At 51.7% G+C, this 278027-nt stretch overlaps 58 protein-coding genes across 58 annotated transcripts in view; 31 read left to right on the top strand and 27 right to left on the bottom strand.

The window, feature by feature from the left end:
- Positions 1–10048: 10048 nt before the first annotated feature.
- N0V96_010796 (uncharacterized protein) lies at positions 10049–11269 on the top strand (the record flags this gene model as incomplete). The annotated part of the gene is made up of 1 exon (XM_053189146.1): positions 10049–11269. One exon carries the CDS (start codon positions 10049–10051, stop codon positions 11267–11269), a length of 1221 nt encoding a protein of 406 aa, XP_053053134.1.
- An 816-nt stretch (positions 11270–12085) lies between these two features.
- Positions 12086–13357, top strand: N0V96_010795 (uncharacterized protein; the record flags this gene model as incomplete). Its single annotated transcript, XM_053189147.2, has 3 exons — positions 12086–12125; positions 12238–12601; positions 12892–13357. The coding sequence occupies 3 exons, from the start codon at positions 12086–12088 to the stop codon at positions 13355–13357; spliced, it is 870 nt and encodes a 289-aa protein (XP_053053135.1).
- Positions 13358–18518: 5161 nt separating this feature from the next.
- N0V96_010794 (uncharacterized protein) lies at positions 18519–18754 on the top strand (the record flags this gene model as incomplete). Its single annotated transcript, XM_053189149.2, has 2 exons — positions 18519–18555; positions 18615–18754. The coding sequence occupies 2 exons, from the start codon at positions 18519–18521 to the stop codon at positions 18752–18754; spliced, it is 177 nt and encodes a 58-aa protein (XP_053053137.2).
- A 4936-nt stretch (positions 18755–23690) lies between these two features.
- N0V96_010793 (uncharacterized protein) lies at positions 23691–24131 on the bottom strand (the record flags this gene model as incomplete). The annotated part of the gene is made up of 1 exon (XM_053189150.1): positions 23691–24131. One exon carries the CDS (start codon positions 24129–24131, stop codon positions 23691–23693), a length of 441 nt encoding a protein of 146 aa, XP_053053138.1.
- A 7826-nt stretch (positions 24132–31957) lies between these two features.
- Positions 31958–32600, bottom strand: N0V96_010792 (uncharacterized protein; the record flags this gene model as incomplete). The annotated part of the gene is made up of 3 exons (XM_065759046.1): positions 31958–31974; positions 32164–32257; positions 32319–32600. The coding sequence occupies 3 exons, from the start codon at positions 32598–32600 to the stop codon at positions 31958–31960; spliced, it is 393 nt and encodes a 130-aa protein (XP_065612356.1).
- Positions 32601–44826: 12226 nt separating this feature from the next.
- Positions 44827–46171, top strand: N0V96_010791 (uncharacterized protein; the record flags this gene model as incomplete). The annotated part of the gene is made up of 3 exons (XM_065759045.1): positions 44827–45604; positions 45668–45673; positions 45765–46171. The coding sequence occupies 3 exons, from the start codon at positions 44827–44829 to the stop codon at positions 46169–46171; spliced, it is 1191 nt and encodes a 396-aa protein (XP_065612355.1).
- Positions 46172–48279: 2108 nt separating this feature from the next.
- On the bottom strand, positions 48280–50277 carry N0V96_010790 (uncharacterized protein; the record flags this gene model as incomplete). Its single annotated transcript, XM_053189153.1, has 2 exons — positions 48280–48561; positions 48631–50277. The coding sequence occupies 2 exons, from the start codon at positions 50275–50277 to the stop codon at positions 48280–48282; spliced, it is 1929 nt and encodes a 642-aa protein (XP_053053141.1).
- A 4815-nt stretch (positions 50278–55092) lies between these two features.
- N0V96_010789 (uncharacterized protein) lies at positions 55093–56875 on the bottom strand (the record flags this gene model as incomplete). Its single annotated transcript, XM_053189154.1, has 4 exons — positions 55093–55347; positions 55418–55806; positions 55858–56483; positions 56541–56875. The coding sequence occupies 4 exons, from the start codon at positions 56873–56875 to the stop codon at positions 55093–55095; spliced, it is 1605 nt and encodes a 534-aa protein (XP_053053142.1).
- A 1587-nt stretch (positions 56876–58462) lies between these two features.
- N0V96_010788 (uncharacterized protein) lies at positions 58463–60127 on the top strand (the record flags this gene model as incomplete). The annotated part of the gene is made up of 1 exon (XM_053189155.1): positions 58463–60127. One exon carries the CDS (start codon positions 58463–58465, stop codon positions 60125–60127), a length of 1665 nt encoding a protein of 554 aa, XP_053053143.1.
- A 186-nt stretch (positions 60128–60313) lies between these two features.
- N0V96_010787 (uncharacterized protein) lies at positions 60314–61771 on the bottom strand (the record flags this gene model as incomplete). Its single annotated transcript, XM_053189156.1, has 3 exons — positions 60314–60885; positions 60951–61289; positions 61345–61771. The coding sequence occupies 3 exons, from the start codon at positions 61769–61771 to the stop codon at positions 60314–60316; spliced, it is 1338 nt and encodes a 445-aa protein (XP_053053144.1).
- A 2877-nt stretch (positions 61772–64648) lies between these two features.
- On the top strand, positions 64649–65167 carry N0V96_010786 (uncharacterized protein; the record flags this gene model as incomplete). The annotated part of the gene is made up of 1 exon (XM_053189157.1): positions 64649–65167. The coding sequence occupies one exon, from the start codon at positions 64649–64651 to the stop codon at positions 65165–65167; it is 519 nt and encodes a 172-aa protein (XP_053053145.1).
- A 567-nt stretch (positions 65168–65734) lies between these two features.
- VPS13 (Vacuolar protein sorting-associated protein 13) lies at positions 65735–75461 on the bottom strand (the record flags this gene model as incomplete). Its single annotated transcript, XM_053189158.2, has 2 exons — positions 65735–68885; positions 68935–75461. 2 exons carry the CDS (start codon positions 75459–75461, stop codon positions 65735–65737), a joined length of 9678 nt encoding a protein of 3225 aa, XP_053053146.2.
- A 1910-nt stretch (positions 75462–77371) lies between these two features.
- Positions 77372–78824, top strand: N0V96_010784 (uncharacterized protein; the record flags this gene model as incomplete). The annotated part of the gene is made up of 3 exons (XM_053189159.1): positions 77372–77725; positions 77793–78059; positions 78114–78824. 3 exons carry the CDS (start codon positions 77372–77374, stop codon positions 78822–78824), a joined length of 1332 nt encoding a protein of 443 aa, XP_053053147.1.
- A 12003-nt stretch (positions 78825–90827) lies between these two features.
- N0V96_010783 (uncharacterized protein) lies at positions 90828–91191 on the top strand (the record flags this gene model as incomplete). Its single annotated transcript, XM_053189160.1, has 2 exons — positions 90828–91055; positions 91111–91191. 2 exons carry the CDS (start codon positions 90828–90830, stop codon positions 91189–91191), a joined length of 309 nt encoding a protein of 102 aa, XP_053053148.1.
- A 10128-nt stretch (positions 91192–101319) lies between these two features.
- N0V96_010782 (uncharacterized protein) lies at positions 101320–101862 on the top strand (the record flags this gene model as incomplete). Its single annotated transcript, XM_053189161.1, has 2 exons — positions 101320–101659; positions 101720–101862. The coding sequence occupies 2 exons, from the start codon at positions 101320–101322 to the stop codon at positions 101860–101862; spliced, it is 483 nt and encodes a 160-aa protein (XP_053053149.1).
- Positions 101863–102653: 791 nt separating this feature from the next.
- Positions 102654–103945, bottom strand: XAN1 (Alpha-ketoglutarate-dependent xanthine dioxygenase xan-1; the record flags this gene model as incomplete). The annotated part of the gene is made up of 2 exons (XM_053189162.1): positions 102654–103687; positions 103831–103945. 2 exons carry the CDS (start codon positions 103943–103945, stop codon positions 102654–102656), a joined length of 1149 nt encoding a protein of 382 aa, XP_053053150.1.
- Positions 103946–104899: 954 nt separating this feature from the next.
- Positions 104900–105542, bottom strand: DRC3 (Dynein regulatory complex subunit 3; the record flags this gene model as incomplete). Its single annotated transcript, XM_053189163.1, has 2 exons — positions 104900–105409; positions 105501–105542. The coding sequence occupies 2 exons, from the start codon at positions 105540–105542 to the stop codon at positions 104900–104902; spliced, it is 552 nt and encodes a 183-aa protein (XP_053053151.1).
- A 709-nt stretch (positions 105543–106251) lies between these two features.
- Positions 106252–107086, top strand: SOD2_2 (Superoxide dismutase [Mn], mitochondrial; the record flags this gene model as incomplete). Its single annotated transcript, XM_053189164.1, has 3 exons — positions 106252–106384; positions 106456–106721; positions 106787–107086. 3 exons carry the CDS (start codon positions 106252–106254, stop codon positions 107084–107086), a joined length of 699 nt encoding a protein of 232 aa, XP_053053152.1.
- A 249-nt stretch (positions 107087–107335) lies between these two features.
- On the bottom strand, positions 107336–108783 carry N0V96_010778 (uncharacterized protein; the record flags this gene model as incomplete). Its single annotated transcript, XM_053189165.2, has 2 exons — positions 107336–108115; positions 108193–108783. The coding sequence occupies 2 exons, from the start codon at positions 108781–108783 to the stop codon at positions 107336–107338; spliced, it is 1371 nt and encodes a 456-aa protein (XP_053053153.2).
- Positions 108784–112442: 3659 nt separating this feature from the next.
- On the bottom strand, positions 112443–113208 carry N0V96_010777 (uncharacterized protein; the record flags this gene model as incomplete). Its single annotated transcript, XM_065759044.1, has 3 exons — positions 112443–112647; positions 112699–112779; positions 112847–113208. 3 exons carry the CDS (start codon positions 113206–113208, stop codon positions 112443–112445), a joined length of 648 nt encoding a protein of 215 aa, XP_065612354.1.
- Positions 113209–115680: 2472 nt separating this feature from the next.
- N0V96_010776 (uncharacterized protein) lies at positions 115681–116063 on the bottom strand (the record flags this gene model as incomplete). The annotated part of the gene is made up of 2 exons (XM_065759043.1): positions 115681–115703; positions 115823–116063. 2 exons carry the CDS (start codon positions 116061–116063, stop codon positions 115681–115683), a joined length of 264 nt encoding a protein of 87 aa, XP_065612353.1.
- A 4073-nt stretch (positions 116064–120136) lies between these two features.
- N0V96_010775 (uncharacterized protein) lies at positions 120137–121619 on the bottom strand (the record flags this gene model as incomplete). Its single annotated transcript, XM_053189169.2, has 2 exons — positions 120137–120618; positions 120671–121619. 2 exons carry the CDS (start codon positions 121617–121619, stop codon positions 120137–120139), a joined length of 1431 nt encoding a protein of 476 aa, XP_053053157.2.
- Positions 121620–122366: 747 nt separating this feature from the next.
- Positions 122367–123852, bottom strand: N0V96_010774 (uncharacterized protein; the record flags this gene model as incomplete). Its single annotated transcript, XM_053189170.2, has 3 exons — positions 122367–123078; positions 123132–123540; positions 123591–123852. The coding sequence occupies 3 exons, from the start codon at positions 123850–123852 to the stop codon at positions 122367–122369; spliced, it is 1383 nt and encodes a 460-aa protein (XP_053053158.2).
- Positions 123853–124873: 1021 nt separating this feature from the next.
- N0V96_010773 (uncharacterized protein) lies at positions 124874–125779 on the top strand (the record flags this gene model as incomplete). The annotated part of the gene is made up of 1 exon (XM_053189171.2): positions 124874–125779. The coding sequence occupies one exon, from the start codon at positions 124874–124876 to the stop codon at positions 125777–125779; it is 906 nt and encodes a 301-aa protein (XP_053053159.2).
- Positions 125780–131465: 5686 nt separating this feature from the next.
- N0V96_010772 (uncharacterized protein) lies at positions 131466–134257 on the top strand (the record flags this gene model as incomplete). The annotated part of the gene is made up of 4 exons (XM_053189172.1): positions 131466–131552; positions 131628–133931; positions 133988–134101; positions 134168–134257. The coding sequence occupies 4 exons, from the start codon at positions 131466–131468 to the stop codon at positions 134255–134257; spliced, it is 2595 nt and encodes an 864-aa protein (XP_053053160.1).
- Positions 134258–144721: 10464 nt separating this feature from the next.
- Positions 144722–146615, top strand: INDA1_1 (Amino-acid permease inda1; the record flags this gene model as incomplete). Its single annotated transcript, XM_053189174.2, has 4 exons — positions 144722–145015; positions 145065–145122; positions 145179–146299; positions 146358–146615. 4 exons carry the CDS (start codon positions 144722–144724, stop codon positions 146613–146615), a joined length of 1731 nt encoding a protein of 576 aa, XP_053053162.1.
- Positions 146616–148745: 2130 nt separating this feature from the next.
- On the top strand, positions 148746–151394 carry N0V96_010770 (uncharacterized protein; the record flags this gene model as incomplete). The annotated part of the gene is made up of 3 exons (XM_065759042.1): positions 148746–149623; positions 150451–150728; positions 150781–151394. 3 exons carry the CDS (start codon positions 148746–148748, stop codon positions 151392–151394), a joined length of 1770 nt encoding a protein of 589 aa, XP_065612352.1.
- A 606-nt stretch (positions 151395–152000) lies between these two features.
- Positions 152001–153041, top strand: RDH1_2 (short-chain alcohol dehydrogenase; the record flags this gene model as incomplete). The annotated part of the gene is made up of 4 exons (XM_053189177.2): positions 152001–152078; positions 152135–152728; positions 152788–152856; positions 152922–153041. 4 exons carry the CDS (start codon positions 152001–152003, stop codon positions 153039–153041), a joined length of 861 nt encoding a protein of 286 aa, XP_053053165.2.
- Positions 153042–154887: 1846 nt separating this feature from the next.
- Positions 154888–155967, bottom strand: N0V96_010768 (uncharacterized protein; the record flags this gene model as incomplete). The annotated part of the gene is made up of 1 exon (XM_053189179.2): positions 154888–155967. The coding sequence occupies one exon, from the start codon at positions 155965–155967 to the stop codon at positions 154888–154890; it is 1080 nt and encodes a 359-aa protein (XP_053053167.1).
- Positions 155968–156938: 971 nt separating this feature from the next.
- Positions 156939–158345, bottom strand: N0V96_010767 (uncharacterized protein; the record flags this gene model as incomplete). Its single annotated transcript, XM_065759041.1, has 4 exons — positions 156939–157246; positions 157299–157657; positions 157822–157948; positions 158072–158345. 4 exons carry the CDS (start codon positions 158343–158345, stop codon positions 156939–156941), a joined length of 1068 nt encoding a protein of 355 aa, XP_065612351.1.
- Positions 158346–159284: 939 nt separating this feature from the next.
- N0V96_010766 (uncharacterized protein) lies at positions 159285–160299 on the bottom strand (the record flags this gene model as incomplete). Its single annotated transcript, XM_053189181.2, has 2 exons — positions 159285–160175; positions 160294–160299. 2 exons carry the CDS (start codon positions 160297–160299, stop codon positions 159285–159287), a joined length of 897 nt encoding a protein of 298 aa, XP_053053169.2.
- Positions 160300–160645: 346 nt separating this feature from the next.
- Positions 160646–168694, bottom strand: N0V96_010765 (uncharacterized protein; the record flags this gene model as incomplete). The annotated part of the gene is made up of 2 exons (XM_053189182.2): positions 160646–165748; positions 165797–168694. 2 exons carry the CDS (start codon positions 168692–168694, stop codon positions 160646–160648), a joined length of 8001 nt encoding a protein of 2666 aa, XP_053053170.2.
- A 6950-nt stretch (positions 168695–175644) lies between these two features.
- On the bottom strand, positions 175645–176852 carry N0V96_010764 (uncharacterized protein; the record flags this gene model as incomplete). The annotated part of the gene is made up of 2 exons (XM_053189183.2): positions 175645–176578; positions 176638–176852. The coding sequence occupies 2 exons, from the start codon at positions 176850–176852 to the stop codon at positions 175645–175647; spliced, it is 1149 nt and encodes a 382-aa protein (XP_053053171.1).
- Positions 176853–178465: 1613 nt separating this feature from the next.
- On the bottom strand, positions 178466–179621 carry SIT4_3 (sporulation-induced protein; the record flags this gene model as incomplete). Its single annotated transcript, XM_053189184.2, has 2 exons — positions 178466–179093; positions 179614–179621. The coding sequence occupies 2 exons, from the start codon at positions 179619–179621 to the stop codon at positions 178466–178468; spliced, it is 636 nt and encodes a 211-aa protein (XP_053053172.2).
- Positions 179622–179760: 139 nt separating this feature from the next.
- On the bottom strand, positions 179761–183000 carry SIT4_2 (sporulation-induced protein; the record flags this gene model as incomplete). Its single annotated transcript, XM_053189185.2, has 3 exons — positions 179761–180561; positions 180612–182252; positions 182332–183000. 3 exons carry the CDS (start codon positions 182998–183000, stop codon positions 179761–179763), a joined length of 3111 nt encoding a protein of 1036 aa, XP_053053173.2.
- Positions 183001–188540: 5540 nt separating this feature from the next.
- Positions 188541–189800, top strand: N0V96_010761 (uncharacterized protein; the record flags this gene model as incomplete). The annotated part of the gene is made up of 5 exons (XM_053189186.1): positions 188541–188804; positions 188855–189053; positions 189116–189288; positions 189337–189436; positions 189502–189800. 5 exons carry the CDS (start codon positions 188541–188543, stop codon positions 189798–189800), a joined length of 1035 nt encoding a protein of 344 aa, XP_053053174.1.
- Positions 189801–190448: 648 nt separating this feature from the next.
- On the top strand, positions 190449–192827 carry N0V96_010760 (uncharacterized protein; the record flags this gene model as incomplete). Its single annotated transcript, XM_053189187.2, has 1 exon — positions 190449–192827. The coding sequence occupies one exon, from the start codon at positions 190449–190451 to the stop codon at positions 192825–192827; it is 2379 nt and encodes a 792-aa protein (XP_053053175.2).
- Positions 192828–195889: 3062 nt separating this feature from the next.
- N0V96_010759 (uncharacterized protein) lies at positions 195890–200894 on the top strand (the record flags this gene model as incomplete). The annotated part of the gene is made up of 4 exons (XM_065759040.1): positions 195890–195978; positions 196038–196045; positions 196124–196879; positions 196936–200894. The coding sequence occupies 4 exons, from the start codon at positions 195890–195892 to the stop codon at positions 200892–200894; spliced, it is 4812 nt and encodes a 1603-aa protein (XP_065612350.1).
- Positions 200895–204307: 3413 nt separating this feature from the next.
- LIS1 (Lissencephaly-1) lies at positions 204308–205825 on the bottom strand (the record flags this gene model as incomplete). Its single annotated transcript, XM_053189189.2, has 3 exons — positions 204308–205486; positions 205555–205720; positions 205788–205825. 3 exons carry the CDS (start codon positions 205823–205825, stop codon positions 204308–204310), a joined length of 1383 nt encoding a protein of 460 aa, XP_053053177.2.
- Positions 205826–208437: 2612 nt separating this feature from the next.
- Positions 208438–211471, top strand: N0V96_010757 (uncharacterized protein; the record flags this gene model as incomplete). Its single annotated transcript, XM_065759039.1, has 4 exons — positions 208438–208686; positions 208740–210951; positions 211010–211389; positions 211445–211471. 4 exons carry the CDS (start codon positions 208438–208440, stop codon positions 211469–211471), a joined length of 2868 nt encoding a protein of 955 aa, XP_065612349.1.
- Positions 211472–212153: 682 nt separating this feature from the next.
- N0V96_010756 (uncharacterized protein) lies at positions 212154–212684 on the bottom strand (the record flags this gene model as incomplete). Its single annotated transcript, XM_053189191.2, has 1 exon — positions 212154–212684. One exon carries the CDS (start codon positions 212682–212684, stop codon positions 212154–212156), a length of 531 nt encoding a protein of 176 aa, XP_053053179.2.
- Positions 212685–219217: 6533 nt separating this feature from the next.
- N0V96_010755 (uncharacterized protein) lies at positions 219218–219821 on the top strand (the record flags this gene model as incomplete). The annotated part of the gene is made up of 2 exons (XM_053189192.2): positions 219218–219430; positions 219501–219821. The coding sequence occupies 2 exons, from the start codon at positions 219218–219220 to the stop codon at positions 219819–219821; spliced, it is 534 nt and encodes a 177-aa protein (XP_053053180.1).
- A 1616-nt stretch (positions 219822–221437) lies between these two features.
- On the bottom strand, positions 221438–223088 carry N0V96_010754 (uncharacterized protein; the record flags this gene model as incomplete). Its single annotated transcript, XM_053189193.2, has 2 exons — positions 221438–221488; positions 221547–223088. 2 exons carry the CDS (start codon positions 223086–223088, stop codon positions 221438–221440), a joined length of 1593 nt encoding a protein of 530 aa, XP_053053181.2.
- Positions 223089–223733: 645 nt separating this feature from the next.
- Positions 223734–224269, bottom strand: N0V96_010753 (uncharacterized protein; the record flags this gene model as incomplete). The annotated part of the gene is made up of 3 exons (XM_065759038.1): positions 223734–223990; positions 224042–224192; positions 224264–224269. 3 exons carry the CDS (start codon positions 224267–224269, stop codon positions 223734–223736), a joined length of 414 nt encoding a protein of 137 aa, XP_065612348.1.
- Positions 224270–225892: 1623 nt separating this feature from the next.
- On the top strand, positions 225893–227539 carry N0V96_010752 (uncharacterized protein; the record flags this gene model as incomplete). The annotated part of the gene is made up of 1 exon (XM_053189195.2): positions 225893–227539. The coding sequence occupies one exon, from the start codon at positions 225893–225895 to the stop codon at positions 227537–227539; it is 1647 nt and encodes a 548-aa protein (XP_053053183.2).
- A 1372-nt stretch (positions 227540–228911) lies between these two features.
- N0V96_010751 (uncharacterized protein) lies at positions 228912–229631 on the bottom strand (the record flags this gene model as incomplete). The annotated part of the gene is made up of 3 exons (XM_053189197.2): positions 228912–229187; positions 229297–229361; positions 229433–229631. 3 exons carry the CDS (start codon positions 229629–229631, stop codon positions 228912–228914), a joined length of 540 nt encoding a protein of 179 aa, XP_053053185.2.
- Positions 229632–237037: 7406 nt separating this feature from the next.
- N0V96_010750 (uncharacterized protein) lies at positions 237038–238174 on the top strand (the record flags this gene model as incomplete). The annotated part of the gene is made up of 1 exon (XM_053189199.2): positions 237038–238174. One exon carries the CDS (start codon positions 237038–237040, stop codon positions 238172–238174), a length of 1137 nt encoding a protein of 378 aa, XP_053053187.2.
- A 1855-nt stretch (positions 238175–240029) lies between these two features.
- N0V96_010749 (uncharacterized protein) lies at positions 240030–241012 on the top strand (the record flags this gene model as incomplete). Its single annotated transcript, XM_053189200.2, has 2 exons — positions 240030–240092; positions 240152–241012. The coding sequence occupies 2 exons, from the start codon at positions 240030–240032 to the stop codon at positions 241010–241012; spliced, it is 924 nt and encodes a 307-aa protein (XP_053053188.2).
- Positions 241013–241949: 937 nt separating this feature from the next.
- Positions 241950–243880, top strand: N0V96_010748 (uncharacterized protein; the record flags this gene model as incomplete). Its single annotated transcript, XM_065759037.1, has 5 exons — positions 241950–242133; positions 242299–242585; positions 242662–243075; positions 243132–243404; positions 243620–243880. The coding sequence occupies 5 exons, from the start codon at positions 241950–241952 to the stop codon at positions 243878–243880; spliced, it is 1419 nt and encodes a 472-aa protein (XP_065612347.1).
- A 1188-nt stretch (positions 243881–245068) lies between these two features.
- N0V96_010747 (uncharacterized protein) lies at positions 245069–246380 on the top strand (the record flags this gene model as incomplete). The annotated part of the gene is made up of 3 exons (XM_065759036.1): positions 245069–245171; positions 245227–245491; positions 245558–246380. 3 exons carry the CDS (start codon positions 245069–245071, stop codon positions 246378–246380), a joined length of 1191 nt encoding a protein of 396 aa, XP_065612346.1.
- Positions 246381–246430: 50 nt separating this feature from the next.
- On the bottom strand, positions 246431–247886 carry N0V96_010746 (uncharacterized protein; the record flags this gene model as incomplete). The annotated part of the gene is made up of 2 exons (XM_065759035.1): positions 246431–247542; positions 247742–247886. 2 exons carry the CDS (start codon positions 247884–247886, stop codon positions 246431–246433), a joined length of 1257 nt encoding a protein of 418 aa, XP_065612345.1.
- Positions 247887–249168: 1282 nt separating this feature from the next.
- N0V96_010745 (uncharacterized protein) lies at positions 249169–250143 on the bottom strand (the record flags this gene model as incomplete). The annotated part of the gene is made up of 1 exon (XM_053189204.1): positions 249169–250143. One exon carries the CDS (start codon positions 250141–250143, stop codon positions 249169–249171), a length of 975 nt encoding a protein of 324 aa, XP_053053192.1.
- A 610-nt stretch (positions 250144–250753) lies between these two features.
- On the top strand, positions 250754–252186 carry N0V96_010744 (uncharacterized protein; the record flags this gene model as incomplete). Its single annotated transcript, XM_065759034.1, has 5 exons — positions 250754–250773; positions 250992–251308; positions 251398–251602; positions 251730–252102; positions 252169–252186. 5 exons carry the CDS (start codon positions 250754–250756, stop codon positions 252184–252186), a joined length of 933 nt encoding a protein of 310 aa, XP_065612344.1.
- A 4255-nt stretch (positions 252187–256441) lies between these two features.
- N0V96_010743 (uncharacterized protein) lies at positions 256442–259170 on the top strand (the record flags this gene model as incomplete). Its single annotated transcript, XM_053189206.2, has 5 exons — positions 256442–256555; positions 256792–257177; positions 257234–257514; positions 257588–257790; positions 258034–259170. The coding sequence occupies 5 exons, from the start codon at positions 256442–256444 to the stop codon at positions 259168–259170; spliced, it is 2121 nt and encodes a 706-aa protein (XP_053053194.2).
- A 1224-nt stretch (positions 259171–260394) lies between these two features.
- Positions 260395–262065, top strand: N0V96_010742 (uncharacterized protein; the record flags this gene model as incomplete). Its single annotated transcript, XM_065759033.1, has 3 exons — positions 260395–260697; positions 261183–261616; positions 261999–262065. The coding sequence occupies 3 exons, from the start codon at positions 260395–260397 to the stop codon at positions 262063–262065; spliced, it is 804 nt and encodes a 267-aa protein (XP_065612343.1).
- Positions 262066–265790: 3725 nt separating this feature from the next.
- Positions 265791–267065, top strand: N0V96_010741 (uncharacterized protein; the record flags this gene model as incomplete). The annotated part of the gene is made up of 1 exon (XM_053189208.1): positions 265791–267065. One exon carries the CDS (start codon positions 265791–265793, stop codon positions 267063–267065), a length of 1275 nt encoding a protein of 424 aa, XP_053053196.1.
- A 7274-nt stretch (positions 267066–274339) lies between these two features.
- N0V96_010740 (uncharacterized protein) lies at positions 274340–275887 on the top strand (the record flags this gene model as incomplete). The annotated part of the gene is made up of 2 exons (XM_053189209.2): positions 274340–274652; positions 274722–275887. The coding sequence occupies 2 exons, from the start codon at positions 274340–274342 to the stop codon at positions 275885–275887; spliced, it is 1479 nt and encodes a 492-aa protein (XP_053053197.2).
- A 1174-nt stretch (positions 275888–277061) lies between these two features.
- N0V96_010739 (uncharacterized protein) overlaps positions 277062–278027 on the top strand; it is a gene marked incomplete at both ends in the record, with an annotated part of 7511 nt that continues 6545 nt past the window's right edge. Inside the window, one exon of the mRNA XM_053189210.2 lies at positions 277062–278027. This exon is cut by the window's right edge and continues 6433 nt beyond it. Within this exon, the coding sequence (XP_053053198.2) occupies positions 277062–278027 (966 nt within the window).

Here is a 278027-nt window from a genome sequence, read left to right as displayed (position 1 = left end):
GTTTTTTATTAAAAGTATACTAATTATAGTCCTAAATAAACCTATGCTCCTATATATAATAGTATTAGTAACGATCCTTAGGCCCTATTATAAGTAGCTAATTAAGTTAAGTAGCGCTAATATCAAAGACGTAAGTAGGGCCTCGAGAGTATATACTATTTTAATAGATTTTTAGTTTACTTATCCCGTTAATAAGGTCTAAGTTAGTATTATTAGTAGCTAATTAGTTAAGTTAAACTTTTATTATTAGCTAGCGAGGCTATTAATAATTCTAATATTTATACTAAGTATTATTACGTACTTAAGGTATTAGTAGTCCTTAGATCTAATTAGGTTAGCTTTATTTATTTATAAAAAGAGGATTATATTCCTTTTTATATATAATTACGTTAAAGAGCCTAGCTTTAAATTTTATATATTTTATTAATTTAATAAAACTATTTAGAATAACTCTAACTTTTTTAGCTATTTCTTTTTACGATATTAATATAAAATTATTTATATATAGCTTTAATTAAGCTCTTATTAGTTATAATATAAAAGTCTTATTATTTAGTACGGGTAATTATATTATTAATTTTTAGTAAATAAGGCTTAGGTAGAGTTTAGATTAAAAAAATAAGATAGGAGGTCCCTTAGTAACTTATTTAATTTATTCCTTTTTATTAAGAAAATAGTTAGTATTTTATTTCTTATATTCTTTTAATAAAAGTCCTTAGCCTAGGCCTAAGGTAGTCCTTTAATCGCATCCTTAATAGGAGTTTAATAATCTTTTTTTATAATATACGTAATAAGTTTATTTTTAAATTAGTCAGGGACCTTCCTGATCTTATATTAATCCTCGAACTTTTTTAAGAACTTTATAATATTATTACTTTTAAAAAATAGTAATTCCGTCTTAACTAGGGAACGGTATTTTTATAAAAAGCTTATATTATTTATTAGATTAGTTTAAAAAGTAGTAGAACTCTTACCCTAAGGTATTATTATCTAAATCTAAGTAGTAATAGTATTTAAAAAGGTATTAATTAAAGCGTTTATACCTCCTAGGGAGTAATTAGCTTCTTCTAATTTAAAATATAAGTAAATTTATTAAAAAGAGTAGCTTTTTTATTATTAAATAATTTAATAATTTATAGATCTTAATAGATTATAAAAGTAGGGTTAATAAACGGACTATTAAAAGGGGAAAAGTTAGGGTTATTTAATTAAACGTCCTAAAGGGTATTAATAATAGTAAACGTAACGTATTAGTTATTTATATTATTAATTTAGTTTTATTAAAAAATAAGATTTATTAATTTTATTTATAATTTTAATAACTCCGTATTAATTTATTAAATCTAAGTAATATTTAAAAAGGGAGGAGAATAGTTATTTTAATAATTAGAGCTTTATAATAATACTAATTAAGCTTATATAAGTAACTTTCTTTAGTTTTTATTATACTAACGATTATAACCTTAGTTATATATTATATTAGGCTTATAATAATATTAATTAAAATTATTAATAAGTTTAAATAAAAGCTAGATTTATAAATATTCTTAAGCTAACAGATCCGTATTTTTAAACTAATTTATTATTAAGTTTTTTAAGTTATATTAATTAATAAAGAATAGTTTAGCTAAATAATTAATTATATTTATTAATAGGCTCTAAGAGCTCTGTTCTTAACTTATTCTTTGTTTTATTATCGTATTATAACGTTAATTATACGTTTTTTAAATATAATTAAGCTTAATTTAGTTTTTAATTAATCTCGCTTCTTTATTTTATTTATTATTATAACTTCTCTAGGTTTATTATTATCCCCTTCTCTTATTTAATTTTATTTATTCTCGCGCTTTTTTTATTTTAATTTTGGTTATTATTATTATTAAGTTATTACGTTTAGATTAGGCTTTTTGGCCGCGCGCTTTTTATTTTAATTATAATATTATTATTATCTTTTTAATCTATTTATTATTTAATACGTAAAGAGGGGATTTTTAGAAGGGGAGATTATTAAAAATATATAAAATAGAGAGGATTTTAGTAATATAGTACTTTAAAAGAACTATTTATATTTATTAAAATAATATAAGATACCTTTTTTTAATCGGGTAGGAATTACTTTAATTAAGGAGATATAAGTCTTTTAATTAGAAATATTATTAAGTTTAATTAAAAAGGTAAATTTTTTAATTATTTTATATTATTATATTTAAAAATAAATTATTAAAAAGGTTTAAATCCGATCTTAAGAAAATATATAGTATAATTAAAGTTAAAAAGATATACTATCCCTTTATTTCTATTTCTAATTAGGGTCCCTACTTTTATATCCTCTTTTAATTAGCCTATATAGTATTTATTTTTTTATACTAATTAAACTCTAAAAAAGAACTACTAAAACTAATCGCCCCTGCCCTACTTTAATATTAATATTAATAAGCTATTTTTAATATATTTAGATTTTATTTTTCAATAAAAAAAATAGTACTTTATATACTTTTTAATATTATAATTGATATTTCTAAGTCTTAAGAGCCTTAGCTACCTAGCTATAAATTTAATAATATTAGCATTTTTTAATTTAAAATCTAAATAAAATATAACCATTTTAAAATTAAAAAAATATAAAGCTTACTTATTTAAAACTAATTTATGTATTATTTTTTACTTATTAAAATAAAGAATATTATTTTAAAAAGCGGAAAAAGAAGTTAGTTCTTTATAATATACAGAAATTTATATCTATATTATTTGTTTAATTTCTTTATTATATAAGTATTTTAATAAGCTAAAGTATTTAATCTTAAAAAACCAAAACTCGTATAATAAATAAGGAAGTATATAAAAAGTAATAAGATTTTATTTTTTTATAATATTCGTTAAAATTAGTTAATTTATAAGTATTATAACTATTAAAAAATTAAGAAGTAATAAGAGCCCTTTATATAAATCTTTATATACTAATTAAAATATTTTAATTAATTTAAGCTAATATTATTTATTATTTATTTATTTTCTATTTAAATAAATATATTATATAGCTAACAATTAGTTATTAATATATCAAAAGAGGAGGTAATATTTATTTTTTATAATAATATATAAAAATAGTACTTAGCTATTTATATATATATTTTAAATAATAAAAACTTATTTTTAATTATTAAGTTATTTTATATAAGGCCTTTTATGATAATTAAAAAATCGTATTAACTTTTATATATAATAATATTCTTATTAAGAAGCTTATTTTATTAAAATTATAAATATTATTATTATATATTTCGTACTTCGTAATTATGTTTTATATAAGAGTAAACTAGCTTTATATAATAATAAGATATTTAACTAAGGCTTTTTAATAATTAATTTAATATTAAAATTATATTTTTAATTTAGGGACGCGTTATATAAAGTTGTTTATTTATTATAGTTTAATATTCGTTTTATTATATATATTTAAGAATTAATTAGTTATTTTTTATATATTTTTTTATTATAAAAGAACTTTTAATTGATTAAGTTAATAATTTATTTAAGAATTAGCTTTTTTTATTATAATTCTTTTTATTAAATTTAGTTATTTTTTTATAATATATTCAGTACGTTAATAGTAGAGGGTTAATTTAAAGATTTTTTTAAAAAAAAATAGCTCTTTATATAAATATTTTTAAGCTTTTTTTAATAGCTTAGAAAGTAAGAATAATCTAGTTTTTTATTTAAAAAAAATTTATATATTTATATATATAGAAAAGGTATTTTAAAAATAAAAAGAGTAAAATTATAAGGATATACGTTACTCGTTATAATACGTCGCTCGCTATACAAGTACGTTATTTAATAAATAATTAAAATAAAGAATTAATTTATAATCGGGACTTATATATAAGACAAGCCGCAGCTAGGCTCTAAAATATAATTATTATAACTCTTTTAATAATTAAGTTAATATTAGATCTTATAATTATTCTTAATTATTTTATTAAGAACCCTTTTAATAACATTATAATTAGCTATGAGGTATTATTCAAAATATTGTAAAGAAACCTACTGTAATATGAATAGTTTAATGTCTTTTTCAATAGCTTGAAGTATAAGAATAGTACGAATTTTATTTAAAATAAAAAAAAGTTGTTATTATGTATAAAGAAATGTTTATTAAAATAGAGAGTATAAAGAGAAAAGAAAAAGTAAGCGACTTCTTATAATAAGTACCTCGCTATATGTATATATTATTGGAAATTCATTAAAATATTTACATATATGTATAATAAATAATCTTTAATTTATAAAATTGTTAAAACTCAGTATTGTTGTTCTCAATTAACTTTAGAAATAGCTATTTGTTTTATTAATTACTAAGCTAAAAGCTCTTCCCTAATACCTACTTTCTCTTACACTCATAGCTTCGTATAGCATCGTTGAACCGGCCATTACCATCAGCCAAATTATCATCATCCTGGTTACGGTACGACTCTCCTCGACATTGTCGTTCTCTGTAAATAACAAATAGCTTTCTTAGTCAAGAAACCTTTCAAATAATAATTCTTCTTTCTAAGGTTACACTTACCGATACCAAGTGCAAGTATCTCTATTCCTATTATCATTGCGAATAGAGCTGATGCGGTCAACGAAACTCTCCGGGACATTGTCTGTATAAAGCTCCTCTGTAAGTAAGATGCTAGTAGCGACTGACTAAGCACAGAGATAAGCGCTCAATCTTAGAAAGGAACTCACAGCAGGATCCTGTCTGAATGACGTCGGTTCGGCAGCGGCCTCTGAAACGGGTGTCATCACACATAAAGACAGAAGCCTCAGCGCGAGCAAAGATAGCTGGGGTTGAAGCCTCGTCTATAGGGGCAGCGATTATTATTGCTGCGAGTGCTCCTAGGCACGCCAAAGTTGATGTAGTGAAGCCCATTATGATTGAGTTGATTGTATAGTTCGATATAGTACTTATGTAAGAGATGCAGACATCTTGGGAGCAGCTTCAGCAAGACATGGGGTTTAAATACTAAACGACGGTGACAAAGTTATCAGCCCTGCATTCCTTTACCGTACCGTAGAAACCGCCTGAGTCCATAGGCTGTTAGATATCAACCAGGTTTCCTTGTTCCATGGACCTTCATCATGAAAGTAATCTACAGCCTGAAGTATGTCCAGGGCTGCGAAACGCCACGGTATCCTTGTTAATGCATGCGATTAACGATGAGCAAAAGATATTTTAAAGAAGCTAGGTTTTCTGCGAACATATCACCCATTCTTTACGGTATGCCCGCAGAGACCCTTGAAAGTCTGTGCTGCTTTCCCAACGAGACGACATCTTTCACACACGTGTAGCACCACTTTCGCACTCCGTAGCAGGTCTTAGCAAACACATTTGAAATAATACACAAGACCGGGTGCTATTACATATTCGAAGGGGATTTTTGGGCTTCTGTAATTGAATTCTAGATGAATTTGAGTTCCTGAACTTACGTCTGATGCACCTGCTCTAGATCCACGTTCTCAAACACAGGCAGGCCAAGCTCGTGATTTTAACATCTTTTGTGGGCGCTCGGCCTCGAAACCAAACAAAATTGGTTTGATGTCGCGCCTCGTTAAAGCAGATGGGTGGTCATCTGAGCTAAAGCTTCGTCTGTTGAAACCAGAAATTGATGCCCATACCATTTTGCCTCATGAGCACGTGCTCGGCAGCTCGTCCAGCACTCGTCTTTTGATTTCAGTCTGTCACTCTACCCAGTCTTTCGGTTGCAATGCGCTCTCAACGACCATCATCAAGCGTGTTTAGTCACCCTCGTTTGGCTCTCGACATTAACTTCAGATATGAAGTCTCTCTATCGGACGAAGACGTGGCCAAAGCTCCAAAATCATGCTTTCTTCCTGGTCAAACTGATACCCACATCTCGCCTTTGATCTCTCGGTAGCTTTGATGACCTACGGTAATCTATATAACTCGGGGGTAGCCTCTATAGAGACACGCCGTCCCGTCATCGGAACGTCCTACTATTATGTTCTTGCTGATATTGTATTGATGGGTCGTGCCTCCTACCACATAACTCAGGACAATTCTGATTGACTTGAGCCTCTTATTCCAGTACTCCTAGCCTGGTGTAGTTTGTTGACCCGACATGTTGTCATCCAATAACTCAAAAGTTTGGCTTGATACCTGGAGACTGTGGAGAAGGCTTCAATTGTCAGTGGACTGGAGGCATATCACGTGACCTAGATTGCATAATCACCGAGATCCACACCGGTTTGCACCTTTATTCTCAGAGCGACCCTCTGCTACTTTCCAGTAGACAATCTTTCTCTAGAATCCACCTCGATGCCCCTATTGTGATCATACAACAAAGTCCAAGAAATGATGGCATTGTACGATGTCATACTGTCGTTTATAGTGCATGATAGATGGCACAACCGCTCGCTTAACTTTGAATTGTGCCCCTTTCCTATTTAATCTTCTTTTGCATTTATCCCTTCATCTCATCCGTCGGAAGAGAAGACTTGGAAAAGAAATGGCAAGAGTGCCTTCCGTCATGCCTTCATTCTTGTAGTGTTCAGGGTAGATCTACCTTCAATGGCATCTCCTACAGGCACATAGCGAATATATCCAGGCTACTGAACCTATGGTATAGGTAGCTTGACTCAAGGCTTGCTCTTGACGGTCCCCCAGCTGAAAACTTGAATAGTAGCCTGAAATTCGTTCACAAGAGCAGCTCTCATTAGTTTCTTGGCTTGCATCATCGCACCGTCAAGTCAGACCCTAAACACTAAGTTGATCATGTTTCCTCAGCCCATGGCCGGGGCTGAAATCAACTTCAGCCCTGAGGGAATGCAACGCGTTTCGTCGCACATAGGTGGAATGGGCAAACATTCATGCTAGCTGCTAGCACGAGATTAAGGTCTGTTACTCGGCACACATAGCTCGAGCACATTCATACTCCAGCCAAAAGCAATCTTCCCACTCGTAAACATCAGATGATATTATGACACTGGGATAATTGAATTGTCAGTGAAAGCACGCGCCAGTCTAGTGCAGGACTTCACATTGAATGTCTCTGATATTTCTTGGGTAAATTTGGCAAGCTGAATCAACGGGATGGGATAATGGAGAGACACCAGCATTCCATACGTTGCTTGTGGCCATTGGAGCCATTGGACCGCAGCTGCTATTATCGTTCAACAATGGCATGTCTGCAAAAGCTATATCCTCTTATTTTCGGCGTTTATGGAATAATAGAGAGTCTAGATTTAGTTCTAGCTCGTCGAATGAGATGGCTCATTCTTGAATCTTAGACTCACTGTGATGCACAAGCGGTCTCGGACACGCCTCGTCGGTTATTTACTTAAGGAGTGCTAGGATGCTATCTGTCTTCCCAAACTCGGTATGATAAAGATAGGATGACAAGGCCTAAACGGCTCGTCCTAGTAGCTACGCCACTACGCCGCTTGCCTGCAGATATCATTCACAGTGTCGACTTCCAGCCACTGTTAATTCTCAAGCCTCCGCAATCTTTGCGTTCTCGAAACCGGGAAGCTTGATCTCTGCTTATATAATTTCCAGGTCTTTACCAATTTGAGACATCTGTAGAAAGGAACATACAACTTGCATCTGCAAAATAGTCAAAGCAGCGCGATGGTGGTGTCAAAATAGTCAGACTCTGACTATTGAACTCTAGCAACTAATACTCCTCCTCCACGAACTTTAAACATTTTGGTTTCTGGATACAAGCGAAAGCCGAGGTTGCTTCAAACTTGGGCTTGACATCGGAAGCCCTTCTCTTTCCTTTTCCACCCTTTCCAGCCCCTACAGCCTTTCCTCCGTTCCCAGGTTTGCCAGCCTTTCTTGCGTGCCTTGTCTCCGACCATGGTAAATGTAAGCTAGCTTTTCATTAGATTTCGAGTCTGAATAAAGATAAAGACAAAGAAGTGAATATTTACAGCAGCGCGGCACCGTTTTCCCGGGCGTTCGACTTGACAACCAAATGCCGAGGGTTGATACAAATAGTCTGTCCACATAGGTGGCTTACGTCCAACCCCTCGAATAGACTGTCTTTGGCATTACTTCGATGGAAAGCAACAATGGCCAATCGGTGGCTATATAGCGTCTTTGCGTCCTTCTTCGCCACCCCTGAAAAGACCGGTTTCGTTTCAACGTACCCCTTTTTAACGTCGTACATATGTTAGTATACACATACTTGTAGATGGCAAGTCGCATGAAGGGGATATACAGCTTTGGTCGGTCTTTTTTGGCAAAGTCTGCATCCATTTAGCGTCCCCTTTGCGGGCCCGTAAGAAGGTAAGGAATGGATGCACTGTGGTTTGAAGAACAAGGATAAGTACGGATGGCGATTATGGAAGCTTCTAAAGAAGTATACATTAGGATGGAGGTGAAGTCTCACTGCAGGACAGGACTTCACGATATCGTGCGATGAACGCGTCCGAAAGGGACGCGCTCAACATGCATCAACTTCCGTAATTCGATGTACAGAGTGTGCCATTGCCACATCAAGAAGCCGGCATTACGATGCTGGTAATCAGCTAGTAAGGGAAAGATGTATCGAAAGTAGGATGGACACGTATCCATAATATTCTTGCAAAATAATCGTTTTTGTAAGGTAGGATATGGACGCAGGGAGCTGGAAAAACGGTGTGAGCAATCCTACAATATCGAGACCCTGCTCAAGAAACCCTTTCTGCGTGTCAATAGGAGTAACCCAGGAACTGTAAACTTGAGCTTTTTGTCAACGTTGGTATCCGTAGTAGAGAGCCTATGCATGCAATCTTTTGGAGTCTAGCACTGTGAAGCTCGGAGAAGATGGCAGTACCAGGCTATGTCTATCGGCAGACAGGACGGTCTTCTGGATGGAAAACACGACGGTTCGGACGGAGCTGTGATCGGGCGCTGTCTACTCCGTGCCTTAGCATCTAGGCCCGGTCCCTTCCGGCCCCTACGAGAGCCTGCCAGGCCCCCATAAAAACTTCGTTCACAAAGAAAACTATTCCGTACGAATATCTAAAGGTACCTTGGGTATGGATACGAAAACAATATCTCGGTAATATCCTAAACCTATCGTTTCTGAACCTTATTTGACTACCGAATAGATGCTGCATATTCTGATGGATGCTGCGTCTAAGTTGTGTCCCGGCTAACATGTTGTCAGTCTCCTTCAATACGACTTGAATCTTCAGGTTCAGATTCCTTGATCTCGGGACTCGGAGGTTGGGCCGCGATGGGCGGTCAGCCGAATAGTTTCAACTTAGATAATGAGGTGCTGGTTGGTGGATGTGTGGACTTGGTACCTATGTATTCGTACACCCCAGAGGCTTAGTCTAGGGTACCTGAGACAGGTGGGGGTCCGGGTCCTGACTCATCACGTGCAAAGAAGCTTGTTGGGGGGAATGGAAATTGCCGCCTTCCATGGTTTTCCCCCCCACGGGCAGTGAACCGTTGATTGGCAGGTCTGGATGGGCGGCATGGAAAACACAAAACACCTTGGCTACTCTGTCACAGGAGCAATTCCCGTTATTGTTCAGTGCATATGGGGCAGGCTGATCTGGGGTACGATTTAGATTCTCTTTGATTACGAAAGTAGCCGTGAGATTGTTCCTTGACGGGAATCGCCGGGACAGATGGCCCCGACCCGGCCATCGCTAACCTGAGGCTACCACTGAGATTCTTCCCAGCTGCCCACGTCCCGACTCCCAAGGTGGCAAGGTCCAACAGTCCAAGGATAGGGCTACTAAAACACTTCAAAAATTTTCACGATGCCCTCATTTAGGCTAGAGCGGGTCTACGATGCTCGTGTCAGACACGCTAAGATAGGGGACTCGGAACCCCGCGGTCTTTATCCTTTTCAATTAAGCTCAGACCTACCCTAGGGTGCTTCAATACCTGTGCCTCAAATCATGAGGGATTCAAACTCACTCGCGATTTGATGCTTCTCTCTGAACCCGTACCCCCCTGTGCTTCACACCGTCCATGAAGTATCGTCGAGCAGCACAATACTCGCTCGCAACCTCCGCGTAGTGAGGCGAGTTGCATGTCATGGGCCCCGTTGCGCATCCGCTGCCGCCCTCAGGCAGTCTTCCGCCTTTGCGCACCTTGAATCAGCTCACCGAAGCCGATATCGCCACCGTCCTACAGAACCTGTCTGTCATCTACTGCCCCTTGGCCGTGTCCGTCGGCTTTCAGCTCACCCCTGAGACACAAAAGCTCGCTCATCATGATTCATCTCTCGCTGACTCTGGCTACGTGTCGGAGACAGACGATGATCACGAAGAGATTGACGGCCTCGACCATCACATTGCCGCTCTCAAGGTCGACGTCTTTGAGCGCAATTGTGCCGAGCGCTGGTTGACTGGCTTCATCGCCAAAGCCGAGACTCTTTCTTGCTTCGAATCCCAGGACGCTTGTCAAAACGCACTGGACCAGGCTTCTTGCGTCCTCGAATCTTTCTTCGCCGCCCCACCAGATGATGATGCCTCGGCCGAGGAAGATCAGGATTACACGCGCGATTTCGCATTCCAACTCTCGCTCCCCAAACCACCATCAGCAAGTGTTCCAGTCGCCATTCGACTCAACGACAGGTTGGCGGGTACAAACTCGGCTGACCCGGACGACGTCGGTCTCCAGAGCTGGGGCGCCTCCATCATCCTGTCAGACATCATATGTGCCTCGCCAGAGCGCTTTGGTCTTTCCCAACCTCGACTGGGTATTTCGCCACGCATCATTGAACTCGGCGCCGGCACGGGACTTGTGAGTCTCATGCTCGGCAAAACACTGCCTCACTTGGGAGCATCTAGTCCGACCATCGTTGCAACTGATTATCACCCGGCTGTGCTTGAGAACTTGCGCGCGAATGTTGCCCTCAACTTCCCAACAGCCAAGCCCACTCACGTTCAGACCGCCAATCTCGACTGGGCAGCACCTGTCCTGGATGCACCCCTCCATGTTCCCGCCGACATCATCATCGCGACCGACGTCATCTACGCGCCGGAGCACGCTCTCTGGCTGCGTGACTGTGCGACTTGCCTACTCGCAGATTCTGGCGTGTTCTGGCTCCTTGTCACAGTGCGGCGCAACGGCCGCTTCAACGGCGTCAGCGACAGCGTCGAGTCTGCCTTCACGGCTAGTGACAGTCCCAAGCGGTCAGGCGGCAAGAGGCTCGCCATCCTGCAATCAGAGGAACTGCAGAAACGGTGCGGAGTGGGACGAGGAGATGAGAGTGGCTACAAGCTTCTCCAAATTGGCTGGACCTACGAATAGACGACCAAATAGATGGACCACAGGCGATCAGATGAAACACACGACATTCTTCACCAATAGACTATAGAGACTACATAGATAGATGATAAACGGACGAGACGAGCATCATAGACGCAGTCTGCACAGCGAGTGCAAACACATCAGCATACAAATCACAGATGTCCGTCCTCGCATAGAGTATAGATAGATTATTACATAGATATGCATACATCAACATTGACAAATCAGTTGCAGCTCACGTACGGAAGCTGGGCCGGCCTGAGGCTTCAGCGTGAATGCTCCGGACGAGGTAACCCAAGCTTGCCTGATTCTGCGGATCATCTCAATTTCAGTTGCATGCAACGATGCCTCTAGTCGAAATTGTTCTTCTCCGGGGCTGATGCCGTCACGCCGGTACCGCCGCGAGCAACGACCCCAGACCCATGCCGAACCAAACCAATTCTGACCCATGCACCAAAAGAAACATGCTAATTACCTGTACTACATGGAGAACTTCATTCTAAGAACGAGTACTCCGTATCCGTACCTGTCCATCACCCCGGACTGGGAGGGGAAATTCGCAGGGTGGCCGCAGCGATCGGTGCCAGCTAGAGGTGTCCACATCGGAGCCGGGCCCCCGGGCCCCCGGACCCAGAAAAAATATTGACGCAGTGCTACCTTACCTTACCTTACCAGACGCGAACGCGTCACACACGCGATAAACTCGTTGACAGCGCAACTTTCCCGCAGCATCCTGCTTGCTCTCCGATCACGAACCCGTTCTTTGCTTGTGTCTGCCCTCAATACTAGCATACAAATTCTTCTCCGCCCGTAATCATGCCTCGAGGTAGACCTTCGTCGAAGTATGCGAAGCAAGGTAAGAAGAATTTCCAACTGCCAAAGTCTCTCTGCCTAGCTCTCTCATAACTCCCCATGCGTTCCCAATCTCGTCCTATTGCGCCCTCATTGACGCCCAAAACCTTTGGCAGACATTCCCTATGACGCGATCAGCAAAATCGTGGCGCATACTCTTGATCCCGATACCGCGCTCGTGACCCTTACCGTTCTCGCCAAAGGCTCCCGCCTAGATGTTTCCGAATGGGATGTCCAGGAGCATCGACCGACTTTGCTATGCGACTACTGGGCCAGCTTTCCGGGCAAGACGCGCCAAGACGTTCTCGGAATCGGAGAGCTTTACCATCCCTTTCGTCTGCTACGCCACCGTCGTGTTCGGGGCCAATGGCAAGTACTGGTGCAATGGCTTGGGTATACGAGCGAGGGAGAGGATGTTTCTTGGGAGCCGGTCGTGAAAATGCGTGCCGATGCGCTGGACGTGTTGGCAGACTACTGTGGGTACGTAAATGATGAGAGTGTAAATGCTGCGTTACTTGGACCCATGGCACGAGGGGATGCAAATGGCGAGGTAGAGGGTCAGCCTCAAGTCACAACTCCTGCCGCCGCAAGACACTCAGCGAAGAGGAAGAGGGACAGTCTGGTCGAGCCGTCCGAAATTCCCAGCGAGAAACGACGACGCTGTAAGTCCTTCCTGTTCCCAACCAACGATAGTTGATCAATCCTTGGCTGACTCAAAGCATAGCATCCAGACATGATTCAACACCAACCACAAAAACTCACCTGCCCAGATCCTCGACGTCAGCATCCAAGCGAAAACAATCGAAACTCCCCCAAGACGACTCCCAGTCGCTGTCAACCCCCAGAGCAACTGTCTCGATCCAAAAGCAATCCAAGATATCGACCGATGATAGCAAGAATGCCGGTGCATCTCCTGCACCATCACAATCTCTGCCCCGGCGGAAGAGTACGCGAGGAGCCTCCATTGAGCCCGCAGCATCTCTCGACGCTGAGCGCCTGAGCCCTGCAGACGTCCCCCGCACAATGCTGTGGTTCATGGACGACTTCACTGTGGGCGATATGCAGAAGGTCTGCCGCTTCATCGACGAGCACTGCACGGGAAAATTACGTCTGCCTCTATACAGTGGTGGTGACTGGGACGGGAAGGCTGCTAGCGGCAGATGGGAGGATGTTTTCATGGTGAGCCCGCTTGGACGGTTGGGCAGGTATGACAATGAGGATGAGAAGGAAGAGTGATTGGGATCACTCTCTGGCAATGCCTGCAGAGGCAAGCAGTTTCCCGGCGTTTTGTAGCGACTGGAATGGCAATCAGTCCATATGTTAAGGAGGGCAGTGAGCACTCGCGTGTTGAGCAAGTCGCAGCCGCCTCAATCATTTTCAAGGAACAAAGTTGGCAGCGTAGAAAAGGATAAGCTAGCTGTTCGTTGACTGATAACGAAGTTTCTGGTGTTCACGATGACAAAGTACTAGAGCATCCTGTGCTCGGCAATTAGAAGATGAGCTGTTTGCCAAACGCGATGAACCAGATTTCCCCTTAAGTATGAACAGAGTAGCAGTGCGCTCAAGATCTACCAAACCTTTCAAATCTTCTGGCACAGCATTGAGCTTTCAGCATTTTGCTTGCGCTGGCATTCATGCGCCGCTTCACCTCCGCAGTGGCTGACGGCACAGTAAGGATTCCTTCACCAAGAACAGCAATGCGTACTAAGGATGGCATCAACCACGCCGTTGCGCCACCGTGCCAACTCGGACAAAGCAACTCTCTCTGAAGGGGTGCATCAGCGTATCCAGCTCACTGGGCGGTTAAAAGAGTTTTCTTCACCGGGGCTAGCGCTTGTTTGCCGACCGACCTTAACCGCCCTATGGGCTGACAAAAGATATCAAGGTTGACTTGTGTTGGTTTAAAGGATGCAAAACCCGGCTAGCCTGTGAATTTCTGAGCCAGAATTGGCTCTCAAAGCGGTATTTCTCCAGTGGCTGTTCACGGAATCGTGTCCTCTTTTTTTCCTGATGTACTTCTGGCGCCTTATTGAAGTATCTCCATTCTACTGAATAGCCTGACTTGACAAACACCTAAACCGACGTCTACATTTAAGTGATTTCTAATGAAACAACATGTTTTCTCGCTTCTTTTGTGGTGATACATTCACTCCAAACAGACAGTTCCCGCCAACGAGTATCGCGTGATTGAGGTAGCAACAGTAAGACCAAAATGATTGGATCTGGTTTGAGCTAGGTATAAATATGTTCTCGCGGTTTCCTCCTACCCAAGTTTCGAGCAAGGCCTTGCCAAAAATGAACTTTTATTGATTCATTCAGCTCCACAAAATTCCATTCATCTCAATCTACAAAATGACCGAAGTCGCCGCCTCGAAGAAATTTGCATTACTTGCCACGGGCGGCACCATCGGAACTGAGGCCAAAAACCCTGACGATGTAGATTACGGCTCTGTTGGACACGGTGAATATGTTACACTCGATCAACTCCGGAAGAATACCGGGATCGATGAAGTTGCACGAGAGCTCGACGTGGGCATCCAGCCTGAGGATTTTGAATCCATCGATAGTACTGCGGTCACCTCCAAAGTTTGGAACGATATTGGTCAAAGGTGCGAAAGTTTGTCTAGAAACAAAGATATCAAGGCCATAATCATCACCCATGGAACAGCAAGCCTTGAAGAGACTGCATTCACTCTGTCTATGGTTTTGAGACTGGGGACTCCAGTCATCATCACTGGGTCCATGAGCCCCTTGAACGGAACATCCTCAGATGCATCGGCCAATCTCATTGCCGCATTCCGCGTAGCTGCTTACATGTGCAAACATAAATACGAGGGGATTTTGGTGGTGTTGAACAACGAAATACATCTACCCCGTTTTGTCACGAAAACTCACACCCAGAATCATGACGCCTTCAAGTCACCAAATTTCAAATCCATCGGTCGTATTATAAAGGGCGAAGTCAAATTCGACGAGCTCATGCAGCCAAAGCTTCCTGCAAATCTTAGGTTCACTGTCCAAATGCTTGCTAACTCTCCGCGCGTCGACATAGTGTGCAGCTACGTGGGTGCTGATAGCGTGGGAATCAACGCGTATGTCAAGGCTGGAGCAAGGGGGATCATATCCATGGGTTTTGCGCCTGGACTAGGAACACCGGCAGAGAAAGATGGGCTTGATGTTGCCATAAAGGGTGGCTGTGTGGTGGTTCAGTCGGTACGAGTTCTATCTGGGAAGGTTACCGACAGCGAAGACCACAATAAGATGGGCATTATTGCTGGGAACAACCTCAGCCCCTGGATAGCGAGAATCGTTGTCCAACTTGCGATTAGTAAGAGCGATGAGACTAAATTGGATGTCAAGGACATACTCTGTGAGGCGTTCAGCAATCTTTAGTTTGCTTTCAGGAGATTCATGCCGAGCTACGAAATGGCACTCTTGGTCTCATGCTACACCTGGATCAAGAGGATTTCTTTTGGAACGAAGTCTTAATAGAGCAATCTGTTCGAGCCATAGTTAACGGGACAGCCCGCAGTTACTCATTCTTATTGACTATATAAATATCACAGGGGCCATCAATTGACACTAATGTTCAATAATCACATGCGATTCTCCCATGCCAAGCAGGGGATGACAAGACTCGAGTATCAGAATCACGGTGCCTGACAGCCGAGGTGGCTAACAGAAGACAGATAGATATGGCGTATATCACACCTGTAAGTACATAACGTTGGAAACTTCGCAATGCTTTTGGCAACGATAACATTAGTGATGCCCAAGTCCTTGCCTACTTATGTGAGCTGACGTGACATTTTCCTCGACCTCATACCTTGACGTTATTCTTCTCTGATATCAAATCATACGCAAACATGCCGTAGTCGTGATTTGAGAATTTCATGTCCGAAGACTGTTCGTCCTCTTTGACTTCTGGCTCCACGTCTTTATGCCCATATACGGGGCTTTTCTCGGCATCTGTCGGCGGTTGCGGTGTCAATTGCTCATGATCTGTAGCCTCCCTCTCAGGATCGTGATACTCTGGCATTCCAGTCCTCATCTCTCTTCGTATAAGCTCAATCTCGATGACTATGCGGCCTTCGGGCTTCATTTTTTGGCGTAGGCTATCACCATCACAGTCAAAATATAATCCCCAAATGCCACTATCTTCCAAGACTGCGCAGAAGCCTTCCCATCCACAAAAGGTAAGCCTACGATCTTGTCGAGTACATTCCCACGGCCCAGTCACATTACCATCGGCAATGGCACGGTTGCCAAAGCGTACTTGATATGTGACGGGATCGACGAATATCCAATTCATGATAGGTGCCTCATGGGTAATAGTGCTCACTAGCCCCGAGAAGCGTGAGTCCGGGTAAGGAAGATAATAGCCCTCGAACGGGTGGCCGAAAGGAACATCATGAGCTGTGCCGGTGTCCACAAATAGCTGTTCAATTATTATTGGGTTCTGATTCGCAAGAAGATGGAGAAAGCTCACTCTATCGCCAGAAAGGACGACTTGACGTCCTTCGAGGTAAGGGCTGAATTGTGACGACTTGGGACAGTGCAATATAAGGTTGTTCTTTCGACTTCGATGCTCTTCTCGACGCGATCTGGCCATGGAAGCCTTAATGCCTTCAGAGGCGCCCACAGCAGTGGTGAAGCTGATGAGTAGTGAGAGAGCCATCTCCCTTTGCAATTGCTAAGGCTTTGTGGAAGAGAATAGTATTACTCAGAGCTCTGTGGACAGTTGAGAGATGGTTTGCAGCGAGATATCTAAGTCCACGTAACGAGGACATGAAGGATTTCGCCAGTGAGATGCGACTCTCCCCACTAGTGGTCCTAGCGATTTGTCTCTTTCACACGGGTGAGTGGATGACAAGGCAATCGGTTTGCCGCTCATTCCAGGCTGTTGAGGACAGCGTGGTAGCGATAGTCTCGGAAAATCATTCGATTCAACCCCAAAAGTCAGAATAATGCTTGGAGTGTTTCAGACTTCGAAACCTCGAAAGATCAGAAGAGACGTTAGAAAAAGGATTGGAGATCATCGGCTGATGCCTGTGGAGCTTCCTAGCAGCTTCTGACAGAAGACGGCATTCTATGCCTTTTGAAGAGATGTCAGATACAATGTCCATGCTGCAGATCTTCGATAGTGCCTGGTGGTCCCTGATTGATGTTGTTGAAACTCTCCGGCACAAGGACCCTGACCAGGGTCCGGTAGCTGCAGGACCCTTGTCAAAGCTCCCATGAAGACATCCTGAGACACAGGCGAACCCCAATGCAACCCACAAACGTTCTATCGACTCACCGACATCGTACCATGCGAACCATTTTTCAGATGTTCTGGAAACAAGAGTGCCATTCCGCATGAGCGAACCGCGCCGACCGACGCGTTCTGGCCAAGACCGACAAAACACGACGCAAGATACGATCCGAGCGGCTGGTTTCAACATCAGACGATGTCAGTTTGCTACCAAGTTGATCGCTGGTTCTGTAGCAAATATGATCCCAGAGGCATAGATGGGGAAGGAGGATAGCATCAAGTAATTATACCGGGCTCTGTCAGCCGAGTTCGGCATCGAAGCTTAAAGCTCACCATGCTCCCCCTCCACCATGGCCAACCAAGCCACATCTCAATCCAAATCACAGAGCACCACGTCAATCACTGAAAAGAAGCCAGCGGGAACAGGTTCCCCCATCGCCACAATATCAGCAAAATTTGACGCCCAACAGCAGCAACCACCACCTATTCCACGAAGGCCAAATCACGCGTCGCGATCCGCAAGCACCTCGTCAAAGCGGATATCTGCTGTCGCTGTCCCTATAGAACCCTCGGTCAAGCCACCCGAGGATTACTCTGCTGTGCCAGGAGCCCTCAGAAGATCCCTTTCTTTCAAGATCCCCATTCGAGTCGCAACCGACAACCTTTCACCAGCCAACCGCTCTCGTGCTCAGTCACTACCACAGGAACACCAATCTGACGATCCCAGCCATCAACGCCATAACCCAAAACGAGGCTCTCTTTCATCGATAGGGGAGAAACCGACCGCAGAGGCCCCGAAAGAACCGCAAGCCACCAGCCCAACACTTTCGATCAGATCACTTTCAGAGCAATTTCTGAAAGAACGTGGACTACTCAACTCCGAACCAGTAGACGAAACAAGCTCACCTGAGGAGCTCCAGCATTCATTGCAAGATCAAGTTGTCAGATATCTAACCACAATGTCTTCCCCGTAAGCTTCAACATTAGCTCCGTTTTGTTGGATTTGACGTCTAATCTTCACTGTCATCTAGAGCAAAGACCCCCGCGGAAGAGCAGTCTCGTGCGCCTGCCTATCCCACATCCTACCCACCAGCCAACACAGGGATGAGGGGAAACATGCCCGCACCAGGCCTCCCTGTCCCCATGCCCAACCTGTCTGGCACCGCAAATGGCCCTGTTGGTATGCCAATGATTTCTAATACGCGGCTCAAGTTTCCTCTTTTGCTAATACGACTTCAGGTAACCTGCTCAGAGGCCCTGTCGATGAGAACGGGAAGTTGACCAAAGCTGCTCTGATGGTTGGCATCAAGTTGGACCTAGAAGCTGAGGTTCACTTGACTGCCCGCGTCCGTGGTGACATCCTTGTTGGTTTATACTAAAGTGCCCGTGGTCTACAACGAGAAGCGCACTCACGAAAATTACAAAGAGTGGCCAGTCACGAGGAGCCTGACCGTTAAATGGTACAGAGCGACACGACATTGCGCTTTGAAACAAGTTACCCCTTGCTTCATAGGCTCATAAGTTGCCCCGAGTAAGTATGGCTCGGATTTGGAACCGATAAAATAGGAAATGGGAGTCATTGCATTTTCTTTGAACAGCAAAGACTGTTCAAATTAGGTCTACGGGGGGACGATCCTTTCCAGCGACAAATATCGAAGTTTAGCAGTCTTCAAGCATAAATGTTAAATTGACCGAGCATTGATCATGGGAACACATGTATCCAGATCGAACACATATGAAGGTATAGCCTTAAATGCTGTCTTTGACAACCTTGCCTGGGGGCATAGAATGAACCCCTTTGGGCGCCTTTGACAGCTTCGTAAGCTGTGCCGAAGGCTAAACAACTTCGCCCAACATTTTCCATCAGTGATCCTGTCTTTTACTCGTCTCGCTGAGATTTAACGATTTAACTCAGTCGTCCGTCATCCGTTTCCAGAAGAATGACTAGAATGAAAGTTGAGTCATCTGCTTCTTACTTCTGAAGCACAAAATTCCAGCACCGCATGTGGTGACTAAGGTACTCAGTGACCTGCATGTTGTTTCGGAGTATCCACCATGATCTGGCGCTGTTTTGCCCATTCAATAATGCGATCATACTTGGGACACCTATGCTGGGAGTTGAAGTCTGGCTGAATGCCCCGAGAGCCATTTGTGTGTAAGAACGGGGTTACATCAGCCGAGCACTGCAGTCGTATACGCAATGCCTAGATACAATGATCAACATGCTGTAGAAGTCAGCTTCGGGAGCAAACCAGTAAATTAGTCCAGTCAAGTCACTCAATGCAAAGTTTTGGACTTGTAGAACGCTTACGGCAAGGACAAGATCCTCTCCACCGTGAAAGGCCGGATCGTCGCTATAATCGAATTCGAATCTGTGCACAAACTGACGTACGAGATTCAAGCAATGAAGGTTGTGGAAAACCTCGAGGCCAGCCAAAAGATAGCCTGGCTTTGTGCGTGTCCAGGAGTCACCGTCGGTGCCATGCGATGTCTTGTTCAATGCTGGTAAGTATTCATCCGATAAGTCAAATGATCCATCTAATACCAATCTGGATCAGTAGCTGTCATGAAAATAAACTAGGGCTCGTTCGTGCAACTTACAATACCACAGATCCTTCCATTTTGCTTCCAAATCTGGAGTCGGCCTTCCCTTATAAGGGCTAGTCTTCCAGAATGCATTGTCAAACTGCACATCTTCGTATTCCAAAATATCTTGGACGGGTGCTGTGTATCTCATGAGTCTGGGACTCTATCAATAGTTTTCAAGAGATGTGATGCTGGACTCACACAAAACATGAAGCGTTCTGGCGCACTCCAAATCCGATGGTCCAGCTGGGTTGAGGTGGAGCCAAGTCGAGAGCCCAAGAAATACACAGCTTATCCAAAAGAAAGGAAAAGAGACGTTTTCGAATGAAGTTTTGCTTTTTAGCGGGCAGTTGCATGTTATCACCATCCAAGAAGAATGCTTCTTCCGCTTGGAGGTCTCCTCCGTCGCGAGACTGTCCTGTCTCACTGAACACCATGGCGCCGATTTTCAAGAAGAGTGACAATTAAAATGTGAAGAAATTGCAGATATCAACTGTCAGGATGCTCTCTTAAACCCTATAGTTGTTCGAATTCCGAGAGCTGACCGTTAGTTAGTTTTCAGGGATATGAAGCAACAGACGAGGGGCTCCTTGCAAATATTACTCGCCATCGGACAGGGTGGATGTCCCTATCTCTGAGACAAGGGGAATTCATGATAAGGAAGACATCATTCAGGCCGGACTGTTGCACAGGATAGCAATGAGTCAGTCTTCGACACCGACTAATCGACCATCTGTATTCGTCTAGTCAATCGACTCCAGAAAGCTTATTGTCTCCCATCGACACGACTTTGTCTGTTCAGATACGCAGCTGACCAGGTTTCCTTGAAACTGCGCAGCAGCCAACGCGGGTCCAAAAAGCTTGTTGCTCTAGAAAAAGCATCCAGATGAACCAGTCTCGACTACCAAGCCAACTACCAAGGTCAGCATCGACCCCAATTCCTACATTCTGTGCAAGTAATGTATTTCGCTTATGTCTATCCAAGTTGCCGGCTCAATGTGCTGCACTGAGTCACTTGAGACTTCTCTGTGCAGCTCAGTCCATCACCGAGCTTCGCAGGTCGGCAGGCACCAAAGTCAACGTGGCTACTCTATTTCCGTCGACTGCTCAGATTAAGTTCATTTGCGAGCTCACCACCGTTCTGATCCTTGTAGGCTCCGCAGCAGAAGTTCCAACTCATGTGGGATACCCGATGTCGAGGTACGTGAAGCAATCAGTCACTTCACACCATGTGCCAGATTGACGTGGATAGTCAGAGAAGCTTCCATGTACGATGGTGTGGATGAAGCTTACGCCTTCTCATGCCTGGATTAGCTGCAGTGAGGACGTGATGGACATCGCGTTCATACCAAGGCTTGGCTCGTTACTTGAGATAAGTGCGCCAATAGTAGCAGGTTGAATTCACTGTTGTTCACCTTATGGAAACGGCTATTTAAAGGCACTGAGTTTCCATTTCTAAAGAGTTTCGTCAAAGAATCAACTTCAATTCCCCCCCTCAAACAGAGACAACATGAGAATTTCCAACGTTTTGCTCCTCGGAGGAGCCTCTTTGATTGTTGCTGCCCCTGCCGGTGCTGTGAACGAAGGGACACGCGGAGCCAGCATTTCTTTCCCGAGTCTACGCATTACAAGAAATCTCCCAACGCTGCTGCAGAGCCTGCAGCTGAGCCTACGATCGAAATTCTGGAATCGGTCCATTACTAAGTGACAAGGGACGTACAACATACCAAGTCTGTTCGCTGTGGGTAAGTCGGATCATGTTTGCAACTAAATGCAAGGAATTTAGCTAATTGACCCTATGATCAGGTTGTGAAGTATCCCTCAGGCTCTCAAAGTGGAAGCATTATCTGGAAGGATTGTCAAGCGACTTTTGTCGAAATTTTCTCCAGTCTATTTGTCTGCCTAGTAAACGTCACATGAGGTGGGAAGGGTCTCAAGGCCCGCCGCCGATGACAAGAATAGTATTTACATTCTGCTTGAGTAACAGGTACCTTGCTTGCAATACTACGAGTATCCTTAAGTCTTCGCATCTCTATTTAGAGATTAAACTAGCCCCTCCAGGGCGAAATATTCCTCAACTGGCACGAACATTTTTAAATAATTCACCACTCTCACGATCGAAATGACCCAATTGCTCGTAGTCAATCGCGCCTTGAAGGATGTAGATTAAAGTTGATAGTGTTACGGTCAGTGGTTACATGAGCATCATCACAAGCCACAATGACACACAGATAGAACAATCATACATGTACTCTTGATGAACATCTGGGCAGGTGGTGGTATTACAACACAATGCGTAGATACCTCCACCAGTCATATTGAGGTAAGCGTTCATGATCAAGTGATGAAATTCAAATTTGGCACAATTACAGCGCCCGATCTACACTCTATAGAATCCTCTAGCCCTGAGATTTCTTGTGCGACAAACAGCATTGCACATCTTGGCGTGGAGGTCGAATACAAGGAGGGGTATGGTTGCAGAGATTCACAATCAAACAGCCGTGATCAGAGCAATAGATTGGGCCTGGGCAACCTTTCCGACTATTATTGTTGCTTGCGGTTTCATCGACTAGATGTGTAGGATTGAAACAAGCGGGATTGTCACATAAGTGTGACACGTGATCATTTGGGTTTCGCTTATGAAGTTGCGCGTAGGCGCCGATGTGAAGTAGGTACGCTCTCGAAGTTTTTCTGCCAGTGAGGCCTTTTTTCGCTTTGGCATTGCTCTTTGTCCATATCTATGATAGGGATACGATTAGGTAGTGTTTGAGACTAGGGCAGACTTCTCGGAAACTGACCTGAGCGTAACCATCTCGGGTGCGACATCCAGTTGGAATGTGACAACCAAGTTTTGTATCAGTTTTACATCTTTTGGTGCGTCTTTTGGCAACCAATGACTTAGCACAAGCCCAGCCAAGGTCGTCCATAATGTTTATGCGAGCTCGAGCCATCTTGAACGTGGTTCGAGAGAGAAGACTAAAGAAGAGAAGGATGTCTACTCCGTCATGGAAAGGAATATGTCCCCTTTTAAGGACGGGTAATCAACGAGCTTTACCAGTGGAGCAGGAGCATTCGTCACTTAACTTCATGTCGTGACCGATTAAATCCGCCTCCCGCAAGGCCCGCACGCGGGCCGACGAATGTACACCTCCCCCGGGGTTCTATACAGTAAGATACTATTTTACTGAGCCCGGGACAGTATTGGAATATCTAGACAAGGGAGATATGGAGGGGTGGGGGGAGGTGATCTCGGCTCTTCGCACATCGCCTGGGACGTCCCATAGACCATCAGATAACAATTGCTATTAAGTTTTTGATACGGCCTGTGTGATATCGTTCGGTGATGCTCATGCGATTAGCAACAGCGCGGAAACTTGTAATATTGATGTTTTATTAGGATTGACAAGATAACGTACCAAAAGTAGGGTCTTCACAAGCCCCAACATGGGTCATACCTAGAATCTATGTTATTAATTGACAACTTGCTTTTGATTGGGGTTCTTTGGTAGGCAATTCAATTTCACTCGTCTACGGCGGTCGCTGATGCACAAAAAGGCCTACTACACTTGAGGCGGAACCTACGCATGCACTGACGAACTGCAGCTTCGAAACATCAAAATACGACGGGTTAAGATATTGGATTACTATAATATTGGAATATCCCGTACTCTGATGCTCTAAGGCATAGTACTTCCGCTTTTTATTCCGTTGAATATCGTGGTGACTCGATTAAGGCAAGTTCTGGGGAGCGTAGCTTTGGTCGGGGTTTACCACCTGGCCGTTGACCAGCTGCTTGTCGGTGTAGGCGGGCCAGACAATAAGCTTCTGGTCCGTGACAGAGAAAGTTGTGAATCCCGCATCCGGACCGAACTGTCCGCTCCAGCCGGATGTAACGGTGAAAACTCCACATTTGGCGTTTGAGGCAGCACGGCTTGCAGGTGCGCCGGTAGTTGTGAACTTGCAGGCGGTGGGGTCTGCGATGTGAGTGTTGATGTTGAAGCTGTAGTCGCAAGAGGTATCCTCGGCATTGCAGGTACGGGTAAAGGCTTCAATGGTCCATTCCGCAACACCCGCCGCCATCATTGACTTGACCTCACGCTTCGTAACGGGGGAGCCGGAGACAGCAGTAGCAGCAGTCAGGGCGGTGAGGAAGAAGTTGGTGATCTGCATTGTGGTGAGGTCTTCAAAGGATTTGGATCGTATATGAAATTGATAGGAGAGTGATTGTTTAAATCTGTCTGCTTGTGCTGTTCAACGTAATGTCTTTGAGTTGATATATCGTCCGAAGTGGCGGCGGACGAGCGGATTTATACCAGTCAAGAGTCAAGGATGCATTAATACTGGAGACCAACATACAAATGGACACAGATCAGTGGTATGGCAACAAGCTCGTGGGTACTCAAATGATTGAGAAAGTGACGTTGCCATCGTATTCCCTCTCCCTGCGCCGATGGACCCTTGGACTCTCGCTTAGCTTAGTTCCCCGTCACTGCCTTCAGTCCCCATTTCATTATCCATCATGACAGCAGCTTAGTGCGGATGTGAACCAGCAATGTGTCACGGCCCAGCCAAAAAGTTTCTATGCGGTCATAATAACCTGCCTCCCGGGTCACTTTGATCACTCAAGGTAGTTGCCTATACTAGTTGCCTATACGCTTCGCGGTTCAGTTGGCTCAAGCCGTCTGTCATACGTGGCTTAGAAGCATACGCATCCGCTTGATAGTCCTTCCTTTAGCTCCCCTTCAGTGAGATGATGGCTCGTAAGACCGTTGCCCAATAAATCCTCCAATCCATCAGGGCAAGATTCTCGTATTCAGGGTCGCATGCATTCTCATTTCTGGGGCAATGGACTTGAATTCCAGGCACATGACGCAGGTTATGTAACCTCGATATTAATACGAGCTATCTGCCGGGGTTAATCAACCTAAACAAGGCACGACTCCACGTTCTAATCTGCTTTCGGAACTCCGATTGCCCCGAAACTTCATCGCCCCAGAAGCGTTCCGCCCCCGCTGATCTACCTTTATTTCGATTGATCATTCCTAGTGCTCCCATAATCCTATGTTTAGCCACATAGTTCTGACCAACGGTGTGTGATTGACGACGCCCATTGAGACCATAACTCTCCACCTGCCTTGCACTAAAACGCAACAGTGAACTGATCAGAACTTCTCCCTGCAGTCACCGACCGCCAAGCTGGAGTGCGGCATGCAGTTTGCAGTATGCCAAACTGATCGACGAAGCCAGTCTTGCAAACGGGCAGCGAAGACTTTGCTCTCTACTAGGCAGTTAGGTCTCAGTTTCGTTGATCTGCATGAGCTGACATTGAACTCTCCCTCGCAAGATCCTCGCATCCTGTAGGACTGTCCGACTGCGACATCGCTCCAGTCATCTCCAGGGTAAAGTACTAATGAGTATGAAAATCATAGTCGTAACGCTGTGAGCACATGGTGTGCAGACAGTCGGACTCATTGATGTACTTTCGCACATGTGACTCACATGGAATCCAATTTGAGTTGTATCGATACATGCAGCAAAGGACTTGATTGTTGGAATTTCTGAGCCTCTTGGAATGTGTGTGTGCTTCATTTGCGAGGATCTCTCACCGTATTGGAAGGCTCCCTGAAGATCCGAACATATAAAACGACGACCCCATCTATTGCCTTCTCAAAAACGACGAGGAAAGTCAAGAAACATTGTCTCTACTAAGACAATGACGACGATGCATTAAACCAGCACGACTTCTGACTGTCATTTCCAAAGAAAAAATGGATTTTACATGTTGAAAACGATACCCGCAGCTGAACACGGGGACGAAATGAATTCGCCAGCGCGTAGAAATTCACGTGAAGCAGAGTTTCCGCAAAACGCCAGAATCGCTTGATGTCCAACTTGGAAATATCGCGAGGGATGCATTTGTGCTTCATACTCTGTGCGTGTCTATATGAGATGGTAATCTACATTGGTATCGGCTACGAACTGGCAATCTTATTGAGTGGTGCCGATCCAGACTTACGACAATGGACATTGCCAATCACAATATGAGAGCCAGCCTGGAGTCGTTAACCCATCCAAGTCTTTCTCATGGATCTCTGACTACTTTGTTCTGTTCAATCATCTTAGGAAAGATTAGTAACAAGTGCAACTTTTAGCGAAGAGATGCCCACGTATGTATAGGTAAGCAGACCTGTGGCCTTTCAAGCCCACGTCAATCGATACGTATTCAGGGAAGTGCGTGGAACATTGCCTTTCCTATATACCTTAGGCTGCTTGAATTATTAATATTGAATAATACCTATTTTGAGGATGTTAGCGACCATTTCCAATGAAAAGAGGATACATCTACTTGTACTACCGTGTAGAGAAATAGTACCAAGGGAGCTTCTCTCATGTTCTTCTGTTACTTTGAACAAGTATATGATATCCCGAAGTTCTACCTAGATATGATCCCGGGTAGGTTTTAAAGCACAGTGCACTTAGAGGCTCGTCTCAGATTGACTACGGTCCCCTGTTGTTTTGGAAAGAGAGATTCGTCTTGCGTTACTTGATGTACTTGCGGTATCATGGTTTCACTTATTCAGAAGCCGGAAGTCATCATTCGCAAACTTAATGTTACTAGTTCTAGATCCACAATACGAGTGATGCTGGAAGGAGGCACACCGAGTCGCGGCATTACATACCTGCGTACTTCGTTGATCCACGTTCGAAACAGTAAAGTCTCGACTTAGACTTGTTCTCGCGGACGGCACAATACAGACCGTTCTCGGAGACTGCGAATTTCATCAGAGTACTGATACCTACAGCACGTAGAGAGTTAACCAAAGCTTCCTAACATTAATTACCAAACTGTTCTAGAGATCTACCCTAACCGCTTTCAACGTAAATCTCGAATCTAACTCATTTCCATCTGAAAGGCACTTCGAGATGTCTGATTGCTTTGGTCTGACCTTCTTATCATCACTGCTCTTGTTCATCGCTTAGGTCATCATATCACCTTAGCCGTAAACTGAGTTAGTCAATTGCCGTATCATTGTACAGCGCAAGTCTTCTAAGAAGAAAGGAGTATCATGAGGCAAAAATGTGAATGAATGTATTGTCCATGTTCCACCTGTATTTCCAGGATATCTTGTCTGCTGTGCCCATCATGCCATCCAGCTCCGGCCTTGATATCTTAGACGGATGGACGAGAACCGACAGGCATAGTCACTGCACAAGTGCGTGTGTGGAGTGGCAAAGTTTAGAACGACGAACTCGGGCATTTGAGCAGTTTTCTTCCTATTCCCACACCATTATGATCAATAGGTTAAAAGACTGCAATCTCAACACCTCGAGCCTTGGCAGCTTGCTCTATGTCAAATGTATCAGTCCCCTCCCTGAATGCTTCTTCTAGGACCTCGTCAACCATGTTTATGAGCCGAAATGAGTCTTTCCTCAAGAACGATGACCGCACATCGTCAAAAACCTGTTTCCACTCTGGATGAGTATTCAGAATGGGGACTTCGAGGCTGCCTATCACTAAAGGATACATAAGCCCGTTGTGAACCAAAAGGTGGTGGTTGGCAGGCATTTCAACTGCCCTGTATAATGCGTAAACCGATGCCGCCAAACGACACATTACTACTTCTCTTGACGGGAATGGTGTATTGTCACCGGATTGAGGTCCCGGCCGATTCTCATCATCCGATGGTGCCAATTTTCTTCTGGATCGGTTCAATCGCCTCACATGTAAGACGGCTGTGTACCGCCAGCAGTCCCAAAGCATGCATTGGGCATGCTCACCAATCTCTCCTGGCCAAGCCCAGAGCTGGGATTCTATGTCTCTCGCGCTGCTTTCTCTCATATCAGCGAGAATATCTAGTAGCGATCTGGGCAGTCCCGATACGGTCTCTACCCCACCGAGCCTACCGCCTTTCCAAGAATCTTGGACTTTTCGTAGGTGGCGCCAAACATTCATACTCGGTGTCATTCGCCCAATAACCATGATATCCATGTCCATGATAGACAAAACTTCGATGGAGTGCCGGATGGTGAAATCATGGTTGGCCGAGGGCACCAGATGACTTAAGTTCGTCTCTAAATGGTACAAGCCAGCCATGAGCTGAAGATACATCGTCCAAGGTCGAGCTTGAAGCAGCTACGTGAAGGCCGTGAGTTAGTAGTGGATATCATGTTTGAGACGTTTGCACACGCGTGATATGGGGAGCCAACTGGCATATGGTGAAGCTATGCTTCTTCGAGACTTACGCATAGACTACAGAGAAGAAGGCCAGCAGATACGGTGGATCCATCGAAGGAGTTGTGTCGGCTTTCTAATTCCGATCGGAAAGTTTGGAGGGCATGGTCGACGTATTCCATCGACGAGACTGAGAAACCATCGTCTAGGTAGGCTTGAATGGCCCCACAGACGATAGCAAATGCTTGGCTCTTCTCTGCCATTGAGGTGAAGTGAGACTTCATCCAACCAGAGCTCTCAGTGGTGTAGAGTCGGTGCATCCCCGCGTTGAGAACTTGTGACATGGTCAGTACTCGAGTACCTAGGTATACGTGACAGAGCCAAACGGCGAATGACTTACACTTCTGGAAAAGCTGCTGTTTCGGGTCATTAGTGCCGCCGGGCGATGCTGAGGGTGATCCAGTGTGGTGTAGTGGATCTTCAGCGTTCGGCAGATAGCTATCAAAAGTAGCTGAGTTGGCGTTTGCTTTGTTCGCGGCAAGGTCAGGGATTGCGGCCCCAGCAAACCGACCCCGCGAGGCTATCCCGTTGGTCCACTTGAGTGTGGTGTTGTAGCCCTCGCACTGGATGCCACGCCTTTGGCATGCTCGGCAATCTGGACGCGTCTCGTCGCATTTCCGTTTCCGCCTCTTACAATTGGAGCATCCTCCCCTAGAGCGACCCATCGGTGACCTACTGATGGCTGTCGGGTGAGGTCAGCGTAATTGTTATCTGTTCAAGCCTTGGAATTGACTGCTCAGCGGAGTTCTCGAAATGGCCGACCTTGCCGACGATGAATGAAGAATTGAGATTTCAACTTCCCAAGAAAGGCAGACGGGGCCGCGAGCGCATATATATGCCGAATATGGCATGGCTCAGACGCTCGATTCTGGGGTCCAAGCAATCATGTCGCAGGTTCATAAATGCGGGGGCGAGGCCGCTAAGACGAATAGAGTTCTTTGTAATCCATGCGGAATGCCCTCGGAAAGAAAGGGATGAGGGTCCAGCAGGGATATTACTTGCCAGTATATGGTGTCAAGACCTCGTCGACTTGATGGTTAGTGTACACTCACAGGGACTGCAATCAGGTCCCCAGTCCTGTTATCACAGCGGTATTGGTCAGTGTCGCCATCGTCTTCATCGTCTTCGACTGCGACCGGGGTTCCCAAAGATTATCATCCTGATCTAAACATGGTGCCGGTGCCTCAGTCTCCTATGACAGAAAAGGGTTAACCTGGGCGCGTGGCTTATCGTAGCACACGCCAAAATCCCAGCTGTCACACAGCTTTGAGTTGTATCCAGGCTGGCATAGAAGTCTCCTGAAAAGTTCGACCTACATTCACATTTTATATTAAATACTAGTTGCCTGCTCGATTCATCAAATGCGACATTATTCTAGGCTGGTTCCTAAACTCAACAGTACCTCACAACATCTAGCCCACAAGCCCGCTATTGTTTGTGTCTCTTTCTGCTCTGGCCTCAACGCTGTTGTAGAGAGTTCCCGATAGACGGCCCAGCAGTGACAATGGCTCAACATACACTCCTTCCTTCGGGAACAGTTCACTTGCTAAATTGTATGCCTCTTACCCGAAGTCTCTGCAGTCCTGTGCTTACGTCTGCATTCTACCCCCAGATGAGGATGCTACAGAGTCCCCAACATTCGTTCTATCCCCTACTCCTTCGTCAGATCCAAACGACCCACTGGTACGGATTCTGTTGTTTGCGATACTTCGTTAATGACATCTTCCTAATCTTTTGTGTCGAACAGAACTGGAGCAAATGGAGAAAGTATCTCAACTACAGTCTTGCCATGGGCGTCACCGTGGCCGCTTTCACCAAGTGCGTTAAAGTCAGATCTGTTTTCCAATTCATCTGTTGCCTTCGCGGATCAACTCCCTGGCTGACGATTTGAATGTTGTCCTCCATAGCCTCTCGATCCAGACCGTCTTCTGGCAACAAATGACCGTTGATCTCGATGTGTCTATCAACCAACTTAGCAACGCACAGTCCGCTCAGCTTGCAGGTCTTGCCACAGGCTGCATTTTCTTCATTCCATTCACGATCAAGTACGGTCGTCGCTTAACGTACTTGGTTTCCACAGCGATCCTTGCAGCAGCAGCGTGGTGGACATCTTCTATGCATTCTTACGCAGAACTTATTGCCACAGCTGTTATCACAGGACTAGCCGGCGCTATAAACGAGACTGCGGTGCAGATGACTGTAATGCCTATCAGAATCCCCTGGTCTTATCTTGCATTGTCGCTAATGATTCTTTTTTGCAACAGATTGCCGATATTTTTTTCGTTCACCAACGAGGCTCTGCCAACGGTCTCTATTTTACTGCCGTAATGGCAGGAAGCTTTTTGACACCTTTGGCTGCCGGCTCCCAAGCCGTGACTCAGGGGTGGCGCTGGTCATACTACGCCCTTTCTATCTCTCTGACCATTCTCTTCTTCATGTTCGTTTTCTTGTATGAGGAGACGAAATATGTTCCCATAAGCCTCGGCGAAAGCGAGCTTACAGATGACAACTCACCAAACGGCAAGAATGACATGGCAAAAGTTAAAAGCCTTGATAAAGGCGGTTTGGAGCTGAACTACATGCGGTCCAATCCCGTTACGGATGTCCGAATGAATTCTTACCGCGAACGCATGCGATTATTGACGCCAACCTCGGAATCCTTACTGCGAGTTTTCATCCTGCCACTTCATGTCATTACTCTTCCACACGTTATGTTCACTGCTCTTCAGTTTGCATCGGGTGTTTGCTGGCTCGTATTGTTCATGTCGGTTGTATCCGTCGTCTTTTCTGCCCCCCCCTACAATTTCAATACTGCAGCAATCGGATACATGAACCTTGGACCTTTTGTTGGAAACATTTTCGGCAGTATTTACGGCGGACCTTTAGCAGACTGGACTGTCTTGCGCTTGGCTAAGAGAAATGGGGGCGTTTTCGAGCCGGAAATGCGCCTGTATCCCTTATTTCTACCCGTGATCGCAATGGCTGGTGGGATTGTCATGTTTGGAGTCACCGCGGATCGAGTAAGCCACCTCTCTACTACAATCTTGCTCTTGCTCCTGCTCCATCGGTTGGTTAGACTAACAGCCCTAGGGAATGCACTGGATCTTCCCCAGCATCGGCGGCGCCCTATTCGCGTTTGGTCTCGGTGCAAATGGAGATATCACCTTTACATTTGTTATTGATACTTATCGAGAGGTGAACGCACGAATCTCCCATTCAATGACTTTGACTAATATGTAGTTCCACAGCTGACTGCCGAAGCCTTTGTTGGTGTTGCATTTGTTCGTAATGCTGTCAGCGTAGGTGTCCCTTCGGCGCTTGTGCCCTGGATGTCAAACATGGGCCTTACCAATATGTACATTCTGAGTGGGGTTATTTCTCTTCTTATCGGTCTTTTGTATGTTCCTATGATCATCTGGGGCAAGCGCATTCGAACCATTCTGGCTCCCCGATACTTGCGACTTGTGGAGAGGCGCATGCAGATTTAGTGTGCTGAGTACGTGTACCTTATTTTGCCAACTTGACTTGGAATTTGCTTGTAGGTACCAAGTTTGGCATCATTCTTGAGTATAGTTAGATCTTAGAAACCGCCTTTATGGTAGTTATAAGATACTTCTGCGTTTGATACTGTTTAAATTGGTCGGGCTTGTCGTGATTGACCGTGTCTCGCAACATTTGCAGCTATATACGAGCTAAGTTGAAGCCTTGCTTGCCTGCTGGATACATCCAGTGACGAGCTCTACAGTTCTGTACACTATCCCAATCAAAGCTTCTCTGCCGCTACGCCAGGGAAGTTTGTCAGTCGATAGCAATCAATGATAGGGCGCCCCTCAAACATGGTCATTACCCCGAGTGCCACTACAGCGTTCATCCAGTCGTAAGGGCTTCCCCCTGGTGCTTCAAACCTGATGTGCGTAAAGTACTCGACGTCCTCCTGAGTGACCGATCGGGGAGGTTTTTCTGCTTGACCAGGGCCAGTGCGGAAAACGCCCTGCGCGTTGACAAGAATGAAGATTCCATCATCGGTCTGAAGAGTATACATGGCGTGCAACCTTGAGAACGCCTGGAGAGCGGTAAGCCGTATGAACTTCCCTTCAATAGTGATTTGTTTGCACTGTGCCAACCTTGTCAGGGCTGATGCGCTCCGCCCAGTCTGCACCACTTCTCTCCACAATCTTGCCCGTAATCCTAGGGCCTTTGACTGACCCGCTCAAGATAGGCAGAACAAGACGGGTGACGCCCGTGTTATCGACGTTTGCAATTTCGGACACGTTGGGGTCCATATCGCAGACGATACGATAGATGAAGTCGAGATGCGGCATGCGCATGGGTGGCACAGCGACTCCACTTGGCGAGAAGGCGTTTCCGGGGAAGGGGGCATGATCGGAGCTTCTTGCGGGTGCCATGACTAGGATGTAAGTTGATCGCGGGTCGACCTGCCGAATGTATCCTGGCTCAAAGTGAGTAGATGGGCAATCGAATCAGGAATTGCTTTTGGAATTGGCACGATGTGCTGGGACATGTGCCGAATGCTCGAGGCGGAGTTTTAAATAGTTCTTCACAACCAATGTATTGGCAGACTGATAAGAGGGGATTTGTTACGCAATTGCTGCAGAGTCGAAGGAGCGACGGTGTCAGCCATCTATCTCCCGAGCGTATATGCCGGCTCCTCAGAACCAAAAGCCTAGTACGCATCACACTTTCGACTCCCGGCACCCGACGGCATCGGCAACATTGACCAGCCAAGATCTGGCGGCATCTCCTTCCCTATTAGGCCATTGCACGCGCCGATAAGCCTCCCGGGATGCGTGCCATCGTCCGCAATTCCGGCGACGTTTCTAGCATCAATTGCATTGGGGTTGAAAAGAAGACAACACCATCTATTTTCTCTTTTGTCTCTTGCCCTTGGCCTACTCGACTATCGCATCCAATCTCAATAACAGTGCGTGCAACTTATGAAACCTCTTTCTTAAAAGATATCTTCTGAACCCATAAGACGTAGTATCGATGCCCGCGGCAATGGAGTGGGAAGCAATTGCTTCTCGCCACCGGTTCAAGCAACAGCAGAACATTCCTCAGGAATGGAGAATCTCTGATGATCAGCTAGCCAAGCTTCGAGGCAAGGGAACTGCCGAGGAAGGTCGACTAATAGCCCGAGATGTTGCTCGAAAATCGGCGTTATTGACGGAAAAGGAACTCGGCATCACAGGGTGCTACAACGCACGAGAGTTGCTCGAAGAGATTCATCACAAGAAACTCACATCGGAAGAAGTGGCAGTGGCATTTTGTAAGCGCGCTGCTCTCGCCCAACAGCTTGTAAGGACATCTCCATCCCGCTCCGTCACCGTAGGCTGTGGCCGAGTTTTCAAACGGCGAATTGCAAGTACTAACATCTTCTAGACTTCTTGCTTGACTGAAATCTTCTTTGATGAGGGAATCACGAGGGCTCGAGAACTTGACCAGCACTTAGAGCGTACTGGAGAGCTCCTTGGGCCACTGCACGGCCTACCAATTAGCCTCAAGGTATCTTCATCCAAAAGAGAAAAAAAAAACCTGTCCGCCTGTTTTGCTCGCAGAACTGATGGATGTAGGATTCCTTCGTTGTTAAAGGTCATTACGCCACTGTCGGTTATGTCGAGTTTTTGAAAAGGCCACTACCTACTTCCAATTCGGCGATGGTCGATCTCCTCGTGGACGCTGGAGCCGTCTTATTTTGTAAAACGAATGTTCCCCAGACCATGATGGTTCGTGACCTGCTCGATCTGCAATGATTAAAACTTCTGGTCAAGTATGTATTAACGAGAGTTATAATTAGACTGCCGACTCGGAGAACAACATATTCGGCAGAACTTTGAATCCGCACAAGACGATTCTTACCGCCGGAGGTTCGACGGGTGGTGAGGGAGCTCTTGTAGCATTCAGGGGCTCAGTATTGGGCGTTGGCTCCGATATTGCAGGATCAATCCGGATCCCCTCACTTTGTTGCGGCATTTATGGCTTCAAGCCCACAGCGGATCGAACGCCATTTGGAGGGCAAGCTAACTATCCCTTCCGAAAACTTCAGCTTCCTGGAGTTACCCCGGTGGCTGGGCCGATGGCGAATTCAGTTGATGACCTCAGTTTATTCATGGAAACAGTGATCGGTCGTCGGCCTTGGCATTATGACGCATCTGCAGTCAACCCCCCCTGGAGAAGCTCTTATCGAAGCAATAAGACCCTGACCATCGGTATCCTTCCTGAAGACCCGGAATATCCCTTGCAGCCGCCTGTACGACGAGCTCTCCGAGACGCAGTCTCGAAATTGACTGCCGCAGGGCACAGTATCGTCACACTGCCAGCAAACCCCGCTTGCAGTGCCAGTGTTGGTGGAAAGCTGGGGTTCCATTACTTCGGGCTAGGATCTTCCGGTCTGGATGCCCTGGCGAGTGAGATTGGCGAACCACTCGTACATTCAGTGAAACGAGGGGTTCATCCTTTCACAACTTCAAAGCCCCTCATTCCGACAGAGTTGGACACAGTACACCAACTAGATGAGTTCCTTAGCTTACAGGCTTCCTATGCCAACAGCTGGAAGGACGTTTGGACCGAGTATCAACTCGATGTTGTCATTGGCCCCGGAGCGATCAGCACCGCGGTTCCCCACGATACCTATGGCATCCCTGTCTATACCTTGATGTGGAATGTGTTAGATGTGAGCCAGCGCAATCACCTCTCTCTAGCCAACGCTTCAACTAACTGAGGGGGCCAGTATCCCGCAGGGATAATACCATACGGTGTGTCCTCCAAGACGAGAGATCCCGACTACCAGAACGCGGCCTCGAAGTTTGAAGCAGACTGTAAGTACTGCTCGTTCTAATTCTGCGGTTCTTCTCATGCCTGGTGCTAAACCGATCGCAGATGATCCAGAAGCAACCGACGGCGCCCCATGTTCGCTTCAAGTTGTTGCTCCCCGATTCCATGATGAAGAGTGTTTGTACGCGATGAGAATCATTGACAGAGATATACAAGCATGAAAGTGAGCGATGACTGTGCGGGATACTTGTATTCGTTCTGTAGAGGCACGAAATATCAAATCATTATCAAGTGCTTTTGGATAACCCGAGAGTTTCCTCGGCGGCGGTGTCACCACCACCACCACAGCCAATACCATGGCGCTGACGGAAGTTTTCTAGCCATTCGGGATTGTCTGCAACAGTCTGATTCCACTCATCGTCGCAGTCATAAATCACGCGTCTCGACTCTTGTCTAAGCATCTCGTCGGTGATGTCGAACCCTCGAGCAAGGTGCTCCTTTGCAAAGTGCCTCAAATGCTGCTCTAGGATCTCTGTGAAAGCTTTTGAAGTCGCTGCCCTGGAGTTGAGGATTGATTCTGACTGCAAAGGCGATATAACATCTACTGCAGCGGTCCCCTTCTCATGTTCTTCTTGTGACTCAAGTGTGCGAGACGATATCTGAGCAAAATGGTCTCTGGTGCTCTGATCTGTAATTGAAAATGGGACAACACTCAGCGACTCTGAACCTATCAGGTAGGGAGGTAGGGCATGCACGATCTGCTGCGCAACCGTTGGACTGAATCCGTGTTCTCCTTTCCAGTCTTTCATCGTTGCACCATGACGAAAATGGTTGGCGAGATGGTCAACGCGTTTGTTCCAGGTCATGAACTCTATGTCACAGAATCCGCATCGAGAGGAAACCCCTACAGCTTCAGCCTTCCAGCCATCGAATCGAGGCATTATGTCTAGCTTGTGCATAACGCGGAGGTGTTGAACGAGATGGTCTTTCCTGCCGAATGATCGTGCTTCTATCGGTCGCTCGTAGCATGCTTTATGATTGTGAACATCAAGATGTTCTTCTGACGGGTCTACCTCGCTGCAGTACGCACAATGAGGTCTACCTGTCACTGTAGACATGACCGAACCTCCCCGCGGTGCGCAAACCCACGACTCCAGGTTAAGATGCCTCGATTTCTCGTGCCGAGCCCAGTCATACTTAGTCTTGAAGCTATCGCAGCAGAATGTACATTTGAAAGGGCGATCGTCTTTTTTGGAAGCGGCGGCTGCGCGTTTCTTGGACACTCTTCCCCGCCTGGTGCGATCAAGTAAACTTGGTTCGTTCCGTCGACCTCTTGACGCGTCTGATGCTGCAGACCACACTGAGTTTGCCGACTGTATAGACGAACTGCTCCCGCCACTGTCCAAGCTGGTTTTGGATTCAATGCGAGCATAATCAGCCACATTCGGTGTTCCATCGAGGTCGATGCGAGCACCACTATTTTTCAGCGCGTCATGTATGGCGGTGATGGAGGCTGGTTCGTCCTGCGGGGGAGACATCCTCCATCGCTGCATAGGACTCAATTCCCCATCGCTTGGAGATACAGTAATTGATATTGGACCGGCCCGCTTCTCCGAATGCACAAATCGATAACGGCTCCGTCTTCTTGGGAGGCCTTTATTGGTGTTGAATATAGTTTGGCCAGCAAGCACACCATTGGAGGCGATCGGCCAATTAACGTGGTTTGACGTTGTAGCCGGAGACTGCAGTGACCACGAAAGATCGCCAAGCGCAAAATTCGGATCTGCCGCTTCGCTGCTTCCATCCTAGATCCAAGATATCGGTGGCTCTTGGGGATCGCTATCAGCCGTGGAAGACATCGAAGGCCAAATCTGGCCCGACGTCCCAGTCGCGAGACTATCATCCAACGGAGCGCATACGGGGTTCAGACCCGACCACGCAGTCGGAGAGGGCGGCCCGAAAGTTCCGCCTGTCATGGGTTGAGCTGTTGCAAGTCTTTCCAGCGTATCGGGCTGAGGGTGATCCAAAGTTACTTGCTCCGTGACAGCATTCATAACTTGTGCGGATATAGGGCCTCGCTGATATGTCAAAGCGACTTCAGCGTCTTGACCGCCGGTGACTTGGGGCTTGAGTCTGGGGTGAGTCCCATTGGACGATGAGCGTGGGAAGTTCGGCATGCTATCGACATGGCATGATATGCAATAGGAGAAGAGATAGCATGCACGGTCATGTCAAAAATCATCCATTTGCTCCGCTTACCTGAGTGAGAGCCTCGCACGCGTGGAGATTGATAAGCGCAAAATCTCTGAACTTCACGCCCTAGGGCGCAACAAAGATACATCGAGTACCTATGAAGAGACACGTGACACTAGCAGGTGGCCACGGCGTTAACCTTGGCTTGATGTTTGAGTCAGGAGCCCCCTAATGTTCTGCTCAGTTGCTAGGTAATATTACTGATTAGTATGCTGCCTTCTTGGGAGCCCCTTGATGACAAGTGCGGGAATGTGTATCAGGGAACCCAAAATCACAGGTGCGGTTTCTTCCAGTATCTATTGCAAGAGCATTGGAAACCTCATTTATTGGACTTTCTTCTTGCGATCCTTGCATTTTGATTGCTCGGACCATTGACGCACGTAATGGTAAAGTCTTTTTGTGTTGTTACTAGCCTCAACATATCCTTGGGCGATCTAGGCTCGTCGTGCGACCCTCGCATGCAAGTCGCTTTGAATGAAGAATGCTACGTTGGAAGACTTCCGACAGCCCGTAGGGTTCAGCAATGTGAATTCTCACTTCCAGGACATCAATTATGACTGATGAAACCAAGTCTACTTAGTTGATAAAGCGCTCGCCCGTGTCAAGTTGAACAGGAAAGACTCGAAGAATGTTCTAGCCAGACCCAACTCAACAATAACTTTGTTCAACTCAATCATGGCGATGTTTTGCTCACACACTCACATCGACCTCCAGAAACTAAGTCCATTATAAGCAACTGGTTTATTACTCCAGCCGCCATCTCTCTACAGGAATAGTAACCCACCAGTTTAGGTAGAAGAAAAAGGCCTACGTCCTGTCCAAGAACCTCTTTTCTTCTCGTAATGGTCCAAGGTGCCCATTCGACATTAGTTTCTGGGGAAATGTGAATTTTGCAGACCACCTCGTCTTGTTCGGAGACCTTGGGCAGTAAAGCGGTTGCAGGTGGTCATAACGTATAGCCTTCCCTAATGTGCCTAGAGATATCGAGGCTTTCTCATTTCAATCATCAGTAACGGGCGATGAAGATGCCTGTGTCTATTTCAGCCTGCAAGTGGGCGCATACTAAGGTACTATACGTGAGGATTTGTGATCAAGAACAGCATCGTAGAGCATCCCGTTGGACTATTGCTTCTCCTTCTGCGTCTTCCTCCTCGAAGCCATGAGCAACAAACGAGCCTAACATGTTGCGTTCTATGATGGGTTTCTCGTCATATCGTCCCTGTATGGTGTTGTGAGCCATCTATCATAACAGTCCCAATTCAAATCACGTTATTGGCATCCGGCATGAACAGTTTGAGTCTTGAAGACTGTAAAAGTTCGAGAAGCAATGCCGTGGCTAAAAGTATAGGAACTGTTTTTTCTGCGGTTTCGACATTGTTGTAGCGAAACTTGTCCTCGTCGGCCTCCATGTGGCCAACTTAGCCACAAATGCCAAGGCTAATATGACATCCAGAGTGAAGAATTGGACTTTGCGTGCCAGATTGACGGTCTTGAATGTAGTACTGTTCAAGAGATGACGAGTCTCTGACAAGTTGATAAGTTCGGCAACTCGTTCATTGATAATCTCATGTGCACCATCAATAAACGAAACTCAGACGGTTAGCGCGCACCGACTGAAGAAATTATGGACGAGTCCAACCCCAAAGCCTGGCTGATGACAAGTCGCGAGAGTTTGTTCAACGGGGTTCTCCTCTCCCGTTTCAACGTTGTAAAGCAGAAGCTGGCTGGTTTCAACTTTCAAACTTAGTAAGCAAAGGCTCTGGACACCCTGTTCGAGGGTGAGCATTCGTTCGGGGAACTTGAAATTCTTCGTAGGCCAGGCTCGGTTGTTCATCGAGGGGCCAGCATGCACGCTACTTGAACAGAAAGGAAAAGAAATGGACCACTGCCTTCTCAAGTGCAGGCTTGCTGGCTGACGTCGAGTAAAGTGTCCCTAGAACCCGAAGATTTCATTTCCATCGGCTCAAGCCGGGAGATAGTAAGAAAACCCAAGAAAGGTACACAAAAGCTGACAATACAGCCCATGGCTGGATTGACTCAATACCTTAATTACGGAGAAATACATCGTCGATCCCGGACCTCCGGAGATCAACTAGCTGGATTAGTCCGGTTTAACCAGATGAAAGAGCCACATGTACCTTTCCCACTTCATGTTGTCGTGGGCAGTCATCACTGATCGGGTGCGTCCTACCAACGTTGACCTCTTTCGCAACATTGAACTCAACGGCCGCAGTGTTCACAGTGTACTAAGGCCAAAGCATAGGCAATTTCGTGTGGATTACAGTAGCAAATTTTCAGATAACATAGCCCAGGAACCGCGGATTGCGTTAAGGCCTGGCGAGGGATCCTGACTTGCCAGCCTGATGCCTAACTACGGACACCTGTAGGTAGGTAGACGACTAAGACATTCAAGCGCGTGCTTCAGGCACCTAGATCTGACGAGATGGGTAAGGAGCACACATACGAAGTATATACTTTTTGTCTAATCCTTACAAAGTGAGCGGGGTTTGGCGGATTACGAGCATGTCTCGTCCAGGAAGCCACCAGACTTCCAATGATCGCGACCGAATAATAATGGCTTACTTGCGCTTGGCTGATGAGTTTCCACCAACTTGGAAATGAGATAGACACTGTATCTTGCCAGCCTAGTGTGTTTGGATCAAACAAACGTCGGATGGTGGGATAAAAACGACGGCACCAATACTGCATTCGCCGCCCTCAAATCTCGTGAGTCCTTTGAAGCGTTTGTTTCTCCCACTCTCCTCTTGAATCCCTCTCCTCACTTCGATACTTCCCTATCTGGTCTGATTCCCTCGCCATGCAGCTTGATGTACAAGGTGGCAGGTTCTAGTATCGCGTCCTAACGACAGCTGCAGAAATACTGTACATGCCTGCAAGCCTCACACACCCGCACAACACTGAGCCCACGACCTTTGACAAAAAGTGTCAGCTGGAGTAGCTTGGATATCATATACCACCACGAACAATGGAATACTTTTGTTTTGAGAAAATGATATGCTCCTCGGTTTACAATAAGTATGGGTTTCCTACATTATATTCTGTTTTGATGGTACTTTGGCATATGGCATCAGTAAGATGCTTCGCCTTAGACTAAGAACCCTGTCAAATCACATCTTTGAGAATAGCAGTTTTAACCGCAGACGCCTCCTCATGGCTCTAGTTCATCAAATTAATAGAATATCACAGATTTGAAACACCAAGGTTTTGATATCGTGGACGAAACCCCCCACTTCATGTCCTCGGACGATTACGGAGTCAAATTCAAAAGGGGAAAACACTTGCTCTTGTAATCTTGTCAACATCTTCACACACTGAGGTTTTGGATGACTGATTCCTGAATTTGGAGGGCCATACACGCAGATCATAGTTTAATCGTTTCTTTCGTCAAGTCACACCTATGTCCAATGGTCAAGCGTTTTCCCTTGCATCCGCTCTTTTCGTGTGAGATCAGCAACCAGGCTTTTGCGTCTAGGACATCTAACTTAGTGCCGAATTGCATATACTGTATTATGGACTGTTCGACCGAGCCAATGCGACTTGACTCTTGCCCTCAAAATGTAGGGAAATTGAGGGGGGGGGGGTACTACACAATTTTCCAATTCATCCCGCAACCCCATCGAAGTGGAATCAAAGTATTGGCTTTTCTCCCTAGAAACCCAAGGCACTGTTAAACATTGTTGCAGCAGAAGCATCTTTGACGCCTGCCGCAGAGACCTTAGCCTTAGCCCGCTGACACTGGTCTTTTGCAGCTTGATTCGCCTCACAAACGTTGGTGAGCTGGTCGCAAATTCGGTTTGTGATAATGTTTGGATTCAGCGCGTCTTGTTGACCCTTGGCTACGAGAGCGTCAGTGGGTAAGAAAGTGCCTTGATCTGGCTTGCGCCCAGTGCGTCCCAGTTGAAAATCCATTGTTGGCGTGCATTTGCCGAAATCAGTCCCGTCAGCCTGTCGCCGAATAGTGGCAGCCGATGCGCTAGATGCGCCGAAAAGTACAAAAAGGGCCTTGGTGGGTCGCATGTTGCAGATAGCTAGACTGAATATTGACACCTCTTCTCGAAGATTAGATGAGTGAGAGCGATGGCGGAAATGTAGAGGTGGTTCAGCTGCTTGAGGGGAAAAAAATCTGGGGTGTTGCTGCGCGGAGCGAATGATGTTGAAACGGGGTTCACAGAACCTTGAGAACAAATTGAGTTCAACTCAATGATGAAAAGAAAGATGTTAGTGTGATTGAACCGCATCACTCTCGCAGTATTCGACGAATCGATCACTTTTGTAACGTGTAGTGATATCGTGACTCCCTTAGACGATGGAAGCTCAGACTACCCTGAGGCAGATGGCGATCAAGACAGTGCCTCCGGCACTTCGGATGGTTCAAGATCAGACGGGAGTGTTTGAGGTGGGATCTTGAAGAACCAAGCACACGACACCTCTATCACAAATTATCAACATGATTGGACTATAAGATCGACATACCTTGCAAGACATTGGGGCTCCCTTGCAAGAATCGGACGGCATGACATGAGATGATGCACAGGAGACAATTGAGGCACAAATTGAGAACAATGACGAAACCGCAACCCCATCACCGATGTCGCAACCAACTAGAACCCTTATCGTGTCTCACCTCTCATTGTGAATGACGCTCGGAAATTGCCAGAAATCACGAGAACCGGCAGACTGCCCCTGACACAACGGCCAAGCGTCGATTGCGACGGTAGTTGAACTTTACAAGTCGCGGAATGTTGTGTGAGCCGAGAAAGTAGAGTCGATCAAGCGCTATCAACCAAAGGCAACCCAAAGCTTATGCCTTGTTCACAACTCTGATCATCTCCTTTAGCGCCTGATACCAGGACCTGACTCAGATCAGTTGGAAAACACTCGTAACCATCTCGAAGCCAACCAGGTTTAGGCCGCTCTGCACGGCAACAACAGGAGAAGCCTGTGTTCGGTCGAACCGTCGAGGTTATCGTCACCTGATCGGTTCAGGCCCTCTGCAGATTCTTTGTCGGGCCCTTGTTGCATAATCTCGTCAGCCGACGCTGCGAGGTAGCCAGTATCAGCAGAATGAGGATATCGGTATAGGCTTGTAGCAAGCGTGGGCTGGGATGTACGGTTGAGGATAGACGCTACTCATTGTTAGCAGTTTTGAGCAGACCATCACTAATTGTACTGGTCCCATCGGCTCTTGCACATGGAAAACCTGGCGGATGCAGTTGTTTTCATCTAGCGTCTGCTGCGTGCGTGGCTTTGCAATCTGGCTATTGTATCAACGGCGCGGATGGCTGAGTTCGTTACAGCAGCTTATCTAGCAGGCAATCAGGAGAAAATGCCGGGGCCCGTAGTGTCTTGCCAACAGTAAAATTGCGCGATGGAAGGGCACAGGCTTGATAGGGAGGACACATTTGGCTTGGTGTTTTTTTTTGGTTTTTTTTTTTTGCTTGGATCCTGTCGGGAATTGCCTCATCATGACATCTGAGGCACAACTTGAAGAATTGGAAGATAAAAAATTGCGGACTATGGAACAGTTGTTTTAAGATGATTAAGAAAGTTCAGAAGGCTCAGGCCATGGAGTCGTAATGTTGTCTTGCTCCAATAAAAGGGATCAATTTCCTTCGTTTACTCTCGAAAGGTCGAGACGGGGTGTTGGAGATATTACGTGGGAAATGTATCTGAATTCCATTGAGTGAGGTTTTCCCTGGTCTCGACCCATGCATCTCGTATCCCTCCAACTATCCCCGCCTCTAAGCCCGGGGAATTCCCGTTTACGTGCAATTGTGATTGGTACAAAGTCAATGATTCCCGCCCTCAATAGGGGAAACCCCTTGACTTTCGAGTTTGATCATTATTACACTAGTGTAGATTAAATGCAGTCGATGTGGGGCATTCGCACTCGGATTCCGGATTCAAAGGAGAAGCCTAACTTTAACGAGAGCCGATGAGTTAAAGTCTGGTCGGGAAAATGTCAAGCATTATGCTTAATTGCAAGGCCACACGTGGATTGTCAACTACCTACTGCGCGTCAGACGGAATAGAGTTCATGAGGCTGATCGACTACTATTACTACATGGCTGCAGACCATCAAGATCGTTCAACGTCTTTTTCCGACCCAGCTAAGCTGTCGATGGTGTTGGGAATTCCGGGAGTTGCGCACAAAGTCAGCCCTACCAAGTATGAAGAAGATTGTCTGCATCAATTTGTGCGTCTGGAAGCTGTATCGCAGAGGCCATCCACTTTTCCAGAATCTTACAAATATATTGCAACGTTTCCCATGGATATTACTACTACAGTTGGGCATAGAGAGCGAAATAATGTTCATGTACGAATGGGCGTTGACAAGTCTTGGTCTGCTTGGGCCAAGCGGATGGTGCAATGAAGAGGAAACCATGTTGACGCCAAGAGCCAGGAATCGCTTTACCGCCGAGTTCCATCCAAATTCGGCCATGGAGCTGCCAAGATGGGACTCCATGCCGGCACACTTGGTTTTTGTAACGTGACTAAAAAGCAATGACCAGGGAATTACCAGGTTCGTGGATATCAGTCCTGCAAATTCTAATCGTCTGTTTCACCATTACTCGTTTCCGATGGGGTTGAAACTGCTTTCCGCCCCTTCTGAGTTGTCTATGGGCTGCTTTTCTGCCCTTCTACCCTCTAATTAGAGTCCAGACAGCTGAATTCTGGCAGTCGTCTGTTTTCTTGGTCGGATGATCGACCCGAAAACATAGAACATCCTCTGTGTCCGTTAGTGTAAACATCGGGTCTTCGTGACAGTTGGGACGACCCCAAGATCCACAGGTAAATGTAACACACAGCCGTCCACGAGCTGGTCTTGAGACCATCAAAGGTCGTGTTTCTATGCCAACAACACCTCACGGCAGATACCTCAGCCTCTTACGGATACTGAACATCCCCTTAGCACCGCATGCATGTCCCCCCTTCCCCGGATTTGTTAAGTCTTGTGTGCTCTATTCAGAACCCGCATGTCACACCAGGATTGCTCACTCAGCCTTGGCGCTATTTATCTCCGGCCCAACCATTCGAGGAAGGAAGGACTTCCAGTAGGCCCCTCTTTACGCCGTAGGATTTGTTCCCTAACTTGGACACCCAACGCCACCCTTAAAGCGGTCCTTAATCTTCCATCGTCACTCAGTCCCCGCCGACTTATTCTCCCGCCAATGGATTTAGGCGGAACAAACGCATTTGATTCTGAATACGGAGGCCTTAATGCTCCGAGGACACAAGGAAAAGCGGATGGGAACGTTGAAAGTCTTGGCCATCGCCGCCAACACGGCAGATACACGAATTAGCAATCAATTCGACTTTCTCAGTAAACAGGTGGAGTCTTGGAATTCTCGGTTGGATTGATATGAAGATGACTTAATTACGGAGTTTGGTGTTGATGTTTGTGTATATCTTCGGGTGCTTCCCGTCTAAACTTTCCTCTCATGCCCATCCATTTTCAGCTTCACAAGGTCCTTGGTACCAACTTGTCTTGTCATTCGTTCTTGGTCCAAATTCACTTCTTTCTTTAAGTACATTGTCAATTTCCTCTCTTTCTCATCTATCGCCATGCGCTTCTCTACCACATCTGCCGCCGTTGTGGCGCTTGCGGCCTCTTCCCAAGCTATGAACATCTCAACTACTTCTGACCTTGACGGATCTGTGTGGCAGGCCCTCGCTCCCGTTCAGGCCCGAAGCTTTGAGCATATGCCTCGTAACCGTCCCATCAAGAGACAATCCGGCTGGAGCCCTCCCTCCAACATCGTCACTCCCCTCAAAGAGGTTTGGGATCACTGCAAGAGCACCTACTCTAATTTCTTCGGCTTCAAGAACTACGGTTGGGACCAAGTCATCGCCACCAAGGGCACCATCAACGTTTGTGTCCGCTGGGAATCGAGTGCTTCTGTCACAGAGGCTCAGCGCACTCAAGTCGCCAAGGCCCTCAACACTGCCCACCAAGGCTGGTACAAGTGGCTTTATGGCTATGATAACTTCCCCTACACCGACATTAAGGTCAACGTTGTCGGTTGGGCCGTTCGTGACAAAAGCCTTCTTCAGGGTTCTACATCTGGCATCCAAGTCTACACTGACAAGGACGCTGAAGGGATCCCCCAGTGCGCTGAGTCTTGTGGTCGTTTCTTCAACCAGAACGGCGACTACAGCAAGTGCGCGGCTGGTGCTGACCGGCACTACGACCAGTCTCTCTGGCTCACCGATGGCATGAACGGCGGTGCTGGCGGTGACTGGGGTCAGCGTATTGGTCGCGAGTACTTCATGGGCGCCCTTGATTCTGCCAGTGCCCACATCCTTCAGCACGAAATTGGGCACACTTATGGCCTTGATGACTGTGAGTTTGATTATTTCCCATGACTTCACTCACAAGTACTTTGCTAACAAATCTCTTTTTCAGTCTACGGTACGTGGTGACACATACAATCCTCAATTTACCGACATGAGACCCAAACACATACACTCAATCGTCCGTGTCAATGCTGACCCTAATACAGACTGGACCCCGACCGGTGTCAGCAGCTTCATTATGCTCGCTGGATCTGCCGCTCAGATCACCGACTTCGACGGATGGATGCTTCGCAACTGGTGGTACGAGCTCTCCCGTGAACGCGGATGGCAGTCCGGCACCTCGAGCTCTGGTTCCTCCGGCTCTGCTGCCCCCGCGAGCACTGCGTCCGCCAAGCCCACCGCCAAGGCATTGAGCTCTGCTCCCGCTGCCGTTGCCGCTACCACTGCCGCCACCACTGCCGCCGCCGTCTCAACTCAACCCGCTAACTCCGGAGCAACCGTTGGCGCTTGGGCTCAGTGCGGTGGTTCTGGTTACACCGGCGCCACAGCGTGCGTTTCCGGCTTCCAGTGTATCAAGACCAACGAGTGGTATTCCCAGTGCCTCTCTGCATGAATCTGATAATGCATACATCCTTGGCGTGTTCGAACTGCATGCCCAGGCTACATCAAAGGTCCCATAGCTCCTTGATGTAAATGCTTGGACACATGCAGTTAACATTTTCAACTTCCCAAGAGGACTTCTTGTGTATAGGCATTTTTCGACCCCTGAGGTCCCATTTTCTTCCGTACATATATGTATATAATCAACACCGTCTCACTGTCTTACTGAGCCCATGTGTTTTTCTTCTCACACTTCCACGTGATATTTCAACCATGACTACTGATATGGACCCATTAACGAATTCCCAGGTGAGGCTAGGTCTCAGCCCGATCACTGTATGGGAACTAAGCATTGCGGTAGTTTTCGTCGATGAACCGACGAGTGCGAGCAAATAATACTTTGGCCAAAACAGCCGCTTGCTGGTCTTTGGCGCTACTCTTGAAGTTTGACGTCTGATGCTTAAAGTCGAAGGCGATTCTGCGATTCTATCCTCGGCAACATCTACACGGACATGAAAACACTGGCGGATGCTCTCGCGATACGTAAGGTAGCCGATAAGACGTGATGTCTGCTTGCGGCAACAGTAGATCAAATTACGTTAAGGTATTGGAGATAATCCGGATGCAACTCAGATAAGGCATGTAGGATCGCACACATAGCCGTTGTTTCGCTCAGTATTACTCTGCTATGTGTGAGCTGGGGTTGGTATCCAGCCTTACGACTACCAATTATCATACTGGTATTCCAGTTGTTGCCAATAGAGCACATGGGATCTCGTCTGGGCTGACCTTGATCGGCCCTTGAAGTCTACAGTACCCAAAGTTTACTGAAGCAAACCGAAGACAATCAGATCTCCACAGTCAAAGATCGATATCGATTTTATGAAATAGTTACGGAAAGCGTGCTGTCCTGTGGACCGCAACTCCCGCGCATCCATCCCTTCGACAGACTTTACATCCACACGACGCGGCACTATACGACATCTGACGTAGGTCAGCATGGAGCCCGAGGCGTTCTGGTAGCAGGACCGTTGTAGTGTGTTTCCGAAGTAAGTATCCCATCGAGTGCAGAATGGCGTCAGTACATTGCCACTCGGGGCAGTAACGAACCACTCATTATATCACGTTGTTTCGTATTAATATTGTATGATTTCTCGCTGATGCACTCAATCGAAGTTCAAAGGGGAATCAGCGTTGGTATAAAATGGAAGACTATGTACTGACGCCATTCAGCGCTCCACGGGACGTTGCTGGGCAACGACGCTTGGAATAAACGAGTATCTCAGCGGAGGTCACAAATCTCTTGGCTACAGAAACTCATGCGCCTGAACTCTGGTGCGGCTCAAAACGGGGTTAATGGCACGTCGTGTGATTTCTCCGTTGACTGAGAACAGGCTCCATCGCGGCCCCGGCCCACTTGAGAAACTGCCGACCCGTGACGAGCGACTGAAGCCAGAAGCACCAAGCTGAACGGGTGGAAGCATGGAGCATTCCTAGTCGCAGTTGTTCTCAACTAGTTGGCAATTGTTATTACGCTTCAAAACTAGCAACGGCCGAGGAAGATGAGGCTCAAATGCCAGTAACAAAGCCGTTCTTGCTGCCTACGGCCGGCGCCGACGCCCGCTGGAGACCGGCGGGGTTATGCCTGTCGTCCCTGGTACGCAAAATTTTTTGCTTGACGCGGATCCAATGATGCTTGGGATGGCGGATACTACTTCGGCCTGACTCACGGAGATCAGCCGGATTTAGACGGCGGCGGGTCAAAATGCTAGAACATGAGGAAACTTTTAGGAGGATTGCATTATTAAAGAGTACGGATTGCGCAAGACGGTCTTCAATCACGTCTTTGCCAGTCGGACAATAGTGGTATATGAGGACTCCTTGACACCTTGTTTTTACCTGAGCTCGTGCTTGGTTGATATTTCGAGTTGAATTATCCAGCTCGCTTGCTGGCAGATGTACTGGGTATTATTAACTACTGTGTATATTCTTCTCTCGTCAACCGGCGCTGTACAAGCACACTTCTTCCTCAACATCGTACATCTTTTAGTCATATTTTCTCGTCATGTCCATCGAACGGAAGCATCTATCCAGCTCGGATTCTCAAGACCAACCAGTGACCTAAGCACTAGCAGCGAGGTTCGTTACTTGGTGGGTAACAACGAGGCCTGCAACAGCGGCCGACGTCAGAGTCGACATGACGCCAGAAATGAGCGCAGAAATCGCCATGGCACTGACATCGCCACCACGGCTAGGGGCTAGCTGGCCAAGGATACCGATCTGAATACCAAGGGATCCAATGTTACCGAAACCGCAAAGGGCGTAGGTCGCAATGAGCTGGGAACGGGGAGAGAGGTCGAGGTACTCGGGCGTCTTCATTTCGGTGAAGGCAACGTACTCGTTCTATTCATATACCAGTCAGTATCCGAAGTCAAGTGGTCAAGCAACATCCAGATAAGGAGGTGCACTTACAGCAATAACCTTGAGGGCGATCAAGCGGGCAACCTTGAGAAGGTCGCCGTTACGGGGAACACCCAGGAGGAACGCAACCGGGTAGAAGATGTAACCGGTAATCAGGTTGAGAGTCAGAGGAGGGTCGTTGATGTTGATGTAGCCACCCCACCAGGTCAGCAGACCATCAACGAGACCGATGAAGGCCAAGATGCACAGGATCGATGCAACAATGGTACCGGCAATCTTGATACCCAACCAAGCACCGTTCGCAAAAGCATGGATGGCGTTCTTGGCCTCATGCTCATCGTCGTCAGGGATGACGACCTTTCCAGCAGTCAAAGTCTCCTCCTTCTCGGGGTAGCGAAGCTTGGAGATAGCAATAGAGGCGGGGATGGACATGACGCAGGATGACACCATGGCCTGGGCATTGAGACCCAAGTTGATGTAGGCGACGAGAGTGGAACCAGAGATGGTTGCGAAGCCGCAAGTCATGATCTGGTGGATTTCGGCCTTGGTCATGTGAGGGACGAAAGGACGAACCAACATGGCAGACTCGCCCTGGCCGATGAAGGGAGTGGCAGCAGCGACGACAGCCTCGGCACCAGACACGCGAAGAGCCCAGAAGACGAAGGTTGCGAACTTGCCGATGAACCACTGGAGGAAGCCGATGAAGTAGAGGACCTGGACAATGGCGACGAAGAAGATGATGGGAGGAATGACGCCAGTAATGAACCAGTGAAGGTCAAGCACACTTTCAGCAGTGAGGAAGGCCGTTCCCTGGTTGGCGAAGCCAAGCAAGTCACCAGCTCGATCCGCAATGAACTTGAAAATGTCGTAACCAACGCCGGTACGAAGGACAAAAAGCGCAATAATGTACTGCGAAAGCATACCGCCAATAACGGGACGCCAGTTGATACGCTTGCGATCGTTCGAAGTTATCCAGAAGCAGGCCAGAATGACGATGAGACCGAAGATGGAAACGGCACGGTTCTCGCGGTTGTTGTCGGCCGACTCCTCCGAGACGAAAGAGCCAACGAGCATGACAGCGAGCGTCACGGCACCACCGGCGATAGTGCGGAACTTGGCAGGAATGGCGTTGTAGATAACGAGAGCAGTGTGTTGCCACACAAACTTGATCGGCCGGGAGACGTAGGAGCTCGGGACGTAGAAGAAGAGGAGGCGGAGAGAGATGCAGAGCCAAACAAGGAACGGAATAACCCAGTTCTTGTCATTGCGGTGCTCGATGAGCGAGGCAATCCACCAGCCGGTGAAGAAGCAGAAGAGGACGAGGTGGAAAACCCACTTGTACCTGCGGTAGAAGGTTTTGAACTTGGAGGGCTTCTTCTCCTCCTCATCGTTGGAGGCCACGACGCCAGTCTTCTCGCCATCGTAATCAGGGGGTCCGCTGAGCTTGTCACCCTTCTCAATGTCGTGGGGCTGGACAGAGTGCTCGTGTAGGTGGCTCTGGTGCGGGACGGTCGTCTCTCCGGTCCTGGTGTAGGTTACATTGTCGTCGTGACCCTTGGCATCGACACGAGCGCTGTGGTGCAGATGTTGATGCTGGTGCTGGTTGTGGATTTCCAGCGCCGGGTCAGAGTTGCGACGGGGTGGCGTGCTCCCGGCCGTGGTGGTGGTCTGGTTGACCTCGGTGACCTGGGAAGACATGGCTGAAGGATATGCTTCCTAGAAGCGCACCGATAAGGAGGAGAATAGATGGGAGAAAGGTAGGGCTGAAAGAGGCGTTGAGCGGTTTGACAACCAGTTCTTTCAGTGGTCCGCCGTAACGAGGAGACCGTAGGCCACGCAGTTGAAGGCGCCCTGGCGTACTTTGGGGAGGTTGACGGCGAGAGACTCGAGAAGCAGCTGCACGAGACAAGACCCTTACAATAGATTAGTCTGGAGGGTAAGCTCTCTTTAAAAAGCCCCAGTGCGACCATCAAGAAATCCGAAAGTAGTGCCGAGGCTAGGCTAGGCAAGTAAAGCAATGCCTACGACTCGTCGACCTTATCAGCAACCAGGTCAGGATGGAGTTCGCCGCCCTTGTGGTGTGGAGGAGGAAACCCTCATGCGGTTCGGTGCCCATCTCGGTGGATTGACCCAGATTCTGGACGAACGGCTAGCCAACGAGGGGTGCGGGATGGGATGGGCGACAGGGTTCACGGGTGTGGAATTGACGAACAACTACTGCACCAGAGATACTGGGTGGCCAGGGTGTAGAAAGGGAGTGTGGGAGGGGAGCAGGTCCGAAGGACGCCAACGCGACAATCAGGGACGAGATTGGAGCAGATTGAAAGAGTAGGTAGGTAAGACGATATCTTTGGAGACAGGGCAGACGAGGGAGTGGCAAGCCGCCCAATCTGTGTGTGGGCCGGCCGCCGACGGTTCTCGTGAAGTGCCAGACTGGCGGACGATACGGATACTCTGGGGTCTATCAGCAGCACTTTCTGGTCTTGATTCCTGGCAATACGACGCTATTGATACTCTCTCAGGTTTTTGGACCCCTGGTGAAGCTATTGCGGGCCACTTGGGCCAGACAGACGGTGTTGTGACGGGAAAAGTATCTGTCAAGCAATCGAAACCAAACCCACTCGCGTACGCCAAGGCCCACCGATTCTCTAAGTCGACGGGGTCAAGATACCGGTTGGGTTAATCAGAAAAGTTTAGTCTTAGGAACCCTTTGATTGTTGCTCGGTGTGCTTGCGATAAGGAATGTAATTTTTTTATTTTTTGCATTTTGACAGTAGCTGGACAGGGATAGTCGCCGCACCCGACGGCACAGACTCTCGATCAGAGCCGGGCCAAGACCTTTAGCTCTCGACGTGAGTGGCAAAGCTAACGGCGTGCTTCCGGTTCTGGAAGGTTAATGGAACGATGGATACTTGCGGTGGAGTCGGCTGAGATTGGAGAAACGGGACTGGATGTGGGAGAGATGGTCTAGCAAAAGGGCAGGGCTAGCGTGTGGGTGTGAAAAGGTTGCCGAGTTTGTTGGACAAACAATTGGCGGTCCCGGCAAGGATCGAGACTGGCCGAGCTCGTGGGAGAGACGCGTCGGCCGAGTCCACTCACGAATCATGGCCCTGGAACCATGTTGAGATCTGCTCGTTTCTTCTGCTGTCAGGTATCACGGCCAAGCACTAGCAGCGGCCAGCGAAAATGTACTCCGTAGACTCGTAGATACTCGGACAGAGTACGGAGCACTGTCGTCTAATTGAAGGATTTGAGACCTCCGGTGCCTCCAATAATGTTGAGGGAGAGAGTTCCCGGGGATCACGTTTGGTGTCTTTGACTAAGATCTTTGAGGGGCTCCTGATAGGCTCAAGACCGGGCCTGTTTCTGTACGATGGTCCATGGAAAGGTGTGTGGCAGATCCTTCCGCTCTGCTGGGCACGAACATGGCCAAGGGGCCGACGCCCAAGACCCTAAGAGGCGCACGAAGTGACCCCCAAGCTGCCAGAGAGACACGGAGACATGCGGAGAATCGGGACTGGCTGGCGATAGCTGCATCAGCCGCCGCGGCGCCACAAACCATGGATCGAAAGGGCCGCTAGAGGCCGGTGAGCACACACGCCCACGGCACAGGTTGAGATGCGAAGTCTCGACAGTTGGCACCTGCTCGAGACGTACTATCAAAGTATCAATGTCTGATGCTTGATTGGGGCACAGGATCTTGACCTGCTGCCAAAAAGACGCATGGCTGCTCACCTTGCGACTGAGTATTGTAAGATCAACGATAAGCGCAATCCCTACTACTATATCCGCAGGCATTCACTTCGAGTTCATACGGATGCGGATGCTCAATTGGTCTCTCAGTAATGTGCCTTTTCGCCATGCGCACTGCTGGAGCAATGAGGCGAAATGAAAAGCCAAGATTGGCGAGCTAGCCCTGTCATTCGTAATTGCAAGCAGTAAGCGAGCCCTATGCTTCGGATTCCTGACCCGGACCGCACTCTTGCGATTTAGTTGACAGAGCAAGTACAGATTGTTGGAGGGTGCTAGGTAGGTAGTGTCGGCAGAAAGTCAATCTTGGGCTTTCCCCAGCCCTTTCTATCAGTGCCCTCAGTTCCTCGTCTGGGCCTGTGTCGTCGGACAGGGCCGAGAAGACGGGACCTGGGGATGAACATCTGCCAGATCGTCACTGTCAGTCGAGAACTCCAAAGTTCCTCCTGAGCACGAGCACCAACAGAAAAGGGCCTGGGCCTGGGCGTCTCTAGCATCCCCAGTTCGTCCCCCCCCTCTCACGCCCATGCTTCAGCATCCGCGTCTTAGTGCGCGCACTAAGGGTGCCAGGCGCCGGGCGGGCAGAGGATATGCTCCACGCCACCCTGGGGAACATGAGCAAGGTTGTCGGGCCTGTTAGGTTGCGGATTGCAGCCGTCGTATCTGTGTGCCCAATCCAGTCAACGAGCGCGTGCGACTCGGCTGTCGAGATTGGCCCAGCACAAAAGTGCCATGCCTTTCGCTTTTCAGCTTCGGTCGGCTCCGCCATTCCAATCGAGTCTGTTCAATCTGTTGGCTGGGAACCTGAGGACTACAGCATAGCTCTGTTCTCTTTACAGGCATGTGAAGTGTTTCTGATGATAAGCTTAAGGTGAGCTCCGACGATTCCAATGCGAAACTGAGCCTGGCTCCTTCGCTGTCCTCCGACAGCCATTTATCTACAGTTGAGTCTTTGCGCGCGCAAGACTGATCCCTCGATGCCCGTTACGGAAGAGCCAAGTGACCATTATCAGAAAGAATAATACTAAGGGACTGGGGACTGCGGACTTGACATTGTGTCGCCTTCGATGCAGTATGCGAGAAAGGGATATGTCCAGCATCCCCGTCGGCTCCCGCATTGAGAGCGGAAATGATTATCAATGGACTGGTTAGCTGCGCAACTGGGTCAGCCAAAGACCGCGGATCCAGAGACGCTACCACGTGTGGTCTCCGCCCCCAGATCCAGCATCGCGGACCGCCGCATTCGCAGAGTGGCAACGACATTACCTGACTCCGTACTCCGTACAGATAGAGCCTTTGAAAGTCGCGACTCCACTCCCGGGCATTCGAATCACATACAGGCTACAGCAAGCACATGACGGGCAAGCTGGGTCTTACTCTTGGCTACTAGGAAACAGAGTAAACCCTGTTTATTCCACGATGTCTGGACACACTTACGGTCCACGGACATTAAGATGCACAATCAGTTTCCCTCGAATCGACATCTATCCGTACAGGCTCCATTTTCCCCCCAAACCTGACCTCCTACGTACTATAATCCTTGTGAAACTAGCGCGTGTTTGTGACAGCTGCCTAAGCGGATTTTTCTAGCCAACATGACAGTTCTCTTATGAGGATACCGAAATCCCACTTGTCATTCAAATTAAAGTGAGCTTGCTCGACGATCGTTACGTGATTTCCATTTGTTTTTCTTTAGCATGTGCATGAAAAAGTCGGTATTGCTGAGATGATGCCATCACCAACCTTCTGAAAGCGGCTTGTGAATGTGCGCTTGTCACACTGATCGCGAAGGGACAGGCCTCAGCTATAAGGTCCTAATACGAACCTCTTTCTGATACAAATGTCCCGGGCCGTACCATTGAACCTGCTTTTGTTGTATGTGATTTGCGCGGCACTCACCAGTTGTAGGCATCGTCATTCGCCAAAGGTTCTCTTTTGCCAAGTAGACAAGGACTAAGAGATACAGTCACTCCGATAGCACATGCACAGTGTTATGGGAGCCGGCGATACAGGAGATCGAATTTCCCATAGGCTATTCGAAGCAGGTACCTTATTCTAATGAGGTTGCAGCCAGGAATAGACCAGAACGATACCTGAGAAGCTGCAAGACAGGTTGGCTGGTATCGCCTATGGCCTTGTATCCGAGGTGGCTCGAGGAGAGCAACAGACGAGGCGAGCAGCGATCTCCTAGTCATGGAATTGGTAACAATTATGTCGAAGTTTGGCTAGCCGCCGCCTTGATTATTTTCTGGGACGACGCAGGTCGGCGTGATCCGTGAAAGACATCGAGGGCCAGGGGGCCAGAGAGCTTTGAGGCTGAATCAGACGCGGAATCTATGAGTAACCGGTTCAGACTAGCGTTATTGGCTGGAGTGGTGATTTGAAGATGATTCCAGATAAGATGTTGCAGAACGACTTTAGTCAATAAGTATCTTCAATTCTGCCTTCGTGTGCCGGCAGAAGATAAACCGGCTTTTCTCCCGATATACTAATCGAAACTATTGTTAAGGATGGGGCATATGTCTCCTGAACGTTGCTAAGTATTGAAAGCTACTTCACTTGTCTTTCATGAGGCGTTATTGGCAACATTAGTAGCGGAAATTCGTGTGGTCTTGGAGAGTTCCATTAAGTACTATATTCTTATGTCTGACGCTTCCCGCCTGCTCGTGTATCGTTTCGAGAATCAAATCAATCGTCGTCTAACTACTGTGCCCCTGCAATCATCTTGACTACATCAGGTCAAATAATGAACCGTGTGACAGATCATTGCTGCTGCGCAACTGCCCTTTGACTCTTCTCCTGCACCTCTGTCTTGTAGCCCTTGAACTTCCGTGCCGGAATTTGCTTGATGAACATTTCATCGAGCTCCTCGTAAGACCTTCCAGCAACCTCGGGTTGGTAGAACCAGAGATAGACAGTGGACAGAACGGAAAGGCCGCCGAAGATGAAGGCCACCTTGGCACCGAGATTGGCTTGGTCGGGGTTGAAAAGGAAGGGGATAACAAAGGCCCACATGGTCTGGGAATAACGGATTAATTTCCATATCAACAATATCAAGAATGACCTTTGGTGGCAGGATTCGACTTACGAAGAGACTGTTTTGCAAAGCCAAAGCCATGGAGGCAGTCTTGGCACGGAGACGAGAAGTTGCAACCTCGGTCAAGAGAGAATAGGCCGTGGCTCCAATAGTGACGTTGTAGATATAGCAGTACACCAGCAGCAGTGCGACTGTTCCCTTGACAGCACCAGGTGTGGCAGCCACCGCAAGACCACCAGTAATCATGAGAAGGACTGTCAGGGTGCACATTCCCCAGAGAGTGAGGCCGCGGCGACCAACTCGATCAATGAGGAACCATGCGGTGACGTTACCGAGCATGGACATGACCTGCTGCACGATAGCAAGCGTAAAGCTCTCTTTTGTGCTATATCCGGCCAGTTGCTGGTAGTAAGTAGAGTACGATGCAACGAAGAATACACCTAAACAGAGTCAGTCAAGGGCAGAATTGTGAAAGGACACTAATAACGTACCGCACAGAGCCTGGATACTCAAAGGGGCGACTGAGATGATGGTACGGCGAAGGTTGGACTTGCGGAAGCACTCAGCAAAGCTGGCGCCGTCGGTCTCCTTGCGTACCTCAGCAAGGGTGAGAGTAATAACAGATAGACGCTTCTCGACCTGGACCGCATCGTAGCCAAGACGGCTCAGAGACTTGGCAGCCTTCTGCATCTTGCCCTTGCCAACCAACCACCACGGCGACTCTGGCATGAAAAACAATAAGAGAGCACCAACGCCGCTGATGCCGTATTGAGACACAAAGATTGTACGATAAGCCCAGCGGTCAGTTCGAGTTCCAGTCTCGTTGACGACCAGACTGACGATGAATGGACCAATGGTGAAGGCGATAGCCGCAGCGGCGGTCAAGATACCGCGGAGAGCCAAGGGTGCGATCTCGCCAATGTATGTCATGCTGACTGTGATGAAGGCGCCAATGGGAAATCCGGCAACAAACTTGCCCGCGAAGAAGATCTCGTTGGTGGTGCTTACTGTCTCCAAAGTGATACCTGCGAATATGAAGGCGTAGCTGATGAAATAGGTCCATTTGCGGCCGATGCGGTCGGCCACCCAGCCAGCACCGAGGGATCCAACGACGGCACTGTGATGGAGAGTCACGTCAGCTCATGACGGAAAGCTATAAGAACAGTGCACATACGATGCGACAGGGGCTCCGCTGTAGGCAGATTGCCACTTTGCGGGTAGAACATAGTTGCCATTGAATTCGGAACCGAAATCCTTGCGGAACTGGGGGATTCCAATGACTGTTCCTCCCGCCTGGTTGTCAAAGCTGGTGAGGATGAGGACGTATATGGCGTAAATGCACCACACAAACGCCCACGGCTGGTTCTTGATGGCTTGTAAAACAGTTTCGTCGTGATCTTCTGCCGTCGCGGCGTGGCCAATCTCCTCTACGTGCTCGCCCTTGGCCGCGGCGATGTCGTCCTTATCGACGATGGACGTCGGGAGCGCCTCAAGGTGTTTGTCGTCCATGATCGCCGTTCCTGTCAACTCTGGGTAAGGAAATGGAAGTATCGAAGATGTTTAAAAAAAGTCGGGCCGAACAACTTAAAGTTGAGAGAAAATCTGGGGAAGCACCGACGATCTGGGGAAGTTGAGGAGTTCGAGACTGTGGAACTAGGGCAAGGTGTAACAAAGCCGGGAATGTCCCCGGTTCTTATTGTCTAAAACTTTTCAAAAACCTTTCAGACGAAGGCAGTTGTAGGCACTTCTTCGGATCAACGTCGTCTCAATGATCGGCCGACAATAACCCATAGTCTATAGCGCAAGCCCCCTTTCTCCCTGGTGGCATTCCTCGTCAGGTCCGAGGTCAGGCGTGATGGTCCTGAAGGTAGACCCGCCCCCTCACCCAACCATTTGGTTGACTTTTGCGGGGGAGGGGCCGGGCTGTCTGCATGGTGGGAGCCCGGGGAGTGCGTTTCACTGATGGTTCGGCCATGTTGCGAGCAAGTGTTGACCTAGGGAGGTTGCCAATAGCGCGGCGCGGTAGATAGCCTCCCGAGTCAGTCTATGTCCCGAAGAATAACCTGAGGGCTTTGGTTGGTTGTGACTGAATGGCTTCTGACCCAAAGAGTGACAGTCAGACTAAGCCATAAGATGAACTTGGACTTGGTGCCGATGCCAGTCACGCACGCCAGTGGTGGTCAGGTTCTGGACATGGACTCTGGCCTGGGCCAAAGGTGTCAATGACCCGCCATTTCGGTAGTCCAGTCTGGGGACCCCACAGACACGGCTATACCCCGGCTCGTGCATGAGAAAAAAGCAGATGAAAGATGCGGGGGGTTGACCTGAGCATCGTCAGAATCGCGGGTTGCTGCGAGTCTCTGGGGACCTAGGCGGTGGTTGTTATCGTGATGGAAGTTGTGCTTGGACATGCTTCTTGTTTCTCGAGACGAGCGACAATCACCATATTCCAGCATCGAGAATGATATGCCCTTGTGTCTAGCAAATCGAGAGAGCAGGCGTATTGTGAACTTGTGGCAGCTCGGCATTTGCGTAAAGGAACCTCTTCTAGCTTGGGGCCGTTCCTCGGCCTAATGGTGCTGCCAAGGAGTCAAAGGCTTTTGCAAAACCTGAATGAGGACCTTGCAAAACGAAGCCTATGCTAGTCCGGCCGCAGCTCATCCGTAGTTCTGCCGTTGTTGAACCCTCTTCTTGCGTCCAGCTGACCTGGGCCATTGGAGTTCCAGACGCTTGTCGATTCAGCTTGTCATGAATCCTGACTCTTCCTCGGTATATCCCCGCACCGGCCCCAGAAATGGTCTCCACGCCGACATCGCCATGGGTCTGAGAAGTCCCGATTGAGCAATCAGAAGCGTCAGCCACATTCCCCTCAACTCGAGCTTCGGTGCTTTCGATTGCCCTTCTCGGGTGGTTGTCACACCGAAGCGTTTATGGATTCTGTTTGGGATCGTGGCGTCTTCAAAAGCATTTCCAACGACCTGGACCTAAACCCATGTTCTGCTGGCAACCACAGACGAAACACAAATCTCAAGTTCATTTTCAGCCCCCAGTCACACGCCTTGTCCTTCCTAGTCGACTTTAAGCCATCCACCCACCATGGCAGATGCTCCCGAGGATATGGTTGAGAGCGTGCTTCCGACACGCTGGAACCGAGACTTTGAAAAGATTGCCAATGATCTGTGCCCGCAGCTGCAGCGATGGACACGAACACCTCAACGCGTCATCACGTTCGACAAAGACGAGAGCCAATACTTTGGTGTCCGTGCCGTGCCTGCGGAATACCCCATTGACAAGTTACCGTCCAAGACTTGGGGAAAAGGAGATGGCTTCATTCTCGACTTTGGTATTCACATGGTGGGATATCTCTCGATGAGACTAGAGTCCCGGGGCGCGCACATGGACGCCCCGTGCAGGTTGCGCCTCACATTCGGCGAATCTCCTTTGGACGTAACTCTCGGCATGGAAAATGTCAAGACATGGATCAGCACCAGCTGGCTTCCGGACGAAATTATCAACATCGACATGTGCCCTGAGGAGGTCTCTCTATCCCGACGATATTCGTTTCGCTTCCTTCGAGTGGAAGTCATCGACACCTCACCCAAATACAAGGTTGCATTTTCCGACGTCAAATGTCAATGTGTTAGCGCCATCAGCCAGAACCACTCCCTGGAGGCTCCGCAGTTCAACGATTCTCTCCTCCAGCAGATTGACCACGTTAGCATATCGACACTGAGAGATTGCATGCAAACCGTCTTTGAGGACGGGCCTCGAAGGGATCGTCGGCTCTGGAGCGGAGATCTTCGGCTTCAAGCACTTGCAAACTACAGCACCTTCCGGGACTTCAACCTCGTCAAGCGCTGCATCTTCCAATTTGCTGCCGTTGTTCGCGAAGATGACTCCGTGCCAGCTTGCATCTTTGAGCAGCCTCAGCTCACGCCTTCGACCGACTACATTGTAGACTACGACGCGCTATTCGCCGCCATTACGTACGACTACGTGGTGGCATCGGGTGACAAAGCTGCGGGCCACAGCCTCTGGCCCACCGTCCTCGGCTGCGTGAAGCGGGCTCTCACGCATCTTGATGCTATCACTCACGCGTTTGACGAGTCCAAGGGCGAAGGATGGAAGTTCCTTGACTGGCAGCCTGGGCTGGAACATAGCGCAGGACTACACGGTGTCCTGCTTTATTGTCTGAAAGCAGCTAACTCCTTGGCCACGGTCCTCGGCAAGGAGGCCCCTTTTGTGGACCTCGTAGCCCAAATGACCGAAGCAGCGAAGGTGTTTATTTCTCCAGACAATGTCTTCGTGTCTGGACCCAAGGCACAGGTTAGCTTTGCATCAGCGTCTTGGCTTGTTCTTGCAGAGGCCCTTCCGCTGGACATCGCTCGCCCGGCTCTGCTCAATACACTTGCACACCCCGACGCTCTCAAACCCTTGACCCCCTATCTATGGCACCATGTGTGCGATGCCCTCGCTACCGTGGGCTTGTTCGATAAGTGTGTGGAGATCATGACCAGTTACTGGGGAGGTATGGTCCGCGCCGGTGCTGACACCTTTTGGGAGTGCTACAACCCCGAAGATCCTCGGGCAAGTCCCTACGGTGATGCTCGAAACAACAGTTTCTGTCACGCTTGGAGCTGTACCCCGACGTACCTACTAAGGGGGAATCTGAGAGAGTTTCTCGGCGTCAAGGAAACGAAGTCGGTCACCATGGGTCACTTGGACGAATATTGGATCAAGTCACAGGTCGGGAGTCAATAAGACAGCAGTCAGTCGGTGATTAGTGTAATTTGAGTCATGTGGTAGACGCCAGAGAAAGTTGATAATCATTTCCCGAATGATATGTGCAGCTTGGCTTTTCCAATTAAGTATGTACAGGAAAATGAGATCGGCTCGTTTCTTGTCGAGCCGGGTCCTGGTTGCTTCATGTTCATGATCTTCTCGCGCTTAAGCGGCGCCAGCAAGAGCACTGGCGGGCTTGGCACCAGGGTAGAAGGTGGTGGGGATGGCGGGGATATCGATGGACTTGGTGATGCCGAGTCCGGCGGTGACGAGGCCGGGCATAGTGGCAGCGGAGTAGCTGGTGACGGTCTTGGTGGTAGCAGTGCTGGTGTAGGTTCCAGAGCCGGTGCGCATGCAGTGACCGGTGCCGAAGGCGTTGTTGCACTTGTCGACGATGGAAGAGCCAGACTCGGTCCAGATGTTGATGCCGGACACGTCAATGTTCTCGCAAGGGACGGCGGCAGCGCAGAGGGCGACCACGGGACCGCGAGCGGCACCGTTGGCGGCGGTACCCTTCCAGTTGGAGAAGGTCAGGTTCTTGTACTCGACACCGTTGCCAGCGACCTTGCTCTGGCCGGCCCAGGCAGAGTCGATCTTGAGGGAGTAGGCGTTGCCGTGACCGATGAAGTTCTCGAACTTGGCGTTCTGGAAGGCACCATCACCACCGTTGTTCTTGATCATGAGCATCTGGTTGGAGTTGGAGGTGTAGACGTTGCGGTAGTGGATGTCGGAGATGGCTACAAACAATCCTTGTTAATAGTTGCATCGTCATGGAGCGAGTCCTCTCGGGACCTGAACGTACCAGTGTCAACGCCCAATGAGCCGATACCACAGCCTCCGGACCAGTTGCAGAAGACATTCTCGACGAGAATGTTGCTAGACTTGTTCTTGACAGTGACGCACTCGTCCTTGTTGGTGACGGCGACGTCGTGAACGTGCACGTTCTTGGCAGCCATCAAGTTGAAGCCATCAAGACCGCCCTGATTTCCACCACGGACAATCATGTTGTAGACCTCTCCGTTGGTGACGGTGTCCATGACGAAGTGGAAGGCCGGTGAGTCGACGAGAGCAATGTCATGAACGCTGAAGTCGGTGACAGAGACGAATCTCAGGAGACGAGGTCCGTAGACACCGCTGCCCTCTGTCATATCGTCAGTATCGTGTCGTGGCGATTGGTAGGAGTGGGAATGGCTTACGCTTGTGGAACTCATAGCCATAGCCCTGCATGGCACCCTTGGAGTTGCCGCTGTAAAACTCGACATCGGTCGACTTTTGGACAATAATCATGTGGCCGCCAGCAGTTCCAGTGCGGTAGATGGTACCCTCGAGGTTGATGGAAACACCAGTTCCGCCGGAGAGAGTCTGCCAAGTGCCGAGACCCCATTCACCGGCGGGGATGAGAATCTCACCTCCGGTCTTGCAGGCGTCCCAAGCGGACTTGAGGGCCGCGCCGATGTCTCCGGTGGCACCGGTCTTGGCGCCGTAGCTGGTGATGTTACATGTCTTCTTGGCGGCCTTGGTAGCAGCCTTGGTGGTAGGTCCAACGGTGCCAGACAGCTGGGCGTTGGCCAGTTCCGGGATAAGAGCGCCCAGCGCAAGGAGTGAAAAGGAAGCAAACTTCATGTTTGTAGATTTTTAAACGAGTGAATACCGACAGGAACGTCGAGAACTGGAAGAGCAAAAAAAAAAAGAAAATGAGAGGCACCGGAATGGGAAGATGGGAATGAACAGCGAAAACGATCAGTTTGTATCTCTCTAAGAAAAAGGGCCCCAATGAGATGATAAAAGGAATCCCCTTCTCCGATTTCCCCTAACTTCCTCCACCAATGGGCCCAGCAGCCTTACCTCGAGTCCTCGACTCCTGTGGTCGATTCGCCATTTGCAGTACCCACGCCGCTTCCGCCAGCGACCCCACGATCCGTCCCATTGTTTGTGGGAAATTGAACGGAACAGGTGCTCTGGAGAGTGGCTGTTTGACGAATCACGAACATCGAGCCCTCTGCATCCGGGATTCTGAGGCCGTGTTAATTAATTAAAAGAACAACACAGACAGTGGGCTCAAGAGTGAGCTCGCTTCACTCAAATGCCGTCCAAATGGGTATTAGAGGTATGAAATAGAGTACGTGGTGGCGCTATCGGGGCCTGGCCGCCAGACCATTCTCTTTACCCCCGGTAGTTACAACCAGGGGTACTGCTTGTTGGACTGCTTTACCTCAGCATCCCTACGAAGTACTCTGCAAAAACACAAGGTCTAATCTTCTCGACGAACCAGGGCCATCAGGGGCCGACCTGGAGCGGTGCTGGGGCGAGCTTTGGTGAAACAAAAGGAAACGGCACAGATGAGCCGCGTCATGGTTGCTGTTCGTCCCGTCGTGGTCAAAACTTCAAAGTATATCTCATCTGTCTGGCACACGCTGCCCACGGCAAGGGCCACAGACTGATTAAAAAGAGATGACCCAGCCGCATCTTCTGCCCAACAAGTTAAGGAACTGTCTCAACCATCATCCCGCATTTTGGTATAATCACATCAAGATCCAAACTGGGGGGCTGACGACTGATGATCTAGGCGCGGCAGAAATTCTACCCAGCATCATGTCCCACGTCCCAACGAGAAAGTATCGGCATCCCACTGCCGGGTCAAGTTCGAAACGGCCTAGGGGGAGAAATTTCCAAGTCCTTATTTTGATTAACAGTGTCCGCAGCCTTCGTATCAGATACAGAACGTCCGGGTATGCACTTCCGTATACCGTCGTCCGAACTGGCCAAAAACCGATGCTTCTGGAACTGCTTCCATTCGGACTGCCAAGCGCCGTGTCGTAACGGCGATGCTCCGTGAGCCAAGACGGGGACGTTGAAGCAACAGATCGGGACCACTATCGGACTATGCGTGCCGTTCGGAGAATATTCTCTCTATCCTCCTTCTCTTTCGGGAGTTGGCCCATCACGAGTTTTCCAGATTTTTCAGGGCTTTCTCGATGTGACCCGCTGTGCAATGGTTCGAGAATCTAGATGAAGATCTTCTTGATCAGGAACTACCATTTATTGGCTACTGCCGGCACTTGACTCGCCCACGCAAAGAGCCACAAAAAATGGAGCGGAACCTCCTCCACTAGTGAGCTCGTCAATGATCACGGGTTCTGGGACGGACTGCAAACGCGGCTCAATCAGCGGTCTCGCTTCTTAACTTCAACCCTTAGAAGCTAGAAGTTCTAGGAACAGATGGATACTGCGTAGAGAAGCGTGACCTCGATCCAGTCAATGGACCTTGGGAACAGCTGCAACGCCGCGTCTGCTGTCAGCCTGTTCCTAAGACTGATGTTCGTACATACTCTGTATTTCGCACATGTGGTGACGAAGCTGCGCGGCTGCTACATGAGCAATCCACCATGCCAAAGTAGCACTGTTTCTCCCTTCTTGTCTCCGTTCCATTCATCTACCTCTAGCTTCTGAGATCTCGATATGCACGACCCCTCAACATCCCTTGAGCCAAGAATAAGCTTACCACTGCAGCGCAAAATGAGCGGTATGTCAGCAGAAGGCATGGAACCAACCACGAGAGCCCAGAGGTCCAAGTGAGATTGTCTGTGAGACCCAGCCCTCTGGCGTATGACAGGTGCAACTGCGCCGCCGCCTCCGGAACTCCTTTGGCTCACCTCCCGGCGGCCTTCGCCTTGACTCGAATCGTCCTAGTCGGCGACTCGTCCATCCGCCCTCAGCACCAAGACGCTCAGCAGAGACTTGGGTCGTAGCTCAGCCCTGCGACGCACGCCTATCGCGTCTGTTAATCGGGGCTGACGGTGCTACTCTGCCTACCACAAGGTTCTGCAGCTTGCATCCTCCGCTATCCCATTTGCTCGGAAAGGTCCGAGTCCGGGGGAAGAAGATGAAAGAAGGATTCATCACCACCCGGATGCAAGGGATGCAGATGCCCGTCTCACTCTGCATAGCCTATACCATACTTTATTCCGTAGGGCGGCGTGCTTTCAGCTCCGGGAGTTCTGCGGGCGGTGCGTATGCGCAGCAGACTTTCAACGTGCTGTTTGATTTACACACCAATTTCGGCTTGGGAGGAACGGCACACCTTGGTCACGATAATGGCTGGTTTGCTGTCGTGTTGCGGTCTCTTTGCGAGATCCCTCTGAACGCATAGCCGGCTGTAGTAAGGTGTAGGCTAATCTGGGAGATGACGATGGAAATAGTTTCCGAGCAAATGATCTGTATCTCAGTTGTTGTCAGATGTCTATAAATCCGATTTGGTTCTCTCCCCGATATGGCCTCTCTCTCTCTCTCTTTTTCTTCTCATCGACAATCACTTCAAACAGTTCGTTTACAGCCCAACATTTTCTTTTCCTCTTTTTTCTTTCCTATTTCCTTATTTCCTTTGTCGGTTTCTCTTTCCTTGGGACAATCGCTCAATCTTCAAACCTCGACTCCTTCTCTCTCACACTCGTCAACTTCTGCTTAATCTTAACTCGAATCCACCACGTCTATCAATCAACAATGCATTCTTCCATCGTCCTCTCTTTTCTCGCTGCCATCGCAACCCTTGCCTCGGCGAGCCCTTCCCTCAACACCAAGCGCGACGACACGGTCTGCGCACCGGGTACTGGCTTCTTTCAGTCCTGTGCCAATGGCTTCCGCGGCTGCTGCAAGGCCGACGCCTGCACCATCGGCTACTGCCCCGACCTGGCCATTGCCTCCTCCTCAAAGCGCGCCGCCGACCCTACAGTCTGCGCACCCGGCACCGGCTTCTTCCAGTCGTGCGCCAACGGCTTCCGCGGGTGCTGCAAGCAGGACGCCTGCACTATTGGCTACTGCCCGGACGTCAAGACCTTTGAGACGGTGACCAAGACGGCCCCTCAGACAACCGCCACTCCGACCCCCGAGAGCAAGTCTAACGCCAACGCCGACCCTACCGTCTGCGCACCCGGCACCGGCTTCTTCCAGTCGTGCGCCAACGGCTTTCGCGGCTGCTGCAAGTCTGACGCTTGCACTATCGGCTACTGCCCTTCCAATTAAAGGGTTGGTTTATTGACAAGGAGTTGGGCATACGTAGACGGATCGACAATCGTGGTTGATGAGCTTGCGAGGATGAAAGATGGTATAAATGGCATTACACGGTGGAGTTTGAGCATAGCATTAGGGCGTTTGTTCTTTTTTTATTTTAGTATAGTAGCGCGCGCATCTCGGTTGAACTTGGTCACTTGGAAGATAATACACCCACACTCCTTTCTTGTTGCGATTGCCATGACTGATATGCAAATTCGTTGGCAAGTGATGAACGTGACCTTGATGCGAGGGAGGGAGGGGTACTCACTGCCCGTGTGTTTTATCAGAAGTTGTGATTTCATAAAGGATCTGCAATCTGACGAGGCCTTTGTATAAAAATGGCGAAGGGTCCTAACGTTCTAACACAAGGCAAAGTAAAGTATATGTAATTGCTAATGAAATCGCGAGGCTATGCATACAGGCCTCATACAGAAATGAAGTAATCGCGAAACGAGTCCACAAAGGCCTCCCCTCATGTAGTCGAACCAGCCTCGGCCTGTTACCCGGCCACAGTCTCACACCACCCACTTCCCCACCTTACTCGAGTCCCCTGAACCGACGGTTGAACTCCTCCACAGCCACGGCCACCATCTTGTACAAAAATGCGCGGCCACTTTCATCGCCAACAGGTAGAAACGGACCGTTCGTGCCTCCCCGCAGCGTCAGGCTCAGGCCAGTCCGCTCCTTGGCAATCGTCTGTACGTCCTTGAGGGGCACATCCCATTCCGACGTCAGTCGCCGGCTACGAATAAGCAAAATCCGAGCGTAAGTGACCATGACAACCATGTCCTCGCGTGGCAGTTCGAGATGGGCAATGTAGTTCTCGTTGAAGTACTTGCCATTGTCGACCTGCTTCAACCATGACTGGCCAAGAGCTTCCCGGGCATTGTACGGTCGCACGATACCATCAGAGGGCACGAATCGAGCAGGGCGGACGCGATCGAGTTCTGAGCCGTCAAAGACGGTGGTCGTGTTGCGGATGCCTTCCGAGACATTCGAGGCCATGTCTAGAACGCCAATAGCGGGCTTGGTAGCGAATCCGACGACACCCTTGCCGATTCCCTTGAAAAATCCAACAGCACCCTCCTGCTCGGCACCCTCCAACGGTTTGCGGACGAGTCCACCCACGCCAGAAGCGGCGCTTGTGAAGAAAGAGTTGGCACCGGTGGTGACACCATACAGAGCATGTTTTGGCCGATTGCGTGCACGCGTAATACGACGACGATCTTGGAATTGCTTGTCGAGAGTCGCAGCTGCAAGGCCCTTTGACAAGCTCCCGGTGAATTTGGAGAAGGAATCGGTGAAGCCGTAGACAGACTTCTTGACAAGTGACGCGGCTCCCTTCGCAACTCCGATACCAAAGTCCTCGGGCTTGTCCGAAAGAATGAGGCCTTGGTAGGGTTCGTAGAACACGTCTGTAAGCCCGGAGCTGATGTTGTTGAACAAACCAACGGGGTTTCCGAGGAAGTCGGCAGACCCGAGGATCTTGTGAACCTGGTAGAGAACTTCTTGGCTGTAGTGACTTGTGATGTTTTGTGTCAAGGCAGCCACGGACACGCGAACGTTGTCTAGCATAAGTGCATTAAGGCGAATCGGCGCATCGTTGATATTACCGATGGCCATCGTCATGACATTGAGGAAAAACATGAGAGGGTTTCGGGACGACGTCTTGTCCTCGGCATTGACTCGTTCCGTGCGCATGAAGGAGAGGTCGAGTTGCATGGGCTGGATGTTGAGCAGCTCGAAGTAGATGTCTTGGCCAGATTGCTGCCGCTGCGGCTCCGGGATGTCCAGCTCCTCGTCACAAAGTTTGCCTTCCTCATTGGTATCTGACCAGGCGGCCCCAGGAATATTGGAGAAGTCCAAGACAGCGTAAACAAAGTCCTCATCGAGCTCGATTGTCATCTGCTGCATCAACAGTGTCGCGTACTTGATGTACAGCACCCCGTAAGAGTCGTCCTTCACGCGAGTAACCATGGCGTGAAGTGAGGGATGTGCGTCGACCTCTTGAGCCCTCTTTGGAACGACACTCGGATATAAAATCATCGGGAATAGACCACCGTACAGCTGGTTGTCTATCTGAATCCATTTGACAGATAGAGCGATAGTCTGATGCAGGGGAGAATCGTGGTAACGAAGAGAGACGTCTCTGAATGTGACGTATGCAAGTTCCTTTAGTTGTGAGTTGATGAGCGAAATTCCAATGCCCGAAAGCTTCAGCTGAGCGCGGAAGGTTGCAGTCGTCTCTTGATCTTTGACCTCAAAGCCATCGGTGCTCGTGCGAGATCCAGACTTGGACTTCTGTCGATACAGACTCTTGGATTGCCGGAAGTTGGACAGAATCATAGTCTGGGTAGGTCCGTCAGCGGCAACATTGATGTCGATAATCTTCTGTTGTCCGGATGTTGTCGCGAACTTCATCGGAATTTGATTCCCGATTTCCGCGAGCTTAACATGTCTTTCCTTGCCATGGGCGTTGATGATGATCTCACGGAACTTGGCAGCCGGGAAATCCCATGCATATGGCATGATGCTCCTAGGCGGCAGCCTATACTTGATTGGCCTCCAGCCGGACCTGTCTTCAACTCCATCATCGTCCAGGCTAGGGTTGGCCTGGTAGAATGTGAATTCCGTATCACTCTCGTTTCGCATCTGATAGGGCCAATTCTTGGTCTCCAAGCTGAGATGCAGGAAGATTGTTGCACCCTCCATCAAGATCTCAGCGCGAATCAGACGTTGGCGTTGGCCTGCTTTGGCAATCTTGACGTGGGTGGTTCCAATGTCTGAGATGTTGAAAGGAGAGGTCCACTGGTTGTTCATGCCGGGATGACACAACGAAAGTTGCTTGATGGAGGTCTTCTGCATGAAGTGAAGTGGCTCATGGGCGCCGGGCTTCAGCGTCATGAACCCAGAAGAGCTAGACTCCCGTACGTTGATCTCCTCTCCAAGCTTGTTTTCCAGAACGAATCGTGGTGCGAGGGTGACGACCTTGGTCATCTTATATTTGCCTTCTCCAGCCTCAGTGGTGATGCCAATGTGCACCTCAGTGTTCCTGGACGGCGATGGCAGCACCACCTCGGTTGTGCTTCCGATGGCGTCGAAACTCTGCGGCTTGCTCCATTCCGAATCCGCAATCTGCAGCAAAGCTCGGTTTCTATGATCTTCGTTGCCGTAGGAGAACATGAATGGAGTAGCTCTGGGACGGTTGTTGCCAGACCTGGAGGACAGAGTTGACTGTCCGGCTGCTGGTCGGGCGCCCTGCAAGAAACCCTTCGCTCTGATCTGCAAGTCAAGACCAGTCTTATTCAGGATAATGTAGGGACTGTAGACCGTGACTCTGAAAGCTCCACCGCTATCAGGAATCTTGTGGTAATGGAGCTTGAGATTGAGCTGCAAGCCTTCCTCGTCCTTGCAGAGCAGCCTGTCTTCCTTTTTGAAATCGTCCGAAGCCCCAGAGTTGATGATGGCAAAGTCGCTGGGCTTGAAGACAGTATCCTGCATGTCAACACTGAGGAGGAGCAGGTGTGATAGCTCCACAACATGCACAGGGCTAAGTCCGCCTTTGCGGAGGAAGTTTGCCCAATCCTTTTTGGTGTTCTTGTCGTAGATGCGATACTTGAAGTCGTAAGGAAGCAAGTTCTCGAGGATGACTGGAGGCGACAGCTTGATGCGCATGTAAGGATAGTTCCTGAACGAGAGATTAGTCAAGGATCAAGATAAGATAATGGCAGACTTACTTGGTCAAAGGATTCGACCGATCAAAGGTGGCGTTGAGCTGGAAGTAGAATGGGTCCCCGTTCTCCCCCTTACAGACCATCGTCCGTGTTGGCCGCTTCAGGAGGTCTCTCCACCACAAAGTCTCAGAGGACCAGGCGTAGCCAAATCCAGAGTCGGGTCGTACTAGCAGAGACTTCAGGAACACGGCACCCACAGGAGCCGGGCGGCTCTCACCAGGAGCGATCTTCTCAATCTTGAGCAGATGACCCTCTTGCGCGTCGTAGACACCAAGCTCGACTGGGATCTGGGTGAGGTTGTCAACTACGAGGGGCGATCGTAGAGTGACATATTTGACATTGTCCTTGCCCAAGGTGACCTCGACGAGAAGTCGGTGCAAAATGTTGTCAGTCTTCGGCTTAAGGCCGTAGATCGCTTCACCCTCACGGTTCAGCCTGACGTTCTTGACCGGGTCAAAGCCACTACCTTCCAAGTGAATGCCGACACTACCAGTACTGCTCTCGGTCGATAGGTTCTCTCGCATTTTCTCCCACGGTTCGAAGCTCCAAGGGACTTCCTGCCCGTCCTCGAGACGCGCGGTCATGTTGTCGTCCGTCGTCATACTCTTTGACTGTACGACAACGTCAAATCCGGTATAGTTCCGGATGCGGTAGGGGGCATCAACACCACGCGGTTTGCCGAGAACATCCTCGTCCTTGCTTAGGAAAGCGAAGGACTTGGACGCCAAGGCTATGGTGGCTGTCGTGATTGTGACATCAAAGATCTTCTTGGAAGCGACATCAATAGACAAAAGACCCGACTCCTGCTCTCTCGCAATGCCAAACCCGACCTGCCAAGGCTCTAGCAGAGGCTCCCACGCGGACTTTGAAAAATTGTACACATTCGTATAGATATCGATCGCAGTTTCAGCCTTGAGATTCGAAGACCAGTCTTCGGCCGTGGCGGTGAAGTTTTTGATACCCAGGTCCAGGATGGGAAGTTCGTGGACATCGCCAATGAGAACAACGCGGATGCCCTCAATTGTTGCCGAAAGTTCCTCGTGGCGCTTAGGCTGAGTTTGAACAGCTGTGTTGTTGGAATCATTGTGGGCTTGTTTGGCTTGAGATGCTGCTACCAATGCAGTCTTGGACATCATGGTCTTATTCGCAATGGTTGAAGGCCCCTTGCCACTGGCAGTCCGCTGCTTCAGACCTGCTTGACGCAGCTTTCTCGCCTTCTCGTCCGCTGCCGATGCGCTCTTGCTCTCTTTCTGATCCTTTTGTTGTTGATCTGATAACTCAGTCGCCTTGCTTGCGATCTGAAGTGCGAGCAGAATATCTCTCAGGGACAACCTCAAAATCAGGGGTTCAATGTCAGCATGGATGCTTGTAATGTTGGGTTTCGAGCTATCCATCGACATCTGGACTGAAAAGTCGTCAATGAGTCGGAGACGCGAGTCTTCGAATCGATCCATCCGGCACAAGAACATGCCGATCTCGGAGACCTGGAAGGTCAGAGCATGTTGCTGAGAAAGCAAAACTTGTTTGGTACCCAGAACAATGGCTTCGGAGCTTGCGCTGAGGGGGTTGGCGATCAGGATAACCTGTGCATCGACAATGTTCACCCTATACGCAATGCTCATGGTGCTTTGTGGCTTCTCCTCAGTCTCTGCCTGCGGCTCTCCCGCCCCCTCTCTGCTACTCTTCTGAGACTTGGGCTTGTTGGACCAAGTGACTTGCATTGAGTCGGCATCGGCTTCTGATTCGTCAGGGGTCTCAAAGAGAGACTCATCGTCTACCGGAGAAGGTTCCTCTGGTTGCAAGCCAACCATGACGAAGTTCTGGATGGCAAAGAGGTAGTCGAGTGCAAAGATGATGCGTGGGCTGTCGACGGTGACGATTGCGATGAGGCTTCTGTCTTGGCCGCCAGACATTGTGATGCTGGCCATCAATTGTTGAACCTCCTTGTTCGAGGAAGTCATGATACGTCGAAACTTGTTCGTTTCACGCGGACGGCTGTCGTAGATCGTGAATGAGTGGATCAGGAACTCGCCTTCGAGCGAACCATCGTTGAGCATTCTTGTCTTGAGTTTGGTGACGTCCAAAGAGAAGCGCGACAGGCTGGCGTCTTCAAGCTTGCCGATAGGCTTGTCATCTGGAGCAAGTAGTAGTTCCATACCAATTGTGTTGACCTGAAAGACGAGGTCGAGCTTTGTCCACGTCTGGTTCTTGGGTGACAGTTCGGGTCCAAGATCAACCTGCTTCTCCTCCTCGCTTCCCTTCTTGTCAAGTGGCATGGATCTCGCTCTTTGAAGAGTGTCCTTGTCTACTTCTCGCTCAGCTTCCTGATCTTGCTCTTCTGAATCGGTGGCGAACGCTGCTGGTACTGCCTTTGAAATCTCCATCAGGAATCTTAGTTGGTACTGAGTAAGTTTCAAGTTGAAATCCGACATGCTTCCTTCGACTTCGAGCTCGGGTCGCTTTGTGCCATCTTGGTGCTCAGCATACGTGACATTGAAGCCCAAGTCAACCTTGTCGATCAACTCCAATTCTTCTGAAAGGTCACCAGGATAGTTGAAATCGGATGTCAGACGAATATTGCGAATGCCTGCAGAGATCTTGGTCGCGATTTGGGAGTCTTGGGAGTCGTCCAAGGGGGCGAACTTGTTCTGAGCATAGATCTCTCCCAAGTAGGCGGTAATAACGTCCCGTTTGGGCTGGCCGTGGTTGACGACCCGAGGGAAAACGACAATTGGCGTCTTGACCACAACATCGTACTTGAACTTGTTTGTGCTTTGTTGGATTTGGGTGGCCTGAGACGCTGCTGCTTGACGTGCGGCGTTGTAAATAGCTTGCATCTTACCAAATTTGACGAGAAACTGAATGATCTTTCGGAAGGGCTCCTCGAGGAAGTTAAGCTTGACGGAGCCAGCCCGTAGGTAGACCGATGAGTCGTATCCAGGATACGCTTTCTTGTTGGTAGCATCAAATGTCTCGTAGCGGAAGTCAGCGAGCTCATCGCCTTGAATAGAAATGAGTTGCCTCAGGTTGGATTCCTCTGAGACACCTTGATTGATATCGTCAACTAGATTGAGATTGCCCAGTCTGGCATTGACCCGCATCGTCTTGCCCAAAAGGAAGACTCCGACGTCGGCGTGGTTGAAAGACAGGGTTGCTAGTCGAATTTCATCGTTATTCAGGATCAGACGGATACTCTTCAGGTCGATCTTTACTCTAATGGAGCCTGCGTTCGTAGGCCCATCCTCGGGAGGGGCATCAACGGCAATCTCGACACCTTCGTCATCGTCCTCCGAATCGGAGATGGCCTTCTGTTCTTGAGATGTCGCTGCCTCGTTGTTGTTCCCGGTGAAAGTTGCCAGGATGAAGTCAAGCAAGGTAAGAAGCGTCTTCCTCGTAACGATGAGGTTGATAGTTGATATGGCCGCGGTGACGTTCGTCTCCACACCTTCATACACAGGCATGAATTCTGGTGATAGTCGATTAACCTTGGTAAACTTGACGCTGACAAGGCTACGATTCTGCTCTCGATCCTCAACGTCTCCAGATGAAACGATGGACTTGAATTCCGCAGGAGGGTTGTCAACAAAGTCGTCCATAATGACGGAACCAAGCGAGACCTCCGCAGACATGTCGTATGGACGTAGATAGAAGAGAAGGTCAAAATTCTCAGCAACAAGCTCGACAAGAAGCTGATCAGGCTTCTTCCTGTCAGGATCGCTCCGGTAGAGGGATCCCTTGAGGGTATCAACCTTGAACTTGAGCTCAAAAGAACGCTGTTGGAGCTTTAGCTGTTCCTTGTTGCTCCTACCACCATCGTCGGCGTCTTCAAACTCATCCTGATCGTCGTCATCTTCGTCAATCACGATTGCAGCTTGTTGCTGCATGAAAGGGAATTGAGAAGACTTCCGGCGGCTATTGGTGTCTTTGCGAGAACGTGATCGGTTAGAGGCGGTGCTCAGGCCACGTGGGCGAGTTGTCACTGCTTGACCCTGGGAGTCCTTGATTTGCGCCTGTTGCAGCTCTTGGCTGCCAAACTTGGGGATGGCGACATCGATAATTCGCATCAGATTCTTGTACTTGGAATCTGATATGGTTGCGTGGAGCATAGGAAGGTGGCCAGAGACCTTCAGTTTGGTCAGATTTGGCGCCTTGGGCAGAATCGAAGTCTCAACCACAAAGTCGACGTTGATCTCTTCCACCACGTGCAAGTGCTGTGTGTCGTCCTTGGTCGATATTTGAGCCTTTGTCGCCTCGATCGAGGGACCAATCAGCACCTGCGTGGAGGAGAGCTTGACCAAGAATTTGTCGTACATGACGGACTCTAAACGCTTGAAGTCTTCGTCAGTGTACGATTGGCGTTGTTTCGACTGAATCTGTTTCATAGTATCCTGGTCCACCAGCTCGCTGTTAACGCTGATATGACCGGCATCTAAAATTAGGCAAGTAGATTCTTTGACGTTGATGCTGACCGGTACGATAATAAGCGGGGCCTGCAGGTCAAGTTGAGCGTTGATGGTTTTGTGCTCCTCGAGAGCAAATTCCAGACCAGCCCGCGTCTGTTCTCGGAAGGTCTCTACGGTGGCGCCAGCGGTTTCCATCAGTGCCGTGATGGACTCCATGTGTCGTTCGGGTGGTCTAAAGAAGTCGGCCACGCCTACGACGAAGTTTGGATTCCAGACAATCTCGAGTGGCTTGAGAGATCCGCTGAGAGCAATGTCGCCTTCGCGATCGATGGGATTTTGTTCGACCTCAAAGCGGAAGAAGGGTTCATCGTCGTTGTCTTCGAGCTCTTCGATGGTCAGGCGTTTTTGGTCGTGGATCTCGGGGGCGTCCTTGACTCTGACAATCTCGGGGAACAGTGAGTCTGGCGTGGTGCCATCGTTGACACGAAGTCCACCCAGACTGAGATCAGCCAGGAAGGAGTCCGGACGCTGCAGCACCTTGGCTTTGAACACATCAAAGTGCAGGCTCAGAAGATCACTCCGCTTGCCATTATGGCTCTTCTTCAGCGTAAAGCTTCCGGTGCTCAACCATGCCTCAACTTGCATTTTGACAGAGTCCCGAGGAACATCAACTGACTCTGCCAAGGCAGTCTTCTCGTCAAACTCGATGGCATCGTAGAGCTCTTTGCGCTGCTCCTCGGTAATTTGTGTGTTTTCGTCATCTTCGGCATGGTGTTCCTGCTGCTTCTGGCCACTGCCCCAGGCCCACGCCAGCCAGCCCTGTTGTTCCTGTTTAGGGGGCTGGTTCTTTAGGGCAGCGGCATTCTCCTTCTTAAGCTGGTTCCGTGCCAGAGATCGCCAAAATCGCAGATCCTCGTAATCAAGCTTGACCTCGAGTTTGTCGATGTCTTCATTCTCCTGGGAGCTGAGTTGTTGCTGCTGCTTGCGCTTCTTGAAGAGTTCGATGTAGCGCTGGCGGTCATCACGTCGTTCTTTGAAGTATTCCCATGACCATCTACGATTCTTCTCGTGGATCTTGCTGAGCACTGAGTCACCGGCGAACTTGAGCCAGGCCCTGGGGTCTTCCTTAGGTGTGACTCCTTTGGGCTGGAATTTCTTGTACTCTTGGTGGCGGATGAAGTAGTGGAAAAGATCAACCATCATCAAGCCATCACGGTACTGGTCGTCATCGATTACGAGACCAATCTCTTCAAAGAGTAGACTGGCTTTTGCCTTGGGAGCATGGACATCCCCCGTCTTGTCGAGAACAATTTTTGCCTTTCCGTTGACGGGTCGCAAGATGAATTGATGGTTGAGGCCTGTATCATCGGTTGACCCTATCAGGCTCTTGAACTTGTCAACCATCTCATCATGCGGCATCGGTGGTTTGTCGCCGGTATCAACCTCTCGGCCCGGGCCCAGCAGCTCTGTATCTGTGTTCCAGTAGACGGCGAGGGCACCGAGGGTTGCAAGCTTGTGGGTGCTCTTGGTCGAGTCCTGGACAAAGGTAGGCTTCCACTGGCCGTCGGTGCTGACAGCACTGAACTCTTCGAGAGTCACACCAAGTGCAAAGGGGTGTCCGGGAGCGGAAATGGAATCCTCATATCGAATATGGATGTTCTTGACTGTGACTTGCAGGTTGTCGACAATCTTGGTGACCAGGCTCTGGGTAAACGTCTGGCTCTTTTTCTGCTCCTCCTGGCTCATGCCCTCCTGAGACCTCTCCTTGAGAAGCTCTGCAGAATCGAGTTTCTCCATCTTGATTCTCTGCTTCCTACGCTCCTCCTCTTGCTCGTCATATGCAGCCTCTTCCCGGGGGGAGGCCAGCAGGAAGACATCCTCGATAAAGACTTTGACGGGAGCGCCACGTAAGTTGGACCATGGAATTATGAGTGTGAGCTCGCCGAGATGGCCTTCCATAACGTTGATGGGAAGCTTTAGCTGATCGAGGGCTTCCCTTCGAAGCTCGAGGTTGCGTAACTTGACATCGCCAGACCAAATCCCAACCTTGAGCTGTGCTGGATCGAAATTCTTGACGTACATGCCCAGGAACCTATTGAGCAGGCCGGCAACGAGTCCCTCCAACATCTTGTCTGTATGTGGCGCCTTAACCCTGGCGAGGGAGGGTCAGGTTGGTGTTCTATCGTGTATCGGTAGTGGGAAGCATAGGAAGGGAGAGACTTGGCAAGTCGGAAAGCTCGATGACGATGGGCAGGGCGCAGGTCAGATCAGTAGCCGCCGGAAAGGCTCTGCCGTTATCAGAGTGAGCGCGCGCTGTAGGATGGTATCGTGAAGGGGTCTTGGTGGGTTACTCGTCTCTGAGGTGTCGTTACCTTTTGTCGTATAAAAGGCTGGTGATGTGGAATTTTTGGGTATCGAGGGGTGGATGTCGTGTTCTCGGATGGCGTGCCGTCGGCCGTGACTCCGGGTCTGAGGTGGGTTGGCGGCGAGGTAGGGCAAAGTAAGTAGGTATGGGAAAGAGAGTGCCGCGTCGCAGATTTGCCCAAAAGTCAATGTTTGCCAGCTCGAGTTTGACAGATTGCACGCTCGTCTGCGTTGTCGATATTGAGCTGGGGCTGGGGGTGGGCGTTGGCAGGGTTGATTTGATCACAGTGTTGGGGCAGGTTGGGGTCTGGACTGACGGAGCGGCGGATTTGTGCATGATGACGCTGCCTGATTGTTGAAGTGGGTGCGCGCCAGCCAGCTGCCAAAGTGCTTTCCCCCGCACCAGAGCCAGAAACAGGCCAGGGCAATAGCTCGGCCCAGGGGCAGACTGTGGCTGCCCACTGCCTCTTGCCAGCTCTTCAGCTGCTCCTGCCCCGACTGCACCGTCACGGACGTCTTCCAGAGGATCTGAGTGGACCCGTTCAGCCACGGCAGGGTGGGTCTACCGACTACACAGTACCTCACTCCGTGGACCGTACCTCAGTCAAGATAGATACCTTACCTTACCTAGGTAGGTAGCTACCTAAGGTACATACCTACATCATAGCCCAATTCGTAATGCCCCCAGTCAGGTTTGTACGTATCCGTATCTGTATTCTACGTAAGGTAGTACGATCATGACTCCCATCATCAAAAAGGAATAGAGGTTATGAATTTTGGTTACGGTAGGCAAGTGTCAAAAGCTTTCTCTTTTCGCCTTTGGGAATCCAGTCATGATTTGGTGCATCAGTACGAACTGCAACACTGGAATATTTGGGTAAATTACCTACTGCCTATGCACTTGCGATGATGGATACGTTTGAGGAAATGCACTCACGTGCCTTTTGTGCTCCCTTATTTCAATGCCCATCTACCTAAGTTACGGAGGCTGCGTACCTTAGGTTAGGTAAGGCAGGTAGGTAACCAAGGCGTGGCATCGCATCGGCACAGACGGCGGGGATAAAAGCTTGGGCCATCGTATAGTAACGGTACCCCACCCCACTCTACTGCTGGTTCGTCCAATGCGGAGCCTCTGGCCCGGGCGTCTCTGAGGTAGGTACCTAGGTACCTCCCTGGACATGGGACAGGTCTCCACATTACGTCACCATCCGGCAGCTGGAGCTCTGGCAACCTCGATGACCTGGGCTGCGTGCGATCTGATGGCCACGCAAATGTGAGCAATGAGGACCTTAACGTGTACCAGCCGTGTGCCTTGGTTTTCCACTTCCACTTCCACTTCTGGACCCGAGCCTTACATCAACTTGAGGCAATCGGATAAGGTAGGCACTTTGCTACCTAATTTAATTGGTCCTACTGAGCGACACCAAAAGAGGCCTTCAAGACACCCGGCCGGACTCTCTCCTTTTGCTTGAACAACATCAACAACAACTTCCCACAAGCATTGAGACTACCAATTCCCACAGAGAATACAACTATCTGCTGGCTTGATCCCGACCTCGATTCCTTCAATTCATATATTTAGACTACATCTTCAACCTATCTAAAACCATACCAACCTCGCCGCCCTCACATACAAGGTAGCTCCAGAAAGCATCCGCCAAAGCTCCCTCAGGATGCTTCGCTCTTCGCGTCAACTCGCTCGGCTTGCTCCGCGCAAATTCGCAGCTCCCTCAACAGTCCCATCAACATCCTTCTCGACAAGAACTCCGTCGAGTTCTCCTCACACCCCCAGGCGACCTGCTTCGGTCCTCCAAGCTCGCCTGACTCCCTTGTCCCTCCAAGCACGATACACAAATTCGCCTTACGACAAGATTGATAAGAAGGCCGAGGCCGAGATTGCAAAAAAGAAGCTCGAGTCTAATCCCGAGGCGGTTTCGACCGAGTCGTCTAGGATCCATCTCTTTGAGCCGGAACCCGCAAAAGCACAAAAGGAAGAGGATCTCACAGGAGGACTCAAGAAGGAGTTGGTAAGTCTGCAGTAGCCTGTTCCGCCCCAGATACCATACGGTACACCAATTGACACATTGCCGACAGAACATTGTCAAGGATACCTTCAATCTCAGCGAAGTGCCAAGGGAGCCCTACTTGCTCGGTCTTGCAGGCACTTTGCCCTACCTTGCGACATCCCTGAGTACAGTCTACCTGAGCTGGGATCTGAACCTCGAATGGCCCTCCACGTCGACATTTGCAAACCATATTTACATGAACCATGATTCGGCGCAATACTGGCTGAGCCTCCTCGAGCCTATCCAGCTCGGATATGGCGCCATCATCATCTCCTTCCTTGGAGCAGTCCATTGGGTGAGCAGCATCCGCGTCAACTGTGACGGAATGGCTGGGCTAACGCTATTGTAGGGTATGGAATACGCCGAAAAGACGCCTCATCCCACCCGAACAAAGTTCCGCTACGGCATGGGTGTCGTCGCGCCTATGATTGCCTGGCCATCCCTTCTCATGCCCGTCGAATATGCCCTCACCTCGCAATTCGCCGCCTTCACCTTCCTCTACCTTGCCGATACCCGAGCCAAAAACAAGGGCTGGACCCCACAGTGGTATGGAATCTACCGCTTTGTCCTGACTGCCATTGTTGGAGTCTCCATCTTTGTCAGCTTGGTTGGTCGCACCAAGATTGGCAACGCACAACCCCACATTGGCGAGGGCCTAGCCGAGAGCATGCACCAGGGCAAGACCGATACAACCAAGGACTGGGCTAAGCTTGAGGAGGAGGAGAGAAAGAAGCAGAAGAAGGAGAAGGAGGAGGCCGAGAAGAAGAAGAAGGAAGAAGAGAAGAAGCAAAAGGAGGAGGAGAAGAAGAATGCCAAGAAGGGTGACTCCAAGAGCAAGACCAAGAAGGACGGCAAGAAGGACACCGGTGCTAACAAAAAGGACGACTCCGAGGAGGAGGAGGAGAGGGAGGAGGATAAGCAAGACGAGGACGACAAGCAGGATGATGAGAATGAAGAAAAGTCTAAGGACAAGGACGGGTCCAAGGATGACTCCGAGGATGGGGATAAGGACGATTCCAAGTCCAAGGACGAGGGCAAAAAGAAGGAGAAGAAGGAGTAAAGGCGTTGTTGGATTGATTCTTCCAGCAGTCCGGAGTTTCCCTGATAAATTTTTTTCCCATCTGTACTGTAGTTGTTGTATGTGCACGGCGGAAGGACATTGCGAGCCTGGTTGAATGGGCAAGGCGTTTGGGACATTTCATGTATATCGTTGAAGCAAACACTATATTCAAGCAAGCTATCGATTACCAACAGGATGGACTATCTACATTAGTCATTGCTACTATATCATGATGTGAGGTGTACCATGGCCCCAACATCTTCGTAAGGCTTTGATGCTGTACAATCCCGCATAACTTCATCACGCACCGACTGCAACCCACATTGCCAATCGCTGTGTTATCTCTGCTTCCCGTCCCCTACGAAGGGAACTCATCTGTGCCAGGGCCCTTCAAGCCCGAATGCACTCATCGCCTAGCATCCCAGAAGGCTACGCAACCCTGAGAAAGTTTTCAAGCCCCAACATTGCGGGCTATCGACCTCCCAAACCAGAACCAGCAGCTGTAGGCAAGGCCGAGCGAGCTGTGCACACGTACCCACGCGTGTCCAAGCCTTGAAAGCTTCCCTCCCTCTTTTCGTTTTTTTCTTCTCTTTTAGGATATGTTCTGTCGTCCTGAAAAATTGACGCGCGGCTGGATATTCCTCTTTCGGATCCGAGACGGCAAAAAGGCCTCCTGGTGGCAGAAGCGTGTCTGAGCACACTGCCGAATATTCCCCCCTTTAGAATATTCAGATCCGTGATGAGAAGGATATGTCTAGGGGAGTAAATACCCAGCAGATTTGAAGAATACCAACATACTCACTCACAGGACCGATGAATCATACCAAGAAATAGTCAGAAGAAAAAAAAGCCCGAAGCAGAGTCAAGAAATCATCCCGCCTATCCCGGACGGCACCGGCAGTCCCCGTAAACCCCACTTATTCGCCCGACGGGTCCCTCCCAAGTCCGTCCACGATCCCGTCCGATCCGCCCGATCGATAGTTGACGGGCCTTTTAATCGTTGACTTTTCAGAAGAAATTGCATGAACTTTCCCGGCCGAACTACCCGAATCAACCCGTAGGAACCAGATTGAAGCAACGAGACCGCGGCCTACTTGTTCTTCCCCCCTCCCTTGGTACCACCTGCCGTCTTGTCAATTGCATCCTATATCCCGCAATGACCTCACTCTTTTTGCGGCCCTCGACCCTGCCAGACCGTTTTGCGGCGTACCGCGGTCCGTATTCGCATGTCCCCGAGCCGTGTTGCAAGTATATCCAGGCACACGATTTTTGCCCCCACGGAAGAGTGTCTTGTGTTTCAATCATAATCGGGGCAAACGGCAGACGGCCTCGGCATCGGCAACAGGACAGGGCAGCGCAGCGCAGCACGGTTCACACATTTCCCCTGTCGCGAGTTAAGGCGAGCCAAAAGCCTGCAAGAATGCATAATCCAAGGCGGAAAAGGTCCGAGAGGGGAACAGCATTACCTGGTGTCCTTCAGCTATCCGTTTTGGCGGCCATGTATTCTCTCGCTTGGATACCGTTTACGATTCCTCGGGTTTTCCCAAGATCTGCAGGGCGTGACTTGAGATCCGAGTATTCTTACCACAAGGTATGAGGAAAGCGCCAATCAAGACGAGACTGATGGTTTTGCGCCGGACTTTTACTTGATCAGCATCCGCATCAGCACCAAGCAGCACCGCCTCACCATCACGAGACGCATTTTAGGAATAAGAAGGAGCAACTCTCTAACTACAATACACCGTCCCGGGCTTACCAGGATATCCAATCCGAACTAGACAAAGGCATGGGAAATTTCGACATGCCCCCGCGGAAAGCGTAGCCATCTCGCTGCACAATGCGATTCAGCAACCCTCAAAAGATCATCATCGGTGACGTGGTGGGGGTTGGCTAGCAAAAGAGAACGTCACCCACGTCAGGGTCAGTCAGACACGGAAGTCTTTCGCAGCAATTGAGTCCAGTGGCTAGGCGGCCAGCCACATGGCAAACTTCCCTAAAGAGCCTTTTTTTTTTTTGCCCTCAAGATGAAGTGCCTTGATTTAAAGTGATTTGCGTTAGGGGAGGGGGGCGAACCCGACCCGAGGCATCGTAACTCTGTCGTAGGGCTCATTCTAGCTTTTTTTACGTTTTTCCTTTGTATCCTTTCCTTCCTCTGCAAGTATGTAATCACCAATAAACTAAGTAAGGTAGGTACGGCCCAGTGCCGCCTTGACTCCTGAGAAACCGTTTAAACTCTCCCAGGATTCCGGGTTCTTTGCATCCCGCTGCATTCAACTGACACGGTTCCAGTGCTCTGTCAACGTCACTTAGAGAGCCAGGCAACCTGGAAGGTAAGGTAGATATTCTCGCAGGCGTCTAAGTCTCTCCTCCACGAATCAGTTTGGTGTTGAAATCTTCTTCCTCGCTGATGTCATTGCCCGCCCCGCCACGCCACGCCGCAAAGCCTTCTCCCCCAGGGTCTCCGCGTGAATGGAGCTGCCAAAACCCTTTAAACCCCCTGGGAACGTCGCTTCCGAAGCGGACACGATGTTGTCACTGGTTCCTGTTGCCCCTCCCGCCGCCGCTTCAAGATAGAACTACGGGATACCTCATTGCTAGACAAGGGCCAGATAGCGGCACAGCATTTGTGCGTACTGTAGTCACGTAGTGCATCCGTGGTGTAATGGTGACAGTGTGCGCGCGGGGTTGGTCTCCTCCCGAGCAGGAAACCCCAGCAGCCGGCAAGGATAACGAGAAGAAGACGAAAGAAGATCAAGAAGAAGGTGATGGCCCCCCCCTTCTGCCCCTCCATCGAACCTTGACGTCATCGCCACGACGCCAGACCACGCGCCGCGTCTCACTTGATGGACGACATGGAAAAACCTCTTGTCACGATTTCCACGATTCCATGATCCCATCCCGTGGCGAAACCTGTCTGTTATTCTCACCGTCTTTGTGGCCACGCGGAGCAAAACACCCCCTCCATGAAGTTAAACCTTCATTCACTCTCCGTCGGTTTGGCTGATCTGATGATTTCCGTTTTCCCACGGTTCGGTGTGCTGGACATCCACACAACCGTCAAGTTCGACGGTCCGGTGCGGTGTGCATGCGGCGGTATCGGAACGTTGGGGGTGAGGGTGTCTGCTACCATGTGGCTCAACCGTATTGCATCGGACCCAAAAGACGAGGGGGCATGAACACCATCCACACCTCCATGATTGATGCCATCACCAAAACTTGCGACGACTCGCGCATTTCAACTCGTCGCAACCTCATTTGTCTCTTAACCCGGAGCTTCTCCGCCGATGCAAGATAAACTCTGCCATGATGAAAGGCAAATATTTGCCATTGTGTCAAACGAATGTCATTTTTTTTTCTTTCTTTGGCACATGTGTCGCCGACGCGACCCGGTCCTCTGTACCTCTGAGCCTTTTTGGTTAATGATGTGCGCTGCAGGCCTGCAAGTCGCAACAGATGAACCTGTGAGCGGAGCCGCCAGCGCTTTATTTTTTCGTGTTTCCTCGGCCGCATGTAGATCTTTTTGGTGAGAAAGCTGCGGAGACATTTCCCCCGAAGCATGTATGATCGTCGTTCGCCGCAGCCAACACACGCGAAAAATACCCCGAGAGCAATACCTATCCTCACACCTCACCAAGTAACGGAAAATGTCTTTGTACATCCGCCGTTCAAACATGTATGGTAGAACCGAGCCGACTGTATCGCCAGCCGCGCCGTCGGCGGGTATCGTGCATAAAACACAACATCACCAATAATGTTTCTGTTTCTGGGGTGAAGTGTGCATCAAACACCCAACCCTTCAGGAATATCTTTTTAGTCCGGCATACCTATCTACCAGAGAGCGAACCAGTCACATGGCCTTCTGCCGGCCGGCAAGGCGCCCGTCATGCGGCATGCCACAAACTGGACAAAGGAAGCCCGTCCTTGGCCGGCACTCAAACCCAATCACTTTCCACGGCAGCGGTTTGTGTCGCCAACTGGATAAGATAGGTATATATGTGTTGCAGCAAGGCTCTGGACCTCGTGACTGCTGCCTTTTGGCTCTGGAAACCATGATCCCCGCCTCTTTACCGAGGATTGGTCGAACAGGAGCGTAAGCTGATGATAAACCCCCCGATAAGCCGCAATCGAGATCTTCCATCTCTTGACACTTTTTTGACATGTGGCTCTCTGCCCGGCGGCCATCTCCACATGGCGGGCCTCACCGACCGTTTTCCGTGCGTCTGGCGCGGCCCGGAACACCAAAAGAAAAGAGCGGCCACTTTGCCGGTACTCGAAGCGCCTGCGTTTACGGAAAGTATGTATATGTTTGTATCCATATGGCATGCGCGACGATCAGAGTTCTTCTGTGAGAAATTCTAGGTTTTCTGCAGCGTGCCAAGCGATACTCCGGGTACAAGACGAGATACAGTTGGTCAATCAAGTCCTTCCTCGAAACGCCGTGCCTTGCTCCGGTGAGCCGGTCCCAAGAAACGCCAAGGTATTGCCCGTTGCCGGACTTGGTCCGAGGATCAGGATGAGGGTGAGCATTGAGCATGGAAAAACATTCTTCTCTTCTGCCTCTAGTGTGTGTGTTGTGTGCAACTGTGGCCTCAATAAGCTTTCCCCATGTCGCCGGAAGACGGTTGGATGGCATGCACGACTCTGCCATGACCGCTACTAGGAGTTCGAGCTGAGTCGAAGAACGCTTGTTGATCCCGCGAGAACTGATTCAGGCCGTTTCATACGGGATGGTCGCAATGTGAGTGAATGAGTCGGTGCTCTTTCGGCTATGCCCGAGTCGGTCGGTGTACGTATCCCTATTGTCGCGTGGGATTCGGTGACTTGAGACGACATGCTGTACGGATACGGTGTGTGCGTGTTTGAGCCGTAAAGATTCAAGTTGAGACTAATCCTGCACACTTGGGCTTAGGCACCTAGTTCTGTCTTCGGATACGGTACCTAGAACTCTGAGAATGCCAACGGGGAAAAAAAATTGTAACGGAGGGTGTATGGATGGCCGGCCGGACGGTCAGCGGTCTGGAGTTCTCAGTCCTGTCGTAGTCTTCCGTACCATCTTCCGTAGCATCAGAGGAATGTTTATTCGGGCAGACGCGGACCAGGCGGTGAAATGGCGCCGAAGCACGCCGAAGCACACACCCCTCCACCACGGTCCTGGCGGGTTATCCTTCTCCAGGTTCGCTGCGAGCTTCCATCCTCCCGTGGCCTCGGCGCCCCCTCTCTATCGACGCGGGGTACCCAGCGATCGCCCGGCGTCAAAGGACCCTGATGCACCGAATCCGCTGCAACCCGACCTACCTAAATATCCGTGGAGAGGTTTGGGACGCACACCGTGCCTCTGGGGATTGCATCTGGTAAGCATCAGCCACAGACGAGGTTCCATATATGACATGACGGGACCGATGCCTGTGCCGCCATTTGGAGCAGATACAAGAAGGGAAACGCACGCTTTTGCTGTTGGAAAAGTTGGAGTGATGCTGACGGAAGCAATTGTGGCACAGTTTGAGCATCAGCAACGACCCTTGATGAGCAGCACAACCGACAACCCAAGAGAAAGGGCCATGTCGTGCGTCTTCGGTCCCTCCATCTGGGCTCCGCACTGGCGGGAGATGCGGCTACGGGATGGGTGGGTGGGAAGCGGGTGACTGGCCGGAAAGTCACGAGGCTCTGGTTCGCCGGACCGTTGACGAGTCCAGGTGAGCACGCCGTGATATTGTCGCCATGTCCGCCGCCCGTGACCAATTTGGGCAGGAGGACATTTGCAAAGTCGTGGTGGGATGCCATGCCAAAACGGTCCGGCGGCTACACATGCTGTTGTCCCCGTACGAATGTGAGGGGGAGGGGCTGTTGGTCTTGGTCAAAGGTTACTTCCCCAACATCTGGCAGCTGACAGACCACCCACTTGAGCTTGATGCCTAGTCCTTCGGTGATGAGTCGTAAGATGGGGGTTCACGGCACTATTGGGATCCAGAGAGGCCAAAGAGGTCACCGAGGCCAGCGCGGGAAACGTGGATTAATGGCCAAGACGGCAAGGATGACTACGATGCCACTATTCAGTTGCGTGCTCTTGTATCCTTGTCGTACCACATTCCGCGCCCAACGCGAAGACGAGATTCTAAAGTCTAAATGGTTTCCTCAACGCAGCCCATTTGTCGGGCCTACGATGGGGTTACACGCGAGTGACAGGTACGAGATGCAGCATGCGTGTGTCTCCTATGTACAGAAACGAAAGTAAGCCCGACTCATCCATCCTCTGTTGGGGGGCCGAGTAGCCAGGCAGACGACCCAATGGAGGGGTTCCAATGCCAAACCTACACACCCGGGATGGACTTTGGGCCATATTCCATGACCAAAGCATGGCGATTGGGTGCGGTTTCGCGAGTCGGCTAGCAGCGTGGGATAATTCGCACCATGGATATTTAGTGTTGGGTACGAAACTAGAACAATGAACATTAAGGTACGGAACAACGGGGTCGAAGGCGCCATCCGCCTCGGGTTCCAAGTACCGCAACATTATATGGTCTGGCTTCCTTTATTTGAAATGCATGGCGAGGTGCAGATGACTGGATTCTAGACTCAGGAGACCTTCGTGCGACTGGTGGATATTGCAAGTGTTGGCCGGCTGCCTGAATAGGCATCCCATGTTTTTTTTTTCTTTCCCTCCTTCTTTCTATTTTGTTATCGCGCCTCTTCCCGCTGGCGTGGTCAACGGCGGGCATATGAGACAAGATTGTGCTTTGATACCTAGGCGGTCCATCCATACTGCGGCAGCTATTTTGATAATGGCTGTTTTGATGAAATGAGGGGGACGTCTGGGGTTGAAAGAGGGGAGGAGTGTTGGCGCGATGAGGAACCAAAAACGGCTCAAGAAGAGCATGGATGGTGGCTTCACAGCCGGATTCCGCTGTCAGGTCTTTCAGTTGCGAGCAAGTCTGATCAGAAGCAAGCCTCGGATACGGAGTATGGGGCGATGCATCAATCTGGCGTGATGATATTCTGGGGGTTTAAAGGAGTTGATCGTGGGCGATGAACCGATAAAATTGCACGTCGCACCCCGATGCGTGTATGCCCCCAGATGCCCCAGATGGCGAGATGACAATCGGCGGCTCGTTCTTTTTTTTGATATCCAAATTCAAGGATGACACTGACGGGTGCCCAGTTAAAAAGGCTGTGGACTGTGTAACCGTGGACCATCATCCGAGGTCCCCATGACATCCAGCAATATCCGGACGGGCCTTCAGGGCAGAACGGGTAGCGTCCGTATTTGATTGCAGGGTTGGTCCTTTGGCACAGCCTACCAAGATCCAGGAGGCGGAAACGACAGAGGCCACAGACCAAGGGGCAGAGGGTCCAAGCCAAGAGAAGATTGTGCCGTCCATCCATTACCGTATCAGTTCCTTTGACGGAGCCTTGTTACCGTCGTCGACGTCGCCATGTCTCGAGATTCGAACCCTTTCATCGAGGTGGTCGGTCTACTGCTTCAAAGTGCGAGCTGAACACGCAAGCAGGACGAGCAAAGGTGCCCCAGCGTGTTTGTACAATGTTTGGCTATGCCAGTACTTCATGAGGTTCTCTAACAGACGAGCTGATAACGATGTCGTGTCGAGTGTTTCTTCGTGTCAGTCTCACGCGTCTCATTCATCGTGATATGACGTGTTTGTCGGCCAGGTTCCGCCATAGGATCCAAGAGGCGATACACATTCTTGGCTGGCGCACATCATTTTCCGAGTCAGGTATTCGAGGCTCAACGAAGCTGCGGGTGTGGCACCAAAGTACGAATACCTACCTCTGGCACCTGTAGGTATCTGCAAAGAACAAGAGCCAAGATCTGAAGCTTGACATGATCTGCAGCGGCCCTTTGGTACCTAGTTATCGTATTCTTGACTCTTGACACAACAGGGGCCTCGGGAATACTAACGAGGAAAAGGATCAACAAAGGCGACGACGGGCGGGAAGACTCTTTTTACGGGTAGAGGCGTCAGTTAGCCAAATAAAAAACTAAATGAAAAACTGTGAGGTTCTAGCGTGAGTTTGGTTGAGAAGAAAAGGCCTTATTCTGGACGAAACAGACAGCGGGAGCCAGTGACTGGAGAAATGCAGCAGGTTGGCGTGTCATTGGCAGGCTGAAGACGGAGATAATCTTGCAGGCAAGACAAAAGAGACTTGGAGGAGAGATACTCACCTCACTCCTCGGTGAGATGTAGGATGGCATAGACGGCGTAGACGGTGGAGTGGCACGGTGGGTGGCAGACTGACGGTCGGTGTCAGTGTCAAAAGTGGAAGGAACCCCCCATCTTTTGGATGGAGACATTGGTGGAACCGAGGTGCCCTGGTGGTGCAGCCCTGCAAATTAGGGGACCGCAAGCACCAAAACAACCTACCTAAGAGTAAGGTAAGGTAAGTGCAGGTACAACGAGTACGTATTCGTCACTCGACGCCTTGTAGAGAAAGTACCGTATCTCCCGCTGCCTTTCTCAGCCAGTCCTCACTCCCCGCAGCAGGTAACCTTCCATTTGCCGTCAGCCAGTCTCGTAAAGTGCCTATCGTCCGTATCTCATCCAGTCCTGGACGCCGTATCCGTGTCTACTTTAGTTACGAACCGTCGTGCCTCGGCCTGGCCTCAGAGTCCGTTTCGCTTCGTTATCTCGACGGAAGACGGCCGACCCGAGAAATTCACGCCTGGTCCGCCCGAGGCGCCGTGTCTTCCTTTTCCCCATTTTGTTTCTCAAAAATCCCCTCAGCAAAGAAAAAGAAAAAGATGGGATCGTGTTGAAGGGCCTGATTTAGTCTTCTGCCATTTCTGCCTGCCATGGCCGAAGCGACGCCGCGACCTGCCTTCTAGGGTGCCTGACTCCCGCCTGAGGAGGTAACCTGCAGCCCGCAACGTGCCAGTGCCCTGCCCCGGAGCCCTATCTCCCCTGGTGGCCATGCACCCCAAGGTTTCCCCTCCGTGTAAGAGGTGAGAGGGCCGACATGTACATCTGCAGATCATGGCAGTGTAGAGGTACTTTACCTTGGTCTTCAGCCACGGACGGCCGCCCTGGTGCTGACAGGAACGGACGTATTCCGTTCTCGGCGCGTATGGATACTTGCCCAGGGCTTACAATGAATAATTATCCGCGTCATTACTCGCCGCCGGCCCCAGGTTTGGAGTGCTGTATCATCGCTGCAATCCTCGGCCGTGTCATGGACTCATTCATGGCTCAATGGTTGAATACTAGGCAAGTATGGAGTATGCAGTAATTAACGTGCTCGAGTGAAGGTACATTAGGACGTGGTTGTCGCTGTCGTTCTGTCATTTCATCTTCGCCTCCCGTCAGCTCTGATCTACCTAATACCGCCCGGTCGTGCTGCGGTCCTATTTCATGACGGCCGCCAGATAAGGTACGGATAAGAAGGGCGGGAACAAGGACGGGAATGACACAAGATTACAGATAATCTTGTATCCGTAAAGTTCAGCTCCCATAGGTACTCACTCCGCCTTTTCGCCATCATCATCCATGGCACTACTTCGTGCCTTACGCAGTACCTTGGCATATCTTGCTCTACGGATACCCGCTCTTTCCCTTGTCCTTTGCCCTTCCGTTTCAAACGGATTCTGGGGTCCTCGGCAGAAAGAAGAAACACCAAAGCGCAGGGAGTGATGAGATTTGCTAGACATTGATCGATGCAGATATACCAATCTCAGATCTCTAGGTAAAATCACGACTTGCACCGTATTAGCGCTGTCTTTCGTATATTCTCTCGCCAATATGCCTCAGCTGCCCAATGTCTCTACATGTATTTGTATCTCATGCACGGCCAGTATCCTTCACAGTTCCTTCACGGATATTCCAAAATGTTCAGCTGCCGGGCATATAAACACAGCAGTACCTACGGACAGTGTAGGCAGGCTTTTTACCCCCCAATCGCATCGTCGTGATCCACGATCCAGGCCATCTAGGCCGCCCAGGCCATCCAGAAGCAGGCTGCACATTTTGAGGTTGCAAATACCCCAAGAGTCCAGACCTCTTCAATGGTCCATCTAAGCTCCTATGGTAGCCTTCATTCCGGTCACCGACACGTCGGCAGTTCAGATTACCCCAAGCCATCTCACGGAGCAAAGCTTGCAACGGGCTAGAGTTACAGCCACGTCGCCGACTTGGACGGAGCGAAGGAGTCCAGCAATAGTTGAATCATCACGACCGAAGCCGGCGGTATCTTGAAAGTACCTACGCTTCCACTTCCGGAACCCCCCGCACCAACACCATCAATACCGGGCACCGCCAGTCTGATTCCTCCGACGGCACTCTTCAAGTCCAGAAAGTCCTTCACCCACAAAACTCAGACCCGAGTCTTCGCGGTCTGCTGGGCCGAAACAAGGCCGCCTCAGCAGTCTCACTACTCGGTATCGGCCTCGCCATCAGCACCAATACCATCGTCTCGGCATCAGCAAATCACCGCAGTGTGGCACTCGTGCATCAAATGGACCGATACTCTGTAAGGTGTAGGTGGTCTGCACTCTGTACCCAATCCAATGTCAGGCTCACGCACCTCACCTCACCTCACCTCAGACTCTCTCAGTCAGCCTGCCCTCCGACTATTGACTATGAAATGTGAACCCCCTGTCTCCGCCATTCCGACTTGCTGGGCAGAAGGAACAAGATTTGAGACAAGAGTCACCGAGAAGACGCGTCTTCAGCTGAGAAGTGAAGCCAGCCGACCACGTAGGACCTACCAATGCCAGCACACAGCAGCTGCTACTGTAGCTGCACAGTCCCTTTTGTCCTGACATGGGCAGCTGGGCTGAACCCGACCCGACGTGTGTCCAGCTCCCCCGGACTTTCGCGTTAGGCTCTCTCTGCCTTGCTTCCATTTCGGTGAGGTGTGGGTGAGGAGTTAGTTTGTTACCTCCATTTATTAGGTGCGTGTCACCAATGTAAACGGAACTGGAAGTCATTAGCGAAAGCCTGTAGTACCGTTTCGCTCTCCGTTTTCCCGTTTTCCCCCCTTTGCGCCCTCGCCCGTTCCCTCCACCCACCCCTGCCCGCGGTTGCCCTACATTACCTTGCTCGGTCTCCACCGGGAGGGGTGGTCGCCCACTTCCTTCCCACTCTGCACAGACCGGGAAGTCCACCCCTGCCCCCTTCCTTTCCTAAGGTACTTCTCACAAGTTCACACATGTCACTCCGTCTCCTTCCCCCTTCCTTCCCACACCCACACACAACAGGTTCGGTACCTACGGTGCTCCTTCCCGCCACGCGAGGCCAACCTGAAAATAATACGGGGAAAGGACCGCACCCTCGCACTTGCTGCCTTGCAGCCCACAATCCCATAATCCATAATAACCCAGCCTTCGCCCGCATCCATCAATCGTGACGACCTCCTCTCGGTCCTCCTTCTATTCTATTCCGCGACTCTGACATCCCGCCATACCGCAGTCACCGAACTTTCAAAGGGCCTCGACGATATCACAATAAGCCTCTTCCACCGCCTCACACAAGTTTTCACGCATACGCCTCTACTTACTACCGCTTCCCCGATCGGCCCTCTACTCGATCCAGCCCACACCGTCTAGTGCTGTCTCGCCCTGCCTCATTCTCACCGGCAACCGAACAAAGGAAAACGAACATTTCCTCCTCTGCCAGTAAACCCTTTTTCTGGACCCCTTGGATATCCGAACGCCCGCCCGCCTGGATTCTTTGTCGCTTTCGTCGATATTTCCAGCACACCCTCCCGTCATCCCGAATTCCAGAGTCCAGACTTCCCTGCTCTCTGCCACCCCGTCCCAGCTATAACACAAGGGTCCCTGTCTTGGAGGCTTAAATAACTCCCGCTGCGATCACCCCGGCTTTTTCAAAACACCACCAGCCAAGCAACTCATCTACGCGAAATCCAGCATCACGCGTCATTTATCTCACGTCTGCATAGACCACAATCATAAAGAGGCCGCGCATTCCATCCCATCTTGCATTCCTACCCGCCTTCCAGTCCACAACTAGCCGCCAGTACCAGACTCCACACAAAATGTCACCAGCGCAAGACCAATATTACTACGTTGTACCCAATGCCAGCGCCATGGACCCCAACGCTAGAGAATTCGATCTTGCTTCACAAGGTTGGATCCAAGCCACCATCATCGAGGATGACGATCTCATGTTTGGCGGCAAGTCCTTGAGCACTTGGTATGAGGAGGAGAGAAGACGCCTGAGCAATGGTTCCTCGGATGAGGAGGAGCATCGCGGTCGCCAACGAGTAAGCTACAATGCTTCGTGAAGCCTCCTCGAGACACGCCACTAACTCTTCCAAGGTCCGCAAGCACCACTCTTCTCACAAGCACCATCACCACTCCTCGAAGCAGCATTCTGCCAGCTCCGACAAGAAGCACTAAGCGCGCCCTCTTTCAGCTCTCTATCTCCTTTGGTATAGACCGCCATCACCGCGATACCCTTTGCGAGCGCTTGAATTTCATACCCCTTTCACGTCGACTCTGTATATCCAATATGGATACCTGTGTCGACTTCCTCGCCTCCATTCCTCATCTCAATACCCTCCTCTGTGTGGCATTGGGTACACTGGCGTTTGTTTTTATCAGCGTTGCATGTTTCGGCTGGGTCACTAGAACGGCTTCATGTCCAAAGAGAGGACAGCAACCAGCATGGAAATCACGGGAGCCAAAGCAGAAATCCGCATTTCTCCGGCACTACCTTTCGTTTTAATTGTTATTGCATTGATCGCAACGGCCTGCGATAGCGTCATGATTCGCATCTAGATGGTTTTGGGGCATCATCACCAGACACTCTCCGACTTGAACGTCGAGAGCTGACTTGTTATTTTGCATGAGTGGATAAATGTCAACTCGGGGGATTTGTGCAGCGGAGGCATCATACACGTACTGTACCCCGTTGCGGGACGGCGTGGCTACAGGTTAGCAAGATAAGACTGTTGCGAGGCAACGAAGGCGAGCAGTGGAGCTTCATCTTGAGCTGAGTAGCGGTGAGAGCTGCGCCTCGGCTAAGAGCATGGGGCCCACGAGAACGAATACAAATCAGTCAAAGTGTATATCTTTGTGCCCGTTTATGATGCAGTGATTGCCACTGTTTAAAAGAGAACCATGTTGTATTGCGTCCGAGTCCTTGACAGACATGACCGCCAACAATGCACAGCAGTGCCGCCCCCACGCTCAACAGTTGAGGCACATGCATAGCCATAGCAGAATCCAACAGACGAGTTCCGTCAGTGGTGTTATTCTGCAGGTCCAGCGCCGGAACATATAATCGAGCCTACCTACCTTAGTCAAGCTGCAGCTGCCTCGCCCACAGTTCAGGTTTAGGCTTGTGTCCAGGACTCCAGAAGCCCAGAGAAGACAAAGTCTGGAGAGCAGCGTTGCATGCACACACATGCATACGCGCTACGGATGACTAGTGTCCGTCTGTCTGCCGCGATTTCTTTTTCTGCGCGGGATGAAGGCCCTGGTCCTGCGCGGGTTACTGCCCGTCGTCTCGGGTACGGCCGGCGGCTGGTGCCGGAGGCATACTGGTGGCGCGCGCGCTCGCGGGCACATGGAGAGCGCCAGAGTGCCAGAGAGCCAGTGGCAGATGGGGGTCAGAGCCTGACTCGTGAGTGTCTGGGTGGGTGTGTTCTTGACTTTTGTCGTCCCGTTTTCTTTTCCATTTCTTTGTGTTTGGATCTTTTTGAGGTGTCCGGCATCGGCGATGTCGGCATTGAAAAACTTTTATGAGGTTGGAGATGGTGCGAGGGATGGATTTGCCATGCCGAATGCCGTAACTTGATATCGGCGTGTACGGATAGTCATCTCGATAGGCTTGTTCGCGAGTGACTAAGTTTGCCAAAGCTATTGGCCCTTTCAACATCAACGTCGTGGTCTACTTACGTCGTGGCTTGCGGTCTGTGGCTCTAAGAGCCGCGATGTTGCCGTCTTGGTACAAGTTTACGCCTTGATACTTGAGTGATGTGCAATGAGCCCAAGTGCTACATCGAATGGACAGACCTAGCCCCAGATGTCATCATTTCTTGCAGTGTCAGGCAACTTCGTCTTCCTACTGAGGCAGGTTTGATCTTGACTGATCACGTAACATAACTTTAAAAGCTGCCCTCGAGTTGAGCCTCAAGAGTTCTCCCCACTGCTACCTTAAGCTTAACTTCATGCCTCAATCGAGCGTTCGTGTAAAGTGACCAAGTCCCCGCACAACAGCTCCCAAGATGTGGCCACAGGCCGTGAAAACTACAAGTTACCTCCGGCCATGAAGTTCAAAGCTATTCTCTCATGAGAACTCCACGCCCGCCACACCGGATTACAACAGGACGCATCACAGACTTGCACCACTCCTTAACCCCTAGCATCTCGAGGAAGCACTGCCCTCGTTATTCTCGCGGCTGCGGCATTAGCTCGCGCAATAGCTACGCAGACCAGCATGGGCCAGAAGCGAATTATTTGAGACCGTTCTGACCTCGGCAGCACCAAACTCATCCAATGCGAGAAATTGACGACGCCAAGCCGGGATCCAACAGGACTCCCGAACTGCAAATCCCTCAGGTTCCAGTTGCGTACCAGCCTGCTGCGGGGAGCATGGAATATAAGTGCGGTGGGCTAGACGCATATGGACGGACAACACTGTTTAGCAGCCCGAGAAGCATGGGGGAGAGGTAACTTGAAGATCACTTGGCAACTTTCTATGAGGACACAAGGTCATGTCCAGAGGTGTGGTTTTCTTTGCTGACCTGGTGTTGGTTCAAGATGATGAACTATCATCACGATCTCGCAACATGCGATTCGCTGTTATCAAGAGTCTTGCCGGTTTCAACGTGGCAGCAACACGTGGACTTATGTACGTCATATCGCCATACTAAAATGCTGGCCTAACCAATGCACCGACCCGTCACGCTCTTGCTGAAAGCCATAGAAGCATGGCAGATACTGTCAATAGGCCTACGACGCAGGGTAGAAGCTCATAGAGGCAAACTGTTGTTACGATCAAAAGGGTGAGTTACTGAAGTCTGCCCCCTTACTGCCTATACGTGTACTCCCTGCGCAGTATATATATCCGAGCTGCTCCTTGGTTGCTTGAACCCCTACTATCCCTCAGTGATATCCATCCGGAAAGACTCTAACAAATGCTCCGTCGGAAGATTTTTCACGTACTCTAGTGGCCTCAATGACCATCTCATACTACACTTCCGTGTTATCATCATGGACTATTCCCAGCCAAGTAGTAGTACTCTGGCAACTTCAACGTAAAATAAGACAGCCAGTACGGTTCATCAGCAACACGGCTTTTCTGGTCACGTCACTCGACGTGGCGCGAACTGAGTGTTCTGGCTTCCAGGGTAGTGTTGTGCTACAGGAAAATGAAAGTTGATTCAAGGCGCGAATTTCGAGATATCCAGATGGTGGCGCTCTATGGCATTTGAGCTGGCTTTCCAAGCCGTTACTCCGGTCATGGATACGCACACAGCTTATCAGATTTCTTCATCGCGATGCTTCTGTGAATCCAGGCAGGCTAGTTCGGGCAGTTGACCTGAGAGATTCTGGCACAAAGCTTCAGAAGGGCACATGTACAAACAAGGACGACGATACGGGCAACTGTTAGAATGACTGAAAACTACTAGGTAGCTTTTACTTCGAAGTACCTAAATACTGATAGCTATCCGCTATTGAAGACTGGCATCTTTCGATGTGCCATAGGCGAGCGCCGTATGCCCAACTTGGACTCTCTTACAGACACCCACCAGATGCTTATGTATTGCAAGCCGATCTCTCGCAGTAGCCCGATCGGTGCTCATATGCCAGTACAGGCACTTCTGTGCATGGGTGGCCTGCTTTCTTCCGGTCGCATTTCCTTCTCGCGAGTTTTCTCTCGCCAATGTTAACGCCGCACTTGACGCAGTGGTACCGAACATAGGGTCTGGTGCACATCTTCTTTGCGAATGTTGTCAGTGACGTTCTGGTAATGGTGGTGGTACGAGATGAGAATTATGTTTGTTTTCGATTTTGTTGGTTTTCGGTTCTTGTCAAACTTGGCGGTGTTGACGATTGTCTTTTAGTTTGCTTGGATGAAAGTGTGTGGTTAAAGGAGTAGTTGTATTTTCAAGTTTTGAAGCACAAGGAGTCGACTTTTTTATATACTTTAGAGATAAGAAGTGAATCATGCTGTCGGATATTCGAGATATCGTGGCTTACGGTGCATGGGAAGGTGAATCACTCAAGTTCCTTCCGAACCCTTCGAATGCTGATGCGACGCCGAATCGCTGCTTCTTCCTGAGATATGAATTGGTCACCAGAATGCACAGAACAATGATGCGGACAACGGTCAATTTTCTTGGAAACTGTTGTTTAGCTTTTACAAAAATACACAGTAGTTAACAGCTCCCTGTTGCTTAAAACTGGCGGGCACCATCCATCGCTGGGCTGCCTATGAACTCGTTGGACATACAACCAGGGGCCCTCCACACAATGACCTTGCCCATCGTTCTCGACCATGTCCATGTTCATGATCTTCCTGTATAGATCGATATGCTTGTCGAAAGCGATCAACCCCTAATTACTGCTCTGCTCTGAACTGGAGCGTCCGGTGCACTTGTCGCAATAACCCCTCCTGGGATTGGCGGACAATATATCGATTGGCCCTGCGCATTCTCTCCCCTCCTTCACAGCTGCGCATTCGACCTTCGTATGTAGGTGCCGATGACTTCCACTCTTTGACTTGCATTCCTCTGTCCTGCACCAATATTGGCTGTACTGGTAGGTGCACATTTTTTGGAGAACGTATTCGGCGATGCTCTGGTGGTGAGATTGATGTGGCTCGGCGACTACATTGGTTATTCTTGTTGATGCTGATAGCATTGGGTGTCTGTGTTGAGAGTAAGAAGTATGTCTGGCTGGATCGCTGCTGCTTCCTAAAATCTGAACTTCGGCTCAAGACAGTAGGTCCGATCTTTAATGAATTCGTATTTCCTGCTGAGATCTCGGGAGTTTTTGCTTCGTATACGGTCCGTTGAATCTGGGTTAAAAGTCCAACTTCTTCCTTCTCCTTGAGTTCTTCTTATACGACTTTCACGGGCGAAGGACAGTCGCCGTGTGTTTCCATAGCTTTATCACCAGGCTTTGCAGGAATGAGCGGCTGAGCTACGTGGCCCAGGATAAAAGGCAAAGCAGCAAAGGCAATACCTGAACAGTCAAGTCATGCGATACCTTTTGTGTGGGTTCTACCTGATTGATTCGGACAGCTGATACGAAAGATTGAACAACATCTTCGTGTCCTGGCCTGATGAAGGGCGTGCAGAATGGTTCAAGTTGCTTCAACAATACTCGAATAAACCCCCGTGATATACCACTTGACCCAAAAAGTCTATTCTTTGCATCACAATCAACACCTAAGATTCTTGACATCGAACAACGTTTCTATGAGGCTCTGCCCCTTTTGGGTGGTTGTGACACAGAGAGGCGGAATTGATAGCAGATGATTGAGTGCCGAGTCGGTGGCGGTGGCATCCAACTGCTGAATATGGGCTTGTTGCTCAAAGGGGCGTGGTTATGTGACTGTGGAGTCAGGGGCACTTCGTGTCACCCTCCTTAGCCCGGTAATGTCGAGGGTGGTACGTAGCAGCGTGATGAAGGCCTTCTGGTGAGGACTCATGTGTCTAGATTCTCCGAGCCGAATCGCACTGAAGCGTTGCGGTTTTGTTCGCCGTGGGTTCACTTGAGGTCACGGAGATAGAACAGGTCTCTTTGCGGGCCGAGTGTGTGAGAATCGCAGCCTGGCACCCGTTCGTGTGTCTTGCTCAATTCTCTTTGGGGTAAAGTAAGATGAGCGGCTGTTCACGATTTGTTATGGACAGAAGCTTCCTCGTACCATGTACAGCAATGCCCTAGAGGGCGACATACGAGGTTCACCGCCCAGACCCTCCCAAGTACGTTGACTACGAGCGTTGACAGACGAATGATCTTGTCTGGCGTATGGACTGCCACACTCGATGAGAAAACTTTACGGTCTGAGTAGCTGTTCCGTCACAGATGACAAATGCCGTTGCGATTCTCAAGAGACCCTGTCTAGAAGTCATCTCATGGTGCTTGCATCTGCGTTTCGTTAAGAAATGTAATGGGGATTTATCTTAGGGGAGTAGACCCAGGCACATCGTGTTACTAAGAAGACAGCGCACTGGGGTTTCTAATTGAACGACTGGTACCAAAAAGCCGAGAAGCATATGATTTGGATTCCACCTTGAATATGGTCGCTGTGTAGTAAAGTACAATAGGTTCTCAACGGCAGGGGCAGTCCTTTCAACAGACAGCAAGAAACCATTGGTAGCTTCTTCTCCCAGTCAATCAACCAACCAACCGCAATCTGAACTTCACGGTCTGATTTACATCGCCTTCGAAATTATGAGCTGCTTGCTTTCGGAAGTCACATCTCACCATGAGGCATACATGGAAGCTGTTGATGCTATTTGCGATAGGCAGTACTTTCTATGCCAAGTTTACGATTTAAAGAACGAGATTAATCTTGTCAAACGTACGCCAAGCGCTTCTTCCACGTTCACGTATTGAGCTCCATATGTGAACAGTGTCTCTCGGAAGTTGTTTTCTCAGTCGCTTGTAACATCACGTGCAAGATTCTAGAGGAATCATTGCCCTCGCATTGCTCCTTAGCTGCCGGATGCTGGATAGTCCGGAGACGAGTCGCTCATCGAGACCTTCCTGGCAGGGCGATGCGTAGTTTATCGGCCGGGAACGGGATTGAAAAACGATCCATTCCGCCGGAGCCGGCGTTTCCGTGGTCCGAGTGTGCCGTGGCGCAGCAAGCTTTGAGCCAGATCGGATGTGTAAATCTGCAAAGTTCCATCAGACCACTGCAACCTTATGAGCCTGTGACGCCTCGGACGCCCACCAGGCGTTGGAACATGCGGGGTATAGCTGATGTACCGGAGAGAGACTTTGCGGATTCCGGATGTACGTTGAGGGGACAACGGCCAAGAACTCTCCATGTCGCCGGGATGGGACATGCTTGACGAAAAGCCAGCGAGCGTTTAGTGGACGAAATGCAGTGCTGAAAGCAACGAGAAAAAGGTTCAGCCGGGCGAACGTCTTGGCATCTCGGCTTCCTTGCGGTGGCTCAGCCCATTCGGATGCGCAGGATATTTGGATAAGTGCACTGAGCAGGGAGACTCTGACATTCTAGACTTTGAGCTGCAATCTTGGAGCAACCAACCTTTCGTAATGCGGCTATGCAAAGTAAACAGTAGGCTTTACTCTCAAGAAGCTCGTTGCAGCTGGCATAGCTCCCGGTTCTTACAACGCCTCGTGATTCTCGTACCCCCCCCCCTCTTGGTCAAGTGAGCAGGCACTACTCACGGAATGCGCTCCGGCCGACAGCCCCGCGGGTCCGGGGACGGAAGCTTTGAAAGCCCCTCACCGGTCGCAGCTTCGCGGACCGAGGAGTTGTAGGTTTTGCTTGCTGTCTTTTTGAGGCCCATGTAATCGATGGAGTCTAAAGTGACAAAGGGATTGTACGGGCGTCAGCTGCGTTGACAAATTCTCAGCCAAAGTGGCTCGGCGGGGCGCAAACAGCCCAAAGGACTACAGAGGCGTAACGGGCTGGACACATGGCGTTGATGATCATGAGTGGCTTTGCGGGGTCAGCAGAGGACCAGGCCAAGGAGCCAAGTGTTGGTGATGGGGCTGTGGGCATGTGAAGATGAGAGGGCCCAGAGGAGAGTAAATGGGATGAAAGCTGAGATGCGATGAAATGCGGACAAATGAGTTGACAAGAGTTGCGTCTGGATGACGCACTGACTGAACGAGTGATGAGCTGTTTCTTGTTGTTCAAGAATTGGCAGACATGGCAGACGAGCTTCATCTCATCGACAAGGTCATCCCAAGAGTCTAGACCTCTTGGACGTCAAACCAAGCTTTGACCAGAGGATTCGATTTCGTCAGACTGTGTGGTCTTTGACTTTTGCTAGCAGTGCCGTCCGGTCATCTTTTAGACGGCGTCCGATGTGGCCGTCTCTGATGTGTCCACGGTGCCATGCAGAGCGCCACAGTGATCCCTCCTTGACCTATTTCAAGAGAGGTGTGAGAGGATCTGACTACCGTAAGAAACAAGGTAATGTGTGAAATGCAAGGTAAGGTTAGGTTAGCTAACGACCGGTACTGCCGGTTTCCGTAGTAGTCTCTTTTACTTTCTAACCAGAAATCTCTCCTCAAGTTCCTTAGTCTCTTATTACGCATAACTACGTACTGCGTGCCCGTACACCCTCAAAAAAAGACTTCGGCCAAAGTCGCCCACTTCACCGAAAGTCGGGCGCCGATCAGTGAGTCCGGTGCGGAATCGGGCCCTGCACGGCAACCCTCTCTAGTGGCCCCATTCACGGGAATAGACGGGAACTTTGAGATGAGGCCCGCCAGCGGTAAATGAGGGAACGCGCAGGCGTCAACAGCCCTGTGGGCTTCGAGGGCTTCAAGCCTCAAGAAGGTTGGTTCATGGTTGTACCTTGACTTGACAATCAAGAACTCATGAAAATATGTAGGTAGGGTTAAAGGAGACACCACCAAAGACTCATCTGACATGTCTCGCACACCCAAAGCTCCCGCGTCCTTCCCGCACCGTCACCGTCATTTGATCCAAGGCACGCAAGTACCGAAGAGGGTTGGGTAGGGCGCATGTCTCAGTATCCAAGACACAGACTAGCAAACTGAACCCCTTCACCGCAGGTCATGAAGCCATTGAGAGTGTTGCCCTGGGCGAATCTGGGCCCTGGACGGGCGATAATGGCCTTATCGCTCCATATCAGCGTGGTATCGCATCATCCGGTCACACTGACTGGTCGCCAGGGAGAAACACACCCATCATCATGGCCCGTTGATAACCCACAACAAAACATTCAAAAGGTTTCAACGCTACCTTACGCCTCATGCGTGCCCGGGAAGAGAGAACACTTGACCGTAGCCACTATCAATGTCGTATCTTTCTCTCTCTCTTTCTGAGTTTCTTCGTCGCCCGGCAGATGGCCATCCCGCGGGCGTGGACGGATGCCACGGCCTTTCATCGCCTGACCACGCAGCCACGCTCGTCCACGTCGGCCAGCTGTTTTCATCCACTTAGAAACGCGAAGCTGACACCGCCATAACATCATGACATGACCAGGGGCGCGGGAAAGTTTCTTGCAGCGCCATGCGGCGGCATCCACATATCGAGATGCAAGGGGAGAGGGTCCTCTCTTCCATTCGCATGACACTCTTCCGCAAGGTAATAGGTAAGGTATTTGTCGGTACAGTAGTGTAACTCGGGCGTGCATGTTTTATTCGCACAGCACACACACTTTACGTATGTACACAACGATGTACACAAACAAGTACCTCATCGACGCGAAACTGAAAATTTGTTGACACATCGGAGAATTTCCATCATAATTTTTTTCTTGTCCCTCTCGTTTAATTGTTTCCAGGGACCAGTTCGACGTCACAAACGAAAACTCCTGCGTCGTAGCTCCAGTTCTTTTTCTCGCGTAGGGCCCCTTTTTGGTTACGTGGTTCGGCCCTTTTTTGCACATTCTTCCCGTTGAGGTCCCTTGAATCAGTGGTTCGTGTGAATCGATTCGCAGCTGGAGAAAGGCCTCGTCTCCAAAAGGCCCCAAAGTAGCCCCAAGAAGCAAGGACTTCAAGGAGAAGAGAAGAAAAAATTGCTTGGTTGGACCCATTTAATGCCCAGTTCCGGACACTGCCCGGGCCAGACGGAGCTCACAGCGCAACCCTCCCGGCCCCATCGTCATTACTCATTCTAGGTCGAATTACCTCAAAAGTACTACTTTCTACCGAGTGTTATACATACTTCGTACTAGTAACTACTCCTTAGTCTCAGAGATGTATGCGGCCATGGCTGGCTTTGTACCCTCAGCGCCCTGAGAGGTGTGCCACGAGTGTGCCCAGAGCCACACACACGCACACACACACACACACACACACACACACACACACATGTACACCCATCCCAAGTTGCTGTGGCCTGAACGGCTGGTAGTAATGGCCATGGGCGTTGGCATGAGTAAGTAAGGATCGGCCTTGTTCCGTTGGGCGCTGCCGCGGGTCTGATCGCCATCGCTCTTCAGATTTTTAGAGCGCCTCGTCTCGAACGATCTGAGCCTTAGATTGGTGATCACTGCATAGGGTTCCGGCACCCGCGGCTTATATAGTGGGCTTGGGATCCCGTTCGAACTGCCCTCTCGTCATATTCGTCAGATCCCATTTCCTGGCACGGCACTTGGCTCTTCGTCTGAACGGTTCCCCCTATATTTACATCGGGCACCCATCGACACCTCACGTCAACAATAAGCACAGACACTTACAGCAACACACCTCTAAAGAGTACAAATACCAACACGACGGCACCCAGCACACAGACGGGCTACTACCACATACCACCTTGATCTTAAACTCTCAACAACAAAACATTCAGCTCTTACACACGCAAGGATCACATACACCTCACACCATCCCAACATGTTCGGCCGTCAGTCACAAACTCAGTTTCCCAAGCGAAGCAGCTCAGGCTACTCTTGGCCCGAGAGCGACAGCGAAGACGACATCGTCATCAGGCCCTGCGCCACAAACGAGAAGGCCGATGCCACAGTCACCATGACCGAGTGCATTCCGGGCCCGACGGCGGTGGACCAGACCTCTCAGCCCAGACCTTCCCTCAGTGGCCGCCGCGCCTCCGCCGAGGACACCAACCTGCAAGAGCTTTGGGAATGCATGCTCGAGCTCCAGCAACAATATCACTGCTACAACTCGACGCGTATGGAGATTGCTGCCGACAGGGAGGATGCTATGGACATGATGCGTATGTTGACACACCCACTTTTTGCCCCTTGTAAGAGCCTTTCGCTAACACCTTGTTCAGCCACCAAGTACTGCATGGACATGCTCAACGACTCCATCGAGTCCCTTCCCGAAGAGGGCTGGAAGAAACTCAGCAAGTTTCTCATCACCGACCTCGAGCACGCCCAAAAATCGCAAAAGTGGAAGTTCTGGAAGCACCTCTAGATTTGTGCATATGGACCGCCCAACTCTTGCATTCATCCTTTCTTTCAGCGAAGCGAAGGGCTCTCGGCTCTGATTAGAATGATACCCCCCTTTTATTTTTCTCATAACAAAAGTTTCGGTTTAGGGTTAGGCGTCTCATCGGATATCCCCTGGTTCAACTATTCACACTTTGGTTTGGTGGTTCTGAAGGCATTGGCGGATTTCTGTTCAAATATTTAATCCATCACGCAAATTATATTTGACACACTTTGCCTCTTCTGTCTCTATGTCTTTCTCAGAGTGAATTCTACACTTTCACTCACACGATTTCGTCATATCGTACGAGACGACATCTCATGGAATGCTCGGTGCGGGGTGTTGGAGATCTCGGCAGAAGCTCACGGCCGCCGGCTCCGATTCCGGATCGTGAATGCCGATCGTTCGTTGGCGTGCTCACCAGTGTGACACGACATGCATGTGCCATTACATCGCGGGGAAAACGTCAGGTAGGCCGGTGAGTCAGAGCGTTTTGACATGTCGACTCAAATGCCACGCTAGCTGCGAGCTTACACGTACTTGTCAAGTAGACAGGAGGTATTTCATCACGATGTTGAAAGTGCAGTGACGTAGATTGTTTAATGGGGGGAACCGTGGTATCCGCAGCATGTCTCGATTCTCGAGTCAAATTGCGGAATTAACCTTCAATAGCGCAGAGCATCATTCATGAAGATCGTCGTAGGAATTCATCTCATTGGGCTAAACTCTCATTACAAGGTCATACAAAGAAAGCGGAAACCAAAACAATAATCAAGCTACACGGCCGGGGCAACTTCGACAGGTCCCTGCGGAAGCCGGGCGGCGGCAATGTTGCACTGCCGGAACAACCGCACCTCATCTTCCGCAAAGGCGCCCACTACGGAGTGGATCACGCCGCGGTTGTGGAAAATGACAAAGTCGCCCTGCTCCCAGTCGTGAGCGTACACATTCTTGGGCGAGATGCCCGGCCGCTGCAGGCGGTGCACCGTCTCCCGCACCTCGGCGAGGTCCTCCACCACGGTGCCGTCCGCCAAGTGCAGCTTCCGCACCGCCGAGGGGTGAACCTGCAACGCCAGCCGGTCCGTGACGGGGTTCCGCCAGCACATGGGCAGGATCTGAATCTTTTGCTCCTCGATGGGGGGCAGGTCGTCGAGCGGGACCTCCTTGCCCTCCGAGACCATGCCCAGGCCGGTGGAGCGGGACTTGGCGCTGCTCATCCACACGTAGGGGTGCGGTGCGTACTCCACCTTTGTCGTGCGGACGAACTCCTGGTCTTCGGGCGAGAGGTTGTCGTACATTGCGTAACCGGACACGAAGGCTGTGGTACCGAGAGGGACCGTCATCTCTTCGTCGGTACCGTCGTCGTAGCGGAGGGTTTGCTTGCGGCCACCGGGCACACGGACTGCCAGGAGAGTCGTGGCGACGGGCGGTGCGAGACCGTAGAGCGCAGCATCGATGTGCCAGCGGTAGAAACGTGTAAAGTCCAGGTCATCCTCATCAGGGATTGTTGTGGCGTGGAATGTGCGGTGGTGAGGGTGTCTGAGCTGGATGTTCTTCAGACCCTCGTACTCCTCGACGAAGCCATTGCCAATGACTTGGACTTGAGGCTGGTGCGGGATGGTCTTCAGATCGGGATGCAGAATGGAGCGCTTGGCGTCCAGCGTCTTGCCGTGGCCATAGTTCTCACCAGAGTCAGGGTCGAACTTTTGTGTAATCTCGAATTGTGCCTTGGGAGATGCATGTCCCTGGTTCTTGATTATGAGCACCTGGTGCTTGAAGAGAGCTTCACAGATGACATCAAAGTCGGCATCTGCAAGTCGTCAGCCCCTGGTCTGAATATGTGAGTCTTGTTACTTGAAGCTTACCAGAGGAGGTTACCGATTTCACGGGTATTCTCCCACTACTTGTACAGCATCGTCACTTTCAATGAATCATGCTTGCGTCATATCTTACCAGTGAGATTCTCAATGTCAGCGTTGCTTATAGTCGCGCCAAAATCAACAGCCGAGCCCACAGCAGGGACAATTGGCTGGACGGTTATGCGAGAAGGAGTCTGTGAGATGGCCATTTTCAAGCTGAAGTTCAGAACAATGTTGGCTCTTAATTAGGTAGTGCGTTGATCTTGTTTCGAATGGCAGCTGTCTTCCAACATCTCAAATGAATATATAAAGCAGTCTGGGGGCCCTGAAGAGGCTTTTATGTCTTGTGAAAGACACTGTGGTGGAGTCGTGAACTCGGATCCCGCCGATGACCTGCGGGTGAGTTCGTTATCTCACCCGCACCGGCCCGCCCGCACTCGAGAACCTAGATGTAGAGATGGTGGGGTTTCTCGATAAGGCTGTGGCGTAGAACACCGAGTTGCGCATTTCCGATTTGTATTTTGCTGGTATCATTGGATGATTACTCTCGATATCTTTCGACTCGTTGAAGATTCTGAATTTGGACATTGTGCATCCTATCAAGCAGTGCCGTAAGCCTGTTGTTGACAGTAATCTGACATCTGGCTGCTTGTGTACCCAACTAGTAAGGTACACGACTCCAACCTTGAACCAACATCGGCTCGACGCCCCAACGCCGAACCGCGAGTCACCCCGCCACCCCTCCATCCCATCCCTCTATCGCATCTCTCCATCTCTCCCGCCCGCGACTCGGCCTCGGGGCGCAGAATCCCGCGAATTTCTGATAGTTCTGCCCGAAATGTTGCAGATTCTCGTGTGGTAGCCCCTCAGTGCGCACTGGTGCCTTCCATCTCTTCGAAGCCCGCTGCTGGCCTGGCTGCGTCGGTCTCCGCCCTTGCGCCGACCGAAGCGGACCATGTCGTCGGAGGGAAGCGGCAGGAGAGTGTTCTCAATGCTCCGGCGCGTCGTCTCTGCCAGAGGCTGACTGCAGATCTGGAGACTAGGCATCCGTGGCAGTGAATACTCGTAGCCGTCTTCAGTTGTTGGCACACGAAAGCAAGCCAGGACGTGACCGTAGTGCTATCGTTGTGTCTGAAAGATGAGTTGATAGCGCTGTTGGCTCCTCAGTGCTTCTTGACCTTGTCCATCCATTCCTTGGAAGCCTTTGTGCCGTCGTGAGCTTTTCGGAATAGTCCTCGCTCCCACTCATCCAGACCGCGGAGGAAGTCCTCGCCGGAGCCTCCAACACCATCATCACCTCCTTTTCGGGCGTGCAATGCGATCTCTGACGCGCGCGCTATGAACGTCTTTCGCATGGTATCGCTAAGGTCGCGCTCGTCGAAGAGATCTAGGATGCGAGTGCCGAGGCCGTAGAAGTGAGCGCTCTGGTCTCTAACTGGCACCGAGCGCGCATCGGCCTTGAGTGCTTGAACGACTTGGTTCGAGAGTGAGGGAGGCAGGTTCAAGGTGACGGGCGCCTTGGAGTCGTCGCCGGTGCCCGCATTGGCAAGGGCGAGCATCTCGGCGAGCCAGAGAGGGAGGCTGACATTGGTTCCTGCCTTCAGAGCATGCGAAGGGTTATTGTCGAGATATCCGAGGTCGGCGACATCGAGTTCGAATTTGCAGGGGACTTTCTAGGCAGTTGTTAGCTTTTGGCATCGATTGTACCGAGTGTGGAGGTAATGCTGCGAGTAGAGGGGCATAGTTTGGGATATCACTACATACTTCGGCATCAGTGAGAATGGAATCAATGTCGTAGTAAGACATGTTGGTTTCTTTGACGAGAGACTCGCTTCGTTTGACTGCTTGTTGACAACTGAATACTAGACCAAACCTGGGAGGGTGTTTGCTGGTGAAGCTTGACGCGTCTGACGGTGCATTAGACGCGATTCTTGCTGCCCAGCCACACATCACCCCGCCATGTCTGTTACTGCCAAGCCACATCCCTTGGGTGAAGCTGTGGCTGTGGGTGTCTTAGTAAGGTGAAGCAGAGGAGCACCCAATGAGACGTGAGGGATTACCTAAGAGTGTTCCAAGAGCTCCAAGGAAACTAGAGGTGATAGCTCTCCACCTTTAGTGGATGACGACATTTGTCCACGTCTCTCATTCGCTGAAAGCTTGATTAGGTGATTCAGTAGGTACCTAATTTCTGCGTACACTAAAGCAGTGGACGGGGAGCCGCTGGAGGAAAACGGGGAGAAGCGCAAAAGCGCTGAAGAGCGAGCCCGGCAAGCAACAGCTCGGTAGCCGTAGCGCGGAGGCAGCTTTTCTGGAGATCCGAGCTCCCTCACGTAATAGCCGACCGAACCTCCCGCAATTGACATCATTCTGAGATTTGCACCTGCATTTGTCAACCTGCCAATTCAACCTCAAAAGGTACTTTGACGCCCTTACTGCCTCGTTCTTTTGCTCTCTAGCATCTTACAATCTTGAATCAAAGCCATTGACACTAATCAAAAGACATAGAATACGCAAAATGTCGTCCACCCTCCTCCGTACTGCGCCTGTCCTCCGCACAGCTCTGCGAGCTGGTGCCGCTAAGCCTGCTGCTGCTGCTTTGGCCAGCACCAGCTTCGTTCGCGGCAAGGCTACTCTACCAGACATCTCTTGTAGGTAACGCCGTTATTTGGATCGTATTCGTAGTGAGGATCCAGATGCGCTAATGCCTCGTCCTACACAGACGACTACGGCGCCCTTGAGCCCTACATCTCGGCACAGATCATGGAGCTTCACCACTCCAAGCACCACCAGACCTACGTCAACGGCCTCAACACTGCTCTCGAGACCGTCGAGGATGCCAACGCCAAGGGCGACTATGCCAAGGCTGCTGCTCAAGCTCCCTTGATCAACTTCCACGGCGGTGGCCACGTCAACCACTCTCTCTTCTGGGAGAACCTCGCCCCTGCCAGCAGAGATGGCGGTGGTGAGCCCGACGGCAAATTGGCTGTACGCTATCTCTACGAAATAAGCCCACATTCTACTATATGAGAAGATACTGACACATTCCACAGCAAGCCATCAAGGAGGACTTTGGCTCCTTCGACACCCTGCGCAAGCAGATCAACACCTCCCTGGCCGGAATCCAGGGCAGCGGTTGGGCCTGGCTGGTCAAGGACAAGACCAGCGGCACCCTTGGCGTCGTCACTCGCGCGAACCAGGACCCTGTCACCGGCAACCTCGAGCCTCTTCTTGGTATCGATGCTTGGGAGCACGCCTACTACCTGCAGTACCAGAACCGCAAGGCCGAATACTTTGACGCCATCTGGAACGTTGTCAACTGGAAGACTGTGGCCAAGCGCTTCGAGAAATAAGCAAACAAAGGACACATGTACGATATGCAACTGTTGATACCTAGCAAGAATTTACCGTGTTCGATCAGTGCCGGCCTGTTGGACGACAACGTGCCAGGCTGTGACAGACAACTCAATTTCATACATTGGACCTTCTTAGTCCACATTAACACGTTTTGCAGCTATGGTACTAATGACAATACTGCGACCTTGACCGACAGAAACAAGTTCCAAACTCCTCGCTCTATTCAACAATGTTTCGACGCCATCTCATGGTATTGGGAGGAACCCCATATCCGCCCACTTGCTGCCATCAAAGTGGACGTGCTTCAGCTGCCGGCTCGCTTGGAAGAAGCAGTGACTGAGGTCATGCGATGCCTCGAGAGGCACCTCCGGAATCTTTGCCGACGCAGCTGTCACACAGGCGATGTGTGTTGGATTGTCAGCACCATCGAAGACGGAATCTGACTCTGGCCCTTTCCACCCTGTCGTATCGTCCTCGTACACATAGGATATCTTGCCAGTCTTGGAGTCCTGGTACAGGATCCATGTGTTGAGGGCCTCTGATTTTTGGCCGCTAGAATCAAGCCGAGCTACCGCGAAGCCAGCCATGGTAAAGTTCGAGTCGACAGTCACCGGTAGCTGACCCGTCGAGGTGAGCTGTTGGCCACCAGATGATCGATCATAGTTTTGCAAATGGCCGTCGGTGCTACGGTATATGATACGTGCGCTTGATGCAGATGTCAGGTCTCCGGCTGAGTGGATCACTTCTCGAGGAAGAATGACCAGTGCCGAGCCCGGAGACGCCGTGAACCTGACTATCTTGGGCTCCTGGAACCTGGGCGACTTGTAATCGAAAAACACCTCCATTATGTCTCCGTTGCTCGCCTGTACAATGGTGGACGGCCAGTACGATGCCATCTGTGTTCCCGTGTTGCTGATGGTGTAACCTGCCTCGTTGACGCTGTCTGTCAGGCCCCCTCTCGAGAAACCTTCACGCCAATTGACGCCAAGGATCTTGTCTGGCGACCCAACATAGAAGACTTCGGACTGCGGGATAACAGGCAAGGGCTTCACGAGACGTCTTTAGTGAAAGGTCCACCGACGAGAAAAGTGCGAATACGAACCTCATCGGGCTTGGTCCACAGCTGACCGGCGCCGAAAGGAGAGCCCACTTTGGGGGCTGCGCCAGCTTCCATCGGGGGAGTCCAGGCTTGATAGATGGTCATGTATTGGGACCGTCTCAATGAACCGTCCGCGCCTTGGAAGAAGACTTGCAGGGTAATATCGGAACCGTACCGCCATCCGACAGCAGATACAGCCGAGTTCTGCATGATCTTAGTAGCGCTCGTCGATGGCGCATCGCCATTTACTGATCCCGGACCACCCGTCTGTGATTGCGCGCTTCGGTTCGCCGTCACCCTCCATGCGGCCACGCCGCCGATGACACCTCCAAGAATCAAAACGACTAGAGCCACCGTGATTGCGATACACCATGGGAATCGCCGACCCGTCCGCTGATCCTCCTGTCCTTCAATATGGCCTTCAGGGGCTTGCGAAGAGTAGCCATTGTCCAAGGTCTTGTGTTCACTATAGCCCGAGCCGTTTTGTGAGGGAGACTGCCAGTGACTTGCTCCGTTGGCGATGGCTATAGGAGTGTTGTCGTAGTGTGTGCTTACTTCAAGCCCTGGTTGAACAGACCCGGCTGGACGATCCATGGTGAACAGCTTGTGAGGGAAGATGTTCCTTTGTTCTAGCTCAGAACGGGCGTAGGGAAGCACGAGATTTCAAAAACACCAAAGTTCCAAGAGTTCAAGAGAACGAGCGGGAGTTCGTCGTGGGTCTCTTGCAGTATGTATATCCGGGCTCACATCCGACTCCACGCTAAGGCAAGGCCTTTGCTCACTTTGCTTCGTCTTGTTTCAATACTTTCCAAATCTACGGGAGACCATACAAGGTTCTAAACTCTCGTATCCTTCTAACCCACTCTGAAGGCTACCTACTTTGCAGGACCGAATCGGCCCCCAGGTTCGACACCAGAACATTCGAGCCAATATCTGCAACTGTGCCTTCTCGCCCGCAGGAGGAGCAATGCTAGGTAACAGCCGACATCGAGACGCCCCCTGCTCCATTGATGTCCAAGGTTGCCTCGTCAGAGTTTTCCCCGTTCAATGATAGGGGCTCCATTGGCGCGTAGGATTCTCAAGATTCACCTCAGACTGGAAAAGAGACATGAACCTGGCAGTCATCAGGCTATACACGCTCTACGAGACTGGGAAGACGTCGGCGCCAAGGAGGCGGCACAGCAGGGTCTCTAATTGCGGCCTCTGGTATCCTGCATCTAATAGGGCTGGGCTGACTGAAGTGACGGCTTTTAACGCAGAACTTCATGCACTGCCAGAGGTCGGTTACACTGGAAATACCAAAGTCCCTTTCCAGCGTGCCATCGCTTTGCTGGTCTTGATGAAGGACAGCCTGGACGGGGAATTGAAAGCGCCAGACCGGGGCCCTGGCTAATTCGCTGACAGGCAACGAGCTGACAACACTAAATTAACCTTGTTTGTGATTGAGAACGAGTCTGAGACTGGACGATGATTCGTGGGGTCGCTTTTGGGGGTTAATTCTCCAGTCCCACGGACGATTGAGGCCAATTACTGCACCTTGAATCCCAGACACCAGTTTCTCGGGATTGCGCTTTTTGTCAAGCAATCTGGCCTTGTACAACATTAGAAAAAGCTTCAACTGACTTCATCATTGACCGCTTTGATTGCTGGGCGGCGAAAACTCGCGGTTCAGTTGTCCCTCCGTCAAGAAAATGGTCCAAATGCACGAGGGCCGTCCGTATCTTGGGTTGATCGGCAAAGGATTGGCCCAAAAGACTTTTGGTACGCACCAGATTGCTCCTCACGTGTACGTATTAGGCAGAACCAGATGGTTCGCGAGTCCGCCACGTTTAGGCTTCATCAGGATATACAAGAACGGAAAAGGGTGCTTTAAATAATCGAATCTCGGTATTTAAACATCAAGATAACATATCGCTCATACATGGTCCCATCCAACTCGTTTCACTTGTCTGTATTTCGTGAGAAGTAATCTTACCTTCAACATGCCCCTCTGCGACCTCTGCAGATCCATCGCATGGGGAGATCTCCCGCCCTTCCCGAATGAAAACTTCATGAAGACGTTGAGCGGCTACCCGCGATTTCATCACTTAGTGTTGAAGAGCCAGTTGGTTGAGAAAGATACACCCATCAAAAGATTCGGCGTCCAGTACCATGCCAGCCTGCAGAGTCTCCGCCAAGCGGCCTCTGGCGGTTGCGAGCTGTGTCAGGTCATCGAGACAGAAGCCGATGCACTAATAGAGGAGATCGCAGGCCTTCCCCAGCCAAGACGTGGTCTGATGCAGACCGAGCCCAGCTGGGACATGTGGCTGACGAAGCGATCGGAGCCTGAAGTCTCCGGTGATGGGTTCTGGGTTGTGAATAGAAGCTCTTGGGGGAGTGACAAGTGGCTCGTCCCGATTGCATCCATTGGCTTCAGTTCTGATGAAGGTGAGTTTTTCTCTACTGCCTGCTCAACGTGAACTTCTTGATATAAATACTCATTTGTGACTTAGATGATCCTCGCACCACCGGGTCTTCTGATCGCGTGTTGAGAGAAGTTCCGGACGAGACGACACTCCGCCAAGCTGTTGACTGGCTTGAGAAATGCAACGAACATGAGTATTGTAGTACTCGCGGGACATCACCTCTACCAAGTCGTGTGCTTGACATTGGAACACTGGAGTCCGGTCCCGTCATAAAACTCATCGAGCCAGACGCTGATCTCCACGATCGGTACATTACTCTAAGCTACTGCTGGGGTCAAGGATCGAAGCAATTCACTACAACAAACGAAACTATGCAAGCACGAAAGGAGGGTTTCCTACTGGAATCCTTACCACAAACCCTTCAGGATGCAGTCTTCATTACTAGAAAATTCGGGGTCCAGTACCTCTGGATCGACTGTCTCTGCATCTGCCAGGATGATCTCAAAGACTGGGAGCGAGAGTCGGGGCAAATGGCCACAGTTTACTCTAATTCCTACCTAACTCTTGCGGCCACAAAATCTTCTGACATTAACGGAGGTCTCCTCTCGTCTCGAAAGAAAAGGACATACTTGAAGCTTCCTCGGGCAAGTTCCATTAACGAAGACACATTCATGCTCGCGTCTGCCCTACCTCTCCACAAAGAAATCATCCACGACTACCACTTGCAAATGAGGGGGGAGCCCCTGACAAGAAGGGCTTGGGGCTTCCAAGAACGTGTTCTTGCCCGAAGAATACTACACTTTGGAAGCGAACAAATGTACTGGGAATGTCTCGAGGGTTTCCAGGCCGAAGAAGGTCTCAAACTCCCACACCGACTACCCTGCGTCAATCCCGACCCAGAAGTAATCGCCCGTGTAGAAAAGCGCGCCGGGGAGCAGGCAGAGCTATACAAAGACTTCAACCGCTCTACAACCTCTCTCAAGGCTTGGTCCCATCTCTTGTGCGAGTACGGACCTAGAGAGTTAACGAATCCTGCCGATAAACTGCCAGCATTCTCCGGCGTGGCGAAAACCTTCAGCATGATACTCAACGACGAGTATCTAGCAGGATTGTGGCGAGGCTCCTTGATCGAGGGGTTGTGTTGGCAGCCACTAAGCTGTAAGCCTGCTTCGGGAGGCTATCGCGCTCCGTCGTGGTCCTGGGCCTCTGTCGATGGTACTCCTGCGACGGGATTTTTGGGTGAGAGTATACCTCATGCCGAAATCATTGAGGCAAAGGTCGAAATTGATGGCGAAAATCCATTTGGTCGTGTCAAAGACGGCTGGATAAAGCTCGAGGCTCCGCTTGTTAAGATGGTCGTGTCCGAAAACAAGGGCCCGACAGGACACATCCTCCTGAGGACCGAGAAGGGCGCGACTGACTTCTACGCAATTCTGGATACGATCGACCGGGACTACGCTGCTAGCGGAAGTCTCCTCAGGTCAATGGATCTGAGTGCTGTCGTTCTGGCTTTCACCTATGGCACTCCTTTCAAAGCCGATCCGGAGCGGAAGGATCCCTGTGCTCAAGCGCTACTTGTGGTCCCTTCGGGAGATCAATCGGGTTGTATGAGGAGAATTGGGATGCTCGTCCAGGACGGAGCAGCCTTTGGTGCAGATCTACTGGCTTCCACAAAGTCCGTTGTCACCTTGGTATGATATGCTTGAGGGAAGTGAGGAGACAACTGAAGTGCAGGGTATCATCAATATATTTCAGCTTGTACGCCATGCTGTGCTGCGCCATCGTTTCGCCCGCGGGGCAAACGTGAGGTACCTTAGTTTAGGTAGGTTTCCACATGCTGAGATCCTGTTATGGAGATGTTAAGAAGTGCGCCTTGGTCTCTGGTCTCGCCGGCATTGAGTGCCACACGCTGATCTCCACCGTTTTGTTGATCCCTCCCAGCGATATCGGTTCAATGCCGTCGAGCCCGATGTTGGATCTTGACGAGCCAGCGCTGATTATGTCCTCCTGAGAGCTTGTCCGCCTGCCACCGCGAACCTCGACCAGTCTCTCACTGTGTTGCGTAGCAGCATACCAATCATTCTGTTTCTGATACGATGCAAACCCTCGAAGTGGCGGTCGACTTGGCTGCGTAGGGTGATAGACCTGTGTCGTGAAGACGAGTTTAGATGCCAGGATGTCAATGCTATTCGGGTAATATTAGTTAGCAACTCTATGCAGTATGTGGGCACGAGTATCGGGTTATTACTCACAACATGACTACGGGAAATAGGCACTCAAGTGTGTATGCGAAGCGGTCAATCTGACTTGCCGCGTTCGTAGCACTCTGTGCAGCAATCTGAAAAGAATATGTGACGGCTCGCATTGTTCCAACCAAAGCCAGCGTCGCCAGCCGGACTTCAGTGCTTCGCATTAGGTATTTGAACAGGCCTCCCTTCAAAGCTGCTCTCAAGGACGTCGACTTGACCTCAGCGAACGTCTTGAGCAAGAAGAATGAGCTGATACACTCGAGCGAAGCTATGAGAACAAAGTAACCGATGTGTAGGTTGTTGACGGTGCTCTGCAGGTTCGTGTTGCCTCTTAAGATGAATCTGGCGCGCGAGACGGCGATCATGATGCGTATTGATATGATTGAGAGAACCATGATCCAGAACAAGCTGTTGAAGATCTGCCAGCCCAAGTCCTTCAAAATTCTTCGGAGGAGAACGTAACTGTAGAAGGATAATCCGACTTCCTGAATCTGTATGCAAGGTTAACACAAAATACGTGGAATGCCCTTGATTTCCATCCTCACCATCCAGAATATATCACCAAACACCGACGCGGCAGCTTTGCTCTTGAGGGAATACGTCTCATCGTAGAATGCATAGTAGCAAAGCCCGTTTGCGATAGCGCCAGCAGCTGATGATATGATCGGCACTGCATTTATTTGGGAGAAGGTTGTGATTCCAACAATGAGGAAGCCAAGAATCACGTTGGCGGCACCGATGGTACTCAGAATCGACCAGCTTAGCTCGAAACATACTGGAAGGAGCGGCGTCGACATATTGGCGCCACTTGAGCAACTAGACGTTTACTCAACTGTCGCATGGTGGTTGGATGTGAGAGTTGGCTTGAGCATTTTCTGTCGCGAACGCTTTACGAACAGTCTGGCGCTTAACACTCTCTGTTTGGCAAACATAGTAGCATCGACCGGCGTTCAACTCACAGGGCGGCTCAGTACTTTTCGGCGGCAGGGTGTCAGAAACATGTAGTCTGGAACTCTGCTTTGCGAATCGCTCGGCACAATACGAATCGTTTCGCAATCCGGCAGCTTTTGGTGATGTTAAGAGCGTTCGAGACGTGTCTGTCATGGTCGGCCCTTGTCGCAAACCAATGTGGCCGAAGTCTTTTTGAGAAGCCTAAGGATGATGGGCTTGGCCTCTGCTTCAATCCTCAGAGTTTCCAGGGTTCAACATCGGAAATATGCACAGAGAGTGCACCTATTTCCAATACGGTTCTTCGTAAACACGGGACAATATCCTGTGCTTCAAACCGTCGGAAGAAGGCTGCTCAATTCTCGACCTACACCGGCGGCAGTGACTACCTATTGTGTGCCTCTTATCCACTTCAGTGATGAAGCTGGTATTCATTTCTACTTTTGCTGACTTTGAAGAGTTGCGGAAGTTGTCGTGGCACAGCGGCTGCGACCCGATGAACCGGTGACTGCGACTGGCTGCGGGTTACCCGACCAGAGTCAAGTTTTAAAGTTCGAAGTACAACACCTCGGACTCCCCAGAAAGCTTAGAGCACCTCATTACCATGTTCAAACCCCGCTTCTCTCCAAAATGCTTACGGATGGAGTCTGAAGGGAGGGAAGCACCCTGTCCGACGATCAGCGACTACTGCACGTGTTTACTCCGTTCGCTGGGCCTAAGGCCAACTTCGAGAGATAGGAAGATGTTGGTGGCGATTTTAAATCCTGCCAGGATTCCATCAAGAGCACTGCAGCACGATACAGAGGGGTCGCAGCAGAGGGAGTCGAGACGGGCGAGACAGTGATGATAGGGGGATGCCAAGAAGACGACGGGCTTGAGGCCGATAATTTCACGTCAGGGACACTCGGAAATGACTCTGATGACCATACCAGACTTCTTACAGGCCAGCGGGTCCTAGCAGCTCCAGAGCTGACTATCATATTGCGATTTTATATGTACAAAACACAACTTGGACCTTCTTCAACAATGTATACACACCTGTGCACACGAACATGACCTACAAATTGGCCAAGTAACGTTAGGAGGCGACACTGCTATGGGAACTTATGAATGTCAGCAACGATTAAACGGATGAATAAGAATGACAGCGCGTCTTCGCGTAGCATGTGATTAGGAGCCTGAGTCGTGAAGATACAGAAAGTATATTGACACGGCACGGTGACTTTGTCGCTGGCCATCGAGATGAAACTGAAGTTTGCGCCTTACAACAGCCTCCAAGAATGGTCAATGCTAGCTACGGCAACCACTACTAACTCACAGTATCACGATCTTCTTCAAGATGGCGATACGTCGTATCAACCAGTCAGAATGAAGGCGCTACTGGACATGAGCAAACGTTATGACAGCAGCTAGATCAAAGCTTACCGGGCCTTTCCACAATGGCTGTTCCTACTCGCTAGGGAAGACTCTCAATTCAACTCAGCAGGTAGACAGACACCAGGATTTTGATTTCGTTTTCATCATTATTTCTCGGACAACAACAATAGAGATATGTAATCCTGCCAAAGTAGCTTCCTGGGCGTCAAGCACATGTACCCGTAATAGCCTACCAGGCTGAGTTACGTAGGGTATCCTATTCTCATCCTGCTCTCGAGTGACGGCCTGAGCAAACAGCCTTTTTTCCTACCTTGTCCCGAACACCTTTCTCACGTAATTTCACCAGTCCCTCATACGTACTGACCGCAACTTCCTCCATCCAAAACTATGCCTCGCGCAATGGGCGGTGATGTCAAGACTGGAGAAGCTCTTAGCTATATTCTGAGCCCATCGAGGGGATTGCTCGTTCCGTATCCGCGTCGAACATCTTCCAGTCGACGTAAGGTTCTCCTTCATTCGTACCATTTGGACATGGCTGGATATTTGTTTGCATCCCTCCGCTGGATGCCGATGCCGAAGCGCCCCCAGCCATGCTCGACGATACCAAGTTTTGCGCCGCGCCGGAAATGTACTCCTCGATAAAGGAGCACCCACAGCTACCGTGTTGGAGCACCATGGTCTTCAACATGAGTATTTCGCCTCGGAGCAACGCAGCCTCGTCGTTGAGGTTCTTGTTGATGTTTTCGGCCATCGCCTCTTGGGTTTGTAGCTCCTCGACTCCCTTTTGCTTCTTCTTTCTGCACTTGTAAGCTGCCTCCCGGTTCCGTGCGCGGACCTTGTTCTTCTTGGCTTCGGCGCCGCTGCGTGTGTCCCCTGTGTCGATGGCGCCGCTCATTGATGTGTTTGAGGCCCGTCGGGTGCTGCCTTTCTGCCGTGCTTCTGCGCCTGTCTTTGATGCAATAACATCTGGTCCATCGTCCTCAGAAATCCTTGGCCGCCCCCTGCGTCGCTTTGGAGATTCTATCGCCTCGATTGGTAAAGATGGTTTCGTTTCGCTTGTAGAATCAAGAATCAGAGGATCAATCGGTGGGAGTTTCGGTGAATTTGTGCTGTTGTGCGACGAGACGACGGAGCTTATTGGTGACGCTAATCCTTCTGCCTGATTGCTGGCAGGAGAATTTTGCCACGGTTGGGACCCTTGGCCTTGTGTTGAGGCTGAAGACTGACGGTCTACTTCAAAAGGAGGATTCGCGGCTGGAACCCGGGGCGAAGCGAGACTCGCTTGTAGGTCATTGCTGTCAAATGTCTGTTGTGAAAGTTGTTGCTGGTGTTGCTGCTGTGTTTGTGATTGCTCAAAGGTACTTATGACCTGGTCTGCATCTTGAAGTTGGGATACAGTCTGAAATAAAGGAATATTTTTATGGATAACCCACTTTGTTGAGGCAGGCTTACACTACTGCCAGGAAATACCATCTCGAGCTCTCTTTTCGCTGCGATGCGACTATTGCAGAGGACGGCGGGGGGGGGGACAGGGTTGTCTTGACTGGCTAGGCTAGCCTTGGCTGGAGACGAAAGCTTAAGCGAGCAATGGTGGTATTAAAAAGGTAATCCTTGGTGTTACCAATCGAATGAGCGTAGTAGATGTGCAATAAGCCTTTGGAGGTCATTTGGCGACGAAGAATAAGGGTTTTGAGACAGTTGAAAGTGGCTGGAAACGAGAAACATACACACACGTACCGCGTCAAGGGGTTCGTGACGAGGTCCTACGATCCTTTTAAAGAAACGCAGCACAAATCCGCGGAGGACGAGGCGGGGGGCAAGAGTCTGTGGTCTTGTCCCTGGGCCCGATTAGGACAAGCACCTCATGGCACGGCTGCACCAAGGCAAGACATGGCAGGCCAAGAAGAGGGATCCTGTACTGTGGAACCAGTGCTAGTAACAAGATCGGCGCATCACATTTCGGTTGAGCAATGCTTCTTGAGAAGCTCGTGGACTAATTAGCGGGGTGGCTTCGGCCGAGCTCGACAAAGGTCGAAGAGGGGCCTTGACTTCCGTGAGCCTTTACTCTCGAGGCCTTGCTGTCACACAACAGCTGCCGAGGTGTGGGATGCCAAAAGTGTTTGCCACTATGAGAATAAGTAGCGTCTGATAGTTGAGTAGGTAGCGCGCAGGTTCCCGTCCCTCCTGGCTTGGCCCGGCTATACCAATCTACTGCTAGCATGAAGGGACGCGGCTTCAACGAACCCTAGGTGCCTAGGTGTTGGCCGGGAAATATGGGGCAGAAAAATAAGGGGAGGTATTCGCGATGTCAATATGTACGATGACGGAGCGCCACTATCTTACACGGTTTCCGTAACCTGCTTTCGTTTGTACAGTGTAAGGCAGGGGGGCACCGGAGCTTTCCTCCGGGCTTGGAGTGTTCGGATTGAATCTCAGCCAACGGAGTTGATTCAGCAAAGCAGTGAACCAATAGACATGTCTCAATGGTTAGCTTTCGATAAGAGGCATGTCGGGTTGACCAGGAACTGCTTGACTGTGCTTGGCTAGTTGGGCCCTTGTAATCCACTAATTGAGATGGAATCTCCCTCTTTTTCTCTTCCCCTCAAAATCTCCGCTCGCTGTCCATGCTCAATCATTCCCGTGGCATACCCACTGTGCTACTTTGATCTACCATCCCGAGTGTCCGGGTTATGCCATTGGACAATTACTAGAGGAAGCAAACCAGAAATGTGGCTTGCCTTAAGTGGCGAACTCGCAAGGAGGAGTGTGCCATTGTGTGTCGGAGCCCCGGCTTGGACGCGACGACGAGCCACAGTTTCGACCCCGCAAGGCAGGTCAAACAGGCTTTCATCTTACATGTGCCGTCGCAGCCACAAGCAAGTGAGCATCAAATGGCCCTTGAAATTTCTGGGCTGTTGACGATTCTCCACCACCGCGTCATCACTAAGTTGCTTCATTGAGAGACCTTTCGTTGGAACACGGGGGTTCTTCTCTGCGGCCACAATCCCGACGATTACTGGGTCAACTACATTGTCAGTTACTATTCGAGTCCTGGAATCCTGGGACCGCATCGTCCTATCTTTGCGGCTTGCCATCATGTCCGTAGTGCCTTTCACTCCAATGAACGAGCCTTTTTCAAGAGCAATATGATCTGTGACCCTGTGAACTCCGATGGAATTCTTGATTCCAATTTGAAAGAATCCCATTCCGCTTAGCGATCACATTTCTGGACCACCACTCGACGCTAGTTTAGCGTATGAGATATTATCTTTTTCGTGGCACAATCTCCACGGACATTGAAATTTCTGCCCTTGTCCCTCTCCAATCCCTTCCACCCGTACCACTCATTCCATCCTGCTGCCAACAAGAGGTGTGGCGCAGTTGACCCTCTTGAGTTGCTGGCAACGAGCAGTCACATTTTGGAGTTGAGAGCACTGCTGTATTCGCCATCGATTATGCCATTTATGACTGGGGCCAATGCCTCTGCTTGACATAGGCACCTTACTTGGCCAGCCCACCGTCAGCTAATTGGCTTCAAGTATCACTATCCCACTGCAAATGTCTAGCGTACAGTCACAAGGGAATAAGCTAGAGCCGAAAACTCGAACCGCAGTCGGTCCTCCGTCCGGGCCAGTCGGCCCTTCCGCACCAGTTTCACCGGACTATCAGGCTAGCCCCAGAAGTGAGGGGTCTGGAGATGCTTCTAGCTTATCCCGCACTGCTCTTCAAACTTTAACCACTGACAGTAAAAGGCCGTCCGCACTTACAGCTATTTTCGCACAGTGTGCCGGTAGTGCAAAGCCTGTTTGCTGGAGCCGTGCATCTGTAATGCTGTAGCTGGTCTGACACCACTTTGATGTCGGATTACGTTCTATCAGGACAAATGCTACAGGTAGCGACTGTGTAGCGCTCCACTTATTAGAAACAAAAGTTCCAGTCTTACCAAGCTCCTTCTAGCAATCTCTGGCACTTGGACCTCAGACTCAAGTCGTTCACTCAACTCACCTCACTTCTACCGTGCACGCTTTTCGTAAACCCCTCGAGATATTGAATCATTCCTTATCTGATCCCGCGTCCTGCAGCTCGCTCTTCTGGGACTGTGTCCCGATGCCAGCGTCTGAGCCATCTTGGACTTGAACGGATTGACCAGTATCCAATCCCCAACTAAGTCCGGCCATCGATACGATAGAAACGAACATTATCGTGGGCAATCACGATGGTCCGATCCAACTTCTACTTTCAACGGTTCCTCCAGGCTCGGCTGATGTCGCTTTTTTTCTCGCTCTCTTCGCCGAAAGCAGGCGCATGCTAGTGTTAAGTTCATGCGCAAGCTCTATTGTGCCAGGCCCCAACTGAATGAGACAAGCTGAAATTCAGTGGTGTATTTGACACGGCGATTATGATTATTTGCATTTACTGTGCGATTCGAGGCCCAGAGTCTCGACATTGAGTTGGACACATATCAAATCATGACGAATCGGAGTTTAGGACAGGCCTACATATACATGGCTCCTGACAATATCGCACGCAGTAGATCGTCGAATCGCTAGCTTGCTTGCTTCATAGCAAAGTTTACGTTGCTCAAAGTCGTCTCCATGAACACTTGAAGGGTTGAAACACCAGCCATAATAATGGCTGTTCAGGTTGCCGACCTTAGGGAATGATGTTTGCCCCTTGGCTTATGATTTGCTTAATTGTGTAACGAGGTGGCAAGAGGAGTCCTCGAACGACGGCATTTGATTCTTTGGGGGTATCAGAGACTTCGGGCCGCTGGCCGAAGTGTCTGCTGCCTCGGAAAGCAATGCGCCACAGTCAAACTAAGTACTTATCAATCCGCTGGTTGTGTTGAGTCAGGCCTAAGTATGCAGCTTTCGCCTGCTGTCTTTGGTTCGGCATTTATGATCAATCTGACGACCAACACCAACGCTGCTCTTTTGTGATAGCTTCAAGTCGCACCGCCTTCTCAACTTATGTTAACTTTGGATACCCCGTTTTGAAGACATTTTCCGGATCAAACTTCTGCTTGATCTCCCTGAGCTTTGATAGGGTGTCCTCGCTGTACGTTGATACCCAGTCCATGTCCCTTTCAGGGCCCAGGTTACGATTCCCGTATGGAAGCATTTGGCTTTGCTCCGAGAGGGAGTTGACCAGATCATCCGCCCACTTCTTATACTCTTCATATTCCGCCGCCTGCGCGGTAGTATCGATGACACCACCCGAAGGAGCTGCTATGCGATGTCTCTTGCGCAGGGGGTAGCAAACTGACGGGTTCGCCTCGATGGCTCGACCGTGAGCGGCATGGATAACTGTAGCCGAGGTTGCACCCGGTGGTGAGTTGTTGCCGAACGCACTGGCTATTCCTGGAGTGAAATATTCGAACATCCTCAGTCGAGGGTACCAGTGGACATTAGTCGGCGAGGGGATTGCATTGAAAAACGTAAAGTCGTCCACTGCAGGCCTGATAAGTTGTTGTCGTCTGTTTAAGAGGACTGTGGTACATACCTTCTGCTACCGTGTTGAGAACTGGTGTACCAAGAGATTTCATCTTTTCAAAGAAAGCCCAGCCTTCTTCCAGGTTATCGTTCTCTGACGTCCAAGCAAATAGCCAGGAAAATACGGGGCCAACGCCGGGAAGAGCCATGTGGGTAGCTTCGCCAGTGAAGTTGACAGGCAAATCCTTCTCGAACTCACCAAACTTCTTCAAAACTTCGCCAACCTGATCGTTGGGAAATCCGAGAAAGCCCGCCAAAAAGCCTGTTTGGGGATACACCTTGAGCTGCAGCTCGACTACGACACCAAAGTTGCCATTGCCAGCGCCGCAAAGAGCCCAGAGCAAATCAGGATGATCTTTCGTGTCGACAATGTCGCCATTCGCGAGAACCACACGCGCGCCGAGGATTTGGTCCGCGCCTAGCCCGTGGTAAGCGCTCGTGTATCCGTAACCACCGCCCATAGCCCAGCCAGCGATGCTGACAGTCGGACACCAGCCGTGGGGGGTGACGAGCTTGTGCTGTTGCAGAAAGTGCAAGAGCTTGATGCCCAGGATGCCACCGCCGACGCGGACGGACTTTTTGTCGTCGGCGATGAGGATGCTGTCGAGACTTCTCAGGTCCATGATGACGCCGTCTTTGCCCTGTGCCTGCCCGAATGTCAAGTCGTGCCCACCACTCCTGAGGCCGAATGGGATGTCTTGAGCTTTCAGCTCCTTGATGATGGCCACGACTTCGGCTTCGGTCCTCGGCCGGATGATTGCGAACGGCTGCTGGGTCATGTTCGCGTTGAAGAAGCTTCGAACTTCCTCGTACCTCTCGGCCGAGTTCGTGTATACCAAAAGATTAGGGAAGCTCGTCATGAGGTTTTTCAGCTTGGGTGCATCTGAAGCGATCTGGTCCAGCATCGATGCTGTGGGGTGAGACCCCCGGAACTCTGGTGAAGCCTCAAGTGATTCCATTGTAGTTGGCTTCTCGATATGGAATGTTGGTTTACATTGCGAAGCTTGAGGTCACAACGGCGCTTATGTATGTCCCGTAACTGCCATGCGCGGAAGGGCATCTGCTGCCAAAGCGTGCAGATCTCATCTAGGAATTTAAACAGTGACTGTTAATTGGACAGGAACCCGAGACTTTTAGCCATGCTGCCATGGGGGAGTGGCCGGTTAGGCTGACGTGAGATGGAAGCAGGGCAGTGTGTGGCTTCTTGACGGAAGTCCCCATAAGAGGACGCGTACGGATGGCCGTTTAGCCACATCGCGATCGGAAATAGCTACGGATTAGTTAAACAGCTGTCAATTTCTTGTCAATCTGATATGCTTCCCGAAAAATCCAGAAGGAAAGAGCCATTGTGATAGGTCGAGGTCTCGAGCTCTCAATAGTCGAGAGGGGTAACGATGGGCTGGGCTTGGCATTACTAGTAGCTCAATCTGGTGAGTTGTGTAATATGCGGGTCGAGATACGCTTAGGACCGATGATGGATTCTGGACTAGGTGGTCGTACAAGGTGAGATGGTGCAATCGACTCCTGTATTCAACGTGACGGTTTAGACGTGGTAGACTGGCAACGTGATAGACTGGCAATCGACGGCTTCCAACCGCTTCACATTGTGTGCATTAGACCTCAACAGATCCCAGACACCTGACCCGTCGGAAGAAAGCTCGCCGACTTCTGTTCAAGTGGCATGTTCTTGCGTCTCGGGACCAGCATTATGTGCTAGCTCTCGGAATCTTGGCGATGTGCAACACTAGCTTTTCGAAAACCTTGATACCGGCAGAATCATGCACATTTTCGGTCCAAATGACATCCTCGAGCTTGGCCTTGGCTTCGGGCCACGTAGGTCCCAGAGAGTCTCGCAGATTGGCCAACTTTGGCAAAAGCCAACGATTGTCCTCCTCTTCAAAGACGGATATGGCACCGACAACAAGACTCCAGGCCAGCACGAGTTTTGTGGCAGCGCATGTGGAGGCTAAAATCTCAAAGTTCTTACATGCTGACCTGAGCTTGGTAGCCAAGGAGGTGAACTGGAATTTTGCACCTTGTACTTGGAGGAAGAGGGTGGTGATGTAGCCAATCATCCCAAGGCGGCCCAGTTCGGCCAAGGCATTGTGTGTCGTCTCCGAATACAATAACCGGTATTGAACGCAAGTCATGAACTCCTGAAACAGGTTCGGATCAATCTTGCGATTGGTGTGGTATAGCGCGGTCGCCAGGCGGGAGAAGTCGTGGAGATCTTGGAAGACGTTGCCCAGGCGACTATCGGCCGCGTCCAAAAGAAGTCGTATGCTTGAAGAGCCAGGGCAGATCTCGGAGCCAACAGAGACTTTGCCCAGTATAGGGGAGAAAGCAGGCTCCCATGAGAAGGTATCCCGGAAGTATAGCGGCTTCTCACCGGTGCATAAACTCCAGCCAATGTCCACCCTTTGCTTCGTCAGACGTTGGGTATAACATAATTATCGAGGAATGACACTTACCGGCAGATCTTGACCTGTAACTGAAGATTGTGAGAAAAGCTTTCGATTCCGCCCCTCAGCTTCACTATTTGACGCATGCCTTGGATATGTGCGGCGGCATTGTCGCGCTGTCCGAAAATTTCAGCCACCATGCACATGGACACAATTGTGGCGATGGTCGAGTCGGCCAAAGCCATGTCTTGATCTGCGATGTTTTGATTCAAGAGCTGGAGTGTCTTCCAAATATGGAAGTTGGTGTGTTTGCTTGCACTCTCCCCTTTGACAGTGTCGTTCATCAATCCTACGGTGAATAAAATCGAGTGCAGAAACGCGGCATCTGTTAGCAGCCAGTAGAACCACGGCGTCTTGCTCTCGTCGTACTGCAGACACCATTCGATGGGGTACATTGTCTCTTTAACAACGGCGTAAACTATGACCAGGTGAGCATGACAATAAATCCAGGGCAGAAACGAAACTCACATTCAAATAGCATGCCCCGGGAGGCCGCGTCAATATCGTCGGCGAATTGGAACATGTACAGGTCGTTGGGTGTGCGGAATACATGCTCGTACCAGGCAATCTTGTAGAGCTTTTGCTTTCTCGGCTCTTTAACAAGAGCAGTGAGTGACTTGGGTGCAGGTGGCTCCTCTGGTTCCTGTGGAGGTTGAGGACTAGTCTGGTTGATCCACTCGGTCGAGCGCTTTTGCCCGCCACGAGACGGGCGTGTATTCTTGCCTCGCATGACATGGCTGCGTATGAGTTTCCGATCGTCTGACTTGGGCTTTCCAGACGTATCTGTGATGACAAAGGCAAATCCCTTGCTGGCTGCAGTAGCGACGTCAGAGTGGATGATGATGGGTAGATGAATTAGAGATCATACTAGGCCGTTTTTGGTTTCCCATCTTCAACCAGCGGATCTCAAGGGTCCTATTGCCTCTTGTGGTAAATAATCGAGTGGAATTCTCTTTCGTATGTAATCAATAATGACTTGATGGAGATCTGACGGAGCTAAGGGTGCAGCCGAAACGAGCTCTGAGCTGCTCCTCGGGCTGAGGTTGAAGTGAGAAGGCCGGTAGGTTGGAAGAACTGTTTACCGAAAGGGGAAAACAATCGAGAAAATGGGTAACGGAGCGTTCAAAGGCAACGAAGACCATGCGTAAGACGGTCGGATTTCCCCTGCAATCTTGCCTTATCCCGACCCAATATCCCCCTCACTACGAAAAAGTAAGCCGGCGTGACGACCAAAGTCCCTTCGCCGAGCACTGATTGTTGCCTTCTTCCGGCCTAGCGCCGATCCTTCCGGCCGCAGCCCCGCTCGCTGGCGGCCGCTCCGCCACGTGATATCCGGCGGTTTAGTGGGCCAAGGCACTGGCGGGGGATCCGAACACGCCGTCCACACACCGATTGTTTTCCGGTCTTGGAAAAGGTCTGTTTCTCACATTGATTGTTGTCCAAATTAGGTAACCAGTCGGTCTTCCCTTTCGAGACAGCAATCCATCACCAGGTGTTCACGATGCCTCATCTTCAGCCATCTCTAGCGTTTCGATGCCTCTGCCCTCAGGTTTACACGCGTTCAAGTGTGCAGAGTACCCTATATCCCAGGATTGAAGCTGATCATACCTCAGACGACTTGAAAGCTATATATTCAACACGAATCCGACGATGAATTTCAACATGCTGCTCTGTACAGATCAATGCAATCACAGCAACAAACGCAACAACCACAACACCTTACTTCTTTTCGGATCACCTCACAAACCATCATGACGAGCTCGCTTGAACTCACTCCTCTGACCATGGGGCCAGGCAGACTATTCCTTAATTCCCAGTTCTGTGCCACAGTCCGAACACCACCAAAGGACCTCTCCCTTTCCGGGAAGACGGCTATCGTTTCTGGAGCCAACATTGGGCTGGGCTACACTGCTGCACGCCAGCTGCTCGATCACAATCTCTCACGCCTCATCATCGCCGTTCGATCCGCTGAAAGAGGAGAGGCTGCCGCCAAGACCCTGAGAGCTGGTCATCCCGACGCTGCGATCGAGGTCTGGTCTCTAGACATGCTCTCATACAAGTCCATCCAGGATTTTGCCAACCGCTGTTCCACCTTGCCCCGGATCGACTACGTCATCTTGAATGCTGGCATGGTTCAGGAAGACTTTAGGCTTTCGCCGGCAGGCCACGAGCAAGTCTTTCAGGTGAACTACCTGTCGACTGCCCTCCTCGCCATCCTTCTCTTGCCAGTCTTGAAGTCCAAGAAAGCTTCAGACCAGCCAAGCAGATTGACAATCGTCAACTCGGGTACCGCCTTTATGGCCAAGTTCCCGGAGCAGGACAAAGTTCCCATGATAGCCGCATTCGACGACGAGAAGACTTTCAATGCCACGGATCGGTATTCGACTTCGAAGCTCTTGGGTCACCTCTTCATCATCAAGCTCGCTGAACACGTCCGAAGGGAAGATGTCGTCGTAAACCTCGTCGACCCGGGCCTCTGTAAAGGATCAGGACTTCACCGCCACGTCGGCAGTCTCATCAAAACGATAGCGGAGGTGGGAAAGAGCTTGACGGGGAGAACTCTCGAAGTCGGAGCGTCGACATACCTTGATGCGGCTGTCGTTCGAGGAGAAGAGACTCATGGAAGCTACTTGATGGACTGGAAAATCTTTCCGTAAGTGCTGAGTGCCCACGCCCTTTCGTCGATGGCCTCGCTAACCGCTCGCTGACAAAGCTTTGCCAACATCATCTATACGCCGCAGGGCAAGACCGCTCGAGAGCAATTGTGGGAGGAGACTTTACAGGAATTGGACTTTGCTGGGGCGCGCTCGATCCTTCGCTCCATGCAGTAGGACTCGCGATAAGGACCTCGCTTCCTTCCGGGCCCTTTTGCCCCGCCAGCCTGGGACTTGGCATTACCTGGGGAACATGTTGGGTCGTATGCAGAAAGTCTAATTGCTGATTGATGCAGTCATCTAGGAAGCAATAGTTTCTAGTGTCAGTCAGCCGGCTTTTCTTGCAGCGTTTCCGATTAGGTGTATTGCTTGTATGGGCTTCGCTTAGATATCTCGTATCATCTTTGGTCATTTCATGGGTATTCTGGTCTACATAGAGTAATGAGTTGACAGTTTCACTTCTGTGCTGATTTGTCAGTTCCAACAACGCCCGCTTGTGAACGCCTCGACCACAGGCAGTCCGTCATTATGTCTGGCAAGTGGTGGCGTCACGATACTGTGGCGAGGTGGTGTAGTACTTTAGCAAGCCGTGATCCACGAAGGAGGAAATGAGTATCATGACGTCTACCTCGAAGGCTTAGAGATAACGATTAATCCCAAGCTATGATTTATCTACTGAAGTAACAATCCTTCCTAACGAATGGACTGTTCATTACGGCGCATCTGGAAAATGCAGGAAGGCGGAAGAGGTGTGTAGATCAAGCAAAAGCTCACCCTAAAGCGTAAGATCATCGATATACTGCGTCTTCATCGGCGCAGCGGACACCATCTAACGCTGTCTCGCAGTCCACGAAAGTCTGGCCCCGGTACCAGAATCCTGCAGCCTGGCTATGGCAAGTCCCTGCATGACATGGTAGCTTTATGTCAAGATGCCTCACCACTTACTCACGGTTGGTGTGGCAAAGCACCTTCTTAGTTGAGATGGTACATCGTTTTGTTATCCAAACTGAACGGGGCCAGGCTCGGCTCCCCCACCGGTGAGTGAGCTTGCAACTTTGCAGTACAATCCTTAAGAGGACAATGGCATGGTGACTCGTGAGAACTAGCAAACGATCCTCAAGCCTTGGCGATCTGGCCTCTGGGATGGCTCGCGATAGGATATCACCGGTTGAGTGCCATCACCGAGCTGTCAGATGCGTTCACTCGGGGTTTGCCTTTGTCCTGAGATGGAAGTGATATGGTAGCCGAACGTCACCGACGTGCGGTTCCAGACCTCTCTTCGAGGCCCCTCGACTTGCACGTAGCTAAACGATGAAGCGGTACGATGACCACTTCTGGGCCTGCGCCCGCTGCCAAGGCGCCGCATCATTTGTAGAGACTAGAGAGTATCCAATTTCCAACAGACCTCTCTGGGCCTCCGCAGGCCAAGAACAGCCTGAGCCAGGGGATCGCTGTGGATAACCATAGAACTTAACGACCCTGACGATTCCGCACGATGTATGTCTGTCGACTCCAGGCGCAAAACGTCTGCGGCGATTCCTCAGCTCGCCCAGCGGATTGTCTTCCAAGACTTTTCCAAGACGGCAAGATGCGCCCATACGAAGCATTGGCATCGCCAAGGAGAAAGCCAAGTTGCCGCGAACCGAGGATTCTGCAGTGGTTTACGCATCGTGGGTCTCGGAAGAATTTCGTTCGAGCCCCTACAACACGGATGTTCAGACGAACGTCAAGAATGTAATTTATCAAGGTAAAGTAAAAGTGACCTTCAATCATTGTTATTCAAAAAGCCATCTAGACTAAAAGTTAAAGGCGAGTCATTGGCTTGGTTTGCGCCAAGAGACCATTCCGAACTCACATCGAATACGGAAGCTTCTTAACAATCGCCCTGGCGTATGACTGATGATTTCAACTATGAGGATGCAAGCTATTCGCATAGCTCATGACTTATTCACGGACTGCCACATCTGCCGCCACGCCGCCCGAGGATCAAGAAATGGAACCCAGGATATGGCTCGCGATGGCCCAGCGCGGGAGTCGCGCCGCACAAACGTCCCTGACGTCTCTTGGCACGCTTAACAAAGTGCCTGCTTTGGTTTCGAGCACATTATAAATGATAAGGGATCACGCGCCCATTGCGATAACAGTGGAGGGAATTACACCATGTCGGGTTGGCCAGCATCCTTGATGCAACATCAAGTTCGCAACGCGTGGTGTACCCAATCGCAGCGTCGATTTTCGACCTGCCGAAAGAAGACCAGTGCCGGTCGGGAATGTACTCTTGCGCGAACGACAAAGCAACGGACGGAAATGCTGTTGGCCTGTTGTGCGTGTGCGGTCTTGAAAATGGCGGGTGGCTCGTCCCTGCAAGCCAAGACTTCAATGCCACAGGGCAAACGCCGCGGCCGGCTGTGATTTCGAGGGCTTATCGTCGGCTCGTAAGCTGGCGCGAAAGCATCATATTCCGGAGGGAGCTCCACACTGACAATCCTACCGGCGAACATCTATGATGTTTGTTTCGTATCCGACGCAAGTCCAATGTCCGTCGGGAATCGAGATGTGAAGTGCCCATTGTCGGCGAGCGATATAGGAAGAAGACGTGTAAAGAAAGATCCGTGAGCGCATGTCGAATGCTGGTTAGTATACGAATAGAGTAAGGTATAGACCACAAAATCGACAGCAATCTGGCCCAAATCGCACGGAATGGCTAGCCAATCCTACGGCAGAAGACTGACAGGGATGACTGATAGGACGCGTTGCTTGATCCATCTAATAAGCTGCCGATGTTTGGCGCCAGTCTGGTTCGAGCATGGATGGTGGCCGTCAAAAAGTTCCTCCAGAAGGAGTGTTCTGCGTCCCTCCGCCCCCGCCCACCTGGCTGAAGTTCCGAACACAGATTAATCAACTTGCCACCTTGTGGCTGGTCGGATGATACGACTCCTCTTTGTCCATGGCTTTTGAATGGTCAATTCGGTTGCGAATCCCCCGTCCATCTGGCTGATAAGAGTTGGAGAGAGGGCCCGGGGGAGAGAGGGAGGAGAAGGGACAGACAGGGGTTGGTCTCCGTAGCGGAGCAGGGCTGCATTGTTGGATGGGGGGTAACAATATCGATACCGTCTGCCTCACTCACAAGACTCAAGAGTCAACTCTGATGTTGAATAGACGTGAGGCTCTGATAGCTTCAGCGCCTCTCTTGAAGGCTGCAAAGATGGTATGCATTTCCCCGGATGGTGACAAGCTTTCGGGCAAGATCTCTTGATTTTCTTGTCCTTCTTGATGGCAGGTCTTGGACGTCTTGGACGCTCTTGGGAGACCTGGGGGGATGTCGTGAAAGTCTTGGGCAGCGGGCTTGGGCAAAGCTTGGGGGGTCTTAGGGGTTCTTGGGAGAGGGACGCCACGTCCAGGGTCCTTCGATCATATCCTTCTTGAGCCATCACCGCGAGCTGCCAAGCGCCTCGAGTCGTCTCTGCCGTCGACTAGCGTGTCAATGGGTGAAGGGAGAAGCACAAAAAGGACCGAAGGCTAGGTAATAAGTCGATTGGCCGTTCCCTCCAACATGAACAACCAGCCATCCACACCATCTAACTAGAGGACGAATTAACCGTTTTCCACCAGCCTTCCGTGCTTCTTCGACGCCGTTTTGACGGTGCCTCCCGCCCTCGCCTCGCTGCGGCAAACACCGCTGGAATGTTGTAGTGTAACGTCGTGGCTTCCGACTAGCTCGTTTCTTCGTGCGTTGCCAGTTGCAGCGATGCCTTTGCATTTGCATTGTCGCGCCCACCACCAAAGGGAAGCGAAGCGGCGCAGCAATGTAACCAGTGATAAGCTGGAACGACCAAGAGCCTATTCGTAGAATCCTAAGTAAAGGCACGGATACAGTTATGTAGGTCTCGATACTCCATAGAGACATGATCGATTGATCGATGCTCTCACACTGGAAAGCGAGGCTGATGATGACTGGGATGCCTCTCCATCCCGGCCCTCACGTCTTATCGTGGGCTCATTTGAACCACTGCACAGAGTTTCTTTCTTCATTCTTCCGGAGTGGCTCCCTCCCACATGCCAGTCCCACCAAATATGCTTCTTGGCGGGAGCACAGTGAAAGGGTAACACTTTCACACGCGACAGTGCACGGCCAATGCCGAGAGGCATCCCCAGATTGGTATTCGTGTACGGAGTCGGACACTCGCCTTGCCACCAGCATCCCCCCGCCACGGCCATATGGCCTGCTCAGAGCCTGAGATTGGACATTGATGGGGGGCCGGCATGGATCAAATGTCTCTACACAGCGTGACTGCGTGCCCACACCATTCATCAGAGACTCGATCGACAAAAGCGAGTGAGACACGGGCTGCTCCTCCTTCTGCAGGCTGGTGTGTCGCACCACGATGAAGCCATCGCGATTACGACGGGCGGCGGATTCGCAAAGGGACCAACGTGCAAGATACCATTGGCAGACCTGAATCTCACGGGGACTGCAGCCGCATTCGCTCACGTCCAAAAGGCCCCAAAAGGCCCCAAAGAGATCTCCCCGCTATTGATATCTTGGACCTGCCATACTGGATCAAGCCACTCGAGGGCTTGACTGCTTGGCATCACCAGCGGAAGCGCACTTGACCTCCCAAATAGGTGGTTTCCTGCGTGTTGGCCGCCCTGCCTGGTCCACGGGAAAGTCCAGCAGGTGGTGAGCATGATCTCCTCGTCGACAGGCACACCAGGATCTCTCATTCTGAAGATCCATCCACGCTATGGGTTCCTGGGCCAGTGGGTGCCGAATGCAACTGAACCCCGGTGGGTGACCGGGAGGAGGAGTGGGAGGAGGTGGGGTTTTCCTTTCCGCCCATCGGCCCAGGCCTAGGAAACTGGAGCCTGAAGGACACCAAGGGAGAAGAAAGCAGAAAAAAGACGAACTGAACCGGCATGTTAGAATGACATCTCAGACGTATGGTTCGTTCGAAGGAAGTTTGTATCTCTGTACGTACTGGGATAGACGCTGTGATTCTTTCTTGTTGGTCTTTTCTCACTCTCTCACTTCCTCCATGTCATCGTCTCACAACCTCTCATCTCATCCTACTCTTTCATTGCAGCCGCCCCCCGGCAGATTGCGCCCAATGCGGCTATAGTGCGAATGCAGACCGATCCCTCCTACCGTGTCCCAGAACCTTTGATATCGGTCTTGTCGCAATTCAGAAGGTAGACCTCCCTGTCACAAGGGTTGCACTGGGGTCTCCGGACGCACAAGCAGAGGAGGGAGGGTGACGGGCTGGAGTTCCAGCCCTGAACATGATCATCCCTGCCACCTCAACTCAGATTTCAGAAAGGGGAAGCTCACTGGTTCGACTGGCCCAGTGCCTTCTCGGCCTCTCATCTTTGTTCGGCGCATGGGGGATCTCTGCTGTTACCTGTATCCTCGGGATCGTCTCGTGGCGAAACTGGGACCACCGTCGTGTCCGTCCGTTGCCAGGCCGTTGGGAACCCTTGGCTCCACCGTCGATAAGCATCCGGCGTGTGACAAGGATGGCCGCCTCGTGGCTCTTGGATATTAAAAGGTCGAGATGTCCTCGGTTCCCTTCACCCGCCTCTCGTTTCTTTCTCGGTCACTGGCAACTTTCCAGCCCAAGCGTCCACGGGTCCACCGAATCAAGCTTCTACAACCTTTTCAAGGTGAAGAATACTGACCCAGTGCATCAAAATGTCCGACATTCGTGAAGAAAGGGCCCCCGTCCACCAGGGCGGTGTGGTCTCGAACGAGAAGGTCTCGACCGAAAAGACTGCTCCTGTAAGTTGGTTTGGATGTCGACGAGCATCAACATACCTCTCCATTGATGAACCACATGCTGATGCCTTCCCTCAGATCGTCGATGCCCACCCCGATGGGGCCGACTACAACGAACACGTTGAGCACGACTTCAACGTCACCGAGGATGATTTGCTCGAGGCCAAGGAGCTCGCCTCGCAGATGTCCCTCGAGGAGGTCCGCGAGATGATGTTCAATGTCCACAAGATCCACGAGAAGGACCCCAACTTCCCCATCGCCATTATCGAGAAGATTGAGGACTTCCTCCACAACGACGATGTCTTTGAGAACCCCGAGAAGCACGAGACTCTCATTCAGGAGATGAAGCTCGAGGCCGCCCTCATCACTGGTAACTCGCCCTACGCCGAGGTCCGCGCCGTCGTCGACAACCACGACGACCCCACCATGCCCAGTTCGACCCTCCGCGCCTGGGTCATCGGTCTCATCTTCTCTGCTCTGCTCGCCTTCGTCAACCAGCTCTTCTCAGTCCGCTACCCGTCCATCACCATTCTGGCCAACGTTGCTCAGTTGCTTGCCTATCCCCTGGGTAAGCTGTGGGAGAAGTCCCTCCCCGATGTGGGATTCACCGTCGCCGGCCACCGTTACTCGCTGAACCCCGGCCCATTCAACCGCAAGGAGCATATGCTCATCACCATCATGGCCAACGTCGCCTACAACATCCCCTACACCAACTACATCATCTGGACGCAGTGGCTGCCCAAGTTCTTCAACCAGAGCTACGCTGCCAACTTTGGCTACCAGCTTCTCATCTCCTTGTCGACCAACTTCATCGGATACGGTCTTGCGGGTCTCTGCAGAAGATTCCTCGTCTACCCTTCGTACTGTGTGTGGCCGGCATCCTTGGTGACCATTGCCCTGAACTCTGCTTTCCACACCGACAAGAACTCCACCGTCGATGGCCCCTTCAACAGCATCTGGCGCTGGAGCAGACAGAAGTTCTTCTACATCACCTTTGCCGCCATGTTCGTCTGGTTCTGGTTCCCCAACTACCTGTTCACGGCCCTGTCCACCTTCAGCTGGATGACCTGGATCGCCCCCAAGAACCGCAACCTCGCGACAATCACTGGCTTCAACAGTGGTCTTGGTCTCAACCCCTTCCCTACCTTTGACTGGAACATCCTGCTGTACGACAACACCGACCCTCTCATGGTCCCCTTCTTCTCCACCTTCAACAAGTTCCTCGGCACCTTCATCTCCATGTTCGTCGTCTTGGCTGTTTGGTACACAAACACCTACAACACCGGATACCTGCCCATCAACTCCAACAAGGTCTACGATCACTTTGGCGCCCTGTACAACGTCTCCCGCGCCGTCAACGAGCACGGTCTGTTTGACAAGGAGGCGTACGAGGCGTACTCTCCCCCCTTCTTGGGCGCTGCCAACGTCATGATCTACATGTTCTTCTTCGCCATCTACACCGCCACCATCACCTACGCCGCTCTCTACCACCGTCACGAGATTGCCCTTGGCTTCAAGGCTCTCATCGGTAGCTTCAGGAAGAACAGCGACATTGAGAAGGACCAGGTCCTTGACGTCCACAGCCGTCTGATGAAGGCTTACCCCGAGGTCCCCGAATGGCACTACCTCACAGTCCTCGTTATCGCCATTGCGTTGGGCTGTGCCGGTATCGCTGGTTGGCCCACATACACCACCGTCGGTGTCGTCTTCTATGGTATCATCCTCTGCATGATCTTCGTCGTGCCGGTCGGTATCATCAAGGCCATGACGGGTATCGAGGTCACCCTGAACGTGCTTGCCGAGTTCATCGGTGGTTCCTGGGTCGAGGGTAACGCCCTGGCCATGAACTACTTCAAGTCCTTCGGCTACGTCACCTGCGCTCACGCCGTCTGGTTCTCCAACGATTTGAAGCTCGCCCACTACGTCAAGATCCCCCCTCGCCACACCTTCTGGGCTCAGATCGTCGCGACTTTCGTGTCCACCCTCGTCTGTCTCGCCGTCCTGAAGTTCCAGATGTTCAGCATCCCGGGTATCTGCACCGAGGACGCCAAGTTCAAGATGACCTGCCCCGGTATCAACACCTTCTTCACCGCCTCTGTCCTTTGGGGTACCGTCGGTCCGAAGAAGATTTGGGGTGCTGGCGGCCAGTACACTGCCACCCTCCTCGGCTTCCCCCTCGGTGTCGCCATCGTTCTTTTCTTCTGGAGCTTGAACAAGTTCTTCCCCAAGTGGAAGTGGGTTCGCCAGATTCACCCCGTCGCCATCATGTACGGAGGTCTCGTCTGGGCCCCCTACAACATGTCCTTCGTCTGGCCCTCCGTCCCCATTGCCTACTTCTCCTGGGTCTACCTCAAGAGCCGCTTCTTGGGTCTGTGGTCCAAGGTCAGTTGCTTCCCTGCTACCAGTATTTGCATTTTGACACTAACACTTACTTTCAGTACAACTTCGTTCTCTCCGCCGCTTTCTCTTGCGGTATTGCCATCTCCTCCATCATCATGTTCTTCGGTCTTCAATGGCAGGACATCGAGGTCGACTGGTGGGGCAACTCAGTCGTACGTTTTTATCCCGGCTCCCAACTTGATCTCAAAAGGACACTACTAACATCACTCTCCTCACAGGTCAGCCAGGGTTGCGAAGGCAAGGCTTGCCGTCTGCTTACACTTGCAGAGGGCGAATACTTCGGTCCCCGCATTGGAGACTTCCACTAGACGTGGAAGCTTCCTTCGTGTTGCACAACCAAGTTGTGCTTGTGGCTTTCTTTTTTTCGAATTTCAGCGCATGTATGATGTGATGAAAAGAACGTGGAGACTAGAGACATCGTGGACACGTACCTAGAAGCGGTGTTATAATCAGCGGATGTAACGATTTGAAGGATGAAGAAATACCCAACCATTCATTTATGACTAAGTGGAAGAATGCTATACCCCCATTGAGTACGCGAAGTCTCGTCTTTGTCCAAAGTTCTTTTGATACCGTGTTATGCGCTCGAGGGGGAGGCCAGTTCGGTCATTCTGTCCCGGCACACTCGTCTTACTGTCATGTCGATCCAGCAACATTGACCAGTGATTGCTCCCGTGAGGCATTGGTCCCATTTTGTGCATTTGATTGCCAATGAATCATGCTTGCCGTGACCATCTCTAGTCCCCTTGCGCTCACTTATTTCCAGGGCCATATATAACGAGATTCGCGAACGCCGATGCCGCGGGGGCGGCAGTCGCTCGGTGCCGGGCCGGCGTGGCTATGCTGGAAAAAGAAAGCCTCATTGGGTCGCTTAGATGATGCCCATGATCAGTCCACGATCTCGTCTATCAAGGTACAGGTCTGATCTTGGGGACTTGATTGACTTTGACGACTGGTTGCTGAAATATTGGATCTGGAGATGTTGGTAACATTGCAGTCAAACAAACGGGACCCAAAATCGCGGCTCTGAATATGTCAAGAAGTGTTCGTTACGCTGGGTTCGTTGCATCAGCCTCACATTATTCGGGGTTAAAATTCGATTGAAGCACAAGTACACGTACCCTCGACGACTCGCTGTGTGCAAAGGAAAGAAAAGTGTGACACCAAACTTCTCTCCGTGGAACGATGACAACGAAGCCAAGCGAGTTCGTAAAACAAGAAAGGCTCCGGCTGGATAGACTCCGTCTCTGTGATTTACCTTTCCATACCTACCAGCCTGTGGGAAACACCACGGCTTTCTCTCCGTGCTTCGTCTTCCCCATCATCGACTCTTAGCAGGCCTGGTGCCGTCGAGCTGGGCTTGATATCTGCTAAAGGATGGTTGTTGAACGCACCATGGGGGCTCTGGGTATCCGTTGAAGTCGTCGATGCTTTTCTTCAAATTCACACAAAGTATGAGATGAACGTACAAACAATACCGGCGCCAGGCATCAACCAAAGTAGTCAGACATGACAACGGGGACGTCCGTTTAAAGCAGTAAGCCTCTTCAACATGAACTAATCCAGCAATTTAACAAAGTTATAAGCTCAACCAATCAAGACGTACACTGACGGTGTTCCAGGACCAACGTTAGCCCGGCTTACATGGACATCTCGACTGCCGACTGACTCACCGGGCGAATACCGAGCCGTCAGCATTCTGACCTTGTACTTGCGGATTATACGCCGTTGAAGTATATGCGCGTGTCTTTGATGCCCCTTTTCACAGTTTTGATAGCCGGCTTTGCTCCGGTTCGACGAGGTGAACGGGGCTTATCATCAGGCAGACTCCACAGCGAGCTCAACTGGGCAGCCCAAGCAGGTCGACAACGCTTGAGCACAGCATGCCAAGGCTTCGTGGAGCATCGGGAATATCTCCTTATCTTGTAGAAGGGCTATTGTATTACATGGGCGGTATTTTCTTGGACAAGTAAGCGCCGGTCGAAGTCGCCCGAGCCGAGCAGCAATCAAGGAGGCCACGATGTTGCATAGGCACTCTGCAGTCAGAGATTTGCCGAGCGAAAACATTGGCAACTCAGAAATCTACTTTAGGGGTGCCTCCTGATGAGAGTCGAATAGGGAAACGATGATGATTTGGCTGTCAGAAGTCATGGCCAATCTCAAGGCCCTCCTTCTGTATGCCCATCGCAAGCTCACTGGCCCTCTGCGCAATTTTGGTGGTACAGAAGGCGTATGATTGCAATATCTTTAGGTTGGTCATGTTGACACAGTTTCGTTAGTCTTGAGATCCGATGCCAGGGCAGCCTTTTACACCCATCCCAAGGTACGAGTGAGGCAGCGCCGGAGGAGGCATCGCCTCATCCTCCTAGCAACACAGCCAGTTCAGTCTCACCAGAGTCTTGAGGGGAAGTTTCACTTTCCCTGGAACCATCCAAGGTTAAGCGGCTTTCATACTCCAAACAAGGCGAATAATCAAAGCATTCACCCCGACACGGCTGGGTTCCCCGTTCCCGGCGAAGAACTCCGTGGGGACTTGAATTGGCGTAAGCCCAAAAATATGAAAACGATGAACTTCCAACTCAAGATAGAGCAGATAGAAAACCTCTAGAAACCCGAGTCATGATCATGCCATCACGTAGGTATGTATCTGAATACATGAAAACCCGTTCGCCGCCCCAGTCATCCCCTCAACCCCTTTCACTCCATCCAATGTCGTTGATCCCCCTTCCCAGCGTGTACAATAGCGTTCGATATTCCACCAATCGAAGAGTTCAAGGCGATCTAGCGACACCGATGAAGGCAGGACGACTTGGATCCAGGGGTCAATCCATCAAGCCTGGAAGCGAGATGAGCTCACAATGGCCGAGCTGGCCGACGACAACGGGAAGAAAGGCACACACCGGTTTCAGCACGTATCTACCCCGACCACCGAGATCAAAGATGTAGTCTTGTAGCAGTACAGGGGCCATTGTCCATTGCCAGCGTTGTTCCGCATCGCCAGCTCGCGCGAGACACACGAAAATATCGGAGCGAGATGAGCCCCTGTCACGGGATCAATAGTAGGGCAAAGGGTAAATATCCAACAAGTGCGCGCTTTTGTACGCCTTTCTTCGCTCTTCACATACCCTAATCGTAGATGTCATGGCCGACGAGAGGGAAAGAAACGTGCTAGTGCTCCTGGATCGCGCGATCGCCTTCACCCTGCCTGCGCAGCGCGGGTACGGCTATGAAGAAGAAGAAGAAGAAGAAGAAGAAGAAGAAGCAAATCGCTTAACGGCGGGCATTTAAACATTGCCATTCCAGACTCGTGAAGAAGTCCGGAAGCTTCATTTCTCAAGGGTTCCATTCATCTGGGTGGAAGTCGCGCAGAAATGCCCTTCGACAGCGGCAGCTATACAAACACCAGGGCGCGCATCGCCGCATTTCACACAATGGAAGAGACGAATACGCAAAGCAGTCGCGAGCTTGCATTGGACAGATTACTCTGGTCATTATGTTTATTCAGGTAGCTGGCCTAGTAGTATACGAGGTTGTAAATATATCGCTACCTCCGTGTGATGCATCAACGCGTCCAGCATCACATCACCACACAAAGTCAAGAAAAGCGCTCATCATCGCAGTGCACCCCCGGGTCAGGAAAACCCACAGGCCAACCAGGTAGCCAGCCTTCAAACAAAAAACTCATCTTTGCAAAGGCAGATTCGTAATAAAAGGAATCAAAGCTGCAGTCTTCCGTTGGTACCACTAAAACAACACGCAGTATCACTCGAGAAGCAACACCCATCAGTATAACAACAACACTCGTCCCTCATGGAAAAGAGACACCCGCCGCTCTCGCTAAAACAACAAACAAGCGCATCCCTCGGCGCTGCCCACCTATCCTCGTCGTCGCCTCCAACGCTTACCGGCAGCGTCTTCGCATTCCCTGCGTCGCCGTGGCCGCCGGCGCCGTTGCGTCCCCCTGCACCCCGAACTGCGGCGTGAGCTCCTACCTTCTCTATGACCACCTCCACACTCTTCCTCATCGCCGCCCTTGAAACGACTGCGTGCGCTCAGCGCTTCTTCATCGTTCTTCGTCAAACTGATCGACGGACACTAAGTAGAGTGCTAAAGGAAGAAGGCGGGGTAAGGTCGGTTAGCGGTAGGGGCAAGCTTCGCGGATGCGGAGGTGGAGCCGGTCAGCGACGGCTCATACAGCGGAGGCGAGTTGATGCGCTCGAGAGAGTAGACTGGCACGGCTGGAAAGTAGACTCGAAAGTGCTGCTCCTCGTCATCGTCCCCATGCGTGAGGGATCGTCCGTCGCTGGACGTCACGCGGGTTCTCAATCCGGGCGATTTGTCGTGAGTGTCTCTGACGGATCCATAATTCTGTACAGATAGTCAATCGTAGTTATGATTCAAGATTTGTATCTTATTCGTTTGTTCAATTTCTCGGGGACTGATTCGTTCGCGGTCAGCTTCGGATGTGCCACGACCTGACCACTTTTTGGCGTGGGAAAATCGCGGGGAAATGGAGCTCGGCTCTCTTTCTCTCTGCTCCAGCGCTCGCGTGCTAGAGTGCGTGCACAATGCGCCGCTGTGCGGGCTGGCGGGTTCTTCTTCTTTCGCTGGAGTCTGGAAGTCTGGAACCTCTGGAGACGGGAACATGGGAAACTGGAGACACGCAGCGAGATGAGATGCCGATGTGGAGATGTCCTAGGCCGACTCTCAAAGTCCGTACGTAATGAGATGCCGGCAAAAGTGGTTTTGATCAAGTAATGGATGGAGTTTCTTTGCTGGAGTTACCAAACTTCCCAAGCCGTGGATTCGCGGGGAAAGTGGTTTCCGGGGTAAAATAAACGCAGCATGCGTCAATTTCTTGTCAGTTCCGGGTTCATGCCGTTGCCGTGAAAAGCAACGTCTTCACACTTCTTCTTTCCTATCGTCACCTCGACAGCCTGTCTGGGATAGACTGCGACTGTGACTGCGACTGCGACTGCGACCGCGCCGTTCAAGGTGGCTTGCTGCAAAAGAGCGGTACGGGAAGAGAGTCAGCCTTCGATGCCGCGGGCCGTTGGTGCCCATTGGCGACTGAATGGATTCGGTGACGCATATCACATCCATCTTGCATCCGATGCCGACTGACGTTTTCCGATAGATACCTACCATCCGGACACGATTAGATCCCAGCGTGCCTTGCCCTCATAGGTCGCTGATCTATTGACGCAGACGTAAAGTAGACCCTGTGGTGCTTGTCTCAGAGAAATGCCCACACGTTGAGGCCGGCCGGATTTGAGGTACACCCATCACCCGGCTATCTCATCTCGGTCACCGGATCAAGCTCGACTTTTGGGCTCTCCTCACGGAAAGCATCGAAAATATCCTAGCCAAGACTAGACCAAATGTGAATAGTCGATAACCAACGTCTTTCTGCGCCCTGCAGCCTCATAGGGCTTCGGAAATCATGCTAGACAACTTGTCCGCCGGGGGTTTGAAGGGGGAGGGGAGGCCTGGCTTCAAGTGCCTATCTAAAGTAGTCATCCGCTCGGCGCGAGCGAGCATCGAGAGATAAGCAGCCGCCGCTATGCTACCGAATCGACCGGGAGGCAAGGCAGGGCCAGGAAAGCGCATCGTCGGCCAAGCCGTCCTCCCTTCCCACCGTCCTTCAGGCTGCGCTGCGGGCGTTCAGCCCTGGAAGATGAGCTTGCCAACCGGAAACCTTTCCTCCTCCAAGCCTAGAGTGTTTGTATGTGTGTGCGCGTGTGTGCCTTATCAGTCTGCAGCAGCCCTTGGCCATGCCACGGCGATCAATCAAACGGCCCAAGCCTCTGGGGGAAACCTGGGCTGGCAGCGGCATTCCTTCTTCGTCATCGCACTCCCGCAGACCGCAGGCCGCAGACGAACGGGTAGATAGCGAGGGCTTCAGTGCCTAGGACCACGGTCGCCTCGCCTTCAGCTTCGATTTCGGAAGAGACTAGGCGATCGAGTTTGATGTGATCTTGGCGCATGTGTAAAATGTCCGAAGCCGTCGCTTCTCAACGCCTGTTTTTCAGCTGGTGATGCTAATATTGGTGTGCGGCGACAACAATATCAACGACGCATCAACGACGACTACTAGACATGATGTTTCTAACGGACCACCAATAATTAGATAATCAACCGAAAATAGAGTAGCTGCTGCACGGACAACATTTGTTGGAAACTCTACACCCCGAATGCGAGTCTTCGAGGTTTTACTCGCGACAACTCCGAGTCGTTCATTCTCGTCGGATGTCGATCAGTTCATGATAGGAACCAGCACGGATGAAGGGCGGCTGCTCTGCTGATAGTCGTCGACGCTGATTTCCGATATCAGCCAAACCCCGTAGCCATGTGAGATTGTCCCACCACCCAGAGAAAGAGTCCCCCCAAATTCGAAGCGGGTCCTTGAATCCGCTCGTTGCGATCTTCGGTCAGTCCGAATGCAGGAGACCCCTCGTCTCGTCTCTCTCGTCCCACCCACATGTCCGTAGGTACTACGTAGTGCTACAATTAAACTGGAGTCTGGAGAGATAAGAAGCGGGAGCAGAGGCCAACGTCAAACGCACGCCATTACGTACAAAATTCTTCTCGCGCACGAATGAACACTTCACTTGGCTTCCCCAGAGGATGCTAATCACCATGGATTGGATTGATGGTCCGGACACTGCCCACTTCCTCCGCACCTACTGTCGAAAGAAAGCGTGGGCCATGACACGGCGGCGGCGTGGATGGCTTCACCACGCCTCACGTAGGTACGAATACAGAGTGTTTTTGAGAAAGTCAATATGCCGCCAATTTCAAGACCAACAAGACGTTGGTGGTGTGTTTCTGGTAGCGCAGCGCCTCTCGGTCCTAACCGAGGAATCGAAAGCCCTACCACTGTTACCTTGTCACGCCATCAAGCGCGTTCTAATCTTGGCCTTGTTCGCCAGGCTCAGGGCTGTTCGGTTACCGTGTGGCTGCAGTACGCAGTCGGGATGGACCGTCGCCGCCTCATCAAATCTGCCCATAAACTTTGCGAGCTTGCATAGCAAAAGAAGCGCTAATTTGCATCCGTAAGGTAGGTACTGACTGATGCAGCCAAGGAGGCATGGCAAGGAGCTAGTTGCCGCTTCGAGGTCTCTTGACACGGAGCAATCTCGAATACGGGGCGTCTGCGACTGCCGTGCCGCCAATGTGGGTAATTTCTCATCATCACTGCCTGTCTCCTGGGGCTGGGAATGTTATGGTCGCGTTGGCGCTGCAACCAGACGCGGACTATACCGCAAGCCCAATAGTTCGGCGAGATTGTTCGGACGAGCTATTTACTCCGTACTGACCGCAAGAGAGACCAAAAAATGTGCTTGTTCGTCGACCGAGTGAAGATGTTTCTTGAGATGCGTCCACGTTGAAGTCCAGATAAAATCCAACGCGCTTGCTCGAAAGATGGCTACTTAGGCAAGAGTTGGGTGTAGCAGTGTGAGATGCGGATGTACTGAGTCGTGTACGGATATTCATTGCTCCATGTCGTTCGAATCCCAGTCCGAATAGCGCGCCGCCCATGGCGACCGTACAAATACATGGAAGATTAGGTTGCTTGCAATTGCGTGAGAAATTCGCGCTTGCGGCTTCGTCCCAAGCCCAGGGAATTCCCTCTCCCAAGTCTCCCCCCTTCCCCCTGACCGACACCGCACACGGACTCACCTGGGTCAGCACACGCTCCTGGTTGTTTCCCCGAGTTCACCCCAATTAAACTGGACCTGAGTTAGGTTCCTCGAGCAAGGATACGGATACATGCTAGGCACGGCAGCCCAATGTTCGAACTGGATCCGCATATGTGTGGTGCTTCTGGGTCGTTGCTAGTGGGATCCATCATCCATGATCCTGCGACGTAGATAAGCATCCCGTTTCGAACTTCCACCTGTTTGATATCAGAAGTATAGATAACGAAGCAAATGACTTCATATGCTGACTTTGAGGGTGCGACTCGCGGGAGTCTCAGCCAGAATCACAATGCCCCTCAGATTAACAAATCGAGATGCAGCGAAGCGTGTGGGTGACATTATTGGAGGAAGGACCCGATGGAAGGACGCTAGAAGGACGAGTAGAAGGTCTTGATCTTCCTGGCCATGCAGCCATGCTGGGATTCGCATGTCACCCGCCGCCCAAAGGATGCGACCTACTGCAGCCATTGCAGAATGGTGGTCGTCGCAGGGAATGCTAGGGCGTTGGCAGTCGCCAATGGCTAGGGACCGAAATGACCGATATTCAGAGTCAAGCAGGTTATTGGAATTGGCGGAGCGGGGGTTGCAGACATGTGGTGCTGCCACCATCGACCTTCCTGGTGCGAGAGACTAGAAGTTCTGCCCCTCCTTTGCCGTTCATACTGGACGACTAGGAACCAAATAGTAGGTAAAAGTAAGCACACAAGTAAGGTACATAGACAGGCAACCAGGTAAAGTTGGCGCACTGATGGCTGGTTCGAAACGTGTTGGCCTATGGGATGAGCCGTGAGCAACATCAAACAGCTTATCGCATTGCCACCTGTCAGGTCGGTTGATGTTGGTTCCGAATGCGCCGCACCTCCATCGACACGTAGCGGCACATCACCAGACGTAGAGGCGACATTCTGTCATCAACCCTGTTCTCGAAGAGGAGTATTCATTATCACCCACGCCTCTTTACCCGGGGAACTGGTGGGACGTCTGCCAGATGGGGGTTTGTCGCGGACGTATCGTGCCTAGTCAGCCATATTACATTATAACCAACTGTCGCAACCGACACAGCCGCGCGATAGGGCCTACGCCGGCGACGACGCGAAGTTGTCGTGTTCTGCAGGGAGGAATGGGAACACCGGGAGCTATCGACCAGGGGTGGGACCGATTCCACCTGCTGCGTAAGGTACACTAGTACTCTTCCCCTGTTGAATGCAGAAGGAAAGAAAGAAAAAACTCCCCGTTCCAACTGTTTATCATCGAAACGAAACGTAGTGCTGAACCGGCAGGCCGTATGCCCTTGAAATCTGTCTTGCGTTTTTCTTGCATAAAGACTGGTTTAACTGGATTTCTTCATTCGAAAAGAAGCCATGACGTTGCGTGTATCTGTCGCATTGGATGATATATACCATCACAAGCCATCACGCGGTAGCGCTGCCAGTGCAGCTAGGACGCTAAAGTTGAGGCGTCGAGGTCAGACTTTGTACCAGCCGCGGTTGTTGGCTCTGTCGGCTGCACGACGTCGGGGCTCTTCAAGGATGAGGGAAACCTGGGGCGGCCAAGATCAGCTCCCCCCCCCCCCCCCCTAGTCCACCCACACCACATGCATTCTCGGACCAGCCAGTTGTCTGGCCGGAGTCGACTTCTTGGCAACCCAAGCTCTTGAAAGGGAAGTTAGGGAACAGCCAGTGTCCGTGAATGCCGTGCCGAGAAGTGTAGCAAAAGCCGCTGCAACCCTGGCAAGAAGCCTGGTCAGGCATCATTGGTGTGGCTTACCTGCAGGATTTTCTTCCCGATGAGCCTCCTCGACTTCGACGATTTCCAGTGTAAGACAGAGTGACGGAATAGCAGCAGAGACTGCTGTATACTACACTGTGTAGTACGCAGATTGCGATGCAGGCTAGCCTTCTGGCTTCGTCTCCAGCGTCGTGGACCTGGACCTTTGCGTGGGCCATCTCCCCCTCACCGACCCGGGCCCAAAGATTCGTGCTCTCCACTTCACATATGCTCCCCAGGGCCCAGGTTCCACAGACAGGTTCGAGGAGGAGGAGGGTCTGACTGGATCCTGAGATAACATTGAGGAGACAGCGCGCAATGGACAATAGGAGGGGCGGCCACTTTTTCGGAGCCATTTGCTAACGGCTTCAAGTGACAAGTTGCCCATTGGCCAACCAGCACAGCCCACGCTATCTGGGGGCTCTCAGACTTTCTCAATCGCCCGGCTGGGGCGTACGCATATGTCTCGGTGCCACGGTGGAGGGCAGGGTGACATCCCATTGCTGTGGTTCTCGTCTCCCCCAGGTCACGGTCGCTGGCGACGGGGTCTCGTCCAAATCCATTTCGTTACAACTGCGACTGCGGCTTCTTGCTCTTTCTTCGGCCGAATATGGGTTTGTACCCGCGCCTGGGTTCCTCGTTAGTGCATCATGCACATCGGAAAGCTGTCGGCAGCCAGCCCGCCTAACTCACCAGGTACCTCGTCCTCAGCTCGCCCAGACAAGAGTACGGAGGAGCATGTAGACTTGATGACGGGGAAGGTTTCGCTCGTTCCCGCTGGCCACCCCTAGGACTTGGTACGTATCGAAGCACGACCAGAAGCCAAATCGCCTCCAGCCCTCCCCCAAATCGTATGCGACATGTAACGGGGGTCGCTGCCAGGATAGCCTGCCATATCCTGTCCTTGCCAAGATCTGCGTCTGTCGCCCGTCGAGAGGGGGGCAAAGTTGGAAAGACCAGCTTGATTGATACTCAATCGGCCCTGGACCCTCATCTCTCCCTCCTTCTCTTGTGTGTAATTTTCCATCGTCAACCAGTTGCAGCCTATCGGCTTTCCATGCATGACTGGATCCGCTTGCCGCCCTCGACAAGAACCCTTAGTCCTTGCGCGCCGGTTCCTGTCCTCTCGATCGGCATTTCCTTAATAAACCTCCCCCTTCCCCCGTCTGATCTGGTTTGTCTTGTGCTCGACAGCCATCCCTCTCCGTCATTTCTGTTCTTCTCGGGCCCTCCTCCCGCAGCATTCATTTGTAACAGACACTGCTTGTCTGTGTACCCTAAAAAGCCGCGAAATTCAACGCCATGGCTGCACCAGAAGGGGTTGTGCCTACCAAGGTCGAGGCCGATGAGAAGGCCACCGGTGGCCTTCCTGGCTACGACACCGGCAGTGGACAAGAGATCCGAGGCGACATCAGCGAGGACAGCTGGGCAACACGCAATGGCCTGAACATGAAGTCCTTCACGAAGAAGGAATATGGTCGCGGCATTGTCGAGCTCGACCGCGCCATGAGCTCGCGCCATCTCCACATGATTGCCATTGGCGGCTCTATTGGTGCTGGTTTTTTCGTCGGTTCCGGTGGTGCTTTGAGTAAGGGTGTAAGTATACTGTCTCGCTTGTCGGGGGCGGTTACTGACGCAGAAGCAGGGTCCAGGATCGCTCTTGATCGACTTCGTTCTCGTGGGTATCATGATGTTCAACGTCGGTAAGTTTCGAGCCCCTGCTCATCTCGCAAAAGGGAGAGGTTCTGATCTCTTGCAGTGTATGCCTTGGGTGAACTCGCTGTCATGTATCCTGTCTCTGGTGGCTTCTACACGTACTCGACTCGCTTCATCGATCCTTCATGGGGTTTCGCCATGGGCTGGAACTATGTCTTCCAGTGGGCCATAGTGCTACCGCTTGAGTTGACTGTCTCTGGTCTCGTTGTCGCATACTGGAATGACACTGTCAACGTCGCCGTCTGGATTACACTTTTCCTCGTCGTCATTATCATCATCAACATCTTCGGATCTATAGGATACGCTGAAGAGGAGTTTTGGTCGTCTTGCCTCAAGCTCGGAGCTACTGTCGTCTTCATGATCATCTGCCTCGTTCTTGTCCTTGGCGGTGGACCGTCAAGCGGTAGATACAGCGAGTACCAGGGTGCGAAGACGTGGTATGACCCCGGCGCATTCCGTAACGGCTTCAAGGGATTCTGCTCCGTATTCGTCACGGCCGCTTTCTCCTTCTCCGGTACTGAATTGGTCGGTCTTGCTGCCGCCGAGGCCAAGAACCCCGTCAAAACACTCCCCGGTGCTATCAAGCAGGTGTTCTGGCGTATTTCGCTCTTCTACATTCTGGGCCTGTTCTTCGTCGGTCTGTTGATCCCCTCCGACGACCCTGCGCTGCTCTCCGAGTCTGCCTACTCTGACGTCAAGGCCTCTCCCTTCGTGTTGGTCGGCAAGTACGCTGGTCTCGTGGGCTTCGACCACTTCATGAACGTGGTCATCCTCGTTTCTGTCGTGTCGATTGGTGTGTCTGGTGTTTACGGTGGTTCGCGTACCCTCACTGCACTGGCCCAGCAGGGTTATGCACCCAAGATCTTCACCTACATTGACAGATCAGGACGCCCGCTGCCTTCCGTGCTGGCTGTCATCATTTTCTCGCCCTTGGCGTACATTAACCTCAGCGCGAGCGGCCCTGTTGTGTTTGACTGGCTGTTGGCTCTTTCCGGTTTGGCTGCGGTCTTCACCTGGGGATCCATTTGCCTGGCGCACATTCGCTTCCGCAAGGCGTGGGCCTACCACGGCCACACCGTCGATGAGATCCCGTTCAAGGCCATTGGTGGCGTCACCGGCTCCTGGATCGGACTCTTCCTCTGCTTCATCGTGCTTGCTGCTCAGGTATGTGAATAGTCCTATGACGGGATGACGTATTCCATGCTAACAAGAACCCACACAGTTCTACACTGCTATCGCTCCCCCTGGCACGACCGAGCTCAACGACGCTGAAGGCTTCTTCAAGTCGTACCTCGCCCTTCCTGTCGTCATCGTGTTCTGGCTTGGTGGTTTCTTCTGGAAGCGCACTGGCTGGCTTCGTACCGCCCAGATGGATGTCGACACTGGCCGACGTGAGCTTGACTGGGACGAGATCCACGCTTACCGTGCACACATCGCGACGCTTCCCGCGTGGAGGCGCGCTCTCCACAAGGTGTGGTAGAAAGCTTTGGTACTTTCCAAGAGGGGAACTGCGTGCTGCCGCATATTCATGTATATTTTAATCAAAATCCTGCGTTGAGGATGACCGGGATGGGACTACCGTTCTGGTAATTGTTAGCAAAATGAAGATACCACGAGTGCTTTTACATCAAATCTGTTTCATACCCATATTCTGGCACGCGTTGAAAAGTACCCGTTGCAATCCATGCTCTCACTGCGCATTGGCTAGGACAACAAGAAGGGGGCTGTATGTGTATTGGCTGCAAATCGCTCTATGAAAAGACATGGTTGGCAATTCTGGTATGGTGGGTTATGGTGCGGTTATAAGCCCAGAGGCTATGCCGTCGACCAAGAGAATGCCAAGGGCTAGTGTGTGCCTTATCTCTGAGAGCAAAGGCCGTTCAGTGATGGCCCATGCCAACAGTTAGGTAGCGATAGCACAAGGCAGGCGAGCGTTGGTGATGAAGATAAGGACGGCCAGCCCAGAAGAGCAGGTGATGCCCGATTGTCGGACAGCGGTAACTAGAGATGGTTGGTCCGGATTGTTTGATATCTCTCGGCGTAGGGGGTTCATGGTCAACTGATAGTTCTTGGAAAGAAGTCCTAGCCGGATTCAGTGACCCATCCCGAGGAACTGACAGGGTCAGAAGAACACCTAATAAAATCGGAATGCGGTATCGGGCGTCGATAGGGTGATCATGAGGTTTCGTAAGGACTTTCGGGCTGGTTAATCAACAAGATAGATGTTGTGGCAGTGGTGATGATTAGACGTTTCGGTCAGTCGTGGTATTTGGAGGCAGCCGGGCAATTGCGAAGTCGGACGGAGTATCCCCGGGCCGGAAAGAATTGATGGAATGGAATGGAATAATTCCAGGTTTCCGAGGGAAGGAGCCATTGAGTGAACGGATGGATGACCAGGAAAGAGCATTGCACCAGCTGCTTCATCGTGGCCTTCTACTGCCAAAATATCAAAAGACGGCTGCTAGGGTTCATTTAAACAACGCTCAATCTGCGTGACAGGGTGACAAAAGCGCCTTAGCACACCATAGCGTTGACTGCATGTCATTCCGGCGCCCTTTTGACACACGTCTCCCCACAACCGCCCCGCTGAAGAAGTGTCAGACCCCACGGCTGAATTTACCGAATTGCCTCTTGGGTAAGAGACAGGCAATTTTCACCCCCTCCGCTGAGCTTTCCCTGATAGTCACAATTGCTGCTGGAATCTCGTTCTGGCACTTTTGATATGAATGCCTCACTGAGTACCAAGCATAGAGGCATCCATCTACTGGCCCAATCTTCCAGATACGACATTTACTACACAGCTGTCAATAGTGTATTTAAGTAATGTAATTCCATAGTCAAGCATCCTCACACAACTTGGCACTTTAAAATCTGTTTGACTGGCTCAAGTTTCCTCCCTTTCGAGGCATGTCTACCCTGATGAAGAGCCCATCTGTATGTCCTGGGAAGCGCCGTTTACCTTGTCAGGGTATATTCGGATGAGTGAACTAGATGATGAAAAAGAAGCCCGTCTACAAGAAAGTAACCAATCTTCGAGTTTGGTAAGATACGGGGATATTTCGAACTCACACGAGACGAACATGTGAGTCTACTGAGGTAACTTTGATGTGCGGAATACATAGTACCTAGGTGGGCTTGCAAACAAGCAAGACAAAGGTGCCTCGAGGGTACTATTCGCAACGGATCCATGTATCGTTGCCCGCTATGACAATGAATCATATAAAATTATTCTCATTTCCTCGTGACTGCATATTACCTATTCTTGCGAGACATAAACTCACCTCTCCACTTCAACGCGGCCGTCGAAACGGCAGAGGGCCGGCCGGCAGGTACAGGGAGTGGGGCGCGGTGCTCGGCCATGTGGGTCCCTTCAGCCGCAGTGCGCCCCCGAGTTTTGCGCAGCGGCGCACAACTCACCACGGCCATTTCCCCCTTCAAAGCTGAGCATCTCAATCTCAGCATCTCACCCATCCCCAAGCTCCTTATCTACCTCACTTTCGAATCTGATCCGTTCGATCCAACGTCTGAACATCGACTTCGGTTCTTTTGGAGTCGACCTCAGCTTACCTTACCTCACTGTACAGATAGGGCCTGTACACAACGCGCCACAATGAGCCCCGCGCCCCCCAATAAGGGCAAGGCTCCCATAACCGATGATGGAGACCTGTCAGACGGCTCGTCTCAACCAAGCAATACCGAGTGCGTAGATACCAAAGCCATCTCCCCTCAACTTCAAGAAGGGGATAAAAAGCCGGATCCGGTTGGTTTCGCTCAACCCCCGTCTCGAAGCTCTCTGCGGGCCACCCAAGAGATGCAAGGCGAGAAATCTGTCAAGCTAGAACGACTTTCACCAGATCTGACGCGAGGAATCAGCACAGACTCAGCCGCGTTTGATGTCGAGTTTGCTCATTCGGAAACTGGCCGCGAATCCTCCTCACCTCTAGATTTGACGATGATTAAGAAGACAAAGAAGAAAAAGAAGGTCATAGATGCAGGCGCTGATGAGCTTGACGCAGCCTATGCGGCTGCGCCGAGGGATGACGCCGTAAACCTCTTATTGGATGCCGACCGAAAAGTCAAGTCAGAATTCTCACAGAGTGATATTACGATCCAGCCTGGACAGGTCTCCGGTCACCCATCGCTCGAGAGATCAAGAAGGATGTCTGAAGGCGACACCGAGGGCAGCGCGTCCAATGCAGAGGATGAGCCAGAGAATCAGAACGAAGACCCTACAAAGAAGGTCCAACGCCTCATAGTCGATAGGATCATGTCCTCATTCATGGGTTGGCTTGAAATAAAGAAGCAAGTCAAGCAAGAGGAGGAGGAGCAAGAGAGTAAATCGCAAATAGAGGAAGTCTTGTTGGAAGCTGCCCCTGGCGGCGATGCTGCTGCAGATGATGCTGTCTCCGAGTCCAGTCCAACAATGTTGGCAAGTGGTTCTACTAGCGCAACGAGCTCATCAAGAGGATATGAACCCGAAAGCTTCATGTATCGTCAAGTTCCAGCTCCCGGTGCTCCTGCACCCGTCACTCGCCACAGGAACTCAAACGTTGCTCTCCCACCGCCACCACCGCCAGGCTCATCGATGAAACCACAAATAGGAATACGAATGTCAATATATGGAATGGCTTCATTAGAAGGACCACCACCGCCAGTGGGACGAGGGTCGCAAACATCTGCGACTTATGTGCCAAGTTCTGATTCAACGGTAGATTTTGGGGGGATACCACCACTCCCATCAGCCGCACAACCACCAGTCCCAGCACTCATACCACCGCAACAGGGGCAGTCGCGATCTGGCTACACTGCTAGGGGGGCAAGCGAGGTCGAGGAAGTCTCACCTTTAAGCAAACGGAGTGCTGCTCCAGCATCAGCATCTCGATCCTTTGACTCGGCATCGTTGCAACAAAGATACAGCACACCTTTAGGTTCATCCGCGCCTTCGTACCGGGAAATAGCTTCAAGGCAACCTCCAGCAGAACAGGCAGCGGGTGGCACTAGCAAGGTGACTATGCACACAGGCAAAAGGGGGCGAATGGCAAACCCGTCGAGAAAACACGACAGGTCAGCAGGCGGTCGCGCGCCGGACGAAGAAGAAGATGAGGGCGATGAGAATCATTTGCCCCGAGCGAAACTGTCCAAAGTTCAGGAAGACACGATTGTAGGCGCCAAACTTGCGTGTCCCTTCTTCAAGCACAACCCAAGGAAGTACAAAACCCAGCGACCATGCTGCGGGCCAGGCTGGGACCAAGTCCACCGTATCAAGTACGTTTATCCTCTCCTCTCGCATGACCTCACTCCTAAAGATTCACCAGAGAGCACATATATCGCAAGCACTCTCTTCCAAAGTTCTCGTGCCCGCGATGCTCGCAGTCTTTCGAGACCCAACTGGCTCTGCAAGCTCACGCCCGCTCGCTGGACATCTGTGACGTACGCGAACCGGAGTTCTTGGATGGCATCACGCAGGATCAAGAGAAAAAGCTTCGTTCTCGGAAGAAGACGTCGGCCAAAGAGCTCACTGAGGCGGAGAAGTGGATCCAGGTCTACCGTATCCTCTTCCCCGATGTGAGAGAGCGGGAGATTCCGTCACCGTGTAAGCTTATGCCCCTACCGATGGAAGCAGGGACTGGCGCTAATTCTTGCAGACTATAATGCAGAGGACGCCGAGATGAACCTGGGTGGCTACGAAGATTATCTCCGTCGTGAACTTCCGCCGCTGGTCCGCCGACAGCTCGAAAAAGAGGTCGAGCGTGAGCTAAGTTTCGTCGAGGAAGGGATGAAGCAAAAGGTCATTGACATTGCTCGGAATCTCCAGCTCACGCTGTTCAAGGGCTACCAACAACTTGAGAACCAAGAGCGAGGACTGCAAGACACGCCGAGTGTTGATGCGTCCTCAAGCTCCGAAACGGGAGCGTCTTTCTTCACGGCGACGGACACTTCACCGTCGACCATGACGACCAGCGGCACAACGCCAGAGATTCCGGATCCGTTGGACATATTTGGTGACCCCGCCATTCCGGACTTCGACTTTAATTTTCTTGCCGACGTTCCCTATCCAGAGTCACAGTCACCCTCCAAGGGACAGAATATGGACTCGGGGTTCAATCAGTCTTTTGCGACTCAAGAACCAGCTACGATCACACCTGGGATGGAGATGCTCAGGGCGCAGCAACACGATCTGCCATACTACGGACTAGATGGCTACCAAGATCCAAATAGCCAGAGGATAGACGCGAGCGTTCTAAGTTATCTCCCATGAGCTGTCGGGCATGGTGCTCCCGTTGCCGTACTCTCTCATTGCTTATTTATTCTTTCCACCGATGTAGTACCTAAGATACCCAATTATTCATCACCATTTGATCATTGATAGCAGACTTTGCCTTGGACTAGAGGATGTCGTTTCGCAACGATGTGATAAAACTGTCGTATCCAACCTAAGGACATTCCACGATAGACAATGTTCCACCTCACTGAGGCCCCGGCACAACCTCTAGGCGCGGGGTCCCGGGGTGCAAGTCCGGAGATAAGCGGGCCTGCCAAAGACCGGGAGCCGGGACTCCAGAAGCTCTCGAATTAAGGTTTATCTGCTTACGTTGACTGCATAATATGGAGCCATTGCACACTTAGTGACATGCCGCTTGTTCTCTCCCTGATGTACGATTTGTTTCCGTCTCTAGCCAAGTGACCCGGACCTTTTGTTGATAGACGCTTACGTTGACTGCAGCTGAGCCAGCCGACACTGAGAGTAGATCCGAGTCCATCATACATTACAGAGTCGTATATATAACGTCAATGATCATGAATCACATCAGAAGAGTTGGCATCAAGTCCTGTAAACGTCTCAAGCATTTCGAAATCCACCAAGATGGGTAGCGCACTGAGCAATATGTTCCCGCCAAAGGCCAGCTTGACCGAAGCAAATTTGCCTGATCAGAGCGACAAGGTACCTTCCATGTTTTAAACCCATCATCCATACCAGTCAAAGACTGACATACATAGGTGTTCATTGTCACAGGAAGTTCAGGTGGCCTAGGAAAAGAACTTACCAAGATCCTCTACCAGAAGAACGCCAAAATCTACATGGCGTGTCGGTCTGAAGCCAAGACTGCAGCCGTGATCAAGGAGCTGAAGGAATTGTATCCCAATTCCCATGGCCACGCCGAGTACCTCCACCTGGATCTGAACGACTTGACCACAATCAAGCAATCCGCCCGAGAATTCCTTAGTAAGGAAACTCGTCTTGACGTCCTCTGGAACAACGCCGGTGTCATGACCCCACCGCCGGGTTCCAAGACTGCCCAGGGCTACGAGCTGCAACTGGGCACCAACAATCTCGCTCCATTCCTGTTTACCCACTTCCTTCGCCCGGTGCTGTCTGGCACGGCCAAAGCTGCACCCAGAGACTCAGTCCGAGTTGTCTGGGTATCTTCTAGCACGGCGGCCATGGCACCGAAGCCTCCAATCGACTTCAGCAATATGGATTATGCAAAGGATGAGAGCCAGATGCAAAAGTACGCGAGGAGCAAGGCTGGTAACGTCTTGCACGGAACGGAATTTGCGAGAAGAGTATCTGGAGAAGGTATCATTAGTGTTGTAAGTTGGCGGCCGTCCAGGACCCGATGGGTACATGCAGTTATTAACGGCGACGACAGTGTCTTGACCCCGGAGTTTTCATGACGGATCTGCAGCGTACCATGCCGCTATGGCAGTTGATCATTGTGGTGAGTTGTACCCGGAGAACTTCACAACTCCTCTGACTCTAACCACCTCTTGATGTGTCTACTAGAAATTCCTCGCGCATAAGCCGATCAATGGCGCATACACTGAGCTTTTTGCCGGCTTAAGCATTACCATTACAGAGAAGAACAACGGTGGCTGGGGTAAGATCCCCCGATGCTTGAAGTAATGTATTTAATGCTGACGACGGTTCTAGTGGTACCCTTTGGTCAACTCGCAGCTGGACGAGAGGATCTCCGCGACAAGCAGCTAAGCAAGAAGTACTGGGAGTGGACGGAGAAACAGCTCAAGCCATATACTTCGTGACGGGCTGACGCCGCCCTATCCTAGTTTCTCATGTTTCTCTTTGTCTTCCTTGCTTGTCTTCTCTGTGTAGATAACTAGAACATACCTTTCTAGAGAAGTTTGTGAAATCCGTACACAGGCGTGTTACATCTTGTCATTTACAAGGTTTCCCGCCTCCTAACAACCCCGTATACTCCTCCACCAAGCACTGGTCTGTATCATGCCGTCTCTATCATCTCTTATAACCCCTTTCCATTTCTCCAGGAACCATGGCATTGCTTCCCAGCTGCGTCCATCCCACGGCACACCATTCCCACGCCCATGCATGGACCCCGTTGCGGAGCCCCAGCATCGAACTCCCCCGCCCAGCATGTCGATACAGAGGTCGTCCTCGTCTATCTGCGGCGAGGCCCCAGAAGCCAGTACGATGGCGTTGGAGCGGAAAGATGGCCAAGGCATCAAGTCGAAGCAAGGATGGTGAGCCCGAGAACGCTGGGTGAAGGTCGGCTTCAGATCCGGGGTGATCTTTTGAAGAGCTGTGTCATCGTCGCTCGAGTCGTTGTCATTCTCGCTCAGGCGACTATGCGCAATGCTGTAGAATAGTGACTGCGCATTCTCGTCCATTAGATATTCTGTCGTTATGCTGAGCTGAGCTGCTATTGCACGCATCGCCGACGCGTATGACATCGACCTTAGATGAATGACGTCTCTGGAGGGTCTGAGATAAGTTGGCTGGGGCCATTCAAGTGCCGGCTGCTCATTTGGTGCCGTAAGATGAGCCAGTATCTTAAGGCCGGCAACGACAACCTGCCGCATATCGAGACTGCCGCATCGCACTTTCACGGCAGCGATCCACTCACGCGATGACAGCGACAAGGCACTATCGTAAAGCATAGGGTCCATGGAGTATCCCATGGCTATCAATCCGTACTTGACAACATCACGAAGTGTAAAGTTTTCCCTCACCATGATGCCCCAACCTTTCCTGTTTTCATGCGCCGAGAGGGATAGCAACGCCCGGTAAATGTCCGAAGCTGTAAGGTTGCATGAAGCAGTATACGTCTCCACCTTGCAGTTTGATGACTCGGCCACCGCATAGCGAGTAGGAGGGCAGATCGGAACCTCCTTGACGCACTCTTGCGTTGCTGGTTCCTGTGTTACCCACGCAGCGGCGACCATCTGCTCCAGATGTCGAACCTTGGTCTTCTGCCTCGCGCCTGGTTTTTGGGTAAGCAAAATACACCATAGGCGAGTTCTTGGGTTGCATACGATATGCGCGCTGAGCGTCAGCATTCTGGCGCTTCCGGCGGTCCTTCGCGTCAGGCAACTTTCTGCGCGGCATTTTGACGTGGTGGTAGCAGCTGATCCTAGACTATCGACTGACTGGGGTCTGCGATTGATTAAAGATATAGGAAAGAGGATCAAAGAGTATATCAATGGATTGGCGTATTTAGAAAACATTCACAATGCTGTACAAGTGGCTTGACGGGAGGAGGTTGAGTGAGTTTGCGTCGCGGACTTTGAGTACAACCTAATCTCCGCAATGTCCGGATGCCTAGTCCGGTGTATTCGAATGCCTCGAACGCGAAAGTTCAATACTTATCACGGGAATTTCGAGGTCAAATGCATAGTTCTGGAGCCTGAAGATACCGATATTCATTTCTTGCTCCAAGTAAACTGCTAGATCCTCGATGAATTTGCTACTCAAGTCTCAATCACCATCCACTCAACTACAATTTCCCCTTCCGGTTATCCTCGCCAAGCTTCAGGATAGATGCAAGGTTATTTGCCTCAATGACTTCAAAAAGCTCTCCAAGACCAGCTAGGCGACGTTTCTCGCTCTCTTTGCGGAAAAACTCCTCAGCCGTCTTGATCCTGTTTGGGTGAATCTCATCCAGGAGCGCGTAGTCACGTTGAATAACCCCCTTGTTGCCCCCGGAGTTCGTCCACATTGTCCAGAAGCCTGAGAAGTTATCTCTGACAGACATAGTCGCCGGGTCCGTGGGATCAGCGTTGTAACCCGCAGGTTGGCTGGAGATTGGGAAGTTGTCGAAATAGACGTCCATGGGAGTGTCAATGTACTGAGCTGGCTTTCCCGTCGCCTTTTCAAACGCCTTGGCCAGGTCTTCGTAGTGAATATGGTCGATGGCCACCTCCAGGTCCATTCCATCCGATCTTTCAGGGTGATCAAAGAGCCAACGGGCGTAGTGTTCGCAATCATCGAGGGCAACGTGCGGAACTGCACCAGCACCCAGAGGTACTCTCCATGTGACAATCCCGTTCTCGACTCGTGGCGTCATGATTGTCTTGGAAGAGATCGTCATCTCAATGTAAGGGCCGGTAGTGAAGACGGCGACACCCATGTCGTTGCTCTTTCTCTGCTGTAGCATCCACTCGGCCAGACGCCCCTTGCCGTCATAATGTCCGCACCGGAACTTTGGATTATAGCCACTCTTCTTATAACCGTAGTCGAGATTTCCAAAGACGAAGAACTTGATCCCGAGCTCCACCGCCAGCTCGTAGCAGCGGATCGTCCAGTAGGTCTCTGCCTTCTCGCCGCAGTTGAAGCCATCGATATTGACAAAAGCACCCCAGCAACCGGCGAATCCCTTGCGCAGGTCATTTTCGTTGGCGAAAGTTCCCTCGATAAACTCAACATCTCCAAGCTTCGAGAGTTCTTTCGCCCTCGCAGAGCTGGAGTCACGCGTCAATACACGCAGACTGTAGCCTCCATCCTTGGCTAGACCTCGACAGACGGGAAGGCCTTGGGCACCAGTGGCACCGATGACGAAGATGAGGCGGTTTGCCATATTGGTGAGATATTTGACTCACTTGAGATTTATGAGTTGCGTTTAATATGGCTATCCTTGCCAATTATCGCAGTCTATGGCTGCTCTGCTCACTGCAACGTGCCAGGGGCATTTTCTTATAAGCTCTCTCGCAAGCGATCCGTCCCTGCTTCAAACAGTCGGATCCCCTACGTAATTAGACCTGTCGTTCATAAGCAACGTGAAGTCAAAAAGCAAGCTCGGACTTGCTTTCGCTGATTAGTTACTCGATAAACAATTGATGATTAGTGATCCTTCTCGACCACCAACGAAGATGGTGTTTTGGAAATACGACTAGACAGGAGATAAAACACGTGGCTAAATGCTTCAAAGACACTTACAGCCTTCTCTACGAGCTATAGTCAGGATAGGAACACAATGAAGGCTGTGGATCTTCTTTCTCCAATGTCCTGCCAGAGCTGGCATGCTTCAATAATTGCATGTGCACTGTGATCCCACGAACCTGGGTGATGGAAGCAACTAGCTGGACTCATTCCCAAAGGGGGTAATAACATTCAAACTACCCAATTCGTTTCGCCGATTACTTGCCTTGAAAAGGGCGTCAGACACGTGATGTCCAAACGCTTGATCAGTAATCAGATCTGACGATGGCTTAGCTGGTGGTGGCTGTAATCTTTAGCTTACCAATCTTTGAAGACTAACTCACGGTATGTCTTGAGAGAGTTGGAATATGCCATCGGCTCCATATGCGCTTCAATAGGCGGGAGTGAAAGGTGTAGTAAACTTCGTCCACTACGGTACATGTAGTCGTTCTGAGCCGAGGGAGCTCGGTGAATCAGGGCAAAGCACAAGAAGATCCACTATTAGTGTCGTCAGGGAGCTTTGCCATCTGTTGCATGTCTTCGCTTTCAGATTTGGCAAGGCTACTCTCACAGCAAACTACTTTAGGTACTAATCGACGCAGGCTTCATGTTGAAAACAACCACCTCGGCTCAAGACCTCTTGAAGCACTCGATAATGCCATGCGGGTTGCCCGGAGACGTCCAGAACTCAACTCTTCCCAGCCCGGCCTTGGCGAGAACATCTTTCCACACCTGTCTCGGCCTCTCCTTACCGCCGACACTCAGCATCAAAAGATCAATGGCCGCCGTATGAGCCGAAGGCGGGTTTGGCGTGATTTGCTCCGCGATCAACAGACGGCTATCCTGCGCCATGGAGCTTGCGATACAAGCCAGGATCTCCACCACCAGGTCATCACTGTAATTATGAAGACAATAACGGATGTAGTACACGAGTGCGCCTGTTTCATGTCAGTCATCGTTCTGAAAAAGATAGAGATACTACCGGCGAACCTTTGACTGGCTGCTCCTTATGAAAATCAATGGCCATCAACTTCATTCCCAGTGAGGCAACAGAATCCTGAGATTCAGCGACCTCACTAATGACTGTGTTAAGATCTTGAAGAACACAGCAATTTAATGGTATGCCATAATTGTCGCAGATGATTTTCGTGGCATGGCCGCTTCCCCCTCCAACATCGACGAAAAGGGGCCTGTCCGCTGGCCCTGAGTGTGCGGCATCTGAGATCCAGGAGAAGTCATAGACGCCGCAGACCGGAAGTAGCATCCCCATCGCCTTCATTGAACGAAGGAAGATCCTCTTGTCGTCAGGATTCTGGAGAGACACCTCCCAAACGTTATTCTCTGGCTGGCTGTACGCAAAGGTGTATGGAACGTGTGTTCGGCCTCGTGGTTCTTGCAGCCCGTAGGCATGGAAGTACTTCTCGAAATGGGCGTATGAGACCATGCCATGTACGAAGCTTACAGGTCAGTTGTTTGTAAGGGAGTTTGTGTAGTACCATCATGAAGTACTTACACGATTCTTGTGAGATCTCCGTCTGGATTGTCATTGATGAACATTGTGGACTTTTCAGTATGGGCCACAGCATCCTCACCGACCTGCTTCAGGATGCCCGTGGAGTTCAACATCCATGCGAGGCGAACTGGAACGGGACAGTCAATAATGAGTCCTCTATCTCAATAGCGAGAAAGTCTGGTGATAATCTTACCTAGCAGCTGCGGTTCACACCCAACACTGCTAGCCAAATCCTGGTATGAGATTGAACCTTCTATTGGAATCTTTTGGAAGACCCCCCAGGCATTGAAGAGCTGCTTTGCCGTCATTTCGCCAACCTTGATGCAATCGTTCATAGCCCTCTCCCGTGGAGTGTCCTCGAGCTTGTCGATGATGGCTTGTGCTCTTTGGATGATACTAGACTTGAAGTTGCGGTCGCTCTTGGGATTCAAGATGTTGGCTGTGTCATACGCATCCACTTCATTGAGTAGATCCACCGCGAGCTTTCTGAGCTCCAAAGAGGCCTCGGCCGCGATTTCTCTCATATTCACGAAGTAGTCTGGCGGTCGGTCAGGGACTTTGTGTTACTGTTTTTCGAGGATGATGAGATGGAAGTTACGCGAGCAACAAGTTGCGTACTGGGGATCCGCCTTTCATGTAGCGGGGAAGAATCGTCAGCTTAGTGTTGGTAACAATTGACAAGCAAACACCTCGACCCAACTCGTCTTTCGTTGGAACAGGGTTGTCGATTAGGCGCGACAAACAAAAAGTAGCAAACTGCATGATATTGCTGCAGACGATACCAATCTAGCAGGGGCGATTACCGGCAATCAGGTAGCTGTTGTATTCCTTAAGGTGAAGGCGAGCACATCATGGGCTCACTGCGGATGGGAATTCCATGTAAACTAACACCGTTTGGAAGCGGTGGTGATATGGCCAAGTCCTCAGCCACAAGTGTCACCTCTCCAGGAGAAGACGAAGGCAAATATGCCCTTCAACTGGATTATCCGACACTACAATTGCCAATTCGAACCATCAATGTACGCCACCAACATTTGCCAAGTCGTTGATGTATCTCCCAGTACATGGGTAGCGCATTCTGGCGGGCGCGGAAGTGACCCGCGTGCATCAAGTAGCGGCGGAGTAAAGCTGTAGAATCACCAAGCATTAAGGTCTACGAACGCCTCTGAAAGCAAACATGCATGTATTCTTTCCACGGCAGTCAGGACCTACACCAGCATGAACCGGACTCGCATTTCAATGGAACAATCAACCCGCCAGGTGTTTTTCCTGTCCTCGCTGAGCGTTGACATCTTCCCCAGCGAGACTCGTCGGATGCCGGCCTTGATCCGAGGCTCCGGAGCATAAGAGACCCGACGATACGACCAACCATCAAGAAAAGTCACTGACGCTTGAGAGAAGGAATCGAGACAAAAGGCTGCTGGAAAAGCAAACATTCTGGGTTGTCATACCATCTAACAAACTCACGGCTTAGCTAGCACCCCAGATCTGACCAACGACTGCAAAAACACCTTAATCGCCTCAACCGCAACCGACGCAAGATTTCCAGCCCCCTCATACGAAGGATCAAACGAAGCCACCGTAAGAGACACCGGCTCAGCCGTCTCCGAAATCCCCTTCAAGCACCCGATAATATCCTCCCTCAACAACCCACCCGGCGCAGCAAACCGGTTCGCGTGTCCGATGGACATATCCAAAGAATCAACATCAAAGTGAACCATCGTAGCACCAAGCTTCTTGCGCCGCAACACCACCCCAAGCTCGGCACCAAAATCAACCTTCTTCTCGGTGCTGCCCCAGACAACATCGAACCCTGCCTCTACCACCCTGGCCCGCTCCAAGTCATTCACGTCCCTCATACCAACATGCACTAACCGCTCCAAATCCATCGCCTCGTGTCCCGGAACCGTCCCCAATAACCCCTTCCAGCACTGCCCCGCGAGCATAGCAATCGGCATCGAATCAAAGTACCCGCTCATAACGGTATCAGGCGTATTAAAATCATCGTGCGCGTCAAACCACACGCACCCCAGTCCCCCATCTCCAGACGCTCGCGACGCGTGAAGCCCCGCAGCGACGCCCACCGCAGAACTACAGTTCCCGGCGAGGATGATCGGGAACGAGCCCCTGCGGCGTTCCTGCGCTACTAGATTCGCGGTTCGTCTGATGACCTCGAAGCTGCGTCCGATTTCGCCTTCGTGGTCGTCGACCGGCTCGACTTGGACTTCGTGGACGGGGAGGCCGAGGGAGCGGAGTGTGGAGTCGAGACCGGAGGTTTTGAGGAATGCTGGGCCGGCGCCAGGGCCTTTGTTAATGAGGCCGACGTGGTAGGGGGAGAGGACGAGGGAGAGGGACTTGAGAGGGAGTTTGGACATAATGAATTGATTATAAATTTTACAAGAACCGATGAGTATAAATGATTACAATGAAAGATGAACGTGGTCATATGAGCCGTCGTTAGCGGAGTACTACGTTCATTTCATTGATGATGTGGAGATCTGAAGTCAATGTGTCAATGTGTCAACCAAAGGGCGCGATGACGCGCCCGTCAACTTGCTGACCAGGAGCGAAAAACTGATTGGCTCATCCTAGGTTGTATGAGGGAACAGTTGTCCTACTTCACAGTCGGCGGAGTCGAGCAGTGAGCAACGCTGTATCTTGAGACTCATTGTAACAAACATTACTAAGTAGATTGCATTTCTTGGATATCTTTTCATGCTACTGCAACAATCTGCTCGCTACAAACAAAGGAAACCTCCGAGGTATACTACTCTAGCCTCCCAAGGCATTGAAAACAACACTTTTCGTACACTCACATGCCCACTCAATGATGTCCAGAAGACTTGGACCCGGCGACACTGACAGGACTGACAAGGCTGATCCTGCTCAGTACACTCCCCGCCTTCCTCCTTATCCTGCTCTCCCGGACCGGGGTCGGGGCAGTAGACACACTCAAAGGACTAACTACATCGCCGTCCTCATTATCATTCTCCGCCACCTCTCGGTTCTCGTCACCCTCCTCGTCCGTTCGACTGCTACCAGTCGTCATGCTCTCCATGCTGCTCCCGTCATGCTGAACAGCAAGACTCAGCCTCGGCCGTCTCGGGCCCTCCAGCTCAACAGGCGAAGCTGGCCTCCTCACGCGAGTGCTGCCTACACCGCTGACGGCGCCCTCGGCAATTGAGTCCATAGGTGGCAGCGGCTGCGCGGTCGGGCCGCGATAGGCGTCCACCGAGCTAGACGAGCTGGCGCTCGTGCTGCTCAGCCCGCTCTGGTGAGACGCCTTTTCGCGAATCACTGTTGTGCTAAGTCGCTTCAACCCGCGACTCCATGCTGGGTGCGATTTAGGCGAGAGGACCTCGGCAATGGTCCTTCTCTTGGCGTCGCGCATCTTGCGGGCCACAAGCTCGAATTGCTCCGCCATTGTGGGGTGCGCCATGATTTCTTCCATCGAGATTGACAAGTTGTGAGTCCCGGGAAGACCCAGTTTGGGCAGTTCCTGGGTGAGAGACTCGGCGAGTTGGGATGCGGGCATCATGCTGCCCCAAAGATCATAGAATGCCGCGCTGGGAAGCTGTGTTTCCGGAACACCGAGTGACCGAGGATCCAGAACCTTTGTCCAGACTTTGGAGATGCTGAGCTGCACGGCTTTGCGGTGGTCTTCAGACATGCTGGAGCCGGCATTGGTCGGCTTCGTCTCCATGTCCAGCTGAGGCAAGGGAATTTGCGGCGGAACGGCACAGTAGTCGACCGATGAGGGGATGAGCGGGTGAAGCATAGAAACCGAGGTGAGAAGCTCGATGCTGGAGCAGAGTGATTTAAGCGTCTCATTAGCAAACAAACTCGGGATGCGGTTCTCGCAGAAGGCGATGGAGATGTCGCCGCTGCTTGCGTCTTCTTGCGTGGAAATGACGTGGAGATCGTAAACGTCCCTGCTCATGGGTTCCTGAACGCCGAACTTGCACTTGATGGTGCCGAGGTTGAAGACTGCTGCCTCCTTGACGGCATCTTGATGGCGGTGCTCGACGACTGTGCTGAAGCGCGTCCAGTACGGGAGTTTGGTGCACTTCTCGACGATCTCGAGCCAGCCCATGTTCTCGAATGGGATGCTCATGACACGCTGGCCGTGAACATACTTGAGGAGCTCGAGAGGGCTGCTCAGGGTCTCTGCAAAACGGACGCGGACTGGAATGGCGTTCGATACTGGGCCAAGCGTGCCGGAAACATCGGACCCATCGGACAGTCTAAGATGTCTTCCCTCGACAATCTCACCAAACAGAACGTCGCCTGAGCCGGAAAGGTTGGCGAGGACCATGGCCCAGGCTGACTTGACGACGGTGTCAAACGAGATACCCAAGTTGGCCAAGGACATGACTGAGACCTTCTGAGTGATCATTTTGACGTTCGTGCTCATTGGCGGTGGCCTGCTGTGGGCAACGACCTGAGTCATCTTGGCGCCATCCAGCATGGAAGACCAGTGATCTTGTGCACCAGTAGCATGGGCCAACTGAGCAGAGCGCACAAAGTCAAAGTAGGTCGCCCTTCGCGGCGGACAAGACGGCGCAATGTAAATGCTCTTCAAGTGCTGCAGCAACAGCGAGATGGAAGCGTCGTCGTACTGCGCTCCAGAAAGTCGTAAGACAAGGTTGGACTGCTTTCCGGCGTCGACGAAGAAGAACTTGGTCATGGGAACCTCCAGATTGAAGGAGCCAGTCTGATCCCTCTTGATCAACTTCTCCGTCATCGCCGACACCCGCCACGTGGGAACTTCAATCCTCTTGAATTCTGGGACGAAAGACTTGAAGGCGACTTGGTAGACCCGCCTCTCGTGGGAGACAAATGCGGTCCGGAGGATAGGGTGAATCTTGGCGAGACATATGCAGACGGCCTCGAGCTTCTTAGTCTGGACTGCACCAGTGAAGCTGAAGGTGAAGTAAGTGAGGCTTGAGCTTCCTTTGAGTAGGCCGGTCTCGAGAAACTTGAGTTGAGTAGCAGAGGCTTCTGCGACATCGTCGATAGCGTCTCGTTCGACGTTTAGCTTTGGAGCAATCACATCGTTGATAAACTGCTCCTCGAAAAGGATCTCTGAGGAGGATCCCAAGGACGGGGCGGCGTTGCGTTCCGGTTCTGCAGTCTCGAGAGCGTAGTCTGAGCTCAGTGTTACGCCTTGGCAAAGCTCTGTGAGGGTAGCGCCACGCAGGACATCCGGCAGAGCAATGATGAGTCCCTGCTTGCGGCATGCGACAACAAGTTGGCCTGCGAGGAAGCTCTGGCCGCCCAGCATGGGGAAGCTCTGATTGCCTCGAATGCCTGAAGCCTCTACTCCCAGGAGATTCGCCCAGATTGATCTCATGCGCTCCTCAACCTGGGTCAGCGGAAGAGGCTTGATGCCAACCGCACGGACTTCATCGGGCGAGGTGACCGAGGAGAGAGCCTGTAGCTGTTCTTGCGACAGCCAACCAACCATCTTCTGGAGCTTGCGACGGTTGACCTTCAATGACGGTGTGACTGGAAGGTGCCTGACGGGAACAAATATGGTTGGCATCATGTGTGAGGGCAGACTAGTTCCCAACGAGGACTCAATGAGCTTCTTCGCGATATATGTGCGCTCCTTGGTGGTGATTGTGATCCTCGTAAGATCCTCCGATCCCTCAAATAACTTCTCTCCAAGCTCGACAAAAGCGGCAAGGGAAGGTTGCGCGTCGCGGCTGATGATAGATTCAACAGCGAGATCCACGCCTTGGCCTAGACATCGGCGGAGCTTCTGCTCGACTTCAGCAACTGGGATGACTTGACCATTGATCTCAATGTCGTCACGGCCACTGGAGACGAAGTCGAGCAAACCGTCTTCCATGTATCTGACACGATGACCCGTCTTGAAGTAGCGTGTCCGTGGTTTGCCATCCTCGAGCGACACATCGGAGTCCTGAGGTAGATGCGCCAAGGGCTGGCCGGGGACAAATCGATGCGCCAGTGTGGGACTCTCGATGATGAGCTCGCCCATGGCACCGATAGGCATCAGCCTACGATGATCTTCGGGGTTGACAATCCAGAATCTCCCGAGGAACGGAGGTGCGACCCGGGTGAGATCGGCAGCTTTCTTGACTTCCAAGACGGAAACGCCGAGAGGGCAGATATCAGGAGCACCATAGGCGAGCAGAACTTTCGTCTTGGCTACCCAGGGTGCGCAGGTATCTTCGTCCAGACGTCGCGTTCTGAAACAGATGGTCCTCAGGCTGGGGATTGCAGCGGGCGAGATCTTCCGTGCTAGAACTGGTGTCATGTAGGACCAGTTGACGTCCATCCTTCGGGCAGCGCCGACGATGTCGCTGGTTCTTTCAACAGAAGAAGGGATACACACACAACCGCCATGCACCAACGTCGACAGTAGTTCGATCAGGGCGGTATCGACATTGAAAGACGATAGCTGCATGGTGCGACTCTCCTGATTGAGATTGAGAGCGCGACCTTGTGTAACGAATGCCGAAGAAAGGGCTGCATGGTGGAAGATGATTCCTTTTGCCTCCCTGCCCCGGGACGAGCCTGGCGAAAGAATAATGCATGCCGCATCATTGGGCGCGGCCATCGGCAAGGGCGCCTCCAGAGAGAAGTCAACCTCAAAAAGGGTGTCATCCACAACTACAACTCCATCGACAATGGCCTCCAGGTTCTTCCAGAGCATGTCCGTTGCGATGACGACCTTGGGCGAAAGCTGGCGGACGAACGTCTCAACATTGGCTCTATCCTCGGCGTCAATGGGAACAAAGCAGCCACCAGCCTTCAATACGGCTAGGATGCTGATGACCGCCCACTTGTTCTTGTCAAGAATGACGGGAACAGAAACGCCGGGACGAACGCCCCATTGAGTGAGATATGTGGCCAGACGGGAAACGAGGCGGCCGACCTGCCTGTACGAGAGCTCGCCGTCCCAGGCGCAGATAGCCTGAGCATCTGGACGAAGTCGTGCTTGTTGAGAAATTAGGGCGTGGACACATCCAGGCAAAGGCTCGGTTGTATTCTCGGCTCCCCAGTCCCGGATCAATAATTGAGCATAGTCTCTGTCCGTGAAGAGGTCAATGCTGCTGAGCACGCCTTCAGGACTTCCGAGTATGGCGATAACAGCACGTCCAAAGGTATTCGTAAGGTTCTGAGCTTGGGAGGGAGTCATGAGCCTGTGAGAAACACCCGTGACAAGCTGTCCGTTGACCAGGGTCAATGAAAATGTGACGTCAAAGTCAGGAGTGTTGAAAGCCTGGATACAGGAGAGCCTCATGGGGGGGCGCGTAGAGCTGAACCGGCTCTTGAGCTCGTGAGGCTCTTCTTGGTAGGACAGACACGTGTTGAAGAGCTTGTCGCCTTTGAGGCCCAACGCGTGCTGAATCTCCGATATTGGTACGTTCTGGTGCCGGCTAGAAGCAGCAGAATCATCTTCGACGGATTTGAGGACTGCTGCAACGGACTTGTGGTTCTCGAGCCCAACTGTACATGCCGTAGTGTTTTCGAAGGCGCCGACTGAAAGAATTAAGCCCTCGGGGGCGTTTCCTGTATCTCGGCCTGATGAGCGGTAGCCAAAGCACACTTGACTAGAGCCGGTGAAGGCGCGCAGAACAAGCCCCCAGGCCATGCGCATCACAGTAGATCGACTGATGCCTTGCGATCGACAAAACTCATCGATCTGAGCCACCGGCAATTCAATGTGGAAGTTTGTGTGTTGCATAGTGTTATTGTTCACTGTCATCAAGCGTGGGAACAAGCATGGCCGCGTCTCTTGAAGGCGGCCGATCCAGAAATTGAGGCTGTTTTCTTGCCGGGCAGATGAGATGTATTGAACGCAAGCAGCGTGCGATGGGTCAAGCATCTTCATGGACAGCTTGCTTGAGTTGTACATTCTCTTCAAATCCCAAACGATGTTTTGAAGACTCAGGGCCTAAGAAAGTGTCAGCAGATGTTTCAATCAAACGAGTAATCAACTCACATCACATAGGGCATGGCTAATGTCAAGCCTCAGGAAAGTGCTCGCGTGCGACTTGCACACTGACACTCGGTGGCGCGGGTTGGACGGCGTCGGACTCATCGGTGGCAAGGCATTGAGAACAGCCACAGGGTCTGTTCCTGCTTCGGCGTCGACAAAAAGCATATCTGGTGAGCACTTCCGTAGAATGACTTGGTCGAATAATCCATTCTCGGAAATGCTGTCGATGAAGACAGTCCTCAGAGCAGGGTACTTGGCTACGATCTGCTGCCAAATGGTGCAAATTTGAGCTTGGTCGGCTAGGACGCCATTCGGCGATGACAGCTCGTAGATGGCGTTGTTGTGGCAGGTCTCCAAATCCTGGGTTTGGCTGATGAGGATTTCCTGCTGCAGCGCTGTGACGGGGAGGACGTCCTCAATATCCCGAGCACTGGATAAGCCGAGTGCAACCAATCGGTCGGTATTGAGTTTCGCCAGGCCCTCATACGTTGTGTCGAGCATTGGAACATCAGACAGAGTCAGTTCTTGACCGCGGTATCGCAGCCTGCCGATGGCTTCATATAGCAGGTGCTCATACATTTGAATCCAGTCAGCAATCTTGTCCTGGTGGTTAGAATTCTTATTGTAGACGATCTGGACGGAAGCTGAGCCTTGGTCGACCATGGCAGAGACCTCAAATAGAGCAATCCTAGACACGCTGGAGCCAATGTCGGCGGCATCCGTTGACCACAGCCTTCCAGGAATGGTGAGTTGCTCGAGAACGCCCTTCTCCCGCTCGAGTTGTTGAACTGACCCGGCATACGTGAACATAATTTCGAAAGGCCAACCTTCGGTGCTTCGAGTCGCGGCCTCGGGGCCAAAATATCGAGATGCAAAGTAGTTCCAACCACGGCGAGGAATTGATCGTCTAGTATCCTTCATCTTGCGTAGGATGTGGAGGAAGTCGTCGGCCATGTCGACTGGCATAGAAACAGGGCACAGGGATGTGAACCAACCGACGGTTTCTGTGATGTCAATGTCTTGACTCCAAGGTTCTCTGCCGTGCTCTTGGTTCCACACTACGGGTGCTCTACGATCGTGAAATGTCTGGCTGAATGAGAGGAGGAGCGCTGCCATGTAGATATCCGACATGTCAGTCTTGAAGACCTGGTTGCATGCTGTGTGAAGAATTGCTGTGAGTTCAGGAGTGAGGGTGAAGCTGGCGACTGAGATTTCGGCGTAGGTGTTGTGTGAGTCCTCGAGACCCCAGTATCCGTACTGGCCGCTGGGCAAGTCGTAAGGCATCACTAGCTGATCTGGATTGCTGCTGATGTATTCCTCTTGAAGCTCATTCCACCGTTGAAACGGCATGGAACGCTCAGAGAATAGCGTGCCCTCTCGTAATAATTCGTCAAGATCGTGAATGATGATGCGCCACGACATCATGTCCACAACCAGATGATGAGCGAGCAGGTAAACAAGCTGTTGTCCGTCATGAGTGCGGAAGTGGTCGACTGAGAAGACCGGCCCGGTCTCGATGTTGATACTCGATTGTGACTGTGCGATAATATCCATGACCTCCTCCGTCGTGCTCACCGAGTGATAACGGAACCCATAAGACCCGTCGACTTTGGGAATGATCCGTTGTGTCCAGCCGTCCACACCAGGCCGGAAACGAGCGCGTAGCATGGAGTGATGACCGACTACTGTCGCAATGGCGGCGTGAATATCTTCCAGCGTCGAGTTGTTCTTGACGCGAAGCAATATGCTTTGGTTGAACCGATAGCCCCCGTCCGAGTCCATTCGTTGCTCGATGCGGCCACCAATGCCGGTATCGAAATAAAGCTGTTGTATTGGCGACAGCTTGAAGCCTTCCGTGGATTCCTCGTTCCATGTGTCGGTGCGGTGGTTTTTTCGGTATGCGAGTGATGCTAACTGCCCCAAAGTAGGACATTGATGAACGTCCTCGGGTCTCACTGTGATGGACTCAGTTCGACATGCCGCAACGAGCATCATGGCGGAAATGTCATCGCCGCCGAGTTGACCGAATGAGAAGTTCATGCCGACTTGCCGTTGTGGTATGCGGAGAACATCGGCGACCTTCTTTTGCATAACTCTTTCCATCTCGGTCAAGGGCTCCTGGAAGAGCTCGTGAGACTCGAGACTGGATATTTGGTGATACATGTCCTCGTTGATGTTCTGAATCCATGTTTGAAGCCGTCTCCGGTCGACGGAGCCCTCTCCGTTTGAAGGCATTTGATCAAGCACGATCCATGAGTTTGGCACAGAATGAGATCCTTCCGAGGTTTCGAGAGCCAGTCGGACAGCTGCGACCTGGCTTCCGGCAAAGTGCATCTGCGATTGGGGGATGAGTCGGATGCTGGACAGGCTGGTTTGCGAGATCCGGCCCGACGCTAACGTCAAGAAGGCCACGAGTTTACCCTCTAGGAAACCAGCCTTTGGCCTGATGACGGCTGCACTCCTAATCTGGGGCGTAGACTGGATGAATTGTTCGATTTCGGAATGTGGTGATTTTATTGGCGCCGCGTCGGAGCTGTTGCTGGAATCGCACGAGGAAGTTGAGCAGGCGCTGTTTCGTCTGGGACTTGAGCTGAAGACATCGGAGGGAGAGGTACTGCTCTCTCCTTCGGAGTCCTTGTCCTTGGACACAGGCGCGGTCTGAACGAAGGGGGTGATGCAGGTCTGAAGCTCCGCCAAGGTTTGACAGCGTAGAATGTCGCTCGTCCTCAGACCAAGTCCGAGGCTCATGCACCTTTTCCTGAGGGCGACAGCTGTGGGCCTGTCGCCGCCCAAGTCTGAGAAGGAGTCGAACAATTCTATGCTATTCCTCGGCAAACTTAGCACGGTGGCAGTTGCTGAGAGAAGTCTATCTTCGACAGACTCTGTGTGCAATGACGACATTGTTGTGTCGATTTTGGGGAGTTGTTTTGGGCTGACTGAGTCTGCCATATTGGATGTGTGTATACCGTATGTAAGTGCTCGCTCGGGCTGGTCTGAAGAAGAAAGGGTAGAGCTGGGTGGATAGCTTGGGGAGGGGTATCTCAAAGATGCATGAACACAAATAAAGGAGACGACCGAGCAGAGGTGATGAAGTAACACGGATCAAAGGTTGGTCTCTGACGAGGGTCAAAGATGCTCAAAGGTGATGTCGTTGGTCGGACGAGATGAGCTTGCAGTCTCGAGCTTGGGGGGCGCCGATTCTGGGGGCGTGTTTGTTGGAGCCCGTCTTTGAAGATGCAACGTGATGAAAGGGCCAACGGGCGCGGGAATGTTACACACAAAGGCCGAGAGAAAAGATGATTCAAGGGCCGGAGCAAGAAGGGATCACAAAAGAAGAAAAAGAGACGGGGAGGGGGGAGATATGGAGGGTGAAATAATGCAAAAGAGACAGCATTCTGGCAGCTCTATTCATCCTTCAAATCCTTCCTGCTCACTAGGAGAGGAGAGAGAAAGAGACAGTAAGACCAGCGGACCGGGGGAGCTTTGGTTTGCAAACAGACCAAAAGTCGGCATGGTAGGTACCGAGTACTGTACGGGCGAGGCAGGGCAAGACGTGAGTGAGATAGTAATAGCCTGGCAGTAACCCAGGAACCGGCATCATGTAGGTATTCCGTAGACGAAAGGTTGAGCTTCCCTGGCCCCGGCCCTTTCTGACGTGCTGGGGTCCAGCTTGGAGAACCAAGGAAAGGTGGGGGAGCGAGAGGCGGCGGTGGTGGGTAGACACGCAGACTGAGTGAGTGACTGAGCGACTAACGGGACGAAAGACAGGATGGATGGGAGAGGAAAGCGAGCTGTGAATGGTGTGCGAGTGCGACCACGTCCAGTCAGTTGGGTGCCAAGGTGCGTACGAAAAAGGTGCTAAGGTCAGGTATGCCGCGCCACGCCATAGCATGCCTTGTCACGGCCTGCCGCGGGCTGGATCTGCATACCCGCGTCTTGCTGGAGGTGGAACGCAACGTAGGGGCCGGGGGGACCAGGCATCCGCGAAGAGAGACCCATATTCTTGAGTCCTGGGCGGGCCTCACAAGTAAGTACGGATACTTCGTACTTCGTAGATGTTGGTGATGTGCAAAGATGCTACTCTGTACCGGTGTGCCGTATGGCGTATGGACTTATTGGGAGTGAAGTGATTCGGCAGTGACCACGTACTGGACAGAAAGGTCGAGGATAGGACGAAAGACGCATGCTCCGCCTCGTCAGTATCCTGTTTGGTCATTGTCCTCGAAAAGCGTTGCGTTGCGTTGCCGTGTAAATGGCTATGCAGACTTAGAGAGAGTGGTGTCCCGTCTCCGAGCCACACGGGGAGGAACGCAGCCGTTGTCTGCAATCAAACAGATGGTAGGAAACGCGGTATGAAGAGTCTAATCAGCAGGGTTGGGGCATGCCCATTTTGGATCTGGGCTGAGCCGAGCGAGACGAGGTGTGCTGGTGCAGTGGTGCACGGTGTGGCCCCAAACAGTCGACAGACAGCTTGCGGCACGGCCAATGCCATATCTCTGGCAACGATTGCTTGGTAACAAGTGGAGTAGTTTATAGCTTGCCGCGATGGTGCGGACGTTGAAGCTCGGGTTGCGTTTGCGTTGTCTGGCGACTGTATCCGTTCAGACATTGGCGATCTTGTTGGAGATGAGGTACGGAGAGGAGGAGGAGGAAGAAACGAAGCAACGTAGGTACGTATCTCTAGAAAGAGTACGTATCGTTGAACTGAGTACGTACTTCTCGCTTAGCTACGGACTCAACCTATTTCGAGCCAATCAAAACCTCAGGAAAGCATCTTAGAATGGTCAATGCTTCTTCAGCCACACTCACCAAGCGCCACTAGCCACAAATGGATAATCAGCGAGATTCGCGAGTTGCAAGGTGCCATTGGGCAAAAGTAACAAAACATCCATCAACCCATCACCCATCCATTATGCAGCCTGCAGCCTGCAGCATGCTAAATCCAACAAGCGCCGGGACGCTCTCACACTCACGGAACTTGGGTACGCTGCGGCTATGCTCGTGGTGCCTTGCGTTAGCCAAAGGGGCTGAGTCCCCTCCAGCTTACGGCGTCTTTTCAAGGTGACTTTGGTGATGCGCACCACGCTCTCTCCTCCTCTTCAGGAATAGAAACGGCCCAGCCCCATAATTGGTCTTTGGTTGTTTCCCGTCCACATGCAAGACGTTAGACCGGCCGGCATCATGCTGGAAGACGCGGCCTCCAGGTGTGTCATCTCCGGTGAAGACCGCCGGTCTATCGCCGTCTTCCCCCTCGCTGAACGGGGCCTGGAACTGTTGAACAGAAGCATCACCAAAGCTTGACCTGACACTTGCTTAACTGTCTCTTCTCTCTCTCTCTCTCTCTCTCTCTCTCTCTCTCTCTCTCTCATATCTTTGGTGTCCCGAAGAGGTAATCTTCCCTCGCAGCATCTTCATCAGCATTCACCTGTTTCAATTCTCACCTGTCCGAAAACTCAAATCTTCAACCCGCTTTCTCACCTTCTACTCAGCTCACCCGCCCGTTGAAACTCAAACCTCGCGTCCCTCCCTCCATCTTACACATGCTAGAAGGCTGAAATGAAGGCCATCATTCCCACGCAGTCAGACTGTCAACTTTTAAGGGTATTACTAAATGTGACCCTCCTCCCCCTCCACTCCCCTCACTCGCGTCCTAGGCCCCGGCCCCGAAAGGCCCAGCATAATTCGCGGGAGGGCAAACTTTGGGAATCAGGAACAGTTGACTCTCGTAATCAATTCCGCCATTTAACCTTTTACCCCCTCGCTCTCTCTCTCTCTCTCTCCCAGCCTCTTTGTATCCCTCAGGGCCTCAGATAACCGCTTCCGCTCATGATCGGACGGAATCTCGTGTATTCGGCACGTCTTTGCGCAGTCAGCATCAGTGGCCAGAACTCCCTCAAATCAGGTCCAACCCTGTTGCTTCATGGCAATGTCGACGAGGCCTCTTCACTCTTCATCTTCGCCTTCATAATCCGCATCCACTTCCTGCGATGCTGTTCAATTCCCATGTTTCAACGCCTCCCACTTACCCCAGTTTTCTTCTTGTCACTGCCACCTTTATGCCATTGAGACGTATGTGGCGTACGCGGCAGCAACCCTTCAGCCGCTTGAGGACTGCTGTCAACGTCAACCACCAACACCAAACCCTCAAGGCGCGATGTTACCGTTGCTTTGAGCTCTATCAAAGGAGAGCACCAGACCATCAGGTACCGTGTACAAATGGCCCCGCGCAAGAACACAAAGACCACATACCGCCTCACAAACCCTCAACACTCAGTTCACCACAACTCCAAACAGAAACACAACGGTAAGAACTTTCGTAGCGACGGCAGCAAAAAGTAGACGAAAATAATCTCCAACGAAACACGCGTGCAAGCTCATCTGACCCATCTGACCAAAAAGTTTCATACACAGGTAGGCCTGAGACCGAGGCAAAAAGAAAGAAGAAATAAAACAGAAAAAGACAACCAGCTGAGCAAAGCTTTCCAAGCTTACCCATCAGCTCCAATACAGCGCCCTCCACCATCACACGGGCCCGTTTCCCCCTTCTAGCTTGACACTCCCGTCCGACATCGACTCTCGGGCTCTCGCCCTTTGCTCCATCTCCCGACGGCAGCAGGGGCTCCATAGATTCATCCGCCTTGTTCCTCCCATCTTGCGCAGAGACGAGGCACCTACCAGCCCAGGTGACTAAAATATCATGAAGCGCCCCCAAAACAGGCTGGCTGTTAAGTGAAAAGGGGAAACCCCTAAAACTGTAATCGGAACTCTCAATCGAAAGGAGTTTCCAGGATTGGTCTCGGCCATCGTCGGCCAACCTTATGATAAGCAGCACATGCCCCAAACAAGAAGAACGGCATTAACTTTGCTCAAGGACTCATCCTTGAGACAAGCTCGCCACATGATAAGGAGGGAACTGCCAAGCTGCACGGGAGGTCGCCTCCCTAATCCGACGGATCTTGTCGAACCGATCTGTGTCTCTGTCGTTCAAGACGTCTTGAGCTGAGATGATTGCTTGTACAAGGGAGTCAGCCGAGGCCCTGTTCAGTTTCTTATTCCCGCGTCCTCCTTTATGAGCTTGTAGACGGCCGTGTAAGTCGTGTTGACCCTCGTTGCAATAGTGTCAAATGCCAATGTCTGCTGCATCTTCATAGGATAATAAGATTTATAATATACGAATGACATCTCAAGGAACACCCCAGACATCCATTCACTTCTGGGTGTGACTTGACCAACCGTCAGCGAAAACATGTCCGAATCCTTCCACTGTCGATCTTCCAGTGCCTTCCGGCTCCCGCACCTCCGAGCGCATCCGTCCTCCTGCCCCTCCACCTCCGCCCCGCTCCCACACGGAAGTCCGGCCGTCGCCATGTGTACAACCCGCCCACCAATCTTTCCTCTGAACAAACCTCACAAAGGCACATTTGACATTCATCCACGCTGCACGCTTGAACTATGCCATATCCCATCTAGCTAGACTCACAAGTATACGTGACAATAGCTTAGCACACACATACTGTAAACGTAGCGAACAACATCCGCTGCGTAGCCCCCACGTAGCGATGAACAAGCCGCTCTGCCCAAAGGAGCCCCCTCGCCAAGCGGCAATCTCACGACCGCCCCCGCCCCCGCCCCCTACCACCTCGCCCGCGGAAGCGCGTAAATGAAATTTAATCCAGGTGGTGTCTCCGCGGTAAAGGGCGGTTATCGAGTGCGTGTGTGTGCAGTGCGCCCGCGGCGTTGGGGGGTTGCGGCACGATCGAACCGCCTGAGAGAGAGGGTCAGGTAAGCTGCCCACTTGCGGGATGGGGACAATGGTATTCCCAGTGCAGGGCTGACGAGACGGAAACCAAAATTCGACGCAGTCAGACGGCACAGCAACAGCATTGAATTTGATAGGATGCGTGCCGTGGTAACCCTACATGTACGGTGACGGGGGACGCGCGCCTGGTTGAGCAATCAGATCGTCGGGTGGAGTTGACTTTTGCAATCGAGACTTCTTGTCATTGAACACGGGTTCGTCGCTAAGTACCGGCAACGGTGATATGACGAGTATTGAAGCAATCACACTTGCGATTGCAGGAAGCCAAGATGAAAATCGGTCGTGTTTGCTGTCTGCATTCGACGGGGGGGCCAATGTTGTCTCTTGGACAACATGGTACTTCATTTGGGTTGTCAATATCAAGGGGGTGGAACTTCTCATTCCTGTCTTTCGCGGGAATGCATACGATCTCTTCTGAAGCACAACCTTTCCCAAAAACGCTCCAGCCTGGGTGAAACCACATCGGCGATGAAGTAACGGAGTTAAGAGAAGATGTCTCTGGGCGCAGATTATCTTGACTGTGAATAGATCCCAACCCGCGTAGTTGTAGAATGTCGTCCTGCCGACAGGGGAAACCACACGTCCTGCAGATCTCCTTTCCTTGTGCTTTATTCAAGAAGGCCGTTTTTGTGAAGCTATTGAAGGTTCTGGCCCACAATCCCGGTTCATCTATGCTGGAAGCATTGTCAAATGATGCAATATCGATGAATTGACAAATAAGTTTGCTGAGCCTGCAGTGCACCTCCGCTGCTCTTCGCCCAGGATATGCGACCTCCTTTGTGGCTACGCCTGACTTGACTGCGTTCTGTATCAAGACCAAATCTGTGGCCGAAGAACTTGCTGCAAAGATGTCCCCGTTTCAATGTTTGATGGTGGGAGCATCGAGGCCATGAACAGGCATCTTGACTGATCATGTGCCTGCGCAACGACGGCCAGCTTCTCCTACCTGGGCTCATCAGAGGTTCATAAGACTGCGAATTAGTTTCCTCAAACAGATCCTCTATCTTTCTAGAATCAGGAAGCAGCCTGCTGCTAGTATGTCTGTCCGTGAGTTGCTCGAGCATGATAGACACATATCTATCGAAAACGGATACAGTTGGAATCCAACCATTCCCGCCGAGTTTTCGTGGTTACCATTCCATGTTGCCTTTACATCGGCACTTGAGTGGCCCAATTCAGTTGAAGAGCCACCCCCAATACCCAAAATGACCTTCGTAGCCCGTTGCGCTCGGCAGCATTTCATTTCTGGACTTTCTGTAGTTTCCTTGCGTCGATAACACACCAAGGCGATGGGTTTTGAAAACGAAACAGAACCCTATCATATAGAGCAGTATAACTACCGTTGTACATACAAGTGAAATGCCTCCATGGGCGCTTCATACGATTCAACACCTCATTTCTCAGCAGGCGTCAGCACAAGTCGCGACTCAGCCGTCCACATTTAGAATCGTAAAGTCCAACGCAACCAGCTCAAACGGTGTGACTTGTAAATTTAGTTACTCACTAGACAAATCCTTAGACTACTGGATAGTGTTGAAGATATTCGAGCGCTTGGCAAGTCAGCGGTGGTGATTTGCGATATTTTTACTGCAGAGTTGTATACCTCACTTAACTCAAGAGGGCGGCGACCGCACCACAGCAGTCGGTCCAAACATATACTTAATGAACACCACAACTTCAAGTCTAATCGTTTCTTCCGAGCGGCTGACGAAGCCGGGGGTCCTTAGTTATTTGCAGTTGGTGATGTTGGTGAAAGCAGTCGTTGGAAGTCTTCCCGGACAACCAACAGTCACACCTGCCATGCTACGGCCATGTTCACTCTCGCCTCAACGCACACTATTCGTTAGACTAACTTGAATCGTATGATATATTTCTTGTCGCTTGTAATCATTCTATCTTGTAAGTCATGCGGCTCCGTTATAATCTTTGCCCCCAACGCCAACAACAAAGTCCATCGTCAAGTGACTCAAACCAACAAGACCTCAGGTGTACACCATCTGACCCATCTCGAGCGCCAACTCATCACCTCAAATCACGCCTTCCAAGCAGTCCTCCTCAACCAGTCCCCAACAACCCTCATAACCTTCACCGCCTTAGCATTCCCATCCCTCACGCTCACCGGATCCGACACCGCAGCCCCCATTTCATGGAAGTCAAACGCGTGAATCACATCCGGCACAAGCAACCACTTCACACTGCCCCTCCCATCCCTCACCTCCCACCCGAACCTCTCGTCCCCAGACTCCACCAGCTCCTGCGTCTTGGCCACCTCGTTCCGCCCCGCCATCCCAGACGTAGGCTTCCCCTTCCCGCCGAGCTTGCACGCTAGCTCCCATGCCTCGTAGGCCAGATAATCCAGCTCCGCCGCGACGACGCACACGTTATCCGGGAAATCGTCCCTCTCGGCGTACAGCGGCGAGATGCGCGTATCGCGCAGGTTCGTGCCGTAGGGGATGTAACTCCAGTCAAACACCTCCGCGAAATCCAGCACAAAATCTCTCTTCTGGCCGCGGATGCCGGGTAACTTCCCAACCTTATACGGCCTCCTATCACTCTTCGACGCCGTCGGCGTAACGAAATCCGTGGGCGGGTAAATCGGCACAATCGCCTTCGGTGCAGCCGTCCTGTGCTCCTTGATGCTCTTCATCTGCGAGAGACACAAAGTCAGGTTCCCTCCCGCGCTGAAGCCGCCCATGGCGATGCGCGACTTGTCGATGGGGAGGGACTCGTCGTCGACGATGGCGAGGTAGAGGGCCTCGAGGTCGTGGAGGGCGTGCGGCCAGGGGGCCCAGGGGGCTTTCCAGTAGTGCAGGGCGACGACGAGGCAGTTGTTGAGGTCGGAGAAGGTGCGGTTCCATTCGTCATCGTCGTCGGGGACACCGATGGAGAAACCGCCTCCGTGGATTGTGAAGAGGGTCGGGAGGGTTTGCGGGGAGGTTTGGTCGTAGTCAGAGGGGAAGAAGATGCTGCGGATGGTTGTCAGCTGTGTCTTGGTTTCGTGACTTGCGCAGAACGGAAAACATACCGAACTGGCAGCGCCTTTCTACAGTCATACTGCTTGATGAGATCGGGCCGTATGGCGGGCGGCCAAAAGTACGACTTCCACGCCTCGAAACCAGCCTTTTGAAAGTACCAATGCTGCAATGTTGAAATCTTGGTACCGTACACGATGCGATTGAGCATCGAGGGCGCTTGCTGGTAAACCGGCTTGCCGGACTCTGCATTCCCTGCTACACCCATATTTGCCATATCTCGGGAGAGTCACGGCTTTACGACAAAGGGTGATGTCAACGTTATATGCTCACCACTAATGCCCGCTCAAAGCATGCGGAACGCGATGACTGAAAAGGTGTTCGCCGGTGACGACGGTGGCCCAGGTACGGAGTCGGAGAGGTCAATGGTCCCGAGACGACGAGAAAGAAAAGAATCTGCCAGAACACCAGAGCGCATTAGCCGCGAAGTGTCTTTTTCCCTCGCAACCAGACGAACGACTTTAGGCTGGGATGAGACGGGAATCGGCAGAGGGAGCCAGCGGCAGAGAGCGACAGGAGCCATAGAGAGGCGTCATCGTGCGTTTTGACGTGACTTGGAGGCAGAGAGAAGGAGGCCTACTCGGCGTGCCGGACTCTCGGTTTCACGAGGCAGAATGGTGTAGCCTGATGTATGAGCTTGCTTGCGTCCGGGAATCGCAAAAACGCCGAGTACCCGGACATACGATGGCCACAGGAAGGAAGAGGAGCACGGGCGGTGATGACAGCCAAGTCCAAGAGAAACACACACAGCTGGACTTACTTGATGGCAGATGGTGGCGTAGATGAATAGCGACGGATGAGCAGTGGTAGAACCAGGCAGGTTTGATCGTATAATTCAGAAACATGGTCAGTCAACTCGACGATCCCTTGCTGATACGTCCACCTTCTCAAGTTCTCCCATCCCACTCAACGTCATGCTATCCCGCAATCCTAAGAAAGCACCCCCATTGCTTCCTTCTCCCATCAAGAAACAACAAGAGGGGCTGGAGTGGGAGGGTCCAGGGGTGCAGGGTACGTTGGCACACGTTCATGCTAAGCTTGCCCGGCACGTCAAACAGCTAAGTTTTGGAGGGGCTCAGGCACATGGTCTGCGCATTGTCGGACGGGATGCATGTTGCCTGTGCTTGACTCCAGTGCGTGTTTCTAGTTTTGGCTGGTTTTCCTGGTCGAGGCATCGAAGGGGTCGAGGTTCCCCCTCCCCCTCCAACAATAATACTTCTGTATTGCCACCTCTTATCGTTATCACCTCTGGTACAAGACAAGGTAAGGTAGTTGGGGTAAGTAAGGTAGTAGCCCCAAGCTCCTCGGAGAGAGCATGAAAGTCCCTGGTCCCGTCCCATCTGTCAGGCAGCTTGAATCAGTCAGCCCAGATGGCTTGTGTGCGTGACTCATCATAAGGGTAGGCGGAGACTCTCATCCAGAAGCGGACAATTGTTGCTTTTCACAGGTCTCCTTCAGTCATTGAACAAAAGGTGATCTCGGCATGGCGCTTCCGAAATGCGGCCGGAGCTCCGGTGGGATGGCCGGACTTGGGACCGTCACTAAAAGCTTACACCCGCTTGAGCTGGAATGCTCACAGAATGGTTTACAATCTCTCGTGATCATTGCTGATTTTCCAATAATCATAGAAAGATCGAGATTGTGACAATTGAAGACCGAAGGCAAAGAAAAGATGACCTCACATCTAGAAAAGAATAATCGTGCATGTTCTCCATTCAATCATACTTTACAGATGCAGCGTAAACCAAACACGTAATTGTACAAAACGGTGACTCCTAACCGTCTACTCATCGCATTAAGCCATGGGCGCGTCTATTCATCTCAGAGGCTTGTCGGCTTCTGCACCACAACCTCTTCGTCATCATCCGGGTCCTCGATGCTCGTCCGCCGAGCAGCCTCGACGGCCGCCTGGACCGGTTTCTCGTCGTCTCCCGTCGCCGTCTCTTCTGACGGCCCCTTCTCGCCATCATCCTTGCCATCCTTCTTACCTGCAAACGGCCACAGACCGCTAAAGGCTTTGCCTCCTGAAGCACCCTGCGGCGGGTGTACCGCGAGAGGCTTCAGAATTACCTTCTCGTTGGGATCTGTACCCGGCGCTGGCTCGACCTCGGGCATGGCAAAATCACCAAACTCCTCATCATCGTCTTCCTCGTCCGAATCATCTTGTCCGTCAAATCGGGGCCGCCCCTGACGTCCCACTCCTCGCCACCACGACCCACTTCCTGATTGACCCCAGGCACCTGCAACAGCCGCCGCTGCTCCTGGGCCATGACGGTCTTCATCGTCCTCGTCGCTCGAATTTTCCTCGTCGTCTTCGTCATCGGCAAACGGGTTCTCTGGCCGCTCGCCCTCACCAGACTCGCCCTTGTCGTCGTCGTCGTCTTCTTGAGAAGCAGCGGCCTGGTTCTTCTGGTGCATAGCCAAACGAGCTGCAAGCTGCAACCGCGCTCTAGAAGGAGGGTTGTTCAATGGTGGCGGCGGTGGTGGAGGCGGGGGTATCGATGGCGGGTTGAGAGACGACGAGGTGTTGTTCAATGGATCGGTGTAAGCCCGGAACTAGTAAATGCGTGTTAGTCTGGTGAGATTCATTCCGGCATTGGCGCACGATTGTAAGAAAGATCCCAGAGGCAAGTTTCGTTATTGTCGTTTTGCTGTTATAGATGACCCGGATCGCAAGTGGTTGAAGTGGATAAGAAAAGTCCAAAGTTGTCTGGTATCCCAAGGAATCGACGCCGGCATGAACAAGGACGTGTAATCCTACACTACTCGCCGCCACAAGATATACCATGAATACGCCCAACATCATCCTCTCCTATATAGCTCCCGAGGCCTCTCTACTCTTCTCCTAGGTTCTCGTCCTCGACATGTCTATCCGTTCTCCTTCTTAGCCACGACATAAAACTGAGGGTAGGCCGAATCATGTGCATTTCCTCATCAGACTCAACATCTCTGAGCTCATCGCCCCATACCCCCTCATCGTCCCGAGATACAAAAATCGGCGAATCGTTGCTTTCGCCCTCTACTTCTATCCTATATCCAAAGTCATCGCCGGCGCCGTCGGTGTGATCCTCTGGGGATATTCGACTGTCGTGGGGTCTCCCGTCCTCGTCTGCGCACTACGCATCCTTTTTCCGGTCTTTCTCCTCGTCCTCGTCCTCGTCGGGGTTGTTGTCGTCGATAAGAGATTGCGTCCAAGGGTCCAATGCAGGTGGTTCCATCTCACGGAGCTCTGAGAGCATATCACTCACCTCATTGTTGACATCGTCTTCGTTCTCTTCTTCCCCCTCGTCCTCCTCGTCACTGGAGCTGCCGAAGCCAGACATGAGAGTGCCTGAGCTGATGGCGAATGGCCCAATACCGTTACCGCTGCTTTCCTGCAGGTCTGCGTTGCCGTTGAGTCCAGCATCAGCCAGCGCGTTGGAGCCAGTATTGCTCTGGGAGTTGGAAAAGGACGATCCCAGGCCAGAGAGACCGACTGCTGCCAGTCCGTTGCCAGACATGCCGGCCCGGTTACCCATAGCCACCTCGGGACGGACTCCGCCGAGAATGGCGTTGTCTCGCTCGCGAGTTTCGGCGAGGGCACCTTCCACGTAGCTGATCCATCGCGGGTCCATAACCCGTTCAAGGACAGTCTCAGACAAGAGTTCGGGAGGGTGACGTTCCGTAAACTTCACCACCTCTTCAGCGATGAGAGTGAGATGTCCCATGTAACCCATGCGAGTCTTCATCCTGGCCTGTGACTCGTCACTAGCGAGTTGGCCCTTGATGATAGCTGTCGTGATATCCGCAGCCTCGAACAGTGAAACTGCCAGGGTCGGGTTGTAGCCTCTGTCCATAGGCCCGTTAAAAACCTGCTGAACGATATCATATACCACGTTATGGAGAAAGTTGTTCCACGGGTAAGCAAAGAAGAAGGACTAGACTCTGATTAGCTTGGATTGATGACGTATTGTCGCGAGGAACTCACCAGAATCGTAGGCACAACACGATATTCGACAAATTGCACCTTGAGGTAGTCGCCGACAACGGGCTTCACGCTGTTCGGGTCAGGCCGATCGGGAACAGCAGGCGGTAGGTCTCCAGCCTCCTTTGTCGCATCGTCGTCAGTTCCTGGAGCCACGGGGGCTTCTGGCACCTCGGGAACTGGAGGGGCCATGGGAACTTCCGGAGCAGGCTCAACTTCGGATTCGGTCTCATTAGAAGTATCGTCCTTGTCCGCAGTCGCATCAGGATCAGTGGTGGATTTGGAGAACAGAGGGGCTGGCATATCTTCAGGGTGCTGGGGAGGTTCAGGCACTGCCGGCGCGATCTCTGCTGGCTCGGTTTTCGCCTCAGAATCGGTGACGCTAGGCGTATAGACAACAGAAGAGTCGGACTCGTCACCCTTCTGATTGTCCTCGGGAACAACCGTTTGATCAGCCTTCTCGTCAAGCGAAAGTTCCTCTACCTTGTTAATGGTGGCATCATCCGAGGTCTTGTCAGCCAGGTCGTCTGCGCCGGAAGTCTTCTCAGTCTTCTCAGATTCTGATTCTTTCGCAGCCGGCTCTTCACTCTTGGCGTCAACAGTATCCGGCTTCGGCTGCAATTCGGACTTGGCTTCGGAGTTCGCTGCAACAGCAGTCTCATCGATGGAAGCAGTCTTTGGCTTGCTCGGCGACAGGGGAGCGACCACCAGATCGGGGTCATCAAACCGTTGTTCCTTGATTTTGTCATCTGCGACGTTGAGTCTGGGCGAGCTAAGCGGCTCGTCCACAAAGTCGTCTTCATCTCTGTCCATGAAGGACGAGGCTGGCGCAGCGACAGGAATCTCTTCTTCGGCTTTTACGAACTCGTGGGACGTGTCCTCGTTCATTTCGCGGCTGGGCTCAACCTCTTCGAATCCGTCATCGTCTGAGATATTGGTTACCTCTAAACGACGTCCCTCCTCGGGAGAAGAACGCCCGATGCGCATCGTCAAGTCATCCGTAGATGATGGCGGTTCTTCTCCACGGTTTGGGGTAAGCTTACCCTCCGTTCTTAAGCGCTGACGCTCAGCATCTCGAGCTGCAATCACGTCCTCGGAACCAACTTCATTGAGTAGGCCCATGTTACTGCAGTGAAGCAGCTCGGCCATCAACTCGCACGTTTTGAATCGGTCGAAGCCAAGAGGCTCTATCTTTTCGCCAAAGGTCGATTCCAACGGTCCCTTCTGCACCGGGGTGTTCATAATCAGGTTGACGAAATCGGGAATGTGTTGCGCAAACAAGCGGAGCAGGGTTCCTAGATAAATGGGGTCTCGGCTCGAGGGAACAGAGTTGGCTTCGGTGCCAACGTCTGGATCATAATCCGAGTTATTCTTCCTGATGACTTCGATGATGATACCGACACCCACGGTCAGCGGGTTTCCACCTCCTAACATGTACTTGATCAGCTGTTCCACACAGGGTTGCGACACCAGCTGGCGGGTGAGTTCGTTCGGGCCGATGCATTGCTGCTCGTTTTGCGATGCGTTGGCCGAGATGGTGATGATGGCTTTGATGAAGTCGCCTGCAGCTGTCTGGACAACCCAGCTGTGCTCCGGGCTGAGGCAGGATAGCAGAGTCGGCACGACATCTTGGCCGTATAGCCACTGTGAGAAGGGGCACGATTAGCTCTCAAGATTGTTGGGCGGGGATGGGGGGGATGGGGAATTGCTGGGCTGTACGCACCTCTACAACACCTTGGCCGCCCTCTGTGCGGTCTAGGGCAATGATCTTTAGAAGCAGATCCATAATCATAGGGCACTCGACATGACGGAGCAGGTCGGGCACGGCCTCGGGGAGAGATTTGAGAAGGATAACCATCTCCTCCGTCTTCTTATCGAACAATGCCTCGTTGACTTTCGTAAAGTAACTGGCTTGCAGAGGGTCAAGAGGCGTCGGGCGCTTTAGAAACTGCCAAAATTCCCGCACTAGGTCTTGGTTTTCCATCATGGCCTCGTAAATGGACCATGTGTCGGATGACAAGACTTCAGCAGCAACGTAGGCATAGCGATTGCGCTTCTTCTCCTGCTCTTCCTCCTCATTGTCGGTATCGGTGGCTCGGGACGAGGCGCGAGGTCTTGAAAAGGGAAGGAGGCGACCCTTGCCCTTGATCTCCTCGGCCGGTTCATCTGGTTCCGGGGTCGCGACAGGCTCTAATTTGGGTGCGACGACATATTCGAGCAGAGTCTTGAGGACATTGTCCTCGCGGAGGTATTCGATAAGCTTCGTGTTGTGCTGCTTGAGCTCTTGGATCAGGTCGCTTTCGTCGAGGAGGTCTTCGACGGTGAATTCAGGCTTTTCAAGGATAGTATCGATGGTGGATATGTTGGCGTATCCGCCAAATCTCCAGAACATGGTGGCGGTATTTGTGGGTTGTCTATGTCACGGCGCCGGACGAGTCGCGGCGACGATGGACAAAGAGCGATAAAACAATCAACTTAGCAGCAATCCGATGATTGAGCATGCGAAATTCGTATATCCTAATGGGATAGACAAAGGGCGTGTATCGGTCGCAAAAATCGAATCGTAGCGAGAGTCGTAGGTTGCCAGTCGTTTTCTCTATACCGTGGGCTCAACGCATGCGAAGGACGGGTTTGGGGGTATCGGTCGCTTGAGTGAGTTGGCGGCTGAGCGAGGAGGAAGGGTCAGCAAAGAGGTTGTCTAGAAGGCTTTTGCTGACAAGCGAGGGCTGAGCAGGAAACGGAGGGTTTGTTGGTGGTGGTGAGGTCTGCAGATGTTGTCGCCGGCGGAGTGGAGGGGCCGGCGCATCGGGCCCAGAAAAGAGGAGCTGATTGATAATAGAGGGGGGGGGAGGAAGAGATGAGGGAAAATTGACGATGCAGGTCTTGAAGGAGAGGGAAAAACCAGCCGCGAAACGATGAACGACAGAAGGGATTCCGAGTCAATCCAGGTCGCAACGCGCGTACTCTATCCAGGCAAGCGGAGAGCAGCAGGAAGCACCATGAAGCAAAGCAGTAGGGAGCAGCGAGCCAAGGCAGTGAGGCAACGAGTTCGGGGGGTTGAGGAGGAGGAGGACAGTAAGGTAAGGTAGGTAGGCAGAGGACCAGGGTACGTACAAAAGCGGGAAAAGGTAGGTGGTTGCTGTTGTACAGAGGGCGCGCGGGCGCTCTAAGCCTCGTATGCAAGGAGACCTAGGGATGGGAGGACGGGCTGAAGCCGGAGCCTGTCGTCTGTGGTCGGATAGATAGGTATTGGACGCTTCGAATGTGGTCGCGTGGGCTCTGTCCGTACGTCTCGCTGTCTTTCTCTCCTTGTCGGTGTTGTGGGAGAGGAGGGGTGATGTGTGGGTGTGGATGTGTGGATGCGTGGATGCGTGGTGGTTTTTGGACTCGGGGAGAGAATGGCTGTGGTGAGGGTGAGGGTGAGATGGGCCACCGGACGTCGTCGAGATTGGATTGCGCAGCGGCGGGTTTGAGGTACTGTTGTTAGGTAAGGTAAAGGTGCCCTTTTGGCCCAATGGAATCGCTACTTTAGAGTCGGAGAGTCGGTCGTCGGAGTTCCCAGGTTGGTACCTACTTTGGCTTGGCCGCAATGGGAGGAGGAGGAGGAAGAGGTCGGGTGGGAGAGGTGGGATGGACAGCGGGTGTGCCCTGGTGAAAGAAAGGACGGCGGCCCTTGTTAATTTTGTCCAAGTCAGCACGTCAGGTACCTACACAGTAAGGTAAGGTAGGGTACCTAAGGTAGGTGGTATTCGTATACATACTTTTAGGTGCACCAAGTCTGGCAGCGGTTGTTTTGCTGCTGACGTGCGGCTGCGGCTGCGGCTACGGATGTTTGGTTCTGTTTGTGTATGTGTGTGTGCGCACCTCGGAGCTCTCTAGGGTCGAAGAATCTGATGGAAACACTGAACATGAATACTGGCAGGTGAACAAATGTCACAGGGTACCTTACGTATACTGCGTGTTCCATGTAGTCTGGGGGAGAAAGGATGGCACGGTCAGGTACTTTCTTTCCATCACCTACCCAGACCCGACCATGTAGGTACGCTGTGGTAAAATGCAATGGAAAAATCACCAAGTATTTCGTTGCTTCTGCTTTGCATCACATTCACCGTCATGAGCCTCACTCATTCACTATTGTCACTCACAAGACTCATTCACAATGGAAGAGTCGTCATGCTTCCAAATTGGGCCCAGATTGGGTTGCCTTGCTTCCCGCCTGCTACCAAATTTGCTGCCGGCTGGCTGCTGTGTCTCGGGAGCCAAGAGGCGATGTAGAAGCAGAGCAGAGCAGGGTATCCGTACAGAGTACATTTCATGTCTGATGAGGTCAGTCCGGTCAGACATGCACCTATATCCAGCGTCTCTATCTGTAGCTCGTCCTCGTCCATTCTACGATGACAAGATAAGATCCTGAATGCTGGGCTGTCATGTTCTTCTTCTCAAATCAAGTTGGTGATGGATCCGTCAAGATCTCTGTTCAGTCAAGCCCCGGCACGGGTACTTGCGCAATGCGAGACAAGGAAACTCGCTAAGCTAAAGGCGAGCGAACGCAAAGCGACTGTGGCGCCGCCTCATTCAGGTTCCGGGGCCTATTCTGAAAGACCGAGGCCTGACTGAACCAACTGCTTATTCTGATTGCAGATAGCAGCGATAAAAGCAATGGTCAGACTGTCCCTCGGTGCTCCCAAAGAAACCTCCAAGGTGGTAACATGGGCAAGAGAGTCTGTACAACATCACCGAGGTCCTCGACAACGCCCAGCCCTACAGGACCACGAGGGCCATCTCGAATTGTGGCCTTCTTCCCACTCCGTTCCAATAACTTGCGTGCTTCGCCTACAGTGGGATTAGATTTTCGCCTAATCCAGCCCAAGGACGTGGACGGTGGAGAGGAGCCGTGAGGGCAAGGCAAGGGTCCTCCCATTACCCGCAACTCTGTCTATTCGCGGATCGTGGAAGTCTAGGCTAGGCCTGTGACGCCCCTCCATTGCCCTCTGCTCCATATCCGTACGGGCTCAGCCCGGCTGAAGTCTGAAGGGGAAAAACTGGAGAATGAGATGCATATGTGCATGCGTGAATGTGATTGTGTCACAGTGTGACTCAATTGGTGATTCGACAGCCCCTCCATGCCCTCATACCCTCAAATACCTAGGTAGCGACACTTCTCTGTTCTCTTGTTTCGTTTCTGTGTGTGTTGGATTTCTGTGTGCTAGGCCAGGGTTTTTTGTTGAATCGAATCGAGCCGAAACACTCCTAGAGTACCTAATCTCTAGTGTAGGACTAAAGATTGATCCCCGATAAGGAACTGCCTGGTTCCATGAGATGGGATCTGCCCCAGATGCCAATTTGCTTAGTTGCTGATAGCAGGTCAAGTCTCGTGCCCCTGATACTCCTGTGAGGTACTTCTCGGAGGTTCCTCGGCTGCGAAATTTGCACTGCTGGCCCCGCTGCCCTTTTGAAAGGTGGATCTGGGTGTTTGTACCGGGTACGAGTCTACTAACAGCGTCAACTCCAACTGTTACTCCAAGTCCATCAGATCCTAATTGTTTTCTTATGAGAAAAGGGGGATCAAGGGATGAAGAAAAAAGAATGTGTCGTTGTTTCTTTTGCTCGCTTCACGGGTTGTGTAGATTTCGTCGACAGTCAGGGGCTGACCTTGTTCATCTCATGTCTCCTCATCCCCTCCTGTACGATTTCATCCATTCTGTCATGTGTTCCACTGCCCAAATAGCATGTGAGCTCTTTCCACTCCCCAATACACCCAAGAATGTAACTATGCTCACATTCCATCTCCATCATCTTCGTACAAGTAACCCCCCCAAAGCCTTCAGAGCTCTCCCGCATCACCTCGGAATGCTGGAGATGGAACGCATCTCCATGATGATACCAGCGTACCTACAAAAAGGGCTGGGCCTTTCGAACATGAGCTCGCAGGGCATCGTTCTTCTGCAACCCCCGGCCTGCCACGTTGCTAGCCCTCCCTGCAGAATCCTTCCCACGTTGTCATTCGATGCCCCCCCTAAACGTGTTTTCCCCCAATTTCCCCAAGCACCTGGCATTCCCCAACGTAGGTGGTCCAAGCGACCCTTTCTTCTAGCCGTTGGAGTGCCGTCGCCGTTTCCTCGACTGGAGCACGTGAGGTTGTTACAGATGCGATCGAGTCCGTGGAGCACAGATCCATGCCCAATCTTTGACAACTGAAGTACGCATGACTTTTATTCAAAAACTGATATGTCAGAGAACTTGAGCATAGCTGCACGGTTTCATGGTCACGGCTATACCTGGCCATCTCAACTCCTGAGTTATCCGACAACTCACGGCACTTAATCCAACATTACAATGTAAACAGAGAGTATGAGTGCCTATCCAATGCCGAACGCTCGTTGCGCATGATATTTCCTCAGCGAAGAGATTCTTAATATCTGCCAGAGAATTATGCCCAGTACTTTAGCCACCTGGTCTATTCTAGCCGGAGAATAAAAGTCCCTTCTGTCACGGATAGTCTATCTAAGTAACAAGCCTAAGTATCGGAAACGAATCGCCTCACGTCTACTATACGTCAGTAGTCCAGAAAACTTAATAAAGTGGCAGATTTTCGGTCTGACAGAAGTCTGTCAAGGTGCAATATAGCATAGACAGCGTGGGCTTCTCAAGTAATTCATTTGCAAGATACGTGTCTTACTTGCCATCTCTTTGCGCATTTGAAATTGAGCCTTCAGCTCTGAGAGAGATACATCCTAGACTTATGTCGAGGACATTGATCAAAGTTTCCTCATACATTATTAGGACTGCTAAATTGCAATAGCAACTGTGGTGCCCAGACGGCCTGGGTAAGCCGTCAGCTTTGAAGTAAGCACCAAAACGGAATTGCGATTCGTCAGATTAACAACTTCGGTATGGTCAAGCTGCTCAAGCAGGCTACAGACTACGATTCTCTCCCGTCGACTTCAAATTGTAAATGCCAACGCTGCGGCTGATATTTCGCAAGCTAGCGAGTGGCATTTCGCGTCACATGAGTTCTGAAAGCAAAGAGGGTTACAAGTGCGCGGGAACCACTGCGTAGCGTTAGCTAGCTCATCAATCGACTGTTTAGCAGTTTGGGGGATGTCACTCAAGGTGATTTTACTTCTGACAGCAATTAACTAACCCTCAAGAGTTCAGCGACTTCATACCTTGGTTTCTTGAGCAGCATGTAAGACTGGCCATGACACCCTCGCGAATATCTCTTGCGGATTGAAGGCCACGGCAATTTTACATTATTAAGCTATTCATCTTGATACTTTCACTTACCCTCAATTGCTTGATTTCAAACCATTCAACTACATGTCAGCAGCGTAGCCATTTTAGGAAACATGCTTCGAGCTACATGCACGATTCATAAGCCACAAATCAGCACTCAACCTGCAGACAGCCACTCAACCACCCCAACCATCAATCTTATCTAGTCTAACGCCAAGAGATATTGCAAAGCCGTGGGGGGATAGGCTCCCTCGCTTTCACTCGTTGCAAATGCGACCGCTACCTTACCGAGGGATGATTAAAGCGACGACCAAAGGCTTAGACTACCGCAGACTAGGAGCTTTAGACAGGGTGGTCATGCATACGTCATTATCCAAGCGTCGATTTGGCGTCCACATCTGCCTCCTTGGTTGCATTTTAGACCACTGTTTGAGCGAGGGGTCGTTGAGTCTTCTAAGCAAATCCACTTCTAGTGGAATCTGTGAATGTTAGTAATGGACCGCTCCCCGTTCTCCACGGCCCACCGCCTGCATGGGGTTTAAACCCGTCGGTGTTTACGACATGAGATGAATATATATGTGCACAGTCCTTTGGTTATTTCAACCTCAAGGCATCTTAAGCACACAGATCTATCTAGATCTCTCTTGAATGTTCTCCATCTGCCTTAGACCCCCACCTCGAACGTAGTTGAACATCATGTCTGGGTTCACCGCACTTCCCAAGGGCTCGCTCATCCTCGTCACCGGAGCCAACGGCTACATCGGATCTCACACAATCAACGTCCTCCTCGGACTCGGCTACCGGGTGCGCGGCACAGTTCGATCAGAGAAGCCGTGGCTCAGCGAGTTCTTCCACAGCAAATATGACAAGGATACCTTTGAATTAGTCCTTGTTCCCAACCTCGAGGATGAGGAGGCTCTTGGCAAGGCCATGGCTGGTGTCTCTGGTGTTGCACACGTGGTAAGTAACCATTGAGAAAGAAAGAGACCAAATAGAAAGAATAAAACCAGCGGCTGACCCTCAAGGAACAGGCGTCCGACATTTCAATGAGTGATGACCCCAAAGCCGTCATCCCCTGGGTCGTAAAGGCGACTGAGACTGCTCTCTCCGCCGCGGCAAAGCACTCGAGCATCAAGCGTTTTGTTCTCACATCTTCTGCCTTTGCCGCCGTCATCCCCCAACCTAACAAGGAGATGCACATTGACGAAAGTACGCCATCCCGCGAGACAGGAATATTCGTCCTCCCGTAATGCTGACTGATTTTCCCTCAGGTACCTGGAACGACTTTGCTATCAAGGCAGCATGGGACCCGAACACGCCCAAGGAGATTAAGCCCGGCGCGATTTACTCTGCCTCCAAGGCCGAGGGCGAGAGGGCTGCGTGGAAGTGGATTGAGGAGAATAAGCCTGGATACTCGTTCAACACCATCCTGCCCAACTTTAACGTGAGCATCATGCCCATACTCCGCAGACAACGCTAACCCGGTTCTTAGACGGGAGAAATCCTCCACCCCAACATCGGTGGTTCAACCATGGGCTTCGCTCGTGATCTGCTCAAGGGACAAGGCGGCATGCTCAACGCCTTTATGCCACGTAAGCTTCGCCTGATTGTCAAGCAGTTACATTTCCATGTACGCCGGACTAACCCCTTTTCACAGAGTGGTACGTCGACGTAGCCGACGTCGCACGTCTCCACGCCATCGCCCTGCTCGCCGAACCCGTCAAGTCTCAGAGAATCTGGGCATCCGCACACCCCGTCAACGCATCCGACTTCATCGACGTCTTCCGCGAGCTGAGACCGGACAACAAGCTGATCCCGGAGAAGCAGGCGGATGAGGGACGTGATATTAGCGAGCTTCCTCCCGCGGCCAAGGCTGAGAAGTTGCTGCAAGAGTACTTTGGTCAGGGCTGGACTCCGCTGAAAGATAGTTTGGCTGCAGGTATTCGTGACTTGTAGGCTCGCGGAGTTACGATGTGGGGCGGGTATCGATCGTCTTCTTTCACGGCATTTTCTCGGATTTAGTAGCGAAGATAAGGTAGAAAGAGAATGGGAAGATCTAGATATAGCAGCGAGAAACTACTACATTCACGATATTTGAACAGATACCCTTCCACATACGTAAATTTGTTGTGAATGGGACTTGTAAGACTCGAAGAGTCGAAAATATGCCTACTTAGTTTTTGGCTCTGCAGACTGTCTCCCAAGTTTCTTCGAGGGTTGAAGATTTTGGGTCTGAAGGGACTTTGGAATTAACTTTACTAAACCCTCCGTAGATATTGTATATCGAAGATGAAGATATCTTAAAATTGCAATAAAACCACGATGTAAAGAAGTGTCGAAAACGAAATTCTTCACTAAAGATACCTTGCCTCGACTTATTTTCGGGGATAGGTATAAAGTAATTGGCCTCATGAGTCGGCGATATCTAACTACGTGAGGTACGTAGGTAGGAGTCGCGGTCACGTGAAGATAAGATAGAGAAGGGACCCGCCTGAAGCTCGAAGTCGGTGCCTTGAATGATGCATTTCCTCCAAAAAAAAGTAGCAACGCGCCGTCTTTCACGTACGACCACTTCTTTGCGTCGCTTTGAGCCTGGCTAACAGCATGGCCAGTTTTCCAAAATTTGACCCTTCTCGCCTGACGAAGAAGGCGGCTGCCCACTACTCCTCGGAATCAGAGGATGAGGAAGAAGACGACTACCTAGCCCCCGTCACAGACCCGTCGCAAGCCGATGATTACAGCGACTTGAACCCACGAAAGCGCCGTCGCGTCGGCAACACCAAGGAAAGCGCCGCGCTTGGAATCTTCGCGTCAGATAGCGAAGATGACGGTCCTGGGAAGCGATGGAAGAAAAAGACACTCCGCAGCAAAGGCATGAACTTTGTTTCTACCGGCACAACTACTCTCGACGAAGATGACGATGACGATGCGAAAGACACCAATACGAAGGAGTACTCAGATGACTCCAATGCCGATGACGATGAAGACGACGAGGATGATGTCGGAGGGGTTGGCCTTGGATTCGGTGGAGCCCGCGGTGGCCTAGGATTCCAGCCAGCGCAGAATGATAACGAGAGCGATGAGGACGCGAAGGCAACTGACGCCCCAGCACGATCTTTCGCGAAGACAAAATTCGACGGCAAGAATATACTCGGTCGCGGCTTTGTTCCATCGTCTGCAAACGTGCCGGTCCTGAACCCCGACCTCCAGGACACCCCCTCGATGCCGAAGATGGCCCGCCCAAGCGCATTTGGCGCAAAGGGAGCGAAAGGGAAGCCCAATCCAAAGTCGTTTGGTGCGCGGATGATGGCCAAGATGGGTTACCAAGAAGGAACAGGTCTCGGAAAAGAAGGGCAAGGTCGAAGCGTCATCATCGAAGCTCACCTCAGACCACAGGGTGTCGGTCTAGGTGCAGTCAAAGAAAAATCAGAGCACGAGAGGAAGGAGGAGAAACGACAAGCGAAATTACGAGGCGAGGAAGTGGTGGACTCGGAGGAAGAGGAGAAGAAAAGAAAACGGGAAAGGAAGAAGAAGGCCGGAAGCGTAGGCGGCAGCAGCAGCGTCAGCACCCCCAAACGACAGAAGCCCAAGTACATGACGGCGGAAGAGATTAAGAAGTCTGCCCCAGGACTTCACATCCCAGAGGCTTTCGCTCCTATCCTGGATATGACGGGACCCGGCAACAAGCTTTTGACGACTGCCTCTGGACTCTTGACGCCGACTTCTGCCGCAGTTGTAGAAGCTCCTGAGCTGGTGGCTGCGCGGAAGCTGGTTAAGCGAGCACATGCCGATCTGGCAGCTTTCTCGGAGGAGTGGAGAAATCTAGAAGAGCGAAAGACTTGGGTAGATCTGGAACTGCGTGAAAGAGAGCAGGAGATGGCAGAGCTCGCCTCAGACTTGGGAAGACTGCAACTATTTTCCAACATTGTCACCAACGAGCTTCCGTTGGCTACTGAATGGGAGGACGTCATTCGCTGTCTTGAGAAGGCCGTCCAAAATATTGGACCAGCGACCGACGAAATCTCGGACCTCGCAGTGGCTGCCATCTACCCCTTCTTCCGGGATCCCGACTGGAACCTACTGGAGGAGCCTACGCGGTTTGCTACTGAGCTCAAGGGTCTTGGAAGTTTACTGATGAAGCCTGGCGAGGGCAACAAAGCCTTGGACAAGTGGGAATCCACCGGTCTGAACAGTAACGACCTGTACCGGCAACATCAAAAAGCGACAACACCCTACGAAACCATGATGTACAAATTGTGGTATACAAGAGCCATGTCTGCCATCCGGGACTGGGATGTTTTCAACTCCGCACCGCTCCTGGCTGTATTGGAGGCTTGGGCAGACCTGCTGCCTCCCTTTGTTCGCGCCCAGTTCCTCGATGCCGTCGTCCGCAAATTGGAAACAGCCGTAGCGGAATGGAACCCGAAGAAGAAGCGACAAAGCCATAAACTGCCTCATCTGTGGCTATTCCCCTGGCTTCAGTACCTTCCCTCGTACCACCTGGAGCCCAAGGGTACTGGCTTGGTGGCCGAAGTACGGAGGAAGTACAGACAGCTGATTGACGTTTGGGAGTTCGACCGCGGCGTGATCCCTGGCCTGGAACAGTGGCGCGATGTGCTTGGCGACCAATGGCGCTCCTTGATCATGAGCCACGTGCTGCCTGCCATGGGACGATACCTGCGCAAGAACTTCAGAGTAGACCCGAGCGACCAGGAGCCATATCTGCCTATGCTCACGGGCGTTCTCGAGTGGTCCGACATCTTGACGCCCAAGGTCCTGGGCGAGGTCATTGTCACAGAGGTGTTCCCCTTGTGGCATGAGAAGTTGAGTGAGTGGCTTAGCCTGGAGGATGCCAATTTCGAGGAGATCATGGCATGGTATGAGTGGTGGAGGGACGACGTCTTGCCCGACTCTGTGAAGAACTTGAAGTCGGTTCAAGCAGAGTTCAACAAGGGCATGGGCACTATTGAGAAGGTATTGTAGAACATTACGCTGGCATCGTAGTCACAGCTCAAGCTTTAGGATCATCACATAGAAGGTATCCTTCGCAATGTCCATTAGTACCCTTCCTCACTTGATCACAATCAGCCGTGTGACGAATTGATGTGGCCTTAATCCATGTAGTGCCACAAATGGAAGTGCCCATCTCACAAGGTATCTGGACTATCGATTTGAATTGAACTTAAGACACTACGTTGATATAACCATGCAAAGGAGCCTGATCTCGAAACCATCTTCGATCCTTCGATCGCGCTCTGCACGGATGCAGTCGACATGGCACATGCCAATCAAGCTTGATCCCACAGGACTCGTCCAGAAACCCCCCCCGGGAATGACCCTTCGTTACATACCCAATGACCGGGGTGATGACCACATTTGAAGTTAGCATTAGCTAAAAAGACAAGCAGGCTCAAGGCCAAGCTTTTAGAGGAACAGGATAAGCAAGGAAGCATAGATGTGGGACACGGGTGTCGTTGCAGCCAAGCACCAGTCAAGCACAAGCCAAGCTCATGATGAAGGTTCATCCGCTAGGCCATGGTCATTGAATAGAGAAAGACAAAGGCGTTTGATGGTTTCCTTGAGATGTGATGGCTGAACTTGGCGGTCTATAGGTAGTTCTCTGCGGCACTTGATGTTGGGGCGTTTCCTTGGCGGTGTGACACGCGAGCTTGATCGTCAGTGAAGGTGGCAGAAACGGCCAGAGGTGTCAATGGTGATAGAGGGAGAACCTTGGCTATTGAGCGATGCTTCCGCACGATTAAACTTGATGGACATGCATCCTTGACCTGAGGTGGTGTGGCATGTCTTCGAGAAAGAGTGTAAGTTTTTGTGACGGCCGTCATCAGAGCCCGAGAGGGATAATGGAAGCTTCCGAAGGCTGTCACTTGCTAGTTATGGTCACTGTCAGTTCACGCAGTATCTCCGATTCGACCAAGATAGTGAGGGGAGCGCCTATTTCTGAAGTCAGGTTGAGACGAGAACCCCTGGACATGGCGATCTCGAGGGCCAATCACATGCGATTATGTAAATACCACCCGTTCGTCAGGGGTTTAGGAAAGGAGGAGCTGAAGAAAAGCCAAAGAGCTAAAAGCAATCAAGGTTCGGGAAGTGGGAGCCTCATCCCTCCATCACCCCTACCGACAGGCCACCACGCCTTCGACCCTGGTCACTTTCTTCTTTCTCTCTCCCTCCAAGACCCAATTCCTCCATCCCGCCTCCTCTCTTCGAGCCCACGTCACCATTTCGAAACATCGACAGCCGTGAAACCTGGGGGTGCTCTAACAGCCTGGCTCTGACCCAGACCGACTGTCTTTGGATGAGCCCCAGTCTACACTAGCATCAGCCACTGGGATTCAAGGGAATCCTCTTCAATGAATGTTCAGTTGACGGCGACATCGGACAGGCACTGCCCCCTTTCACCGTTCTGAACATGCGATGGCTTGCTCATTTAGTCCTTGCCAGATCTCGCTCCGCACGGCAGCGTGATACTCCGTGTCAATATGGTTCCACGAGACCCGCAAGACAAGACTTTTAACAGCGGCATGAGCCTATTTGGGTGTTTACTCCCGCGTCCTCGGGGCTCAATAGCCGGCTCGACGTCCGGCTCGACGGACTACCTCGGAAACGCGGAGGATTATCGTGAGAGAAACGAACGCCAAAGTCGATGTGCCATGGCGCCAGGCATACCTCGAGTCCTCAACCAAGCGACTCCTCGAGGCTTGTGCTGCATCGATTTACCAACCAAGGCCGAGTGACGAGTGAATATCTGATGATCATACTCCCATGATCCGACGTGATGATGTCCCGCAGAAGTTTCCGTACCAGACGATCAAGCCCCCAAACCAGGAAGAGTACGGAGTATGGCTCTGGCCCCCAATAGCGCATAGGGCCAAGGCAGAACACGGCGGCAATTATGCACGCGGCCATCACCAGTTTAGCCATTCATCGCATTGAGTCTATAATCTCAGTATGACTTCGGGATCTAGACACTGTTCAGCAATATTCTCCGCTGAGCTCAGCGGCCGGCGAGCAAAACCTGATTTGAACCATTAGGTGCATCTAGCTCTTGGCACAAAGACATAGCCTGACATGCCAGCAGCATGGCAAAGCAAGACGTTGCTCAATGATGCTACCCGCCACCTGAGCCTAACATGCACCGATGATACTCGAGTACCATTATGATCACCTTGAGCACGTCTCCCACAAACGCCACGGACCTGTCATCTGTAGTTCAGATCATCGTTGAGGCTCCACCAGCACGGGCCTCTACAACGTTGTGCGGCACTTGGCATCGTCTCATCGTCTCCCAAAACAGGGGCTGGCCGGGGTTCAGACTAGCCCCCGAATAGCTTCATTGGCGTCTCTCTCTGTATGTTCTCTCCACCTGAACTTGCTTCTCGGGCTTCAGCTTCACGTCTCTATTCTGTGGCGCCCCTAGCTTTCAATTCAGCCATCCCCAGATCGCACGGCACTTGCCATAACCCCCTTGTCTCGGTGACCACATGGTCTCCCGCGTCTTGAGACCGGCCAGGAGCGGCCTTCATTCCCGGCCGAGAACTCCTCACCCCATCCCCGTCTCAAAAATACGGTTATTTCATTAGCGTGAGGCTGTATTCGTCTACTCCTACCGGTGCCATTGTACGCAACATGGATCGTGTTTGGGCCCAGTCCCGCCAAGTTGGCACTAGCTCGACTTACCCCGGCCAACTCAAGCTGCCTTTGGGACATCTGACAAGCTGTCTAAGGGGTACATATCGATGACTTCCCGTCGGTCAACCCGTTTGGAGTTGACGGATGATCTCGAGTCTTCTAGGGCTGACGTCTCGTGGGAGTTTGCTTGCTTTGCTTACCTTTCGTCAGTCTTTTTCTCTTCATCTTGCCTTGACGGCACTTTACCTTCTTTTTTTGCCCAGGTGGCTTTGCTATTCTAATCTGGTTCTGTAGTCCAGAGGCAGGTCCCTGGTGTTTTATTCTAATAATCATGTCTGAGCGATCGTGTCCCGTGTCTGGGTCCATGGGTGGTGCAAGATGTCCCGCAGGTGCACATGGGCAAACAGCGAATCGACGGGTTGGACCGCGAGGTTGTTCCTTCTCGGGATATACTCAGCAAGGAGACCTTCATGCTGCTTTTGATGTAAGTTGATGTCTTGATTATGGTCCTTGATCAAAGCTAACAACAACAGATACCAAGAGGGGTAGACGTTGATGAGTGGCTGCGCGCCAGGTGAGAACCTTTTTTCGTAGATCTTTCACCGACAGGCTACTTACAAGATAAAGAGAACGAAAGGCCATCAACGAAATTGTCTACTCGGATATTCCATCAGCGGACCACATCGCTCAAGTGAAGAACGTTGACACTCTCGTTGCGGATGACAGAGACCTATTAGCCGTTGCCTTGGGTGCGCCTGCTCGACAAGTCATTCTTCGAGCCGAGGGCGTAGGATCCCAAAGTGGATGGAAGGACGGATACCTCAGCGCCGAATATGGCTTCAACGCACCCGACTCGAACGAAGCTGCCGGAGCTCTCGCCAACTGCCCGGGACGCGTCTGGTCCGATCTCTGCGAGAGGATGCCCGGTTGTGTCTCACGAGGACGCGTTAGAGAGTCGGTAGCTGCTCTTCCCCTAGTAGAAGGAACCGAGGAATATGTCCCAGATCAAGCCCTCTGGGCTGCTATCGTCGCTCTGGGCATGCTGTGCTCCATCTACCGATACGAAGACAAGAACGATGGATACGATGGCGTCAGCATCAACTCGATCTCTACCAAACCTCGCGTTGAAATGAGCGACGACCTCGGGCCAGAGCTTGTAGGAATCCCGAGGACTATCGGGCTGCCTTACTGGCAGGTCTCGCGACGCATGGGACGGGCTATTCCCCACCTGACCTTCTTCGATCAAGCATCCTACAATATCAAAGTGCGCGACCCGACTTCTGTCTACCCATATGTTGGCCGCTTTGACAATACCGATCTCCGCTGGCCCATGTTTGGAGAGCGAACCGAGATTGCTTTCTTAAAGGGTTGTGCTGACACTTCGGGTAAGTCCTACTACTCTCACACCGAAACCCCAGACACTGACCTGATATGCTCGCAGCATCGTTTCAACACGGCCCCGATGCCATAGCCGCTTGCCAGGAACACGTCATGAACCGAAACAACGAGGGCCTGTTGAGGGAGATGATTAGACTCAAAGAAATTCTCGAAAGGATGCCCAATGCCTTCCACTCCATCTCAACCAACCCCAATTCGGGCGATAACTACGTCTCAGCAGCCGAGTGGGTGCGATGGGGCAAGTTTTCTGCGCCTCTGTCCAAGAGATGCCCTGCCGCTTCTGGTCTCCAATTCCCGCCGTATCTCCTCATGGACGCCTTCCTTGGCCGCAAGAAGTATGATTCGTTCCTCGGCAACGAAGGTTTGCACTTGCGCGCGTGGTTACCGTCCAATCTGCGAGCTTTCATTGCCTCTGTCGAGTACCACTATCGGATTCCAGAGTATGTCAGGGAGTCTGGCGATCCACGACTCATGGGCGTCCTCGATGGGATCATCGAGGCGTACACGGGTGAGCGAGGTTTCATGGGCACGCATAGGTACAAAGTGTTTGGTATTCTCGAAGTGGCCTCCAAGACTGGCCGAACGGAAACGAACGGTGCCTCTGGCGCCTCTGATGATTCTGGAAGGCCATGGGAAGAGGTGCACCGTCAATTCTCGGATGCCATGAAGGAACGCTTGGAGCCCTACCGTGGGAACATTCCCGTCGAACCCCATGAGATGCGCGGAACCTTTGAGGAGTGTCGGTACAAATCGCGCATTGTCTCTCGATCTTTTGTCGACTCGGACCACGATCGGTCAATCTCCATGGTCACACTCGATCTCCACAACACTGGCATCACTTTCCAGCCGGGCGACAGACTCGCAATCATGCCCCTCAACAGCTGGGAGGAATGTGCCAAGGTAGCTGCGGCGCTTGGTCTGGACATGATGCTTGAAAGCCCTGTTCTTCTCGACCGCAAGTGGTCTCGGTTTGCGGAGCACTTGGAGACGGTCTCTAATCACGGCGTTGCGAGCACCTCCACAAGGACAAGAAAACTAATGGTCAAGGATATACTCCGCCGTGGTCACCTGGCGCCGTTGACCCAGGATCTCGTCCTCAAGATCCACGCGATGCTGAGAGCTTCATCAAACACTGTGCTCCAGGTATTGGCAACTGAGGAGTGGCCGGTCCGTGGCTCTCTGGGTGACCTTCTCCAAGCCGCTGTCATGGACACACCGACGCACATCTGGGACCAAGCATTTGACCTCTCCAACGACGTGGCGTGGCTCAGCGACCTCATCTCTGTCGAGATCCCACGTACATACTCCATATCCAACTACCCCGAGGAGCTACTCCCAAGCACCGTCGATCTCACAATTTCACGGGCAGAGTACAAGCTCTGCGCCACATTTGCCGGAAAGTCTGACATCTCACGATCGGGAGTGAGCAGTGGCTACCTCAACCCACCCGTAGGCTCACCAGACGACTTCATCGCCGACGAAGACGAACTGCTAGTCGGCATCTCCAGGCCCATCGCCTTCCAACTACCCCTTGATGGCGCCGCGCCCTGCGCATTCTTCGCCGGTGGCAGTGGCATTGCCCCTTTTAGAAGCTTCTGGCAGGCTCGTGCTGGTCGCTCAGTCGGAAAGAACATGCTTTTTCTGGGTGTCCAGAACCGGGAAAAGTTCTGCTACGAGGATGAGCTCCGTCAATACGTCAATGCGGGGCTTATGGAAGTTCACCTCGCGTTTTCCCGTGATAGCCGTGGTCTTGCGTACGACCCCATCATGAGGGACCTTATCGAGCGCCGAACTGAGCCACGATATATCGATTCACTCATCGCCGAGCAGGGAGCTAGCGTGTGTGACTTGGTCATGTCCAAGAAGCAAGGCGGCCTTGGAGGATATCTGTACATCTGCGGCTCCGTTGATGTCTTTGACTCCGTCATGAGCGGGCTGCGCAAGGCCATTTATAACCATCGGACGGCGACCATGGAGTCTACGGATCTAATCATCAACACCGCCTTTGCCGAGCGGCGGATCATGTTGGACGTCTTCATGACTCCGAAGCCTCTCCCCTGTAATCGACCAACCATCCCCCTCTCACAGCTGTCCGTTCATACGGGACATAGACCTGGAGGAAGGATATGGATTGCCGTCCACGGAAGTGTATACGACGTGACGGACTTTTCCCCAATGCATCCGGGAGGCACTTTAATCATGAGGTCGAATGCGGGCGTGGACTGCACGAAATCTTTTGACAATTTGGCGCACACGAACAACCCAGAGGTGGCCAGCCTGCTCACAAAGTACTTCATCGGCCATCTGACCCCCAAGCCCGAGTATCACGACTGCGAGGAGATCAGTGGTCTGTACGACATGTGGTCGGCGTACCTACGAACGACCGTGGAAACACTCGTATCCCAGCAATTCGAAATGGACGACATCCTCGGCTCATCAAAGCTCTGGTTCCAGGGCAGCCTCATCAACATGCTGGGTGTGCGAATCTTCTACCAATACCAGTCTCGCCTCCTCCAAGGAGGATTCTCTGCCCTCTTCGGACCCAAGTTCCAGGAACTCGTCCTTAAACTTTCCTTCACGATGGCTAACGCCGCCTCTGTCGGATCCGATACTAAACTCCCCGACATTCTCGGCATCATCGCCAGGGCCAAAACCTCCAACGACGCCGTCACAACATCCAAGGAGGTCTCGCGCATCGGCCAGTTCATCTGCGACAGCGAACCAGCCCGCCTCATGGAGCGCGGCATCATGGACTACGCCAACAAGTCGGTCCAGCTCGACATTGAGCTCCTCGAAGACATCCGCGAGGAAGCCTGCCACGGCATGGACGCCTTTGACACGGTCATGAACCTCGAGTCCTCCTCCCAGTCCCAGCGCGTCACCGTCCTCTGCCGATTCCTCATGCAGACCCTCGAGCGCATGGCCAAGCGTCTCGAGGTCTTTTATTCCAAACTGGCGCAGTGCTCCATCTACCACCCCGAACTCGAACGGAACCCGGCCCGCACGCGCTGGGACCTCGTCAAGCGCCGCGTCCGCGACGGGTCCTTCTTCATCCTCACCCAGAGCACCGTCATCGGCGGCGCGCCGTCCTACAAGTCCTCCGCGGCCGTAGGTGAGACGGTGGTATTTGACAACGTTCTCTCGCAGATCCAGCAAACAATCCGCAACGCGCCTCATCTCCCCAGTCCGCCGCTACAGCAGCAACACCAAACAATGCACCTCAACGAGCGACACCGAGTGCGTACGGAAGCACCCCTCAACGGCGCCACGGCATTCGAATCCCACCAGAACAGCAACGCCCTGAACCGCATGTCCACCTTTATTGATAAGAACATGCGCGCCATCCGCCGCCTGAGCAAAATGCCCCCGATGCCCCTCAACATGACCTTTGAGCAAATGGTCGCGGCCAACCAGCCGCAGTTCCACGCCAACGGGGTCACGACGCCGCCCTCGAGCCGCGGCTCAAGCCGCTCGCCTACCCGAGGCCGCCTCCCGGCCGCAAACGCACTGCATATTCAAGGCTTCGCGCGCTCGCGTACACCGTCGTTGGCGGAGGAGTCGATGAACCGCATTACCCTCAACCGGCGCGGCACAACCAGCTCAGAGGGCTCGCGGTCCGGCTCGTCTCTTTCGCATCACCAGTACGTCCACCATGGGCAGCCTGGTGCGATGCCGTTCATGGTGGCGCACCACGGGCACGGCGGCGGTGGCATGTCTCACCACTACCCGCCTACCCCTATCGCGACGCCGCCGCTCGATCCCAACACGGCGATCCAGTCGATGGTCAGCAGGCTTAACCTGAAGTCGCGGAGCGTCGCGGGGTCGTCGCCAGCGTCGCCGGCCTTATCGCTGGACGAGAAGGGCCGGGTGGCGCGCATGTCTGCGCAGACGGTTGCTTCGGCGCATAACCCGCGGAACCGGTCGACAAGCACGCTGAGGTCGTTCAAATTGAGGGAGTTGGTGGCGAGCCAGGAACCGACGAGGGCTGCACCGACGTTTTAGTCTTGGATGGTCTGGGGTGTGACGAGTATGTAGTGAGTGATCTCAAAAGGGGTATTTAGTTAGTAGCGCAGACATAATATATAGCATGTTATCAAATTGTTTAGTTGTAACATCCATGATGACCAGCGGTGATGGAAACGACTGTTTGACTCGTCAGTTGAGTACCATACAAATATTCTCTTGCTCACTGTATGTTGCTCCAGGTATTTCGTATACCACCGTTGAGAATCGTAGTCTATGCCGTTCGGCTGTTGTATCTTAATTAAGGATGTTCTGCCATCTGCAGGGTTGATGCTGTTCATCTCAATGTTGGAAACATGTGAATGAAAGAAGCAATCGAGGCTCTTGTATTGGAAGTTCTTGGTTGATATGGACACTGTACCATTGTAGTATAAGTTTCTGGCTGCCATGTAAGTAACGATGCCTGAGGTAAGCCGTATCAATCTCTCGTCGACTTCGACAAGCGCCCAAAGTCACAATCCATCCTCTAGTTTTTCTTTAGGATGAAGATGGAAGGATTTTAACATCTAGGCATCGACGACACTGCATTAAAGTAAGCATGAGCCATCATTTACCTGGCTCTGCCCAAGCATGCAATAACCGCTGTTCTACCGTAACAACTCTCTCACCAAACACTTTGATTAGTGGAAGAATCGGAACAAATTCATCGCTCTTGATCCAGACTCGGCAACAATGATCAAGTCACAAGAGATGTATGAAGGAACATGAGCATGCAGGAAAGGCCTCGACGGGCCCAAAGATCGTCCCAAGTGTGGCGAGTGCAAACGTGGCTGACGCATCCAACTGTGGCTGAGCACTGCACTCCACACCACCTCGTGCCCAATTAGGTAACAAAGGTACACGAGTACTTGGGGTACCCGGTCCCGCGCCCAGGCCCGACGAACTGCACATCACACACTTGGCTCCAATCAACCCACCCAAGGAACGAGAGGAACCTGGGCGAGTATGACATCGCCACAGCCAAAGGTCCTTCGTCCGCCAGTCGTGCCAGTGTCTTTCTCTCAGTCCGTTTGCTAGCACACTGGTAATATCAGACCAAAGAAAACCATGATATCACCCGCCCGCTTGGCACGCACCCGTCTCGTCTCGCATTTCTACCCATACCTTACCACCACGCTGGCAGGCCGTAGCATCGCCCTCTTCTCTACCTATTCCCCCGTCCATCGTGCCCGTCCCCGTCTCAGCATGATTGCCAGACAAGGACCACCCCCGGCCGACGGCGTCCATACCCCCCCGACTGCCCGGTCCTCTCAGTGTTCTCTGCTCTTCTACAGAGCCCACTTTCAATCACTCCTCATGTTTCCATATCGTGCCAGAGAAGGCTGAGGAGTTCTTCGGTCTCGCCATTCGTAACAATTGCAACATGATATATAGTTGCAAAAATTCACCCAGGCCCGGTTGCGTTCCGTGAGTGAGCGGGCTCGTGTAAGTGTCGGAGTGTCACTGTCCCATCCCATGGACCATCTGAACATCCAAACAGGGCTGTGCGGTGCCTGCGTCCGGTCCAGCTCGCTCGCATGCACACAAGCACATGCACATCCACGCCTTTTTGCCTCCCTTCCCCTCTGCCCTTCCCATCTGATCTTCAAGCGAAGAGTGGAGGAGACAAGCGAAGGAAGCAAGCGGCGGCGGTGCCCGGGTACGCCGGTACAAGCGTACACAGGCAGAGACAGGCAACAGAGAAACAAAGGTTATTACGGCACCTCCCTTACCCATTTACTTTTCTATTCGAGTCATTGGGCGGAGTGCGCGTAGGAAGAGTGAGGTAGGCAGTGCCACCCATCGTAGAGTTTGGATATAATTCACCACAGCCCAACTGCTCTCGTCTCGTCACCTGCCTCTCATTCACCTGCTTGTCGTTTCTTCCACTTCGACTTGACGTCGGATCCCCTTTTACATCACTCCATCTCTTCTACTTCTTCTCTTCCTCACCACCACGACACGAGACACAAACCTTGAACCAAGCAGAAAATGGACAAACCAACCCACCACCCCGCCACCCCGGCCCCAACCAACATCCCAACACCGGACCCGAACCCGTCAGACAACTACGCGACCTCCGGCCCGCCCCCAGAATACCAACAACACCAACACGCACACCTCAACGCCCAACCCACCGGCACCTCGATGCCAAAATACGGCGGTCCATCCCCCAACAGCCCTCCGCCCCCTCAAAACTACGGAGGAGCCTACCCCCTCCGCAAAGCTACCCCCTCCCAAAACGGCGGCCCCCAAAACTTCCAGCCCTACGGCACCCCGCTGCCTTCCCTCGGCCCCCCACCCGGCACCCGTCGAGTGTCCCGAGTGTCACGCCCGCGGCGTCACGGCGGTGGAGTATACCTCTGGCGGCTTCACGCATGCGCTGGCTGCGCTTGTGTGCTTTGTGAGCTGTTTGGGGTGTATTCCCTACCTGTTTTCTTCTTTGAAGGATGCGAGGCACAAGTGTTCCAAGGTATGTTTCTTCCTCTGTATACTAAAGTGGTTAGGAGGGTCGTCGGCTAACGAAGTAACAGTGTGGAATTCCGTTGGCGACGTATCACCGCAGCGGCAGGACCGAGGCCCATTGGCACCAGGCTTATAATGCCTAGGCGTCTAGGGAAGACGGCGTTCCAGATGGGTCGGGCATGATAGGAGCTTGCAACATATCAGGTCAGGGGCGGTGGTTGAGCTACGAAAACCGGCGGAGAATTTGACCGAGACTCAGGTGGATGGGCTGGAGCAGTATTCGTGGGGTCGAACCAGTTTGATTATGCGAGGCGTAAAGGATACCCATTCTAGTTTTTCTCTCTTAAGAACACGAATTCGCGCCTGAAGTGGCTGCATTATTCCTCATTCAAAGGTTTTGCAATTGTCGGCGCTACAGTTTTGCCGTTCTATACACTCAATCTCTAGTGCTGGGCTCAGAGCGTATGGCCACGGCCAAGTTATTGTTGACGGAGCTTGTTTCCACGCGTTTCTGTACAGTAGTCATTCACTCTCGTGCAGTTTCCCCGTCCAACATCATATCAAACAACAGTCCGCATACGAGGTGTGGAACCAAATTGAAAGCCCAGCGAGGACATGTTGCGGGTATCTATTCGATCATGTACAAGCTCCCCTAAAATCTATATCATCAGCGAAGGCATCACGTAATCGTCAGATCGTACGCCGTACTTTTGACCCCTGTTGACGCCTGCCTCCGGTTTGCCCATGCTTCTCGTGTGAATCGTTACGCCATGATCCTGTATCTGCTCCCGTCGCGATTACTACAGTAGGCGACTCGGCATCGTGTGCACATCGTGTATACACATCGCGGCGCGAGTCGCCCTCGCCAGTCCTCGCGACGTTGTCTTGTGGTGTCATCTGCCCCACATGTCATCTGTCGTCAAATGCCCTCAAAATGAGGGTGCTGTTTAGTTGGCGAATATGCGCACGTTCAGGTCGACACTTCCCGTTGCGATGACGCAGCGTATTGAGACATCCTGAGGCTTTGCCGCCGCTTTGCTTGGTGTTCCGTTGGCGCCATTGGCACCATCGCCGTTGGTGACCGCCTCCCGTGCAATGCCAGGGGCCCAGCGCAGACACGAAACAAAGTGGCCGTGGACGTCGTCAAGAACCTTGACGCATTTGCCCTCTTGCGCCAGATCCCAGCATCGCAGAGTCTTGTCATCGGACACACTGAGCAGGTACTTGCCGCCGGGGTGGAAAACCAGCGCGCGTACCCAATTATCGTGTCCCAGCAGAGTCTTGATGCAGTTTCCACGAGCGTCCCATAACCTGATTGCCTTGTCACGGCTGCCCGTTGCCATGAACTCTGCCGTGTTCGCTACGGGCGGAGCCTTCTTCAGGCCGGCCAATGACGCCAAGTGGCTGTAAGCCGTTGGGGGTGCGAGCGTGCAGCATTCCACAACGTGCTCGTGGCCGACCAGCATCAACTTGACTTCAGGATTCGAGGCGCTAATGTCCCAGAGGCGACCCGTCTGATCGTTCCCTGTTGACAAGAGGTAGCGTCCATCCGGCGATGGGCATACGTCTCGTACCCAGTCTGCATGCCCTCGCAGTGTCTTGACGCAGTAGCCCGTTGATACATCCCAGATTCGCAGTGTCTTATCACGACTCGCCGACACGAGAAGGTTTCCCGTGGCACCTGCGGCTCCCGAAGGAATGAATCGAACCGCACTGACGCTGTGGTCGTGGCCAGGCAACGTTCGAATGTTCTTGTACTCGTCTGACGGGTCCCATAGCTTGATGGTCAAGTCACTCGAGCATGAGGCGAGCAGCGTAGCACCGCGGGGCCCTCCAAAATCGACATCCAAAACGGCCTTTGTATGTCCCTTAATCGTCCTCTCGAGTTCGCCCAGCTCCCAGTCCCAGATTTTAATGGTATAATCTTCCGATCCAGAGGCGAGCGACGAAAAGACGGGGTGAAATGCTACGCAGGTAATCGGGTCGCGGTGGGATTGCAAGGTGTGTCGGGCGGGGGAGCGTGGCAGCCAGCTGGTAGGGTCCTGATTTCGTCGAGATAGTGAGGTTGGTGTCGCATTGTCCAGTTCTGATTGCAGGGAAGCACTTCGAGACTCGAGTTCCATGATCTAGAGGGCACAACATCGGTCAGAGCCGCTGAAAGCAATCGTCCAAGGCCACTGGGGATGGAACGAACCTTTTTCTGCAGTCGCACTACACTGGTCCATTTCTTCTCCAGCAATCCCTCATATTTCTTCGAGGTGGCGGCATCGAAAGAGTCGCCGATCTGCAATTCTTCTCTGAGGGCATTTGCGGCATTAGGGAGGTTGCTCGAGGAGAGGTACGCGATAATGGCCTTGTGCCTGCCACCGGCTGGTCAGTATGTCGCGTCCAAGGCCACTTTTTGGGGCGAAGAGGAGGGGAACCTACAGCTCCTCTGCTTGCCGAGGGGTGAGGATTTGGCTCATCCTGGCAGACGGTGGAAGCTACGTAAGTAACGAATTGTTTGCAAATAATTACAGAGTTGAGAAGAACCGGTGGAACAAGAAGGCGCACACGAGCGGATGGAAACGAAAGAGGTGTGGTTTGGTGGTTTGTTATCGAGGTGTGTCTGCAAGACGGTGCTCGGGGCTCCGTCTGTCGGTGGTGGTGGTGGTGGTAGTGGTATCGCAGCAACCGCGATGGGCGCGCCACGTGCAATCGGAGGTGGCAGAAGCTGGCTGGATGAAAGACGAGGCTGATGTAAATTTGGAGGCGGTCGGGGAGGACAGGAATTGGTAGCCTCGTTGATCGGATATTTTATTGCAGCGACGGCAAGATGCAGAGGTCAGGCAGGTCAGGGTCGAATTGGCGGGGACCAGGGCCAAGTGGCAGATATTCGCGGAGTTGTAAAGGCGGTGTCGGTGTTGTTGGTGTCCAAGCTCTCGATATTCTTTGACTCTGCAAGGGTGGATAGTTCCTCTCTGTGTGTCTCTTTTCTTCGGCGGGTGTTTTCAGTCAGGGGTTGGGCTCCCAGGCGTTGGGCAGCATATCTTTGTGTGTTATAACAGCAAATTGCAGGATTGAATCGAGTCTCTTGCAGAGTACGTGGTTGAGGTATGTCAAGAAGCAGTGACTTTTTTGGGAGGGGAGACAATATGTCCAAGAATGCGAGGCAAGACGAGGCGAGGGGTGCAAGTGCGAGGCTCGACCAAAAGGTGACGCTTGAAGGTGGGCAGGAGCCGGAAAGGCGAAATGTTTCATGTGCTTCGGGCTGTGTTGGCTGCGTAGGGAACACCCTGAAGAGTTGGTGGGAGATGAGGCGGTGCGTACGGGTAGTATGGTGCTGGGGAGCCACGGCACTGGCGGGGACCTTCCGATATGCGAGTCCCAGATATTCTGTACGGTGTATCCGTATGGGCATATGGGACCCTGGGGAAACTTCTCCGACGACGACGAGTGTTCAATGCTTGTGGCACTGGTAGAGGGAAAAGATGGGAGAAAAGAGGTCAACCCTGTTTGGTGGGGTGGGATGAAGTGTGGCTGGTACAGCGCATACGCAGTACGCAGTACTCCCTAAGGTAGTTTTGGAGACGAAGGTGTGGCTAGTGCTTTGCCAGCTGGGCACCAAATCTGCCAGCTGGGTTGCCGTGGAGGGCTGAAGTTGTGCGTCCCTCTTTCCCCCAATGACATCACAGTTTTGCATCGTTTCTATGGCAATAGACAGAGTGTTGATTGGCTCGAGATTCTTCAGCATCAATATGTAGTGCAGCCACTTTTTTTTTTTTGCAGTTGTCGCAGTCAACCAGCCATTTCGGACAGGATATTATTTCTTTGGAGAAAAGACAGCTACAGCATCATCACTTGTTAGGGGTCAAACTACTTCACTACTGTCTAAGGCCCAGGATGGAAAGGCCTGATTCATGCCATGATTTGCCGTCTTTAAAATAGTGGATAAGTTAGAGTGGCTTACAACGGCCATTAATGCGCAAATTGAGCAAGCGCATTTTGAGTGCTTTGGGCCGGCACCGGGAAGCAGAGAGGAGGAAAAAGAAAGCAATTTGATTGAATTGCTGGCCCTGGCTTCATGACTAAGGCTCCGAGGCCCGAGTAGACGTTGAAGGCAAGCCAGCGGTGAGGCCAATAGAAGGTGAAGAAAGGTGACTACCTTAAGGTACCTACCTTAGGTAAGGTAACAAATGCCCCGCCATCTATGTTATCAAACCTTATCGACTGGTAGAGAATCCTGAGTCATCATGTGACCTGTGTTGACCCGGGAGACCAGCGACCCAATCATATTCATGCCCAATTGCCCGATGCGCGCCCAGCAGCTGTGGTCCCCCCCACACACAAACACGTCAGGCCAGGCACAGGGAGAAAAGGGCACCCAATGCAGGCGCCCACCACCAACTGGCAACCCTGACAGGACAGCAAGCAGCCTTGAGGTGAACGGTGAACCCCATCCAAGCACCATGGCCAAGCACCAAAGCACCTGCTAGGCCCGTCCACTCCGCCCTTGTCCCGACAACCAAAATTCCCTGTGCTCCTCGGGACCAGCACAAACAAAAGAAACCCCAGCCATACTTTTCGTACACATTCCACAACCCTCAGACTGGCGACGTTGACTTTGTACCTTCACCTGCAACAACCACGCTACGGGATCTACCTCTAGTCTCCTTTTCTCTGTCATCTCCAAGACCTGATTTGACTTCCTCCAGTCCCGGTCCCTTGTTTCCACGAGAACCATCACCGCACATACCTCACATCTCTCGCTCTCCCCTTGCCTATTCCTATTCCTATTCCTACGCTCTTAGGAACCTTTTTTGCAATCTCTAATACCTCAAAGGATACTTCCACAGCTCGCACTCACCTCGCCCACTGCCAGGTACCAATCCCACATTGGCTTGACCATCAACAAGTCTTTGGCTGCTGCGACAACCTCAAACCCACCTGATCTGGTTCAGCTTGACCATCGTTCTGTAAGTCATGCCAGTCTCTTGCGCCCATATTACCACAGACATCGCCAGTCACTGCGCCTGCAGCTGCCGGCAGCCTGCATACCATTGCGTTCTGCAGCTTGTGACTGTCCTCCTTCCTCAATATGGACCGTCATCTCAAACATACTCGTTCCCTCTCGAGGCTAATCAGACGTGTAGCTAGCTTCAGAAAGCCAGACATCCACGACAAGGAGAACTGCTCCCCCGATTCAGCTCTTCCTCCTCCTCCACCTACTCCAACCCCTCCACCACCCAAACCAGTCCCTCCTACACCCCGCCAGCAAGCCTCCATTCCGATGGCTGAAGAAGAAGACTTTAGCTCCCTTCCTCTCCAGGATAGGTTTACTCACAAGGTATGACGTCGCCGCCTCCGCTGCGCCGTGTTTGATGCGCTGACGCGCCGCAGGTTTGGAAAGTAAGAAAACAAGCCTACGAAGACGCCGCAAAGGCTTTCGCTGCCACTGCCGACGAGTACGACAATGCCTTCAGACCCTTCCTCTCCGACTCGGGCCTTTGGAAAGGTGCCGTCGCCGATTCCAACGTTGCTGCCCAACAGGATGGTCTGGCGGCGTACTGCGCGTTTCTCAAATTTGGAGGAAAGGAACACTGCACAAGGACGCGCGGAACTACGATAGGGCCTATTTGTGAAAAGGGTTTGCCGTCAACGCGTGCCGCCGCCAAGGAGTCATCTCTCGAAGCCCTTCTACTACTCGTCGAACTCGATGTTGCCGCCCCAGTCATCGAAGAGATTATCCCGGCGCTTGCGAACAAGCAACCCAAGGTTGTCGCCGCGGCTATTACTGCCTTGACCGCAATCTACCACAACTTCGGATGCAAGACCGTCGACCCCAAGCCCGTGTTGAAGGTCCTCCCCAAGGCATTTGGTCATGCCGACAAGAATGTCCGTGCTGCCGCGACGAACCTTGCCGTCGAATTCTACCGATGGCTGCGCGAAGCCATGAAGCCCATGTTCTGGGGCGACTTGAAACCCACTCAGCAGACCGACCTCGAGGCGCAATTCGAGAAGATCAAGGCCGAACCTGCCCCGAAGCAAGAAAGATTCTTGCGCTCACAACAAGCCGCCATGGCACGTGCGCCTCCCCCCGGAGCCGACGACGAGTACGATGATGGCGGAGACTATGGCGAGGAACCAGCCGAGATGGACGCCTTTGACCTGGCGGAACCCCAGGATGTCTTTGGCAAGATCCCCGCCAACTTCAACGAAGCCTTGGCCTCGTCCAAATGGAAGGAGAGAAAGGAAGCAGTGGAAGGTCTCTACGCGGCAATCAACGTGCCAAGAATCAAGGATGGTGACTTCAACGAGATCAACCGAGGGCTGGCAAAATGCATGAAGGACGCCAACGTTGCTGTTGTGACTCAAGCCGCGCAATGTATCGAGGTCTTGGCCAAGGGATTGAGGCAAGCCTACGCGAAACACCGCACTACTGTCATGCAACCCATCATGGAACGCTTGAAGGAGAAGAAGGCGACGGTGGCGGATGCTCTCGGCGCCGCGCTTGACCAAGTCTTCCTGGCGACAAGTCTGACTGACTGTCTCGAGGACATCAACACCTACCTCGTCCACAAGAACCCCCAGATCAAAGAAGGCACCATGAAGTTCTTGATTCGTTGCCTGAGAACGACACGCGATGTGCCGAGCAAGCCAGAGATCGCGTCCATCGTCGAGGCGGGCAAGAAGCTATTGACCGAGTCCAGCGAGGGCCTCCGTTCAGGCGGTGCTGAGATTTTGGGCACTGTCATGAAGATTATTGGCGAGCGCGGTATGGGCCCGCACATGGAAGGCCTAGACGATATCCGCAAGACGAAGATCAAGGAGTTCTTCGAGACGGCTGAGGTCAAGGCAAAGGAGAAGCCGAAGCCTCCCCCGCCAGCTGCCAAGGCACCACCTCCGAAGAAGGTCGTTGGAGGGAAGAAGCCCCTGGGAATGAAGAGACCGGCTATGCCGGCCGCAAGCGCCCCGCCGCCCGCCGATCCGGAACCCCTCTCCCCACAAGCTTCATCTCGTCCCAAACCCGCCGGCACCAAGATGGGCATGCCAAAGCCGTCGGGCTTGGCTGGCCTCAAATCGAAGCGCCCTCTCGGCGCACCAGCGGCCGGATCCCCTCGACGCCCTGCTGCCGCACCAATCATGCCTGACGATGATGAGCCTGCCCCTCCTCCACCTCAGCCTCGCATTGGTCTCGGCAGAGGTGGTCTTGCGGGACGATCTCTTGCGAAACCTGTTGCTGCTCCTATTCAGATGCCCCCTGCGTCGCCACCGCCGTCCAGTGGACTCACAGCAATGGAGCGGGCTGAGCTCGAAGAACTCAGATCGGCAAACGAGCGCCTGACACGCCAAGTGGAGGAAATGAGGCATGAAAGGAGCAAGTACATGTCTGAGATTCAAGAGTTGAAGAACCAAAACGCCGGTCTGATCGAAGACCATACCCGCGATGTCCTCAGCATCAAGGCCAAGGAGACGCAGTTGGTTCGCGCGAGAAGTGATGCAGAGGCCACGGAGTCAACGAACGATCGCCTCAGACGAGAGCTGGACCGCCTTAAGAGAGCGCTCAACCACGCTGAGGCGCTGAACTCAAGGACAGGCATGGGCAGTCCCGGTAAGATAGATAGCAGCTTCTTCTCTTAGTATGTGGTCATGTGCTGATTTAGACGCAGGTCTTGCTTCGCCTACACATGACGACGCTGGTATTTACCGCGACGCGTCCTACGGTTCATCTTCAGCTCGACACAACCGTGTTAGTTACGCCAGCAACATGTCCGAGGAGAAGGAAAACGGAGATCACCACTACCCTCGCTCAAAGGCACTCAGTCCCGAACTTAGGTATACGGGTAGTGCATCATCCGGACGCGGCAGCCCTGCTAGAGGCTACAGAAGCTCTGCGGCCACCCCCGTTGATGATATACCGGCACCCTCATACTCGTCTGGCGGCGGCGGTGGAGGCGGTGGCACGAACTCGAACAACAACGGTGTGGAAAGCTGGAAGCGTGCAGCTGAAGTGACTAGCCAACTGAAAGCCAGGATTGAACAAATGAAGGTCAGTTCACCTCTTGATCCGGTGTCATCTATTCCACATCACTAACAATTCTTAGGCGAAACAAGGATTTGCCCGTCCTTGAGCTCGACCACTGAACCACCCGGTGCCAGATGGCCCGCTGGATACTGACGTGAACATGAAGGGGGTTTTGCTTGGGGTTTGTAATGGTCACGGTTCAAAAGGGGGGAATCCTGCGTGTTCTTGGTTGCATATCACTGGCGTCGGAAGCATACCCCATACCTCATCTCCGGCCTGCAGTTGGGACAGGCAATTTTCGTCTGTATGAGTTATGCATTTTCACCTCTATTGTCGGCTCGCTTGTATAACCTCGAGGGGCGCGAGTGTACTTAATTAACGATGATTATGAATAAGAGTCTGCGATACCAGTCACCATGAAGATATGAGAGCTTTGGTAGTTGCTAGTGTATTATTGTCGACCTCATCGCAACATTACCATCGTACCTAGCTAACTAGGATAAGAATTGCATCTGCGGCAATTGACTACCTTCAAAACTAGCCCCCATCTGCGTTCAGTTCTTTTTCATCCCATTGTCCAATACGCCCAAAATCAAAACCACCCTCAAAACCGCGGATTGCACGATGTAGCTCGCTTAGTGTACACAAATAATTCGCTGATCGGGCCCAAAATCACAGGATGAAGAAGGAGAAGAAGAAGAAGATGTTGCGCAGTGGCTGAGAAATTCAAGTCGGGACCGCCCTCAACCAAACCTGACTATCCCCCTCCAATACATGAAGCCGTACCTTTAGAATCGAATAAAATACCGAAACCACCCACTCGTACTATAATCAAGCATGAACTTTGGAATATACTTGGGCTTGGGTTCCACATCCTTCACAGCCTCACTCTCTCCTTTTTCCTTCTCCTTCTGCACCTCCTCCACCTTGGCATTCTTTCCTCCAACAGGCATTGTGTGAACAGAAGGCCTCATGATGTGAACATCCACCTCGACCGGATCAACCTGGATATGCGAGCGTTTTTCTTTCGCGATGTTAATCCGTCCATCTTGTTCCTCGAGCAGCACGTCTCGCCGTTTTGTGAGGAGAGACGAGGTAAAGTGTGACGATGACTGGATCCTGCTGATGACGCGGACGGGGTCGACGCGTAGGGCGGAGAGGTCGACGTTGTCTACGCCGATTTTGCCCGTGTGGATGCCGAGATCGTGGGGGGGTTGTGTGTCCAGGGTTGGGGCGAAGACTTTGTTGTCTTTTGCGATGGGGAGGGCGAGGGTTGTTGGGAGGAGGAGGAGGGTGAGGAGGGATGTTGTTAGATGCATTGTTTGCGGTGTGTTGTGGTGTCTAGCTGATGTGGTCGATGTGATGATGGCTTCAGAGTCGAGTGACAACGACAATTGACGCGGTTTCTTGGGCTTGGATGGTGAAGCGGTGGTGGGGGAGTTCCAGAGCCCGGGGGACTTATACCACCCACCGAAGGCGAAAGAAGCTTTTTCTCCATGCTTCCACCGGCCGCATCAAAGTTGGGATCGGGAAAAAGAGGGGATCGCAAGAAACAGTCCAAACAGCTTGCACCTGTGCGGTGTGGTGCGGGCGTGCCGCGTGCGTTACGTGCGGGCCACAACGGTGTCAAGTGTCATTGACTGCCAGTTTTGACACCTTCCTTCTGGCTGTAGACTGCCGGGGAAAGTTAATTAGTCGGTAAGTTGAGGAGGCGTACATGCTGCACAGTAAGCCACAGTAAGGTGGTTGAGTCTTCCCGAAGGCCGGGGGCCGTGGGTGAAGAAGAGGGGTTTGCGAAAGGTTCTTCTTACCGGTTGTCTGGGGATTTAGGTGAGGTCATCGTGTGGCGGGGACATCAGACCAACTTTCTCGCTCATGTGTTTGGTTTTGGAGCGTTGAGCGTGTTGGAAGGTTTTGGAAGTCGGTGGGGGTTCCTTTACTTGAGTTATCGGTGGACTGTTTGACTGTGTCATTGTGTGAGGAGGGAGAGCTTTGACGTTGGGAAGTCCGGATGAGAAAGCTTGGTTCGGGTGCCGAGAGTGGGCCTCGGGATCCGGCCGTGTCTTACGCGGGCGATGTACTACCGGCCACGATGCAAATACGCTTGGTTACCACTCTACCTAAAAGTAAGGTAGCATACCTACCTTACCTTACCCAACTAAATGTTGTTGCTTTAAAGCCTGTACAACTAGTCTTTCCGATCTGAATGCAATATCTCAATTCCCACATCTGATAGCTACTACCCATCAAGAGTGCCTTTATCTGCTGTGCCCCTTTGTACTCAACTGACATGGCTACAGTATAGCACCGTTTTCTTAGGAAAAAGTAGGCGGGTGTTCGCTTGTCGACTAATTAAGGACGTATGACTTGAGAACCAATTTTCTCATCCCGTGCAGAACTCCTTGATTCCTCCACGCTTGAGCACTTTCGTATATCGAAAGGCGGTCCAGCCCGCGGTGGACACACCACGACGGCCGCATGAGTAAATAATTGGAAAATTCATTCCCGGATTCGTCCAGAATACAAGATGCCGCATATTAAACGCCCCTGAGCCAACCGCCCATTATCAAGCAATAAGGCTTGGATGCCTTGAAGACCGGCTTCCCTTCGGTGTTGCCGAGTAAGAGGGTGGGCACACTGATGGCCAGCCTATGAGAGATGCTCGAATAGCTGCACTCCGCCACCGTAATCGAGATGATTGCGGTTGCGTACTAATTTTCGAGAAGCATTATTAGCTGTATGTGAATAATACTAGACTTCCATCTAACGATGCAAAGCTGGCAGATGGCGTGGTTGACTCCAGAGGAACCGAAACAACAGATGGGAGCGAATGCGCATATGGAGTACGCGCATTCGAGCTGGCGGGATCCTGCCATTGATATCACCTGTGGTTAAGATCTCCCTCAAATTATTGTTCTTATGCAAGCAAACAAGCGGCGGTGGCTGAATCGATGTCTCTTGCCCAGTGATTCGCCGTTGTGTAACCTCAAAATCTGCAAGGCAACTGCCGGCAAGCAGTGTGGCAGTCCTTCCACTTTGACACAACATCAGGACCATGACAGCCAAAGAAATTCTTGCAGATCTCGTCATCGAAGCGGGACTCAGCTCGTCTAAGCCTCCATCTTGCTTCTGGTAGTGTCAGGATGGCCAATCAAAACCCAGCCACGACTGCGAGGTGAAACTCGCGATATATATCGACAGCCTCGCTTTCGGGGGTTAATCGTCGCTGAGCATCTAGTTCCTACACGGCATTTGGCAAGATCAAGATTAATTAGATAGTTCAGAAACGTTAGCCTTATAACTAAAGAATTTTTCACGAGTTTCGCGCTAGTATCTACTCAGACTTATCATCGTTTACCTTCACCATAGCAGAATGGCCGATCCTCTTAGTATTGCGGGTTCTATTGTTGGGTTGTTGACTGTCGCTTTCAAAGTGTGCAGTACCGCCTCCAATCTGATCAACAACTTCGATGACGCTCCCGAGTCGATCATGCGAGCTCGCTACGTTGTTGGTGAGATGAGGATGATCCTATTAGCGGTCCAAAGACGCATCGACTCACTTGGGACTGTTCCCAACGCTCAGAGAGACATGATTCCACTAGATGACCTCGTAAACGTCATGACCCATTCGGTCTTGATAATGTCTAGAGTAGAATACCTAATTGTTCGTCTTGACGGGTTGTGGTCCCGAGTTTTATGGGTGTTATCCCATGAAAAAAAGATTATAAGTCTTGTTTCCCACTTGGAAGATCGGAAATCGGCACTAGCATTCATGCTGCATATTCTCAATAGGTGAAAATTATCAGTCCGAAAAAAATTCTCTACCCAACTTGACTGACAGTAAACCACAGCACGACTCTAGAAGAAGCTGGTCGCTCCCACACCGCTTTACGAGCCAAGATGGATAATGTTTCTGAACAGAATCGATCACTGGCAGAACAATTGGACTTGACTGGCACCGAGACATCATGGGACACGCGGTCCGTCAATTTCGAGGACAGTGCTTCATCAAGAACTAGCCGCCCTACATCTTCACAAAGCCTTACTGGCATTCCTCGCAATTCTGCTCGAGCCTCCCTCCAGAGGCCACACTCCGTGGCAGGGTCAATCATCATGGCATTATCGAATCGCAGCTTTGAGCTCATTCTTGGACAATCGAGAGTGTACAGTCGGACTGAAGGCTACGAAATTGATAGGTCCTCATCCAGAACCTCAACAGCTCCGACAAATTCGTGGAGTATGCTGAGCCTCAGTAATCTTTCGACTGCGGCCGCTTGCAGACTCCCGATATCTCTGAATGATATCAACAAGATCGCACCAGGGTCAACGTTCGCACGACTCTTGAAGGAATACGATTCTGTCGGGAACAACATGAACTTTGGACCACCAACAACACCGCCACGCGACAAGTCCGCATCCCGCATCATCCGCATGCGCGAGCAGATGCCTTTGAGGAGTCTCCAGGATAGCTGTGTGTACAGAGAGCCTGATTCAAGTCATACCTTGCCAACCTTTACGTAAGTAAATCGTACCAAGATTGACTTAATACTAACTTGCTCAGGATCATGGTGGTTGGAGATGAAACGCCGCTCAACAGTGATATGATCAACACATTCATACGCCCAGAATCAGCCAGGGAAAGCGCGTATATTCCAGCGGGTAGTGACTCGTTTAGAAGTACAGTTCGGTACGTTCCAGCCATTGACTCTATCCCAAGAAGCTTGCTTTCTCCAGTCAAACGGATCCAGGGTACCCCAAGCGTTCTTGTGCTAATACTGTCAGTGTCCGCGGTGAGTTGATGAATCTTGTGCTGCGCGATACGATAGGACTAGAAAAGTGCGATTCCCTTCGACAACAGCTCTATTCACATGCGGACGCTTTTCTCATCGTGGCCAACAAGTCAGACCTGTGTGGGGCGTCTCGTCTTATGTATGAAATTTCCACGGCACAACAAGATGCTTCGTGTCTTCTGGTAGGGGCATATCGCAGTGAACCCGGGGTTAAAATAGCTAATCCCTCGGCACATGAATTGCACGACACAGGCATGAGTACTGCGAAGCAATTGGGTGCTGTTCAATACCTCGAATGTAATGTCAAGGACCCAAACAGTGTTGGAATAGTTCTTGGCCAAGTACGTCGCTTACACTTTTGAGCTAGAAAATATTGATAGATAGACTGAGCTAACAATTTCTGTTCAGGCGATGTTAGCTGCGAAGTACCGCACTCCTCGACACAAAAGTCAGAGCTACGGGCTCAGCTTCCAGGCCGTTTAGCTCAGTCTCACTCCACTCGAGGGGAGGCTAGGGAGGCAGCGAGCTTGAGCTCTACTTTCAATACAGAGGGCACAGTTCAATACATATCCCCAAAGCCGGTATCCAAATTATTGAGAACGAATTGGAAGGGAAGTGTGTCTTGAATGATAAATGCTGGAATTCGTTACGGCGAAAACTCGGGCAGTCAGAATGACTGAAACACTGTGGAAGCTGGCATAATCTGTAGCACGATTCCAATTGAGTCTCTTGTAATAAAACAATCTGAGTATAGTACTTCGCGCAATCTACATTCCTACCTTCGATTGGTTTGCCTTACTTTCCTCTAGGACTCCACTTTCACTGGAAAGGCTGTCCATCTCAACGTCAAATTGCGAGTATCTGCTACGCGGCCCTCGAGAGGCGCTGGCATGTGTACTTCCCTTCGCTCTCGACCCTTCGGAGGCAATTAGTCTGGGTGCCATTGCCCGGAAGAATCTGCGTAGGGTGGGCATTGAGCCACATATGATAAACAGGTTCACCTCAACGAAACTTTAAACAGGAAGTGGTAAGTAACATGCTTGACATTTTGAGGACTTTGAAAGAGGGTAGGGACATGGAGTTGAGGACGTACGACCAGACATTAGCAGGGGCTGCCACCCATGGGATGTCGTTGCTTGAAAGGAGTGACTGCAAGTAAACCATGCGGACGACAGATGTTGTGACAGTTCTGGGCAGGGGATCAGTAAGTATGTTTTCCCTCGGTCGGCCGGGATATGGAGTTCATACATGGATCCAATGCCAAACATGAGTACGGCTCCGATTTTGACAGCCGGCCGCATCTGTAAACGAAGGACCATGGGGATTGGTATGATGAAAAGAACGACGTCAGAAACAATATTGGAAACGGCGATGGCCATGTAAAGTACTGCTGAATTTAGACATGTTCCGGAGGTGTACGGGTCCCAGTTTGTGCGGATGGGCTGGCAGTGGAAAAGGAGAAGTGATGCGATGATGATAGTGTATGTCGCGACCATCGCAATGGCTGTCAATATCGCATTCCGGTACCACCTTTGTGGTGAGATGTTGAGGTAGGCGGTCAAAAGTGAGGTTTTCGTCAAGCCATTGCAGGTGATGAATACAGGGGCAACAATGTAAGAGCTCTATGATGGGGCCATGTCAGTACTAAGGGCAAGCTGACATTGATAGCGTCCGGTATGGTATCAACCGGAAAACTCACCAGCATATGCTTCTCGTATATCTGTATGGACATCTCAAAAGCATGGTGGCCCAAACCTCCTATCGATATAGACCCTGAAGTACGATGTCAGTGTCTTGATTGAGCCCCGAGAACCTGAACGTCTAGCATCTTACAAATCTGCACCGACTGCATGACAATAGAACAGATCTTGAGAAAGTCAGTTTCCTTCGGGCTCAGCTAGCGGTAGGTCAGATGGTTACCCATGCGAAGAATATCAAAACTGTGGAGAATGCACGTCAATAACAGCATGGTAGGTGATGCCAAGTCACTCACAATCATCGATCTTTGGGCCATCGGACAGACAGAACTTTGTGTAGAATCTCTGGATTAGAGTCAAGAATGCTAAAGGACCCAGGATTCCAAACACCAGGTAGTGTTCGAGCACTTTCTGTTGTTGCGGATGCTCAAAGTCTACCAGGTAACCCTCGGGGGTCTTGATGACAGTCGTGATGCCATTGGTGACCGGAAACTCAGCCATGAGAATCACCAAGTGCTGACAGCCTTCAACAGACCAACGGTAAGGAAGACGGAAACTCAGAAAAGACAGACTGACGATAAATCCATCCCTGCAAACTACGCGAACAAACAGCTGCACCCCTCAATATTTAAGCATTGCGCAAATTCCATCCTCTAATCTGCTGGAGCTTTGGTTTTCATTGTACTAACCTTATCATGGCAAATGACGAGGACTCAGTCCTCGAATTATATTAGACATGACTGATGCGACTGGGAGAGACTCCGAGGCGGGCTGAGCTATCACATTGTCGTTTTCTGGCAACCAACACGAGCATCGCCCCTGGCCTGGAGAACCGCATGGGTCCTTGCTTCCGGATGAGCCTTGCCCTGTACTCTCACGCACCAGATGGCCAAGCAACGCAGGATAGGGCTGCCTACATGTAGCAAATTTCGCGAATGTGAGTTGGACGTCCTGACGGATGTGATACCTGGCCACTCAACCCTTGCGTTATCAACCGGAATGGATCGGATCACAATCCCGTGAGACCATGAGTAGCACAGTTGATTAATTCTGGACCACGAGTCTAGACGCTCTATCGGCCAACCGCGAGAACCGAACCATGGGCTGTCCATTAAGAAAACGACGCAAACAACAGCAACCCTTGAAGACCAATTTCAATGGAGCATGGTATCGTGGACAATATTGGATTCCGACAAACCTGAACTGAAGCCCCGGCCCGAAAGTACCCCAAGATCGAAAGACATAAAGGCTCAGATCCATTCCATTCTTTCTTTCTGAAACCCCAGGAGATACAAGTCAAGTCCAGGTACTCGGGCAGCTCCTCCATCCGTTCTCACCCTCGTCTTCAACCTAATCTTAGCCAAGATGGTCCGCCTCTCCACCCCTCTCACCATCGCCGCCACGCTGATCGCCAGCGGCATGGCTGCATGCTCAAACACTGGGCAGGCGCAGATGGTCACCTACGTCAAGCGAGCGACCAACTTGACCCAGGAGCAGTTCTGGGACTACTGGCAGACCCAGCACGCTCCCAAGGTCGCCCCCTTGGCTGTGCACTTCAACATCACGCGCTACCAGCAGGTTTGTGAACTGAACCCCCGATTTTGCATTACCGCGAGCCGGCAAGGAACATGAACTGATCTTGCCATAGATCCAAGTCGGTGGCCAGATTCTTCCCACCGAAGCAGGTTCAACCGTGCCAGCGTCTACCGTCCCTGTTGACTTTGACGGCATTGCCATGTTCTTGTACAAGTCTCCCGCGGTCCTCACGGCAATGCTTTCTCATCCTTACTACCTTGCTGTTGTTGAGCCTGATGAACATGTCTTCATCGACAAGGGTGCCTTTGGTAACGGCATGGTCGCAACATTTGTTGGTACCGACATCGAGATTGTCGATGGGAAGCAGGATGTGTGGGTAGGAAGTCAGGCTACGCGGGAAAAGTTCCAGAAAATCTTTGAATCCTATTTGTAGGGTTTGGGTGAGAATTCACCTGTTATCTCAACTGAGATTCTGCATGAGAGAGGAACCTGCCGAATAGAGTAATCTAACCGGAGAACCGGGTACATGTAATAATCTAGTAAACATGTTGGCCCTTCAATCTTTGCGCATTACTTGACCGCGTGAAGACCGCAAGTCTACTTCCCACTCATGTGCATCTTGTCCATTGGCAATGTGTTGCCGAGTTCTTCCTCCTTCTCTTTCATGAGAAATGACTGGTGGGATCTTGGCGATAGTGGCAACTAGGCTCCTGGCAGCTTTGCGGAATACGTTCTGAACTGGGAGAATGTGCTGTTGGTTGTTGTTAAATCAAAGCATCAAATATGACGGGTCATATGCGGTTGAAGTGATATCCCACTTTACTGTCATACCCCAGGGCGGAAGTGGATCTCCGGCGACGGAGGCCATATCCATCTCTCCGGTTGGGCTGTTCTGTAAGGGTCGTGGAACTCAAGTCCAGTTCTCATACTGCATGTGAGGGTAAATGGAGTCGGCAAGGGAACCTCTCGGAAAGTCTTTCCGCTTGGGAAAGTGAAGGGTCGAGCGTCTTTCGATTCTGCACGCGAACAAGGACCACGTAAACCCCTGGCAGGCCGTTTGCTGTTGGAACCGGGGGCAATTGTACTTGACCAACCTTTTGAACCGGGGACTATCAATGTCTGCTCATAAACGATGATCCTTCCGTCAGATTAGGGAACAGAAAAAAAAAGAGAAAGAAAGAAAACATATGAGGATAGCCGTAGCACATCAAGTCTGGGACATGACAAACAAGAGCGCCTGCTTACAACTTAAAGGCATGTAGCCATGTAGCAAAATAACAACCCAAAGAACAAAGATACGAAGGAAAAGGGGAGGCTCGCCAGTATGCGACCAGCAGGTGACCAGGGTCCATGTCGTTACCTATCTGTCGTGAACTTTGTGCTAAAACCAGGAGGCATTGCTTGCAATAAGGTACTTGCGTGTGAGGCGTGCTCTAATGCCTCAAATCATTATCAAATAGAAAGAAGGAGTTTCTACGAATGTATTACTTGATGAACCTTGCAAATTGGATATCGACCTCCTGGAAGACACTAGTTTCTTTACTTTACTGAGAGACAAACCCAGTGATTGCCCCCTCTCCTATTATCCCGCTGGGTCGGAAGCTCGCGATTCACTGTGGCAGGGTAGCGGCTCCCAAAGGATCTTCGGTGCTCATCTGGCCTCTCCACGGACTATGAACAGAACACCCAGTTGTTTGGAGAAGCCTGTGTACTTGAACTGAGAATACCGTCACAATTGGGCCTGCTATAAGTGAAAGCCGCAGCAGTATGGGCAGATATCACTTACTGCAACATGAAGTTTCCGGGTTTACTCGTCTAACAGAAGTGAGATGTACATGTTCGAATTTAGTAGATACAGGAACAGTGCGTTCTAAGTAGTGGTTTCATTATGAAGGAGCATGCTTGTAGACCGAGCCAGCAAGATGATCATTAAAAATGCGTGCATGCTTACGATCCAGCCCTGTTCATTACATGTAATATCTCCGAAGTCCTGCCTCTATCTCCAGAGTCGGTGCTGGACTTGCATGCTCAGGAACGCCAGAACACCACTTAGAGAGGAGACTGAATGACCGGGTACTTGGGAAATGCAGGTGCGTAGACCTGAAATGTGATCAGTAAGATGTCTCATCTAGCAAGTGAGATATTGCAGGATACGTACCGACTTGCAGCGAGCATTGAAATCGCTGGTTGACCCCTGAATGAGAGACAGCTCATCTCCAGGGACTCCGAGCTTGACCAAAGCTCCAGACTGAGGTGACCCCTTGGCCCATCTAGGCCCAGCAGCCGGGTTCTTGATCCAGTCCACGAACCAGCTATGGATGGAATCGGCCAGCGCTTGCTGTGCCTCAGTTACGCCCGTAAGTGAACCGAAGCACTCGTTGCCTCCATGGAAGAAGGGCACCTCGGTTCCGTGTGTGGGTGCCGTCCCTGGAACACCAACCACGTTGTCGTAAGCTCCGAAGAATCTGTAGACCCAGGTGTCTTGCTTGGCACTGCGCAGGTCAAGCAGATAGTCGACGGCGCAGTTGAAACGGGCGTCGCCATACTGAGCACCGCTTCTGAGGGACTCTGTCTCGTAATCGGAAGCATTATACGCCGCTAGTAGGACATCATCTTCAATGTGTGCACTATCGGCATCGAAAGTATTGATCCAAGAGCTAAAGTTGCTGTTTTCGGCGCCATATACCAGACTAAAGATGGTGCCCTCACCATCAGAAGTTCCCGTAAGGAGGGGCACGTGTGATGCATACTGACCATCCGCAAACCTTGCAGCATAATCGGAGTGCCTTGTGACATTGTCAATGACTGGAGTGAACCAGGTATGAAAGGTTGAGTTGAAGTCGGCCGTCTGGAAAGCGTACGAGTCGACGCTGCGCAGGCACTTGACTTGGTTATCCCCTGTCTTCGGACAGCCAACCCCGGCCGCTACAGCATCGAGTCCTTGGTTGAGTGGCGCGTATGCCGGTCCAGACATGGCATTCGCACTCATCTGCACTGCTCCCTTGAGCCACGAATCTGGGTGGTTCCAGAGGTAGTGATCGACCTGCACGGCTCCGGACGAATGACCACCGAATACAACATGATCGGGATTGCCTCCGAACGCATGGATGTTGGCACGGACCCAGTCGAGTGCCTTTTCGACGTCCAAAATACTGAAGTTTTGTGATTCCTCAGGAGACGCTTCGCTGAGTTCTGACGAGTGCGGGGAGGCATAGATACTCTCGCGGGTATTGAAGTTGACGTATATCACACCATTGCGAGCAAAGTTGGACCCCTGGAGTTGGGGATTGCTGCTTGAACCAGTGACCATTGCACCTCCGTACATGTATACGAACACAGGCAAATTCTCGCCTGTCGAGGGTGCCCAGATGTTGAGGTTAAGACAATTCTCGTCCTGCTGGCTGTAGAGAGTGCCTGGAATTGCTTGAGGGCAAGTAGGACCATATGAAGTTGCAATAAACGTCGTGTTGGACTTTGGCACATCTTGCGGCGCCCTCCATCGGTTTTTGCCAGCTGTTGTGGCAGCAAATGGGATGCCCAGAAACACCGAGTTGCAACTCGCGTCGTGGTCTCCCTTAACCAGGCCTTGGGATGTGAGGGCGTGAGGCGCAGATTGAGTTGCGTTGCTGCAAGTGCTTGCCAGGACTGAGGGCAACAGGCCAGAGAGCACCATGGCAAGGGCTGCAGATGATGGCGACATGTCGTTGAAGTGAATGCTGTGTCGATCGGCCAACACTTTCAAGATGTAGAGAACGTGAAAACCATATTGACAGGATGGGATTTCCGGAAGAAAAGGAGATGGCTATCCAGCACCGTTTTCTTCAAGGTGGATATTAATTACAAAATACGACGTTGAGGCCTTGTCAACCCCACTGAAGACCGTTGTGGATTAGCCCATTGCAACGGATTTTCGGTGAGGTTGCAACGATCCCCTAGGGAATGTAGCCCCAGACATATTTATGCTTCTTTTCAAAGTTTGGATGATCTTCTCTTCCCCTGATGCTGATTCTTTCTTGTCCCAGAAGAACCTTTGTCAATAGGGCTGATGGCAATAAAAAGTAGACCTCAAGCATCCTCACATTCAACTGAGTTGAGGGAGCAGGGGGGATGACAAGGTTACGTAAATCGCCATAAGCACCGTCAGCAAGCCCCCTGGCATAGCGGATAACTTGCCAAAAAGGGGAGATGTGAGCGGACAAACACGATCTAGGTCCTGAAAACTTTCCCTCTCATCGACTTAATAGCTCAGTCTTTTTCGTTCTTCTCGAGCAGCTGAAATTCCCCTCTAGGCGCTCTCTTTTCGCGGTGAGTACCTCTCGTTTCTCTCCAGGTTAAAGAGCAATGATCACAACTCGTCTTTCTCGTTTCTGGGCGGATCAAAGGTCTTCTTCTTCGTCATGCCAGCCAGGATGTCGACAATCAAGTCAGCGGCAGCGACGGAAGTTGTCTCGGCTACAGAGTCATAGGGCGGGCTAACTTCAACGACATCAGCACCAACCAGGTTGAGCCCTTCAAGACCCTTAAGGAATCGCTTCAGCTCTCTCGTTGTCCAGCCGCCTGACTCTGGCGTTCCAGTAGCTGGGGCAATGCTCGGATCGAGGACTATAGCGTTATTAGTTGAATGTTTGTCATGGTGGGATGGTCCCAACTTACCATCAATGTCGATGGAAAGATACACTGGCGTGTTGCCAACTGCGTCCCTGACTTTCTTGACGATGCCACTCATGCCAATATCGTCAATCTCATGTGCTTCAATTATGGTGAATCCGACGACATCTCTGTCGATCTCATAGTCTTTCGGGCTCTTCAATTTGTCAGATCAAAGTAACAACCATAAAACCAACTCGCTACTCACAAAGAGCTTGGTCCTCAAACCGCCATGAACACTGGTGCCCTTGCTGATGCATCCTTCTCGGCTTGCATGCCAGAAGAAGGTTCCATGAGTGATGGCGGACTGGTTCGAAACGATTCCTGTATAGCCTTCATAAGGATCCCATCTACGTATTAGTATTGTTAGTGACTGATGACTTAAGCCAGTATCGATTGATGAGAAGAGCCTTACGTGTCAAGGTGCGAGTCGAGATGGATGACTGAGATGGGTCCATAAACGGTCTTAAGACTACGAAGAATTGGCAAGACTATAGAGTGATCACCTCCAAGGCTAATAATGCGGGGGTGTTCCCATTCATCTATAATGAGGTCAGCGGCTGTGACTCTTCATGCCTGTTGTTGCCAACATCAATAGGCTTACTCTGATCTGTGGTCGGATGGTAAAGAATCTGTCGATACGCCTGTTCCATCTGCTTGAACGCATGGCTGGCATCAAATGGCGTGATGGGCACGTCTCCACAGTCGATCTTTCGCCGCGGCTTTGTGTTAGTGCTACATGATCCATGAAGATGTTCAATCAGATAAGCTCTTACAATCTCCAGCCCCTGCTCGTAAGGGTCAACCTCCCACACGGTGTTGTAACTACGCCCTTTCTTCTCCCTGGACGACCCAGCTCGAATACCTCTCGGGCCGAAGCGAGCTCCTGGACGGTAGGAAGTAGAGGTGTCATAAGGGAATCCCAGAACGGCAATGTCTAGAGGCTGGACTCGGGGTCAGATGAAACTTCACATTACTTTTGAGCTGCACGTAATATACCTTATTATGCGACTCCGCTAAACAACGTTGCCATTCCAAGTGCGCAAATGTCACAGGCTGGGAAAAAGGCAGATCTTTGTCCAGATCTGGGGAGAAGCTTAGCTGAGAACCTTGCAAATAACCGCCGAGACAGCTGAACATACCTTCAAGGGGATATTGATAGTTCGGGCCAACATTTAGGGCAGCTGCAAGGTCAGCACCCGCGCAGAGTAGGATTGCATCTGCAAGACGCATATTGAACGTGAGTATTGGTTTCCTTGGCTTGAATGTTTCGCAGTCGATCTGGCTTTGGTAGGTGACATTTTTGTATGATGCCCATCGTATGATTTGCTTAAATAATATCCGACAAGGCGTGCATGTTCAGATGACGACTGGAGTGAGGAGAACCAACGCCGATTCGAGGCCGATAGGTTGAAGCCTTGATGCACCTATCAGACGATTAGAGTTAATCAAAGGCAAGAGACTCCGACGGCTCCAACGGCCGGGAATAGGGCCCCCACATCGGTCAAGCCGACTCCTGGAAGTCGACTCCGATATCTTTGGGAATGTTTCACGCGCTATCATGGGCTAAGGCGCGCCTTTAGATAAGAGGTTGGCTTATCTCTTTGAGCTAGACAAATGAGTCGCGAATATCTTCAAAGTATGGTGAGTTCAACATCTACAAGGTTCTTCAAGTATAAATATAAATGCAGTCGGGAGGTAACATCTCAAGTCGTTTAATGTTAGTCAGAGACTCAGGGTGAAGCTTTTCGGGAAAGCTTGTTCAATGAACCCTATCAACATCCCTGTCCCCAAACTTCTGCATCATTAATCCTCGAGCCGTCGCACTCTCCTTGTTGCGAACATCAGCAAACAAATATGATGGAAACAAAGACAGAAGGCGACAGCGACAACAAGGTCGGAAGCCATGTTGCAGCATCATCCCACCCGGAATCCATCGAAGCTATGGAAACTGCAGAACTTTCAACCAAGCGCGGCCTCTCTGCCCGACATGCACAATTCATCGCTCTCGGTGGAACCATCGGCACCGGCCTCTTTGTCGGTTCCGGCAGCACCCTCGCCCGCGGCGGACCGGCCTTCCTCGTTGGCAGCTATGTTGTTATGTCAGCCTTGATCTACATGGTCTTGACTGCAGTTATTGAGATCTCGACGTACCTTCCGTTGCCAGGCGGTACCATGAATTACTACGGCAGCCGCTATGTCTCGCGAAGTCTCGGTTTCATGATGGGATGGCTCTACTTCTACTCATTTGCCATCTTCGTCCCCTTCGAGCTCACGGCATCGGCCTTGGTCATTGAGTACTGGAACCCGAACGTCAATAATGCCGTCTGGATCACGATCATGTTGGTAATGGTTGTCGGCCTCAACCTCCTCCCTGTAAAGTTCTACGGCGAAACGGAGTTTTGGTTCGCTGGACTGAAGGTTCTGACCATTGTCGGTCTGCTGATCCTTTCAATCGTCCTGTTCTTCGGCGGCGGTCCATCCCACGAGCGACTCTATTTCCGGTACTGGAAAGATCCCGGCGCTACCAAGGAGCTAATCGTTCAAGGCGACGCCGGCAGATTCGTTGCTGCCTTGTCGACTCTTCTCAGCAGTGTGCTTCCATTCACCTTTTCACCCGAAATGGTTGTGGTCACTGCTGGAGAAGTTCAGTCCCCTCGCCGAAACCTGCCAAAGATCGCCCGCAACTTCTTTTGGCGATTGATTGTCTTTTACATTGGCGGGACCATTGCCATCTCCGTCATCTGCCCGTCCAACGCACCGGCTCTTACTAGCGGAAGCTCTGGAGCCGCGGCTTCTCCCTGGGTTGTGGGAATCAAGAACGCGGGAATCAAGGGACTCGATAGCGTCATCAATGCCGTCGTAGTTACGGCCGCCTGGTCCGCCGGCAACTCATTCCTCTACCTGGCAAGCCGATCTCTGTACTCGATGGCCTGTGAGGGTAGCGCCCCGCGGATCTTCAAGCGGTGCACCAAGCAAGGAGTTCCCATCTACGCCGTCATAGCCAGCTCGTTGTTCTCGCTCCTGGCTTATATGAACGTCAACTCCAACGCAGCAGACGTTTTCAACTGGCTGCTGAATCTTGTCAACACTGGAGGCTTCATTTCCTGGGTCTGCTGCGGAATCATCTACATCCGCTTCCGCAAGGCCTGCGACGTGCAGAATTTACCGAAATCAGCTCTTGTCGCACGATCCTTTTTACAGCCTGTTGGATCATACATCTCGCTAATCATGTTCGGACTTCTCTGTCTACTCAACGGTTTCACCGTCTTCTTCCCATCTCGCTGGTCTGTGGCAGACTTTCTGTCTGCGTACATCGGACTGCCTTTGTTTGTCATTATATACTTTGTCCATCGATTCTTACATCGCGCCGATTCCTGGGCCATCTCCTCTCACGAGGTGGACCTCAAGACCGGACTTGCAGAGTTGGAGGCAGAGGAGTCGTTGGAGGAGCCCAGGGAAGGGTTGCGGGCGCGTTTCAAGCGCCATGTACGTCGATCCTAGGATAATGTCAGACGTATGAGCGATATAGCGTCGCAGTCTCCTGCCCGACTCCAGTAGGGGGCTAAGGCGTCTTAGAGGCTTAACAGCGATAATGATTCGGGTACTTGATCAAACACATGGTAATCTTAGATAAAGAATGAACAATATCAGGCAAGTTTCTCGGCTTCAGTAAATCGAGAAGTCCTTATCTTTCCGTTTTTCCTTGACCTACCTTAGCTTCCTACCTCGACGGCAACACCATGATGCAACAAGCCAGAGTTCTCATAGTGGGCTGCGGCTCTGTCGGAACCATGTGTGCCTACACACTTCAGAACTCCGGAGACGCGGAGGTCACTGTAATCCTACGTTCTAACTATGACTCAGTTCAAAACCAAGGCTATCACATCAACAGCATAGACCACGGGGAAATCGATGGCTGGAAACCCCATCACAGTGAGTCATTATCAGTTCAGCTCTGTCGTTAGCGTAATCATACTGACGCGGCACAGTGGAAAAATCCCTAAGAGACGCACTCAAGCATGGCCCTTTCGATTTTGTCTTGGTGGCCATGAAGAACTTGCCCGATGTGTACTCGATCTCGGATATTATTGGTCCAGCAATCTCAGCCCAGACGTCAATCGTGCTCGTTCAGAACGGCATTGATATTGAGCAACCATTACTCGAAGCCTTTCCGAACAATATCTTACTCTCAGGCGTCCCGCTGATAGGGTGCGAGCTCAACGGGCGCGAGATGTTGCATAATGATCCAGATATTCTTCAGCTTGCGTACTGGTCAAATCCTAGGTTTACCCTCGAGGATCAAAGCAACGCGTGCACCGCATTTGCTCAACTTTACAACAATGGCGGCGCCAAATGCAATATCCAAACGGATATCCCGTGGTTCCGATGGCGAAAGCTTATATGGAATGCTTCATTCAACACCGTTTGTGCCATAACAAACTTGGACTCAGGCGCCATTCAGGACGCTGGTGGTCTTGACAGCCTTATCCGCCCAGCCATGAGAGATGTTGTGGCAGTTGCCCGAGCAGCGGGCAATATCTTCTCCGATGAGATCTTGGATGACATGGTTGCATTCACGCCCAAAGAAGCCTCTTTGAAGCCGAGTATGCAGGTTGACGCGGTGAGACACAAGCCAATGGAGATCGAGGTAATCTTGGGGAATCCTATCAAAACCGCGAAGAAACTCGGCGTGCCGGTTCCGACTTTGGAATTTCTCTACAGTCTCTTGCAAACCAAGCAATGGAGTTTCTTGAATTTGGAGAAATGAATCACGTTTCCAACAATTCTTGTGTACTCATCGGAACCTATGTACAGTCAAAATATCTTTTTTCATCCTTCATTCTTCACGTCGTTGAAAAGTACGTGTGACATCCTAGCGACGGATATGCACTCTCATGTTGCCGTTGCCCCAAGCGTTGTTCTGTCCGAAGACGAGACTGCCACGGGTACAAGCATCCATGATCTGGCCTGCCGACCGGGCAACATTGCCACACGGACTGGAGGTATCCCTGGGAGGGTTGCCACCGGTAGCAACGCCGGCGATCTGAGCCTGGCCACGGTGGCAGAACACAGTGGCGCTGACGACGGCCTTGCACTGCACATTGGCACGGGCAGCGATGAAGTCGATGCACCAGACGGCATCAGCGACCTATGATACGTGATCGAGATTAGTGAATGCATCTTATGTATATATCATCGTTGTGTAAATATGCAACCGTCCTGTGATAAGTTGGGAGGGATATCCTGGAGTGACTTACAGAAGCAGCGTTGTCGTTGTCGTTGAATGTGCAGCTAACATCTTGCTGGCGCTTCCCAAGACCGTCTAGATACTTATAATTAGCTTCTGATTACATTGCCAATAAGACAGCAATAATTCAAGGATGTATCACGAACCGCTTGAAGTTTGGTTGAATGCGAGAGCCATGGCCTCCTCGGGGGAAGGATGTTGTCCGTTGGGATTGGCAATGATTTCCTCGGCCCACTTCTCGAAAGAAAAGGGTATGTTCTGCTCGGTCGCCTCGGCAGCAGTAGGGGCGGCGGCAATGAGAGGGATAAGGGCCAGAAGGCCGGCGGCGCGGATGAGGTTAACCATTTTGTGAGTGAAGAGACGCTGATCGATATTGCTTAGGAGACGATAGGCTGGGGCGATGGTCTGAAGAGAAAAGGCACAAGGAGGAGTCCGCCATTAACCTATTTATACGTATTGAGATGACATTCTTAAGGTGCCTTGAGAAGTCACTGAGGAGGACGTCAGACGAGAGGATGCCACGCTTGCCACTTCTGGAAGTTTTCTGGACATCTAGAGTTGCCCCGCTGTCGACGGATGTAGAGTTTCCGAGGAAGGCTGGCTCAGCTGCAAGGAATTGAATCCTCACGATGGGGCTGATGTCGCCTCAAATCATTAATTATGTATTCGGTTTAACACATGCACGTCTTAGTCTCTTGGCCACAAGACTCCAATACAACCTCACTCTTGCCATCAATGAGTTCGTGTCAGCAGGTTGAGGAGCTCGCATCCGAACAATAGGCCCGGTAAAGTGTTGGACCTTGATGTTGGCAATTTCATATTCCTGCCCAATAGTTGAGTGACTGCGCGACACTTCTCGCGTTCCCAATCTCTGCTAAGGCCTGGATTATCACAGTGATTCCTTGCCTAATAATATGAAGTCTTCGTGTTCTACGCGAGTAACAGGCGCCAAGTCTCGGCTCCCACTTGTGACATGGCAGCCCCAGTATCAAAGTCAGATCAACAACTCACCGGCAACAACGGGTGAGAGTGGCTACCCTTGGCAACCTGCCATTATCTTGAGCTTAGGACCAGACTATAAGCAACACGAGAGACGCACCCATGGTTACAAGAGCCGGAGAGAGCCCAATTGGACATCTCGCAATTGAACGTGGGGATCTTACTTAGGCATCCGCAATCCGAGATCTCGGCAGGTTTCCCATAGGCTCGCTCGGGTGGTGTAAATTAAGTTGAATGGGTCTCGGCACCACCCAGTGGCGGTGTATCAGCACTTGTTCGAATAAGCAGGTCCAAGGCGGGGCATTAGCTCTTAGAAGCATAGAGCGAAAGGACCCGCTGAAACGGCCCGAAGCGTGTTGCTTTTTGAAAACGTCCCCATTATGGCTGATCGTGAGAAGCCCTACATTTTGGAACAGTTGGAGTGGAATTTTTGAAGAAACCTGAAGTACCTTCCAGAGCTGAAGGCCGACTTCCTTATCAATCTAAATGGCAATTAGCGGATTGTCGATTATTGTAAACATTGCGGGCATGTTCGCCTAGCTCTCACGGGCAGGAGCAGTGTAGTTTGCCTTTGGCGTCAATTATCCGCATTCTTCTAAAGATCTTTCAGTGTCCGATTCCGTATCAAGGCCAAAGTCTCGATTCATTTTTATTCTGCCGTTGTCTGCAACTGACATGAAACTACCCAAGAATAAAATTCGATGCGAATTTCCCTTTGAGCTGCAAGAAGCTGAATAATTAAAGCTATGAGCGCGCTACGGTTTTACTGAAAGTAACACAAGAGATTACCTTAGCTAGGGTTAGTCTAATGTTTAAATATCAGAGGTAAGGAGTACGTGTACTTTCAACCCTCCAATATACATGATAGGGTAGGATTTATTTCAACTTGTTCGTCAAATCCTATGGGAGACCGCTCAAAACGCCGCCATCTGTCTTAACCATAGGATCCAGACTATTCTTAAGCCAGCAATTCCCATTGTAGGTCATGGCCGTGCTAAGGTTTCGATTAAAGACCGCTGCAACGCAGTCATCGGTCTTTGTATACCGATTATACGATGCACAAGCTCTCAGGCAATCCGAATATGAGTAGACCTTAATTGCAAGTAGGTCGTTCTCATGCCCCATTCCGTAGTTTTTCTCACAATGAAGATCAAACAATATCTTCTTGTCAGACAGTTCAACGATCTCCGGTTTGCCATCTAACTCCGGACAGGGAATATCGAGTATCCCCAATGTTGACACTTTTATGGGGTTTCCGGGGGCTGCAGGGATCTTTGCGGTTATCGTTGTGATGGGAACCGCAGACGTGGCAGCCAAAGTCGCATCCCTGTTTATTGGCTATTAGATATTTCAAGTGTCAAGGATATGAAGTCGTATTGCATGGGGGTTATACTCTCTTGCTTTCCTAACAGCCAGTGTACCACCTACCCCGCCGCCCACAGCTGCTATCAATACAAGTATGACTAGTAAAACACTGAGAACAAAAGTCGCTGTCCTCAATCCACAGATTACGCGTTCTTTCTCTGGAGACTCCAAGTTATTCGGTTCCGATTCATGTTGTTTCCGGGGATCACGCGCAAGAGCCTGTTGCTTGGGAATCATCTCAGGAGTACAGGCCTCGGGGGCATCAGGAACGTAAGCTTCAGGGCCGGTTGAGTCCATGGTGTGCTTTTGTCCGCCGACACGAAGTATGGCGTAAAACTTCAAGCCCGCTGTCATAAGAGAAGATACGAGCAAAAGCTGTTGATGATAGGAAGAGGAGCGACCTTGATGGAATAAGGAGGAGATCATGAGAAGTGGAGTCGAGGGAGTCAAACAACCAAATACTAGACTGAGAACGCATGCCATGTGTGTAAAAAAAGGGTTGCTTCTTCACTTACTTACTGACTAGTCAGTGATTCCTAGCAAGCAATTTTGAAGTTAACATCGATTTTGAAACATTTCTCACCTTCTTGGAAGTCTGGTGATCACCCATACAACCCGAACTGCTCTCATATGTGACTACATGTACGGTTTGCGCGTCATGACTGAACCCAAACGCAGCAGCTGTACGACATTACTTATCCATAAAAATAAACACCTGAAGTTCAGAAAAAGCTCTGCAAAGGTCTGACTGTACGATAACAATCAAGCTGGATAGGCTTTGGTGCTATGGCTGTACCACATGGGGCATCCTTCTTCGTATACGTAAGCCATTCGATCGTTGTACAGCGTGTCAGGCCACTCTGCGTCAGATTCGTCTATTAAATCCAATGAAGCTAAGCATTTAGATTCTAACGTGTACATCATAGCGTACCAGTAGTCTCGCAGCACTCAATAGGCGAAAGGTGCGACTCGAAGTTGATGCCAAGGTAGGCCGAGTCTGATGTACAGTAAAATGCTGTGCCTCAACGATTGTCGAAAGTAGTGGGGTATGCCCTATCATCGGAACACTGAATGACGAGATATAATGCGATGAATGTGAATAGCTCTGGGAGGTGCCAAACCGCGAGGACATAACGTGCAACGATGCGTTCATATTGGTTCATATCAGCTGGTGCCGGTATGCAGATTTCGATGATGAAGCCGGCAGATTCAACATCCCTCTGATAAAGTCAATTCAGACTTGAAGTCCGTCTGGCACTTCATCTGCATGGACTCTGATGCAGTTCAGTAAGAGTTACGCTTTCAAGGTAGCCGCTGAGCGTGCGTCCATAAAAGACGCTTGCTGGCCACTGATGCTTGTACGGGAGTTTCGTTGGTTCTTCTCGTGCTTATCTCCGTCATTATAGCGACTACCAGACTAGATTATTCTATTGTTAAGGCTCGTGCGTGTGTACCAAGAAGTATATTCGCCTGCAAACAGACAACTTGGAGGGCTAGACTGGAAGGAAAGCTAGACTGGAAGGAAAGGGGAGGGGCTTAGCTACCTGGGTAGACAGTGCCATATATTAAGGTGGCGACTGTTGCAATTAATGCCAACGCCTTGATGTCTGGCAAATTGACCGCGCCTTCTTCGGTGTTTTAAAGCTGGACGAACGAGAAGTTTCATAATCGAAACAGGGGACCAGAAAAGCTTGACACTAAAGGCTATCTACTCTATGATACTAAACTCAACTACTGCCTTTTGATTATACCTTTAATGGCTGTCTTGTCTCTCAAGTAAGTCATAGGAGTCGACCTAGGAGCAGAGCCTCACGACTCAGGTGCAGCGATAATAATATTTACGAGAGGAGGGGACTAAGTGCTCATTCCAAGATGCCACCTACAGCAGAATTGTCAGATATCGACCGGGGACTAGTCGCATTCTTAAGCCAACAATTTCCGTTGTTCGCGCCAACATTGCCCAGATCTGCGTTGAAGGTCGCCGCAACGCATATTTTCGACCCTGAGTTGCGATTATATGATGCACAAGCCCTGAGGCAGTCCAAGAACGAATAGACTACAACGGCAACAATGTCTAGGGACCCTTTTGCCCCGAAGCTCATGCCACAATGCATAACAAATTTGGCATCAACGTCAGATAGTGCAATTGCTCTCGTTTCGCCCTCCATGGCGGGACAGTCAAGCTGGATTTTCCCTCGTGTTGGAACAACTATCGGGCTATCGCTGTCCGTCGATGCAGGCACCAGCGCGGTAACTGTGGTTGTGACAACTGTAGTGGGCGATGATACGGACGACATTGCATTGCTATGAGTCAACCATTAGAAATCTGTGGCGGGAGGAAAGAATTGACATTGGATCATACTCCCTCGCTTTTTGGACTGCCAGTGAACCCCCAACGCCACCACCGACGGCGGCTATCACTACCACTGCGGCCAGCAAGACACTGAGAACGAAGGTCACTGGTCTCAATCCGCAAATCGTACGTTCTTTTTCGACGGGCATTGATGAATACGTTTCAGGTGTTGTCGGCGCATAGTACGCTGATTCATTTTGCCGTAGTTGTTCGGGAACTACTTGTTTGTGGGGAATATGAGGAACATACGTCTCGGGGCCGGAAGAATCCATCATGCGTCGGAGCTTTTGTGCGTAGAGTGAAGGAAAGGCATGGATTTAGTTCTCGAGAACCTCATCCAGGAAGAACAGAAGAGAGAAAAGAAACAGCGCAGAAAATGGGCACATTAGGCAAATTGGCACCGCTTACACAGCGAGGGACAGCTTATGTAGTATCATACTCACAAGGAGACACAGGATCTCGAAGGATTTACGGTCATTGGTGCTCTCACTGCTCTGTCGACTTTTGTGGAAGTCGAAGACCAGGAATCCAATCAGAGCTGCGCACATGTCTCACTGGGCTGGGAGGATCAAGCAGGCTGAACTGAGGCGCAGAGACTGTGCTACACACCATCGTGGAATCCCACGTATCTATTCGTCCCTTTTGCGGCAGGTGAGACGCGCTTGCATCAAAGTCATCAATCCGAACCAATCGTTCTGATTTGGGGGCCAAAAGTTCAACCTGAAGCTGACGCCCAGAGTTCGTTGGAATTAAACATAGTCAACCTCAGGGCTCGGCAGGCAGGTTTTATCTGATGGTTCATAGCCCCATTTCATTTGGTTAGAATTTGTCAATTTACGATCTGCCTTGTGAAGCAATCCGGTGTCAGCTGATAGCACTTGGAGACATTTAACTGCAAGGATTCCCTTCCCTACCTGCCCCGTCATTAGTGCCCATAGTTTCAAACCATCAAACTGCGCATATCTTTGAGAACAAAGTGAAAAGTAGTTCGTGTTCCTCCTGGAGACGTGTGTGACACATTCTGATCTTTTCCAACCCTACAGCCCAACCATACAGCATATTTCGAGTAAGTAAGAAGATGTACTAATGATTGGAATTTTGGCCTAAAAGGATATTTGTCTTCAAAGCCAAAGTCACAAAAGAAAGTCCCCACCCGACATAGCCAACTCATATTCGTAATCCGGCTGGAACTCCAACCACATGGCCTCAGGCGTAGTCAACCGGTATGTATACTCAGCTTCGGGTTCAGGACAGAGGTGCTTCTCAATTCCCGATGCTACAGCAGCTTCCGCGAGAAGCTGGATACGACAGGAGTTTTCCATCAAGGTATATAAGAACGCCGCCTCGTCAACCGTCTTCCCTGTCGTCAAAAGACCATGGTTCTTTAAAATAGCGCACCTATTATTGCCCAGAGCTTCAGCTATTCTCTCTCCTTCTGAGGCTTCGAATGCAATGCCGCTAAACATGTCGTGGACGGCATGATCTTTGAAGAATGTGCACGCGTCTTGGTTGAGCATTTCTAGTGGTCTCCCGAAGGCGGACCATGCCTTGCCGTGGATGCTGTGGAAGTGACATGCTGCATTGACATCGGGTCGGGCGTCGTGAAGGGCGGAGTGGATGTTGAAACCTGCGTTGTTGATACATGCCTACAAGAAGCAGTGTTAGTTGACTGATCCGCAAATCCTGGTTCCGACGAAGGCACGATAATCTAGACTCACGTGATTTCCTCCAATGATTTCTCCCTTAACATTGACGTGGACCATGTCACTGACTTTCATCAGACCGAAATGGCGAGCAAGGCTAATAATACCAGGACGTAGTGAGATGGCTGTACTGTAGGTTACTGAGGATCGTGCAACTTACGGGTTGATCCAGAAGGTGTCAGGGTCGACTGGGTCACGAATCGAGATGTGACCAGCTGTACCTTCAACGTATCCCTTGCGAGCAATAACTCGAAAAGCACCGGCCATACGTTCGAGCATCCATTGGCGTTTTTGATACGGATCCGAGAATCTGGGAATGCCCGAGATGGGGGCACTTCTGCCAATGGTGGCACCGGTCCCATCAATAGTTGACAAGCCAGCCATGAATGTGTCTTCGACTCTTGGGCGGTGTGCTTGCATTTCAGTGTCCCGACGTTCTGTAATCGGCATGGAGGTTCGCATTTGAATGGACGGCAATACAGTGGTAGTTGTAGCCATCTTTAGGACTTCGGAGGTAAACGATTTTGCTCTTCTAAATGGAAAAGAAATGTTGTGAATTCAATGTTTTATGGTCTGGAGTGTGACTTACAAGACAGCTGTGATACCGACTGGACCGGTCCTGATGTCAGTCTGGGTTTCTCTTGAGAGCACCATGCCAGGGGCTCCAACCACCATTACGACACCCCAGAATCTGCTCATCCAGACCCAGGGAGGCGAACCGACCGGCCGGAAGCATGCACGACATTTGCCATGCGTATCAATGCAAGAGATCCCGAATCAATCCAGCTACCTGGAACTGCTAGCTTGGGCAGCTGACAGCGACGCCCTATCTTGACGCCATTTTCAGCCCAAATTGGCTAAGGTGGATCTTGTCGGAGTCTCTTTCCCCACGACATGCTTGCGGGCGTTGTCTTATCGCAGCGCGATACAATGAGTGACAAGTTCGGAATTACACAACTTTTCCTACCCATTGTTCCAACTAATACCGTATCTTGTATACTTACCTTAGCTGCAGATACATCAGCGTGAATGCCTCCAGTAGTCGAGATTAGACAACGCCATCACAACATGAGATACCATACTTCAGTCAACTTGAGACGTCATCCCCATAGGGAAGGAAACAACGAAGACTATTTGGTCACAAAAGAAATACGATCTTTTCATCGACTGCTCTTGCCATTCGAATACAAATCGATGGCTTCCTCGGGCACGATGTTCTTGTCACTGGGACGGCACAGGGCATCGCCACCACGATCAACTAGATACATCTAAACTCTTTATCTTTATCTTTATCTTTATCATCAATTTACATCATTTCTCAAACATCCACCATGTCGACAGCACAGTCCTGGGGTCATGGTCTTGGACTCTGCTCCGGACAACGAGAACCCGGTTACGATCTCTTGCAGCCCTTCGAAAGCATGCCAGAGAAGATTTCTGGTTCAACCGTCTGGACTAAGAAGGAGCTGAGCCAAGATACTGGCCGCTGGCTTTATCATTTCACAGAAGACCAGGTCAAACTTATCATTGCTGCCGTCCACGATATCGAAGACAGAGGCCTTCAACTCTCTGAAGTCAACAAGGCTACCTTCGAGCTCCCTGGCCCCTTTGTAGACTTCCTACATCGAACTCGAGACCAACTGGTCAACGGAATCGGCTTCGTCGTGCTGCGTGGTCTTCCCATCGAATCTTGGACAACTCGACAAGCCTCAATCGCATACCTTGGCATCGGTTCCTACATCGGCCGCCGATTGAGCCAAAACAGACAGGGGCACATGCTCGGTCACATCAAAGATCTTGCTGAAGGCAAAGAAGTCAACGGGGAAGGCAGAATCTATCGCACGCAGAAAGCCCAGACATACCACACGGACGAAAGCGATATCGTGGGCCTGCTGTGCCTTCACCAAGCAATGGAAGGCGGAGAGTCACAGGTGGTCTCCAGTCACAACATCTACAACACTCTCAGACGAGAAAGACCAGACGTACTCCGCCAGCTATGTCTGCCACACTGGTTCTACGATCGAAAGGGGGAAACGAGCGAGGGAGAGAAAGAGTGGATGCGCACTCCCGGCTATTACTACTACAAGGGAAAGCTCAGCATGAAGTGGGACTCTTACTACGTCGGAGCTCTACAACGCTTCTGGGATGCTGGTCTCCTTCCGCAATACACGGATGCCCAGCGTGAGGCGATCCAGGTGATGGAGGAGATGTGCCGCCGACTGTCGTTGGAAATGACGCTACAGCAGGGCGATATCCAATTTGTCGCCAACACTCATAACCTTCATGCGCGATCTGCGTACAAGGATGATAACGACGTTACGAAGAAACGCTGGTTGCAGAGACTTTGGCTTGCTACCTCGGAAGAGGAGGGTGGATGGCCGTTGCCGTTTGCTGATAGTAGGTATGCTAAAAGAGGGGGCGTTCAAGTCAACGATACTCCTGAGTCGTATCCAACAGAGGCTGAGTAGGCACTAGTTACGCGGATTCGACTAAAGAGTGAAGCTCTTTGGCAACAAAAGATCTGTGAAATCCAGTATTGGAAGATAAAAGTTGTGTATGATATGATAAGAATGGAACCCCATACCACAGTTGCAGCTATTTATACGGCGCTCCTTTGGGCGGTATTTATTCACTTCTCAGAATCAGACGAAAGCTTCGTAGTCTAATCCGGATGAGGTGATCGCGATCATTAGTCACCACGCTTGCAACAAGGTTTGAAGACCGCACTGTGTTCGGAGCACAAATTCGCGCAAACCTTCACCTCGAACACGTACCTAAACAGTGCACAGCGGGGTAAGCTTTCCGTGATAACACCGTATTCATCAAGAGGCCCTGCTTATCTCGACGCGGTCCGAGCAAGGTGTGGTGTCTTGCCGCAAACTCCCGGTATGCCGTCTGCGCCATGCCCAACTTCTCCTCACATCAATCAAAGTCTCCGAGTGCTGACCTTGCATTCACGGGTGGGCATTACCCCGGAATTTTCACCGCAGGCGCCTTGATGAGGAGCCCGTCCGAGCCAGCCACCGGCGATCCGCTCCCGAGCATGACCCCACGATGCCGCCGCCTAAATCGGGACAGCGGTCGATGACCTTTACCGGGTACGTTTTCTGCTCTGCCCCTCCGAGAGAGTGTGTGGGAGAATGTCTCGGACCACTTTGACAGGGGTGTGGGCTGACTTGTGCGCGATTCATTGGGCGACAACAGGTGCTGGACCTGCAAGAGGCGTAAGGTCAAGTGTGATGAGAGATCCTCTGGGTGCGGGAACTGTGAGAAGATGAAGATCCCTTGCGAAGGCTACGGCATCAAGCTTCAGTGGATCAACGTTTCGAATCCATTTCTCGAGAAGGAGAAGCCTGGCAGTAGCAGTAGTGGCAGAGGAAGAATACGGATTGGTAGGATTCCCATTCCATCAAATTACTTGCTTTACCCTTTCTGCCCACATGTCCTGGTATTAGTGGCTGATACACATTCGGTGTGCCCCATGTAGGCCGTGATGCAGGGCCTGAATATCAGATGAGAGACATTGACTCCTTCTTGGCATCACTCGAAGAAGCACCAACCTCAAAGGGTACCATTCAAGAGGGCCCTTTCTCTCTCTTCCAGGCCCATGATGGTCGTCATGGATCTAGTCAGAGTCATGACCTTGGAAGTCCCGATGTTGCAGTCTCTGACTGCTCATTGGCCACCAGTGCTCATAACAGCTCAGAATCAAACCGGTCCCAGAAGGATGCAACAGCCTCTCCAATCTACACTGACTGCGCAAGCTCAAGTCCTTCTTTCTCTACGGCACGAGAGGACGCATCTCCCAATCAAATTGGATTTGAATTGGAGCTCATCAGAACTTCAGAAGATGACCAAGCCACGCCAGAATATCAGCTCCAAGAAGAGTTTCACTCTTCGCTGGGCGACATTGCAGGGCTATTGGAAGACTCAATTGAGTTGTTGCCGATGCAGCCGCAAACCGAAATTTCATACATGAGACTGCCGCGACGAATATCTACCAGCATATCAGGCGACGCAGTCATCGATAGACTCATGCATCACTACGTGGAAAATATTGCGAGTCTACTCCAACCCATTCCACATCCCCAGAACCCTTACCGAAAGCTGTACGTCCCGGCAGCTCTCCAGGCAATATCAGAATGGCTACCGAAAGCAAAGATGGCCACACCTACCGTTTCTTCAGTCATTTTTCACTCTCTAATAGCATCGTCTGCCTTTCATCTCGGCAATTGCGGCCCCGAGCAGACGAGATTTCTCACTCTAGGGTCGCAGCATCGCCAACTAGCGCTGCATTGTTTACAGTCCGCCATCAACCCCGCCATGGCAACATCGGAATACAAACTCCTCATGGTGGCCATGTTGTCAATGGTGACCATTAGCAATGTAGGTTCTTTCTCCTACTCAATAGTGACGTGAGATATATGCTGAGCCTTACCACGCAGTTCACGACAGGTAGTGATGCCGACTTCGTCGTTCACCTCCAAGGCACAAAACAGCTGCGGAAAACGCGACGCCGATGGAAGGTTATCAGCAGAGCCACGCGGCAACTGAACGAGATTAGCGACTTTCTATACCTCCTCACTCGCACGGTCTCATTCTCCTTTACACCAGGACCGTGGCCATCAGAGGGGGCCGAGGATATAGACGAACCAATCGCGTCGCAGGCAGAACCCGACAGCTGCTTCGGATACATGTACGGGATCACACCCGCCATCGCTGTGGATATCGAGGAGACCTGCCGACTGGCGGAGTATCTCCTCTGGTACGAAGGCACTGAAGAGCCCATCCCAGAGGGATTGCTCGAGGTCTGCGAGAGCCTTGGCGATCGGCTATGCAACTGGTCTCTAGGCCTCGAAGACGTCCACCAAGCAATGAACCAGGATGCCGAGACCCTGGAAATCTTTCAACACCACGCGAATGCCTGGCATCTGGCTGCGGTCATTTACTACCACCGACGCATCCAAAAGTGCCACAGCGAAAACCACCAGCAGCTCCTCGCCGAAATTGCTGAACACATGCACGCCGTCGAGGACATCAAGACGCGGTCGAAATCCACAAAGACCAACTTCATGGCACCCATAACGTGGCCTGCCTTTGTAGCCTCGTGCGACGCCAGCGATCGCGGACCGTGGGAGCACTGGTGGGAGAGGATCAAGTGCTACCGGGTTGCCAACAGCCGGACGCAGTGGAAGGTGGTTCAGCGTTTATGGGAAAGACGGGATGAACTAGAGCAAGCGGGCGTTGATACGTTTGATTGGATCCAGGCGTTTAAAGACTTTGGGATTGCGTTGTTTCCAATCTGATTATTAGATTATGCTGGCGCAAGGCATGGGTTAGAGACTATTGGCGCTTTGATGATACTCCTTTACACTTCTGAACTCTGTACATCAAAATGAGATTGATACACCTCGGTTACTAATTGCAACTCGCTTGTTTGTTAGCCCGACTTCGACCTAGCTAGACTCACCAGCTCTTCTCCCATCCTCTCTCGGAGCCCAGATCTTGAGCCCGTTGAGCTACCCCAATGCAAGCCAACGGAATGCAGTGCCGTTGCCGCACGCAGCTAAGTGAGGAGAGTTCCAGACCACGGGCCGAGCATCGTCCTCTTCCCCCGCATTCTCCAAGTGACATCACGATCCCAACCAAGACAACCAAGACGGACCAAGCAACAATCCATCTTTCTCCGCTCCGCCGATCCCTCAACACATTGATCTAATGCAATCGAGGCAAATGCTACCCAATCCCAGAACTTCCCTCCCCCAGCTCCACGTGGGTCCGTTGTCAGTGCGGCCAACGTTCCGCTCACCTTAGTCGAAATAAGCAACGCGGGGTAGGTAGACTGCCGCCCTCGGGCGTGGATATTCGACCATTTGGTGGGTTTACGGAACGGAGAGTAGCCGCTCCCCCTCCTCTCTATTGGACGTTTCAATCTGCCGAGCTTCTTCTCCGATGGGGCTCACACTCACACGCACCCCAGCCGCTGACGACGGGAACCTTTGGCAACCTGTTTGGGTTGTGTGGGTTGCGTCCGAACCACGGAGAGATACCCGAAGGTTTATATTCAAGCTATGGAACGCGAAAATGGAGGTTGACTGGAGACATTCTATGTGATTGCGCTCGACTAACCGTCAACGTATACCAGCTTGACCACATCTTCTTCAGCGTCCCGGCGATAGTTGCATCCAAGCTCTAGTTCGAGACCGTCGGCATAAGCGAAGTAGCCAATTCGGTATTGCAACGATGGACTCATCATACGTCTCGCGGCACGAGAAACTTGAAATTTCGGAGCTTGAAAATGGAGAGCATGAGCCCGTAACGAAGAAGGGGGAGATTGAGCGAATCGATGCGATAGCTACGGCGCAAGGCACAACACTGGCTTCCTTTGCGCATCTGGATGAGAAGAAGATCCTGCGAAAGGTGCGGGGTTCATCCCCATTCCCGTCGTCAACGCATGGAGAGACTGACTGTTGAACTTCTAGATGGATATTCGACTCATCCCGATGCTGGCTTTACTCTACCTACTCTCATTCCTCGACCGCAAGTTCCATCCTGCCCTTCCTTCAAGACTTCTGACTGACAGACAAAACAGGTGGAAACATCGGAAACGCCAAGATCGAAGGCCTCCAAGAAGATTTAGGAATGACTGCCGATCAATACAACTGGTGCCTCACAGTCTTCTTCTTCACATACGCCGCGTTCGAGGTCCCGAGTAACCTGCTGCTGAAGAAGCTCCGTCCGAGCGTGTGGCTGCCGACCATCATGGTTGCGTGGGGCGTCGTCATGACCTTGATGGGCATCGTGAAGAACTACCACGGCCTGTTGATAGCTCGCATCTTTCTCGGAGTGACTGAGGCCGGACTGTTTCCTGGCGTCGCGGTAGGTTTTCTCTATATCACTTTCCATCATCATCTCGGTCGGCGTGGGTGACAGTTTGGCTAATGTGAAGAATTAGTATTACTTAACGATGTGGTACTGCCGCCATGAAATTCAGCTCCGCCAAGCCATGTTCTTCTCGGCGGCTTCTATCGCCGGCGCCTTCAGCGGTCTCCTCGCGTTTGCGATCTCCAAGATGGACGGCATCGGTGGGCTGGAGGGATGGCGCTGGATCTTCATCCTCGAGGGTATTGTGACCGTTCTCGTGGCCGTTATGGCTTTCTTTGCACTCCACGACTTTCCCGAGACAGCCAAGTTCTTGACTGAGGAAGAGCGAGCGTTTATCGTCTTCCGACTGAAATACCAGGGCCAGGTGCAGGGCAAGCAAGAAAATCGTGTGCAAGTTGCCGAGGCCGAGGAGTTCAAGTGGAAATATGTCGTGGACGCGTTTACCGATTGGCAGATTTGGATCAACATCTTTGTTTACTGGGGTGTAAGGCTGTCTTTGACCACTACCACTCATGAGTGGATGCTGACATTGGTTACCAGATCGTATGCCCGCTCTACGGAATCAGCCTATTCCTCCCGACCATCATTCGAAATCTCAACTACACGTCCAGCACGGCGCAGCTGATGACTGTGCCGATCTACATCACGGCCGCAATTCTCGCAGTCATTGTGGCATACATATCAGACAGGGTTGGCAAGAGAAGCCCCTTCATCGTTGGATTCCTGTGCATGATGATTGTTGGATTCTCAATGTGGGTTGCCTACCGTGTCTTTTTGGGCGGGAACTCCCCAGCTGACAGATTCGCTACTCAGGTGCATTTCAAGCTCGAACCCCAAAGTTGTCTATGGAGGCGTCTTCATAGCTGCTTGTTCCATCTATCCCGCTTTTCCAGGAGTCATCAGTTGGCTCTCCAACAACCTTGCCGGCAGTTACAAGCGCAGTGCAGGAATGGCGGTTCAAATCGGCGTGGGAAATCTCGGTGGCGTAAGACACACCCCCATCCCAATATCATGTATGGATTGATGAGAGCAAAAGTGCTGACTTTGAGAAGGCCATGGCATCCAACTTTTACCGCCAAAAGGATGGGCCGCGGTATATCCTGGGCCATGCCCTTGAGCTCGGGTTCATATCGGTCGGTATTATTGCAGCGTTGATACTTATCTTCAGCTACATTGGAATTAACAAGAAGCGCGACCGAAAGATGGCGGCTGGGGAGGACAGCAAGTTCACTGCAGAGGAACTGTCTGCACAGGGTGATCGAGCAGTGACTTTCCGGTACATGTGGTAGAGACAGATATTCCTGGAGATATAGTAACCTATGCCGAGGCGCTCAATGGAATGACAGATGAGAAACCACACTTAGATGGTGACACGAAAGCCTCAGAAATGCTGTTGGAATGGTCTCATCGTGGCGGTGACCGCATCTTTTAGGTTCTGGGAGGCGGCTCAGCACATATTTTACCGATAGGATGTCCTTATCGGGAGCCCATACGACTAAAGACCGCCCTCATTGCAAGTTTGACTCGTGCGCGCCGGAGGGGGCAGGGTCTGAGTGGGGCCGTACCGAGGGCCGGAGCCGGGCAGTTTCGCGCTTGGCCCCGGCGGGCGACACGGCCAGGGTTCAAGAAATGAACGCCGTATGTAATGTGGCAGACACAGTCTTGAAGCGTCGGCTATCTGTAGCAGAGAATTCTGAGAGCGGTACGTTTTCCAAGGCTTTGCTCATCTCAAGTTTTGAAGTTATGCTTCTTTCTAATCACCTTGACATCTTCCACTATGAGCCTGCGATAGCGCTCTCACTGCGTGTTTCCTCATCTCATCTACTTCTAACTCAACTCACTTTGTTCTCTTACATTTCAATTGAAAACATATTGAGATGGCTTTTTGAACACCACAAGTAGGGGTGGACTTAGAGAATCCGGCAAAATAAACATTAAGCTCATCATATGTTCTTCAGTCATGTCCCAAGCGGAAGACCTAGAGATGAAGAGCCTAAGCTGTTGACTCAGGGTGAACAACAGAATAGGTGAATTACGTGCATGCAAGGCGATCTGGCCGGTGTCATTATGAGTAATCTGCAGGCCAAGTGGAACGTTGATCTTACTGCTTACTTACTCTCCAGTGACTGCCCACGCAAACTGGCCTTTCAGGCGTACTTAGGTGTGGTAGGCGGAACGCCGGGGTTCACAGGTGCGGGGCAACCGAATCCGCCCGTCTCACTTGGCCCCCGAACACGGCAGCCCGCGCCCAGCGCAACTTCCCCCGGTCAACTCGCACCTTTCCGACAACGTGGCCTGGTACCGTGTCCTTTGGGCGTCATTTGCAACGTCTCGTGTTGACTCCCACATTCGGCATCGTAGTCTTCTATCTTGAGCACTCCCATAAAAACCAGCTGGCCCATTGATTGTAGGCGTCTTATTCAACTCTCTCAACGGAATATCAGCTGCTTCAACTTCAGCCCAATACTACAGACATCATGGCCGACACTCTGGACGCCGTCCTCGCCAAGTACACCGCCTCCGCCAACGCCACAAAAGACAAGCTGCTAGGCGCCTCCTTCATCGTCATCAATAGAGATGGTATGACTTCTCCCCGTTGCAATCCTCACACATGCGAGTCTGACCGCAGTCACAGGAACACTATACAGCAACGCAGCAGGCCGCATTGACTTCCCAACTGAGGCGCGCCCCTGGGCCCTCAACACGTTCACCTACGTCGCATCACTCACCAAGGCCATCACTTCCACCGCCGTCATGCAGCTCGTCGAGCAAGGCCGCCTACGTCTCGACGACGACATGCGCAAGATCGTGCCTGAGCTAGGAGACATGCAGATCCTCCGCGGCTTCGACGAGAACGAGAAGCCTATTCTGGAGGACAACACCACGCCCATCACACTCAGGTACTAGAATCATTAGTAAAGGCTACTTGACTGCTTTGTGTGGCATACTAACATAAAGCAACCCAGGATGCTCCTAACCCATACCGTCGGCTTGGGCTACGACCTCATGCCAGATCTCCTTAAATGGTCCAAATCCATAGGACGCACCGTGACAAACCTCTCGGGCACACTCGAAGGCTTCAAAACGCCCCTATTCTTCGTCCCAGGAGAAGGATGGTATTACGGCACGGCCACCGACTGGGCAGGTCAAGCCCTGGAGCGCGTCACGGGGACCAGTCTCAGCGCCTACCTCACCGAACATATCTTTGATCCACTTGGTATGAAGGACACGGGCTTCTGGCCAGACAAGATGCCCCACGTCGCCGAGCGGACCGCCGCATTCCAGATCCGCGGCAGCGACGGATCGTCTCTTAGTCTGGGGTCTAGTCCTCGCAACGTCAGTCCCAACGCAATTGACAGCGGCGGCGCGGGTCTATGGACCACCGCCAAAGACTACAGCCTCTTCCTATCCGCGCTGCTGAATAACACGCTCGTGAAGAAGGAGACGGCAGACGAGATGTTCCGGCCGCAGCTTGACGAGCGACAGGCGAGACAATTCGAGAAGCTCACGGCTGAATGGGGCGGGTCGCTGGCGGTGGAGTTTGAGCTGGATATGGAGCTCAATCACGGACTGGTTGGGTGTATCAACATGCGTGACGTGCCGGGGAAGCGCAAGAAGGGGAGTCTACAGTGGAGCGGCATGTGTAACAGTCATTGGTGGCTGGATCGGGAGACGGGCGTTGCCGGGGTGCTTCTTGTTCAATCCCAGCCTCATGCCGATCCGGTTGTGACGAGGTTGTATGATGATTTGGAGCGAGCTGTCTACGGCGAGCTTCTTAGAACATCGTAGGCTTGTGGTGCCAGGTCTATGCACTATGTCAGAGGTACCTGTGATTCATATTATGAGTCAGCCTCGTCGGGCATCTCCATAGACTCGAGTACGTTCTCCAAAACCTTCCTGCATTGTCTCCTATAGCGATACGCCATGATCTGATTCCTCGTCGCCTCGTCCTCTTCCATCTCGAACTCGGACTGGTCCAGCCGTTCAAGCTCCTGCAGCACCTTGTGCTGGATGATGCCAATAGTCTGGAACAGTAAAGGTTGCGTGGCCGCGGGGACCCGTCCAATCAAGATCATCCTCAGCCTCTTCAAATCTGCCTTGCTTTCATCATCGTCACCACCACTACCCTCCGGCACCGGAATCATCTCGCTCCGCTGCTCAGCCGTCGTCTGCGCAAGAACGAGCTCCCACACCATGATATCCTGCACATGCCGAAACGGAGGCAAGATGGCATCCCCATCGACATCGGTCAGCAGACATCCAGATCGCGCGGCCACTGAGCTCGGATCAGACACAGGCCTCAAAGAAATCAAATAATCCTTGGGCTTGTTGTTCCCGGATGCTGCTGCCCCGGCGCCGTCGTCGCCTTTCTCCGCCGCAGCCTTGGCGCCACCACCGCCGCGCTTCTGGACGTGGACGTAGTCGTTGTGCAGGACCTCCGATTCGGGGATGGTGAAGCCATACGCCAGCATGAGTTCGGCGTTGGTCTTGGTGGTGCCGTAGTTGTTAAAGACTTGCGCGCCGGGGGCGTACGTATCCAGCGTGCGCAGGCCGACCGTAGCCTCCTCGTCCCTCACAGCATCATCGGACGTCTCCCACGCGATCCGGGCAGTCGGGCTATGGTTCCCCACGTCAAACAGGGGCATCAGCAGGGAAAAGTCATCCACGGCGCAACCCTCCGGCAGCGAGAGGGTGTGCTGCCTATGGGCGGGGATGACGAGGGACGGGCGGAAGCTCCGACTGGTGAAGATGCAGTAGGCCCAGTGGTAGAGGAGGCGCGTGTAGTCGTGCCTGGACGGGTCGTCGCCGAACGCGGCGAGGGCGTGTTTGTGCTCGGCCTTGAGGCGGGATTTGATCTCGGCGATGGCGATGTGGGCGTTTGTGTCCTCGAGGAGCTCGACGTCGTCTGCGGGCCAGAGGGCGGGAGGGCCCAGGCGGCGAGGTTTGCTGGCTGGGGAGGGTTCTGATGTAGGGGTGCCAGAAGGAGGATGGGCCTTGAAGGTATTGCTTGATCAGGAAGAAGCGGCTGATGACGTGCGGTGGGACGGATTCGAGGAACGAGGGAGGGAATGAGGAGGAGGAGTCGTGATGGAAGCCTGGGTTGGGTGTGGTGGTGGCGTTGAGGTAGGAGAGGGTCAGGGCCAGGGGACAGGTGACGACGGTGTCGCCCGGGTTGACGCCGGCGCCGTCGGGGGAGACGCGGAAGGAGTTGCCGGTGTTGGGGTCATTGTAGACCTCGACTGACGGGTGGAGGGCGGCTCCGTGGGACTTTGCCCAGTCGACTAGCTCATCCATCGTGGCTGGCTGGGCTGGCTGTGTGTGCACGTGGAGGGGGTGAGTGGTGAGTGAGTGGAGGTGTGAGTGAGTGAGTGAGTGAGTGAGTGAGTGAGTGAGTGAACGAACTTGTGTATGACTTTGAGTTCGAGTGAGTGTGATTGTGTGGATGAGAGTGAAGATGTGAACGAATGAGTTTGTGAGAGTGAAAGTGACAGTGACAGTGACAGGGTGTGAGCTAAAATAGCCTCTTCACGTTTTTGGCGCCGGCAATGCGAGTAATTCTACGTCCGGGCCTAAATCCAAGGCACAGATCTTGGAACTCTGGATCCTTCTTGAATTAGCTCGTTCTTCAGCAGATTAGCTTGACTGGTTCTCAATCATCGGGCAGGCAAATGATGTGTATTGGTGTGTGTGGTTGACGTTTAGACTTTTTTTCTTGGGCGTTTTCTTCAGCTTCGGCGTAAGGGTCCCCGGTGTGTGCGGGGTTCAAAAATCAGAGCTCGGTGAAGGTGGGGGTGTGTGCGAGGTCAGGTAGAGTGTCCTTCACCGAGAACTTGGAAACTAGTCATAGTGGCGTCAATAGAGTGGGAAAATCGGTGGGGATCGATCATCGGACGTTTTCCACCGAATGAGGTGTCTTCTTTAACACTGGACCGGCGATGAAGAGATGCAGGTCCGTCCGGCCATCCCTACGTATCGTTCGTCTGATGGTTGTTCTACACAAATCTTCATGGACGACACCTTGCCGCTGGTGAGATGAGTCGTGTCATTGATGCCGCTGCGCAGCTTGACAGCGTGCTTGGCTGGGACACTGGACAGGGCTCACAGTAATTGCCTTTCCTCGTCAGAAACTTTTGCACTGGCACACCTCATGAGATTCCTGGTGATCAGAGCAAGCCAAGCTGATGTGGTGTCCTCAGCTAAAGACAGTGGCATTGTTCTGTACTCTCTCATTCGTGGCCCGCCTCCTTAGCAATGTATATCTCTTACATTCACCAGAACAGGACAAGTCAGGTATCGTGATGCAGCTCTCATCGTTGAATAGCTCGATATTCACTCACTACGATGGGGCTGGCCGTATTTGGCAGCCGGGCAACGTCATATCCAATTTAATTGCTAGGCCTGCATACTTCGATGAGTGAAGATGAGATAAGTAAAAAAGAGACTGAATGGACCAAGGTGCCCATCATCAAGATAGCCATCTCATTCACTTCTCACCAAAGTGAAACGTATAACACTCTATATAGCTTTCAGAATTCAGGTGCTCGTAATTCAAGGCAGTCTTTCTAGCATACCATCCTCAATGCCCCCCAGCCTCAACACCCTCCCCATCACCATCTCCAATCGCCAAAGACGCCGCCCCCTCCATCGCAAAGCCAAACACACGCGCATACCACCCCTGAGACCAATAACTCATCTCGATATTATGCGGCGCCCCAGGAATCACGCTCCCCTCCACTCTCCGACTCTTCGTAAACGCGGCAATATACTCCCTCACATCCTCCTCCCTCGACAACCACAGCCCGTCCCGCCCCGCAAGCCCAATCAGCACCGGCACCGTGATCCGCCCCGCAAACTTGTCCTCCCAGTTCGCCAACCACTTCCCGCGCAGGTCCGCCATCTCGCGGTACGGCATCGGGCGGTCCAGGCGCGCCGTGTGCGTCAGCATCGCAGGGTCCGCCGTACCGGGCGGGAACATGAGCGCGTCCTTGACCGCATGCGGGAAGTGCACGTGTGACGGAGGGGGGTCATCTGCCGGCGTGAAATCCCCTGTGCGGCAGTTCTTTACTGCGTTGCCAAAGCCTGAGATGGTGACGGCGGCGAGCGGGTAGGCGGAGGATGTCTCCTCGGACCAGAGCGCCGCTGCGACACATGCGCCTGGTGCACCGAGGGAGTGGCAGTGCAGCGCGACAGAGGCGCATCCGTTCGGGACGGCGAATTTATCCCAGAGAGCCGGGAGAATGTCACGATGGAGCGTTGTGCCCCATACCTCGTAAAAGGAGGAGGACGCGGGGATGTCGTCGCCGACGGGCGTGGTGTCGTTGTACCCCGGGCGGTCGAGGGCGATGAAGGGCACACCGGTGGCTGCGCTGGTATGGCGGGCGGTGTAGGTGTCGTCGACGTCGAAGTAGGCGCCCGAGTAGGTGCCGCCGTGGAGGCCAACAATAAGAGGAGGATGCGCCGGGCGGAGCGGGTTGGAGGCCGCGGCTGACGGGATGCTGTGGAGCCCGGAGACGGTCTTGCCGTCCGGGAGGGTGAGTTTGAAGGCTTCCATTGTGCTACTGTGTTGCTCCGTACGGATACGAGAAGGAGACAACTCATGCGGGAAAGCCTAAATGGGATTGATGCAGGGAGCATTTAGATTTATGTTCTACTCACACTCAAACGACTTTACGTTGCATCGCCTCTGCGTTAGCTTTAACATTCACGATGAAAACTGGTGGGGTTTAGTGCCCCTGGGCTTTCCTCGGCTGTTAATGGCGGCGACATGGTTGTCTGGTTTCGGCATTTATCATTCGATTATAAAGAAAAAGTAGTGGGCGATGGCGCCAGTAGTCCGCCCCTGAGACCCCAAAGACCCCATCCACGGTCTCCAAGGGCGTCCAAGGTCGCAACCGCAGACTCCCGTCTATTGCAGATCGAGGCCCATTAAGAAGACCAGATGCTTACTTATTACCTTGAGCTATCCGTACCATAGTAAAGGCATCCGCGGTTCTGTTCGGTCTAGTTGCCCCCGCCTCGGGGATTACCCATCCGTCCATTCCACTGTTTCCCAAAAGCTCCTCCTGAGCTCCCTTCCATCGACGCATCTCACGCCATTTCAACTCTCCCTCTTCCTCTCGCACTTTCTGGTCAAATAAGTCGAAAGGTTCTATTGGAGGACAATGGCAGACACCCTAGCCGCGTCAGCGGTACCCAAAAACACTTCAGAACCCTCCTCTGCAGTACCAACACTAGCGCAACCGCCGCCAACATCCTCAACACCAGACATTGCACCCGCCGCACCCACTGCGACCCCCGCAGCATCGCAACCTCACGATGCTCACAGCTCCACCACAGCACCAGCACCAGCACCAGCAGCCCCTGCTACCCCGATCCCAGCTGACGATCAACTCACCCCAGCCCCAGAACTAACCCCCGACCCAACCTCCCTGGCCCAGACGATGGCTACGCAAGCGGCACCGAATCCGGCTCCTCGCGGGCTTCCACGTCGCTGGCCTCCCACGTGCGCGACTACAGCTTTGAGAACCGGCGGCGGTACCACCGCTACAAGGAGGGCCAGTACCACTTCCCCAACGACGACGATGAGCAGGAGCGCGAGGACATGAAGCATACCATGGTCGTCCATCTCTGCGGCGGGAAGCTGCACAGCGCGCCATTGGAGAATCCGCAGCGAATCATCGATGTTGGGACGGGGACGGGGATATGGGCTATCGATAGTGCGTACCCCTCACTCTATTTACATCCTCTTGATAGGAAAGATCTTGCGCGGCATGGTGATGGCGGGCTAATGAATATGACTACCTAGTGGGCGACGAGTACCCCGAGGCCGAAATCATTGGCGTGGACCTGAGCCCGATCCAGCCCGAGTTCGTGCCGCCCAACGTCCGGTTCATGGTCGACGACGCAGAGGTGGAATGGGTCTACCCGGACAACCACTTTGACTTTGTCCACCTCCGCAACATGGCCCCCTCGATCAAAAAGTGGCCGGAGCTGTTCGCCGAAGCATACCGGTAAGCCCCGACCGTGTCCGTGCTGATACCCCTTGTCCGCCGGACATGCCTCGGGACAGCCACACACACTCTCTCGCCCGCATCCCTCAGAACCATAGGACTAGGACTAACACACACGCCCAACCAGCGTCACAAAACCAGGCGGCTGGATCGAACTCCAAGAAATGCGTTGGGTCTACGGCTGCGACGACAACACCATGCCACCCACCTTTGCCCCCGTAAAAATGGTCGCTAACATCAAAGAAGCACTCGCCAAGCTCGACGTCAAGATGAACGCGGCCGAACTATACCCGTCCCACGTCGCGGCCGCGGGGTTCGTCAACCTGGCGCACGAGGTGAAAAAGGTGCCCGTGGGACCCTGGGCGAAGGACGACGACCTGAAGAAGATTGGGGAGTACTGCCGCGCGGCGATTTATGATGGGTTGCATGCTATCACGATTGGGCCGTTTACGAGGGGTCTGGGGTGGACGCCCGAGGAGGTGGAGGTTTTCCTGATCGAGGTAAGGAGGGATTTGTTGGATCGGAGTGTGCATTCGTATGTGCATTTTCATTCTCTTGCTGCGCAGAAGCCGCTTGATGGGTGAGGATGGTGTGAGTATGGGACATGGGATGAGTGAGATATTCTCGTAGGTTCTGGGCGCAGTATTGAGGTTTTGTACGACGTACCGAGTCACGGGGGGGCATGAACCTAGAACGATGAAGGGAAGACATCAGAGATATTGGAGGTTGCATCAGGCTAGCCTTGGATATTTACCATATGCGAAACCGTCCGTATACTAAGGAACGATGATGGTTCAAAGTGAGATTCTCGGCTAGTCACGGCTAACTCAGATATGCCATCCTTAGGGTACGAGAAATCGGGTGCTCTCAAAGGCAGCAAATGCCGTTCAATCGCACTCCATCGATCCTATTGGGATTGGACTAGAAAACGTATTTCATCCTGCATCAGACGTATGGAGATCTCGCTCGATTCTTCACATTGAATTCCCTAGAGATATTGCTCATAGGCATTTCGGCTGGTCCCAGTGGAAACGCAGACATACAGAGATTCCCATAGCAAGTTGGTGGCGGCGGGTGTTCATGCTGGCGTTGCGCACAGGAAAGCCTACTCCCCATACATAAAGTACTAGCTTTCTATTACCTAGCCAAAGCCGAATCGCGCAAATGCTGCAACGTTTGCCAAAGACCTGTTGCAAAAACTAAGAGGAGCTTCACAGGACAATCCAAGCTGGGCCTGACGTATCTCATTGCAAAGGCTCAGCTCAGGCTCGTGATTAAGTTGCCCGAGTCTTGGCTTGTGATGCACAGAATGGGGGCCGAGCTGTCGCACTGTCGATTCCACGCCACATCAGCGAGCGCCCTGGCATGGAGATCCTAGAACAACGGGAAAAGAAGCCGAGTATGGAGCCAAGTTGATGGATGACATGATCTGAGGAAAATTGGAACCTCGGGTTGCTTTGGCTGAGATGATTCGCCACCTAGATGCGCATCGATCGTATGATCCTGAGAACAGTGAGCTCCCAGTCTGCACCGTAAAACCATGCGAAACTTGGTCCGGTACATCGCGGTGATGACGCTGCTGTGGATCTAGCAGTATAAGACCTGTCTAGAGACATCTCTCTCGCCGTGAATTTGAGCAAAACAAACGTCACGAAAGAGCAGTCAGAAAGATCGGAAAAGTCGGGAGATCCTCTCAACTTCCCTTATAAGCACGTACGACAGCGAATCGCGGGGTCGACGGAATGGAGAACCGTTGCGAAAGTTGGCCGGGGCAGGGATAGCACGCAGGCGGTGGAACCCAGGTGTCCCATGTCCGGGGTACTTGAAGAACCATCTTTGAGGTGCCGTGCTATGCTTTCCAAAGGTCATGGAGTCTTGAAATCCCCAAACGCCATGAGAGAATCTGCCGGCGATAATGGAATACCTCGACCGATGATTTGTGAGACTTGTGATGCGGCTCTCTGATGTCGTCGACATGAATCCAGGGAGGAACTCCTGCGAGACCTCTCAACGACGTGCAGGACCCCCGCAACCGTGGCCCTTGTACCCGTTGCAGTACCTGGAACCCAAAACTAGCCGCTTCCGCACTGGAAGGGGCGCCGAGAATAGCGTCGTAGGCCGTAGTCTCTTTGGCATGGGCAAGCTAACGATTGGGGTACAGGTCGGGGTCGAATTGAGCTGGCCCTCGCATTATTCTCCACCTCGGTGTGCTGGAGTAAGTCGTCTATTATTACAACGTTTGACATGGTCAAGGGAAGAGATAGCGCTTGAAAACAGCATTATACTTCATTGACTTGAAGGCCAAAGTCGCAGAAAGTAGTAGGGTAGCTAGTCAGAAGGACATGTCATATTGACCACAGCCAAGGGACTCTTTATGTTCTTCATGCCGCTGTTCTTCGAAGAGGGGCAATTCCGGTGTCGGACGGTTGGCAGGTATCAGTGATGTTCATCTGCTTCTCGTCAATCTCGGATTGGCAGAGGCAAGACGGTGTGTTTGGTCGAAATGGCTGCCGGCAGCCGCATGTCGGCCTCATGTAAGATGAAAAATCTGTATGAGGCGCGTGGTCATTTCTAACATTCAACTGTCTGTTCTCTCAGCTCAATGTTGGTGGGTGGTGTGGCTCAGTAGGAATGAGCTCCCAGGTTCCTCATAACACGATGACGGCGTCCCCCACGGCTGGCAGGGTTGAACCTCAGTGGTTTGAAGATGACTATATGCTCACCGACTATTGATTTTGGTGGGTGAGGCAGCGCTTGGATGGCAGCGATGATTTTTGAGGGTGTATGAGATAAGATGCGGTGTGGTGGTGCTGCTTGTGGGAGATGTGTCCCGCCGTGGTGGCTCGTGTCTCTATGTTGGTATACAATTGGTGTGCCATGGGTCTGATGCTTCGCTCGACGTTTGTTGTTCTCCCTGCTATCGTTTTTGCATATGAACGAGAAGATTGTAAGAGAAACATGTACCTTTCGCGTTTGGAGTAAGGTACTCAAGTGTTCATCGAGATCAGATCAGGTGGTGGAGGTTGGCGGTGTTGACATTGCACTTGATGAAGCAGCTCCATGAACCTGAAAGTTAAGGTATCTTAACAGCAAGTGGAGTGGTGGCACAGTGGCGTATTGTATCGGACAGTACGTACTTACATCAGCCAAGACGGGTTTGAGGTATCACCAAGTCCCTCAGACACTACAACTATCACCGGCATGGGGAGATACTGAGAGGTACAGATGCGGTGTCGAAGTAAGCGGAGGAATTAACCAAGAGGGTTCGATAGTTCAAGTCCAGAAGCAACGCTATGGTTTGAATTTTGAACAAGCCTACGCCTCGGACTTTCTGGTAACACGCTCATGTGCCTTGCCTTATCCTACTGCACCTAATGATAGGTGCTTTAGGTAACGCTAGGTGCTGCAGTACTCGGAGATGAGAGAGGTGGTGTAACTGTGGCTTCCAACGTGGAGTACCAAACGGCACTCCAAGAGGAAAATACGGTAAACGAATGAGGTACCGAGTAAGCGACTTTGAATGGAAGGTAACAAGAAGGCAGGGATATGAAGCCTAGCAAGCCCAGTTATGCCAAATTTCCCTTATTCATGGCACACCTTAAGGTAGACAAGAGTGTGAACAGTAAGATACTAATTCTCAGGTAAAACACGGGGTGGATGTTTCCCCCCACAGACAGGGCATCTTACCCATGCCGACGTGCTTGCTCCCACGCGGGGTGTCGCCCCTGTCTTGAGCTGCCATGCGTCACCTGCGAGTTGAGATTTTGAGATGGTGTTCTTCCGTGCCCCTCCATACCTCCTTCCATTGAGGAAGAACCTGGAAGTCGAGTAAGGTACCTTACTTTGAATACGTACCGAATCTGGCCTGACGTTGCGTGACCTCACGGTGACCGTTCGCGGACGGCCCCACCTGGCCGCTACCCGTCCGAACGTACCGGTCGGGGAAGAGCCTCTGCATGCCTCCTTCCTGGCCCTACGTTGTCACCTTGTGTACCTAGGTAAGGTAGGTACATACCCATGCAGGGCACCTCCTTCTCCTTCCTCCCCTTGATACTCTACCATTTGCATGACCTTGCCTAGGTATCATTCATTCTACTCGCTTGCTACATGGCACTCTATACCGCATGTTCAACATGTGCCTGAAGCAAGGTATGGTCGGTACGGTCGGTACGGCCCAAGACACATCCATGGACTCAGTCCAATGCAAGATGCAAGATGCAAGGTGAGGGCAGGTGAGGTGATGTCCAACCACTCCTTCTCTGACAACGTCTCTTCCTGTCCGAGGGCGCAGATACGGCAAGAATCGTCCCACGGTGGCTTCCCCAACCCGGCCAACCTCTTTGGCAGCCTGGCCTCCTGCCTTCCTGCCCTCCCGAGGTCTTCTCGTCGTGCCTTCTCGCATTGCTTTTCGCTTCAGTTGCTTCTCATTACGGCAGCTGCTTCCCAGTTGATCCTTCCCAATTATGTTCGTCCACCTACCTGCGTTCCGTGTCCCGTCTGCCCCCCTTCTTCCCCCAGCCTACGTGACACGCCTCCCGCGCATGCCACGCCTGCCATGCCTCACCTTTGACCGTGTCTGCTCACGTTACCTCCTTCACTTCCATACTCCAATCTGCCTCGCCACAAAACTCTTCCCTCCCCTCGCATCGAAAATTTCTCTCCCTGCTTTGCTTCTTCTCTCTATCAACAATCCATCTCTCAAGTCTACTGCTCAGTAAGGTAGACGATTGTTCTCAACAAACCTCAAACTCTGCCCTACGAGAGGCATCGATTTCACTGACGACACTCCCCTTACTCGATCCCTTACCCAAAAGCTCAATCTCTCCCTACACTGCCATCATGGTGAACCCTAAGCAGCCGGGTCGCCAGTTCTCACTGGGAGCTTCGGCTCACCGAAGAAGGCAGATGAGCAACATGCACGAGCAAGGCAATCATTTTGGTCCTGCTTTGACTGTGAGTTGACCCCTCGCGCCTGTTCAGGATATCGCCCTTCCCCGCATGTCTCACTTTCATGGCCTGATGCGTCCATTCACCCATTGTATGAGACAATGAACCGAAGCTTCCGCTCGATCGATTGATTTTTGCCTTGGTTGTTTATCAGTTCTGTTCACTTTTGTCGCCGTCTTCCTTTTGTTACTTGCTATGCAGCTTGTGAACGGAATTGAACCTCACTGACAATACTGCTACAGACCCTCTACTGCGGTATATCTGCTGTTTTCGCCGACTCCCACACTGCTGTGGTTGCCCTTGCGATCCATGACACTGTCTACCTGTTAGACTTCACTGTCAAGCATATCAACCTTGACGATAGCTCCCAGACCGGCAACGATGCCATTGCCGACTATGTTATCAATACTCTTGAAGACTACGAACATGCCAACTTTTCCAAGTTCATTGGTGCCGGTCTGCCCATGACTCTCAAGTACATGAGCCAGACTCTGTGCTCCCGTCTCTGGCTCGAACTCGACATCGTTCCCGTTGTCTTGCGCCCTGATGACGAGCACAAGGAGAAGAGCTTCTGGGACATCAAGCGCGTTGACGAGCAGGCCGATTCCATGGCCCGCAAGTGCATCATGTGAGACGCACTTCTCTTACTGCCTCATGTGCTTTGTGATTGACAAGATATTGCAGGAACTTTGGTCCCTCCCTCGTTCCTCTTCTCCAGGTTGGCTGGAGAGGTGTCGTCCAGACTGACGCGGGCTTCCGTGTGCAGCTCAACACGATCCAGAACCACAAGGATACCTGCGGGGCCCCGACTTGGGATGCCACCATGTTCTTTGCCAAGCTGCTTCGCGAGAACAAGACCAAGATTGCCTTCTTCAGCAGTACCCCTCAAGGTGGTGGAGTCGCCCTGATGCGACATGCTCTCGTCAGGTTTGCTCGAACTATTGGTGTCGACCTGACCTGGTATGGTATGTTGTTTTCCGCATTGGACCGAGACCACGTTGCTGTTGGAGAATCGTACGGATCTGACATCATAGCTAGTGCCCAAGCCAAGGCCTGGCGTCTTCAGGGTGACCAAAAATATCCACAACATCCTCCAGGGCGTCAGCCACCCCGATCAGCGCATCTCGGCTGAGGAGAAGCAGTCCATTATCGACTGGATCACGGACAATGCCAACCGTTACTGGCTTTCCGAGGGAGGTCCCCTGCGACCCCCCGAAGAAGGCGGTGCCGACGTTGTCATGGTAAGATTTCCCCAAACCTAGTTTCCCCCCGCTTGATGCAGCTAGCTGCTATCCCCAAGTTTTGCTACCCCTCCCCCGCTTGCACAGCTACCCCTCCACGGATGCATCCAATGTGGAATCATCTCCACAGGAGCTTTCTCGTCGTCGGGTTTGCCCCACCCCTTTACTGTTTGACAGGACATCACTTGCATCACATCCCAGCTACGATCATGGACGGCTACTAACTCTGTATGCCCCATTCAGATTGATGACCCGCAAATGCCTGGCTTGATTCCCCTGATCAAGAAGATTACACCGGATCGTCCTGTCCTCTACAGATCCCACATCCAGATTCGCAGCGACCTTACTGGAAAAGCTGGTTCCCCTCAGGAAGACATCTGGAACTTCCTGTGGAGCAACATTCAGCATGCCGACATGTTCATCAGTCATCCCATTCCCATCTTCGTCCCTTACAACGTGCCTCGCGAGAAGGTGGTCTACCTCCCGGCCACCACTGATTGGCTCGACGGTCTGAACAAGCCTCTCAACAAGTGGGACACTGGCTACTATGGCCACATCTATAACACTGCCTGCCGTAGCCAGGGAATGACTGAGCTGGAGTGGCCTGCGCGCAAGTACATCATCCAGGTGGCTCGCTTCGACCCATCCAAGGGCATCCCCACCGTAATTGACTCCTATGCCGAATTCCGGCGTCTGTTGGAGGAGAAGGGCGAGACGGACATCCCTCAACTCGTTGTCTGTGGCAATGGCTCGGTTGATGACCCTGACGCGAGCATGATCTACGATCAGACTATGAATCAGCTCGAGAAGCATTATCCTCACCTCGTCAAGGACTGCAGCATCATGCGCCTCGAGCCCAATGACCAGCTCCTCAACACCGTCATCGCCAACGCTCACGTTGTCCTTCAGCTCTCTACCCGCGAGGGTTTTGAGGTCAAGGTTTCGGAGGCGCTGCACGCTGGCCGCCCAGTCATTGCAACTCTTGCTGGCGGTATCCCGCTTCAGGTCAAGGACAATGTCAACGGCTTCTTGGTTAAGCCCGGCGACTACAAGGCCGTTGCAGGTCACCTGTTGAACCTCTTCACCGATGCTGACCTGCACAAGAAGATGAGCCATGCCGCCGCTACTGGCGTGAGCGACGAGGTCGGTACCGTCGGCAACGCTCTGGGCTGGTTCTACCTTGCTGCCAAGTGGGCCGAAGTGGGCGTCAAGCCTGGTCTGCGCGGTGATGAGCGCTGGGTCAATGATATGGCTCGCGAGGAGGCCGATAAGCCTTACAGCGACAGCGAAAACCGTCTGCCACGTCACTTCACTGAGAAGAAGGAGATTCCTGTCGTCTCTGGAAAGACTAATGGCCAGAACGGTGATGATAGCCACTGAGATTCTAGGGCTGGTTTTCTGCGAATGAACGTATTATGAGGTTGTGAAATGTTGCGGCTAGGACTTGGGTCGCTAAGAAGTTATGGTATCGTGTAAAAAAAAAAAAAACCGGCGTTTCTCGGGGTCTTCCATAGACTGAGATGCATGGTTGCTAGATGGCTTTCTTCGTCAGTACTCGAATTGATATCCCCACTTCATTGTTTTAAACTGCAGATGTTATCTCTGATTGATGGCGAGAGGCGAGAGATAATCAAAGAGATGGTGTGAAGATGCGGGATGAAATGTTTCGACGAGGGCAATTTGTGTTGGGGTGATCCCAGACGACACCAGGTGACAGGTTTAGCTGGCGGACGGCCGAGTGCGCCGCGCAAGCCGCAAGCCCCGGTCGGATTTCCGATTGCTACATCTCCAGTCTCACCGCGAATCACTTGAATCAGTCAGTTGTCGCGGCCAGCCGCGCGTACTTCGCACCCAACGCACCGGCGTGAGGCAAGGTACCTGGCGAACCAGGGCCTTTTGGGAGCTGATCCTTCCGATTGATAAGCCAAGCCGAAGCCATAAGCTGCCCCCTCCCGAGCCGTGCCTTTTTTTTTTTCTTTTCCTTCTTTTCGTTTTGTTTTATCTCGACTGGACATGGCTCAACAGCGTTTCTAGATCTCTGGTGTGTTCTTTTTTCTAAATCCGTACCTTAAGTTTGTCCGAAGGTGAACATTATGGTTCACCTCGTCTCGGCCGCCGCCGTCTTGGCGTTATCTGCTGGCCTGGGTTTATCTCCAGCAACAGCTCTCGTCTCGGCCGAGCCAATTTCGGCGCCGCGATCGCCTCACCATCAACCACCTTCGTCGACATCATCATCATCGTCAGTCGACTTCGCGCCGAGCGCGGATCATGCACGAGAGAATGCGGCGCACATCTTCAACGCCGTGCATTCCGCCATGCGGCAATGGGGTTCCTCGCTGCACCACAACGGGCTGGGTCTCATCCCTGCCACGGTGCCCAAGGGTACGTTGATGTATCACGGCACGAGGTCGAATAGTACACCCGACAGCTTCGAGTGGCTTGCGTTCGAGATGGAGCACTCGGAAGGGTTTGCAAGGAGTTTTCGGGGCGGGAGGGGTCGCCGCCTCGAGGCCGCCTGGGAAGGAAGGGTCCCGGGGTGGTCCACCGGGTAGTGGTGGTGGTGGTCCGCCGGAAGGTCCGCATGGGTCCGAGCCTATTTTCATGATGGAAGCGGAGGGGATTCAACGGCCTATTGGGGCAGGTGATGATGAGAACAACGACGACGACGATGACAGAAAGAAGCCTCCTCCGAGGGGACCTGGTGGACCCGGCGGCGGCGACGGGAAGCCTGTCCGGGGATACTTCCACACCTACCGCGCGAAGCGGGACCTGAAGCTGCTGTACCTCGACGGCATGGCGGCGGGAAAGACGGGGATGGGCACGCTCGACACGCAGGACTTCCTGTTACGCGGTCTCAAGGAGGCGCCCGGGTTCGGGGAGTGGGATCGCGCAGCGGAAATATGTGAGGTTGTCAAGGCGTGGGGGGCTAGACGGAGTAATTCGAATGGAAATTGGCTTCGAGGCGATATACTGCGACTTCCACGACGGGCTAGCGCTCGAGAGCGTGCTGAGGCGCCCGTGGAACGATGTCCCCGAGGCAGGAGGTGGGATCGACATGTTTGAGTGGGCGAGGGCCGTCGGGCAGCGGTATGACGGGATCGGCGGCGGGCGGGTGAGGCTTGGGTTTGGGGGGATGGTGAGCGGGCTGTGGTATCCTTTGAATGTTAGTAACCCGAACGGGAGGGTTGATATGCCGCGCCTTGGACGGTTGACGGAGGGAGAGGGGGTTATGCTTGGACGGGTTGGGGGAGATTGTGAAGGGGGCGGGGTGGGATGATGGAAGGGTTGATTGGCAGGGTGTTGTTGATATGATTGTTACGAGGCACGGGGATCGGATTGAGACGTTGGCGGATGAGGGGGCTGATGGTGGTGAGGAGGGGTTTGTGGCACAGGTTTTGACTGTTACGAATACGTTTGTGGATTATCCGCGGGATGCGGACGATTCTTCTGTTGTTGTTGCGAAGGAGGGGGAGGATGGGTACGTGAGAGAGGCGAGGGAGCGGTGCGTGAAGCACTTTTTGACGCCGGCGACGGTGTGGAGGGCCGAGTGGACGCCCGAGGACGGGATGGTGTACGTTGCCGTCGAGGCTGTTGTCCAGAGACTCTGCGGTGATCTCTTTGACGTCCGAGGTCTGGTTCTGCGGGCGATGCCGGCGTTGGTGGGGGCCGTTTCCGAGGCGGAGGTCCGGCGCGTCGTTGACGGCAACGCCCATGGTCACAAGGATGACGACAAGAAGCTCGAGGGTGCGGTGACAAAGGGCCGCAAGGTGATTCAGGCGCTGAAGGGGGATCTTGGGTGGAGCACGTGGAAGAAGTGCAGGCCTGGGTGCGGCGTCGGAGAGATTTGCTTCATTGCAATGTGGCCGTTTGGGCTGAAGGAGGATCACTTCCATCCGAGCTGTCACAACCGGAGTTCGTTGGCAGGGAGAGATGGGCGACGGGGCGCTGGGAAGGGGTATTGGGAGTGGGAGCCCAGGCCTTGAGGGTGATCTAGATGGAATGGGAGGCGGTTTATATTACGGTGGTAATTAGTTTTTGATCGAGATGTTTCCTAGATTATAGTTTACTTCTCTATCGAGATTCTGACACGAGCTAACTTGGAACTTTTGCTTTGGGTGAATATGACGCCGGTGATGTGTATTCATCTCAATGAGAAAGAATACTCGAGTCTCTTTCCCTTCTCAACTGACACCAAGCGCTTCGGTTAGGTTGGTCGAGAGGTTCATGGGGAAAGACCCGAGTGTGGATCTCAGTCCCCTCGACCGTCGGATCTGACGCTTCGTTTTCTGTTCGATCCTACTTGAAGTAATGACTTTTGGTGATTCTTTCCTCAACAATTGTGAGGCTGTTGAACTGGAGAGACAGATGATAGATCACACACAACCTGACCGGATCAAAACTAGCTAGTATATCTGCACTTCAAGATGATGGCAGTATATCTCTTGCTCCTCCGTTGAATGCTATGTGTCGTCTGAAAGATTCGTGATGCAAATTCTCGGCCGGGAAAGGGGATGATGTTTTTGTTGTCACCCTCTTGCGCTCTTTGGCCTCCTAGCGGCGACGAGCCCGGCTCGAGAAACACACAACAGTGAACATCACCCAAGGAATATACGTTTGAAGATGAACGGTTCTGACCGTCAACCATTCTACTCAAGATGTCGTCCACCATGGATATGTGACTTCCTGGATCGACATTTTACCAACAGAGCAGGTTGTCAAGGTGGCCATCTTTCGCCTTAATAAAAATCTCATGACGGAAATATTTTGGCACCATTTTCCAAAACCACCGTGTTACTTGATCACTTCAATTAAAGCATTGGCGTTTTCTTTCCGTTGTGCCGTCTCTTGAGCTCGACCTGATGGCGATGAGGATAAGAGGACAGTAACTACCGAGTCAACGTTCTGATTCAAGCAAAGAACCTCGATAGGCGATGTTCAACTACTATTTCTTGTATCTCTACTAGAACCATATCTGATTTCTAACGTAGAAGAAGCAGTTGCAAGAACACTATGTCTCGTAATTTCATCACGCCGATGGACTCTCGGCCGCAATCTACATCCATAGATAAAAATCCGCATTAATCATCTCGAAAATAAAAATCTTCACCGAGGAGATGCGAAATTCAAAATAAACCCCTTTAGATTCCAAATTCCGTGAAAATCCATCCAAAGATCCAAAATCTAGACCCAGTTATCTTATCCACGGTTGACGCTGGCCTTGACGTTTGACATTTCAATTGTGTGTCGTCGCGTTGGCCAGAGTCATAAAAAATCGTCCCACAAAGCTCGCACCTCGGACATTTCGCAATAGCGAGATCTGCGAGGTCACGACTCAGTGCACTGGCAAACTTGCGACGCACCACAGCAGCGTGTAAAAGTGGAATCACGCCAAGATTGGGGTAACGGTGCCTTCAGTAAGCACGTCTTCACTACGAAGGGCAGCGTTAAGGAAAATAATTGCTTTAGATCCAAGTCCAAGGTAAAGGAGACATGAACTCGATGCTGGTAGTTGACGGCGTGCTGAGAGTGACCTATCCAATCCTGCCTAGCATCAAAACTCTCATCAACGCATCTTGAATGAGAAGAGCGTGATTGGTCTTGATCGTTCTAGAACATTTGCACGCAGTCACACCTGGCTCAAATCAGGGTCACCGCGATGGCCACATCACGACCCACGATCTATCCGTACCGCCGTCTTCCCTGACACGCATCACGCCTTACACGACCCGGTCCGCGGAGAAGGTTTCCCCAGGTCCCAGGTCATGGGCCCTCCGCTAGCCCGATAGGATCATCGGGGCGAATCGTGGAACCACGAATTTTCTTTGGGCATTAGATTCTCTTTGCGGTTCCGCGTTTGGGCAACCCTTTTTTCTCACCAGTCATCTCGGGAAATCCCTCGATGTATTATGTAAAACACTCGCAGCGCCTACGTAGTAAGCGTGTCAGCTGGCGGCGCAAAGGTGCACTGATGTGGCGGCGGGACGCGGGAAAGCGCAGCGGGATTATTTTCTTAGCGTTGTGGCCGGGTTGGGGATAGGCGCGCCGTTGGGGGTTTGTCGGTCAATCGGTCATGGGCTCGAAACTGGCATTTGAGGTATTACGCGTAGAAGGTACTTGGATTGCCATGCCGTCAAGGGACGAGAAACACCGAGCCAGACGTTTTGTCAACTCATAGTCGCATAGGATAGGCTCAAAGCATAGGAATTTAACTCCTGGTATAGAATCCGATGGAGCCTCCATCCCGTCGGCTCGGGGAGAGTTGGAACTGGGAACCCTGGCGGTGATCTTTTTCCAGCCCTGGTGTCTGTTGTCCAAGAAAAATCAATTTGCTTCCGAATCGAGTCAGCAGGAATACCAGTGCTCCTCTCTCGTCACAATTTACCTTACTGTAGCTGTACGTGGTCCACCCACAAATGGGCGCCCAATAAGGCTTCGGACGATATTCCGCGAAACTAGCAGGACGGTAATTGCCATCAAAAGTGACGCAAATGCCCAGCTGTACATACATACGGACGAATACAAACAGGACTAATCACCAGCCACTCAAAACGGGAGTGGCGGTGCGACATTGCTGTCTCTCGTCTCTGAAATCCATGTTTCTCGCCTGTTGAACGCTTGACTCTTGTGAGATGTGTGAGGCGTCGGCCACTCGGTACACCTCACCCTCCATGTTCCACCGTCCCTTTCCTCATCATCTGTCAAGACTCAATTCCAGGCACGGAATCGATAGCTGGAGACGCCACCGTCCTTCGATAGAGGAGTTAACTGAGAGGAAGAGCAGAAACAAGTGTCTAACATCCCATGTGCCCTGCTCCAACACACGCCACAGCTGTTTCTCGCCTGCAGAATTAGGCTTTGACAGGCGAGGGAGGCAGCGTTGCTAATCAAATTAGTGCCAGGAACCACCTACGCCACCAAAGAGGTTTAATACTCCTGGCTCCTCTGGGACTCAGATGCCTGACTGCCGCGCCGCGCTTGTGACAATTCTTGACAGAGAAGAGGGCTTCCGCAAGCTCTCAGACTCCAAGGACGAGTGTCCCGATCCATCTCGCAGCTTGCATGCTGCTACCGGCCGTCACCGGCAGGGCAGAGAGGTCAGTGCCATTACGCAGTAGCACGTGAATGAGGTCTTGAACTTGGGGCGGCTCTCACCGAATCTACGCAGTCAGTGTTTCGCAGCTTCATCCACAGTGGGTTCGTTAATCAATGAGTGTCCACGATTGAACGACTCAGCGTCGCTGTGACGATCACCAAGTGACGCAACTGCAAAGCCAATGCCAAAATACAAACCCAAGGCCCAGACTCATTCTCCGTGTAGTAGCATTTGCAACTCTGTGACCCAGTCGGCAGCTCTGACGAGCCACGCGAAAGCGGCCGAGCCGCTGACGATTCCGCTCCCCTCGTCGGCGTACCTAGTCCATGGTCCCTTGGTCAGGGGTGACCCCCGGCCGTCCTGGGAAATGGATCCCGTTGCCGACCTTGTGGCCCATTGAACGGGTGCGCGCCGCGGAGATGCAAGATTCAACGACATGTGGAACTCCGACCCGAATGTCAGGCCACCGGCAATGAGCCATGTTACGGGACGCCCGGTTTTTCTGTGGAGGCCAGCGGCCATGAGCGGTCCGCACACATCGTCGACCATTGAGAAGCCTGATATTTGTCAATTGTCAACGACGTCCCGTGGAAATGCTGCACCTTTGTCCCAGGAAATAAATACTGCCCGAGTCTCCCGCTGCTGAAACGAAAGAGAGAAGAGAGGAGGTATCACTACCCAGACTTCAGACTTCAGACTTTCGTCACACAGACAATAAGAAACATCAGACTTCAGACTGCTGAGCACTTGCTGCAGCATATCATCATCGTCACCGTCATCCTTAACATCACCTCCGACTTGCCACCCTTGGTAGATGTTCTCTCTTTTCAAGACCACTCGTCTTCTGCCAACTTTGGCTCGTCCCAAAAACAACCTTGCCCGAGCATTCTCCATCTCATCCGCCAGAATGGCCCTCACGCAAGACCAAATCAACATTGTCAAGTCGACGGCGCCCGTGCTCAAGGTGCACGGCGAAACCATCACGACCCTCTTCTACAAGGACATGATCGACACCCACCCCGAACTCAAGAACATCTTCAGTCTCCGCAACCAGGCCTCCGGTGAACAGCCCCGGGCACTCGCCCAATCTGTTCTCGCCTATGCCACGTACATCGACGATTTGCCCAAGCTCAAAGCCGCTGTTGAGCGCATCGCTCATAAGCATGCGTCGCTGTACATTCGCCCTGAGCACTACGACATTGTCGGTCACCACCTTATGAAGGCCATCGGAGACGTCTTGGGCGACGCACTCACACCCGAGATCGCCGAGGCTTGGACACTAGCCTACGGACAGCTTGCGCAGGTGTTCATTGGCCGCGAGAAGGAAATGTACCAAGAAGCCGGCACCTGGACGAACTGGCGCAAGTTCAAGATCATCCGCCGCATCGACGAGTCCGACTCCGTCACCAGCTTCTACCTCGCGCCTTCGGACGGCAAGCTGCCCCTGCCCAAGTATCTACCGGGACAGTACATCTCCGTGCAGGTCCCAGTACCGCAACTCGGCGGCATCACTCAGCCCAGACAGTACAGTCTCAGCGACGCGGCGACACAGGGAGAGTATTACCGCATCAGTGTCAAGCGTGAGGCGACAGTTGTGGACGCGCCGGAAGACGACCTGAAGAAGGGCTTGGTCCCCGGCCTCATTTCCAACCTTCTGCACGATGGCTACCAGGTAGGCGACGAGATCGATGTGTCGCACCCGCAAGGAGACTTCTTCCTGGACGCAAAAGAAGCCGAAAAGGCGGACGTTCCGTTGGTGCTTCTCTCGGCAGGTGTCGGCGCAACGCCGCTCATGTCAATCCTCAACACGGTGCTTAGCCCGGAGTCCAAGACGCCGAACCGGCCGATCAAGTGGGTGCACGCGGCACGCAACAGCAGCAACTTGGTATTTGCCAAGCACATCCGGAACCTGACACGGGAGCGAGACAACGTCAGCGCGCATATCTTCCTCAATGAGGTCAAGCCAGGAGACGAGAAGGGACAGGAGTACGACTACGAGCAGCACCTCGACCTGAAGCAATTATCGGAAGAGGAGCTCGGCCTCGTCGACAAGAGAACCGAGTACTACGTCTGCGGGCCGAGGGATTGGATGCTCAAGGTGAGACTTGTATTGGAAGGTTTGGGCGTCGAGAGGGAGAGAGTGAAGCTGGAGCTATTCGCAACTGGTGACGTCGAGCAGTAGTCAGTCAACAGCAAAGATTTGAGTATCAGCTTAGACAGGGCTGAGAGAGAGGGGGAGAAAAGAAAGAAAGAAAGAAATAGATCTGGCTGGGATCTTGCGAAGGGATGATTGGGCGGGGCGACAAGTTTTGGTATCGGACTGGAAGAGGTTCTTTTCCTTCGCGCGCGCCTTGCTTGAACTGTAATTGTATGGATAGATAGATACCTCTCTGAAATTTTCAACATTTTTGTCATTGTGAACGGCAAGATGTGTGTCGAGGAATCGTTACTTTTTTGTCTTGTGTCCTTTTTTTCGTGACTTGGCCCTCCCTCGGCCGTGCGAGTCCAAGTTTTTCTTTTTCCCAGCTGCACTGTTTCGAGGCGATGGGTTCTGCGAAAATTTTCTGACGTGTAGAATTGTACACGATCTTGCGCACAGGCTGAAAAACAAGGCTTCTAGACGCCAAGTCGAATCTTGGGCTGTAGCAAGTTGATAAGATTCAGAGAATGAAGTTGATATTGGCATCGAGGAACGAGCGTTGTTGATATTACGCCCTCTATCGACTAGGCGCTGAATCAAATCGGGACGGTCCGCTGGTGAACCAGAGTTTGAGATTCTAACTTTGGGCGTTGCGGTGTAGCAGCCAAGCGACTCGTTCGTGCCATTGCTATAATTCGTCAAGTAAGCTGCCCGCCGTTGAGATGAAGCCTTCGTCCATGGTTCATAGGTTAAGGCGAAAGGGTGTGCGGACGAGGCTCGCGGCGTTCACGAAGGGAAGACTGGACGAGACCAGGAAAAATGGGTTGGGTGACACAGAGAAAGGTCGTATTCCCGGTAGACTTTGCTTTTTCTCAGCACAGAAAAGTGACGAGTAACTTGGCTTTTGGCGCCCAAGTTGTGCATCGTGACGATGGGTGCCAGGACCAGGCGTCGAGACAAGGCTTGCAGGCGGGATGGCTCCCCGAGCGGGAGCTTGCGCGGGAGCGGGTGCGATCCGGGAGGGCAGCTAATGTTATTGGGACCAGCAGGGAGGCGGAATCATGGCTTTGGGTCCGTCGATCTGCGATGCAGCGACCCAACGATCCAGCAGCTACCCATGGAGCATCGGATCGACATGGATAGTTAGGAGGCGACCAGGTGCATATTCCCCGTTCATCAGGGTCCGCCTTGATGGGATTTCGGATCCAATGTGAGATGCGATGAACGTCAGCGCAGGGGTGGGAGGGGTGTAAAAGAAGATATACTCAGTACGTTGAAAAGCTAGTCTACTTGACGGTAAACCTGAAGGGAGCAGGAGCCGAGGCGGCTGGCGATAGATCCGGATCAAGGGTCATGCTAGTTTGGTAGAATTTGTCTCCAATGTCTGAGTCTCGAGGAGCCCAAGATGGAGCTGATGGAGCTGATGGACGAGACGGGCGAGGTGGGCGAGATTCAGATGATGGATGTGAGGTCAGAGTAAAGAATTTGCAGCCAATAGACGCAGACGCGTCGAGACTTGTGAGGATTGAGGTATCCGTACCTTCAGGTGAGGTAAGGTACCTCTCCTTCCAGATTGACGTGGTAGGTGACTTACATCTCGGGCAAGACCTCACTGGATCGGCCCAGGGGTTCAGTTCGGCCGTGATTGGTGAGACCACGTGCCCGGGGAGTCGGGGCTCCGGTGCCGAGCGCTAAGAATAAAACAGGCAAGACCAGTGGTCCAGGTACGGTCCAGGTCACGTTAAGGTAGGTAGGTAGGTATTGCGGGAATGGGAGGCAAGAGGTACGCGGCTGTACGTTAGGGAAGGACCTACCTTACCTTACTTTGCTTTACCTTGGTGAGGTAGGTACCTAAAGTCCAGAATAGAGCCTGAGGAGGAACCTGGAAGTTGCGAGGGCAGATGTACCTTGCTGAGGTGGGAGACGGAAGCTGCACCTCCCGCCCTCGGCCTCCGGGCAAGTCCCCACCTGCCGTCGCCGTCCCCGGATCCGTCGGCCGGAAACAGGTACGTACTCTGTGCTGCCATCCGGGGCGGGCGTGCCTTCCTCCTATCTTCGGGCGTGTCCCTCTCACGCTCAACGCTGCCACCTCAGTCATTTCCACTTCTCACCAACTCCAACACCAATTTCAATACTAATGCCAACATCCTCCCGTCCACTCGCCGACGAGACTGCCGTTTTCCCCTTTGGAATGTTCAACTCCCGCTAGAGATTCCGTACGTGGCTGAGCGCGTGCAGTCGTGTACCTCGGACGCCGCCTCTCCATCTCTTTCGCCCATTCTTGCTTCCCTGCGTCAGGACAGGGGGCCCGCCGACATGACAGGGGCTCAATTCCCATCCATCTGGCACCACTAATCTTTTCCTTTCTCAATTATCTTTCTTCTTTCTCTTCCCCTTCCTCTCCTTTCCATTCACTCGGCTCCATCGCCCGTCCCGACGATCAGATTCATCGCCTCCCACCTCTTATTCTCCTAGTCAATCGCCTACGCTAACTCTCTCACGGTATGGCCTCGGCCACGGTCATATTCGACTGCTCACTGCTCACATCGACCCAGGCATCTTGCTCGATGGATCGATGGATCTCCGGAACTGTCCCGGCATGGCCAGGCCCCCATGTCCAATGATCTCACTCACCTTGATCATTTTTCAACTCATCGTCGTCATTCCAGGGGCCTCGGGAAGAAATAATTGAGTGGAATCCTGATGGGCCTAAGGGCCAGAGTTCTGGAAGAGTCAGCTGCATTCCGTCGCGATGCCCCTTCACGCCCTGTCCTGCCTTCCAACATCCTGCGACCAGCCGAAACCCATCGCCCTCTCAGGGGATACGAATCACAAGGATGGCCACTTGGAATGCCGGTACTCAAACTCTATCCGCGCATCTTGGTCACACCTCATCAGTCCTCCCCCCCATCACGGGACACTTGGAAGCTGCGAGCTAGGTATTCGTATACTTGGTCGAGTTACCTTGGGGCTGGAGCTGCCTGGAGGCTGGAGATGCCTGGAGCTCAACATTATTCGTGTACAGCATGGGGTCTCTCCAATGACCAATCTCCAACCGACCCTTCGCCTGTTCTAGAGTTTATGGACCAACGGCCTCCGTGGTCGAGAACCGCTGCCTAGATGTCGCCCCTCGCCGATGGAATAGTGTGCCTCGCCGAACTTGACCTTGGGCTCTGGATTGGCAGACTATCTAGCACCCCACGCTCCGTGAGGGTCCTTCAGCGCGCCTCTCTCCATTGTTTTAACTCACCCAGCCGGCCCCAAAGCCGCCCAAGAACCTCTTTCGGGTCCTTCCCCCGCCAATATTGCACTTCGAGGCCAATATCGTTCACCTGATGTCGCAGTGCACTGGCCTAGGGGTCTCGTCTCTGCCGAAGCTGAAGAAAGATTTCCGCGGGAGCGCGCATCCCGCCATGTAAGGACCCGCGAGATGACAAGCCAAGTCCGAAAGGGAGGGCAGCTGTCATAATGCACCAAACCGCAAATTCAACGCAACCCTATCAAATTATGTCATGCCATGCCATGCCATGCCATGCTACCGGTTCTGACGGATGGTCGAGGCGCTGCGATGATGCCTAGTGTGCTCGAAGATGGGACTCGAGCTGAGCTGTCAACATACCTACGCGAGTCGTGGTTCAACAGCACGGGCAGTTGCATGATCTGACGCTTCATTCCGTGGAACGGCCCGCATTCGCGCACCTGGCACTGCGACCGCCGACTACTATACTAAAGTGCTGGCTGGCTGCTGGCTGTTGGCTGCATCGTGCCGGCACCGCTCATGGCACTGTCTGGACTGTCTGGAACACCAGTTCATCCGACCCAATTTTTGTCATTTCGTTTCGGCCGCAGTCGCCTGAACAATCGCAATCTGCAACAACTAAAACAAAGAAACTTATTCTTTCAAGCAGGAACATCAAACAACAATCGCATTGACAAGCCGGTGGAAGGCGTCATACTCTGATCGGCTTCCAATACAGCCTCGACGTTACCCGTAACCCGGGGCTACGCAGTGCCCAATCACAACATCCCACTCGACCCTGTCTCACAGATTGGTGTGATGACGCCGCTGACTGACTTCTTGGTGATCCCCCAGAGTCCCAGAGTAGTCATGGAGACTGGGCTGCCACGAGTCGAAGGCTGGGCGACGCGGCCTCTTCCGCCTTTCCCACCTTGTGCAACGCACCTCGGTTTCTCGTACCTTTTTCTTGTGTCTCGTTGTGTTCCTCAAAACCTCCCTTGACACAAAAAGAGATTCCAATTTTGTCCCCAGCCAGGGCAGACAGGAGTACCCAACTTGGCCCGAGGACTCTCGACTGTATCAGCCGTCCGTCGTATCATCCTCCTCTACTCCGTAGGATACTCCGTACGGAATCCCGCCCGTTCCAATCGAATGGCAAGGGTCTGACAGCCCAAACAACAACTCTTAGCTGTGCGAGATCGCTAGCTTTCCTTAAGCTATTTGCGCCATCACGTCGGGTCGTCCTCTGACGGCCGGATTTGACCAAGGCACGGCGGATACCAGAAGCTTGCAAGGGTCCGTCTTGAGGGGTAGTGGCGATGATCCTTGCTAGCAATCAAGCCACCCACACCTTGGAGCTCCTCGATATCGCGCACTAAGACTGCATTCTCCCCAATCCGGCACGCAGCTCTAAGGGAATGCACGTTACTCACCGTCGACGGCGCGCCAGCCTACCCTCATGCTCTGCTCATCATCGACATCGTCTCCCGCTTGCCATCCAACCGCGCCCGCCAACTGCCCGCCTACAGCGCTTACTTGGCCTTCCCGCACGACAAAGAGACGGCGCCTTCCTGCCACCTTCTCGGCCGTATCCTTACCGATCTAACCTGCTTAAACCCACAACGGGCCCTACTCAACGGCCTCTCGTCGCAAGGCTGTCTCCTAGTCCATGACAACTTCCCACCATAACTTCCTTAGTCGACTACGGCATTACTTGTTTTCCCCGATGAAGATGTTGTCACTGGACCTTCCCATCGTCAACTTCGGCCCTGGTTGCCCCCGGTGCTGACTCCGAACTTCACCGAGCGAGGCAAAAAGAGGCACAGAGGTCCCAGCTGCAGGCGTGCTCGCCCGGTTGGTGCGGGATGCCTCCCCTCTCGTCTTAGCTGTTCATCGTGCCTGAGGTCATCACGGCACGGCATTGGTGCCCCCCCGCCCCTGGCAATAACGCACTGTGACAATCGTGGGATTCCAGATTGCATCGATCACTTGGGGCTCCCATCTCATCTGGTACACTGCGGCGCAAACACGGGGTACCCTGGTCGAAAAATCCAGATTGCCGGGTTCGCAGCCACCAGCAAATATTTGGTGACAAACAACCACGCAAACCAACCCAGCAAAGGAAGCAAACAACCCTCAAATCCTCACAATTTCCACGCATAACGGGCAAACATGTCTACGAAACCGTTAGACAGTTCTTTTGGGCTTGATTTCTGGGTCTTGACTGAAATTGCCCCATCCATCGGCTAAGCAACATCGGCTTGGCTTCATCCCGCTTGCCCGGTGTCGTGTCGTCGTGTCAGGTCGTGTCGTCCATCCCCGAGTCCTCCGACTCTCCAAGTTGGCAATCCAACTGAATCTGGACTCTACTCGAGCCAAGACGGCTCTCTCCATTGGCTGCGTTGCGAGAATCACGGCGACTACGGAGACTAGGAGACTAATTCAAGCCGTCGTGGAGTCTACTTACGTGGTCGGCTGGCTCATTGAAGAGGTTCCCGAAGCCGCTTGATAGCTTGATGGATCTTGGCCAGAAGGCTCGATGGGACGAGGCAGAGGCGGCGGGGAAGGCTTCGCCGTTATCTCTGCCACCTTGTGACATCTGACATGAGAGGCAAGCGATCCAACTCGAACCCGAGGCTAGGCGTCGAAAAGCTCGAATCGCGATCATGGTTGCACAGCATCTGGTGCCTGCGCCGCGCTGCACCGTTTTCCTGAAGAAGATGGGTGCTAAATGTGACGTCCATCGACGACGCCGTCGAAGCAGGATCACCACTTGCCCCTTAGCCAATCCTTGGCACACAAACTCGAGGGCCCGCCCTTTCAGCCACATTCTGCATGCTCTTGCGGTCCCTGTCGACCATAGGAGACCATGAGAGACCAAGTGGTCCAAGGCCATGCCGCGCGGTGGTGGGGAAGCGGATTGGAGTGGTGAGTACCTAGGAACATCGGCTCGACTCGACTCGACGGTGGGTAAGAGACTCAGACAGACGCCACACCTGGCGGATGGTGGTCCGTCATGGTGGGAAAAAAAAAAAAGGTCTTTATGTTTTCTCTCTCTGGAGAGAGCTTTCTTTGTCGTTTTTCCATCCCACATGTGTCCAAACCTTTTCTGAGTTCTGACACTTCGTTTTTGCATGTTTCATCGTCTCCACAGACAGGGACCCTGGTGGATCTTCCGGCCCCTTGCAAGTGATCCTGGGCTGGTTAGTGCAGCTCTGCGCAGCGTGCAGATTGAAGAGAGGAGAACTGGAGACGTGTATCTCTCTCTCTCTCTCTCTGTCTGTCTCTGTCTGTCTGTCTCTGTCTGTCTGCGAGCTAGTGGAGCAGTTTTCTTCTTTCAGGCATCGTCCTCTCATACTGTCTGGACTAGTAATGAACATCGGATCGCTGAAGTCAGGCAAGGTCTGTACCGTGGTGCTGGGCCGCCGGGGAAGTGCCCATTGGTTGTCCGGGCGAGCAAGCGGTGTTGTTGTCTGTTCGATTCGAACGAACCAGACTGGATGGAGACTTGACTCTGTCTGTAGTTGTTCAGTACACCCCCTTTCCACTCCCTCCTCCTCCTCCTCTTTCCCCTACGGATGCCAGAGGTACGGATACCTTACCCTACTCCCATATCCCGGTCCGTAGTTCTGGGGAGGTTAACCTAGATGCTATTTCTTTCCAGTCCGAGAGGACAAGGTCCAGCATCCTCGCCCATATTCGCCATGTTTTACTATCTCGCTCCAAGGCTAGCCAATGATTGTCCAATCAAGGTGGCCCGGCACATCCAGTGCTTTTTCGACCGAGCGGGCTATGGTTGCGGCGAGGAATGGATCAGCTCGGGTCGTATCGTAGTCGATGCTCTCCGGTACCTCGCCTGCTCGCTGGGTCTCTCTCTTTTTGCCCTGCACCTCATCAACGGTACTCTTGTCCCTGGTCGAGAGAAAAGCATTCATGTGTAGCTGTCTCATTGACTAGGGATCAGAGGAGCCCACTTCTTGGTCGAATGGATCCAGGCCTATTTGACTACACACCTCCCCTCACCCCCGACTCTCTGGAATTCCCTCGCAAATTGTTCTTGTTTTGCAAACGCCGAACCATGGCAGTGACAATGTCTGACGGTCCGATTCGGAAGGCCTGCGATCGGTGTCATAGGCAGAAGCTCAGCTGTAAGCGCGTCGGCGATGAAGCTTGTGAGCGCTGTATCAGACTCAAGGAAGAGTGCACTTCGAGCCCTTCTCTGCGGTATCGCAAGCAACACAGTCAGCAACAGCAGCAGCACCACCACCACCACCAAAACCACAACCACAACCAATACGGCTCAACAGGAGAGGTTGTACGAAGAGCCATCCCGACTCCCAAGCGGCAGCGTACAGAGAGCGGGGCGGCCCAAGTCACACAGTCCGATCAAGGTGAGTCTTAGGTGTCTTTGACTTGTCTAGAATAATCCTCCCTTTACTGACGATTCTTGCCTCGTGTAGTTATCGTCAAGACCCAACATGGTGGTCCCGTCTGTGGTAACACGGCATTTGGAGACAATGCTGTCGTTTCACCTGAGGCCATGCTTGACATGGTCGACTTCGACTTTGGCTTCGGCAACTCTGCCGGCCTCTATCAACCCAGCACAAACCAACAACAATTACCCCAGACTTTCACCGGAGCCATGGAAGATCTGATGTCAGGACATGGAGATTCCATTACCCATCCGTGGAGCCCAGTCCACTCGGCAACTTCAGACTCGGCATTCACCTCACCCATGGCACCGCAAGCAGACCAGGTCGGCCGGGTCTATCTCGGAAGCCCTGCGTTGCAAAGGCAATCTTCCTCAAGATCGAGTAAGCCGCATGACGTTACTCCACTGAGGCGAGCAAGGAAGCGTGTCAAGCAAAGAACAAGGCAGATCATGCTCCGGCCGTATGCTGCTGGCCAAGGGCCTTCGACTGGAGAGTGGATGCCGCGCATCACCGAAGTCAACTCCAGGCTCTTTGAGCTGTCGTCGAGCCTACCCGCGTACATCGACTCATCCGAGGAGCCCGGCCGATCCAGCATAGCCTCAACGCCCGATGACGGAAGCTCAACCACGGCGCCTTTCCCTGTTGATGAGATGTTCAAACTCTCTCGACACTTTGCAGACCTTCTTGCGGAAATGTCTCCACCGATGGAGGCCGCCTCTCCCGCAAGCGATGGCGGGAACTCTGTACTAGCCAAAGGACTCAACTCCTTGTCGGATCCGGCGACCTGTCTCTTCGTCCTCTCGACGTATGTTCGGCTTCTAGACATGTACCAGAAGGTCTTCAGCTGCATTCACTCAGAGCTGAATCAGCTTGAGTCGGGTCATCTGTTTCAGTCGTGGAAACTTCCTGGCGTCACCGTGGGCTCCTTTGCCGTCGATTCGGCGCCGTCCCTCCAGATGTCTCTCACGATTCAGTTAGCGGAAGAGTTCCTTCTACAGATGCGGCGAGCATCTGCATCACTTGATCCGACTCTGCGATCGGATGGTTCACCAGCGGGTAAGGCCCCTGATGCAGCCTCAATGTTCTCTGGAGTAGTGGATGTCTCATTTCAGGCATTGAAGAGGCAAGAAGAGAGCCTAGGTAAGGAACTAAAGGATCTACGAAAGGCAATGGAGACTTCGCTCGACGGATGAAGACGAAGCCAAGGTGTGTAATCATGTTAGATGGTGCAAATTGTTGTATTAGCGGCCTCGGTTTGCTTCTCAATATGCTTAGTGTGGGGAATTGGACGACGGATGGAGTTGTATCATGGAGTTCATAGGATCGGATGGAGTCACTTTTAGACATGAGGAGCCAAGACAGCCTCAATCTGAACCACGCGGGACAAAGAAACGTCTTTCATGTGCAAGTACCCCATATTCTCCACGAGGAAGATATGCACGTTGATACATTGACTTTGTGAAAGTTAAAAGTTACTACGGAACGGATCGCGCTTCCGAAATTCTTGAGCCCAGGACCGTTTTCGTCGTTAGGTAGGTTTCTCTCTCTCAAGTCTCATACACTTTTGAGTCTCTGATGACATCGGTTGCTCCCAGCGCCGAAACAAACGTAAGTCACTTTCACACACGTTGGATGAGCCGTCGTTGAAGAAGAGGCGCCGTCTTATCAAGCCTCCCGGGCGGCCGAATGGCGTCCGCGAGACCGAGATCGAGAGACTGGCTGACTAAATAATAGTCGGAATCCCGTTTGTTTGCTGGCAGCTAAAATAGTCAACGCCGAACGTGCACGCCAAATAATCCCGGCGACCGTTCGAGACATTCTTCGGCCACGGAACTCCGAACCACCCCTTTCGATCCACCAACAGACAAACCATCGCCGAACCTCAACTCAACTCATCCCACACTCCCACACGCCCTCTACACCCCTCCCCTTTCTCTCCTCCCCCCAGTTCCTCTTCAGCACACCCCGTACCGTGGGGGATCTGGGATCTTGGGTCTTGGGTTTCTGGGTGCTTGGGTCTAGGCGGAGTAAGGCGGTTTGCCCCCTTACTTTTTTGACATGGGGGCACAGGCGTCATGTAATCGACACTGTCCGCCAGGGAGGAACCATCGCGAGGTTTGATATTGTTGCTGCCATCGAGTGATTGTCTATATATCCCTTCATATCGCACCGTCCAGTATGATGTCTTTCCTTTCGATGATCACAGCACTTCTCATTCTTCTCTATTGTTATACCTCTTACCTCCACCTTCACGCATCGGACAATTCAGCCCACGTGTCGACGACTTACACGGAGTTTTATACTCTTCTCTTTTCTCTCTCCAACCCCCCATAATACCTAATTATCCTAGAAATACCCCTGACAGCAATGTCTACCTACAAGAAACCCCAGTCAGAGCCTATCGCCATTGTTGGCACAGGTTGTCGATTCGCTGGCGACGTAACATCACCGACAAAACTCTGGGATCTTCTCACCAACCCCAGACACTTATCACAAGAGGTCCCGAGCAACCGGTTTAACGCCCAAGGCTTCTACCATCCAGACGGCGAGTACCATGGAGCAACCAACGCAACACAGGGCTACTTCCTCGAGGAAGATCACCGTGTATGGGATGCAGGATTTTTCAACATCACACCCAAGGAGGCTGAGGCCATCGACCCTCAACAACGCATTATCCTCGAAGTCGTCTACGAAGCCTTGGAATCGGCCGGCTACACACTCGAAAAATACGCTGGCAAGAAGGTTGCTGTATACGCCGGACTTATGACCGCAGACTACGATTCATTATGCCAAAGAGACGACATCACATCGAATCAGTACTTCGCCACCGGCAACTCAAGAGCTATTCTCTCCAACCGAATCTCCTACTTCTTCAACTTCCGCGGCCCCTCCATGACCATTGATACAGCATGCTCATCAAGTCTCGTCGCTCTACACCAGGCCGTGTTGAGTCTCCGGTCCGGTGAGTGCGAGATGGCCTGCGTGGCCGGTGCCAACTTGATGATCACCCCCGAGCAATTCATCAGCGAGGCCAGTCTGCACATGCTCAGCCCTACAGGCACATCGAAGATGTGGGATGTAAGTGCAGACGGATACGCCCGCGGCGAAGGCTTCGCGGCTCTGTTCATCAAGCCACTGTCTCAGGCTATGAGAGACGGTGACTCCATCATCAGCATCGTGAGAGAGACCGGTGTCAACTCTGACGGACGCACACAGGGTATCACCATGCCCAGCCCCCTCGCCCAAGCCGAGTTGATTCGGGACACATACCGTAGATCCGGTCTGGACTCTCAAAATCCCGTCGACAGACCCCAATACTTCGAGGCACACGGA

This window comes from Colletotrichum fioriniae (genome assembly GCF_027942845.1).
Source record: "Colletotrichum fioriniae strain IMI 355084 chromosome Unknown scaffold_15, whole genome shotgun sequence".
Classification (NCBI taxonomy): Eukaryota; Fungi; Ascomycota; class Sordariomycetes; order Glomerellales; family Glomerellaceae; genus Colletotrichum; species Colletotrichum fioriniae.
The sequence above is the reverse complement of the archived record's forward strand: the minus strand, read 5'-3'. Positions and strand labels throughout refer to the sequence as shown.